The sequence below is a fragment of the Rhipicephalus sanguineus genome, chromosome 1 (genome assembly GCF_013339695.2).
Source record: "Rhipicephalus sanguineus isolate Rsan-2018 chromosome 1, BIME_Rsan_1.4, whole genome shotgun sequence".
Taxonomy (NCBI): domain Eukaryota; kingdom Metazoa; phylum Arthropoda; class Arachnida; order Ixodida; family Ixodidae; genus Rhipicephalus; species Rhipicephalus sanguineus.
In genome coordinates this window covers 204,077,421-204,365,778 of record NC_051176.1, presented here as the reverse complement: position 1 = coordinate 204,365,778, position 288,358 = coordinate 204,077,421, and the positions used below count along the sequence as shown (strand labels likewise).

Sequence of the window (288,358 nt, the reverse complement as noted above, 5' to 3'; positions counted from 1 at the left end):
TACATATTTCTGTAATTAACAGATTACGTCTTGCTTTCACCGGGATTTTTATGCAGGGTTTATGCAAAATTTTGCTTATAGAAGAAGTATTTATTTACTTAATAATAATATCTGGGGTTTAAGACCACGATATGATTATGAGAGACGCCGTAGTGGAGGGCTCCGGAAATTTTGACTATCTGGTGTTCTTTAACGTGCACTGACATCGCAGAGTACACGGGCCTCTACCATTTCGCCTCTCCCGAAATGCGACCGCCGCGGCTGCGGGATCGAACCCGCGACATTCGGGTCAGCAGCCGAGTACCCTAGCCCGTGATCCACCGTGACGTACTATTTATTTATTTATTTATTTATTTATTTATTTATTTATTTATTTATTTATTTACTTATTCTAGTTCCTATAAAGGTACCTGAAGGGGAGCATTGCGTGAGGAACGGGCTGTTTTCGTGCACATTATATTACCGTGAAGAAATCCAAGAGCGCGATTTTGTATCAGAGGTTGTATCAAAGGACAGATTTTTTTTCTAAGTACTTGTAGTGTCTAACAGAGGAAACCACAGAGCCCGACATTACGTATCGTGAGTAGGGTAGGACTGCTTGCTATGAGAAGTGAGAAATTGGGATTTCTTTAGTGTACAAAGACGTCAATTACTTAGCTCCAATCTTTCATGATCGGAAGTTAAAGTGAAGAGATACATCTTAATTGAGGTTGATACAGCGGTATAATGCTCCGTCGGCTGCAAATACTCGAGTCGTCAACGATCTGTTAGCTGGGGAATCATTTATATAGATAAGAAAGAGTACATAGAGGGCCGAGTACTGTTCCCTGAGGAACATCGGGGATCACTCGGGTCACTTGTAAGAAGAGTGCTCTTTGGCGTAGAAATAACTGCTGGTAGTTGCTGAGAATGCCACGCATCCTGTCGAATATGAGATAAAGAAGGTTTAAGTATGAATGTTTTAAGAGCAGTCGGTTATGAACACTTTATTGAATGCATTCGAGTTCCCACCACTTTCTAAGTAAACAATTTGCATTTAGTTCCAGCAGCGAGTCAAGCGTGGATATTTTTTTTCGTTTGTTTAATCGTCTGGACGTGAGAACAGAGCAAGCGAGTCGTCTTCGATTTCCCGCTGAAAGCGTAGTTTGGGCAGGTCCACTGACACATGTCGGATAACGAGGAACCGTTTTTCTCTTGAAAGCGCTTAACGCACGTTTAACTGTCGAAGTGGTTAGGCCATATGTAGGCAGATTGTTATATCGCTGCCTTCTCTAGCCTTGCAAGAACCTGCAGGGGAGTCGTTGCTGGAGTCCTAACGTAGGTGTCGTCAGTAAAGATCAAGACACTGACTTTTTCGGTAAAGATTAGGACAGCGCGAGAAGCGCGAGCTTAAAAATATGAGTCCCAACAACGCCTTGAAAGTCGCTATGTCCCGTATGGCTATCTGTAGCCGACTCGCCTTCAGCAGCGCAAAGAAGAACGTTCGCGTAATGTCCTCATCATTGGATTCGTAGAAGCAGTCGTACTTACGGTTTTCATATTGTCAGATGACGATGATAAAAAACATCTTTATCGTAAACGAAAGGAAGATTCTTGGTGCAGCGTTTCATTCACTGCCACAGAGACGGCTCCGATGACTCCGCCGGCTCTCTGTATGCAGGCCTGGTGGACCTCGGGGAGTCCAATATGGCGTCATCCCATCGCTCTCGGTGTCGGAAGGGGTGTAGGAAGGATTAAAGGGGCGGGATAGGGGTTTCTCTGCACTCTACCTGATACACGTGTACGGATATGATACGCATGCTACGAGATGTACACGAATCCTGATCGCTGTAGATTAATACGGGTCGTAGATCCTTATGTTTCGTAGCGGTAGCGGTCAGTGGCGAGCCTGAACTAGTTGACGTCCCACGTGAAAATGGGATGTGAATTCCCAGCTGGAAATCGGGTTTCCAGCCTGGTTTTCAGCTGGAAATGGCTCTTCAGGCTGGAAGTTTTCCATTCCCAGCTGGAAATACAATTTCCAGCTGGGAATGAAACCCATTCCAGGCTGGAAATGGTATTTCCAGCATGGATATGGAAATAATTCCCGACTGGAAAGCCATTTCCAGCTTGACGTTTCCAGTTCCAGTTAGGAAGTTATATTTCCGGCTGGAAATTTTTCCAGCTTCAGTTGGGAAATAATTTGCTAGCATGAAATTTTCTTGTTTGAGCGAGGAAGTGGTTTAGTTGACAAAAGGAATTCCAGCTGCCCAAAGATTGATCTACATACAATTAATTAAGTGATAGCAGATTAAGTGTATAATGCAGACCGTGCATTTGGACATGACTTAGAACAGTGGTTCTCAAATGGGGGTCCGCGAGGTCATTCTTCGGGGTCTGCAACACCCAATTAAGCTTGCAAAAAAAGAGAGAGTTTTTGAAGGCCCACTATGTCCCGTGACAGCGGCCCCTTCTAGTTTTTGGTATGCTTCACTGCATTACATTTGTGCAGTGCGACGGAGCTGACTTATGTTTCTCCTTCATGAGGTGGCTGTAAAGTTTCTGTTGCAGTTTTCTACGACATTTGCGAGCATGCTTTTTCCAGGCTTGCATATTTGAACAACAAACATCGCGATAAAGAGGTTGAATGTGGCTGCAGGCTAGTAGAACTTATTGACAAGTTGTTCAGATCGAATTGACGTGACACTTTTGCCTGACCATTCTTGGCCACGTAGAAATAAAAGGCACCTATTTCACACGCTGCATATTGCGTATAACCCACCCACCCCCTCTTCCTCTGACTGCAAGGGGTCCCCCTGAAACATCCATGTCTGAGAACCACATTGAATATTCATCACATGGCACATAGGATACATTTTACAACCGTGATCTTCCGCGCCCCGTACGGCTGGGTTGCAAAAAATTGAAAAATATGTATGGCTGGGGTAACACGCACTTTTATTTGACCTTTTCAGTAGTCGTGCGCCCGGTCGACACGGCATTACAAATATGTTACAACTGTATACGTCCAACCAGGTGCTTGCTCAGTTCATCATTGAGCCGTTGCGCCAATAGCTAGTGTTTAAACAATAGTAGTTACTTCCTTGTGAAAAGGGGCATTATTTTCAGCATTCGCCATTGCCTGCCACGATCGAATAGCAGTGAACTTTGCTAACTTGCTCCCTCCGACGCCGCGGCCATGAAAAACGCCGCACTGCCGCGATGTTTGTTGGTGTCTCAGTAGCGCTATTCTCGTATCATTTCTCGGTGACTTATGACGTTAATGCTAAATAATAACCTACTCTGTAATATAAATACAGCGTACAAAAGTTATGTTTCTTTTTTTAAGGTTAACACCATTAAAAACAGCGGTCCGATAGACCACATAAATTACTATGTCGCCGCAGTCAGCCACAGTTTCGTACAGCACATGGTGGCTAGTCGTGGTGATATTGGTGATATCTGTGCATGTGTGTGCTCGGTGTTCGCTACTGTAGGGAGTTTCCTTGATGAATATCTGTGTGACAGTTACATGGAATAGTTCTTTGTGGTCAGGTTTATCTCTGGAAAGTGTTACGAGTGATGACCAGCATGCTCGAGCAGTTTTTATTGCTGTACTGTGTGCGATATGTCTTGGATACACCAGCGCCGATCAAGGGACAGCGATTTTCTCAGCTCTAATTGTTCCATTTGGAGGTAAGTTGCACTTATATATTTCAAGTATAAGTGAACGTTTGTCTCGAATGTTTGTGGGCTTCGTTATCACGATGTCATGTTACCTGGCTGCGTGTAATATTTACATATGCGCGAAGTACACTACAGGCCGGTTTGTGTAAGCAGCCTTTGTCTCCAGTAGCCCTGTGCCGTGCAATGCTTGTGCCTACTGGTGCGCATGCGTCTATGCAACAAACGCGAGTAATTACATATGTTCGAGTGAACTCATTGGACGCCTATTCGGAGTAGTTTAAGGTTGATATAAATAATCGTTACATAGCACCTACAGTATGAACCGCAGTGCTCATCAGATCTTGCTCACCTTTGCTTTGCACTGCATTGACTTTGTATTGTGGTACTGCTTTTGAAAGCTGTATTGATGCTGTTCATGTGATTTGGTAAAACTATACTTTTGCTAGAATTGCGTTTTATGGGTCATTGTGGTTTTGATGTTTGCTCATTATGTATAAATATTTTTTTTTCAGGTGGTGTACGAGGATATGAGCATACTCATTCTACGTCTCGAGATATGGTCTAACACTTGCTACAAGCGTTCAAATAAATGCTGTTAAATTTCACCACTATGTTCTTTGACTGTGTGCAGTTCACTGGACGAACAGGTCCTGTAGGAACCATGCTAAGACGCATGCGATAGCCGCGAGGTCAAATCTGGAAACTCTTCCATTTCCAGCTGGGAATGAAGGATTCCAACTAGAAATTTTGCCATTTCGTGCTGGAAATATTTGCTGGAAATATTTCCATTCCCAACTGGAAATATTTCCATTCCCAGCTGGGTTATGGAACCTGGAAATTTTTCCAGGCTGGAAATTTTCCCATTCCCAGCTGGGAAATTTTCCAGCCTGGAAAGATTTCCAGGTTTCATAACCCAGCTGGGAATGGGAATCATTTTCACCTGGGGTAACGACGATAAGAGACGCCACAACCTCCCAGGAAGAAATCTTTGTGGTGGCGCTCGCCATTCGACAGGCGCTTCATTCTCCTCCAGATCCCCATTTTATCCTAACCCAGAGGTCAGCAACCGGCGGCCCACGGGGCCCTATTATGCGGTCCCTGGCACCACGTCAGAACAACCCCACCCCTCTGCTCCCCTTGTCACTTCCTATCTCGACTGCAACTTTCTATCTCGACTGTAAAGAAGCTCTTTCGGTATTCAGCAAACATGATTTCTATTCCCGTTTTGTACATTATTGTCAATTCGCCGGATTTTTTTATTTTTGTCTGCAAAGCACCCCTCTCTCCCACTTTCCTTCGATTTGCCGTCCGGCCTCCACCTCCGTCTCAAAAGGTTGCCGACCCCTGTCCTAGCTGGTTTGCAGGCGGCTTTACCAAACCTTTTTGTCACGCAGAGACATTCCACTAGCTACTCAACTCATCCTATCCCTGGTGCCCCTGATATGACACAGCAGTGCTGACAGAGGCGTAGCCAGAAATTTCTTTTGGGGGGAGGGAAGGGATTCAACCTCCCTTTATGCATGTTCGTGCGTGTGTTTGCATGTGTGCGTGTATACATACACATGCAAAATTGAAAAATTTGGGGGGGTCGCAGTTACGCCGAGAAGGCAGACGCCGAGTTACGCCGAGTTACGCAGTTACGCCGAAAAGCCCCTCGATAACGACGCCAAAAATCAAGCCTGCAGCTCTTCCGATAGAGGCGTGCAACGAAATTAAGGTATAACCAGAGGTATCACGGTAACAAGATGCGCCTCGGAAATGCTAAGGCAACCAGACAAGTGTTACCGGTGTGCCCGATTCCACACTCCAAGACGTTGTCCGGTGTATTGCAAGACTTGTCACCACTGCTATAGACGAAATCACTTTGAGTCATGTTTCACTTTTCGGGCTACGACAATGGAGTACACCAAGGAAACAACGACTTTGATGCCGCAGACGTGGTTGTCAGCTGTGTCGGCCACGACATTGATTGGCTGATAACTATCAAGATAGGAGTCTAGGATGTAACATTCAAGGTTGACACCAGAGCCCAAGCAAATATGATCATCGTTTCGCATATCATTGTTTTGCAAATCAATCGTTGGAGCCCTTCAGCCCAGTGGTGCAATCCTGCATTTGTTCCTAGCGTGCAATCATCATTAAATAATGCGGAACATATTGAACCCCGGTAGTGATCAATAACAAGCAAGCATCACAGAGTGACGCGAACAGAAAAAAAAAAAGAAGACAAGACTGATTCGGCTTGGGGTCGTGTTAAACGCTACTTGGATTTCATTCCGCTTCAGTTCTGTCTCCAAAAAAAAAAAATAAGAAGAAGAAGAAACGGCAGATTTCAGCGACTCTATGAGCTCTCCACTATTATACTACGACAGGAGCATTTCACCAAGGATTATTTTAAGAGCTAAATCGTAATTCTTGTGGTGAGTACCTCGAAACATTAAACAAAACTTGGAGGACGCTTGAACTTGGCTTTCAAGAATAGAACGCAATGGCATAATCAGACCGTGTTCGAATTGGCTTTGCCACTCGCTAGCCTAGTTTCGCTTTTCGGTGGAGACCTAAACGGTGCCGCAAGGAAAGCCAAAGTGCGGGCGCCCTCCGGCTCCAATATCCATACATGCGGCGCAACGAAACACGGCCACACGGCGGGGCGATGCCGCTTAAAAGCGCACCCGTGGGCCTTTTGTGCCATCTCGCGGGTGATAGTCAAGCCACTGAAGAACCTCTGAGATGTGCGTACCGCCAACGCTAAATGGTGTATATAAATAGCTCACCGTTAGTATGCTACGGAATGTATGCATGGTGGCCGAACGGCTAAACGCATCGCGCCACGGGTTGAGGGGTCGCAGGTTCAAATCCCCGGTCCTACTCGAACCGAATATTTTAGGGGCGTATTAGGGGCGTAGCTCCTCTTAGTCTAACCTTGTCACGTCTCCGTTGTCCGGCGTAAACGGCAGTATCTCTGTCCGGCGTAAACGGCAGATGGCGCTGTCTCATAGAAGTACATACAAACTGCAGATGAGGGACAATATTCTAGATGGCGCTGTACACAATCTGTGTCGTCATCACCATTTCTCGTCTAATTTCCTAGATGGCGTTGGTCCAATAGAATTGTGAGCAATATGGCGCTTGTGTGAGTCGACACTAGATGGCGCTAGAAGTGCCACTGCTCTCCGATTGGCCGCTGCGCGGAGATGCGCGGGGAGCGAGCGCCTCTCTCATTCTCCTGTATCGTCGCCGTACGTGTCGGATCGTTGGTGGAGCATGGACGATGCGCAGCGGCAGGCGCTCGCTTGGCGGCAGCCAGGCGGATCCCGAGACGGTGCGCGCCAAGGACGCCGTTGCGAAACGGGCTCAACGACAAGCTGATCCCGAGACCATGATTGCTTCAGGAGCTTCGCCCAAGCTCTTCATCATTCACCCGTGGATATGCTGTATTAGATGCGAAGTATCTTAAGGCGGAGCTCAATCCGGTGGTGGTGGTGGTGGTGGTGTGCGGTGTGACCACCCTTACTGCGCATGCGCATACCCTCTCCACACACCTCCTCTCCACTCACCCTCTCCCCTTCCCCTCTCCACTTTCCCTCTCCCCTTCCCACTTTCCCTCTCCCCTCCCTTCCCTCTCCACTTTCCCTCTCCCCTTTCTCTCTCCACTCTCCCTCTCCACTTTCCCTCTCCCCTCCCCCTCTCCCATACCCCTCCCCTTTCCACTCTTCCACTGAAACGCGGGCTAGACATGCCGAAATTCTCTCCTGCGCAACGCCGCGATGAGCTCGAGCGCATGCGCGTCCCCTCCCCTTCTCCCTCCTCTCCTACGCTGGCCCCCTCTCGCCCGCCTGTCGACCGCGTTCCCCGCTCGCCCTGTGAGAATTAACGGCCGGGCTAGATGGAAGATACGACGCGCGTAGCGTCCCTCTTCGCGTTCCACGACGCGAGGTCGGTAGCATGCCCAACGAACGCCAACGAAACGCGATCGTGCAAGTGCTCCGGCTTCGCATCGCCTCATGGTCCCCTTTAGCGGGAGATGGTGTAATTTTTTTTATTAGTTCTTTATTTGAATCTACCTCTAACGTTCGCTCATGGACAACCCTTAATTTCGCTCACAACCAAAGACGACGCCGCCGCCGCCGACCCCGACACCGGAATTTCTGCGGAACGAGCTCTTTAACGCTATCGCGTTAGAAGGCCGCCTCGATCGGTGGCTCAGTGATTACGGCGCTCGGCTGCTGACCGAAAGACGCGGGTTCGATCCCGGCCGCCGTGGTCGCATTTCGCTGGAGGCGAAATGCCAGAGGCCCGTGTGCTGTGCGCTGTCAGTGCACTTAAGAACCGAGGTGGTCGAAATTATCCGGAGCCCTCCACTGCGGCGTTTCTAATAACCTCAGTGGCCTTGAGATGTTAAACCCCATAAAACAAATTAACTAAACACGAAGAAGGCAGAAATGAAGACAAACGCGGCACTTTTCTCACATGGAAAATAAGATTATAACAACGCTATGGATGGTTCCTGATGGTTTCTCCCCAACTTCAACATAGTCGGAGTCTCGTACCTGGCCTTTATAGGACGCCTTCATTGTTGAAAGACCTGCTTCCTTGAAGACCTTTCACTTTTCCACCTTTAGGAGTCTCCTTGATTGTCTTGCCTAGAGGACCTATATCAGAGGTGAGCTTCAACAGCTCCGCTGTTAAAAAAAAAAACATTAGAAGAGCAATACACACCATAGAGATAGTGGCTACCAACTCATTTTTACTGTGTGTTTTTTTTTTTTTTTTTTGCTGAAACTGTGTGCATGATCGCCAAAGTTACAGTGGATAGCCGACATTAGCCAAAGCTGCCTGACATTCGCCTTCATTTGTCCAACAATAACCACATGGATACTGCGAAGTAGTGCTGATAGCATTTGAGTAAATGCGTTAGGACATATTATTAGCGAGAACGGCTGGGCAATGTCGAACTGTTCTTCCAAAGAAAACAGACTTGTAAATCCGGAGCCCAAGGTCGCTGGTTCGATCAAGGCCGCGACGGTCGCATTTCAATGGAGGCAAAATCCTTGAGGTCTGTGTACTGTGCGATGCCAGTGCATGCACGTTAAAAAACACCAGAGGACAAATTCGCAAAACACCTCATCCGTAAGTGCGTTTTCCCGTTGGTCAGCCGGCTTCGTTAATGATATGTCCCGCAATGTGATTGGCTGAATAGCGAAAGAGATCTTTGAGAATACGGGCTGAGATGGTCAAAATTCCCGGAGCCCTCCACTACGGTGTGCCTCATAATCAAATCGTGGTTCTAGCGTGTAAAACCCCGGATCTTATTATTCAATTTGGAACCACTTTTTTCTCAAATTCAACTACAGGCTCGAAGGGTGAAAATCAGGTTCAGTTGCTAGCGCAACTGCTAGCGCAAAAAAGTTGGCCGCGTATCTGCGTGCTTCGCTGCAAATGTCGTCTAAAGACGATAGAAGAGGCGCTGCGTGAGATATGGACGCCATCTGTAAATACGTCGGGAAACATCAGTGCTGTGTTGCGGGCTGGTAGTCCCGGCGCAGCAGCAGGCGAAGACGGGCGGTGACGAACACGACCGGCGGGGACGCCAGCCAGCCCGAACACGTGGTTTGGCGCGAAGCGCTGAAGCATAAGAAACGACCGCACTCAACGAGTACTCTCCACACACTCTTTTATTTACACGTCGCCTGGGTAAAAGGAATGCCAGAGCGGCGCCCCATGGCATTCATACAGTGCAATACAGAACCGAAACCGAAACACAACAATGAGCTCGTGCAGAGGGCACGGAGGAAGTCAAGTTTAACGCGCAGTCACATTTTCAGCGCAGCTTAAGAAACTAGGGTCTTTAGAATTACGTATGTATGCATTTTCTATTAAAGGAACACACCACCTAGAACTGCCTAGTGATGTTGCGCCTCAGATATGCGTAATGTTTGCTTATTGATCAACAATGTACACAAGTATGAACCTAGTCAGCCGTTCAAGATGGCTGGCCCTTGGGCAAGTGGTTCAACTTTGGCCGGGTGGGTGAATCGAGGGACGTGCCGACAAACAGAAAGACAGACCAAAATTTCTGTTTAAGTATCCCAAGAAAGGCTATCGTCTTTAAAAGACTTCTCCTAGCACAAAATGAGATAAACAGCGGCATAAAGGCGGATACAGAGCAGACTGAGCTACAGAGCTGCGCCTAGCGCGTGCAACGCAACAACTCGGGCGGCGCGCGCGCTCTTCGCCCTCTTTTTCGCCTTAGGATTGACTACAAATTAAGACAGTTTGCTCTTGACGAAAATGAGGAGAGCTATGGTACATTTTTCTGTATCGCCTAGTAATTTGGCGGATAATAAGGCCTGTGGCCAGCACACCCATTGAGGTTGACACGATGGATGTGCAATGTAGGCGTTTCTGCAATGCGTGTACCTTCTTCAGAAAACAGAAGAGCGACACAGAAGAGATAAATGGAAGAGAAAGGGGAAAAAGACACAGTAACAGAGGGAGGGAGAGGACCATGCTAATTAAGACCGTACTAATTAACGCCATGTTATTGAGAACCTTGCTAATGATCTAGGTCGGCCACAAGCTACGCTGTTAGTCCAGCCTTGCACCACTAGTGCAAACTGCCCGCATTTTTTTTTTTATGCAGTCAACAGAATTTTTTAGGTGAATAATCACATCAAGTGAACAACCCAAAGACTGGCAGTGATATCTGACATGACTGAAAGCATACTTTCTTTATTACAGAGTGCAAATGCCGAGAAAAAGAATGCTCGTGAGTAGGGGTGTGCGAATATTAGAAAATTTCGAATAACGAATCGAATAGCGTTCTACTCGATTCGGTACTCAAATCGAATGGTGCATATTCGAAATACCGAATAGTTTCCTAATAGTTTTCGAATATTCAGCCACGACGAAAAATGCTCGAAGGGACGAGACGTTAAAATAGCGAGGGGTAACTTTTCTTGTTTTCATCATCGAATTACTCAGATGTATTCAGCTTATGTATTTACGGGACTATCTATTATATTGATCACAGGATGAAGGCGTTCTTGCGTAAAACTCCAGTGTCGCCGAAGTGACAGTGTTATCAATCAACTACCTTCACCATAACATTCATGATGATGTTAACGCATGAAAACTGCTTTATATTTATGTGTCAGTTTTATTTAAAAGCTGTTGGCAAACTGCCACCTTGAATATTGTAGTCACTGCTATATTTCAGCCTGCAGTTACAAAATATTTGGAAGGCTCTAGTTGCCACTGTATACCAGCTTGCCTCAGTTTAAATAACTGTGGTATTTTTTGTCGGTTAGAAGTAATCGTAATGTTCCTTTGTTAAAGCTTGTGAATATTTGTTTCAAATAAAATGTTGTAGAATTCTGGGGCTGTTTTGTAAATTGTTGCCCTACCAGTCTAGGGCTGCTTTGAAACTGGTCGCCTTACTATTCGAAAACTATTCGAACAGTATTCGATTCTTATTCGTATTCGATTCGGTTCTAAAATTCACTATTCGCGCACCCCTACTCATGAGGCACCGTGTGGTTTTTAATGAAGACGTGAGTGCACTAGTAGGATATCAATACAGGTCATTCCCATTACCAAGCATTATGGGTACCTAGATGTATATACACATAAATGAAAGAAAGCCCTACGCAAACACCCAGCAGGGAATGTGAGCTATAAGGAAGTTAAATTGGGCATGATAAAACACCTATCACTTTAAGTGTACAATAAATATTAAAAGGCGCGTAAAATTTTTAAGAAACTAATAATACCAGCGCTAACGTTCGCGAATGCAGTTCGGTGTTCGAGCGCACTTGAGGCAACTGATGGTCGATAAGGTCAAGACTGCAGAAGACAGCTGTATTAGACAATACACTCAGCGATGCTTCCAAAGGATAACCAGGCACGTGCATTCTTGATCGATTCAACGGGCAATTTTCACCTTGACACTGACAGTAATGCTGAACACACACAGTGGGATGATGAGTGTATGTCCAGTATGTGCTTGACCACTGATGCTCGTTGATTCTTCAGAAATGGCCATATTTTGAAGCAAAGTAGTGGAGCCACATGCTGGAGAGAACACACCCAGACATATGCAGAATGTACCTGTGGCCTTGTGAATGGCAAAGCCTTGAATATTCTTTGTGTAAAGGCAGTGATTCAGGGCGCGCTAGAGCGCAGTGTTGGTAAGTCTTGAAAAGTCGAAAAAATATGAATGATTAAAGAGCTTGAGAGCCATATTGTATAAGGGTTATGATGCAAGGGATGAGGTAAACGGCTTTCGGGAAGCGATGAGAAGATTAGGGTGCCGCCGTCAGACATCGTTGGCACATCAGCTGCGGCAGCGACAACCGGCTATGGTGGTGAACAAAATTGACGGATGTCGCGTAGGAAGCCAACGTCACTTTGCCTGTATATTAGCACAACGCCATAGCCGTAAGCCACCATGGTGGCCGGGGTGCTACGCCGGTTTAACCTAACTCTCCCATTTGCATTTTCTGTTGTGAGAAAGAAACGATACATCGCTTCTTTTATCATGTCACCTGTGTATACTATTCTGAGGAAATCGTCTTTCTTGGGGAACTTAAACGCAGAAATTTTGGTCTGTCTGTCTGTCTGTCTGTCTGTCTGTCTTTCTTTCTTTCTTTCTTTCTTTCTTTCTGTTTGTCTGTCTGTCACCAGATTCAGCCACCCGGCCAAAGTTTAACCACTTGCGTAACGCCCAGCCATCTTGAACTGGTAGCGCCGTTCATACTTGTGAACATTGTCGATCAAAAAGCAAATGTTACGCATATCTGAGGCGCAATATCAATACATAAGTATTAGGTAGTGTGTTCCTTTATTACAAAATACATAGATACGTAATTCTAAAGACCCTAGTGTTTCTTAGGCTGCGTGGAAAATGCTAGTGTTTTTGCGCTGCGCTGTAAATGCGACGCTATGAGCCAGATGCGGCGATTCAACATAGAGGAGGGCCCATGTAGTACGGCCGGCAGACGACTATCGTCTTTCGACGACATTTGCAGCGAAGCACGCAGATACGCGGCCAGTTTTTATTCTTAGTGCGTTAAAACTTACGCTAAAGCATTTATTTTCTGGCCCATTTCACATTGAATTTATAGGTTTTCGAGAATGTACTAGTGACATTTCATTTCTTCATTCATTCAGCTTTATCAGTGTGGCTATTGGCCGATCCCCCATGACGCCACTTGTTCGTAGCGAAACAACAACGAAGGAGCTCTGTACACTGGTGACTCGCCCTGGCGAGGCCTGATCGAGCGTTGCTCTAACTGTATCGCGGAAGGGGACAGGGGCCTTTGCGGAAAGGACAAGGTTCTTTGTACATTTACATGTTCATCCACACGTATGAGAAGACGTCAATCGAGAGACGTCGGCTCCTTCATACGCTTGCTCCAATGCGAAAAGGCCTGATAAGCGCTACAGCAAGCATCCATAATATAGGTTACGCCAGACGACGATACCAAGAAATGAAGCAAATTATTAATCGACCGCACGAACCAACGGGTAAAATGCCTCTCTCTATTAGTCACGGTGGCAGTACGCACATATGTGCACATATGCGCATACTGCTAGCGGTCACTGACGTGAACTGTATACGTACAATTCACTCCACGTCAGTGACCCCTATGCATGCAAAGCACTTTTGCCTCATGCCGAAGTGTCGCGCTCTTTCACTCTCATCTGCGAGGCTCGAATGCCATCTGATTTTTCATCGTCAGAACGCCTTCGCAAGCCTCATATTCAGCTCTTCTACAATGGATTTATAAACACTTTTATGTAAATGCAGAAGTAGTCGTAGGCCGCCCTAGAAAAAGTCAGCTTTGACGACGTCCGCGCGTTCGAAAGGAGCTAAGTAATAATGCCAGCGACGACGCTGGTATAGCGCTGACAAAGAAACAGCATTTATGCAGCGTCACTGTTCACATAAGACTTTTCTGAAAACGACCGGGCGTCTCTCGAGTTCAATGTACACATAAGTACCGAAGCACCGGATAATTTCAGGACTCTACGTCAAGTACGAAAATTAAGTTTCATGGCTGTAGCGATGCGGATGTCATAAAAAAACGCTAAAATATAAAGGAAAGTTCGAGATGATGTTGACAAGGTTTTACTCGAGGGAACGCTGAAAAATTAACAAAATGACGTCGTGTCATTGATGTCGGCGCTTCGTTAGCTGTCAGGATTAGCTTTTAGTGCCGTGAAGATGAAAACCTCAATAAAATGAAAATTGCCGTGAGCAAGAAAAAAGAAACATCTGCAGAACATCCTTTATTGTTCACTTACGTTAGCATAGTGTGACACGTGATGCCGACGCAGTTACTTATTGCTAATAGTTGTTAGGTATACTGCGTGCGGAATCCCTTATTTCGTGAACAAGCCCTTGGATAGGTGTAGTATAAGATATACTTGTGCAAGTTGAAATAATAGACAGCTGTACGTAATTTTGATAAAAGCACATCGTAGTGACGGCTGGCCTTTCTCTTATGGACCATCGGGTCTTATTTTATTAGGTTTCATTGAAAAACCTAATAAAATAAGAAACCTAATAAAATTTATTAGGTTTCATTGAGGGCGTAACACAGTGGGTCGGAAGCGCGAGAATGCAAGACCACGTTGTCTGTTTCTAAATGGCGGGTGTCGTCAGCCAGCGGCAGAGAGCGCGTCACCTAACCTGCCCCTTACCAGATCCCCTATGGCGCGAGGAATCACACGTCTGCGAGGATTTCTGAAAATGCGATTTCTCCGCCCCCATCTAACCACGTCTGTCGCGCTACGGCGACGCTGTCAAAACGAGGTGCGACGCACTACCATAGCATTTCCGAAAGGAAGGGCTGCCGCTGAATCATGCCTAGAGAGCGTACAGTAAGGACGTCAGTATAACAATGTAGTATTCCTCTCCCACTGCTGCCAGGATACCGAGAGACGCAGGTGGGTACAGAAAAAGGTCAATCACAGCTGCACTAAAATTAAACTCTGAAGGTGGAAGAAAGCAAAGAACTCTCGCTCATCAGCGACACTTCGGCGACGTCAGCCTCTTACCCACAGAGTTACTGCATAGGCTCCCACTCCCAGGAGACAACCACTTATGTTCCCACGTAGCCGCATAACGCCTCGTAGACGTGGATCACGTGAAACGACTGCGTTACATACGTGCATAGTTGTTACGTGAGATCGTGCAAGTAGCCCGTTCCCCGAAAAATCGTGATCATACGTCCTTGGGCGCCGGGGTGAGGACGGTATTTGAGTGTTGCCTTCTCGAAAGGAAGAAATTAAAATCCGGAAGGCGTCAACACTGCCCGGCGCGCCATCGTTTCATGAGCGCCAGAGTAGCGTCCCTTCTTTTTTTTACAGCGAAAGCTGTTATGAGATCATTTCAGCGGCCGTTTTTGGCGCCGTAGTTGTCCGCCGCCGCCGCCGCCAGTGTCCGTAACCGCCAGTGCTCGAAATAAGAAAAAAAAAAACGCCAGGCCTGCGCTGAAACCGCAGCACAGTCACAGCGAAAGCTGAAAGAGCGGCGTTTCTAGAGCCGGTTGTAAGCTCTCTTGGGGCTACAAGTACCAACTACGCCATAAATACAAGCAAGGTACCCACTACGCCATAAATCACAATTTTTGTGAAGTTGGGAAGCACCTACTAAGCCATTATTCGTCATTCTGCGGAGAAGCGAGGCACCAGCTACACGTCTGTAAGGCATTATGTGCACTTTGTTGACGCGATGACTGATGACGATGAAGAATTATGGCTCAGTCCTTGTAATGGGTTGGAAGCTTTAAACGGCCCACCAGTTATGCAATTTGCATTTGGTGACGCCCGGTCGTTATTTCCCTATCCCGTCATGCTGTATAACATGAAGAACTTTACTGAGACCCCGAGGAAATGGATCATGCGCTTATGGGCTTCCTTGGCAACCAATACTAGTGCACTTGCGAGGAACCCACTACGCTATAAATCAATGTAATTTTTGAGAAGTAGGGAAGCAGGCACTATGCCATTTTTCGTCATTCTACGGAGAGCCGTGGTACCTGCTAAACGCATGTAAGGCATTATACGCTTTGTTGATGCTGTGCCTGATGACGATGAAGCATTATGACGCCGCTGTTGTATTGCATGGCGACAGAGGAAAATAGCGACCGGGCGTCACCCAATGCAAATGACATAACTGGTGGGTCGTTTAAAGCTTTCAAACCATTACAAAAGGGCTCAGCCATAATTCTTCATCGTCATCAGTCGTCGCGTCAACAAAGTGCACATAATGCCTTACAGACGTGTAGCTGGTGCCTCGCTTCTCCGCAGAATGACGAAATGGCTTAGTAGGTGCTTCCCAACTTCACAAAAATTGTGATTTATGGCGTAGTGGGTACCTTGCTAGTGTACTTGTATTAGTAGCCCCAAGAGAGCTTACAACGGGCTCTAGAAACGCCGCTCTTCCAGCTTTCGCTGTGACTGTGCTGCGGTTTCAGCGCAGGCCTGGCGTTTTTTTTTTTCTTTTTTTTTTAATGCCGCGAACTCGACCAAACCAGCAGCTGCGGATTGTCGGCTGGTGTTTTTATTGTCTTAGTTATCAGTGCATACTGGTCAAGAAACGTTGGTTCATGTACTCTCTCTCTCTCTTTCTTCTTTCTTTTTCTTTTTTCTTCTTCTCTCTCTTTTTGTCTTTTTTTTTTTTACTGCGCACGTCAAACGAAATGATATTCTCTTCCGCGCATGTGTTTCGCGCAAGGCAAGCTGCCTGTGCCAAAATGCGTACCCGCTTGCCCTCGCTCGCTCGCAATAGCGCCATATAGGTCGCCGAAAGCTAAGTAATTAATCGGTGGGGTTTTACGCGTCAAAATCGCGATATGATTATGAGGCACGCCGTTGTGAGGTACTCCGGATAAATTTCGGCTACCTGGTGTTCCTCAACGTGCTCCTAAATCTGCAGAAAGTTGTATACTCCACGCGGGGAAACATTGTTGTAGTAAACGGCCCGTAAATGTTTCCCTTATGCGTACAAGAGTCGTGCTTTATATCGTCACCATGCAACAGGGCGGAAATCAGCAATCAAACCAACAAATATGCACGCTTGTGCCTGCATATTTTTTAATTCTAAGACTTCTGCGTATTTTGACAGTGTGTACTCAAGCTAACGTTGCCGATGTTACACGTAGCGCGAGCGTCAATGTTCAGCAACCCGTGAAAACGTCGAAAAGGTTAATCACCTCGTTTTGTCCTCACTCGCGGGCAATGCCTTGTATTGTAAAGAAAAAAAAATTAACGAAATGAAAGTAACAACCTTTAACGATACTCCAGGAAATGAAATAAAAGTACGTGAACTACGTGACCATTTAGCATCCAAGCTATTTTCCTTCATCCCCAACCAGAATATTCAAAACTTACACGGAATTAACACTGCTTGAAGCGTGTTTCGTCCTCAAAAAAAAAAAAAAAAAATGCGCAGTTGTACGCCTAAAGAAAAATGCTCGTGCGTCGCACGGGTGCGTGAACTTTTAGAACAAGCAGTATTCGGTAAGCCCGCTGCACTTCGGTTGCGCTGTTCGATTAACGTAATCGCGGTTTAATCTTAACGTCGTTCTTGTGACACGTGCCGCCCCGTATACTGCGAAGAATGCGACTGCGCCGTAATCTGTCGTAGTCCCAGTCCCCTTTGTTTCGATATTTCTTTTTTTATCGGCAGAGATGACCGCTCCGCCGCTCAAATCTGCGCGCTCCGCTTTCAACTACAGCTGTTTTATCGCTCGCCTCAAGTTACTATCGCCGCGAAGAACTCGCCCTCGTACCCACGCCGTCTCCTTCGCGTCATCGAAAAAGTGAGGCACTACCCGCCCGCGCGGGGCTCCTTTCTTCTCAGTGGACCGAACTATGAGCTCCAAAAACACGTAAGTTTGCGTCCAGAGTTATATTCCGGTTGATAAATGAAAAAAGCTACAAAGCTTCCTTTCGTGTGCTGGCGACCGAAGCTATTGCGCAGCGTGCGCTCAGCCTAGTCAATGAGGAACGCTTCACTGCAGCGAACTGCTCGCAACAACAATCGTGTTTTCTCGTGCACACTGCATGCTTCTGTGCGTTCGATCGACGTGGTTTTTACTTGTCGCGTAGAAGTCGCTCAGCTGCAGAAATACGAGTACTACAACTACTTGGACTGCCCAGACGCGAAGTCCGTTAAATGGCGCAGCGCTTGCACAATAGTTGCGTTGCTGGCGGCGGTAATCGTTAATACTGCTCCTAACTTTCTTTCAGGTGTGCTTGTTTTTTTTATGTTTGCCCTTGGTTGTTGAAGCACATCATGAAAATGACGGGCCTTTTTTTTTACCGCGTTTTGATTAGTTCACTCTGAATCACCGCCACGAAGCCATGACTGCAAGCGCTTCCATATTTTGTTGCCGCTCTAGCAATTTCGTTGCTTTGTGTCGGCAGGTAAGTTTTTCTTGGCTACATAACGCGAGAACGTCCCCATTGTGGATATCTGTGGAAGTGTATTCGTAGTTATGAGTCACTCCGGTGGATGTGCATAAATCATTCCGCAGAATCGTGATGCCCACATCGGCTCCTGGATTACTTCGGGCGCAAAACAGTATGAAAATATATTCCGTTTTCGTCATCTGTTCTTAAATGACCTCTTAAGGGTGTGGCTGCATGCACAGATGCACAGGAAGAATATGACATGCACATAACATTTTGTACGTTGAGACTAAGATCGGATGGCTGTTTGCTCATGCATTACATGATCGGTCTAAAAGTGCATTCGTGACCACAGTGTAATGTGCTCTCTGCCAGCGTACTTAGCGCCTTGATCCGAGTCATATGGAATTAGTGCAAATTTACTTGCCACCCTGTAACAGACGAAGTAAGAATTTTCTTCGTTTACGATTCTGTATACGCCATATCAACGTGGTCAGTGGGAACACATACACAAAAAGCCATCAACTTATTAGCGACTTATAATCGTGAGCCCTTGAGCTATCCTTTGCACTGAGTCGCATTTACTTAAAACAGAGGGACGCAGACTTGAGGGATCGCGGTTTTATGATTAAATACCGCAGAAGGGTGTACAGGCATAAAGAAATTTTCGAGAAGGCAGAAAAACTGCGCCGTAATTTTTCTTTATTTCGCCTTGCATTCGTTGGGCGGAATTTCACGATGTCTGCACTATTCGCTTGGTGAGCATGTTCTGCGAAAGGCCGCCATTTTTTATTCGAACATTCAGTCTGCAACGAGACACTGAACCGACGCATCCCAAGTGCACCACGCTTTTCGTCCCGCGAAAGATGGTAAGCACGTGTGTCGTGACGAACAGCGTTTTTCAAAGGGCAGGTAGTTTTCCACTCGGAAATAGTGCGCTCTTGTTATGCCGCGCATGCGAACTGCTCATCAAAAGCGGAGAAGCTTTAACGACCTAAAGCCGCGCATAAGTCGACGTTTGACGACGACGGTTTCGTGTTGACAAAACACACACGTGCCAGCGAGGGCAAGTGATTACGAAAGTTTGATCTTGCGCAGCCAATTAAGGAAAGAAAGCGGGCACGTAGCTTCAAAAGGCGCCGTGTTCTGGAAAATGCAACAAATCACCCTAAAAATTTTTCCACGCGACGACATTTCAAGCAAATGCACGGTATGGTCGCAATTTTTTTTTTTTTAGTGGATGCCTTATTTTCCGGATTAGGTTGTATGCCCCGTACTCGTGGTATTTGAAGGGCCCCTGAAGAACCTCGCATACAAAGAACTAGCACATGCTTTTCCCTCGGTGCTTCTAGTATCTTCACCGCACATTGTTACGCCGAGAGGGTGCTTCACGTGACGTCACTAGGATACAAGCAATCGATTGGTCCACTCAGGAAGGATATAAGGAACCCAAGCTCAAGGATATACGCTGCCGGCGAAGGCGGTTTGTCGCCGGATTTGGCAGAGGCGGCGGCACGGACATCTGCGCGCATGCGCTCCTCATTCGGCCTGGAGCACTGCGGCGTCGGTCCTAGAAGCGGCCCCCGCTTCGGCGGCCGTCGAAGCGGGGATGAATAATTAAGAACTAGGTACATTATCAGATGCGGGTGATTACAATAAACTAGTCTGTTTCCGTGGCTTACACTTCTGAAAAGCTAAAGTTCTGCAACTTCATGTAAGCACGTAAGTGACCTGACAACTGCAATTTTAGCAGCGGAGCTGTTTAAGCTCGAGGTTAGGCCGTACAGTGTGAAAAAGCTACCATCATGATCGGCCTCTACCTTCTAGCGCGTTGTTCGGCCGGCGCGCGCTCTCTTCGTCCTCTTCTTCATTGTCAGAAGACCTTGTTAATTATGGATAATTGTTAAGGCCTTGCTAATTAAGACTTCGATGATGAAAATATTGCCAATTAGGATATTGCTAAATGAGTCCTGGCTAATGATGTACCGGCTAATTACGATCTCGAGAATTATGAACATGTTAATTGAGGAATTGTTAATTGTGACCTGCTTAAATAATGAATTACCGGCTGAGACAAGTACTTAAGAAATTGTTAAGAACAAGCGAATTAATAACTAATTAATCGCTCACTTCACGTCGCCACGACGACGCTTCGCCAAGCAATATAGTTCTACGCTCCACAAAGCCCAGCCCTTGAAATACGTAGCCAAACCTTTTATGAGAACCCAGCGTTTTCTTCGCTCTCAGCCCGTGCGGCGCACGGCTCTTAGTATTGTTCCCGGTAAAGAGAGAGATAAAGCTTTATTTGACCAAAGGATTCGGGCACGAGATTGTCATTTGTTTTCAACGATCCTCCGCCTCCCGACAAAGGCAAAAAGCCTGCGTGAGCAAAGGCGAACAACCGTGTTTGGGCTTTTGTACGTAATATACAATTCTCCTATGGCTAAGCGGTCGGTCACCGTTTCGAGGGTGTTTTATCAACATCGACTCCGTAGCCCCCGGCTAGACCGCAATGGTTACGTTGTGACGCACCACCGATGCAATCCGAGAGCTCTGCACGTGCGCGGAAGCGGGGGTGCCGCCTATGGAGACGCGCAGTGGATCACGCCCGCCTGGATCGGGGCGCGCGGCGCGCCTATGATCCAGGCGGTCATGAGCGGATATTGCCAGTTACAATATTTCTGCCATAGATGGCGCTTCCTGTCGAGAGCAGTGGCGCCGCTCGTCGTTGCTTTGGAAGCCTATATCAGTTATTTTTTCTGCTACACCGCTATGCCATGTAATCGCACGGCAGCTTTTTCTTTGTCGCCTCACTTGGCTGTTATGCGCAATAAACGGATTTCCCCTCGTGTAACACTGTCTGAATCACGAGCATTTGTCTTGGGCGGCCAGTCAGTCGATTCGGGTGCCGCCTGTTCCAAAAAAAAAAAAAAGAAAAGAAAATTCAGGCAGCCGTTCAACTCTGTGAAGGAAAATGGCCAGTCAGCACGTTGCACAAGGTTAGACAGTGGGGCTCTTCGATTTTCGGACTTCTGGCAGTTCTCTGGCAGCCAGAGATAGCCAGAGGGTCAGCCAGCTAGTTCCGGTCGGGACAGGAAGCAGCGTCTTGGTCACGTGTGTGGGAAGCCCGAGACAACCCGAAGCCATAGCTCGGCACACTCACTCATCAGTGCACTCACTCACACTCACTCACACTCATTTGAACGTTGTGAGTGTGAGTGTGAGTGAGTGCTCATGAGTGTGAGTGGACGTGAGTGTGAACGTGAGTGAGCACTCATGAGTGTGAGTAGGCGTGAGTGTGAACGTGAGTGAGTACTCATGAGTGTGAGTAATGTGAGTGTGAACGTGAGTGAGCACTCATGAGGGTGAGTAGGCGTGAGTATGAACGTGAGTGAGTACTCATGAGTGTGAGTAGTTGTGAGTATGAACGTGAGTGAGTGCTCATGAGTGTGAGTGGACGTGAGTGTGAACGTGAGTGAGCATTCATGAGAGTGAGTTGGCGTGAGTGTGAACGTGAGTGAGTACTCATAAGTGTGAGTAGATGTGAGTATGAACATGAGTGAGGACTCATGAGTGTGAGTGGACGTGAGTGAGCACTATGAGGGTGAGTAGGCGTGAGTATGAACGTGAGTGAGCACTCATGAGTGTCAGTAGTCGTGAGTATGAACGTGAGTGAGTGCTCATGAGTGTGAGTGGACGTGAGTGTGAACGTGAGTGAGCATTCATGAGGGTGAGTTGGCGTGAGTGTGAACGTGAGTGAGTACTCATGAGTGTGAGTAGATGTGAGTATGAACGTGAGTGAGGACTCATGAGTGTGAGTGGACGTGAGTGTGAACGTGAGTGAGCACTCGCGAGGGTGAGTAGATGTGAGTATGAACGTGTGTGAGCACTCATGAGTGTGAGTAGGTATGAGTATGAACGTGAGTGAGTGCTCATGAGTGTGAGTGGACGTGAGTGAGTACTCATGAGTGCGAGTAGGAATGAGTATGAACGTGAGTGAGTGCTCATGAGTGTGAGTGGACGTGAGTGTTAACGTCAGTGAGCGCTCATGAGGGTGGGTAGGCGTGAGCTAGTATGTACGTGAGTGAGTGCTCATGAGTGTGAGTAGTCGTGAGTTTGCACGTGAGTGAGCACTCATTAGTGTGAGTAAGTATAAGTATGAACGTGAGTGAGTGCTCATGAGTGTGAGTAGGCGTATGAAAGTGAGTATCTCGTGAGCGTGAGTGGACGTGAACGTGAGTAAGCACTCATGAGTGTGAGTAGGCGTGAGTGTGAACGTGAGTGAGTACTCATGAGTGTGAGTAGACGTGGGTATGAACGGGAGTGAGTACCAATGAGTGCGAGTAGTGTGAGTAGGCGTGAGTATGAGCGTGAGTGAGTACTCTTGAGTGTGAGTAGAAGGAAGCTGTGTGTGAGTAAGTATTGACGAGAGTGAGTGGACCTGAGAATGAACGTGAGTATCGACTGTATGTTGCCATGAGTATAACGTGAGTGATTACCGATGATTGTGAGTAGACGTGAGTGTGAACGTGGGTGAGCTCTCACGAAAGTGAATAGACGTGAGTATGAATGTGAGTATCGACGAAGGTAAGAAGACGCCACTATGAACGTGAGTGACTACCGATGAGTGTGAGTTGGCGTGAGTATAACAGTGACTGAGTGCTCGTGAGCGTGAGTAGACCTATGAACGTGAGTGAGTACCAGTGAGTGCGAGTAGGCGATAGTGAACGTGAGTGAGTACTGATTTGTGTGAGTAGGCATAGTATGATCGTGAGTGGGTACTCATGAGTGTGAGTAGAAGTGAGTACGAACGTGAGTGAGTGCTGATGAGTGAGTATACATGAGTATGAATCTGAGTGAGTGCCGGTGAATGTGTGTATCGACGGCTGTGAGTGGAAATGAGAATGAACGTAAGTGAGCCCCGATGAGTGTGAATATAAAAGAGTATGCAAGTGGGTGAGCACCAATGAGGGCGAGTAGAGTGAGTATGAAAGTGAGAGCCGATGAATGAGAGTAGACGAGAGTATGAAGATGAGTGATTACCGATGTGTGTGAGTATACGCGAGTGTGAACATGAGTTCTGGGAGAGTGATAATTGAGTGTGAACACGACCTGTGAGCGTGAGTAGATATGGATATAAGTGCGAATGTATGACTGTGAGTATGACTGTAATTGAGTATGACTGTATCAACATGAGTTAGCGCCATTAGTGGGAGTAGACCTTATTATGGACGTATCGGTTAGTGTAGGTAGGTAAATAAAACTGAGTGATTGAGGAACCATGATGTGTGCCTTTGAGTGGTAGTCGGCATGACTTTGAATGTAAGTACTCAGGAGTGAAAGTTGAGGTTAGTATGAAGGTAAGTTAAAAGCACCAAGGAATGTTTGTCAGAGGTCGGCAAAGTTTATGGCACACACTCACTCGTTCACTCAAAAAATATGCTGCTTCTTATGGGCTCACTTGGTCTCAAACTCGCTAAAACACTATTCAGCAATGCTCACTCACATTCAGGCTAAAGAGAGGTTTTCTCAGCCGGATTCACGTGGACTTAGAAGCATCAGATTTTTCTCCAAGTGAACGCACGCGGACTCCACCCTAACAATATTGAGAACTGCCAGGCTCGTTGGGACTCAACATCACCAGTTCGTCCCAAACGGTCTCACTCAACGACTACAAAAAAGATCAACGACCATAGCTCGGCACACTCACTCATGAGTGCACTCACTCACACTCATTTGAGCGTTGTGTGAGTATGAGTGAGTACTCATGAGTGTGAGTGGACGTGAGTGTGAACGTGAGTGAGCACTCATGAGTGTGAGTAGGCGTGAGTATGAACGTGAGTGAGTGCCTATGAGTGCGAGTAGGCGTGAGTATGAACGTGAATGGGTGTGTCTATGAGTGTGAGTAGGCGTGAGTATGAACGTGAGTGAGTGTCTATGAGCGTGAGTAGGCGTGAGTATGAACGTGAGTGAGTGTCTATGAGTGTGAGTAGGTGTGAGTATGAACGCGAGCGAATGCCTATGAGTGTGAGTAGATGTCAGTATCAGTGGCGTAAATCCCGGGGGGGTCAGGGGGGTCCTGACCCCCCCTGTGTTTAGACTGGGGGGGACCCCCTATGCAATGGTCCCCCCCTGAGATTTTGCATTCGAACATCTTCCATCTTGACTTGCTTGAAGTTTATTTTCACACGTGCCATTCAAAATCGCCTCAGAGTTCCAGCTCTCAGATACAACGAAAGAAATAAGCACAATTCAACAACTTACGATAATATTTTTACGACATCTTCCCTGCGATGTTCAAAGTCTGCAACCACATCCATAGCACCAATCACGAAAGCCGCTGCCATCAGGGGCGTAGCCAGACATTTTTTTCGGGGGGGGGGGGGGGGGTTCAACCATACTTTATGTATCTTCGTGCGTGCGTTTGTATGTGTGCGTGCATATATGCGCAAGCAAAATTGAAAAATTTCGGGGGGGGGGGGTTTGAACCCCCCAACCCCCCCCCCTTCGCTACGCCCCTGGCTGCCATGCAGCGGCCGTTTATCCACGTGGTGACGTACCATTGCGCCTTCTAACTCGCTGAGAGCAACGAGATTCGTGAAGACATTTCTTCAGCACCGAGTCTGGGGCGAGAGAAATTGAGTAAGAGATATTCGGCCTTTGCTTGCAAATATCGCCACAAATGAGTCATCTTTTCACACCCAACTGAAACTGCACGCATTTTTCAGTACCCCTGTTCTTTCCGTCGCCCCCATATGTATACTTCCGGAGCCCCTGGCTGCGCGCGCGTTTTTGACGAACTTCTGGGCCCGATCCACCCGATCGTTCAAACTACAGTGTTCTAGAAGTGTTCGCAGCGTCACCTTAGAGTCACTTAGAGTCAGAGGTAGCATATGCAGTAACTCTACGTCACCTGAAACTTTCCGGCGGGTTGCAGGGCGCGGCTAGCTCGCGTTGCTCTTTTGCGGCAAGAAAAGTCAGAATTACGGTGCGCAACACACGAAACTTCTTTTCATGCAAATTTCTGTGAGTTGTGAAATAAAGTGCTGTCGTTGTGATCGATTTACAGAGGGTGGGCGATATTTTAATAGGCTATGATGAATATGAATGCTCCTGCGTGTGGGGCGTTCAAGTTTTTTTTTTTTACTGCTGGTCGATACGATTTTCAATGCCCTTTCGCCACTGTAGCGATCCTAGCGACTTCACTCCCGCCTTTCGAGCCCCACTATACCGGATATAAACAATGCCTCATTTTTTATTTATTTGCGTGCGCATGAGCTGGTCTGTGCGACTAACCTACTTAATGCTGTTTTTTTTTTTTTTTCGCGAATCAATAATCGGCGGAATCACTTGGCTTTGTATTAAATGTATCCGCACGGTAATCTTAAATTTTTTTTATTTGCAGACATAGATCATACAAGGTTACCAAAACTGGTTGGACTCGTAGGCGATATATATTGGTACGTGCGGGTCCAATGAAAAAAAAAACTACCTATACATAGGTATTATGAGTACATAACAAGTAACATACATTACGTGCGTACATTTTTATTACACTGCAGAATTGCACCACCAAAATAACACTCGACAGCGTCACGCGCTGACAAACTAATTTTATTTACACGAAACCCTGCCTATGTATGCGCAAATGCTGGCCATATCACAATATGGATTAACAATGCATGCATGGTCACTCGTGATAAAACAATAAACTGCCGATGACAACCGTCGATCTAACTGGAGCATCTCAAAGGAGCCCAATCCCCGTGGGCCTCCCCTGCTACTTCAATCATCCCCCCTAAATCTCTTTTTTTTTTTGTAGATCGATCTCTATCCAGCCCGTTTCATCTGGCAGTAGTTCTGTGCTTAGGACTTCGAGCGAAACAAGCAGCCAGAATTCTTTATCATTTTTCAGAAGTACCCTGACCGCTTTACCAAAGCACGAGTTAGGTTTTGCTGTCACCGCCCTCATATTTTCTTGCTTTTATTGTTATCGCACTTGACTTTGCGCGGTCACTCTCAGCTTCGTTGCGTCCAGCTGTTTTTTGTTGTCAAACGCTGCACCAGATATTTCTCTGCACGTACGCTGCATGCTCTATGTGCACGACCGCCGCAGACTGTAAAAAGCGCCTCCCTCCAGTCCAGATGCAGCGGCGGGCCGTCTTTGAGACAGTTGCAGTGTACGGATAGACACAGATGCCGCTCCTTCAGAAAAACAAGCATACATAAGTGCAGCAAAGCTGCTCGCGTGGCGCCGACAAAGGTCCTTCAAGCGAATGAATGGCGGGAACATGCGCTTCAGGGTATGCACGAATGGAAACAGTAGCTTCTACTACTTGGGTAAGCTTTAAAAAAGAATAAAATGCTCAACCCCCTTCTCCCTCCGTTGTTCTTTTTTTTTGTGATCTCTTGTTGTGTCATTGTGGTGGCCCTCTCCCCGCCTCCAACCCCGCGTTCGTTTATACCCCCCCCCCCCCCCCCGGAATTACAGCGTAACCAGCGTAACCCCGACCAAGAGGATGCGCTTCACACCCCGCAAGAGAAGTTTTCAGGAGAAACTGGCGGCAAGACCCCTGGCGGGCGCCCAAGCAATCGACGCGGAGAGGGCCGTGGAGGCGCGGCGCAGAGATACGGCAGTGAGCCCACTGCCCAATTCTAGTACACTGTAGTTCAAACGAAGACGCCTGTCCTCCGGTTTCACTTTGTGGCGGAAAAGCAGGGAGGCAAAACTTTCTTTAGTAGGTTGGACGACGGCAGAGAATCAAGACGTCCGCTTGGTTTGAACGCATCACGAAGACTGCTTTGTTTGTTCACTATTTACAGTGCTCTCGTAGAGAGGGAAAATGAAAAGGAAAATAGAAATACAGAAACACAAGCACAGTCAAAATATTTTCTCTGCACCCCGCACGTGCAACAAACTTGAAGAACAGAGGGAGAAAACGCTTTCCCTGTGTTGGGTGACGCTCCCTGTGGCTTTCAGTGTTCTTTCACGGGGTGGGCGCGTGGGTCGTAAAACGACGAATGTCAAGGACGTTCTCCGCTCTTCCTGTACTCATCGTCGCCTTCAACCTCCTTGGTGGCAACCCCGAAAATGCGTCCCCCGGGTTGCCCCTCTTCCTCCTTTTCGCCGCGGGGTTTTCCAATTAAAGCTGCTTCGAAGTGGGGGCTGCTTCCCAATATTCGACAAATACGACATCACTTGTCAGTCGTTCGGCAGTTTCAGCCTGCACGCGTCCACAGAAGTGCTGCCAGCACTGCAACCGGCCGCGCAACCTTCTTGGCGTAATGTGCTTGTGACTTTCAACTGGACTGGGAAGATGCCGCACAAGCGGCAGAGTTCGCTGAGCTCGTTCTTTCTGCCGAACTCCAAGCGACCTTCTTCGGAAGACAATGTCACCAAAAACACTGATGAGGTGAGCCTTTCATGTAATTGATCATTGATTATAATTTTGTTTTGTCGGGTACCCTTAGTGCAACATACAAGGATTTTTATTCTGATTAAAAAAGGGGGAAGTGACAGTTACTTGAATGCCGCCTTGAAAGCCCAAAATGGCTTGCAGTCATTAGACAGGTGGAGAACTACCACGTTACGTTAAACAACTAACAGGAATCTGCTAGATAACTTTTAAATCAATGGTTTCGTGAACTACGTTGCAACTAGCTTCAATGGAGCTATTATTAGGACTACTCTAATTCATACAATTCGCTAAAAAGCAAGGAATGTTTGGTGGTTTCATCCACCGGTTCCAGGATCACGCACCGAAGGAATTAATGCCATTTAGAAGAGTGATTTAGACGCTTCGGCCAACTCTTCATTACCTTAGAATAATAACAGAGAGACGAACTAGTGAGCTGCAAGCGGAGTTTGTGGTGTCTTGACTTCTCTCTTGTTTCCGTGCTTGCACGCCCAGTCATTTTAGCATGAATCGTCATCGCCTTGGAGTTGATAGAAGCACACGCACAGCAGTGACATGTTATCAAGGCATTGAGTCCAGTGACGAGCTACCCGAAAACTCTTCTACGCACCATCTACATGGCTTTCCTAGCGCGGTTCTTGAATCACGCGAAGGAACCTCGAAACTTTGCAATGTTCAGCCTCCCAGCTTTCCTGCAATATGCCAGCAGGCGAAAGTTTCCCCACGCACGATCTCCAGGCTGGTGGCTAACTTTCGGACAGTCTGTTTATTCATGAACAAAAGTGTTTACAATCAACGAACACGTAGCCGTGAGAATTTTTCGAAACGCTGCTGTAATAGCTGAGTTACACGTGTTTGATGATACAAAAAAGGCCCTCGCTCGTTTCTCTCTTTCCTTCGTTCATCAGCTCGTCTTTCCTCTCAACACCTTCTCGACTGCTATGGAAAGAGAGGTCGCGCAGCTACGTGTAGCCGCGCGTCCTCTCACTCCATAGGGAAAGGGCGCGGCGCCGAGTCCACACGCCACGCACCCTCGCATGCCATGCACCCTCGCAATGTGAAGGCTCAGAGTTGCGTATTTGCGAAGAAAAAAATATTAAAAAGCGCATACTTCAATCTCCCGTATATTAATGGCACAAAACATCCCATGATGGCATGATGCCCTCTTCGTGTTTATTCGGACATCAAGCAGGAAGTGATGTAACACAGAGCGAACCGTCCAAGGGCGTCGCCCCATGGCTCCTTCAATCAACCGCTCCCGCGGTGAGAAAGCAAGGAGAAGGCTTTATGTGAATACCGGGCTCTAATTTTGTTATGCAAACATAAGCTGCGCAACGAGTTCTTGATATCTGTAAAAATATTTTGTGTATGCACCTGACGAAAGGGACATGAAAGTGACTTCGGTCACCTCTTTCTTTGTCATATGCTCTTTCGGAGAGAACGAGGCGAGGGGGAATAGTGTGGGGTCGAGTGTGGAACACTCTTTTTTCTGCCTTCTTGGCGTCACGTAGCACGTGATCTATATACGAGCAGGCAACTGACCAATAATCCTAACACTCCTAAGTTTCCTGAAGTTTCAATTCACATATATACCCTATAAAGTGGACGGGGAGATTACCGCCGCCGTAGCGAAGTGGTAGAGCATCGGACGCGTTATCCGAAGGTCGCAGGTTCGGTCCCTGCCGGCGGCAAGTTATCTTTTCGTCTACTTTACTTTCTTCACATTTATATTCTAATTACTACAAATAACACCCCCTATACTTTCCTTGGCATTGCTGTGTGTTAGTTCTCATTAATACCAATGTTTCGCCATACTAGTGAAGATGTCGCGAGGTGCTGTCAACTCAGATGAGCATTCACGCTTGCTTCAAAATCAAATTAAGATAACTGAATGCTAACGTCCGCCAGTTATAAACGGCCAGAAGTACCCTTGCACGCATACAGACAATCAAACAATACAAACGTCTCGAGGTTTCAATTTTGGTGTCAGTGTTCCTTTAACGTTTGTTTCATATCCAGTGTGTAGATTCATCGAATACTCATCTGCTGTTTGGAAATGTGTTGTAGAAACTAGTTCAGAACGTTGTATGACTCATTCGTCGCGCAGTGCAGATCGTCAAGAGCATTGCAATAACGCGATGTATGAATATTTGTGTGTTTTCTTTTTGTTTTATTGTAAAGTTTTCATTTTTGTGTAAAATAAAATGCACATTTCTAATAATCAAGATGGCTGCCATGCAAACTCCGGGACCCCCCCTGTTGTTTTGCTGGATTTACGCCACTGGTCAGTATGAACGTGAGTGAATGCTTATGAGTGTGAGTAGGTGTGAGTATGAACGTGAGTGAGTGCCTATGAGTGTGAGTGGGCGTGAGTATGAACGTGAGTGAGTGCTTATGAGTGTGAGTGGGCGTGAGTATGAACGTGAGTGAGTGCCTATGAGTGTGAGTAGGCGTGAGTATGAACGTGAGTGAGTGTCTTTGAGTGTGAGTCGGCGTGAGTATGGACGTGAGTGAATGCTTATGAGTGTGAGTGGGCGTGAGTATGAACGTGAATGAGAGCCTATGAGTGTGAGTAAGCGTGAGTATGAACGTGAGTGAGTGCCTATGAGTGTGAGTAGGCGTGAGTATGAACGTGAGTGAGAGCCTATGAGTGTGAGTAGGCGTGAGTATGAACGTGAGTGAGTGTCTTTGAGTGTGAGTCGGCGTGAGTACGAACGTGAGTGAATGCTTATGAGTGTGAGTGGGCGTGAGTATGAACGTGAATGAGAGCCTATGAGTGTGAGTAAGCGTGAGTATGAACGTGAGTGAGTGCCTATGAGTGTGAGTAGGCGTGAGTATGAACGTGAGTGAGAGCCTATGAGTGTGAGTAGGCGTGAGTATGAACGTGAGTGAATGCTTATGAGTGTGAGTGGGCGTGAGTATGAACGTGAGTGAATGCTTATGAGTGTGAGTAGGTGTGAGTATGAACGTGAGTGAGTGCCTATGAGTGTGAGTGGGCGTGAGTATGAACGTGAATGAGAGCCTATGAGTGTGAGTAAGCGTGAGTATGAACGTGAGTGAGTGCCTATGAGTGTGAGTAGGCGTGAGTATGAACGTGAGTGTGAGCCTATGAGTGTGAGTCGGCGTGAGTACGAACGTGAGTGAATGCTTATGAGTGTGAGTGGGCGTGAGTATGAACGTGAATGAGAGCCTATGAGTGTGAGTAAGCGTGAGTATGAACGTGAGTGAGTGCCTATGAGTGTGAGTAGGCGTGAGTATGAACGTGAGTGAGTGCCTATGAGTGTGAGTGGGCGTGAGTATGAACGTGAGTGAGTGCCTATGAGTGTGAGTAGGCGTGAGTATGAACGTGAGTGAGTGTCTTTGAGTGTGAGTCGGCGTGAGTATGGACGTGAGTGAATGCTTATGAGTGTGAGTGGGCGTGAGTATGAACGTGAATGAGAGCCTATGAGTGTGAGTAAGCGTGAGTATGAACGTGAGTGAGTGCCTATGAGTGTGAGTAGGCGTGAGTATGAACGTGAGTGAGAGCCTATGAGTGTGAGTAGGCGTGAGTATGAACGTGAGTGAGTGTCTTTGAGTGTGAGTCGGCGTGAGTACGAACGTGAGTGAATGCTTATGAGTGTGAGTGGGCGTGAGTATGAACGTGAGTGAGTGCCTATGAGTGTGAGTGGGCGTGAGTATGAACGTGAGTGAGTGCCTATGAGTGCGAGTAGGCGTGAGTATGAACGTGAATGGGTGTGTCTATGAGTGTGAGTAGGCGTGAGTATGAACGTGAGTGAGTGCCTATGAGTGTGAGTAGGCGTGAGTATGAACGTGAGTGAGTGTCTATGAGTGTGAGTAGGTGTGAGTATGAACGCGAGCGAATGCCTATGAGTGTGAGTAGATGTCAGTATGAACGTGAGTGAATGCTTATGAGTGTGAGTAGGTGTGAGTATGAACGTGAGTGAGTGCCTATGAGTGTGAGTGGGCGTGAGTATGAACGTGAGTGAGTGCTTATGAGTGTGAGTGGGCGTGAGTATGAACGTGAGTGAGTGCCTATGAGTGTGAGTAGGCGTGAGTATGAACGTGAGTGAGTGTCTTTGAGTGTGAGTCGGCGTGAGTATGGACGTGAGTGAATGCTTATGAGTGTGAGTGGGCGTGAGTATGAACGTGAATGAGAGCCTATGAGTGTGAGTAAGCGTGAGTATGAACGTGAGTGAGTGCCTATGAGTGTGAGTAGGCGTGAGTATGAACGTGAGTGAGAGCCTATGAGTGTGAGTAGGCGTGAGTATGAACGTGAGTGAGTGTTTATGAGTGTGAGTAGGCGTGAGTACGAACGTGAGTGAATGCTTATGAGTGTGAGTGGGCGTGAGTATGAACGTGAGTGAGTGCCTATGAGTGTGAGTGGGCGTGAGTATGAACGTGAGTGAGTGCCTATGAGTGTGAGTAGGCGTGAGTATGAACGTGAGTGAGTGCGAAGGCTGAAAATATTGGGGTGAGTGAGTGTGAGTGAGTATTCTCTTACAGTGCCGACCTATGCCCGAAGCTGCCCCAAGATCGCAAAATCGAACGCTGGGACAGCCAGCGTAAACGTAAACAAACGCTACCGCCGTGGCAGCAAACGAAACTTTGCGCCGCGTGCGTGTTGGTTTTTCTGCATTGCCCGCTTGAAAATATGTGGCTAGGTTTGCTGAAGAGCTGAAGTGATATTCTCGAGCATACGGATTTGGGTTACGATCACGTACGTTCGCAAAATCGTGCGCAACTCGCCCCGTCCGTGAACAAAACAGCCAGCTGGCGCACGGCGCCACGAAAGCGATGCAAGATGAGCTACTGCGCCGCTAACGGCTTAACCAGCTCACGTCTGCTTAGTACGTGTAACAGTCGCTGCACAACACGACGCGAAAATCTCGCGAAAGTGATCGTGTTCCAAAAGAGCTCGAGGATCTATCGCGTACTACGTCGCACACACGCCTTGACCAGCTTGCGTTTTGTCATAACTTGACACATGCATGTCATAACTTGACACACGGAGCACGCTCTGGCTGGCTCTGGCAGCCCGCGGGTAGCCAGAAGTGGAAAATCGAAGAGCCCCAGTGGCACATGTGTTTATGTGCATCATTTAGTGATGGCAGTGGCGATCGCTTTGTGATCACTCTGATATACACTGATTATTATAATAATTGCTGGGGCTAAACGTCCCAAAACCATGATATGATTATGAGGGACGCCGTAATGGAGGACTCCGGAATAATTTCCACAAACTGGGGTTCTTAAACGTGCACCTAAATCTAAGTGCACAGGCCTCAAGCATTTTCGCCTTCATCGAAAAATGCGGCCGCTGCGGCCGGGAGTCGATTCTGCGACGTTCAAGGGACACTAAGGCGCAAAACGATTTTTCTCATATTAGTAAAGTACTCTTTCACAATCCCCAAAACACCACGCTTGTTGCGGGAAGACGCTTAGGAAGCGAGAAAACGCGCAAAAACAAAATGTGGGTGGCGACGACACCTTGAAGTTTCCGCACTATTCGCCGTGACGGCACCTGTTCTGACGGCGCCTACTATAGGGACTACGTAGTTCCTAATCGGTAAAAATGAAGTACATTGTCCCCTGAGGGGGCCATAGACTTAACATACCAAGTTTGGGGTTAATTTTGTTGAGCCATTGGTGCCGAAATACGATAAATACACTTTGAAATTTGGAGATTTCGGCGCGAAGTTTAAAAATGAAACTTTGAACGTGATTTTCTCCTCTATTAATAAACCTATGATGGCGAAATTAACGGCATTAGAGTTCTCAGAGCACAATTTATCGATCTAAACTGATTCATTGTTTCTCTTTAGTGTCCCTTTCAATTCAGCAGTCGAGCACCATAACCACTAGACTGATATACACTGATTGCTTCGGGTAAAACTATACACAACCGTTATTTAGTTGAGTAATTTGTACTGGCTTTTTTTTTTACTTTTCACTTCAAAAATTTTCACTTCAAAACAAGCCCTTCCATCAAAAACCGAGTAAACCATTTTTTGTCTAGTTTGAAGATGTTCACATTGAAGACTCCAACGATCATCGCATGGCCCGTATTTTGAAGAATATATACTTATCTTATTATTTTTTTTATTAACGCCATCAGGGGCGGAGTACTTGAAGTTTTCTTCACTTCTGCCGCCAGTCGACCCGGTATTGCAATGTCTCTGGGACCGGCCCCCCACTCGCCATTTCTTTGTTTTTGACGCACGGAGGTGGAAAATACAAGGAACCTTGGCAATACCCATATTCGCTGCAACGTGCAGAGGCTGACGCAGCAATGATATCCCGTAGGGTCATGTCGCATGCGAGGGTCGTGTGTTAGGGCCACATTACAAACACAAGTGGAACTTTGCAGCTACCGCAAGGTAGCGACTGCGGCCTGAGGAACCATCCGCAGCCAGCCACTCGACCGCCGAAATGTGCGAAGTCCGAACAGACGCAATGTTCAGTATTGATATTGTCTGCGTGTCGAAGAAACAAGCGGTGACGAGGAGACAGCGCCTGTAAAAAAAAAAGGAAGGCGAAGGCGAGAAGGAAACCGCTATCTTGCCTTCGAACCTGGAGAGGTTTAAGGGCCCTTTTATGAAGTCTGATTCATACGACGAGACAGATTGCGAGATGAGATGGTAGAGCTACAACGAATGGCGATGCTTTTCTGCGATGATTTTGTGCGTGTCGTAATTCGGCGGGACAGAGCTACGCCATGCTCATCAGTTCGCTGAATTGGCAATTTATGCCGTTTTGTGAATCCCGCTTAGAGCCGCTTCCTATGAGATCAGAAAGTTTAAAGGCTGTTAGAGAGACAATGTCGGCCGAGCCGCTATAAACTGTGTTGTCAATGTTTTTTTTCCTGTCGCCCTCTCTGTTCTGGCGTATATATTTTTACACAGCCCTTGTACAGTGTCTTTCGCGGATAACAATAGAAAACGGTTTTTTACAATTTTTTTTTCACAAGGTCATTTTTCTTCGATGGTTATTCTCAATGCATTCACCTTCTTGACTGCACCACAGCTAAATTAAGTAGCTATGGGGCCATTCCATGCCAAATCAACCAGTGTTTTTTTCCGACCATCATAGATATTACAGAAAAAAATTTTCACGTTTTTCTTGAAGCTCATTTGTCGTTTTTCGAAAACTCGTTCTGCTCGCTTATTTCTGCTGCCAAAAATTTCCCCGCCAATTTGTGAGAGTCTAGCTTTGCGCTGACTGAGCTAGAGAGCATTAAACAACAATTTTTTTCAAAGGCCGTTTGTGTGGTGTACTTGATAAACTGGTGTTTTCGGCAGGCTAATGAACTGATGTAACTAAAAATAATGACTTCCTTATGTATATCAATTCTTCGAGGGCTTATGGCACGAGCGAAATTGAATAAAGTTCCGAAATTTGAGACTTTTTTTTCCGGGAACAGGGCAAATTTAAAGGGCTTAAATAAAATATGTATTGGTGGCCTGTTCAACATGCTACAAAAGAAAAAATAATTTAGGCGCTGAAGGTATAGCAGTTCATCTGGAAAAAATTACAAATTTCACTTTAAAAAAGAAAAAAGTTCTGTATTCAACGTCAAAAAACTCGTTTTGGTGGTCGGACTAAAAGTATGCATTATACCTCATTAGAAAGCTCTACATATTAGCTAAACATGTGCGAAATTACAAGAGGTATTATTTTTTAAACTTGAGGAATATTTTTCTGAAATTTTGTATCTGCACCAGCTTTTCGCCGGCGCAACTCAAGCGGCATGAAGCATTCGCAACGGTGATCATCAGCCAAAGCCCACTGACCTGGGTTGCAGACGGCAAACTTGGAACCGTCTTCAAAGCTATCGAAAATAAAACGGGGTTATCTGTGTTTTCGTGCCAACTAAAATGCTGTGTAGTTTTCAGCAAACATTGTGTTGCGGAGAAATACTTCTTTCTTCCTAATTACCTATCCAAGAGACAGGAACGCAATATAAAGTAACTGCCATCCGTACATACGGAAGACTGCAGGGGCGAACTTTTGTTTTTGTGCGAGGATTTAAAGTGAGCAAGGAGCGCTGTGCCTGTGTGTAAAGAACAACACACACTGCAAAAATTCTCCTATATATACTCCACCTCGTACTTCCCATCCGAAAGATAATGTGTGACACGCCATGGTAGCATAGTGGCTAAAGTGCTGCGCTCGAGGACGCAGGTTCAATTTCCGGCCATGGCTGTCGCATTTCCATCGGGGCGAAATGCAAGAACACCCGTATACTTAGATTTAGGCGCAGGTGAGTGAGCCCCAGAGGCCATAATTAATCCAAAGCCCCCCCACTACGGCATGCCCCATAAATATATTGTGATTTCGGCACATGGTATCACGGAATTCTTTTTTTCTCTTGGCTGTGCCGCGGGAACGCTTTGACATCAGAAAAAAAAACTGCCTTTTTCAGTGAGTGAGTGAGTGAGTGAGTGAGTGAGTGAGTGAGTGAGTGAGTGAGTGAGTGAGTGAGTGAGTGAGTGAGTGAGTGAGTGAGTGAGTGAGTGAGTGAGTGAGTGAGTGAGTGAGTGAGTGAGTGAGTGAGTGAGTGAGTGAGTGAGTGAGTGAGTGAGTGAGTGAGTGAGTGAGTGAGTGAGTGATACTGCGTATCATCGACTAGAAATACAATAGCCTTGCGTGGGTAATGGCATCGAAAGGTGGAAGAGACATGAGGACTCTCTCTCTCTCTCTCTTTCTCTCTCTCTCTCTCTGCGCAAAACATTATTACAACGGTGATATGATGACGGCAACATGGCGACGACAGTTCGTTGGCTGACATTAGGGCGTTTCTGAGAAATACGCTGAGAATGAATGCTGCACTGTAAACCGCGCTGTATACTTACCTCGACGCTTCACTTCGTCTTCAACGTGTTGATATTCAGTTAATAACTAAGATAATACCGTCGATCTAGCAAGTTTCAAATTTTTGAAATCTGATGCTATCTCACTCAAATCTTTGTACCATATCATTTCCCCGTACATCTTTCACTCTACCTGTGCAAATAATTCAAGGTGCGTATTTTGCGTGACATTCCGGACGCTAAACCTCGATTCCTCATTGGACTTTAGTGCTGCACGCCCTAAACTCGAACGTACAAGCACACATTTTTCGAGAATGAAACCACGAATGTCAGTTCTTCAAAGAATATTCCAATCTTCCTTCGTTAATCAGCATAGCTAAAAGGTGAACATGAACGTCACTATTCTGTGGCACTACTGCGTCACAGCATGGTATAGCGCCGATTCCGGTTTCGCTTTTTCCTGGCGAAGTGAATTTTGATAACAGCCATATCGTCCGTCATTAGTGATTTGACGTGGCATAATAATTAGCGTGTGACGTCGAATCATATATTTAGCAAGAGAGAAAGAAAGAAAGATGCCTAGCATTACAGATGGCGCGGAATTGAACTTCTCACAGGAACGAGCGGTACTCCTGATGGATACAAAAGTTGCTGACAGCTTCTAGCACAAAAATATGTGTACGCTCAAACCGTTGGAGCGGTGGCCATTGCGAATGCAAGAAAAAAAGTAATAATAAGAAAACGTACAATCCTGCGTCGGCTGATGTTTATCATCGAAATGAAAGGTCGCCAGTAATTTGCTCACAAGTACGGCCGCGGTTTCCACGACTCTTCATTTCCCTTTGCCTAATGAGTCAAACACATATCTTTCGTGGCTGTTTTGTGTGCATTCGAAGAGAGTTTAACCGCCCGGTATTCCGCCAGTTAAGAGATGGAAAAGCGTGATAAAGCTTGACATTTTCGTTCACTTCGCTCGAGGCTCGTTAATCATTTTTGGATGTGTCACCATGTGGTGGCGTCGCGACGCATGAAGCCATTGTTTCCTGTACTGTCGCGCGTCTACCTGGATTTGTTGGTGCAGCGTTATGTGACCACCGCACATCCGAGCTTCTTGTCAGATTGAAGCTTGCGCATCTGTGGAATAACTGAGAGGCACACACGAGGTGCGCTTTTTGGCTCTTCATGATTTACAACCCCCTGTAAGCTTCAAGCTCTGTTATCATTTCTTACAGCGCGAGTTTAATGTATAAAGGTGAAAATTAAAGACTTAAAGAATTAAAGAACACTAAAGACGTAAAGACTTGCCGAGACTGTCAGCGACCGAAAACACCAACGACAAGGCCAGCCGGACTTTTCAGCCGATCGAGCCACTTCGCTGGCCGTTCCAGCAAATCGGGATGGACTTACTGGGGCCGTTCCCGACGTCGACTTCCGGAAACAAATGGATCGTCGTAGCTACCGACTACCTCACCTGCTACGCCGAGACAAGGGCCCTGCCCAAAAGCGTTGTCGTCGAGGCAGCCAAGTTCTTCGTCGAGAACATTGTCCTACATCATGGCGCCCCAGAGGTCCTCATCACGGACAGAGGTACCTCCTTTACTGCGGACCTAACTCGGGCTATTGTGAGATACAGCCAGACAAGTCACCGCCGCACAACCGCCTATCACCCACAGACAAATGGCCTCACTGAACGTCTAAACAAGACATTCATTGAAACCATAGCTGATCAGACAGGGACCACAGGAAGAGGACGGGACATGCGCTACTCACAACTGTATCTTTATTTCGGAAAACATGTACTTATACAGCAATGAAAAAACAACAACCATCACCACAAAACCGTATCACACGCGCAAGCCTGCATCATCCAGATACGCGATTTCCTTTGCACTAAGAGCAATCGAGGGCGCACTAGTAAAATTGATGTCCTCTTTAGCAATCAACCAGGCTTCGACAATCTCCCACATATCCTTATCATAGTTCCTATAGAGAACTACACACTCATTGAACAAAGGCCGGCAACCGAATTTATTATAATGCACTGATACATGCCCGTCGCGGTAACAGTTTTCTGTTTGTGCTCTCTGAGCCTATCATAGGCTCAGAGCGCGCAAACAGTTCTTGAAGTGCTTGGACTTGTACCGTTCCCCACTTGAATTCCACGTCGGTTTTCGTGAGGTGCGTTAGCGGCTCGGCAATCCGTGAAAATACATTGACGAAACGCCTGTAATAGGCGCACAAGCCCAGAAATTGGCGTACGGTCTTTTTTACGGTGGGCGGCGGGAAAGCAGCGATGGCAGCCATTTTCCGTGGGTCGGGTGAACTCCAGACTTGCTAATCACGTGGCCCAAGAACAAGAGCTCCTCGTTCGCGAAGCGGCACTTTTCTGGCTTTAGGGTGAGTCCAGAGGTTTTTATAGCTTGAAGTACAGCCTCAAGGTGCCGGACATGTTCGTCGGCGATTGAGGCAAACACAACGAAGTACGCGAGGCAAGTTTGCCACTTCAAGCCTGCCAGTACTGTATCCATAACGCGCTGGAAAGTCGCAGGCGCCGAGCAAAGACCGAAGGGCATGACCTTGAACTCGAAGAGGCCGCCTGGTGTTATAAAGGAAGGCTTCTCTCGGTATCTCTCGTCGACTTCGATTTGCCAGTAGTCGGTCTTGAGGTCCGTCGACGAAAAGTACTTCGTGCTGTGGAGTCGGTCCTGGGCGTCGTCTATACGTGGAAGTGGATACACGTCCTTCTTTGTGATTTTGTTCAGGCGAGGATAATCGACGCAGAAACGTAGGGTTCCATCCTTATTTTTCACTAACACCACGCCCATGGACTCTTGGACGGCTGGATGATGTCGTCGCGTAACATTTTGTCGACTTGTTTCTTTACGGCCTCCTGTTCCCACCTCGAAACTCTGTACGGGCTCTGGCGGAGCGGTCTGGCACTTTCCTCTGTAATGATGCGATGTTTTACGACTAGGGTTTGCTGAATTCTTGACGACGACGAAAAGCAGTCCTTGTATTGCAAGAGCAAGATTTTGAGCTGTTCTTGCTTATGCTTCGGAAGGCAAAGATTGACGTCGAATGCTGGTTGAGGAGCTTGGTTCGTCGGAGTAGGCTCGGAAGAGTCAACGAGGGCGAAAGCACTGGTGGCTTCCACGATTTTTTCGACGTCCATCCTGCCTTTGTTTACGCGCTTATACTCGTTGCTGAAAATTGTGAGCATCACTGTTGCTTTCCCTCCCCGCAACTCGGCTACTCCTCTGGCGACGCAAATCTTGCGGTTAATCAACTGGTGCTGGTTGCCTTCAACGACGCCTTCCAGGTCTGCTGGTTTCTGAGTGCCGACGGAAATGATGACGCTGGCGCGAGGGGGGAATCGTGACCTGGTCTTCCAGCACATTCAAAGAGTGCTTTCCTGGCGGGTGTGCGGCAATAGTGCTTTTTTTGTGGAGAGTGTCATCGACTTGAATCTCAGGTCGATTCGATGACTGCACCATGAAGGCTTAAGAAGTCCATACCAAGGATGACATCTCTCGAACAACGCTGCAGGACTACGAAGTTTGCGGGATAAATCCGGTTGTTAATGGTAAGTCTCGCTGTGCAGATTCCCTCCGGTATTACCAGGTGACCTCCAGCTGTCCGGATTTCGGGGTCTTCCCAGACTGTCCTAACTTTCTTCAGCTTCGTGGCGAACGGTCCACTGATGACCGAATATTCGGCTCCGGCGTCGACGAGAACTGTGGCGCTATGGCCGTCGATAAGAACGCCGAGGTCGCTAGTTCGTCGTCTCGAGTTGCAGTTAGGTCGTGGCGTCGGGCCACGGCTACGTCGGTTTGTTCAGCTGCTTCGCTGTTGCGTCGTCTGGTCTTCTTCGGGCCACGAAGTTTCGACGTCAGGGCTCCGTTTGGCTTGCGGCGTGTTGTTTAGATTTCGTCGCGGTGTCGTCGTCGGCGGCGGCGGAGGATCTTCGGTATTTCGTCGTACAGCAACCGCACCTCCATCAGTTGCTGCCCTCAGTTTTCCGGCCATACACTGGCCCCGAGTTGGGCAGTGTATGGTCGGCGTTGGGGAGAGACGTAGCGGCCTGGCGACGGCGAACGGGAAGGTTGTCGGGGTGTCCACTGCGCTCCTGCGAGGTAGCCGGCGATGTCGCGTGGTCGTTCACCCCGCTGTGGACGCGGCGCGTCAATGGCGACCCCACGCAGTCCCATCTGTCGGTACTGGCAGTGGCGGTAGGTGTGGCCAGCTCCTCCGCAATGGTAGCAGAGTGGGCGGCGGTCGGGGGCGTGCCAAACGTCGGTCTTCCTCGGCGTGTATCGCTGGCCGGCTGGCGGGCGGTATGACGTTGGTGGTGGCGGCGGTGGTACCTGGCGGCGAAACTGCTGCGGCGTCTTGACGTGGGCGAGGAGGGGGTGCGTTGCGTCGGGCTGCAGCAGCGTAGCTCGCGGCTTGCGGCTGAGGCAGTGGCAGTTCAAGGTTGCCCAGCGACTGCTGGATTTCTGATCGAACGACGTCTGCGATCGAGTCCACTTGAGGCTGTGGTGAGGGTAACAGCTTGCGCAGTTCCTCCCGCACGATATCTCGGATCATTTCGCGCAAGTCGTCGGAGCCGAGGGCATGAACAGCCGAGCTGTCTTCAATCGATCGTCGATTGTCCTGGCGGGTTTGCATTTCCAGCGTCTCCTCGATGGTTGTAGCTTCGAAAACAAAATTCCTGGACTGTCTTAGGTGGGTTCCGCATGAGCCCAGCGAAGAGCTCTTGCCTTACATGAGGAAACGGACCTTCTTCTCCTCGGTCATGTTAGGGTCGGTGTGGCGGAAGAGTCTGGTCATTTCTTCTGCGAAGATTGTCACCTTTTCGTTCGGGAGCTGGACTCGTGTTTCCAGTAATGCGGCGGCCCTTTCCTTTCGCACGACGCTTGTGAACGCTGCGAGGAAGCTGGTCCGGAAGATGTCCCACGTTGTCAGGGTAGACTCCCTATTCTCGAGCTAGGTCCTGGCGCTGTTTTCCAACGCGAAGTACACATAGCGGAGCTTGTCGTTGAAGTCGTGTTGCTGAAGGCCGCAGTCGTCTCGTACGACTTGAGCCGCGTTTCAGGGACCTCACATGATGATCCCCGAAAGATCGGCGGCTCCCTTGGCTGCTGCGTCACGATCGCGGGCGGTGGCTTAGTGGCTGTCATCGTTGCCGCAGTCGTGGTCCTGGCCTCGGTCTTCCGAGTCTTGTCGGGTAGAGGCCCGTACTCCGGTGGTAGACCTTCTTGCCTACGGCTAGCTCACTGGTCGTGGTTGGCGTCGATGTCTTCTCCTTGACGGTGTGGGCTTGGCTCACGGCTGGAGGGGGGCGTTCGGTGCATGGACCGGGAAGCACCTCCACCAGATGTCACAAGGTCGTGACGTCGACAAAGACAACAGTCGGCGTGTCTAAGATGAAACTCTATTTGGCCGAACTTGTGGCCGGGAAACTAAAAGTCAAACTACAGCAATACACACTGTGCACTGATAGCGGCGAACAGAGCGTCGGCCGTCGAAAAACTGATCATGGCTGGGACGCGCCATCTTTTATACATCGTGTATCGAACTTTCCAGCCTTATCGCTGGTGGTTGCGCAACTCTAAAATAATCTTGACTATTCGCGTCATGTGCGCCATCTTGACAAAATGACCTAGTAAAATGTGGAATGTTCCCAGACATTCTGGCGCGGTCCGCGCAAGACAGCGATCACACGTGCAGCGGACCAGTTACAAAAACATAGCAAACGGAGCGCGCATGGCAATACTGACGTATGTGCTCTAACGTGAGTGCTGACGCTGCGTCAGGCCAAAAAGCTACCCTTGAAACGCCAGTGCTGTCGATATGCCCGGTAAGCCCACGATGTGCACACAACTACTACACTGACAAAAACACGTCGACCCACCTCGTAACGCTTGGCTCAAAGCCAAAAAATGCAGCGTAGAACTACTCGTCCACTGCTTCGCATGAAGATTCCCACCCGATGCCCACAAGGCGTGGGATCTAACAACGAATTTTTTTTAACAGGCTCAATAGTTTGTGATCGTAACAAACACGACAGTAACAACCATAAAATTAACAGGTTTCACGCGCCAGTACCTCAATACGATTGTGAGTCACTCCGAAGTCGATGACTCCGGATAAATTTTGACCAGCGAGTGTTCTGTAACGTGTGCCAGAATGTAGGTACACGAATGGTCTTCATCTAATTGCGGCCTTCATGGCCCGGAATCGAACACGTGTCTTCGAGCACATCAGCGCAACGCCTTAGCCGCTAAGATACCACGGCGAGTACGTCACGGCGTTGACAACGGCTATGCCAACAATTAAAATAAATCTGCAAGTTCAGTTCAATAAGTTGGCAAAAGCTTAGACAACACAGTTTTTTCATGACGGTAACGAACATCCTTTCCGCCAACGGAATGCACCAAAGAAACCGTGATGGGCGAATGGCGTTTCGTGTCATTAAACTAGCCAAACCAACAACAATGAGCGTGTAGGTTTAAAGGCAGCCTACTCGCGCATAGAGAAATGGTGCATGCTGAGCAGTTCCTTAGACCTAAGTTGGTGTGTGTGTGGGGGGGGGGGGGGGTCTTTCTACGCACGTTACTCGCTTTCATTCGGGAGGCAGGAGCTGATGTTTGATTCAGACAACCCTATCCATTCGCCAGCACAGTGAAAGAACCCGTCGCTCGATCATGTTGTGCATAGCCACGCTAAGGCTTGGTTCGGGTATGCACGGGTGTGTCATGTTATCAGAGTCCCTTGCAGAAAGAGATAATTAATTTTCACCTTTATACATTAAACTCGCGCTGTAAGAAATGGTCACAGAGATTGAAGCTTACAGGGGGTTGTAAATCATGAAGAGCCAAAAAGCGCACCTCGTGTGTGCCTCGCAGTTATTCCACAGATGCGCAAGCTTCAATCTGACAAGAAGCTCGGATGTGCGGTGGTCACATAACGCTGCACCAACAAATCCAGGTAGACGCGCGACAGTACAGGAAACAATGGCTTCATGCGTCGCGACGCCACCACATGGTGACACATCCAAAAATGATTAACGAGCCTCGAGCGAAGTGAACGAAAATGTCAAGCTTTATCACGCTTTTCCATCTCTCAACTGGCGGAACGCCGGGCGGTTAAACTCTCTTCGAATCCACACAAAACAGCCACGAAAGATATATGTTTGACTCATTAGGCAAAGGGAAATGAAGAGTCGTGGAAACCGCGGCCGTACTTGTGAGCAAATTACTGGTGACCTTTCATTTCGATGATAAACATCAGCCAACGCAGGATTGTACGTTTTGTCTTGCCTTCGCAATGGCCATCACTCAAACGATTTGAGCGTATACCTATTTTTGTGCTAGAAGCTGTCAACAGCTTTTTCATCCATCAGGAGTACCGCTCGTTCCTGTAAGAAGTTCAATGCCGCGCTATCTGTAATGCTATGCCTCCTTTCTTTCTTTCCTTCTTTCTTTCTTTCTTTCTTTCTTTCTTTCTTTCTTTCTTTCTTTCTTTTTCTTTCTTTCTTCCTCTCTCTCTTTCTTTCTTTCTTGCTAAATATTTGATGCGACGTCACACGCTAATTATTATGCCACGTCAAATCAGTAATGACAGACGATATGGCTGTTACCAAAATTCACTTCGCCTGGAAAAAGTGAGAATGGAATCAGCGCTATACCATGCTGTGACGCGCTAGTGTCACAGAATAGTGACGTTCATGTTCGCCTTTTAGCTATAGTGATTAACAAAGGAAAATTTGAATATTCTTTGAAGAAATGACATTCCTGGTTTCATTCTCGAAAAAAGTCTGATTGTATGTTGGAATTTTATTGTACGTTCGAATTAATATTGTGTCTAACAAAGAAAAACGAGCCCTTAAAGGTCATCTTCTTTCCTTCATACATAGCGAGGGTCTCGTTCTGCAGACTTGATGCCTTCAGGTAGAATGCGAGGTATTATTGGTTAGCTGCCAGCTCGTAAAAAGACCACGTGCTACGTGACGCCAACAGGCAGAAAAAGTGTTTCACACTCGCCGCCATGTCTGCGATCGACGCTGACTAACACTCCTAGGTTTAAATTCACATATATACCCCAGAAAGTGGACGGGAGGATGACCACCGCCGTAGCTCTGTGGCAGAGCATCGGACGCGTTATTCGAAGGTCTCAGGTTCGTTCCCTGCCGGCGGCAAGTTACCTTTTCCTCCACTTTACTGTCTTTACATTTATATCCTAATTATTACAAATAATATCCTCTATAATTTCTTGGCTTTATTGTCTGTTAGTTCTCATTAATATCACACCAATACAAGTTACTCAACTAAACAACGGTTGTGTGGAATTTTAACCGAACCAATGAGTGTGTATCAGTCTAGTGGTTATAGTGTTCGACTGCTGACCCGAAGGTCGCGGAATCAAACCCCTGCCGCGGCGGCCGCATTTTCGATGGAAGCGAAAATGCTTGAGGCCTGTGCACTTAGATTTAGCTGCACGTTTAAGAACCCCAGTTTGTGGAAATTATTCCGGAGTCCTCCATTACGGCGTCCCTCATAATCATATCATGGTTTTGGGACAATAAACCCCAGCAATTATTATAATGATCAGTGTATATCAGAGTGATCACAAAGCTATCGCCACTGCCATCACTAAATGATGCAAATAAACACGTGCCACTGTCTATCCCTGTACAATGTGCTCACTGGTCATTCACCTTCACAGAGTTGACCGGCTGCCTGAATTTTCTTTTTTTTTCGGAACAGGCGACACCCGAATCGACTGACTGGCCACCCAAGACAAATGCACGTGATTCAGACAGTGTTACACGAGGGGAAATCCATTTACCGAGCATAACAGCCAAGTGAGGCGACAAAGAAAACCTGCCGTGCGATTACATGGCCAAGCGGTGTAGCAGAAAAAACTGATATAGGCTTCCAGAGCCACGGCCGGGCTAGACTGCACGCGCGCGCTCGCTAAGAAGCGCGCGTGCGGTCTAGCCCGGCCGTGCCGGAGCAACGACGATGGGCGCCACTGGATGGATGGATGGATGCTATGAGCGTTGACAAGTGTGCCACCAGGCTCGAAAAAAAAAAAAACCTTTACTCTTTTTTTTAGCGTTTGCCTAGTGTCTTTACTTCAATTAAAACTATTTTACAAAAAAAAAAAAGCCTTAAGTTTTCAGCTCCGTTCTGTGCCCTTTACGGCAGAATGTCCTTATTTTTCCCCATGATTTATTTTTGTCCTTTCTCTCTAGTTTTCTGCCACCAATACTGTAACCGTCTCTTACTTATTTCTGGATGGATGGATGGATGCTATGAGCGTCCCCTTTGTAACGGGGCGGTGACATGTCTGCCATCAGGCTCCAACTCGCCCAACAAGCAACGTTGCTGCCATCAGGCTCGAAGAAAAAAAAAAAAAGCTTCCTTGTTTCATGTTGGCCTAATACCTTATCTACATTGATTAAATCTGTTTTTATACCAAAAAAATGTAAATTCACGGTCTATCTCTCTGCCTCTTAAGGCAGAATGACCTTATTTTTCCCCCATTATTTATTTTTGTTCTTTATCTCTACTTTTCTGCCACCAATACTCTAACCGTCTCTTACTTACGAGTATATCTATCGCGGACGTGTTCAGCTTTCCATTGTTGTCCCTAAAACCCAAGGCTTCATGTAGACTCGTGCCCACACGTATACCTGGGTGAATATCGTTCCATCGTTTCCTTAGTTCCCCCGCTGCTCTTGACAGGAAGCGCCATCTATGGCAGAAATATCGTAACGGGGAATATCCACTGCGCGTCTCCTTTGGCGACAACACTGCCACCCCCGCTTCCGCGCACGAGCAGAGCTCTCGGATTGCATATCTGTGATGCGTCACCACGTAACTATTGCTGACTAGCCGGGCGTTACAGAGTGGATGTTGATAGAACACCCTCGAAACGTTGACCGACCGCTTAGCCATCGGAGAATTGTATATTACGTGCAGAGGGAGGGCCATTGCGCTAAGAAGTAGTAATACTTAGAAAAAAAAAGGAATCATTAACTTACCAACAAGTAGAAAAAAAAAACACTCAACACGCAAAAAATACATTCGCAAGACATCAGAGCAGTCATTACAAAAAAAAAAAAAAACAAGCATTAGAGAAAATAAAAGCAAACTTCCATTTTTGGGGGCCTTTGGAAGGACAACTCTCAGATCATCATCGTCACCGCCTTCTTTATAATATTTTCGCTTTGTAGAAGACGATGTCTTCGTTGTTGCTACAGCAGCAATCAATTGCTCTTGACATCGTTGACAGCCACTTTTTGGTTGAAACAATAGCCATTGAAAAGGCCCCACTCTCTCGCGGTTGCACAAATCCACAGAGAAATCTGGTATCTCGATTAGAGACATGTTGAAATATCTACTGAGCAAGTCATGCTTCTTACTGTTAACAGTAACACTTCTCATTTCAATTATTAGGTCCCAAAAGAGTGTATCAATGTAAGCGCATACCGCACCTTCCAACACAATATCTCTATAACTGTGTATACAAAACAAGGGAAGATGTTGCTTTTGAGACCATCATCAACTTGCATAAACATCTCAGAAGTGGCACGATAAGTGCGCGCATACCTTACAATGTCAAAAATGTCATTTATTTGATATCTTTTTCCGGTATCGTTTAGGCAAGGTACGTACATGCGTAATGTAATCAATAGTTGCCTCATAAATGCTTCGTTGCTAAGTTGCTAAGTGCAAAGTTGCTAAGAAATGCTTCGCATTTAAAAGAAACATAGATTTTTGTCTTCGTTTAATTTTTTTTTTCTCGCATATCGACACACACGCACTCACTCACTGTAGGTGTATCACGCACGTTTGAGCCCAAAGGCACATAGATTTTTTTATAAAATAATAGGGGAAACCCGGATCTTCGGCAAGCTCAATGGTCAAGAGAAGTTTACTTCAAGTCCTCCAGTGCATTGCATTCACCGCGATATCGCGAAGCTTTGAGGCGCAGAAGCCTCTTCGTTTGAATTCCTCGTGTCACCCGTTTAGTGTCACGGTATGTCGTAAGCGCGCACGCGCTGCTTAATAAAAATAAGTAATTCAGCAAATAGGTGGCTGCCGAGCGCAGTGGTCTCCGAGGCTCTCACCAGCGGGCGGGTATTTCCCCTCTTTTTCTCGGCCACCGAGTGCAACCGGCGTGACCTTCGACGAGACCAGCAGCCGGCGGCGCTGCTGCCTGAGGCGGCCTTCAGGGCGCCCCGGAATGTGCCAAACGTTCTTTTTATCCACCTCCAATTTACCCCCGTCAGCCCTCGAGCTCGAACGCCTCAGCTTGTTTGCGGCGCTCGGAAGTGAATAATTGCCTCCAGATTGCGCAGCCTGGTTCCTATACACAGGATTTGTGCGTCTTAGGCAGGCGAAATCTTTTTTGTTGTTGCTGCTGTTTTCGTTTTGTTTTTACGGAACATGTACGTACACGACTGTCCGGTGAAGTGGCCCGGCCTGGCAGCGAGATTGGTGACCATTGCAGTGAGCGCTTATATAAATGAGCAGCGAAGCCCAAACATCGTCACGTCTAATAAAGCGATATGACCGCGGAGGTCAAATTGTCTATATATATATATATATATATATATCGTCTCGTACCGATCGCACCGCACCCACTGAGTCCAAATTCCGCGCCTGCATACGAAGAAAGCGCAACAATTACACGGAACGCCGGTTTTCTATTACAGTGGATCATTCGCTGCTTGCGTCACTCCAGGCATTCCGGTAGCTTGGGCACGTAATAACCCTGATCTAATGCTGCATCCGACGCCAGAGGAACGCGGGAGCGTGAAAACGTGCTTCTGTAATTCAGTCAAGGTTGCTTTCTTCAATTTTCTTCTACGTTCCTGTTTCCCGTACACTAAATGTCCCACATCGAAAGGAAAAGCGTGACTCTTCGGACGAGAATCTTTAAAGAGACACTAAAGATTGTGCTCTGAGAACTCTTATTGCCGTTAATTTCGCCATCATAGGTTTATTAATAGAGGAGAAAATCAAGTTCAAAGTTTCATTTTTAAATTTTGTGCCTAGATCTCCCCGCATGACGTCACGGATTTCAAAGTGTGTTTATGGTATTTTTCGCTATTGGCTCAACAAAATTACGCCAAACTTGGTATGGTAAGCCTATGGCCCCCTCAGATGACATTGTGCTTCATTTTTACCGATTAGGAACTACGCAGTCCCTAGTAGGCGCCGTAAAATCATGTGACGTCACGGCGAATTGTGTGGAAACTTCAAGGTGGCGTCGCCACCCACATTTTGTTTTTGCGCGTTTTCTCGCTTACTAAGCGCCTTCTCGCAGCAAGCGTGGTGTTTTTGGTATCGTGAAAGAGTACTTTACCAATATGAGAAAAATCGTCTTGCTCTTTAGTGTCCCTTTAAGGGACACTTCAGGGAGGTTGACGAGAATTAGCCTTATTAGCTATACCCGGCACAGGGAAGGGGATACGAAAGTAAGTAGAGAAAAAGGCTTGGCTGCACTGACGCGTGGATCCAGTGTTTTGTCCGTCACGAGCGGTCTGTCACATAGGTCAGTGCACTTCAAGAAAATGAAACCGCGGCAGGTCAGATATATGCTAATGAATTAGCTAATGCCTTCTTTGAATAAATCGAACGTGGAGGGCGAAATTTACAGTCGGGGATTTGGTTGCGGAATATTATTCAAGAGGGCAGAGTCGCAATATTGTACATGAGTGGCCGGAAAGCGAAGTCAAGTGAATTGATCCCATAGCGGCACTTCGTTTAAAAGTTAAGCGTAAACAGCTGGGCTAGTTGGTTTCGGTTATAGCTATACGTAACGTGATACTGGCGAACAAGGGCACGGACGAGTAGAAAAACATCGACAACGCCACGTGGTGTCCCTCTACTCGTCCGTGACCTGTTCGCCAGTGTCATGTTCCGTTTAAACGTCACTGAGTGCAAGTTGCGTCTAGAAGATATATGCTTGCGAAGCGCGTTGTTCTAGCCTTCCTTGCCCCTCACGTACGCTTCGAGATGGCCAGCATTTGCGCTCTGCATTTTTATAGCTTTCGTTTTCATTTGCTCGCGCATTTGGCCCCTCGAATGCGCATTAAAAATTTTCAGACTGCCAAGCCTCTTTAAAGACATATATACAAGGTATCAGCATGAATTCGAGTTTCTTTGAGTTGGATTACCCAGTCTACAGAGCCTACTAAATTCGGTCAAGCTGCTTTTTGTCGCAAAGTTGTACGATGTCCTTGTGTACGATAAATTCTGCGAGACAAATTTATTGCAGAGAATACATCACGTGGTGTAGTCACCGTGAGCCTGTTCACTCTGTTCATTTCACCGGAAAATATTTGCAAAATTTGTTTCGGGAAAATGTATACTACATTCATAGAAATAGGGCAGTTTTTGGCATCCCTGGGATTGCGTGTTACCGGGGGTCGATGAAGGTGAGAGCATTGCTCAGCGTATTTTGTGGCACACCGTGAACGGAAACGGCGGCTTACATTCGTGCAGATGAAGGCTCATGTGCAAAATCTTAGCCATGGAGCGTGCAATTTCAAATTCTCTTGAAAGGTGACGAGCTGGCTTTCGAAGAAGCGCCTCCAGAAGAGCTGCCATGAACCTCATTTGATGACACTGAGTCATGTCAACAGCATTGTTTTTGTTGCTGTTTAACAACAGAACGCTGATGGCATAGAAGCTATAGGGTACAGCAGAACCAGCTATCCCGATCCATAATTGAGAAATCTCTATTCAAATTAAATTATTCATTCCCCCATATATACAAACGTAAGTGACACAAACATACCAATATAAAAAATAAATATAAACAAGAAAACATAAACAAACCAAACGGAACCAAACCTGTAATTACCAATATTAGCACCCGCGCTAACTTTCAGGCACCGTGGGCGTAACACATGAATGCCGTTTTTCAAGTAGTCCTGACAACAAGGCCCCAAAACACAGCTCCTAAAAAGTCGATATATTGAACCAAATTAATTGAATTGCGTGTACGTTTGCATTCCACGCTTTGATGCTCACAGCATCTTTGCTTTCGTGGCTAAAAGAAAATCTAAAACTGCTTCAAGTTTTCCACGATTCAGAGAGCACGTCATTAGGCCCTGTCGGAAATTTCGCTTATACATTGTATGTATAAGCGAAACATACATCTGGTGTAACATGTTGAAAAACAATACAATAAAATGAAATGGAATAAAATGTAAGTTATAGACACCCCTTCCCCCCTCCCCTCTAAGAAACCTTTGCATAAGAATTTTGTTTACAAAACCTTGGTAATAGGCTTCAAAAAGCAACGTCGAGTGGCGCCGCTGCTCTTATCGTAACACTGGGAATATCCACGGCGCGTCTCATTTCGCCACAACACTGCCCCGCTTCCGCGCACGCGCAGAGCTCTCGGATTGCATCTGTGGTGCGTCACAATGTAACTATTGCTGACTAGCAGTGCTCCGGCAGCTCCGGGACGAATGAGGAGCGCATGCGCGCACGTGCCCTTGCCGCCACCGCTGGCAAATCCGGCGACAAACCGCCGCCTTCGCCGGCAGCGTCTATCCCCAGCAACGCATAGCTCGGCCGCGCGAACGTCGCGCCCAAACTTGAGCTTAGGTTCCCTATCGCGAAGATGCGAGCAAATGAAATGTTTCGAGGTGGTAACGCGAGTCATTGCATTGATGAGTGACCGCGTGCGCGTGGCGTTGTCGTAAGCCTCATTATTCCCCTGTATTTTCCAATAAGGATTCATGGGCGTACGTGATGGTTGCGTCACGACCCGCGCCTCATTTTCCTTTTGTGCGCTCTCTTTTTCTCTTGTGTCTGGTTGTGTGGTACATGGTGGTTTTTCGGGTGCTTATGTATCTATAAATACGTTTCAGGAGAATTCGAGCTCCTCGCGTGGTCGCCGGTTATTTGTGGACGGCACAGGATTGGTGACGTGGATGCGAAACCTGTTGCGTCCTCTCAGGTGGCTCTCGTTGGAACGGCATGGGTTGCTATTTATTTATTTATTTATTTATTTATTTATTTATTTATTTATTTATTTATCTACTTATTTATTTATTTATTTATTTATTTATTTATTTATCTATCTATCACAAGGACCAATGCGTCACACGAGGAGGTGAGGAGTAACATACGTGCAATAAAATACTTATAATAAAATTGCATTGCAAGTACAGTACGTGCCTCGTGTTGTACACCGTTGCAATTTTTAATCCAGAACGCGCGATCGTTGACAGTACAGTGTTTCAGCGCCTTATGTAGGCGAAAGCGGTGAGATCGGCAATAAATGCGAGAGCGCTCGAGGCAATATTAACATTGAATGCCGTCTCCTTCGCTGTTCGCTTCAGAAGCGCTTTGTTCTCCACGAGGCCATGTCGTTTCCCCCAAAAAAACAAAAAGCCCAGCTCCGCAGCTACAGGTATTTATAAGCACGACTATTCTTGTGGCAGTACCTCGCACGTGTTTGTAATGTTTTGCTTATCGCTATTCCCCGGCGTTCGCGTGGATTCCAGTGTATATTGATAAAAATTGAAATCGCGTCGCGCGCGACTGAAAGATCGAATTAGCACCTATTCTCACCACAGGTTTCGCGCAAATAGAACTGCGTAGGTGAGTCATGGTAGGCAGTGTAAACTTGCGTGAAGAGCGTTTAGCAGATGGAGCTTTTTGTGCTCGCCAATACGGTCGCCGATCGTCTCGTCGTTACATGGTGCTGACATTCAGTGCGGTCGATGCCCGTGCGTTGTGTGGCAAGGAAATTGCAAGTGTTCACATTGGTGTAATACAAAAATACTTCACCAGCGTTATCCTCACCCCGCGACGTGCGCACGGCGCTTGTTTGCTTGGAGCGAGCGAATTCGTTACGGAGGACTTCAACGTCCTCTTTTGATCCATCCGAGTTTCCGAGTTTATATACTGTTCTTTTCGCAATTTTGCACAGGATATATCTGCTTTTGCGAAGAACGCGGCCCCAGTCGAAACGTTAATTAAGCCTGAAATTCGTATATACGACTGACTTTTTCTATATACTACATCAGCATTACACCAGAAAGCCATACGAGCCTTTCGACAATACTTGAACGTGAGTGACTTAAGCGCACGACTGTAACTTCGCTGCACTATGCTGAAGCATAGTCTACAATCATCTCTCTCTCTCTCTGTGTCATTCTCCTCCCCACGTGTAGGGTAAAACTTGACAGCCTAGTTATTAAGCTCCATTTCTTACCTTCATTCTTTTACTCTTCCTCTTCATTCCATATATATACTTAGTCCAAATGTTCTGTGAATTTAGTGTACCTGGTTGCGTTGTGTCAACATACTCATTACGAGTCATGGCTTTGATTGTACTCTACAACTTCTCTCGGCTATACGTCGCGTGCAGCCGTTGTTAGAAAAGGAAAAATTCGGTAAAACGCTCACTATCTGAAAATTTGGCAAAGCTGGTCGATGACAATAGCGTATTATCATTATCGAACTTTAGCTTCTGCACCGATCAGTTCACCTTGAGTACTCGATGACAATAATGGTAGTAAAGCTGCGTTTTATTTTCTCGAGACGACATATACCGCGACACCCAGAGACAAATCTATTCGAAGACGATGCATAACGCCCCACCATTGACAGTAACGGCTGCGTCCCCGCGCAGGTGCCTTCTTCAAGAACCGGAGCCTTCGGGGGATTGGGACTTGGAGGACGTCTGCACCGTGCTGGGTGCGATTTCGCTGCTGCTGGTGGGGGTGGTTGGCATGCCGCTCTGCTTCTACTGGGACAGCCGCTGCGTGCTGCTCACGATCGGCTCGCTCGTGGCGCTGTGCATCATGGCGCGCGTGGTGCACGAGCGCCGTGCCGCAGCCCACCACGTGCGGCACCGCTGGCTCTCGCTCACCACCTCGTTCTTGGTCCAGCACAGCCCGCAGGAGAGAGAGCCCCTCACCTCTTCCAGGGTCGCCTACAGTGTCTGAACTTCGACCGCCACCTTGCCTCGTCGGTAGCCTTCAACGGGGTGCAAGGGTTTGCCCCCCTTGCAACAGCCCCCGATTTCTCTCGTTCGGAAAAGTGCTGGTGAAGGACTGGCAGAACGGACTTCGCTGTGACTGGAGCCTTTCGATATTTCAGCATTAGCCTGTTGCTCTGCTAGAGGTAACAGCCCTGTACAGTGGCGCTATAGAGCGCATCATATATTTCACATGCCGTGATGGGCGATTCCACACACTCATCTGCCTATGGTCAGAGCTGCTTCTCTTTCTTTTTCAAATCTTCACAACTCGTCTTTTAGTCTAAGGAGTGCCTCAAAACATGCAAAGGTATAGAAGACGAAAACGGGAGGAAGTATGCAACTCCACTGCTTCTTCAGCACTCAATGAGTGCTTATTTTGTGAACCTTCCATGGAGATATGCAGTACCTGGCCGTCTCGAGGTACATTTCTACACAGAGCGTTCGCATTTCATTCCCTACGAACCAAAGCTTTGTCCTGTTGTTGACCACACAACTTAGCGGTTCTGTTTTAGACTTCATTTATGTGTCGCGGCTGCTCTGGATACATACACAATAAATCATGCATTACATAATCGCCATCATTTTGTGACGGCTTCTCAGTCTTCGCTCACACGCTTGAAAGCCGCACTTGTGGCAATTTTCGTTTCACTTCGAAAAAAATTGTCTGTTTGCACTGAGCTCTGCCCGTAGATATTTATTGCGAGCATTTTAAGTTTTACCTGATTTTAATTCGGAAAACACTTCTGCGCCTCTCCTTGTCACGTGTTACTGATATATACGAAATAAAAATAAGCGGGAGAGGGTAGAAACGGAGAAATAAAGTTATAGGTTTTATTTTGCCACATTCGAGATTTGTGGTCATTGCACTTCATTACTTAGACAAAGGACTTCCAACATCACGTTGCTGCACTGTTGAAATGCAATATGTCATACAATAACCTGTCGCCACTGTATTCTCATTCTTAACACAAGTGCATTATCGCAATCACGGATTTGATACTGTCGCCAATCACAGTGAAGAAGGCCTTCAGGGGATCGCACATAAATATATTTTCTCTATTTCTGCGGTTGAAATGCACCGCTTAAGTAAACTAGGCTGGGCACTGCACTCGATACATCTATGGGTACGAAAGCAAAGAAGCGCCGTTTTTTGCGACATTTTTGTTCGTTTTTCTTTATATAGCTGTGAGTCCTTACATGGGTTTTCCCCACTTACCAACATGAGCCTCGGTTTGCTTGCATTTATTCACGTAACAAGCCGCTGTAAGACTAGTGCAACGCAGTTTACTTCGAATTTATGCCAGCATCCGGTTCTGACTATTCGCTAAGCAATCGAGTAGTGCGAACTGGGGTGTTTGTGCTATTGATGACCGCGATACGCTTGCGCTTATGATGCACATTGTTTATTAAAGCACTGCGTAATGCGGCGCTGTGAAAATGTAAAAACTGGCAACGCCGATGTGAAAAGCTTTTTAACACGAAAGTGTTTTATGCCGGGGTCAACCAAGTACATCTGTCACGGATATGACGTTGATGAAATGGACGCCAACGAGCGAGAAAGAAAAAAAAACCAAGAAAAAGATCCCCGCTGGGAATCGAACCCACAACCTTGCGGCCGCGACGGCAAGCGCCCGACGTCATACCAACTAAGCTAACTCGGCAGATGTTGGCACGGCGCGAACGCGCCAAACGCGCCTCCAGATACCAGCGAGGTACACTGGCCGCGCTGGCGTCGCCGAGGCACCCCTGACGCAGTTACGTCGGTTACGTTCTTTCCCTTTCGCTTCGTGTTAGCGTGCGTCGGCTCATCGGAGTAGTGCAGCTTCCACATGCACCAACAGGATTTCTCCGCCGCCGACTGCTTCGATTGCGAGAGCACCGACTAACAAAACTGCTGCAATACGCGTTGCAGAAAGGACGCGATTTCGGCGGGCGAATGTCGTGCCTTGGTGGAGCGAGACCAGCGCCTGCGAGACAGAGGCCAGCGGGACGCACGCGTTTGCAGCTCAGGTTACGAACCTCTACCTCCAGTGTTGCTGAAGCGTAGTGTGTGGTAGTGTATACATGAGCGCAGGCGTCGGTCACCCATTGCTAGAAAGCGCACACCGTACCGTTTGTCTCCTTAATTGACGCTTTGAAGAAGTGCATACCGGCTACCAATGTTGATTATGAGCTTGTTGATATCATCGTTACGCGGGATTCACGATTTGCTGTGTCCAAATATATGTTCACAACGTCAGCTACCACAACGGTTTCATCATGATCATGGGCGTTAGTCGTCGCGATGGAGACATGCCGTCAACATGGGCGCATCCACGTCAAAACGGTGCTGCAGCTGCCAAACACGAATAGACATTGTACGAACTCTCATATATCACTACACAATAAGCACTACTCCTGTGAAGACACGTTTCACTTTCGTGTTATACCGATTGCTATGACGGAGGAATCAGCTATGTTTTTTTGTTTTTTTTTTTCAGACCTGCCACTAATTTCTTGCTGCCGAAGTTTCTAGATTGCACCGCGTCTACATGAGCTGAGCTTGCCGCTCCTTCTTGCCGGAGTCCCCCGGATTGTAAAAATTAACACGCAGTACCCTATACTACAGCATGCCTCATATGACGCCGCAGTGGGGTAGTTTATCTATACTTCGAACGTCAGAAACCTGAGCTAGTTGGTCAGGGTTCATTACAAAAGAAGGTAAGGCCGACTTCTCTTTTCTTGTGCCCCTGTTTGGCAGCCTTACCTTCTTTTATGATTAATATATGCTATCTATGAAGCTAACTGTAGTGGACTAGATGCTGTGCGCAGAATACTGTTTTTGACTGCCTAATATAGACCAGCTGGGAATATAAAAGGTTGTATATACGCCTACAGGTTCGTTCTCGGTTATGTTAATCCTATAGTCTAGATATACCTTTCCTATAAGACATAAGACGTTATAGGCAAAGTGCAATAGAAGTTTTAGCCGCGTTGAAAGCCTATAATGTCAGATTAAGTAGATGCGGAGTAGATGCAAGCACTCACGCTCGCCACTCACGGAGGGCTCGCAAAAGTAGGCGTTTTGGTACCAAAGCTGGGGGCAAAGAAAAAAAGTCGTCCGCTCGCCGGAAGCGACGCGTGGCTAACAAAGCGTGGTACCAGCATGACCTTCGAGATTAACTTTTGCGTGCAACATCCCGCCGCGCGCTGAAAAATCTCTGAGGCGGCGTGCTGGGACTTACCCGATGCACGCGTCGTCCGCTTAGTGCTACTTAATTACTCTTAATACGTCATTCAGCAAGTACTGCCTTAGCGAGCCAAAATTAAATTTCGGTGCAGTTGGTTGCATCTTAATGGGGTGAAAACTAATCTTTACTTAAGCGGTGCATAACTGAGCTTCTTTAAGACGTATGCAAAACGCGCTCCTTTGAGCTTTTTTAATAACTATAAGTGATGTTGTATTCAGTAAAGAGGTTCCATATTACCGAGCAGTAATCTAAAATGTGTTGGGCAACCGATTACAGGAGGAGCACAAAACTTCAAAGCTCGCTGAAGAGAGAGAGAAGGAGGAGGAGGAGAGGTTGAGGAAAGGAAAAGGCGCAACTTCTGCAACCCTAATTGGGAGCACGGCTCAGCGCCAGAGAGAAAGAAGGCTTATGATGCGTGGTTGTTTAGGTAATATGCTTGTGCGAACCTAGAACATTCGATATATATAATATGGAGGGGGGGGGGGATGTAAAACCGCCCGATTTATGTGCACGTTAAAGAACCCTTATATGTGGTGGAAATCCCACTACGGCGTGCCTCATAATTGTATCGCATAATTTTGGCACGTAAAACCCCATATTTTGTTTTAATCGTTTGACAAGTACTACAGTATAGGTGCATATAGAATTCAGTACATCCGAGAGAGAAAAAAAAAAACCACCATTGTACTTAAAATGCAATGGATTTCTTTTTTTTTTTTCGTGCTATCCTTCAAAAAAGCAATTTTATCCAACTTCTTTTTGCATCAGGAGGCTACCTTTCTTAATGTCTGATTTAAAGGCAGCTAATCAAGCGCATCGTGACATCAGAGCATAAGACGCAATCACCTGCGTAAAATTTATTTTTACAGAAATTTCTTCAATATTATTATCCACTAAAAAGGATTCATCAATGTCTTCTTAAAGTGTTATCTCCAAAACTGCTTTGCATGGGAGTCTACATCTGCACATGCATAGGCACTGAAAGCAGAAGAGAAAGTCACCTGTCCAAACAGGGCGCCACTGCTTACACATTTTGCCACGGATAATTTGTTTTCATTGCGCTCATATGTTTTTGATCACCATATTTTGACTGGTTCTAACCTGCAATGCCTCCAGTTCTTTGCAAGCCTTGGTATTGCGCATTGCAGGCATTCGGATTGTTTTACGTATAGTCAATTATTTAGTGCGTAAGGTTGCAATCTTTATATTATATGGGCATTTCCACTTATCCTATGTGAGTTATGAAGTAAAAAAGATATATCGTTACCCCGAGAAGCGAAAAGACAGGCTCGTGGCGAGCAGCGGCGTCCTTCACTGCATGACAGCACACTTGAGTGTTTCTGCGTGTGCGCGATTTTAAGAAAGACTCGGTGCGGAGAGAATTACTGTCTTCCTGTAAGCTGCAAAATGTCATCGACTAATTCTGCCGTAAGTGGATGCCAGTGCTTCGTGTTGAGCACAAGTATTTTAGCACAAGGAGCGCTACTGGCATATCCTTCCACTTTCCGAAAAAAAAAAAAAAAAAACTTTGAGGATGCTTGAGCTTCGCCTTCAACGGGCCCCATGCGCATCGCCTTCAACCGTGCTGCAAGGAAAGGAACGTTTGTGCGCGTAACATTGGCCGTTTTAAACTATCCTATAGAATGCCTATTGCAAGCACAGTTGCGAAGTGCCCGCTACGTCATAATTCTTCCTTTTACGCGTCGATAAGGTGCCACGCGCACCTGCGCACACTTTGTAATGGATAGGAAGCTTTGAACCACGCACTCGTTGCGCGATTCACATGTCTTGACGCTGGTGTGATTATACGATTCTGTCACGCAATATTACATGCGTTAAGGAGACTCCTCCCACTACATCACATTCTTAGAGCGGTTTTTTTTTTTTTTTTTTTACGAAGCGGTTTCAAGCATCGTGGGGAACGCACTGTTTCCTCTGTTGTAAGCCTGAAACCATAGAACACGTCTTCCTGGATTGTTGGGAAGGCGTATCCTTTTGGGACATTCTGCAAAGAACTATCAAAAAAGATCTTCCTCTAGATGCCTACGGGATCAGGTTTTTTACCAGTTCACGAAGAAGACGACGGAGCGTCTTACGATGTTATGTTGCTCGGCCTTTACACAGCAGTATTTGGAAAAAACACATGGCAGTTCGTCACGCTGATATCAATACACAGTCTATTCGTGAATATTTTTGCGACAGCTGATCTCGAACTTTGTTGAAGATTGTAAGGTTAAGGTCCCACTACCAGAGTGGCTCGGGAAATTTGAGCCAGTTATGGCCATAAAGGAATTATAATCATTATGTAAGCGCAGTGTCCCCACTGGTTTATGCACTGTATTATTACTGTATTAACGCGATAACGTTAAAGAGCTCGTGTCGCAGAAATTCCGCCGTCGGCGTCGGCGCCGTTGGTTGTGAGCGAAAAATCATCATCTTGCCCGGGACCGAAAAATCGAAAAAGCTGCAAATAAAATAAATAATAAAAATGTTGGGTCCGAGTGAGAATCGAACCCAGGCCGTCTGCGTGGCAAGCAGGTGTTCTACCACACAGCCACGCCTCTGCTTGGAGCTGCACTGAAAGTAACTTTCATGCTTCCCAAAAATACGCGTCCTGTATACAGGTGTCACAGTACGAGATGTAATATCGCAGTAATCTTGCGTGGTACAAGCGTACATTGCCATCGGGCGTCACACCATGTCAATATCATAACGACTTGGTGGTTTAAAGACAGCCACCCATTACAAAAGACACACACATTACTGCGCGTATTCCCTTAAGACCACGTAGTGGGTGCATCGCAACTTCGAAAAAGTTTCTCGCGCATAATTGCTCCTGGTTTAAAGCATGCTACCCATTACTAAGGCACACACCTTAGTGCGCGCATTCTGTTAAACACTCGTAGTGTTCGAAGTGCGCACTAGGGGCAGGATATCGCTATCGCGTCCAATTTTTTTATGTGGAAGTGAAGGTAATAAAGAAAACGAAAACTGGCATGGCTCCGCGGTAGAACGCCTGCTTGCCGCGCAGAAGGCCTCGGTTCGATTTTCACTCGGACCGAAGATTTTTTTATTTACTTAACTGCATTCTCGAATTTTCGCTCACGGACAACGCTGATTTTTCGCTCACAACCAACGACGATGCCGCCGCCGACGCCGACGCGGACACCGGAATTTCTGCGAAACAAGCTATTCAACGCTATCACGTGCATACCGGCATACACGTACTATCGCTGTCGCGATCGCCTATCACTGTGCCGGCATAATGTCGTGACCCAAAAACTATCATCGTCACGAATTGGTATGTGCCACAGAAATGGGGCAAATTGCACCAATTTGTCCGGCGTATAGCAAGGGGTGAGAGAAAGAGAGAAAGAAAGATGGAAAGAGAGAATCTTGGCGGAAAAAAATTATCACCAGGCGGCGGGTTTCGAACGCGCGTACCCACGATCCGAAGGCAAGCGTCTTAACCACTCGGCTAGATTGCCTTATCTGTCAAAAACCGGAAACTATAGACCACGTTTTCTTAAATTGCTTGGGATGATTATACTTTTGGTATGTGCTTGAAAGGACGATAAAGAAGGATAGAATAACAGAGAGCTGAGCTAATTTGCAAGTATTCATTCTAAAAAGACAGGGTGTGCAAACACGGACACAAGACTCACAATGCCCTGACTTCTTTCTTGTGTCCGTGTTTGCACGCCCTGTCTTTTTAGAATGGATAAAGAAGGATTTGCCTAAAGAAGGAGATCCACATGGTATAAGCTTTCTGCCAATAGACGATGAAGAAGGATTGCCTTTTGACTTGATTATGCTAAATGGTCTTCGCTGTTTATGGCGGGCTCGTATGGCGGGATTTGATTGCGATCCAGATGCACGGCCCGCACGAATGAGTTTTCGAGAGTGTATGGCCAAGTTTGTGGAACTGAAGAAAGCTCAGGAATTTGTATCTGAGTGGTTGTCGAGGGTGGAACCCTTCACAGCGCTCAAGGAATTTGAAACTCGTGTCTGTCCGTTACTTTCATGTGCTGTTTGATGTACATGTCTGAGAACAGGCAATGAAGCAAAAAAAAAAAAAAGTCTGCTATCCAGGCACGCTGACAGAACACAGCATAGCCTTGTATAGTATTTCATAGCAAAGGAGTAGGAAAGTGAAGTGAGAGTGAGGAGGAGGGGAGAGAGAGATAGCATATAAAGAATGAGAAAGAGAAATAGAGAGAAAGAAACGCAGAAAGAGAAAGAGAGAAACAGAGAGAAAAAAAGATGGAAAGAAAGAGGAAGCAAGCGAGAAATAGCGTGAGACAAAGAAAGGAAATAGAGAAAGAAAGAAAAAGATAGAACGAGAAATAAAAAGAAAAAGAGTGAGAGAGAAAAAATGAAGAAATAGAAATAAAAAGACAAAAAATTGCGGGACGTTTGCACTATATAAGTCGCACAAAGCTTGGTATATGCGAGGATGGTCTATCCTCAAGTAAAATCTACTTACAACGTAGCAAAACCTAGCCAGAACCAGTTACAACATAGCAGCAACCGGCGTTAGCCTAAACGATGCCAAGCTTTGCGCGACTTAGTGCAAACTTCCCGTATTTTTCTTTTTTTTTTCCCCAGCCTATAAGACTTAATCTTTACCGAAGATTTAAAAAATGTGATGAATCTTCAACGGCGTTTTCTACGTTACCGCGGTATGATTGGGATCTCTGACCGGTAGGGTTTTAGCTGCACCGTAGAAAAACAAAAGCACCATATATTAAAAGAATAAACTTGGCTGCCCGTTCATTTCAGAGGAAAAATAAAGAATTCAACCGAGCTCGAGTGTACAACTTTGTTTTGTTGTTTTCGCTTTTTATTCTTTCTTTCTGAAAAATTTTGTAGCAGTTTAAGGGAGAAAAACGCTACATGCGGATTCTGCATAAGTTGTAAATAAATATGTTCCTTGTCCTTCACCTTGAGTACTGAGCACGAAAATACCGGACGCGTGCATTTATTTGCTGCGGCTCGAATCATTGCGGCGCTGTCAATTAAGACTGCGCTTTTCTTTATTTTCTCCAAGGTCAAAGTCATCAAGTTTGGAAGAACCCCGGAGTCCCTGTATGACCGCCCGTGTCTCCTGTGTGCAATATCTTTTTTTGTGGCTTTTTCTTTTCCTTTGTCCTTTTTTTTCTGCGTCTTTTATATTAGGATCCTGCACGACAAAGTTCGTCAAATGACGAGAAATCACTTAAACTCGTCGACCTGACGTAGGAGGCCCGGTCCTTCTCGCTAACTGGCTTGGGCTGGATGCGCGCTACCATTCAAAAGCAACACCGCACAGCCGTGCTCATTTTGGGCGTCGCGTTATCCTATTACCTGCATCCGTCGACATGGACATCAAGAGACCTCGTCAAACTGTCTTTCTTTAGCGCCATCGGCTGTAAGCAGCATTAGTATGGGCGCGGTTCGGCTGCACACAGAGAGCCCCATTACAGGCTCGCAGAAAACGCAGGGCGCTCTGTAAGGAAGCAGTTGGCTGATGGTTTCTCGAGTAAGTTTTTCATTTTTTATTTGAGAAACATAGTCGCACCCATCGCCCCCCCCCCCCCCCCCCCCTCCCGCGTTATATGGTGTGTTTTTGCTATGTCCAATGAGAGCCGTAACAAGGGTATGTACGAAAATTGCTTTTCGCGAACTTTGAGACGACCTTGCCAAAGAACCAATCCGGTCTTAGCCGGGCTTGTCCGTCACTTGTGTACCTCTACTCAAGTTACTGCAGTTGCTACTTTTGTGCAGTTGTTACTTTTGTGAGTATCTGTGTGTCAGTAACTATTACGCTCACTTAATTACTTTGTGTTGCGAATTAAGTAAGTTGCTTGTAAATGACCTGAACGATTACGACAGGTGAGCTGCGTTTACGGCTCAACCAGTGCTTTCAACTGAGCTTCTATGATGGTGACGCAAACACACGCACGCAGGATGTCGGAACGAAATGTTTTTCGTTTCGGTTTTAGTTTCGTTCCACCGCAAAAATTTCAGTTCCGTTTCTGTTCCGGAACGAAAAGAAAATGTTCCGTAACGGTTCGTAACGGTTTTTTACGCAAAAATTAGAAGTTAAGGTAATCATTAAAAAACATTGGATTTGTGATGCAGTTACTTGCTGCCTCTTTGAAAAGTGGGACAAGGGTAAAACACGTTCTTCAGAGGAGCGGAAGCAACTCTGCCACAAATTCCTACCAACTTGCACAAAGCAGTGTTAATTTCAAAGTCATAGTATTTATTTTCTTAAAAGACAAATACGATTTTTTTAGTGGGTTGAATGACTTGTGTCAAGGGAGTGAGCACGATCTCAGAAGCAACTTGTCACTGAACGTACTCTCTGATGTTCGACACCGCCGTTCTGGTAAAAGGATCGCCAGGCCTGCGCGGAACACCCAACACAGTAACAGCGAAAGCTGGAAGAGCAGACTTTGTAGAGCTCGTTGTAGATTCTCTTGGGGCAACTAATACAAGTACACATGCAAGGTACCCACTATGCCATAAATCATCGTAATTTTTTTCAAGTAGCGAAGTTACCACTATGCAACTGTTCGTCATTTTTTTGAGAAACGTGGTACCCGCTACACATCTGTAAGGCAGTGCACTTTGTGCTGTGGCTGATGACGATGAGGAATTATGGCTGAGCACTTTGCAGTGGGTGGGAAGCAGTGTTGCGGAATGGGAGCCTCCATATCATTCTAGTTCCATTCCGGGGAATTAGGACTTGCCGCAATTCCATTCCTTTCAATTCTTCGGAATGAAAAAACTTAGCCCATTCCCACTCCGGGAATGACCGGGCAGTTCAATTCCATTCCTGTAATTCTTCAAAGTAGGAAAGGCATCTTGATAGTTTTATCGAGTTAATGAACGCCCCATGAAGCTGATGCCATCAGATGCATTAGGAACTGCAAAAGTACGCAAAACACGTTACCAAGGTCGAGGGATAGTAGCTTGGTGACATATCTTGTGCAGTAAAACCACCATACTAATTTCCATAGGGGCATTCCCATTCCATTCCTCCAAGCGATGTCCCCATTCCATTCTGGGGTCGCGAAAATGTGGAATGATTTCGGAGTCATTTCACTTCTGGAGTGGCAACTCCCCAACACTGGTGGAAAGCATTAAACCACACACTTTGCGCTATTAGCATTGTGTGATAACTGGTTGTTGTTTTACTCTTCTGCTACGCTATATTACATACGTTAACACGATTCCTTACCCGCCATGACGCCTGTATAGAGTATTTTTGCGAAGGAGTTACAAGTGCACCAGCGTGGCACTGTGGTGAAAGACCCGACTGCCACGCAGAGGGCGCGGGTTAAAATCCCATCCGACCCTAGAAATTTGTTTCTCATTCAATGTTTTATTATTTCACGCGATAGTGATCACGGACACCGGCGACGGCGGACAACTATGGCGCCAAAATCAGCTGTTGTGATCTCATAACAGCTTTCGCTGTAACAAATTTCAGCGCCGACAATGCCCTCTCCACTTTGACCTGCGTGACAGGCGCGGAAAAGTCCACTTGCGTTAATAGAAACATCTCTGGTTTGCACTTTTTTCGTTTTTCGCATAATTTCAATATAGCTTTGGAATTCCTGCCTGAGGTACGCGCTAATACTGTATCCTGAGATATGCTCACTTTGCACGAGCTCAGTTGCTCCGGATCGCGAAGTTTTCTCGTGAACCGAAAAACGATTGAAAAAATTTCGGTTTCACTCCGGAACGAAATAATATATAAAGTTTCGGTTACGTTTTCGTTCCGGTCAAAAATTTCGTTTTTTTTTTTTCGTTTTTCGTTTTCGGTTTTCGTTCCGTTCGGACCCCCTGCACGCACGCACGCACGCACCCAAACGCAATGAAGCAATGTGCGGTGCGCTGCTGTGGCTAGCAAAAGGTCAAGAAATATTTTTTTTTTAATTTAGGTAAGACTTAAGTGGCGATTAGAAAACCAGCGCAAAACCTCAGGACACACAAGAAGGGGACGCACACAGCGCTGAACTCTCAACAAATTTATTGTGAATTCGCGGCTTATCTGCGCTATGTCCAGTGACGCACTATTATGCGAGTGGTTCATGTGTATTTATAGGCGATGCATTTGGTTTTTCACAATAAATTTGTTGAGAGTTCAGCGCTGTGTGCGTCCCCTTCCTGTGTGTCCTGTGGTTTTGCGCTGGTTTTCTAATCATGTACAACCAACAAGCCCAGCTCTCCGCACTTAAGTGGCGGAAAGTAAACAAGGTGTATATTTTTCAACGGCGCATTTATCGCTGTCGAAGTACAGAGCAATGAACGAGGAGAATGGAGAATGCATACATAAAGGTTCTGTATTTCTTATTGTTCCGGACTCGGGTATTTCCCGTCACCCTATTCTGCTTTGTACTCTCGTATAAAATGCGGAATCCTCAGATATCACTGCCCGTTTTATAATCCCCCTGATATTCGTTGTCAATGTCAATCCATGTCAATAAATATTACGTGAGTGTTGCACAAACTATTCAAAAATAACACGATATAGGGATTATATATATATATATATATATGAAACCTTCTGCTGTTGCTGTTTTCTAAGAGGACCTCCTTCACTTCTATTACTACGCACACGACCACTCAAGCGGGCATGTTTGTATTGAAAAGTTGGAAGCAGTCACGTTTCTACCCAGTTCCACTTGGAAGAATTCTTCTCGCATGTATGTGCCTGAGATATGCCGCTGCGTGGTTTTGGGACGTTAAACCCCAGGGTCTAGATATCCCGCTGCAAAGTTAAATTGTGGTTTGCATGACTACGCATGCAAGACAGTGAGCACTGGCGCAAAGCTCCTCCCCGTTGTGCCGCGGCAGTTGCGTGCGGCGTTCAATCTAACAACGGGTCGAAGGCATCAACAAGATGATAACGGTTACCATTTTGCTACCGGCTGGCGATAGCAAGCAATGACTGCTCGTCACATCAGGGAGGAACATTGCGCCGATCCTCACCGTCTTGCATGCGTATGTAATCATGCAAACCGCAATTAAACTTGCAGCGGGATATCTAGAAGACATGCTAGAAGTATTCTTCTTAGTGGAACTGTGCAGAAACGTGACCGCCTCCAATTTTGCAATACAAACATGCCCGCTCGCTGTACTCATTAAAAAGTTCATTATTCAATCTTAGTTAATTGGGCCGCTGCTGATAGCAATAATTATTGCCTCACTTTGTGTCCACCTGGATACGCAACTTACACCCGGTATATATATATATCATTTGTATTAGTATTATTACTTAAAATCGGGCTCTAGTTTTAGTAATTTGCGAGGACAAATCTGCTTTTGTCAGAAATTACTAGGCAATTTGGAGTTTTTCAGGTTATACTGCCGCACGAAAAAGAAAAGCAATGCAGAGCACCGATTCTTTTCGGAAACACAATTGATATGTTTTATTTTAAACGAACACGACATGTCAAGCTTTCCGAGTGAAGAAAATGCAGTTGTTGTGTTTTTCTCGTATAGATGTTTGTTCAAGCCCATTGTAATTTGAATTCGCATGATTTCTCTGACCATGCGGGGCGTTCACGCTGCTTGCACGTGCGGCATCTGAAAAAAAAAAATGCATCTACGTCTGAACTGCCACTTGGAATACGGAAATGTTTGAAAGCGGCGTTTACCACCAAGGGTTAGTGCGCGGTAGAGCCATGGGCGATGATATGGGATCATTGCTGCTATTAGAGGCAGGACAAGGGGGTGGGTTGGGATGGAATTAAAGGGGGGAGGGGTCTTATCAAACCAGCGGGTCTTCGAGCCTCACTGAAGGCAGCTTGACCGCATGTTCTCGAAAGGAATAGCAGCGACTATGCCTGGCGTAGGCCCACACTAACCTTCCTTCCTTCTTTCTTTCTTTCTTTTCGGGGAATTGGGGACACCACGAAAAATCCCAACCAACCAGATGCTAACAGCTTCGCTGTAAAAAATTCCAGTATTCGTACTTCTAACGTGAAAAACGTTGCAACGTGCGCTGAGGGTATACCTTCCTCATCTTAAAAGCAGCATCGGTCCTGTATACCAACGTTTTCCTGTGTGTACCGCAGCACAACTGCGTCACAGCAGGCAATGAGACCGCGCTAATAGTTTCGCGCATCACGAAGCTGTAGTTTAGACCAACACAAAGGTTCTCGAGGTGCGAAAGCGTTCCTGAAACAGGCTGTGTTCAGCTTCTTTTGCTTGTTGTGATTGCTGCAGCACCGACATAGTTTGACTAAAGCAACTTCACAGTAATTATGCCCCCTCTTTTATCGCATCCGCGCGAGTCAGCGCAAGTTCCAGCACGATGGTGCAAGGCAAGCACTTAGCGCTTCATCAGCGTGTGTGCATCGTCATTTGGCTGAAATAAAAGTACTACTACTACTACTACTACTACTACTACTACTACTACTACTACTACTACTACTACTACTACTACTACTACTACTACGACGACGATGACGACGACGACGACGACGATGATGACAACAACTTATCGGCGAAGGCCACCAAATATTTGTAGCTTCATCATCCCAGCCAGGACAATGTCATCTGCAAACCGTAGGTTGGCGAGATATTCAGCGTTATAATCTTCAGTCATAATCCTAAACATACACTTCTTGAAGTCCACCAAAGGTTCCGAATGGTTCCTAAGATGGCGTAATTCACGGTTAATTCGTTTCCACGCTCACACTTTCGGCTCGTTCGCGTGGGTGGAGCAAGACCAACTTTTTTTTCGCGTATTTTAATGCTCCTGGTGCAACAACCGCAGAAAAAATTACGAAATCGTCGACGATAATGTCCGGTCTTTGTTAACCACAAAGTTTTACCGAATACTAAAACCACTTCTGCTTCCATTTAAGTGAGAACCATTTCGGCTTCTATTGGAGTTCTTCAGCGATACGTAGCTGAAGTGTGAATGGCGGGTCATGCATGTAAGCGGGATATAGCGTGCAGGGTGAGATGGATAAATGGCGCGAAAACCTGCAACACGTACGTCGTAAAAATAGTGCAATGCCCGGCCCGATGGACGGCCGAATACCTCCCTCCTGTGGAGCTGCTCTGCCTTTGACTCGATCCGAGAAAGGACACTACTTTATTCCCTGGGCGGGCTTCGACCTGGTTTCCTGCAAGAGCGGGTTGATCCGCCACCGCTCATCGGGCCCAACCGCCCAAGGAGGCACTCCAGCTATGGCGTGTCTTTTTGGGCTATTTCAAGGAGAAAGAAGGACCTCCCAGGCTGGCCATCTATTTGCAGAGTCGGCCTCGGGACCGCTCCACCTCGAGGAATAAGATTACCCCTATCCCCCTCCCCCACCCCCTTAGAGCAAGCACCTCCTTCCTGCCGCAACAACGTCTAACATATTTCATGCAGAAATGAAGATGTTTGCAAAAAATGTATAGTGCACATCTCGTCACCCCCCCCCCCTTTTTTTTTTTTTCAGGTTTGAAATTGTGACAGTTGTTTGAGACCTGTTAGAATAGCACCTAACGGTAACATCGAATCAAGCATTTCATATGCAACGACGCTGAAACATTCCGCCGCGCACAATATGCTGAAAGCAGTGCGGAACTAGCGTAAACACAAACAGTATACAGGCTCCAATACGCGCCAGCGCAGTCCGGTGAAATTTCCAGCGCTTTCCAATCGTCATCGCGGTGAAGCCAGCGTCCCCACCAGTGCAAGCCAGCTCCTTCAAAAAGAGCTCACCAAAGTGCCGCTTAATCCGAGCGTGCACCTGTGTCCGCAGTCCGATCCAGTATCGAAAGACGCACTGGTTTCACGCTGTAGGCACTGGAACGACGCTGCTTTTTGCAAACGGGGCTCACTCAAATCTCGTTTTCGCCAGTCGTCTCATATAGACGCGTGGCGACGGGTGTGCGACTATCACTGTTTTTTTTTGTTTTTTTTTTCTGTAAGTGGCGCTCGTGTGGAGCACTTGCCGGCAGTTATTGCTGTAATCTAGCTTCTAATCGTAATATAGAAGAGTGGATATAAAAGTATAACAAGAAACAGCTTTCACCGAGGGAGAGAGAGAGAGAGAGTACCAATCACGTGAAGCCAATAATACCATGCGCACACGATACATGCCCTCAAAAACACGTTCGCGCAGTATCGGATCAGCGAAACCACACATATTATTGTTGGGCTGGGAGGCTACACGTCCGTGATCCAGAGCTACATCGATAGTGTTTTACACCGGGCCGCTCTCAGACAACACCCAAGGCACTGTTCTCATCGCCAGGCATCATGCAGAAGTGGCGCCTTCGCATCTTGCGCCGTTGTCAGCGTCATTGATCGCCCCCTGCACCGGCGCTATGTAGGCGGTACAAAGTGCTGAGAAAACTGTTTTGGGGAGGAATAAAAACACACCAATAATGCCTGCATCGTGATAACGTTTCACTGATATTTATTTTGGGAGGCAGTATTTGCCGGCGTTTAATGAAACGCTTGCATCCCCTATCCGGATTTTCAGACGTCACGGGCTGCCTTATACTATATACTTATTGAGTGAGGAGTGATGTTTGCTTATTCGTAGAGCGCGCGTTTGTATTCTCTTATGAAACACACCTAAATCAGCTTTCACGCTGAAGCTGTTGTTGCCAGGTCTTATTGCGAAACTGTTAATAAAACATCTAATATTATGGGTCATCTTGCGTAAGTGTGTACACCCATGCGTCTTTATACGAAAGAGTCTTTTGCTTACAACGTAGGATGCGATATCCCAGATCCAACCGATGGCTAAGAAAAGGAATAAATAAAATAATGTCAGCAAATAAATACACAAGCGTACATTTCGTTATTCGTGAGTTCACAGTCACATCAGTTTAACGTGAGTCCATTGCTTTCAGGCACCTCGGAATTGTTTATTGTTTGCGTTGGTGTATATGCACATGCACCAAAGGGTGCATGCGGAATCGCGGAGGCTGTTGTCTGCACGCTGGACGAAGGCGCAAACAGGTCTTGAGCTACGGCAATGACTCTACAGCGGATTCATCTCCGAAGTGGATAGCGATGTATCGAAGATATGTATGGCCACCGCTTATCACTTTCACTTGCGTTCTGTTCGTACCTTTCGTTTAAATACACCATATAGTGTAGATCGTTCGTTGTCAACGCGCACGAGCGGTATAGTCGTCATGAAGTACTCTTTTGGATTCTCACGCACTTTGTTTGCAGTCCAAGGAAATTAGAACGATAGTAGGTATTATGAGGGAAAGAAATTATTTCGGTATTATTTAGCAGATTATACAACTTCTCTATTGAGTGAGTAAAAACATCCATTGAAATTGAAAGAAACTGCAGCAGGTTCTTTCGACGGGTCTTTGGTGTGAGTGGAGTCCTCACTCACTCCATATGCATACTGTGAGAAGAAAAGTGTCCTTTTTTGTGATTAATGAGAACTAACAGACAATAGTGTAGGATGATCAGCGCAACCTTGACTCCCGCAAACACACACACAAACACTCACTCATCCACCCGAGGAACACACACGACACTCAGCGCTCACTACCAACTGTTTATTGCACCTGAATGACCCTCTTATATAGGTACAGAAAAATGCGCAAAACCAATGAAGAAGAAAGGTGCGCATGTGGAAAGCAACACACAAGCGAAGTATGAGCGCCCCCACCCCACAAGGCAAAAAAATTAAACAAATTGAAAAAGAAATACGAAAAAGCAGATATACCAGCAGATCACTAAATCCTTGCCTCGAGAAAAGATATTTCCTGTTGATGTAACACCAACGACGGCTCGCTAACACAATTGTCCTTATTTTTTCCAATAAAATATGTTTCCAACAGCAGAAGTGCAGATGATTTCAAGTGTCGTGTGTGTTCCTCGGGTGGATGAGTGAGTGTTTGTGTGTGTGTTTGCGGGAGTCAAGGTTGCGCTGATCATCCTACACTATGTCGAATAACCAACTAGCCCAACAAAAAGTTTTATTGAACTAACAGACAATAATGCCAAGAAAAGTATAGGGGGTGTTATCTGAAGTATTTAGAATATAAATGTGAAGAAAGTAAAGTAGACGAAAAGATAACTTGCCGCCGGCAGGGAACGAACCTGCGACCTTCGAATAACGCGTCCGATGCTCTACCACTGAGCTACGGCGGCTTTTTTTTTTTTTCTTCTTTATTGCTCTGAGCTACGGCGGCGGTCATCCCCCCGTCCACTTTATGGGGTATATATGTTCATTTAAACCTATAGGAGTGTTAGTCAGCGCCAATCGCAGCCAAGGCGGCGAGTGTGGAACACTCTTTTTTTCTGCCTGTTGGCGTCACGTAGCACGTGATCTTTTTACGAGCTGTAAGCTGACCAATAATCCCTCGCATACTACCTGAAGGCATCAAGTCTGCCAGAACGAGACTCTCGCTATGAATGAAGGGAAGGAGGGGACTCTTAAGGGCTCGTTTTTCTTTGTTAGACACAATATTAATGAGAACCAACAGACAATAATGCCAAGGAAAGTGTAGGGAGTGTTATCTGTAGTATTTAGAATATAAACGTGAAGAAAGTAAAGTGGACGAAAAGATAACTTGCCGCCGGCAGGGACCGAACCTGCGACCTTCGAGTAACGCGTCCGATGCTCTACCACTGAGCTACGGCGGTGGTCATCCTCCCGTCCACCTTATAGGGTATCAGGGGCGTAGCCAGAAATTTTTTTTCCGGGGGGGGGGGGGGTTAACCATACTTTCTGTATGTTCGTGCGTGCGTTTGTATGTGTGCGTGCATATATACGCAAGCAAAACTGAAAAATTTCGGGGGGGGGGGGGGTTGAACCCCCAACCCCCCCCCCCCCTTGGCTACGCCCTTGTAGGGTATATATGTTCATTTAAACCTAGGAGTGTTAGTCAGCGCCAATCGCAGCCAAGGCGGCGAGTGTGGAACACCTTTTTTTTCTGCCTGTTGGCGTCACGTATAGCACGTGATCTTTTTACGAGCTGGAAGCTGACCAATAATCCCTCGCATACTACCTGAAGGCATCAAGTCTGCCAGAACGAGACCCTCGCTTTGAATGAAGGAAACAAGGTGACTTGTCAAGGGCGCGTTTTTCTTTGTTAGACACAATATTAATGAGAACGAATCTGTTTCTTTCGCGCTGTGCCCAAGAAATCCTTAAAGCTAGGCGGCAGCGACTGCGGCACTACTTCTCGCAGACAAGCGAACGCGTTTTGTGCACTTCTTTCGAGTTTAACAAAGAAACGGATAAGCACTACACACTAAACCCGAAGGATAAGTGGTCCATTTGGGTATTTGGGACGGTTGACTTGCCGTTTTTGCATACCATGGTCTGCTGCGACGCGCATTTTTTTTTTCAAAAATTGTCACGTGAGCTTCCGGTATGACGTAACAGGGCTGACGGAATTCCTGCGCCCCCGGGGTGCTGTTTCCGTTTCACCTGAATCAGGGTCTTCAATTTCGATTATTATTATCTCAAAGCTTTTTGCGATTTCTAAAAAAATGGGCATGCCATAAATTATTATGCCCTACGACTCTTCCATATAAACAACGACCTTAAAGTAATATTTAAAAGTTAATTAGCGAGTTTTTGTTAATTACTCAATTAAATGTAACCTACGTGCGGCAAAGTTTTTCCGCCTCGGCGTAGAGTACGTTCGCTTGCGGAGACGTGAGGGGCCTCTGTCATAGCATTCTTTATTTAAAATCTGTATTGTCTAAAAAAACACCCTGTATATGAAGCCAGCGAAACGGCCGTGAGCGTACCATGAGCGTGGCATGTAAATCATGCCGCACATGAGATGATTTTCATGTTACCACCTGCCATTTATGTTCGTCATACTGTCATGCCACGCCATACCAATTTTGTTCAATCTAGCGAAACGGCCGCGAGCGCACCATGTAAGTTTATCCTGCGGCACATGACATGCATGTCAAGATTTTCGTGTTACCACCTCCCACTTATGTTCGTCATGCATTCAAGTCACGCCGTACCAATTTTGGCATATATCAAGCTAGCGAAACGGCCGCGAGCGCACCATGAGCGTGACACGTAAATCATGCCGTAAATGACAAGCATGTCATGATTTTCATGTTGCCACCTGTTAGTTATGTTCGTCATGCAGTCATGCCACGTCATACCAATATTCGCATATATCCACTAAATAAACAGCCCCGAGCCTCCCAAGACGGCGTACGTCGCGTAAATTATGCCATCGATGGCATGCATATCATGATTTTCATGTTACGACCCGCCATTTATGTTCGGCGTGCACGCATATCCCATGAAACACAAAAGAGTCTATTTCACGTCTAAAAAACGTCTTGAACGGCTAAAAGGTCTAATAGATGTCTTGGTCAAGACATCCTGAAGCCGTAGACGGCTATCCGACCGTCGGATAGCCGTGCTAATGTGACGCTAAAAGCTGTCTTAAAAACGTCTTGATCAAGCTAAGACGTGTTTTAGAGGTTTTCGGAATTCTGCTGTAATGGCTTTAGAAATAAAAAACAAGCTATTATAACTGTCTTCGCAGCATGTTTGGTCGGCAGCCTGACGGCTACCATAGGAATTTAGATAATACAGGGACTGAAGGAGCTCCCGCGCGAGCTCTTTCCTGTTTTTATCCCATTTCCTACGTCAGTCGTCGTGCAGGTGACCAATCAAGCAACATCACTAACATACCTGTTCATCCAGCCATGTCCTCATTGTGGCATTTATAAATTTTCGACGTGCCATGTGCCGAGAAAATTACTTCAGCACACCACATATATCCAATTTTCGCATAGAACACATCGGTTTACTATTGAACAAATAATAAATCTGAACATGCAGAGGACGATCACGTACTTCACAAATGACGTTTAGTGTATGGCGCACAAATAATCATGCTTATCAGAAGCAATAAATTATCCCATGATCTTGTAAAAACGGTTTATGAATAAAGCGCAACAGAATGTGGCACAAAATAGGACAGAAGGTGACCGCGCAAGGTGAAGCTGATTGTCGCGGCAGCAACATAAATTCAAGTTATGCATTAATGTACTCCAGGTCCCGTCAGTGAAACTGCACTGGCTTCCACACTAGCTGGCGCGGTCCAGGCCCAATGTCTGTACAAACAGCAGTGAAGAAAAGCTGCCAGGGGCGTAGCCAAGGGGGGGGGTTGGGGGGTTCAGACCCCCCCCCCCCCCGAAATTTTTCAGTTTTGCTTGCGTATATATACACGCACACATACAAACGCACGCACGAACATACATAAATGTATGACTGAACCCCCCCCCCCCCCAAAAAAAAAAAAATTTCTGGCTACGCCCCTGAAAGCTGCATACAAGAAAAAGCAATTAAGCCAGGTATAATTTATAACAAATAGCAGAGCATCAAGTCATTATGACAGATTTCCAATTACAGATGTGATAAAATGCTGTCATGTATTTATAGACGACAACAAATCATACTTGCACTCACAAAGCGAGTCACCTATTGTAGAAGCGTTGCACTTTATTTGTCAGTGGCATGGCCGCCATGGTTGTAAGCAAGCAAGCGCTCTAGGGCATGTAGTCTGGCGTTCTCTGGTCAGGCTCACGATTCGCACCGGCGCGTTCGACCAAGATTCAACCACCCGCATAGAACTTTCATATTTAACGTCTTAATTACAAGACAACTAAAAAGTTCCAGCAGTAATGAAGAAAAGTCTGGGGCGCCTAATTTCGCTTACCGAAAGAAGCACGCTATCTGAACAGCTGCAACGAAGGTGGCGAGCTGATCGGGCCATTGCTGTAACGAACCGTCGGCGAAAACAATCAGTAGAGCTTGTTTCACGAAAAGCTGATGGAAAATATGTGTCAAAAGGCATGAGCAGTTACTTGATGCCAGATAACAGTCAGCTAGTGAACCGTACAGAAAAGCTGGTAACATATTACACAAAACGCAAAACGATGACCGCCGAACTGCTGCCAGCGCAAAACGACTCCAACAGAGCAGGATTCGTGCACCGCAATCGCCGGCCGGTGCATGGTAGTGAAGGGCACATTTCAACATGAGTGTCGCCGAAGTTGATTGCACGGTGCGCTGCGTTTTGCTCCTGTTGTCAGTCGCTGCTGTGCGAGCGTGCTGCTAGAGGCATCGTTACCTGTTTATAGTTTAATATATCTACAGGTATACATCGCGTTGCGGTGTGGAACCAATTATTTTGGGTGTTGTTGTCTGCGTCATTTGTTTGAGTAAAACAGACGGTCACCGCTCTTTTGACATGCCGTTTAGGCATATTGGCCCTTCTCGATAAAACATTCGAAGAATCATTGAGGCAGTCGTGCGCGCTCACACTTTCAGACAAAATGTCTAAAAAATGTCTCGAAGTAGGCGTTATGAACTTGTTTGGCAAAATAGACTCTGGCTAATTCCGTAGCTGTTGAAAATGCTAACAAACAGTATGCGAGCATATTTGAGGCGCAAATGTTACATTTTGAAAAAAAAAAAAAACGAAATGTCTATTTTAGATCTTCTTGTAGGCAAGACGTCTTTGTAGCCGTTTCGATACGTTTTTTAGATGTTTTGTGTTTCGTGGGCGTCACACGAAACACTAATAGGTACATATAGAGTGTTCTAGTACGTATCCCATCAACGAAACGACCACGCGCACGAGAGCATGACGAGAGCACGAAGTCGTAGGCGGCTAGATAGATAGATAGATAGATAGATAGATAGATAGATAGATAGATAGATAGATAGATAGATAGATAGATAGATAGATAGATAGATAGATAGATAGATAGATAGATAGATAGATAGATAGATAGATAGATAGATAGATAGATACGCTGAAACTGGCAGAAGTTCGCTAAGAAATTATTAACATTTAAAAATCATTTGGGGAGTACTTATGCGTTTCCTTTTGAAAACTTGGCTCCCACCACTGAGCTGGAAGTGCCGCGGCGGTACCGCGGTGATAACGCAGGGAAAGCACGCGTCAGATGACGATTTTGCGTGTCGCGTGTGGTTTATTTGGGGTGAGCTCATGGTGAGTACAATGTAACTAAATCCCTACAAAAAAAAAAATCACAGCATATCCACGGAGTGAATGATGATGAGTGGGCGAAGCTGCGGAGGTTCATCGGTAAACCGTGAATCTTCCATGAATTCTGCCCAGTACATCATCACCGACGTGAGATCGGGCGCGTTTATACTAAAGGTTCGATGAGTTATGACGACTTGCAGCGCACTTTAATTTTACATGTACGCTGTGAATTTTCATTGTTTAGAAAACCATTGCTTAGAAAACATCTGGCGTCTTTCGTTAAGCAGCTGGCCAGGGGCGTAGCCAAGGGGGGGGGGGTTCAAACCCCCCCCCGAAAATTTTCAATTTTGCTTGCGTATATAGGCACGCACACATACAAACACACGCACGAACATACATAAAGTATGGTTGAACCCCCCCCCCCCCCCCCCCCGAAAAAAATTTCTGGCTACGCCCCTGCAGCTGGCGTCTTTTCGTTTTGCTTTAGAAACATCTGGCGTTCTTTCGTTTTGCTTTTACAAAACATCTGGCGTCTTTTGTTGGTTTATTTCATCAATCAACGGCGTTTTGAACAAAATTTTTATTGTTTAATCACGCACAGGAGAAATCTCACCAGGCACTACCTTAATTGGAGGTAAAGAATGGCTGCTAACGGGAATGAGAGACAGAAGAAGTCGGCTTTTAGCTAACGCTGCGAATTTTTTATTGTTCAACAACGCACAGGAAAAATCTCCCACCGGCACCACCTTGCAGGTCAAAGCGTAATGGTTACATACTACGCTACGAGGGACGAACGGGTGCCGCCAGTGCCGCTATAAGGAGCTTCGCCCCTGAAACTCGGACTACATAGTGACATCGTCTCACATTGACGTAAGGTTTTCACGCATGGAGGAAGTTTTTCCTTCACCCTTACTTGCATGTAGCATTGACAATGAAGCAGAGCCGATGTGGGCAAATACAACAGGAATCAAACAGGAGTAACTGTTGTATCTCTTGAAAAACGGTCAGCTGGGAAATTTTGTTGTTTATCAAGAGGTATCTTTTGTTACGAGGAAATCCACAGAGCTTACTGTTGTTTAAACACTGCGGCCAAAATTACGCGAGGGCCGCATGTCACACAATAATGTCATATGGCACGGCCGGTCTCGCGAGCGCACGCCAGACCGACCGTCGTCACGGTAATGTACGTACTCCACAGCGGATATTGTTGAACCTATCTAGCAACCGTGAGAGCGAGCAACTAAGATGGCGCAGCTCTCAGATGATACCAAAATGGAATTTAATGATTATGGAATCCCTTTGGAAATCGTCCCGCGCTTAAGCTGTACTGACCCTGAAGCGGATCGGCTAATCGCAAACATGGTGAGCTACAACGCATCATTGATAGGCTGTTTTGCCATGTACTTTAAGACCCTTTCTGAAGTGTTTGCGTCGTCTTGTAGGGACTGTTATGATTTCACTTACGCCGTCTTTTTCATCTGAATTCACTTCGAGCTTTGTGTGGTCACATTTTTGGTTCACTTTGACATGGCTGTGTTGTGATGCATCTGTTATCTTTTCGAATGCACATACGAACGATTCACACCAAGCGCACGACTCTTCGAATTTTAGGCACGTGATGAGCTTGTCTGCAGGCGCGTTTGCCGTCTTGACGTTACATACGGTGTCCAACACAGTGCGGTAGCCACAAGTTTCTCCCCACGACTCGGACCATGAATGTAGTTCCAGGTTACGCACTCAATCGTCAGTTTTGTGGCGCTCTTCGAACAGCTGCAACCAGTCGTGTCGTCCTCGCACACGGTGCAATTTCGATTGCCACCGAGTCCGATTGGGCTCGACTTAGCTTGGCGCCGTTGCACAACCCGCGCCAAGGAACCGATCGCGATCAAGAAATTCCGTTCGGATTGAATTTCTCGACCGCGTTAGGCTCCCTTTCTAATCAAGCGAAAATGTCAATCACGATCAAGATACTCGATCTCGATCGAAAGTGCACTTCGTGACACCCGTGAACAACTCCACCTTCTGCTGGCAGTGCTTACAAGATGTGTGTATGTGCCTTTAAAACTATGTTTTGCGCATTGTGCTATGCAGACATGTCGCAACGTCTTGCTTCGTCAGACTCGTTTAGGATAAAATTTACTTTTTTTTGCCGTTCTAGGTCTTTGATATTCTCTTAATGCTGAAAATTGTTGCTACCTATTAGATGCCTGTAGTCCTGACTGACACCAACTTGGTCACGTCGGCACTTAAGTGGGATTTGGACTACCTCTCTAAGCACATGGGAAGTGGTGACTGCACTGTGTATGAATCAGATTCCGTTATCTTCAAGTATTACGACGATGCCAAGGTCAAGGAACATCGACTCAAAAACTTTTCCCCGCCAACTCGTCGACGGGAGATGAAAATGGGGCAGTTTGCAGAGCAATTGAGGAATGCTGGCCGAACCAAGTGAGCCATATACTAATTATACATGTAATCTTTGACTTGGGACTAGGGTGTGAAGTACTCACTTCACATTTTTACTTGCATCAGTTAAAAGCTATATCTTGCAGAATTTTTTGTATTTGGAAATTTGCGACATGAACAGGATATGAGGGGGGCCCAGAAGTAATGAGAATGTCTTTTGTTTGTTTAGTTTTCGCTTTGCTCGAAACATTCCCCAGCTTGTTGCCTACTTTGAGGGCAATGCAATCATCATATAGCATTTTTAATTGTTCGGAACAGCTCTGGAACTGTTGCTGACTGATTCTCAGGTGCTTCTATCATTTCATCATTTGCCTTCTCCATACCTTTAAAACAGAAGCGCAGTAGGGTGAAATATAAGGGGAATAGAGAAGGCGAGGCGCTTTTGTCATCCCATGTTTTTATAGGGACTTCCGCACACTTAGTAGGTGTGTTGTCATGGTGCACAAGCCACTAACCTGACTTCCACAAATTGTGGCATTTTTCTCCGAACTGTTGATTCAGTTGCTTGACCTTTTCAGTGTGAGAAGGTTAGCCATCTAGCAGTAGAAAATCAAACTGGCCATTTTTTGACGTTAATGGTTGTAATCAAAATTGTCCTCACTTTTAGTTTGCCTTGCTAAAAATTTCATTGAAATCTTCTAGAAAGTTTATAGGGCTGCTTTTCCTAAAGAAAAACAACTTCATGCATATACATTGTTTCACGTCTGCCATTGTCAAAAGAAATGCAGATGGCTACAGAAGTGCAAAAGTGATCAGTGCAGGGAGCAGATAAAATTTATGGAAGGATGCTGCTTGGCCAACAAGAGTGTAGTACATGCTTCTAGGGGCACACATGGGTATGAACTTCCTTAACACCTCAGTAAAAAAGATTCTCATTACTTTTAAGTGCCCCCTTGTATCTAAAGGGGCTCTGCAACACCTTTCAATAATGCAGAAGTTTCTTCACTTCCTTCCACCATAGATATCCTTTCATAATTGCAGGTCTTTTGAGCATGCAACACTCTGTGTGTTGAACAGAATTACCCCGTATGTGCACACGAAACAGATGCATGTTTTGTGTGTGTGTGTGTGTGTGTGTGTGTGTGTGTGTGTGTGTGTGCGCGCGCGTGCGTGCGTGCGTGCGTGCGTGCGTGTGTGTGTGTGTGTGTGTGTGTGTGTGTGTGTGTGTGTGTGTGCGCGTGCAATACACACACACAGCTACAGTTGTCCTGTGAAGGTGTTCTGCATTGTTTAAAGTAAACCTGCCAATTGCAGTGCTCATATTCAGTGACTGGTGTGTGGGACAATGCTGTAGAGAAAAAAATTGTCATAAGATTGAAATGCATAAAAGAATAAATGTGGTGTTGCAGAGCCACCTTGTGTTAAGATACTCAATAACTGCTGGAAATCAGCTTGCTCCTTTCCAATTCCTAGTTTTACTTCGTAAGTCACGTAAGCTTTGATTTTTGTCATTTCTGAACTAGAACTTATAAAATGCCATGATAAGCAAATGTTCATTTACCTGCCCCTCAATTGTACACAAAGAAATGCAGTGTGATCTATATTGAAGTGAATTCCACAAGTCATTGGTTTGCATATGTTACTCAAGGAATTCATTTTTTTGCAGTGCTTGTATTCAATCTTTGCTTTGTTGTATTTCTTAGTTGTTTTTATAGTGACAGTGGTGATGTATTGTATCTCTTTGTAGCTGTTGTAAACTGCCTCTTTAGGTAAACTGTGCTTAGTTGCTGTTTCAGTGGCTCTGGAACATGCAAGCATGAGATATGCTGCTAGTGCTGCTCAAATTTTCCTAAAGGCAGTACACTTACCTATTTACTGACTCTGTGTACTTGTGTGTTGCATCTAACACTGTGGCAACGGCTGAATTGTGCTTTTTATTGCATTACATGCGCTTTTTGTATCACAGGCCAGGTTTTCATAATTATGGTTATGGTGTATTATGTTTCAAAACTATACTGTGTGCTTCTGGTACCTGGGTTTTGTTTATCTAAATTTGCCTATACCTTATAGGTACTACTTGCAGCAGTCCTTGAATGAAACAGTTGGGCGGAACATAGTGCTGGACTTCCTCAGCTTTAACTGGGAGTGGGTCAACCGACAACAGAAGCAAAATGGCTGGGGCCCTTTGACGTCAAACCTTCTTCTTGTTGCCACTGAAGGTCAGAATCGCATTGAATTTAAGCATGATAATGCCTACATTTCTTTGTTCTTGACACATTATCCCACTGATACTATTACAAAGTCATGTGGTTCTTTAGAAAAGTAAACATTAAAGTTATCTATGTGTGCTTCATTTTCTTCATTGTAGTATTCTTTGCTTGTCACAATAGCGCTCTCTCTTGTGTCATATGAACAGGGTGCATGTTTAAGAACACTGTTGTGATTGAGGCTGCAGGTCACCCGCTACTAGGTGAGGTAAGGTGTCGCACTGCTAAGCTCGAGGAAGTGGGCTCAGTTTTTGCCACAACGACTGCATTTAGATGGGAGTGAAATGCAAGAACACCCATGTTCTGATGCGCTCACTAAAGAACCCCAGGTCATTAAGATTAATCTGGAGTCCTCCGCTATCATGTGCCTCATATTCATACCAAGGTTGCTGCTTGTAAAATCCCACAACTTTATTTAAGTAGGATGGAGGTAGAGAGACAAAACCTTCAAGGGATCGAATCCCGGCTGCGGCGGCCGCATTTGTATGGAGGCAAGATGCCAGGGGCCTGTGTGCTTAGATTTAGGTGCACGTTAAAGAACCTGAGGTGGTCGAAATTTACAGAGCCCTCCACTATGGCATCTCTCATTATTATATCGTAGTTTTGTGACATGAAACTCCAGCAATTATTATTATTTTTAGAGAGATAATGCCTATGTTGAACTCAAGTGGGCACTACATGTATCAGCTTTTTTTAGCACTATTTGTCTGTGCCAAAACCGCACCTCTGCCATGCTGTTTTGAAATCATTCAACCATAGAAGTGCTTTCACAGTTACCTGTTAAGTTGCACTCTTTTATGACCACATACTGTAGCAAACAGTATACACTGCAGGAAAGTTCAGCAAGTGTTTCAGAACCAAAAGGTCCATTGAATGGTAGCTCATTGTGCATCTTGCATGCAGCGTGATGTCGGAACCTTTTTCTATACCTAATAATTTACTTCTAAAAATGAACTCGGTGCTACATGAACCTTCATTAATCTGCATGCTAATTGTTATTTTTATGCCATAGATGTTTTGATGCTGTAGCTGTTCCTCTACAATAGGCTGTGTGCACCTTTTGGGAACGTGTAGCACAGGCATGATTATGTTGCCTCAAGCAGCTACACCTGTTATTCATGTCAACACGTAATTAAACATAATAAAACATAGATGCAATTTTTTTACGAGGTGCTTACTTATGTGTGAATTTGAATATAAGCACATAAAATTAGGCATGGCATCCACCACATCCTGATGATAAAATTTTCGGAACTTCCCTCTCTTTTTCTATGCTTGATAGATGTTGACTGTTTTGTAAAACTGCTGAAAAGTTTAATTAACCTAGTTCGGTAGCAGCATTTCTCGCAAACAAGATCTGATATTTGGGCATGTTTGTAGGACTTCATACTTGAACAAGCAGTGCAATAAAACAACGGCACAAGAAGGAGCAAGAACAACACCGGACGAGTGCTAACTTCAAACTAAAGTTTATTCTCAGATATCCACACCTATTTATCAGTCAGGACAGATCACAAAGTGTGCAATGTTCTCTAGCAAACTAGAGAACATTGCATACTATGCAGGATATTTTATGTTACTCCTTTCTCTAAAGGCTCACAAAATGAAGCAATTCTATCCTTCAACCAATTGAAATGTATATATGAACCATTACAAAGCTAGACGTTACTAAATATGCCCATGTATCTCATAATGTTCATTGCAAAACAAAAAAAATTGATACATCAAATTATATGTCTTCTTTTTTATCTCCCACTCTATCTTGTTGGAAGACATTTCAAAAGTGCCTGTGCAGTTTGGTTTTGGTAGATGTTAAAGAACCCCACATAGTCAGAATTACTCCAGAGTCCCCCATATCGCATGGCTCATAATCATGCCTTGGTTTAGATGTGAAAAACCCCAGAAAGATATATATATATATATATATATATATATATATATATATATATATATATATTATTTTGCCATGTCTGAACAATGTTTTTCAGAAAACTTTAAAACCTGCCCTAAGGCATTGAACTTGCATTTCGTTGTAGTTAGATCCACATGTTTATGATTGTACATTACCTGATGTAAATGTATGCCTCTTGCAAAAATTGGAACTGACATCACATCTGCTGCTTATTTGTATTTGCCATTAGTATGTGCCTGATCGCAGATGTAGCCTTTTTATCTTGTGAACAACATTAATGTTAAAGCCACATATTTTTATTATGGCCACAAGCTCACTCTTGAGGTTTGGATCTTCCTTTACAGGGGCGTAGCCAGAGGGGGGGTTCAACCCCCCTTCCAAATTTTTTTCAGTTTTGCTTGCGTATATATACACGTGCACATACAAACGCATGCACGAACATACATAAAGTACGGTTGAACCCCCCCCCCCCCCGAAAAAAATTTCTGGCTACGCTCCTGTTCCTTTATGAACACTATTGTCATTATATTACTGCCCCTGTTGTATTACTGGCCCTGTTGAGCAACCTGTTGCAGTTCCTATGTGTGAGACGTTGACGTACAGAATAATTGACCCTTTCATAGAATGCGGGACATATTAGTCCTACTTTTTAGCGAAAATTCACTGTGACTGTATGGTGAAATGTAACTGTTCAAAGTTTCTTGTGTGCTTTATTTCTGGGCCTTGTTTGATCATTTATTTATAAGTTTCATTTTCATCAATAAAACTGAAAGGATGCAGTGACTGCTATGTTCCTTGTTTTTTTTCGTAAGTTTTCAAGCCACACCAACAAGAAATGAAGTCTGTGTAGAACCAGATTTATTTTGGCACTCGAGTAAATATGCAGTAAGTGCTGCGACTTATTTTTCTCCAGATATCCCACTTGGAAATATTTACATATCTGTATTCATTGCAGCTGCACGCCCTTCCGATTTTGGTGAGATTAGGATTCTCAATTTGAAATACCTGTTCCTCCCCATAGATTATTGCAGGACTTTGTATTCATTTGTGTAATCGATTTCAAGGACTACAGTTATGTAGCTTGTCACAGATGATCTTGGAAAAATTCTGTACAGTTTAAAAGAAAAAAAAACATGTATTTTCTTAAGAAAGGCAGTCTTTGAAGCTTTTTAAAACGGGAATCTGTTTTCCAAAAATATGGTAGTGCTAGGCAGCCCTGACAGATTGTGCTAGTGAAAACAAATCCGATTATGCTAAACAACAATATGGATATGCTATTTGCATAGGGCACTATGGTATGCAGGCTGCTTCAGACCATTTTGCAGGCAACCATGGTGAGGTAGAAGCAGGCATCAAGTATACATATTCCTTACTTGTTGAGAATGGCTTGTACTAAAAAGATGACTTGTAAGAGCTCGTTTTTCTTTGTTAGACACAATATTAATGAGAACATTAACATAATATTACACTACAAAGATGACACAAGATTTCAGGATAGGTAATCTAAAACAGACATATTGCCTATATTTTTCAATAAATTTACTTGTAATACTTGTAATACTTGTGATTTTGGGGTACAAAAATCCAACAAGAATTAAAATATCTGCTAAATGAAGATAAATATGCTGACTGTCCAGAAAAGAGGCTCAAATGAGAGAACTGCTAGAGTGAAGAAAGGTGGCTGCTGTAAAGGCTTGAGCTGCAAACTGCTTAACACTGAAAAAAAATCTCTTCAGTAGATGTAGCCTGTTGACTCCGATGGGTAGCTTCCTATTGTGTATCAATGCCTGTAGTTAGCTATTCCCTACTATGTATATAAAGGGTGTCCCAACTGTTACGCAGCATGATTTAAAAAAAGATAAATGCCGTTACGCGAAGCAAGCCTAATACATATCGTTCCCAGTAGACTGGAGTAGCCACTACTGATTTTTTTGTTAGTGGGGTTTAACTAATTAGTCATAATTTATAACTCGACAAGTACTTGCACAATTATCAAAATGTCAATGAGGCATATGTCGGGATGTTCAAATGACATCCAACTGCACTATTTTCAGCAACATACTAATTGTGTGCTCATTTTTTTCGGCTGAGCAAGAAAGCTTGCAAAATATGAGGAATAACACGTGATTGCACTCCTACCGGCAGAAGAAACAAGCGCCCTTAAATAAGCTTACTGCAAGCAACCGCTTTGCCTGTTGTCCATTGCCAGAGACAGCATTGCGAACTTTGGCAAGGGTGCAGGTTGGGAGCCAACAACATGCGTCGCACTTTTGCAGATATTCGTTCCACTTGATTGTATGCTACTATCATTATCCATATCTCACGGCCGACTATTCTCATTAATAACGTGACTGGAGTGCTGTTCTGATTATGGCCTGACTCTTTAAGACTAATGCGATGTGTTTCTTTAGCCGGGGAGTGGCAGATAGAGTGATCCATACTTTTCCTTTCTGCATTTTTCCCCCTTGATACTGGCTACCTCACAGTGAGCCTGTTTGAGGGCACTGGCTCCTGATGCGCGCAGCTGTCTAGTCACATGGCACTTTTCAGATTTCACGGGCTTTCTTTATCAACCAGTAAAAATTAGCACGCAATTAGTACGTTGTTGAAAATCATGCAGATAGATGCCATTTGAACATGCCTACATATGCCTCATTGATATTTTGATAATTAGGTGAGTACTTGTCAAATTACAAATATAATGATGACCTATTAATTAAACCTCATTAGTGAAAAAATGAGCAGTTCCTACTCCAGTGTCCTAGAAACAATATGTACTAGGTTTGCTTTGCGTAACACCGTTCCTCTTATTTTTAATCGTTCTGCGTGATAGCTCGGATACCCTGTATGTTGGGCCTTATTGAATATGCAGTGACTTTGTGTGTTAAACTCTTAGATAAAATGGGCATAAAATAGTTACGTTTATTTAATTCACGTTCACAATATTCACATGGCCAGACTTATACAGTATGTACTAGTACACTTTTATTCTGCTTTATGCTTGTTTATGTATGCAAGTTTACGCTCAAATAAAATCTCATTAGTTGTGGCTATGGACATGTCGATAAGACTAGAATTTCACTGCTTATCTAACGTGGTTCACTTAAAACTTAGGTATTCAACTGTATTTTACATTTGCCCAATCAGTGAATATGGTGTGTTGTGCTGCACAGAAAGAGTGGGAGGGAATGGATCTGTTATATTTAGACTTCTTATTGGTACTTCTTGTTGGACTACTGTCACGGAACCCCAGGTGTGAGGAACACATGGAAGCCATCTGTTTTTAGAATGTTAACGATAAATCTTAGGCAAGTCTGTTTGCTGTGTTTTTATGTTGTGTTGTTCAGTTAAGGTTGACATATTTCTGTCCAGTGCCTTATATGTGAATGTAATTCATGTTTTTTTTTTTTTTTTTTTTTTGTCACACAAGCCACCGCATGGCGCTACTCTTCGTTTGAACAATGAACGAGTGTTCGCGTCTTACACAAGTTCTACTGAGAAATGCTTCATGTGTGTTAGCAAGGAATGGGAGTAGCTTGTCTAATTGTTGCTTTTTTTGCATTATCACATTATGCCTTCCATTGTCACTCTTTAAAAAAAGGCTTTTGATTGGATCACATATAAGTTGTGAGCAAAAGGCAATTGCGTGTAATCCGCATTGAAGTAAACAGTGATACCACTTTAAACCAGGACGGCAGATGCATTGTGTTTTTTAAATGTCTTTAACTAAAAGTATTAGCCAATATAAAGATATGTTTGCCTTTTTTTCATGCTGTTAAATGCTAAATTTCTCTTTTCATAAAAAAAAGTTACCTAAAAGTACTTACTGAAAAATTTGTACTTGTTCCATAGGCAACATTACACCTGTGCACTATGATGAACAGCAGAACTTCTTTGCCCAGCTGAGGGGCTACAAGCGGTTTCTGCTCTTCTCCCCTGATCAGTACAAATGCCTGTACCCTCACCCAGTGTGGCATCCTCATGACCGACAGAGCCAGGTGAAGCTAGCATATGATTTGTGTTTTTTGATTGCTTTATGTTGCTTGGGCTTAGCTGAACTCTGAACTGTTCAAATGAACACTTCCGTGCAGGTTACTGAAATATTGAGAACACATATCTTTGGATTAAAGGTGGTACATTGGCATGTTATGAACTACAGTTGTATTAAAGCTGCAGCCAAGAACTTCACTAGATTGTATTTTTCCTTTTCCCATGTTATTCCTGTAAACAGAAATACACAATCATTGAGTGAAATTAAGGTGGTAACCGTATGGTTGAATAGATTTAGCTATGAGCAAGGATTTATGCCCATGAATTACTGAAAAGCTCCTGTACGCATGCACACCCTTGTATAGCTAAGCAAAAAGGGAAGTGACAGTTAAAATGTGTCCTGCCCGTCCTGTCATCACTCATTTGTTGCTCTCAGGCACTTTTGCCAGATGCCAACCTCAAAGGTTGACCATTATGGTCCTGTTGAAATAAAGGCCGAACCACACATATGCTTCTAAACATGTGTAGCTCAGGTGCACCTCGTGAGAAATGGCGGTTTTCACCCACACGATACGCATGCTGCCGCACACTCACTACAAGCAGGCAGAAATTGGCAGGTGTCTCTTCGTACTGAGCTGTTTATGAGGTTAAAAAAGCACAAAATAGACATGACCACTGTCTGCCAGTCAAACTGGTAACAGACAAAGCCATACCGCATCAGAAAGCATGGCCCGCACGACCAGACAAACACGAGCGCAGTGCACATCACTACTATGGGCACGACGCGCGGTGCACCACCAGGTGTATCATAACTGCTGCGACATGAGCCGCGTAAGCCTGTTGAGTGGTGCTTCAGTATGCCACTCTCAGTAGGTTGAGCAGGTGCTGGGCAAAGCCATTTCATACCGCATAGCATGGCCAAATAAATTTGAGTGTGTACTAGAGTGCTTCGTGCACACCGCAAAAATGTCGCGCACAAGCGAGCCAATCGATCTCCTGCAGTGCTTCAGTACAGATGACTAAATATCTATAAGTTGTGCCTGTCCATGAATATGTATATCTGTAAGTGTACTTGTCTTGTATGTAGGGATGGAAAATAAGCGCGAAAGGGAAAGAAAAAGCAATCTAAATTGGCTGCTACACGTCTGCTGTGCTGGCATCTAAGTAAAGCCATGTCATGGCTGCTACACGTCTGCTGTGCTGGCATCTAAGTAAAGCCATGTCATAGCTGCATATCTTCAGGGCTCCCAGTGCGTCTAGGTGTGGGTGGTTTCAAGGCCAACATCAGATTGGTGCAAATGTTCACGTATACAGCATGTTTTCAGGCGCTTGCTCCGCCTGCGCATGCGCAGCCTGCGGAGCGTGCACAGCACGTACAGCAGGCGCTGTGGCAGCGTATGTGTAGTTTGGCCTTTAGACAATTTCTTAGAAACGAAGGAGTGATAAGCAAGGCGTTGGCATCTGTGCCCCCCTCCCCTCCCATGTGAGTGGAGCCAGCAAGGTTCTTATATCTCCATTTGTAGCCGATCCCTTCAAAACAGATTTATTGGTAGTTTATTTCAGGAAAGGCGTCACACTCATTTCAGCATGCTGATTAGGCTTCAAAGAAAAGTGCTTCAGGGCCCTTTCCAAGCATGCCTCTTGGAATCACAACTTGATAGAAACAAAGGTGTTGTGTGAAAGTGACCTAAGGTGAATTGCATAACTATTAAGTAAACTTTCATGTGTAGCCAACATTCCTATACAATCCCAGAGCATCGCATTTCTAGCAGAGATTCTCTGCAGTGCATGTATGTTCTGGCAAATGGCCATTGTGCGCATGATATGTGCATATGTCATGCATGCATACATGCTACACCATATGTGTGAATCGTGCTGGCTACAAGCATTGAAAATTTTGATGAATTTGTGGGCAGGAAATGCAGCTGTCCTTGTTGCTGCAGTGAAATGTTGCCATTGATTAGTACATGCTTGAATGCTAGGCTTTACTAAATTTCCAGGGTAGCCAGGTTGTACAACACTTATATCAGATAGCAATATTTATAGCAAAGTAATGAGTCTGTTTCTCATTGATTTTGTAGCCTTTGTTCAGTCACTTTGTCATTTGTGGTTTCTTGGGTTTCTAGGACTCTTGACTTTCAATTATAATTTGGTCTATTTGCATTGTAGTACTTGACTGGAGGACTTATTTGAATGCATAACTCGCTGGAAATGTGAAGAACATCACAACATAACCCTCTTAATTTAGCACAAGAGCACTAGGTAGCATTGCAGTTGCTTTTCATATGTGACCGTCACTACTTTCAGTCAAAGTTTTAGTAATCACTTTAGTTAATTTAGCACAGCCTGAAGTACACATATAAAAAAATGTATTGTAGACAATATATTTTTGCTAAAAAAAAAAGCTGGACTTTTAATTATTTTGTTTCAGTAAAGTAGTATTTGTTATTCTAGGGGTTTTTTTTTTTCTAACTATTCAGCTTGTTTTGAAAGGTCTTCTAATATTGTTGGTAAAATTGAGCTGTTCACTTTGGTGTCGGGACTTGCATGGTGATGGATGACATGGGAGGCTGAGTGGTTTGTAAATTTTTAGGTTTGCGGCAGATGTTTTTGTTAAGATAAAACCAAAGTTGGTGCAATTAAAATGAGTTAGTCTGCATGAGAACCTACTTGCTCCTACATGCCAATTGTGTGTAATAATGTGCAGTACGCACAGACTGAAACGCAACATCAAAATTTTCAGTATAATGACTGGTAAGCGCAATTTCTTGAGAAAATCACGTCATATCGCTATGAATCTGGACTCTGAAGGTAATCTTGGCTCTGATCTAAGTGCTCAAATCAAAATCACACTGATAGTGTGACCTAAACTGAAGACGGAAGCGAAAGTATGTGCATTACATGGCCCTAAATTTTTGCATTTCAGTGTGTGAGTACTGTACAGTAATATGCTAATTTGTGAGATGCTGTCAAGGATGTGACAGATGTTACCACATATTGTCAAACAAAACAGTTGACTTTACCATCATACAACTCATGTTTGCCATTGACTATGCCTGTAAGTATGTGCAATGTACTGTACAGATGTGTATGAAACTTCACTATCATTTAGTACTGCTGGGCGTTTTGCTTGTCCCATTCAAGTAAGTATCTGATTGCACGAGTATCAATTTTTATTTACCTTATTTAACTATTTACAGAGGCTGCCGATATGTGTACATAATGGCTTTGCACTTTGTAAAACTCTTGAGTGGCAGAGTTGAATACTGTACAGTAAAACCGCAATAAGTCAAACTCAGTCATCTTGAAATCGCGCTTAATTTGTAGAATTTATGTAGTCCCTTATTTTCAAATGTGAATTGGACTGGGTAACTACTAACTTGAAGTGGAGTCTTGTACCAGCCCGGTTAATATCGAAAATTGTGTGTGCTATGTGGATATGTCTGATCCCAATTTTGCCATGAACCTATGGAATCGATGTCTTTCTGGAGCTACAAGGCATTGCCACATAACATGTTGATCATTGATTGGTGAGGCATGACAGCCTCATTCTTGTCAGTATAGGAAAAATAGTGGTCCACTGGTCTTGCAGGCAGTTGAAATGCGTTATCTGCAGAGGAGGAGACATACTTCACTACATGATGAGTGGTTTTCAGCGCAAACAACGAATACACAGAGAAGTTGTTTCGTTCGTTTGCACTGAAAACCACTCATCATGTTTAACGCAATCCAACTCGCCCAAATGTCGGTTCTTCTGTTATACTTCACTACAACACAACGGTGACATGTGGGCGTGTAGCAGGTCACTTGCTTCTTGAAATGTCAGCACATCATGACATCCATTTGCCCATTCTCCCTGGGGCAAAAAAATAAAAATAACAAAGTTCAGTTTGACGGAATTCACGATGTACACAGGCCTTCAATTGGCTGTTGCTTTAGCAAAATGTGAACCAACACTGCTCACAGAGTGCTTGCCTGCTTCGAAAATGTTGTTTGTCTGCTGGTTCATTGTTGTGTCACTTTTGGGTCATAAACAGCATGAAATCAGGGCTCTTTTTAAAAAGTTTGATACTGTAATCGTAAGGAAAGCAAAGCGCAACACTTATCTGATCATACGGTAGTAGAGAGGAGGTGTTCATTGCAATTACTAGACCAGCCACTGATAACGCCGCACTGTGCAATGTTCTAATGCATCAACGATTTAGAGACCGGAAAGCAAGGCCCTGCGTCGACAAGTTGTGTGCTACATGCGGCAACGCAGACGTTAATGTGGACGTGCTATTTTACTTAGACTGTAGATGATGCACCGGCACTCGTTCCCACGTCTCCACGTAGCTTTGGGTTCTTGCTGCCTATATACTGTTTCACAATATGGGGCATTTAATCAGTGTAACCATTAGAGAAATGATTTGAGTCAGTGTCCTATTTGTGGTTGCTGGCATGGTCTAGTGGTTATGGTGCTTGGCTGCTGACTGGAAGGTTGTGGGATCGAATCCCGGCCACGGCGGCTGCATTTTCGATGGAGGCGATAACGTTTGAGGCCCATGTACTTAGATTTAGGTGCACATTAAAGAACCCCAGGTGGTCGAAATTTCCGGAGCCCTCCACTACAGTGTCTCTCATAATCATATCGTGGTTTTGGGACGTTAAAGACCAGATATTATTATTATTAGTGCTTGTTGGCAGCATGGTTGTCGTGCCCAAGCGCATTCTCAATATTCTTTAGCGATATACGAATAAATTGCATACCACTCCATGGCAAAGCAGCACAAAGGAAGGTCGAGGCACAAGGCCTCGGCAGTTGCCTTGCAAAATGGCGATCAATTGGCCTCATCACTGTTGTTACTGCTCACTGCAACAGTAAGTGCAGGGTGCAATCATAACGACCGGGGGGAGGCGTCAAATTTTGACACGAGAATTCAGTGGTGCAATCATTACGCAGTTGCAATTGTGTTAGTGGATATAATAGCTGGCCAGCTGGAAAACATGACCCTTGGAGCTTCAAACTACCAAAAACTGCAAACTAGCATACCTCTCTGATTACTTTTAGTAATTAAAAGTTTGTCACTCAAAGGTAGTTCAATGTGGCAACGAAATTTCTGTCTGGATCCTGTTCTTTCATATGTTCTGGTAATTTGAAAACCTGTCTAATTCAAACATTTTTTTGCACTTCCAGTGACTTTGATTTACCTAATGAGGTTTTACTGTATTGTCATTCCAGACACGTGCTATATTCCAAATTTCTGTGTGTCCTGTCTCTCATCGCCAGATTCATTTGAGATGTCGGATTCCACAGTTTAGTAAAAGTGATTAGTAAACTGAGACATTGCTGTTTTGTTCAGGAATTTGCTCTTGTATCATTAAAGGCATCTTAAAAGAACTGACTTATAGCTGGATACAAATTTAGAAGATGCGGAAGCCCCCCCCCCCCCCCTCCTCCCCCTCCCTCGAGATGGCTGAAGCGGGGCAGCCAATTGTTTCTGTGACTAAAGAAATAGGCTTGCTCATATGGACGGTGACATTCTCTAAGGGTGGGGTCTCTGACTGTGTGCCTTATGATGCCAGTCTAGAGAGTGCACTCATTGCTGCAGGCTTGTGTGCATCTGCCTTTGGGGTGGAAATGTCACTCACTGCCTTCTAAAGTTGTACCCAACTATAGGTTGCCCAAATTATGCAGGTTTGAGAGGTCTTCATTGTCCATTCAGCATATGTACTAACACCAAAACAAGCCAATAGGCATTGTCTGTTGGTGTCTCGTGGTTACTAACAAAAAAAAACTGGGCCCTTTGTTTCCCTGATTCTTCTTGCTTCTTTCAGCATCAGTGCAATATGAACAAAAATATACTAGTGATATTATTGACATTTTATGCTGCTACCAGGCCCATAGCCAAGGGAGCCGTAGCCCCCCGCCCCCTCCGAAATTCTGATGGAGGGGGGTGTTTTGCCAAAAATAAATAATACCAATTGGTGTTTTTCTCAAACAGTCAACGTCTTCAGCAACTGCCCCGCCCCCCCTGAAAAAATTCCTGGCTACGGGCCTGGCTGCTACATAAGAGAAATCGTTTCATGTGTAATGCAAGTGGCTTGCGCTGCTTGATGTTGATAAATCAGTTCTGCGGAATCCCGCAAGCTGGAGGAAAGGTCATGAAAGACAAACGGGTGGATGGCAATTTTCCTGTTCATTAGTATGTTGAAAAGAAAAACTGGTTGCAACCACAGAATGATTTTGCTACAAGTCAATGGGATATGAAATCTGAAACCGGTGCTGTTAAAAAAAAAGCGAAGTTAACTCATTCATTTCGAACAGCTTCAGTTTAGCAGTAAAGTAATCCAATTAGAGGCTGATTAGTGGTCTGTTTGCTAAAACCTGAAATTGTACTATTTGTGCAGTGTGATGTGAATTTCTTAATGCCGGTACTGTGTTCTCTGTGCCATAAGAGCACAGGTATATGTTTTGCATTATCTTATTTGCTCCTTATTGGTAGGATCTTTAGTTAGCCCTGTTTTTTTTAGTAGACACTCATTAAAATGCATTTAGTCCTTCAGCTGGGTGTTTTCTGAGAAGTTTTCCATTTTCGTAGGTAGTGAAAACACCAAAGCAGTAGAAAACCAAAAATCTTTGAACAATTTCGAATTATTTTAATGTGCCACAATAAAAAAAATTCTTCTAAAAGCACCAGTAAACAGGCCCTGACTTTTTTACACCTCCCAAACAAGCTCGCTAATTCGTGGAGAAGGCTGCGGTGATCACATTTTGTGAATATCACAGTGCTGTGTGTAGAGCAGACGCGTCATTTCCAAAAAGAATTCCAGCGCACCCTCTCCTGCGCTCGACCAGTTCTTTTCGCCCGTGCAGTGACGTAATCTTGCCGATGGATAACATTACGTAGCCCCGACTTCGTCGATTGGTCTTTTGCACTACAAAACGGCGCCTTGGCGCTGCGGTGATGCAGTTTTGGCCACATAGTCTGCATTTTCATTTTCCTGTGCTGCCCTCTGGCATTTTGGTAGAGCCCCGAGACTACCGGGACAAGCGGTATCGCCAGAACGAAAGCCTTTGAGATCAAGAGGCATCCCGCGACTTTACCGCTAGGGGAAGGGTGCATGCGCCGTGGCATATTCGTTTACCTTGCCAATGCCTCTCCCCCCTTGCACCATGCTTCCTTACTGCGCCACTGACATGAAAGACACGTAGAGGAAGCCTTGCTCGGTCGTTGGCTGCACGCCGATGACATAATTGCTGATGTTATGTTACGTTGCTGAAGTGGGCGTAGTCACGACAGAGGGCTACACCTACCCCTCTTCGCTGCTAAGAAGGGTGGAAAGGCCGAGTGAGAAACCTAAACCAGCCAAAGTGGGTTGTTCTACACCCCGTAACTTCCTTATTACAGCACTTATTTGCAAAATTCTTGCGGCAGCATGTTCACATCGTGCAGATGCGCAGTTATCTCTCAATCACAAATTTTTGACCGCGAGGTTGTTTACTGGCCCTTTAAAATAACTGCTGGTGATGCCCCTGCAAGAGGGAGAAACCAGGTGTTCTGAAAGTAAAATTATAAGTCATTCAGTGCACCGAGCATTTACCGAACTTTTCGCTGTGTACTATCTTGTGCGAAAATGAGAAGAGGGGAGGGGTCTTTGAAGCACTCTTTAATAATAATAATAATGTCTGGGGTTTTACATCCCAAAACCACGATATGATTAGGAGAGACGCCGTAGTGGAGGGCTCCGGAAATTTCGACCATCTGGTGTTCTTTAACGTGCACCTATATCTAGGTACACGAGCCTCTACCATTTCGCCTCCATCGAAATGCGACCTTCGGGTCAGCAGCCGAACACCGTAACCGCTATACCACCGCGGTGGACGAAGCACTCTTTACATCGAGTAGTTGGGATTGTTTTATAAAACATGGCTGAATGAGGTTCGTGCGTACCACTCTCTTGTGAACAAGCTAAAATACCTCGGAACAAATTACCAGTTGTCTAGCTACCTGGGTAATGGAGAATCCCACATTTGGACAATAGTGTGCAGTATTTTTCTTGAGCTTGTTTTGAAAAATGATGATACGTTGTCTTTAGTTCACTGTTACTTATGTAGGATGCTGACTGTTTGTAAAAGAGTCACTCTGCTGTATTCACAAATACACAATTGCAAAATCCTCGTAGACTCATTTGCCACTAGAATGCAGCATTGTGCTTAAACGAAGTAGTCATTGCTCTTCCATGAATGACACCTTGCAGTGGTTCTCTACCTATGATTTCCTTAATCGGACATTTGTAACATTTATTTGAAGATTATAATGTGTAGCACCTTTTGTCAAGCAGCTGCCTGCTTCAAAAGGCACTAAGTACTTGGATTAGGCATGTAGACTTGTTTATCTCCTTGTATGTATGGTGTGTGTTCATTTCTCTCTCTCTGTCATTTCATGCATGCAACATCATGATACTTAATAGTTATATGACATTGCCGTTAGCTGTAAGGAGGAGCTCTGTGCCAGAGCAGGTGGTTGCAGAAATTTTACAATGCATTCTTTGGTGAGTTTGCATCATGTGGCTGCTGCTTTTGATCTTAAAATCTGCACACGAGGCAGGATTAAGCAGCAATTCCAAGTCATGCAGAAAAGCTGTCTGAATTGCACTGGCATCAGTTACTTTAGACATGCTGTCTGCCCATCTTATTTCTCTTTTCAATTGCATCTTGTTATACACTGTCAACCTTTGCATGGCACACCAGGTTGTACAAGCTGTGATGGCAGTAATGCAACTGCTACTATCATTAAGAAAGCACAGCTTACAGACAGCAAGCTTTCTTACTTTGATCTTGGATTTTTTAGGTGGACCTGTCCAATCGAGATTTGGACCGTTTTCCCTTGTCTGCTCAACTGTCTGGATGGGAAGCCATTGTCGGTCCTGGTGATGTCCTCTACCTTCCTATGTACTGGTGGCACCAGGTAGAGTCCGCACCCCACAAAGGCTACACTGTCTCGATCAACTTCTGGTACAAGGTAATTAAATCAGGTTTGCTTTTCTGGCTGCTGGCCAAAGTTGGCTTCATTTGATTATTGTTAGCATATAAATTGTTAGTGGTTTGCTTGGAAAAAAGTTAAGAGAAAACCTTCAGAACAATGCGTATACCAAAAAAAAAAGAAAACATAATGCATGCCATCTAGGTACTTGTGCACAAATTAATGAAATCCATAGTCATTCAGTTTTGCTTGGTACAGAGATGACTCATCTGTCTTCAACACAGCTACATTTTGTACACATTTCAGTAAAGGACCCTTTGTAAAAACATATTTTAAGAGACTTAACCATACAAAACCCTGTTGGGTTTATGGAAGAACCCTGACAGTCTGTGCTTGGGTGCTTTTGTCACTTTTATTAAGATCTATGTCTAGCACTGTGGCCAAAATTTCCATAGCATTGTAATCCAGGGAGGACCACATTTTGGGCACTTTAATATTGGTTGGATGTATGACAGCTTGTTTATCAATCGTTGAATGATAATTGAAGCATGTCTTTTTGAAGCATTATTGAATATTGTAAAAGAGCAGATCTCTGGTGGTGCATTGAACACAATCTTGTATGCCATCAAGAGATGGATCATTATGTTGGGCACTGGGCAGTTCCCCTTCATTGTATGTCCATCCATCTTCAGCCCAAGCTTGCTGAGAGAGTGGTGGCAACAAAGTTCCTTTAGCAGGAACTCCAGTGTCCATGGATAGTTAACTTACAGTTGTTTTCGCAGGAAGGAAGAAAACATCCATCATGGATGCTAGGGCACAGAGCTGTGTGCACTGCAGCTACCTAACCCTAGCACCACCCTTTTCTCATTGCATGACGTTCAGTCTTCTAAAACCAATTTGTTGAAGAATCCCTATTGTGGTGGTAGTGAACTGGTACCCTGGCAGCACCACAGAAGTAGGGAGAGCTTTTTTGGCCTTCCAGATAACAAAACTTTCCTCCAACCTGTATTTGTAAAAAGAAAAATGGTAACACTGAACTTGCTTTTGCTTCCCACGATTACATCAGTCCTCTTTCTTAGTGTGCTCTTTTGTAGTGAACGCAACAGAAAATGCATAAACCCGCTAACGGCCCATATCCATTTGCTGCAGCAAGGCTGGCTGTGCTGGCAACTCTTGCTCTTTTGGCATTTCTCAGCATTGACTGTAATAATTTCAGTACTGTATTAACATGCTTAGCCGATGCTGAGCAGTTGCTATTGTGGACAATGTTGAGGAACATTTTCACCCCTTATGCAGCAGTTCAGCATATTAAATATTACCAAGTAATGTTTTTGTAGCACATGCCACGTGCACATTAAACATAATATCTGTGAGACCAACTAGCCCAACAGCCGAACACTGAGTACAACTGCATTTCCTCCATGTTGTAATTTGTAAGATGCAGTGGAGCGCTTGGCGTGCATAAAGAGAAAGGAAAGTGTAGCGGTTGGGTATTAAAAACATACTCGCTGCACGTTATGAGTACGAAACTGATGTAACACTGTGACGGACCTGCATGTATAGAAACTCCACCATGCAAAACAGTGACATGCCACGAGCCACAAATAGTGCATGAATGTGGTCCACATGGCCATTATTAAATGCCATTTAATAAAGCCAGTATTATCTTTCATAGGTAACAAGAATGCTGGACCAGGCAAACAGTTAGTAGCTGTCTGCCTGCAGAATTTCCAAATTTATTTCTGTGCATGTGTTACAAACTATGCTCACGAGAATGAATTCAAAGTGCTCATTACGCATGGCCGCCACGGGTGCGCGTTATGGAAACTACTCTCGAGTACTGCTGCCGTGTGGGTGTCTTGCTGCTCACACACTCCCAATGCGTGGATATGTCGTGCGATGCCTTTGTTAAATACAAAACGCAATACAGGTTTTCTTTAAATCTATAAATTGTGTTACTAGGGGTAAAACAAGATCGGGTTGCATTTGTTCAGTCTAATTTTTGTCATCCATGAATGTGATTGGATGACAGTTTTTCCCTTTCATGAGCCTTCTTTCACCTTGCGGCCTTCCACAGAACTCAAGTTTTTTCATAATCAGTACCCTGCTTCAGGTTGTCAAGTAATTCAAGATGTCGACCAAAAGTTTACAGGATGTGGGCTCCACTGAAAATGCGAGTATCTGCTCTGTTCATGTATGACGCTTCTAATCTAGTGGGTAGCTGTGTAGGTTGCAAGAAGTACTGCAGGCTGGAAGATTTATTTGGAGGTTATGTTCCCAGACAGAGTGGGAATATATAGAGCTTCCTCGAAAATTTCACGTCCCACAAACTTTTTCTGGAGAGTGTACAGTCCTCATGGATTGAAACATGGCATCAGTCTTTTTTACTATAAGGACTGCTGTGAGCAATTGCTCAAGGCAACCGCGTCATGTCACTACGAATCTGGCTGCTATAGGTTATGTTGGCTGTGATGAAAGCGTTAGTCACAATTAAGCCGATATGACATGAACTGAAGACACTGGAAACGAAAGTGTGCATTACTTAGCCCTAAATTTTCACATTTCAATCGGCGAGCACTGTACATGCATTTAAATGTGCATGAAAAAACCCTCAGTGGTTCTGTTACACTGCATAAGCAATTTCGGAAAGTAGAAACTGTAGTATTGACATTATCGTAAGTTTATTAAAGGGACACTAAAGTCAAATATTAAGTCGACGTTGATTGTCAAAATAGCGGTCCAGAAACCTCGTAGCGCTGCTTTTGTGCCAAGGAAGTGCTTATTTTGAATAAAATCACGTTTTTAGTGGTCCGCGTTGCGTTAGCGCGCTTCAAATCTCCCGCCTGAAAATACGACTCTCATACGTCACTGCTGCCGTGCCCAACGTTGCGCGCTTTTACTGCGCGGCCGCCGACACTAGTAGCAGCCGAGCGGAAGTAGCGGGACCCACAGTAGCAACAACGGCTCTGCGGCAAGGACTTGCTCGGATGGGCACATTCAAAGCCGTCACCAAGTTGCGGTTGGTCTCGTAATCCTCAGTACGAAAGTGCAGCGAGCACACACGCAGAGGTTTTGACTGTTTAGCACACTGGCGCAATGGCATGACACTAAGCCACTTCGAGCGTAAGGGTTCATTCCGCGGCACCCAGTGAAAAGACACACCGGTTTCCTTGCTGCAGCACTGGCGTTGTGCACCATTCGGGCATCCGGCAGTATCACACGGATGCGGCATTTTGTCGAACTTTCTGTCATAGCGACTTCTACGAGCGCGCAAAACACGCACGGCAGTACGCGATCCCGAAACTACCACTGAGAAGGGCGAGGCGCAGTTCGGCGAAAACGGAACCTTTGAACCACGCGCGCCGTTCCCCATGGCAACGCCACGGAGGTTTTGTTTTCCATGAATCAAGCGGAAACGAACAAACAGCATTTTATTACGTCTTTTGATGCTCGGAATGTTCTTTTTTTACTGCTGCTAGTTTGATTACTAGTGATTTATTGTAGGCCGACTTCCATACGTCATCGGGATCACTTCGAAAATGTCCCACTTGTGGCGCTCATCATGTGATACATTTAGCTTAATTTCTCGGTAAGTAGGGCACTGCTGTTGATAATATTGCCGTTTTAGAAGTTGTCATACATTGGGCTTTCACTCTGACATAAATTGTTATTTGCCTTTAGTGTCCCTTTAAGAGTTAAGAGTAATGCCACATGCTTCATTGTTTATGAACAAGCAGTGAAAGTTCACCCGAACTTAAGAGGGCAATACTGATGACTATTGCACCTGGGTTGAATTCCCTACCCTTAGTGTGGGTATTTTTCCACTGGTATCTTTCTGATCTTTGTCTTCCAACTTTGCCAAGACGCGTGTTTCACTTACCATTTGTGTATCTCTTGCAGACTGCACCAGCAGACAAAGTCATCTACCCCCTGATTGGTCATCAGAAAATGGCTATCATGCGAAATATTGAAAAAATGCTTATTGAAGCACTCAAGGATGTCAATGAGGTTAGTATCTGAGAAAGCCACTAGTGACTTATGCTTAATGGGACGAGATACTGTAGGCAGGGGTAGGGAGGCAGGAATGAGAATCATCATTTAGTTCCAAGTTTTTTGTGTGGAGGGAAATTCTTTTACCAGCTCGTAAGTAAATTTGCATTTGCATTTCAATGTTATTCCATGTGCCTCCAACACCACATACGTAAAAAAAAATTACATGAATGTAGTGTGGTCGATGTGTGTTAGCATGAATACAGCTTGTTAGCCAGCACATTGAAAAGTCCACTGTTGCCGGATTGAAAAAACTTAGTCATATTTGTTGTGCATTCTAGGAGCTGTGTCTTTTCATAAGCTGCAATTCATGTACCCCCACATTGTCAATAAGAATCGCGCTTTTCTTAGCAAAGGCGCTTGACATTTGCTTACCTTTGCTGAGGATTTGCTTATTCTCACTCACATAAGGGTAAGCAAACAGATGGCCCTTTGATTCATTCTGAGTCTGCAGGTCCTGCTGCCTCAATTTCAATAGTGTTTCACTTTAGCACCTATGTTCAGTCTTTTTGAAAGTGGCACCACAAACCCAAAAAGTCACAGCTGATCCAGTACTATAGTGCAGGCATTTTAGCACTTCCCTGTCCACGCCTGTACCCATCGATAGCCCGCTGCCGATGGTTTTCAATTTGAAATTTTGCCGCGCTACGAGCGCTTACGGACAGCCAACATCATCCATCGTATAAAACAAGAGCTATTTTTCTCGTTTCCTGCATTCGTTTATTTTTTCTGCCGCGGAGAGAGCTTTGAAGTGCCACTTAAGTCGAATGAGCGCTCGTAGCTTCAAATATGGTGTCGACATCGCGCCCCCCTACCTCTCGGAAATAGCAAATTTTGGCGTATTTCAGCAAGTCTAAGTCAGAATTTTTTATGTTGGTAGCAGCGCAGACTCGGAAGATGATTTTGACTCATCAGCCTTCAGCACAGACAGCGAAAATGCATCGAACAGCTGCAGAACGTCAATAGGTATCTGCCGGTAACTTCCGTTTAGGTCTCCGAACCAAATCGTCGCTGCCGCGCTCCGTTAGAAAGATATCTGGCACGTTCTAAAGGTCACGGTTCTTATCTGTGGGATATGAACATCGTTTGGGCGGGACCACTTGCCGCCGGCTGCTGAATTTGTGGAGTTCAGCGCGAGAAAACGACCCGTAGTGGACCTCGGCATTGTGCACCGTAGTGCCGCACGGCGTTTCGTCGAAGCTGTCGATTTCTTCATGGTCTTCTTTACCAGAGAAATAATCGCCTAGATGTGCAGCACAACTAATAAATTTTGTCACGTGGTCGTGACGTCGACGAAGACAGCAGTCGGCGTTTTCAGAATGAAACTGTTTATTTGGCCGAACTTGTGGCCGGGAAAATGAGAACTAGAACTACAGCAATACACGCTGTACAATGATAGCGGCGAACAGGGCGTCGTCCGTCGATCAACTGACAAGCGGTCAGGTGCGTCGGTTTTTTATACAGGTGCTATCGAACTTTCCAGCGATATCGCTGGTGGCGGCGTTATCTCTCGATAAAGCTGGAACATTCGCGTGCGGCGCGAAATCTTAACAAAACGATCTACTACAATCGAGAAGTTTCTCGAACACTGCTTCGCGGACAGCCTCGAGCGTTGATAACCGCCCTTGCTGGTCAAACCCAAAAAACATCAAAATAAAACAAGAAGTGGGCGTGGCATTGCCCCCCTTTGAAAAAGCATCGTCCCGATGCTTGTCAAAGAACAAAGAAGAGAGAAAATAAAACAAGTGCATACATAAATAAATTACAAAGGTAAAAGTAGAGTCCCCAGATTCCCTAACGTGCAAAAAACGGCTTAAGACGCACGACATGGACGACTTCAGGTCGTGCGCGGCGTCGCTGAGAGTTAGTAATGCCGTCCGGGATGACCTCGTAGTCAAGAGCGCCGAGACGTCGAAGAACCTTGTAGGGTCCGAAGTATCGCCGAAGGAGTTTTTCGCTAAGGCCACGTAGGCGTATCGGCGTCCAGACCCAGACGCGGTCGCCAGGCTGGTATTCCACGAAGCGTCGTCGCAGCAGTTCCGCCGCCAGGCACCGCTGCCACCACCACCGACACCATACCGCCCGCCGACAGGACAACGCTGCGCCCCCCGAAAGACCGACGTTTGGCGTGCCCCTGACAACCGCTCTGCTATCACTGCGGGGAAGCCGGCCACACATACCGCCAATGCCAGTATCGACAGATGGGGCTACGCGGATTCGCCGTCAACACGCCGTGCCCGCAGCCAGGCGAACGGCCTCGCGACATCGACGACTACCTCACCGGAACACAGTGGGAAGAACGACGACCTTCCCGCTCGCCGTCGCCCGGCCGCTACATGTCACCGCACCGCCGGCAGTACACTGGCCCAAACCGGGGCCGGTCGCCTAGCCCGTATCCGGGAAACTAAGGGAAGCAACCGATGGAGGTGTGGTTGCTGTACGACGAAATGCCGAAGATCCTCCGCGGCCGCCGACGACGACAACGCGACGAGACCTTCAGAACACGATGCATACCGGATGGAGCCCTCACGACGAAACTTCGCGGCCCGAAGAAAACCTGACGACGCAACATCGAAACAGCGGGACAAATCGATGAAGCCGTGATCCGACGCCACGACCTAACCGCAACGCAAGACGACGAACTAGCGACCTCGATGTTCTTATCGACGGCCACAGCGTCACAGCTCTCGTCGACACCGGAGCCAACTATTCCGTCGTCAGTGGGCCATTCGCCACCAAGCTGAAAAAAGTAAAGACTGCTTGGAGTGGACCAGAAATCCGGACAGCTGGAGGCCACCTGATAATGCCGATTGGTGTCTGCACGGCGAGAGTCACCATCAATAACCGCACTTATCCTGCGAGCTTTGTAATCCTACAAAACTGCTCCAGGGATGTGATACTCGGAATGGACTTCCTAAGTGACCACGGCGCCGTTATCGACCTGAGGTCTGAGTCGATAACACTAACCTCAGACAAAGCGCTCCCGCCCTTGCTGGTCAAATTTCAAAAACATCAAAATAAAACAAGAAGTGGGCGTGGCAATATGCATGAATGCATACTCTTGAGCAAGACGTAACACAGAAAACGAATGTTTTCTGCGAAACACGCTGCACAAACCTGTGCTTCGCCGCATCACGTAACTGCATTGCACGGTGGCACGATAGCCACTAAGGCTAACGTTTTCTTTTGTATCTAAATAACGACTAGAGATAAAATACTTATATTTGCAGGGATAATGGATATGGCATTTGTGGTTAAAATTAGGGGTGTGCGAATATTCGAAATTTCGAATAGTGTTTGCTATTCGATTCAATTCGCACTGGAATTTTACTATTCGAACTTCCCAAAAACAAATACAGTCAACATCCGACTGAAAGTGCCCCCTTCAGATTTTTAATATGCTTCACCTCATTACACTCTTGTATTGCGGCAAAGCTGCCTTTCAAGCTCCGTTACGGTCGAACTTAGCAAAGACACAGTCAACGTCGATTAAAAGTGGTCCCTAGATTTTCAATATGCATCACCTCATCACACCTCCGTATTGCGGCAAAGCTGCCTTTCAAGCTCCGTTACGGTCGAACTTAGCCAAGAGACAGTCAGCATCCGATTGGAAATGGTCCCTAGATTTTCAATACGCTTCACCTCATCACACCCCTGTATTGCGCCAAAGCTGCCTTTCAAGCTCCGCTACCGTCGCAAACGTATTAACTCAAGAAAATGCTGGCTCCAACATGGAGATGAAAGATGTGGCAGAGGTGGGGGCTCAATTAATGCTGTTTTGGAACTGAAATTGGGGCAGGAAGTCTGAAAAATTGGATGCCGAAGCTTTTTAGCATCCAAAATTTCATATGTTATTATATATCGACATCTACAAGGCAGATTTAGAACTCCGGACTTGAAGGGAGCACACCTATGTCCGCCACATCAGTTGGGCTTCCACAGAAGTTGAAAGAGGAGGAGAGGCTGAGGAAATGGCATCTTTGCCTATCACGTGTAAAGTGTTGTCGGCAACACTTTGGTTGCACCAAATCATGTACATAAATACCATTCGGTTTCTACATTGTGCTTCAACTTAGCGAAAAGAAACACTTTCATGTTGCTATCTCATAAGAATATGCTTAAGAATCCTCTCCAAATTTTTTTTCTGCAATTTCGCTTCAAAGTATTCGAAAAATATTCTAGAAATATTTGAGAAATATTCGAAAAATATTCGATTCGATTCGCACTCACACTTCAATATTCGAATTTGCTTCACACCCAAAATTTTGCTATTCGCACAGCTCTAGTTAAAATGTATATCTCAAAATTTCTTTTGTGTTCAATTGGTGCAAAGCACCATTGATGTTTTTACAGAGTGTTTTTGTTTTTGTAAAACGTTTTCCTTTTAAAGCTTTTTTTTTTGGAAAATTCTTTAGAAATGTTTGCTTAAACATAATACCATTAGAAAGCGCATTTCTTGTTCTACAAGTTCATATCATATATTAGAGTATCAGTGATATTCTGTGGCAGTAGAAAAATTGTTTACTAGATTACCCAAAATTGGCCTATTTTCCCGCGGACAGGAAAGTGTTAAGACAGCTTGGAGCCCTAGAGACCAATGGGGGACAAAACAACCTCCCATACATAAGCCATGAAACAGCAGGACCATGTTGTTGAAAGCGGAAAGTCGTTGGGATGTCTGATCACCTTACACATGCTGCGCGTACCATATTTACCAGGGTCTAATGTACTCCCAAATCTAATGTGTGCCCTATTTTTGCAGGCTCGAAGTAAGAAATTAAAATGCACCTGAACATAGTGCCCTCTAAATTTATGAAAGAACATAGCATGCCCCCAGGTTCTCTTTAATAAAGAGCAAAAGGAGACATGCAGAACTTACCTTCACAGAAAGATATAGTTTAATGTGCTTTCATGATGAAAGTGCTGCACCTTTATTGCCGTTTGCACTTGTTGATCACACATACTAAGCATGTAGGTGGCGACATCGAGCGATCACATTTAAAGATACTACCATCACTCTTGCAACATCTTACATAACACTGCACCAAACGTTTGGAAGTACTAATGGCCAACAGCGTTCATGGCACAGTCTGGAGATAGCAAGCTTGGCACACCACCAGTAATGCTGGTGGCTCTGTATTCTAATGCATCCTGTGCCAAGTCACGCAAAATATTATGAAAGTGGTAGTAGTATCTCCGAAGTGACTGACTGAGAATACCTCTGAATATTGAAGTCGAGCACAAGATAAGCCCTCAGCTATGTTGCCATCTTGTAATGTCAATGACACTGCCTCTGATGGTAGCCTGCCGCCCACTCTGTGAACGCGGTTTCGATTTCGCATTCAATTCTAGTACCCATGCAACTTTTGGACCCAATTTCTGTGAAAAAAGTTGCACGTTAGATCTGGGTAAATACAGTACAATATGAAGCTCATAGGGAAGAGATTTGCTTTGTTAAGTGGAGGTTTAGTACGGGAGCATGTATAATACTGTTGGAGCCACTTGCGGTGAAGTGCCTTTGGAACGAAGTTCTTGGAATCTGTAAGAGCATTTTTATCATACAGGTCACTTGATTGTGGATAATGAGCACTGTATAGCTCATAGTAGAGCAGGCTAAAGCACATTCAGTAAAAACAAACCTTTATTTAACATGTGTTTACGAGACACTTAAAGGGGTCCTGAACCAATTTTCCAAGTAATCATTGAATGACATCAGTATCAGAGGTTATTGCCTCACGAGTCGATTGCCGCAAACATTTCTCGAATCCGCAAGAGCGAGCGGAGTTACAGAGATTTTTCACACGCTTTAAGCGCTTTCTCTTCTCTCGACTCATCAAGAGCATTGGAAGCTTGGGAAAGAAGTTATATCAGCACACGTCATGACCTTGAGTGTGTGTGATGAAATGCAAACGCTCTTTCCCACTGTGAATCGTGCATGCGAGTGTGGCTACTGTGTAATGTAGAGCACTATATCGAGCGTGACGCCACCATGTGGTGGCACCCCGTGGCAAGAAGTGCGTCTTGATCCAAACACCGCTCTTGATTTATGTCAGCTATTGGTCAATGGCTTGCTATCTTTTGTTTGATGTCAAATAGCAGGCGCCCCGTCCACCTAACAGAGTGAGGATGTGCCACACTTGGAAGAGAGCACACTTGAGAAAATGGTAACTTTGGGCTCTGCTTCTAAACTCTCCTTGCTGTGCACAACTGCAAGATTTGGCTGAGCTGTACATACAGTGTCTGCTTTCCGCAGGATGCATTTTGTCACCAAGCCCAAGGGCTGGTTCATGACCCCTTTAATGGAAGAAGTTGCCTGTTTTCTTTTAGATGCGAAGTATCTTAAGGCGGAGCTCAATCCGGTGGTGGTGGTGGTGGTGGTGTGCGGCGTGACCACCCTTACTGCGCATGCGCATACCCTCTCCACACACCTCCTCTCCCTTCCCCTTCCCCTCTCCACTTTTCCTCTCCCCTCTCCCCTCCCCCTTTCCACTCTTCCTCCGAAACGCGGGCTAGACATGCCGAAATTTTCTCCTGCGCAATGCCGCGGTGAGCTTGAGCGCATGCGCTTCCCCTCCCCTTCTCTCTCCTCCCCTACGCTGCCCCCCTCTCGCCCGCCTGTCGACCGCGTTCCCCGCTCGCCCTGTGAGAATTAACGGCCAGGCTAGGTGGAAGATACGACGCACGTAGCGTCCCTCTTCGTGTTCCACGACGCGAGGTCGCTAGCACGCCCAATGATCGAACGCGATCGTGCAAGTGCTCCGGCTTCGCATCGCCTCATGGTCCCCTTTAGCGGGAGATGGTGTAATTTTCTTACACTCTTCTAGTGAAATATGCCGCTGCAGCTGAACTACAGACATAGTAGGCTTGAGAATTCAAACTTCGAACTATGATAATTTGAACTTTTGTTTAATTCACACAAATTCCTAATTTTTGGTTGTCCGACTATGTTCTCAATGTATTTTAAAGCCGCTTAAGAAAAAAAAAATGAGGCGGTCTGTCCTTTGATATTGTGTGCTGAATGTGTCTTCAGTCACTTTCACCTCTGTACATTGGTGGCATGTGGAAAAGCGTACTAAGATTGGGAAGGGGTTCCAGCAGTCACAGGACACAGCACATTTCGTCCCTTAATGACACATGCGTGCATGTGTTGTTAATAATGAGTGTCACTATAATAGCTGACATCCAAAAACTTTACTGATAATCATGCAGAGCTGTCAATGACATTGCTGTGGCTCTGAGATATAATAAACATTACAACACAAGTTCGTATGTTGCCTATTTGTGAGAACTTCTGATAGTTCAAAGTTCTGATAATTGAGGCAATATACTGGGGTTCCCATGAGTCGATATGACATGAACTGAAGACTGTGGAAACAAGAGTATGTGAATCACTTAGCCCTAAATTGTTGCGTATCAACCTGTGAGCTGTACAGTACTGATGGATCGAAACGCGAGGATTTAGTAGGGCTAAATAATCTCATACTTTCGTTTCCAGCATCTACAGTTCGTGTCATATCGCCGTAATTTTGGCTCAAACACTTACATCGGAGCCAACAGAGCCAGATTTGCGGCAACATGACACGGCTATTCACGAGTACCGGTAGTTGCTCATAGCAGTCATACCAAAAAAAAAATGATGCCACGTCTCTCAATTCGTGAGTACTGTACATGCACAGATGCATACACTGGTTGAGAAACTGTGTGATTACTGCAATGAGGTTACAATGGCTGATGTTTCTTAGTGCACAGCACAAATATATATGTGATTACTTCCTTCATGTAATAACTGGCTCAGCTAACCCCATTGCTTCAACCATGCACAGTGGCCGTGCATTGCATTTTGCTTGGCGTGTGTGAAGTGTTTTGTGTTTTCGGTTTGCCTAGGATGAGCTATATTGTTTATTATTTTTTTGAAGACGCCTCAAAAAAAAAAAAAAAAAGAAACTCCAGAAGGGCACCGGCATAGTGCTTTATCAAGCGCTGGCAGCCAAACCTACAGGGAACATGCTGTGGTCCTCATAGGTCTTTTTGATGAACATCCCTCATACTACGTCTGCGAGGCACTACTGATAGATGGTGACTCTGTATGTCCTCACTACCATAACAAGGAGTTTGTTTTTCTTACTGAAATATCTTAAGAAATGTAAAACAGTGTCAACTGTGAACCAATGACTGACAACACTTCAGTATCCCTAGGTTGAGGACGTGTAAAAAGAGGAAGCTGCTTGGGCTGGTAAACATGGGCAAACATAAGAGTATTGCTACTTTCAGGATCAGTAGGCGTTTTTATTGGCTCCAACTTCGGTTTGGATGCATAGTAACATGTACGCTTGCAAACTTTCCTGAATTTATCTGCAATGTTTGTGAATTCTGGCACAATCCTTCTTCGGGTTTTATTAGAAATTGTGTTTCCTGCCATACCATAGTGAAAGGGCAATGGAGCAATACCCACTAACCATACCCTTGAAATTCTTGTCATTGTGAAAAGGCACCAAAGGAGTACTGCTTTGAGCATGCTTATTCAGACAAGTCAGGCAAAATTGGCAACAGCAAAGTTACTGAAGAAGCCATTTTTCTTGTCAGTCATTTAGAAAAAGGCGTATACATTCCACAAATGGTATGTGGCCAAACTAAATTCCATTTCCCAAGTAGCGTCGTTATCGCAGGTTGGCAGGCATACATACTGCTGCTGGAAAGCTGCTAGCAAGGTTTCATTTTTAGCGTACGCTTTATGAAACCAAGAATTTTGGAGCACGAAAAATGTATGTACGAGGTTGGATGTCTGTCTTTCCATAAAATGTTTGTTATTTGGCATGTCACCTTTTAGTACCTGCAGGCATTATTAAAAACAAAGCACTTAATGGAGATTTCCTCCTTATTTTTCAGGTTGGCCCATTACTAAGAGCTATGGTGCTTGGAAGATATACATGAGTTTCTGTTTCTGCGTCCACTCATTGTCTGCTGCAAGTGTAAATGGCTGCTTTTCCATGCTTTTAAATTAATGGTCTTGTCATGCAGACGTTTTTCTGCAGACTTCGGTAGGCGTTAGTTTAACTTATTTACCCTGCAGTCTATTGCTGCAGTATGGTGACATATTTTTTTTATTAGGTCAAGGTCAATAAATTGCATCATGTTTTATTGTGTGTTGTCTTTGTTTTGAAGTAGTGTTAGCCAGTCCCGCCCTGATAGAGAAAAATATTCATAAATTAACCCTAGGGAACTTGTTGCAAATCAGAGTGCTATCACTAGTGCTACGATTCCAGTTGTTTTCCCATAGTTGATCCCTGTAGTGGTTCAGGACAATCTTAATGGAATATTAAAGGGACACTAAAGAGCAAAACGATTTTTCTCGCATTAGTAAAGTAGTCTTGCACGATACCAAAAACACCACGCTTTCTGCGCGAAGACCCTTAATAAGCGAGAAAACACGCAAAAAGAAAATACAGGTGGCGACGCCACCTTGGAATTCCCGCACCATTTGCCGTGACATCACATATTTTTGACGGCGCCTGCTTGGGCCTACGTAGTTCCCAATCAGTTAAATTGAGGTACATTGTCCTCTGAGGGGGCCAGAGACTTGACATAACGAGTTTGTGGAGATTTCGTCGAGCCAGTGGCGCCAAAATACGTTAAATTCTCTTTGAAGTCTTTTATGTCACGAATTACAAAGTTCGGCGCAAAATTTAAAAATGAAACTTTGAACTTGGTTTTCTCCTCTAATAATAAACCTATGGTGGTGAAATAAACTACACGAGTTCTCTGAGCACACTTTATCAATCTAAACCAATTCATTGTTTCTCTTTAGTGTCCCTTTAATGTGTTTTTAGATCTTGGGGGGAGGGGGCTTATATTTCAAAAGCAGTAGCACTAGTCTCTTCACTTGTGTATTGCTTAAATGGCTTTAATTTCATAATTGTAAGTGGATAATTTAAAAAGTTGATTATTATGTAAATTTAAATAGTTCCTAATTAGTCAACATTTAAATATTGTGCATGTGTAGTGTCTGCATTTTGAGGTTACCACTTGCACGGACAACTTGTGCAACATGTGCATACAACTTTTAGAAAATATGTTGGAACATGCACAACAGTGCCCAGCATGGACATTTCCATTGGTTAGGGAACACCTGCTTGCTTGAATGTGTGGGAGTACAAGGGCTGGCATGACTGCCTCTGCAATGCGACTATGGTGGCTGCATACCCATAGGTGCAACAATCTAGAATGCAATAAGGCAGTGGCCAGGGAGCTTTCACTGAAAAAGTACATTAGCAGCTAAAGCAATTACACCCAACCATTACAAATTATCATCAAAACAAAGCTTTAACTTGTTACAGAAGGAACAGGTGAATGCATAAATTCAGCTATGCTTGCCTTTGCATGATTCGGTGTTTGATCATCTAAACATTTTAGACATGTCATTCCTAAAAGAATGTAGTGCCTATTTATGGTCTGTTTCTATTTTCTACTAGCTTTTGTGCATATGGTGTAAATGAAAATGTCTGCAGGAAAGAAGGTGCCTTGTGAAACAGGTAAGCTGTGGTGGTGCATTTATGATGCGATAGCATTAAAGAGATCGTTGCACACAAATTCTGGTGTTGGAGATATCGATGTTAGCATTGTTTGTTGTCAGCAAAAAATCAGCATTGTCCATGAGTGAAAAATGCAAATAATATAATAATAAACATGATGCAAATAATAAAAATCATGGGTCCAAACCAGAATCAAACTCAGGCATTCTGCATGGCAAGCAGGTGCTCTACTACAGAGTCACGCCAGTGCTTGAAAGTGTTTCAGAAAAAACCCTATACAGGCGCTGTGTAGTGCAAGCAGTCACATTAACGCGTAATATCGCATGGAAGAAGCGTAGGATTTCACAATGAGTGATTAGTTTGAAGACCCACTCATTACAAACTCTCGGGCATAATTAATCATCATCAGCTACAGCATCAACAAAGTGTGTAGCTGCATAGGTTCGTGTATTGCCCTACAGGTGCATAGTGGGTACTTAGATAAGTTGTAAAAGGATGAATAATGGTGTAGTGTGCACTTCGCAGCTGTACTTGCAGTAGGCATTCTAGGTTAGTATAAAAAAAGTCACAGTTTCGCCGCAAGGGCGAAGCAATGAATGCGATAGCAAGAAATTAATGCTATACTAAGTGAGGATCGCCAATGGATACTCTCAGTTTGAACAGCGCTTCTGTTGCAAAGGTGGCCGAAGCAGCGAAAGAAACTAGCGTGCTTCAAGTGTCGAGCTGTGACACTTGATAGTTCGCGCTCATCTTCTGCTTGTTCGTTTAGCGGCGTCCCTTGAGCTCGAGTGGCTTTCGTACGCTGCGTAACATGAGCGCGGACATCACGGTGAAAGCGTGAAACACTCCTCTTCCCCTCAGCACAAGAAAACCGCGCGAGCAGACAGCGGAAGGGCAAGGTTCTCCCTGCGCAAGTATAAGAAGAAGCGAGCGCGCGAGCTGACGACTTTTAAATGCGCCTGTCGTGCTCCTAACGCCATCTCGCTGGTAATGAAGAAACGCTTATAAGCGCAGCCGTCTCTGAGTCCGTCCAGCGCTAAAGGGTGTGTATATAACGCTCGCCGTTACCTACGTGGAGGATCTGCGTTTCGTGGCGTAGTGGCTAGCGCCACTCGCTGCGGAGGAAGAGGTCCCTGGTTCGATTCCGCGCCTCGGAAGCATTTTTCTGAATTCATTTTCTTTGGGGCTTTTATATATATATACATACTTATACATATACGGTGCATGACGGCGACGGCAAAATTCAGCCGAGACTGTCCATATAATTGCTATCGCAATAAAATGGACATTGTTAAACGCACAGACGTTCCTTTCCTCGTGGCATGGTTAAAGTGTCCACCGAGAAGCGAAGCTTGGCTGGCGAACGACGAGGTGGTGTGAATGAGGCCCGATTAAACTATTCCATTTTACTTTTAAAGGTGAAGCTGAATCGTTGTCCAAGTTTTTTGTGCCATTTCATAAATATTTTGTACGTAATCTTGCAAGATTCATTACTACTGTAAAGGACAGACTTCACTCTTTCTATGTCATGCTAAAAGGGCACTAAAGTGAAACAATCAGTCAGTTTATATTGATAAATTTTACTCTGAAAACTCTTAATGTCGTTAATTTCGCCATCATAGCTTTAATAATAGAGGAGAAGTCACAGTCTCGGTTTTAAATTTCATGCTGAAATCTCTGCGTGTGACGTCACAGAAGTGCATTTTTAATATTTTGGCGACATTGGCACAACGAAATTTCCAGAAACTTGGTGTGTTAATTTGGACATTAATGTCGTAAGTAGTGCAACGAAACAGCACAACAGAAAGGAACACAACAGGCACACAGGCGCTTTCTGCTGTGCCGTTTCGTTGCACTACTTATGATGATCAATAATGTCCTAACACCAACTCGCCCAACATTCAACTCTTTGTGGTATGATAAGTCGCTGGCCCCCTCAGAGGACAATGTACTTCATTTCTACCAATTAGGATCGACGTAGGTCTTAGTAGACACCGTAAAAATCTATGAAGTCATGGCGATTGGTGCGGGAACTTCAAGGTGGCGTCACCACACGCGTTTTCTTTTTTCACATTTTCTCGCTCACCAAGCATCTCGCGGTAAGCATGGTGATTTTGGTATTGTGAAAGAGTAGTTTACTAATATGACAGGGATGCAATAGCCGCGCCAATTGCGCCAATTTGATACAATTCCTTATTTTTGCGCCAAGCTGAGCCAAAACCGTGAAATTTGTTAAAATTGCGCCACGCTGCGCCAAAATGCCCGACCAGCTTAAAATTTTCTCAGTTGCGCAAATTTGAGCGATAAATGGAGGCCGCGTTGCTCATCTACAGTGTGGGCATCGTCATCCAATACAGACGCGCAGACCCTAACTCTAACCCCCCGCGAAAGAAAAGAAAAAAGTCAGTTTCACCGGAAGGACGAAGCAATGAATGCGATAGCAACAAATTGTAATGCTATACGAAGTGAAGCTGGCAGCAAACTCTTTTGTATCCGATCTCGCGTAACTCTACAAAACGTTGGTATAAAAGAATGCGGCGATTCCAGGGAAAGATGCTCTTTCTGCACAGTGTCTTCGCAGTGAGAGATGGCTGCCGAGATAGCGCGCGCGCCAGCGATCGCGACACCGGGCCTTTAGAATCAAAGTTCAAAAGTTCCTGCTCGAGCGACAGCCCCCCGCCCCCTCTCGCGTCTTTTCATGCTCGTTCAAGACGGGCAGGGCTTTTCCTCTATGCTTCAATGGCAGGCTTCCCGAGCGGAGTGGTGTTGTCGCATGTGCCCTCCGAGAGACGGAGATGGGCTGGTTCGTTTGATATTAACACAAAACCCAGGTGAAAATTTCCTGCTGGTTTTCTGCTGGTTTGTGCTGGTTTCTGGTGGAACCAGCAGGACAGCTGCTGGTTTCCTGCTGGTTGTACTGGTTCCAGCAGGATGCTTACTGGTCCTCTGCTGGTTCCAGCAGGGTGCTTGCTGATTTTATGCTGGTCCCAGCAGGCATCCTGCTGACTGTACTGGTTCCAGCAGGGTGCCTACTGGTTTTGTGTACTGGTTCCAGCAAGATACTGGTTTTCTCCTAGGATGCTGCTGGAACCACCAAGTAACCTGCTGGTTTTCAGTTGGCTTGAACTGGTTTCTAGCAATGCACATGAAATCGGTGTGAATTAACAGCTGCAAATCGCCTTTCAAGCATCGTTTTCAGCTAGAAATCGCTCTGGCTTGGAATTTTCCATTCCAATCTGGCTGGAAATAAGAACCATTCCTAGCTTGAAATGGCATTTTCAGAGTCGGAAAGTCATGTTTGCAGCTGCAAATTTTTCCAGTTTCAGTTGGGAAATAATGTGCTAGCAGGAAATTTTCCTCTCTTGAAGTACAAAAACAACTCCAGCTGCATTACAGTGCGCTATAAACAAGTACGTACATAGCATGGTGTGCATGCATTCATAAGATCATAATCTTCGTCACACTGCACATAGTGCACATTTTACAACAGAGATCTAAAGTACCCCGTACGGCTGGGTTACAAGAAATATCACCGAAAAAAAAACTCACTTTTATTCAACCTTTCCTGTAGATGTGCGTCCGACCGACACGGCTCATCTTGCTAATGTAAACGTCCAACTAAAGTTTGGTCATACTGAACCGTTGCGCAAACAGGTGTTCACGGCATAGCGGTTACTTCCCTGCGAAAAGGAGCTTCTTGTTATGAACATTCGCCATTCTCTGCCACGATCGGACAGCAGCGAACTGAAGCGAACACCGCCGTAAAGAACGCGGCATTGCTAAGTGAAGTCATTTTTGTTGACATCTCAGTAGCATTAGTCTCGTATCTTTTCTTATAATATAAATACTACATTGTGAAAAAGTTGTATTTTTTATTTACGTGTAACAGCATTATAATGGTGGCCAACACACCGTGTAAATTATAATGACATCGCGTAGCGCCGTAGCTTCGTACACCACATGACGGCTAGTCGTGATGCCTTCTTTGCATGTGTGTGTGCGCTAGTGCAGCGAAGTAGCGAGTTTACTAGCGGAACCTGTGCGGCATTAATTAACATGTAATAGTTTTTGTTCAGTTTCATCTGTGGAAAGTGTAACGAGTCAATAGCAGCATATCCGAGTGGTTTTTGGTGCTGTACTATGCGGCGTCTTGACAGTGCCGATCGAGGGACACCGATTTCCTCAGCTCTCATTTTCTTCCATTTGTCGGTAAGTGTTGCACTTATATATTTCAAATATGATGCGAGCGTTTGTCCCGAACGCTTCTGTGCTTTATTAAGCGCGGTGTCATTGCACCTTGGTGTAGTACGCGATGTATATATATGCGCGAAGCACACATACCGGTTTGTGTAAGGAGTCTTTGTCGTGCAACAAAAAGAATTAACATTGTTGCGCATATGGACGAAAACAACGAAGACCAGTGATCGTGCTTCCCGCTCCGGGTTAGAAAGGGAAAATACGAGGTGAAAATCTCTAACGAGCCGGCCGCTCCTGAGCTCACCTTCACGACGTAATAAACGGCCCCTTCTAGCTTTAACGGCCTCTTGCAAACGTAACACTATGTTAAATCTACTTTGTTGAGTGAATTAATGGCTATGCAAAAGTTTGATGTCTGCAGTCGTGATCTGCATAGGCAATCAAACTTTTATTTTGTTACAGATTGCCTGCGCGTCACTGGGGTGCCTTCAACAACGCAAACACCACTGCTGTGGATCAAGGCCTCCTGCGGATCTCTGTCCAAAAAGATTCAAAATGTCAATCGCAAACTGAAGCCGGCAAAGTGAACTATTTCTAGTGTATACAAAGATTTTTCAAATGAAATATATTACTTCAAATAGACCTTTTCGTGTTATACGTGTTCTTAATGGGATTTTGAAAAAGCTACATCAATGGAACTACAAGCTTTTGAGGGGAACCAACTGCGCTGGAACCAGCAGCTACTGGTTCCGTGGCCTGCTGGTTCCATCACCCACTGGTTCCATCGCCTGCTGGTTCCATCGCCTGCTGGTTCCATCACCTACTGGTTCCAGTAGCTGCTGGGAATGTGCTAATAAACCATCACTACTGGAACCAGTAGCGAACCAGCAGGAAATTTTCACCTGGGAAGTGTTTTATGCCGGGGTCCACCAAGTACTTCCGTCACGGTTATGACGTTGATAAAATGGACGCCAACGGGTGAGAAAGAAAAGAAACTAAGATAAAGATCCGGCGCTGGGAATCGAACCCACGACTTTGCGGCCGCGACGGTACGCGCCAGCCAACTTGGCAGATGACGGACACTCCACGAACGCGCCTTATTCTTTCACATATCCTCTTTCACACAGTGCTCTCTGTTGGCGGTGTAGGTAGGCGGGGCGGAGCGGGGCGGTGCCGCCGTCTGTGAGAGGTAAAAAGAAGTAATTCGTCACGATTGACATTTACTAAGCGCTTACTCCGAGTTTGCGCGCGATATCGGAGGTCATGGTTAAAGCGTCTCGATACCAGCGAGGGACACTGGCCGCGCTGGCGTCGCCGAGGGAACCTGGACGCAGTTACGTTCTTTGCCTCTCGCTTCGTGTTAGCGTGCGCCGTCACATCGGAGTAGTGCAAGTTCCACATGCACCAACGCGATTTCTCCGCCGCCGACTGCTTCGATTGAGAGAGCACCGACTAACAAAACTGCTGCAATACGCGTTGCAAAAAGGACGCGATTTCGACGGCCGAATGTCGTGCCTTGGTGCAGCGAAACAGAGGGCAGAGGGAACCACGCGTTTGCGGCTCAAGCTACGAGCCTCTGCCTCCCGTGTTGCCGAAGCTTAGTGCATGCATGAACACAGGCAGGGGCGTAGCCACGTTAGGGCACACCGGGCCCGTGCCCCCCCCCCCCCCCCCCCGAAATTTTTTTTTTTGCCATAGCATACAGAGCAGAAAATGACACTCGACCACATCTGCCTGCTCGTCCCCACTACAGATCAAGGAGGTGCCCCCCCCCCCCCCCCCCCCCGAAAAAAATTTCTGCCTACGCCCCTGAACACAGGCGTCGGTAACCCATTACTAGTAAGCGCACACCATGCCGCTTCTCTCCTTAATTGACGTTTTGAAGTGGCAGAAGTGCATATCGGGTACCAGTGTTGATTATGAGCTTGTTGATGTCATCTTTACACGCGATTCACGATTCGCTGATTCCAAATATATGTTCACAACTTTAGCTACCACAACGGTTTAATCATGGGTGCATCGACGTCAAACGGTGCTATAGCTGCCAAACACCAATAGACATTGTAGAAGCTCTCATATATCACTACACGATAAGCACAACTTCTGTGAAGACATGTTTCACTTTAGTGTTATACCGATTCCTATGACGGAGGGATCAGCCATGTTTTTTGCTCCAGCCGCGTTCGTCGCACGCGCTCGCGCGCTTTTACCCACGGTAAAACGTACTATGCACAGGGATATGTTACCAGTTTGGACTTTATACGGGAGATGACGGCAAAAAGTCGTCGAGAGTGTCAAATAGTTGCTATCGCAATAGAAAAGGACAGTAGTTCTCAAATTTCCTGATGCTTGTTGTATTGCGTGCAGAACGCTTTTTAAGCCACTTTTGCCGCAGTACACTGTTGTCCTGCGGGAAAGCATACTGAGATTTAGAAGGGGCTATTAGTACTAGCTGTCAGGGACACAGCACATTTTGTTCCTTAATTACTCATTCGTGCACGCGCCGTGTAATTACGAGTACTAGTATGATCGCTGGCGTCTAAAAAAATATTTGCAATCATTTGGAGCTGCTCTGTATGGCGTTTCTGCGGCCTTGAGAAACAACAGACAAAAGCGTATGCCACATTTCTTTTTTCGCTACCCCCACTTGCTCCTGCTTACAGTGTTCTACTCCTGCTTTACGAATCTCCCAAATTTCCAGGTTGCCAGGTTCGCAGGTCCACATTAGCATTGCCAGTGCCTGTCGAATTATTTGACAGGTCCTGAAAATGCTAATGTGGACTTAGTCATTGTTCGCACTGTGGGGTGGCTCAATGCATTGCTTTTATTGAAATAGCAGTGTTCGTGTGCACCTTGCACGAATTAGCTGATGTTGAATGGTTTTTACTTATCTTTGTTTTCTTTTCTAAAAGTAAGCTTTCTTTGTTATACTGCCCCAAATTTGGGATTTCGGGCTAAAAAAATTCAGGTTTTTTTTTTTGCCAGCTGCTCCAAATTTGGATTTTTGTGCTCAAAAAGCAACATTTTGCTGCTCCAAATCCTATTTCGGCTGTTGCACCCCTGATATGAGACAAATCGGTTTTCTCTTTAGTGTTCCTTTAAATTACAACGTTTGGTTATGAACTGGAGGTTGCAAGGCACTGTCTGAGGTGTGTTTTACCAAAAGAACTTTTCAAGCCAGTTCACAAGTGGAGGAGTTGCAAGAAATTGAACTAGCCTATTACCATGCCACCAGGAGATAAGCTTCACTGCCCATGCAGACACTTTGACACTTTGTTGTTTGTGGTTATGCGGAGGAAGAGACGCTTATTTCTGCAGCCCAGTCGGGAGCATGGCGCAGATGACACTTTGCCTCTAGAGTTCCTTTCCTACCCTCTCCCATGTACAGTCAGCAAGCTTAACTCAAACGCTCCCCAGCGTGTCCTGAAACAGTTTGATTCATGCCAGCGCTGCGTAGCTTTGGGTTTTGTTACTGAGATATTACCAATCCATGCCGACATACTATCCAAGCATACCGAGGTATTATCTCGGCAACAGCGCCCAGCACTTCGCGGCTGGCATCAGTCAAACCAGTCCAGGTCACGCTGCAGGGCATTCGAGTTAAGCTTGCCGACGACTGTACAGTAGCCAAGGTACACAGACCTAGTTCACTGTAACAGAGGGCGTGGCTGAGGCACAACCTACTGAAAAAGACCAGGTAGTGCTACTAAGCTCATCTATTACTAGACATTTGGAATTTAACACAACTCTAGCTTTTTGCTTGTCTCCCAGACTCCAGACCAGTGTCTCCCCTTAAACGTACATGAATTACTTTTTGTCACCGTTCACCTTTTCTTATTTGGTATATGCAGTGTGACTGACCTCATACCTTAAATATCTGACCTACTCATCCATAGTTCACAGCATACACTTTTGAAGTGAGTTTATCATGACTTGAGTGTGGCATAAAATGAAGCAGGTATGTGTCAGTGAATTCTGGCTTTCAGTGCCTTATGTATTTTTTAGATGATTCCCACAGACCAATGGCACAACTTTTGTTCACACTACCTTGTATCAAAAAAGTATTAACTGTGAAACTGAGTAGTCAGGCCTAAGCAGACCTGTGCTGCACCAGCTGCTCACCGCCGTTTCTGTGTGCACACCAGCTGCTAAAGTTGACTTCTGCTGCTCACTCTTGGGTATGGGTGAAAGAAACTCTGTGACAAAGGCACGAGTTTTCAATGACACTGAGCAGTTTGCTGTTGTGTAGTTTGCTAAAACATGGACGCAGGTAACAAAGAGGTTAAGCTAGGTTGGAATTCTCAAGTATGCACTTGCGCACTTGAGAAGTCAGCGCAATGATGTTGCAAAGAGGAAAGTGATGTCGGATGTTTTTCATGGGAAGGATCGTTAAGATAAAAAACATGTGCAGAAATAGCTTTACTTTTTACCACAAGACATCTTACTTCTAATTATAAATCGAATAAGCTTCTATGTAGCGCACTTTCAGCGTAATGAAACTTGGGCTAAATTGAAGTGTGTTTATTTCACATTTGTTTCTTTTCTATAAAGTGTTCACATTTGCTATGTTTATGCATGATGAAGCTGCTGCACGCAACCGGAAATCAGATGACATTATTCACCGTGCGACATTGTCTGTTTCTCTCATTTCCCTTACATGTGCTCTTTGTGTTGCATGATAACTTACTAGCCAGAACCCATTCATAATGGCATAAAATCATGTTCCACATGTATAGCAGCAGACTAGACTAATGACCATGGTAGAAAATGCGATGGTGGTGAGCAGAGCCACCACTGCACATAAGTATTGCAGTTTCAAAGACTGCACAAACAGTCTTGCTTTTTCAGTAGTCCCCTTGCATGCACCATTTCTTCACACGCTTCCCCAGTTGAATAATTTTGCTTTCGTTCTATCCTTGTGCACATGATTATTGTAGCATGCTCCCCCACATGGTCACTTTGCACAGTTTTTCAGATTTATCAGTTTTTACCGTTCCTGTGTTCTATCACCAGACCACCCTCTCTACCATTCGGCATATGGTTCTTGCAATATCTGCTACATATCACTAAAAGGATGTGTAAGAAATGTTTATTTGTCTTATCCTATCAAACCAGTAACAATAAATAACCAAGAAGTGATATATAGCAAATGAAAGCACAAAATTACAGCGTGTAGCAATGCCCACCGCTTCTCGCATCTCTGGGCTCCCTGCGCCAAATAAGTGCAGGGAGCCCATGGATTTGGCACAGCAGAACCGTGGTGCAACTGCTCACTGGAAAGCTTCAAATGGAAGTTGGCACTTTGGCCACTTTTCCAGAGTCCTAGGTCACTCAGTGACATACTCTGCGACATTGCAGGCAGTGCGTGTTGTGCCAGGCATTCATGTATTTTATGTTTTAAGCACGGCTTTCTAGAAAGGAAGGGTGCATGGTCTTCCGTTTGAAATTTAGACCATTTTTGCACCAAGCAGCTGTTTCATACATTACAGACGTGACTGCCACTGAGCAGTGCTACAAGCTGCATCCGTCCCAGTGAAATGGCACCTAAATTCCCATTCGCTGCAATGCCATGTCACATGTGGGCCTTGATAAAGCAGAGAGAGGAAGAGGGAGCACTTGTTGCTGTACTGGCACACCAGGTGCCGCAAAAGAGAAGGCACCGTACTGCTACCAGCAGTGTATTTTTTGTCCATGGTCTAAGAACTGGCTAACCTCCCTGTCTTTCTGCTTGTTTCAATGTATAATAAAATAGAATAAATTCAAAAGAAGTTCGTGATAGCAAGTTTCGAACCTACAACTCCACGCTAAGAAGCCGAGTGTCTTAACCACTGTGCTAAACCAGCGCCTCCTAAATAGCAGGCCTGTGCACTCTGCTTTATGACATCATGCTACATGGAAATTTTTATGTCACTGCTTTCATCACGCTGGGCTTCACAGTGGAAATTTCAGTCCAAGTAGCATGATGTGGTAAAGCAGAGTGCACAGGCCTTCCATCTAGGAGGTATTGTGTGGTCTGTATCATCCCCCCTCACCCCCACTACGGTTACCCTAGCTGCTGCGTGCACCTGCCAGCCTCGGTAACTGCCTCTGCTTCTTTGATCTTTGATGTCGGTAGCATGTGGCATTGGCACCACAGCCTGCTGCTGCTTGCTGGCTCAGGTGTTCAAATGTACCGAAGTGGTGGCGAAATTGTTGAGCGTCTGCTTCCAATGTAGGAGGTACTGGGTGTGATTCCCAGTGCCAACCAGAAACCCACCGGTTTTTTTCTAAGGGGTACCCCGACCTTGCACTCGGTTGTTTATGGGTGCTCATCTCAAAAGGTGGCCCCATCAGGATCTGTAAAAGCCTCTGAGCACACCGTCACCCACCACGGCCTTGGTGAAATAGTGAAGCATCCACTGCTGCTGTGGGAGGCAGGGAATTGCTGCTACTAGGTACCTACCGGTAAAATAGGTACTTACAAGCGCGCTTCGGGCCAAGTGCTCGGCAGAACGAAGTTCCTAGTCATTTGGGAGGGCACCGACCCTTTGAGAAATTGGTGGAATGGGGCCGTCCGACCTAAAAATAAGATCATCCTCCCAGTCTCTTTTTTTTTTTTTTCGCTTCTGCATTCACAACTCATAAGTGCTTAGGAGTTCTTCAGATCTTTTTAACTTGTTCATGCTTTACCAGGTGGAGATAGTCTAACCACTTTAGATTTCTTAACAAACTTCTCAAGGCAGAATAATTATTGGAAGATTTTTCTCAAGCACTGGCTGCTAATTTAGTGCACCCTTCATATAGAACTCATGTTGTTAAACACTGGTCTTAGAAAAAAAAACAGGAAAATAGTTATTCACTTGAAAAAAAATATTTTTGTATTATACAGGTACTGCCACATGTGCTGACCAACATTTAATCTCACAGGTATTTTGGTAACAACAATTTTTAGCAATCCGGGGAGCTATCTTTTGTTTGAAAAAAAAAAAAATGCAGAAAAAGGGCTCTTATAATGTTGCTTTGCTGCTGAACAACGTATGCTGTCTCTAAGCAATCTGATTATATCCTTGGTGGCTACTACTAAATATCTTGCAAATCTATTTCAGTATTTCTTGTTCAATCCGATTAAAAATGAGCCTTGCTGGTTTTCTTGAAATTTTCTCAAAAAATGAATTTCGGGCTTTTTCAATCTTATGTGATTTTAGGAAAGTAGAGAGGACTTTCAAATTTGTAGGTGCGAATTTGTAGGTCCAGGGTTCTGCCAAAGAACATCCCTTTGAGCAGGGATTTAAATTAGTCAACAAATCGCTAGGCATCTCAGCTTTCTATAGTTTCTATAAGAAAGAGCTCCACTTTTTGTTCGGGCCTCCTCCATTTTTTCTTTTGTGTATACCAAGAAAAATGGAATCAAACTTAATTGAATTGAATAGTTAGAAACAATTTCCCAAAGTATGTTCTAAAGTGTTAATTGGAGAGAATTGTAAGCATCTGTGCATTCCAAACTACTGGTACTTTTTCCACGGCTATAGTTCAATGTGGAAAGTAAAGGTGGAGGGAAAATGCTAAGGGAATGTAAAAATTTTCCACAGGAACTGAAAAGGAGGCTTTGATAGGAAAGAGCTCCAGTTCTATAACAAGGAATGTCCTGAGCACAACAGCATTTTTGTTTCGGAAGATACACATTTGCTAGAGTTTGACTTTGCAAGGATGCACAAGTTTGCTGACATATACTACTAAGTTGTGTCACTTCCTCAACTTTACAGTAAAAGGCAAGACAGTTTTGTCAAACGCTAATGAAACAGGCAAGCTTTGGTGGGATGTGTTGAACGCTTTTCTTTGTTCTTTTACTGCAGCACTCGCAGCATGTAAGAGGCAATCAGGTATGAGTTGCCACAAGGCAAGACATTCCGACTTTAAAGCTGATGGGTAATATTACTTTCTGCAGAAGTCGGTTACAGCCAAGAAGGTGGAAACATAAAAAATGGGGAAGCTGCTCTCTGAAATGAGCTTTGTTATAAGGTAGTTCACTTAATGATAAAAATGCAAGCTGTTTAACTATCTGTGTCTTCACTTTCCGTGTACAGTGACTGGTTTCTCCTTTTCATTACTCTCCCAGAAGAGGTAGGTGCAGACTTCGGCATTACACTTTCAGTCTTTTCTATCAACTCCGGAAAAAGCTCTTTCTTTTCTTCTGCTGTACAAACTAGGCTTCCAAATTCAAATGTATGCATCTTCTGCCTTTCTTCAGCACTCATCTCATGTAGAGGTACTGGCTCATCATCTAAATCTGCTTCTGGGCTTTGTTCCTGGCCCAAGTTTTCAGATTCATTGAATGATGGCATGGTGGTATTCGTCACATCTTCAGTACCCAAGAAGCCTGAAATATCCAGTGGCGATGACTGCTGGCGAGGATCAAGAGCTTCAGCTAATGGATCTCGAAGTCCAAATCGCTTGCAGAAACTCTCAGTCTGAGGGTTGACATGGGGCTTCACTCGGCCAGGGCTACGTTCAGATCCTGGCATATATACAGGAGCAGTATGCTGAAAATTTAGAGGAACCTGCAAGTCACTGCCACAGGTTGCTGCAAGCTTTTCTTTCTCTTCTTTTGTAGGTGTGAACTGCCACCTGGATGATAACAGTAAATGAAACGGCTTTAAGTTACTATATTTAGCTACAATGAAGCATTGAAAATGCAGTTAGAGCTACTTACCGTTGACTACAACCTGGTCCAGGCATGTAGTGATTCTTGGAATCAATTCTAAGTAAATGGTCAGTTAACTGTAGCACACACAGCCACTCTAAATCATAGCTAAGCCTTGGAGGCTCGTCAGTTTCTGTTGGTATGTCTAAAGTCTGAAAAAATAGACAAAGATGCAACAGATTAATGAGGGTGAAACAAAGCACTGCTGAGTTGTGTCTTACTTGGAGAAAGTCTCGCTTGGGTAAACATTTGTCCAATGCCAAGAACTTTGTACATGTTCCATCCTGTTCCACAGTACAAATGTATTAATGCCATAGAAGGTTAAAAAAATTTGAATGTAAACTTGCCTCATGAGTGACTACTGCGGCAAACTTGCAATGAAGATGTGCAGCAAACCAGTATTTTGGCTTCAGTTCTTGTAACAAGCTCTCAGTTGGGCGACAGCCTAAGGTGTTGGTCTCAACTTCTGCAGCAAAGAACTTCTTTTGCTGCAACAACTTTGCCTTGTTCCCATAGTTGTAAATTCCACGTGGCCAGTCATGTGAGACTATTATGTCAATGGGCTCTGCCAGCTGTAAATATAAAGGTCCTTTTAAAAATATTTGTAATTCAGTAATATCAAGTAAAATACAATGCTATAAACACATGCAGTCTGCTTTACTCAATTGTTCTGAAATAAATTCTTACTCAGATGTGCCATGTATTTTAATTATTCAATATGAAGTCAGTGTAAAAATTGTGGAGGATATCAAGAAATATCAAATAACAATGCTTAAATCAATATAGGCCTTTTTTTAATCCTTTCTTTGAATGAAGAAAGAAAAACCTTGCAAATGCTAAATGCTATATTATGGTCATTGCATTTGTGTGTCAGAGAGTCCAGGTATCTAAATCTTGCCAAATATTAGCATAGCATGTCATACTGGGATCAGGAGGTTGAGCTCTTTCTCACATACATGTAAATGTGCATCTTGGTCCTTATCGAACATAAAGTGCTGGTTTTGAATGTGTGTAGGATGCATGGCATGCCAGATGATGAGGTTTATGTTTGACGCTGCAGCTATCACTGATGTTTGGACACATTCTTATATGGTATGTTAAACATTTCAAGGGCTTGTTTCTCTTTCATTAAAAAAAAAGAGAGAGAGACCACAGAAGACTTAGGTTGTTTTCTTGAATACTGTTACTAGTCATTTTTCAATACCTGCAAAACTTTTGCACCAACACCATATTGATTAGGCAAGCTAATTGAAAGGCAACTAACATAAATACTATGGCACTTCATTTCCAAAACACAATGCATTTCAGGACTCTGATCACTAGCTTACATGGATGTGAACTTGCACGAAAGCAGAGCTTCCTGTAAGAAACTATGTAAACGAGGTTACAATCTGTACAGGCCCTATGAATTTGAACAAAATTAATGCAAGTATAAAGGTGAAAACAAATGTTGGGTTTAGTACTTACAAAGACAGACAATCCTCAGAAATTTATGGTGAAAGAGAAAGGTAGGGACAGCTGGCAGTTATTGGTTGAAAGGAGGATAACTTTCAATAAAACATTGTATATTTTAGGGGTTACCTTAACTATTTATAAGCTCAGCTGAAGGATCAGTTCTGAAAAATATCCACTGCAATTTGTTTTTGTCCTGCGCTGCAAACTGCTATGCATTAGGTTAAACTCACTATTAATTATACTTAAGTTGGGGTTGTGCTTTTTCAAGTTTTTCAAAGAAGTTCTGTCAAGCGTCATAGCAGTGCTATTTGAATGTGACTTTTTTATTGGCGCATAAATACAAAACTTTCATTTTATTTATTAATACTGTAAGCCTTGAAAGGTTCACACAGGAGTACACACACAAAACACAGTATAGGTGTAGCATTTTATTAGTTGGTTGATGCAGTTTAATGTACCAAAGCAACTCAGGCTATGACAAGACTTCATAGTGGAGAACTCTGGGTAATTTTGATCACCTGGGGTTTCACGTGAACTGACATCGCACAGTACATGGGACTCGAGCATTTTGCCTCAATCAAAATGCGACCACAGCCGCTAGGATCAAACCCACATCTTTCAGGTTAATAGCCGAGCCCCCTAACCACTAAGCCACCGCAGCCGCTCATGTAGAATTTTATTAAACAGTGGATGCGTGAAGTTCAGAAGCAAAAACAAAAGGTACGATAGGTACACCATGTAAGCTGAAAGAGCAGTCAATAATACAAAGGAAAAGTCAACATCTGCTACCCGTGGAATATACTGCAAAGGAAAAGAAAAAAAGGCAGGTCAAAGCATGCAAAAGGAGAGCACAAAAAAGTATGAAGGGTGATTCCACGAGAGATTGAACATGCATGTCCAGTCGATATTTTTGTTTTGTCTGGGTTTTTTATATGTTATGTGGGTGTATTCGAAGGTCATGGAACCGCAGATCTCATTTCGAAAAAACGATCCCAGCGCGTCAAAAAAATATTTGAAGATGGCCGCGCGGGCGTCTCGCTATTGCTCACCGCAACATTTCCCGATTTCGCGGGCGAATTTGAGGCGCACTATAAACGTTGTGTCGAAAGTTTTTTCTACAGGTTTTAATACGCATCATTCTGAGTTACATCCATACTTTCCTTACGCTGTCCGCAAAATGCAAAAAATATGAAAAAATGGCAAACTCGGCCCAAATAAAAAAAATTTGCTATCTTCCAAGCGCCTTGGCGCGTTTCCTATTTTATTCAGAAACTTCAAAAATGTGTCAAATATAGACAAATGTCCATTAAACATTCCTGCAAAAGATTGTTTTTCTAGAAGCAGCGTGAAAGATGAAAAAAATAGTTAAAGAAGTGAGTTTTTTCAAAAAAGCGAGTTTTCAAAAAATAAAATAAAAGAAACTCCGGTCCCAATTTTAACCAAACTTTTGGATCGAAACCCGCTTACTTCAGTCAAAACATGGTTTTAATATTATGTGTCCTCATTTGCTTTGTTCACGAAATATAGCGGGCCAAAGTAGCCCTTCCTGGGCGCACTGGCTTCGGTGCTGCGATGACTCCTTTCGGCTTGTTAACACTTACACTCTTTCTTAAAAAAGGGGAAAAAAAATATAGAAGGGAATGGTTGACACAAATTAAGGAAGGCTTACGTGCTTCTTCTATTGTGGCAAGAAGAGAAAACCTGTTTTCTGCTTTGTATTCTTGAATGCAAGACAGAACTCGAGACTTCTTGTGGGGCTCGAACAAGTTTATTGGGTGTTCTTTGCAGTTACTACTCAAAAAGGTTTAATCGCCGTCAGCTGGCTAGCGGAAGTTCTCGAAACGGACAGCACATATCCGCTTGACTGATCGCGCGCACACATCCACACATGCCATGACTGAATTCCCGGCACACGCGGCACTGACTTCCACTCCACTGACTTCTGCTGACGATGCTCCTCGATGGCTGCAGCAGGCGCATGAAGCAGGGTCACATTCTTGAGCTTGTCGCTAAGTTGTGAGACCATCTCATGCGCCGACTGAATGGATTCGGTGCATCCAGACCTCAGGTTGTGCAAGGACGCATGATGCTTAACGAGTCCACCCACACCGTCACAGGCGTTCTTGCCATGGCCGGTAGCGGAAAATATCCACCTTGCAGACGTGAACTTGGTGCGGCACAACTCATACAGTTGATACCTATTTTTAAAATGGCTTGCTGCGCCATCACTGACGTAGGTTACGTTACAGTAGATGGGCGCTTTCTCATCCAACATCTCGTGCACTTTGCCTAGGGCGCAACAGGCGTGCGCTGCGTCGTGGTGCATGTCGTCGCTTATGATGGCGAAACTGTGTGTGGCTTTCCTTGTCGTGGCAACACAGGTGAAGATGGAGATTTGCTTTTTATGCCAATGGTACGATTGCGTTTCGTTTGGCAGCAGGACAGTCCAGTTTTCAGCAAAATCAAAATGGACAATGCTCCCACGCTGCTCGCACATCTTTGCTTCATGAATAGCCGCTGCTTGAGTGCGGCGTATGTAATTGTGCGGGATCCATTTGGTCACCGATTTGACGAGCTCTTTTAGGAAAAGGGTTGGAGACAACGTCTTCTTTATCAAGTCACCGCTTTCCCATACGGCAAATGTGATCTCGTCCTCGTCAACCATTCCCAGATTAGCCAGAGTGAGGCTTTGAGTCCATGGGCAGCGCTCGCACTCACCTAACATACAATCTGTGGTTTGAGAGCCGCAAAGACATAGTTCTTTGATGCCTTCCAATGACATTTCTATACCAGTTGCATTCTCAAGTGCGGAGACACAAAGGTTTGTATTAGTGCAATAAACGCAAACGCAAACATCTTGTTGCGGTGCCAGCACCACAAATTTTGGATGCAGGCTGTAAAACTTTGACAAGGCAATGGCAGTTTCGGGGTGAGCGGCTTTGAAGATATGGAAAGTCTCACGAATCGAACGTGTCATGAACCGCTTTGAGACGTATTCTGTCTGGCCGTTCGTGATGACGGACACAACGTCCTTCTTATTCGGGCTCTGCCGAGAGCACCCAAGCTCGTCCTTAAGGGGAGACGCGGGTCTTTTTTTTATTTCTTTTATTAGCTGGGTGAACTGAACGAAATTTAACAAACTTATTCCATTTTTTCTGCAGATTCCAAATCTATAATTAGAATTTTGGTAGCTGCATTAGTACAAAAGATGTGCAATCTCTAAAAGCATATTTCTTACGGGAATTTTTGGCAACTTTGCTTTGTCAAACACAGAAACAAAGTATGTGGCAAGGCTGCCAGAGAGCTGGTTTAGCCGGTGATGCTAATCCGATTGTCTTCAACACACTTTGAATGCAAAATAAATAGACGTAAATGTGAGTGAAATTTTTTTGCTGCATACTATTTCTGATAATCGAGAATGATAATTTCGTGAACAACATTATAAGAAAATAAATAGAATCACCGGCTAGACCAGCTTCCTGGCAATCTTGCCACATACTTTGTTTTTGTGTTTGACGAAGCAAAGTTGCCAAAAATCCCCGTAAGAAATATGCTTAAATATGTGTTAGAAATTGCATATGTTTTGTTCTAATGCAGCTATTAAAAATCTACTTAGAGATTTCGAATCTGCAGAAAAAGCTGAATAAGTGTATTAAATTTTATGCCATTCACCCAACTTTTAAAAAGCCATTTTTTAAGACCCACGTCTCCCCTTAATGAAGTAGTCGAGCGCCGCCTGTACATCGGATGGGCTTAGCCTTGACCTCGTGTACGGATCAAAATCTGGCCATGTACCATACTTCTCTCGCCAATTTCGAGCCTTTCTGAGCATGTACATTGTGACGGCTGGGATTGCCTCTTGAACGCGTTTGTTTTCAATTTCTGGTGGCATGATGGTTAAGAGACGGAGACGCTCTCGATAGGAACTTAAAGCCTCGTACGCTTGCTTCAAGCTGTTTAACCATCCAGCGCACGAACGGCACTTTCTCACTGATGGTTCAGGGGTGCTGACGCTTCCGTATGCAGTGCTTAAAGTTGAACGGATCTTTGTCACCACGACGGATTCAATCTGGGCCTGTTTTTTTTCCCGTAAGATCGCCTGCTGCGTTTGTGAATGGTAGATAGGGGCTTCAGTGGTGAAACACCAGTAGTGAGGTGGATGTACCTGTTCAAGTCGTCAATTGCTTCTTCTTCCTGAAGAAATGTATCGTCTGCTTCGTCGCGGTTCTCACTTGATGAAGAGCTGACTTCCTTGAGGCGCGTAAAACAGTGCTGGCAAACCTCGTCGGTGTCACGAATATCTTTAGCCTCTGGCAGTAGCTTCCGTAGGGACGCAACATCCAAGACGTTTACGCAACGAAAATTTTTATTCTTGGCAATCTTCTTCTTGTGAACGCGTAAATAATCCGCACAGAATACTCGGACTGAGCTGTGAGCCCCATGCATCGCGTATTGTAACAGGCACACCAAGTCGAGACGTTTTACTGAACAGTGCCGCACTCGTTCTGTCGCTTCTTCTGCGCCGCTGTCGTGACTGAATTTTCAGGAACGCCTCGCGGTTTCACGTTTTATGAAGAGGGTTGTCTAAAGTTTTTGCTGTGATAACGTGTGGCGCACGCTCGTTGTCGAAGGACAAAGTCCGTCTGGCGCCACCAGTGACCTATGCAGTGCTCTATGCCAACCGCGAAGGTCGTATTTCGATGGTGGCAAAGTGCTAGAGGCCCATGACCTTATAGACAGGTGCACGGTAATGAACCCCAGGTGGTCAAAATTTTCGGAGTCCTCCACTACAGCGTGCCTCATGATCATATCATCGTTTTGGGGCGTAAAACGTCACCTATATGCCGTTCTCGGCGTGGGAAAGCACGTTAGCAACGTGCTGACAAAACATATTAAATTAGACAGCTTCCGTAGCTTCTGGAACAAACATGCAGCGCTTTATGTTTTCAAACAGCTGAAACGCAGGGGTAAACGTCGAGGTAATACAGGAAATCGTTATCTGTGAGCGACGCGGAAAACTAAGTGAACGGCTTGGGCAATGACTGTGTAACTTTTTCAAAAGCTTACCTGCACACGTTGTGCACCGCACTATGCGGTTGAAGGTTCCCGTATCCATTGCAAGGGGAGGAAGGGTAGCAGGCAGTGAGAAAGCACCTTCGTAACGGCACAAATGCTGATTATGGACGTCGTCAGTTACGGATAAGGCTGCCTTGGGGCCGCTTTACTGTGTGCGCCAGGCGGGTTTTGGCAAGGTAATTCAAAACAAGCGCTCGCGGTGCTTCGCAGGCTTTTGACAAGAAAAAAATAATGGCGTAGGTTGAGGTTCTAGGCTGCAAACTGGTTACGCGCTATCACATTAGTGGGCGGCAGTTCCCCACCCCGCGCACGCTAGACACAAATAAAACCTCAGGATACATTTTTGTTCGACACAAGCTACCAGAGTGAAGTTCTTCTGCAGCAAAAAATTGCAACTGTTGATTAAGGTACAATACCGGCTCACAAACAACTAGCAAGGGCAATGAGGCAAGCACCCTCAGCAAGGACTACTTTGGCCCGCTATATTTCGTGAACAAAGCAAATGAGGACACATAATATTGAAACTGTGTTTTGAATGACGTAAGCGGGTTTCGATCCAAAAGTTTGGTTAAAATTGGGACCGGAGTTTCTTTTATTTTATTTTTTGAAAACTCGCTTTTTTGAAAAAACTCGCTTCTTTAACTATTTTTTTCATCTTTCACACTGCTTCTAGAAAAACAATCTTTTGCAGGAATGTTTAATGGACATTTTTCTATATTTGACACATTTTTGAAGTTTCTGAATAAAATAGCAAACGCGCCAAGGCGCTTGGAAGATAGCAAACTTTTTTTATTTGGGCCAAGTTTGCCATTTTTTCATATTTTTTCCATTTTGTGGACAGCGTAAGGAAAGTATGGATGTAACTCACAATGATGCGTATTAAAACTTGTAGAAAAAACTTTCGACACAACGTTTATAGTGCGCCTCAAATTCGCCCGCGAAATCGGGAAATGTTGCGGTGAGCAATAGCGAGACGCCCGCGTGGCCACCTTCAAATATTTTTTTGACGCGCTGGGATCGTTTTTTCGAAATGAGATTTGCGGTTCCATGACCTTCGAATACACCCACATAACATATAAAAAACCCAGACAAAACAAAAATATCGACCGTACATACATGTTCGATCTCTCGTGGAATCACCCTGAAGAATCTATCTTCATACAAAAAAGCACGAATAAAAAGCACGTACACAGAGCCATGAACATACATGAATGCTTGTTCAAAAAGTCAGCAAAGTGAATATGCAACAATGATAAAATTATAAGTTAGCAAATTCGAAGGCTCACGTGAATGCTGATATGAAATTAGAAATGGGAAAGCTGAAATGAATAAGTTGACAGATTGTGAAGGGACATTGTCACTTGTCAAGGAATTGCAGACATCCTCTATGGTCGCTTCGCAGCTATGGCGTTGGTTGCACTGCTAAGCGTAAGATCGCAGGTTCAATTCCCGGCCATGGTAGCCACATTTACATAGAGCCAAAATACAAGAATGCCTATGTACTTAGATTTATGTGCACAATTAAAAAAATCGAAGGTGGTCAAAATTAATCTGGAGTCCTTTACTATGTAATGACTTATATCCAATTATGTCATGGTTCTTGGATGTAAAACCCCAGAATTTAAAGGGGTCCAAAACCACGCCTTGTACTTGGTGGAAAAACACATACTGCAAAAAGCAGATGCTGGTGTGAACAGCTCAACCAAATCTTGCAGTTGTGTGCAGCAAGGAGAGTTTACAAGCGGAGCGTGAAGTCGCCACTTTCTCATGTGCCATCTCTTCATAGAAAGTCCTTCCCTCACTCTCTTTGAAAGGCTGGTGCCAGCTCTATTTCATCACAAAGCGGATCGCTGCTATTGGCCAATAGCTGACATAAATCAAAAGCAGCATTCGGATCAGATGCGCTTCTCGCCACAAGGTGCAGCCACAGGCCAGCACCGTGCTCTATAGTGTGCTAAAATTACACAGTAGCAACACTAGTGTGCACAAGAATCACACCAGAAGTGAGCGAATGCATTTGCTGACATGCACTGATGTAGCTTCTCTCCTCCATGTCACCCCTCCCTGTATAGCTTCCAGTGCACTCACTGGGGTGAAAGGAGAGAAAAGGCGCTTAAAAGCATGCAACCATGGGCGTCAGCAGGATTTTGTCGTGCAAAGGGTGGGGAGGGGGCTGGTGGAGCTTGAGGGGCAGGTGCTGGTGTGGCTTTGGGTAGAGAGGCCCCCTGTGCACCCCCCTGAGACACTAAGTGTGCGATAAATTGCTGTAACTCTACTCGTACTTTGGGGATTAAAAAACAATGTTTGCGGCAATCGGCTCGTAACGCAATAGACTCTGATATTGTGGTCACTTGATGATTACTTGTATAAGTTATTCAGGATCCCTTTAAATAATATTTTCTTTTAAATTTTAGAGCTTGCTAAAGGAAAAAAAAAAGAAAAGAAAAGTACCTAGTATGTCACAATGCAAAATAGGATCTATTATTAGGTTCAATATGATTTGCTCTACTGATTTGACACCTGGGGTGCATCATGTAATCAGCTTCCTCCATCAATCTAGTGCTGGTATACGTGATTAGGTGCAAAAAGCCATTATGCTGTCACGTCTTGAGTTGTTGTCTCGAGTCTTGAGTTGGCGGCGTCTTCGATTTCTTCTGCTTCAACTCATGCGCTATGCCATGCGGCTTTCCGCGCTGGTTGTACTGTGCCGCTGTATTGTTGTTGGGATGTCTCACATGTGCTGCGCTGTGAAGGCGCGCATATATTTTCTTTTTCTGATGAACAGACTTGGCTTGGATTGTGGCGGCAGTGCTAAAATAAACTCATAGACTTCGATTACAGCAAAACAAGTCTTCTGTAATCGTATAATACGGCTTCATTTAAACGCTAGCGCACTGAAAATGACTGTTACATTCATTACAATAGTGTTCAGCGAAAATAAAGTAATCCTACAGAAATCACATGTGCTTTCGGTTTTAATTTTTACTGGCACTACAATCGTCATCGCGTCCACCAACCAGTGTTGTGGGCATGTTTCACGCCAATGGAAGAAGACTGAACGCAGATCGAAAAATTCTGTTTTAAAAATTTCTGCTCACTTTCCAGAGAAACCGCTGCAAGGCTGGACACTTCAGACGGTACGCTTTCTATTGTGGTACAAAATAGAAAAGCGATGAAGGACGGTAGACAGTCCCTTTAAATATTTTCAGTGCAGCTTTCAAACTATAAAGCTGTATTCTAATATCAACCTAACCAGTCTTGCAAGCAGCTAATATTATGGAGGGGGTAACTCAGATATTTTTCTACGTAAAAATGAAGTTTACTCGAATGTGTGTGAACAGAAATTATTCATATCGATGTCCCATTTCAATGACCTTGCTATTGTGACACCTAGACATTTTACTGGGTCAATTTGGTGCACAGAAGTATTGATGAATTCATATTTTAAGCTTGAAGGTACTTTCTTATGAGCTATGGTCATACACGTTTTTCTTATGTTCATTTTATATACCATGTGTTGCACCTATCAACAAAGTTTTCTATAGACTTCATCTACACTACACTCTAGAACTATATCTGGTCATCAGCTGTTTTAACACAACTTTAAAGGGGTCATGAACCACTTTTCCAAGTAATGATCTAATGGCCTCAGTATCGGAGTGTACTGCCTCCCGAATCGATTGCCGCAAAAATTTCTCGAATCCGTCAAGAATCAGCGGAGTTACGGGGGTTTGGCGCACGCTCCCAGCGCTTTCTCTCTTTTCTCGTGCCGGCGAGCGCACTGGAAGCTAGACAGGGAGGGATGGCATGGGGGAAAGAAGTTACGCTAGCGCGCGTCATGAAACGCGATCGCTCTCCCGCTGTGATTCGCTTGCGCGAGTGCGGCTACCGTGTACTGAGGAGTGCGGCGCCGGCAAGTGGCGGCACCCCGCGGCAAGAAGCGCATCTGATCCGAACGCCGCTCTCGATTTACGTCGGCTATCGGCCAATAAGCATGCTATGTCTCTTGCGACGTACAGCGGACAGACGCCCCGCCCACCGACGAGAGTGAGAACCGGCCTCTGTTTGAAAAGAGGGTGCCTGGGAAAAAAAGAGGGTGGCCATTACGCGGCGCGCACGACTGTAATATTTGGCAGAGCACTTCATAGCCGTGTCAGCTTTCCGCAGGATGTGTTTTTTCAATCAGCCCAAGGGGTGCTTCATGACCCCTTTAAATCATGAAATTATTGGTCGAAAGCCTTATTGTTAGCCCTGGCTCTGAACTAGATGTCATTAATACTATTCGCCCAGAGATCGGGCTACAGATGACAGCACCGTCGCTACGTTAGTGTGCATAGGCGGTCGGCGGCGCATATACAAATGTACCCAGCTGCACTTTGTTGTGAGTGGTTTGAGCCGATTGTCAGCGAATAAAATGAGTTGACTGCAGCCTACTCGTAATATGTACTCGTGGATTGAAATGAGACAATTTAGGGCTAAGTAATGCACATACTTTCGTTTCCACCGTCCTCAGTTTGGGTCGTATTGGCGTAAATTCAACTCAAACGCGTAGATCAGAGCCAACATTATCTTTAGAGACCAGATTCGTTGCGACATGACGTGGTTATCTCAAGCAATTGCGCATACCAGTTGTTATACTAAAAATTTGATATCGCATTTGAATCCATGAGTACTGTATATTCTCCATTGCTAAATTAATGCACGAAGCCTGCCGAACGTTAGTATTACTTGTGAGAGAAGCGCAATCTGCCAATGCTCGCCCTCGGCGACAGTTTGTGTTTTCGCACTATATGACGTTTTTTGTTGTTATATTTTTGTACCTGTGTTCTGCCTACTACGCACTGTTGTTGTGCGACTGAACTAAATGAGTATCTACTTCTTGCTCATCTGGCTACTAAATAGCACTTGGTGCACTATGTGCACGAATACGCATCCGCATTTTATTGCGTTATATGAACAGTCTCGGCTGGTTTTTTCCGCCGCCGTCATGCACCGTATATGTATAAGTATGTATGTATATATAAAAGTCCCAAAGAAAAATAATTCAGAAAAATGCTTCCGAAGCGCAGAATCAAACCAGCGACCTCTTGGTCCGCAACGCGTGGCGCTAACCACTACGCCGCAAAGCGCAAGTCCTTCAGGTAGCTAACGGCGAGCGTTATATACACACCCTTTGCCGCTGGCAGGACTGTGAGACATCAGCGCTTATAAGCGTTTCTTCATTACCAGCGACATGGCGTGAGGAGCGCCCTTAACGGGTGCATTTAAAAGTTGTCTGCCAGCTCGCTCGCTTCTTCTCATATTTGCGCAGGGAGAACCTTACCCTTCCGCTGTCTTCGCGCGGTAGTTGCTGCCGGGGGGTAGATATTCCTGCAGCGTAGCAGCGCGTTCATCACGGGCCGCTTTTCTTGCTATCGCATTCATTGCTTCGCCCTTGCGACGAAACTGCAACTTTTTTTTTGCTTATTCAGTTCACCATGAAATGTAGGACAGCTGATAAGAAATTTAGTGAGAAAAGCTACATGGCTGACAGCGCTTTAGCACTATGATGTTTCACATGTATGCGCTTTTTTTATTCCAGTATAAAAAGGTAACTGATCAGCACAGAGCTTTCTTCGATTGATTACCTGCATGACAGTGATGCAATAAAGGCGTTTTTTTTTTTTAAGCAAATAATGTTGCTGCCTTCCATAAATCTATAACAACACCACACAAAAGCCCAAGATAATGTAAAAAAATATAGATGCAGTTTTGCGTGAAAGTACCACGATATGATTGTAAGGCATGCCGCCTTGATTAATTTTGACCATCTGGGTTCTTTAGTGCGAACCTAAATCAAATTACATGGGTTTTTTTGCATAAGTTTCGCCACAAGTTAAAATGGAGCTCGGTAACTCAGTTTTATCGCTTCCATGTCATTCCACTTTCTGTTCTTTTTAGGGGACAATTTAGGTGCGAAAGTGTCAGACTTCACTTGACAGAAATACTTCTCTGTAGTGGGACAGTGACCGTACAATAAAAGGACATCTTACGCAAACTAAAGCTCGTTGCATAACCGTTAAACAACAGTCACGCAATTATACACCTAACAAGTGTGGTGTGCAAGTGCATGGCTTAGAGCCTTGTTTTTGTTTACCACTGAATCATCGCTAAAATGCTGCATTCACGCGATATTTATTACTCGTCATGTTTAGGACGACGCCAAAAGCACTTTGCGATGTTCTTGAACCACAAAGCTGCACCCACACTGAAATGATTCTGGTGAACGGAAAGTACGACGACCACACAAAACACTCTCGACAACTGCATTCACTGATCTTATTACAGTGCATGTACAGCCTAGCAAGGGCAAATGGTTCTGTACATTGGCTCTATACATTGTGGTAGGTATACTTACAAGCAGTTAAGATTATGCTAACACAAAGGATAAACTGCCCTTTGAGGATGTACATGACACACGTGCACATCCAAACACACCACAGCTAGCAGACGACGCAGGGAGCCATCCACACTAGGTGTGGTTGTAGCCGCCAGGCAGTGACACCGCTCGATCTCACAGCCAATATACCAGAAACAGTGTTGGACCCAGCACAAATCCTTGCAGCACAGCAGGAAATACACTAAGATGGTCTGATTCAGTATTATTTGTGCAAACAAACTTTGACCACCTGGAAGGATCCATGAAATAATTTTGTGGTCAATTCCAAGTGACTTGAGCTTGAATATTAGTAATGTGTGTAAAATACAGCCAAAGGACATTGAATATCTACAAATATTGTGACAGTCATGCACTCTTCTCCAGTCTTTCTGGTTGTCTTTTTAACATGTCACACTAGGAGGGCCATGTATGTGATGTCACTAGGGTAAAAGTAATAGTTGTCTGGTCCTCATATGAAGTACATTGGTTCCAATTAATCTGCTGCTATGCCTTTGCGACACAGACAGCATAATAACTTCTTATTGTTGTACTTGCTTGTTGTGCACAATCGACTGATTTCACCTCGTGTGGTGTGTTTTGCACTGTGCTTGTGGTAGCTACAGTGTACTGCCAAAAAGTGTCGAGTCCTGACATGCAGAAGTTGGTGATGTTTTCAAACAAGAAAGAAGCATCAAAGTGGCATTCGGTACTGAGCCTGACATAGCGTCTCCTAGAAAATGGCAGATCAGTTCTGCGAAAGTCTGCAATTAGAGGAAGGTGTATGAAAGAGAAAAAAAATTGTCATCCATTCGTTTGAAGTACACAGCTACAAAGGAAATCCATACGAATTTCTCAGAAAGAAGGCTTCTTGGGTGACAAAAAATTCATCCTGGTCTGTCCCCCAGACATGTATGCACCGAGGAGGAAAGAGTCCCCGTTGGAAGGGTAGCAAATTCAAGATAGAAACTGCTTGATTGCTCACAGTGGTTTAGGAGACCTTCAAGTTCTTTACAATATCTAAATTGGATAGCTGATATTATATTCAACCTGCGTCACGTGCCTCATGTCCCATTACTCCATGCCTCATCTGGGCTTTGAGAGGTATTGAAATATGTATAGCAGTATGCACATAGAAAGCTAAAGGCAATTACAGTACCACAGTTGAAAGTGTAATGCTTTCACAAACAGCGCAACAATTCTGATAGCCTGCAAAGCAGTGAAGGAGCATATTTGATGGAAATAGCGGATGTAAAGTTCTTTTAGTGTCTTGTGTAAGCTGCAGCTGGTGTCGAACTGTGACAGTTCATTGCTTCCTGAAATTTTCGGGTCAGCAACGTAAAAGTGATAAAGTTCTTGCTCTCCTTGCATCTATTTTAAGGCACATACATTATTTTGAAAAGGTTTTTAAGTTACAAGCAAGATTTGTTGATGTCTGTGGCAGGGCAGAGCTCTTGAGCCATGACTGGCACCTGAAAGCTCAAGAGAGGCATTGTTCCTTTTTACTGCTGAAGCAACAAAAGCTGCACCAGGACTCTTGAATGTGGCGTACTGAGAGATTACATATGCAGTAGCATTAAAAATTGTGAGGAAAAATTTACCACCTGCCACTGTGCTGATGTCCCTCACCTGTTTCAATCTGAAGATCTCGAGGTTTCGCAAATGGTAGGCACTTCGTTTCGTGGAATCATTGTAGGGTGGGACCTCAAAGTGACCTGACAGAAAAGCAGCCCAAGTTGTTTTACGTGGCACCACTCTATAGCTATATCCCCACCTTTCAGGTAGTCGTTGCCCTTGTATATTCCTGAGATGCCAGCTATCCTTATGCCATTAACACTGACGACACTCGCATAACCTGAAAAAAGAGGAGCATGCCAAGGAACAGATGTCAGAGGCCATGCATGTTTGCTAACTGGTTTGTGAGGTGCTTGATTCTCCATTCCCACACAAGTAATAGTGTCCAATTAGTCATTTATTTGACAAACAAATTTAAACAGATAACCAAAATTATTTGAAGATAATGAATGTGCCCACAAATTGTACTTTTCACTAAATTTGGGTAGGTCAGCTAGAGCAGCTTTTGCAGGACTTTTTGGAGCAGGAAACACAGATTTTGGGGGAAGAAAAAAAAAAATACTTGGGGCAGTACACCATCCCAAGCAGCTGTGCTTACAGGCCCAAATTATTTCTTTTCAATGTAAGCAACTGGTTTTTACAATTTGGGATGTGCATGATCATGGTAATCCAAAAAAAATGAACAAATTTGTGCTCACAATTTTCAATCGAGGGTAATTAGTGACCAAATTAATCTATCAATTATTATTTATTATCTCGATTATTGTTTATTAATTTTATTACTTAAAAATTATTTCAACGGCATAGAATAGTATCCAATAGCCAAAATTCAAATTTTCGATACAGAACTGGAATAAATGCCCAAGCTCTGCATGGTGATAGAAGCAGCTGTCTCAGCGAATTGCGGGAACAGCGCAACCGCTTTTGTTATTTCTTCATTCATGTGTGACCTCACTTTCTTGTGTGTACCAGGTTGGTAGCATATGTAGAGCAAATGCTAAATATGAGTCCTAGCAGAAGAACAAACCATTTTTTTTTTATCAGGTGGTAGCTGACTGACCTACAAAACTGATGACTCCGATTGGAATCTGAGGGCCTGAAATGGTGCGTGCTCTACGAGGCAACGGTTGTAGCTGCTGAATGCATAGGCAGCTGGCATTCCATTTCTTGCAAATACTTAATGGAAGGAATGACTTTTATGTTTTGGCACACTTTTTACAGTAGTGTATATATATTTTTTATGTTACAGTAACATCTACTAAATCACCCTTGATGAGTGAAGTCACTGCAGCCTACCACTTTCTTTTTGCAACCTGTAGCTGCCACAACCTAAAAGCTGCCGCAATTCCATAAGCCGTTTGCATGACCATAATTTCCTGTGATTGATGGTTACGTTCTCCACATCACAGCAACATCTATTCAATCATCCTTGAAGAGTGGGAATGTTGCTGCAACTCAGTTTCTGTTTCTACAAATGAAAGCATGCAGCCTTTTTCTTGAACCTGTGAGCTAATTGCAGTAAATAGAGCAACACACTTTATACAAAATGCTAATGACCACTTGCATTTGTTGCATGACAGAAAGCATTTGTTCATTCAAGATGTGAAAACCTGCATAAATGAAGGAGATCAATGCCGTCAGTAAATGCAATTAAGGTTGCAAAAATATACACAGGTGAATGTACAGAACTTAAAGAAAGAAGCAGCATTTGTTGCATGACAGAAAGCATTTGTTCATTCAAGATGTGAAAACCTGCATAAATGAAGGAGATCAATGCCGTCAGTAAATGCAATTAAGGTTGCACAAATATACACAGGTGAATGTACAGAACTTAAAGAAAGAAGCAGTTTATCTTCTAAAGAACACAACATTTTGCTAAGCCAGTGAAGCATAAAATTTAGTAAGTCCCACTATGCGCAAGAAACACGATGACATTATTTTCAGGCAATCATATTAACTGCCTCCCAACCAAAAGAAGCTGTGCATACAAGCCTCTCTGCTGCCATAATAATAAATATAAAGCAGCACATATACATATAACAACTAAATTCACCACCACAACCAAATTTAATGCACGTCTCAAAATCTCAACTTTCCACAACTAACACAGAATGTTCCAAAATTCTTAAAACATGGAAGCAATTATCATTTCCTGCAAGTGAAGTTACTGTGCATCTGCTTTTGCATTGCCTAGTCACTTCAGTGGTGGCATTAAAGTCTAAGGTGACATACATAGCAAATTTAGCAGTGTCCTCAAGTGGTAATTTCTTTCGCTACTCTCCTTTTGTGGGTTCAAATGAGACTAAAGGAACGTGGGGGGTTTACAACAACCTTGCTTTTCTGCTTCTAGGTGCACACTTGTGCCTTTCGGTCACCATAATTACAGCATTCTAACGAAATAGCATATAAGCTACATTTAATCAAAAAAACTCATCTTAGAAGTGGGTTCAGCTACACTAGCTGACATTCATTCAGTAATACTGAATACAGTGTTACTATATGCATCACAAGTGGTTAACATTCAAGTGGGACATGGAATTCACACAAGAATGACTGCTCCCATGTGAGCACTTCTACACTCTCACTTGTTTATGCATGTCTATGAACTGCACACACACAGGAAATAGTACTGGGGAAGCTGGAATGTGCCAGTGCACACTGCACGTATAATGCTGTTTCCACTCTTTGCAGGAAAATAAAAAAAGCGTGCAGGAATGTTCGCGAAGGCTATTTTGGTATTGCTTCTTTTAGAGATACAACTTAGCTAAAACAGTACTGGCTGCAGTGTGGTACCTGTCACACACAAATACTCATAAAGCTAGAAACTGTGATTTTGTATAAATTTACTGGAGGCTTTGCTTACACAGCTGTTCCATGTATGTGCAATCCAGTTTTTTGTTCTGCTGTAACTGTATATAGAGGATCTAACCACATTTTAATACAAAGTTTAGATCCAATATACTTACTACTCCAAGGTCATAGTTTCTTACCCATATAATAGATGTTTTCACAAAGCCAACCACCATATGCCAGTTCGGCCAGATAGTTGGAAGCTTCATGGTTTCCACCGATTACGATGGTCAAAAGTGGCGCTTTCTTCTCACCCGAGTAGTACCTACGCCCAGTAATAAATGTTATAATGTCAGTGATCATTACATATACCGAAAACGCAGCATAAGTATAACACTACTGCTACTACTACTAATAATAATAATATCCAGGATTTTACGTGCCAGAACCACGATATGCTTATGAGGTACACTGTAATGGGGGACTCTGGATTAGTTCTGACCACCTGGGGTTACACCGAAATATAAGTACACGGTTGTTCTTGCATTTCTTCCCCATTCTAAATACGGCTGCCGTGGCCGGCAATCGAACCCAGGTCCTCGATCCTAGCAGAAGTAAAAATCATAACCACGCTTACATAGTGTCAAACTGACTTCAACGTTATGTAGCAATGAAATATTATAGAATCGCTACTTATACGAGCAGAGTAAAATTCCAATATGAGCTTCGGGTAGTTACAAACACATGTACAGGCTGTTTCACACTTAGGGGAAAACTCGAAGCGCATTGCAATGTGTGAAACAGCCTGTACATTCTCCACGCATCTCAGCCAACGTGGAATATAATTACTTTGCAACTCCGCACCTGAGCTGCTGCGGCCATCTGTGAAATGACCGGGTTTCTTGCCCCTGCTTATTAAAACCATTTGAAGGTGTAGCTCCACACACTTCATGGGCAGCACTTCCTCCAGATTCCACCTCAAAGCTTCTCACGTGTATTTTCGTGATCGTTAAGCACAGATTACAACGACGCCGGTAGAACGCAAATAAAACAGAAAAAAATACATTATTACTTGTGGAAATCTTTCATCTCTTGATATTTTCTAGGAACAGCCATGCAGTCCATGTCAGAAGCATTTCGGACTGCTTGAAAGTCGCCACAGATGATCAGTAAGTCTACCTGGAACGAAAGCACAAACATTTCGTTTTCCAGCAGCTGTACTTTAAGACTGCAGAATATTTACGTACTGTGAACTGGTACTGGCTTTCTAGAGCTTTTATAGTTTCATAAATCTTGTCAAGTTCCCCGTGCGCACAACCTTCAACAGCAATCTTCATAACTGTTAGCCGAAAACACTTAGCAACAGGTAACACGGCACAGCACAGCTAGCACAGCTACCGCGACTTCTCAAACTGCTATGGCTCAACTCAAGCACGCAGACATATGTAGTCACACAACACTGCTTGCATCAGACCAGTATGCAGCGCTCTGTGTAAGTAGCAACTATATTATAGTATTTAACTAACAGTAAAACTGCATGATAACGTTGAGCATACAGTTTTAATACTGTCTTGACAGTGTTGCTAATAGCTTTGAAACTGTTCTCTGGTTGCCTGAGAAAAACAAATCTCGAAGGCTATGCTTTTGATTTTTTTTTTATTTAACTACATGCATGCATGCGCTCTGGCATACGCCAAAGCCGACAGAAGTACGTGGGTATCCTATTATGGCGTTCAAGCTCAAATCTCAGCGATGGTTTTATTTGTAACACGTAAAAATCTCGAAAGCTTTTGATTACTTGCAAGGGCGCGGTAACCAGAAGCATTGCCAGAAGACGTCATGGCCTCCATGTGTGCGGCCAGATAGCGAGGCTAGTTATAGCCAGGTCTAATGTAGCGTGTGGCAACATTGACAACATCGAGCCCTAAGTACATTTGTGATTGGCTCATACATAGTCACGTGACCCAGTAAAATAGGGAAGTAGCGGATTTGGTGATTCGGTGGTTGTAGAAGAGGTTGATGTCTTAGCCAGCAAAAATTTAGGGCTAAGTTTGAGATCAGAATTTTTGGTGTTGTGCCTGGTTCCGAGAGCGGTAACCTTCGGACGCCGTCGTCTGATGCTTTATTACTCAACCAGGTGAGAGATGCGAATGTTTTAGATGCTCGCGTTTTGCCGGTTTCGATTGTTTTCTTTTGGTAGAAAAATCTCGTTGCAGTCGGCGTTCGATCGACCGCTGCTGGAGGTTTTTCGTTCTGTCTGTGCACTTTGCTGCCTTGCACTTCCACAAAATCACCCCGCTAACAGAAATCGTTGCGTTCTGCTTGGTGCGGTTGTGACCGTGAATATTAGTATTTATTGGCGCTTGCCTTGTGTCTTTATTAGGAACGAATTCGCCGTGCTCGCGTGCTCGCTCGTGAGTCAGTATCCGCGTGAGCTCGTCGGGCGCTCCGCACGTGCCGAATAACGTTCGAAATCTGCTCGAGCGTGATCAGCCGTTGGTGTCACGAGCTAGCTGCCACGCAGTCTCGTGCGACCTGATTTAGGCATTTCGTCTCTGCCGCCTGTCCAGTGAGTAGCCTTTTCCACGATCGTAGTCATCGGTGTTCTTGAGCTAATTACTTTGGCCCAGCAGGTCAAGCTTGATTGTGCCGCCGACCTGCAGGGCCAGCGTACAAGCGTTGACAGCGGCGCAGGAGCCTGCAGGTCGGTCGCATTTCTTAGTCCACGGTATCGCATCACGTAACTGCACGGATCACTTGCTTCTAACATCGCTCCCGCGTCAAGTAGCATCCCTACGAGTGTGTGCGTGTGTGTATGTATGTGTGCGGTTTGTGTTATCTGTCGCTTGAAATCGGCTTTGCTCGTACATTCGCTTTTGTTTGAGGACCGTCTCCTTGTGTTTTAGTCGTTTATTTTGTTTCCTTCTAGAGCGAGAAAAGCGGCACATTTCCGCGGCAGCTTTGCCGTGGGCGCACGAAACGTAGGCTTCTCTTCCTTTTCTCGCCCGTTTTATATTCTGCGGAATGCGGAGCTTATTCTCAGAGCGGATGTGGTCTCTGGAAGCGGCGGCACAGAAAGATGTGTCCGCTTGCCTACGAATCGGTCCGACATGTATACTTTACGTGGGTGGGATGCGCTGTTCTTAGCGGTGTTGTGGATCCCTGTGTTTATTTTATTTGGCTTCTCTGTTTTGACGTATAGGTGGTGGTGTGTTTCTGACGCGTCGCGGCGCAGCGGTCAATATTCCGATACTTGAAGCAACTGTTTATAAACCGCTAACGCGTTGTTGGAGGGAGGGCTTGTTTCGTGAGGCGAGCGACATTTGTTTGTGAAAGCCGCGCCTGGGCACACTTCACGCGATCTGAGCATCCGGTGCGATTCCGCCGTTACTCACAAGCAAAAACAGTTCTATTGTCGGCGGATAGGTTACGATTTCCTCCCTTCTGCGTCTCCCGGTGTGCGTGAAATGCAATATGACGGAATCGAGCACTCGGACCCCCGATTTGCTGCCTTTTCGTACATGTCGAAAATCATAGTGTCTGAAAAATGATACTCTTCGGTGCCTACTCTCTGCTCTAACATTTTGCACCTGCTTTCGGGTGTTTCATAGGTGTTGCCCTGTGAGACTTGTTGCGGGCATTGGAAAGATGGTGAGACATTGTTGTTGTCCTGCATCTGGCTGCTGCTTTGGTAACGCGAATACGGGAGGCCCTAATAATGCGCTGGTTTTTGTGGAATGCAGCTGTAGTAGCTTGAATGCTTGTGCTGCAATTTCATGCAAGCATGACAATTTTGCAGCATCATGACTCGCATGCATCCTTTCCTTGGTATGTGATCGTGGATTAGTGTTGGAATTAAAAAAAATTTTTTTTTGACAGGTACCCATGTTTTGACTGATGAATGCATCTGTGAAACAGTGTCTTTTTTTGTTTGTTTTATTGTTTACATTTTTGTGTAAAATTAGGTGTTTAATTAAACTGTCATCTGTGTACTATCTAAATTTTATATGTGTATATTTTTCTACTTGTTCATGGAAATTATATTCTTCACGTGAACTGGAAAATTATATTCTTCACGTGAACTTACACATTTGCAGTATGGCATGCCCATGCCATCCTTGTATTCGTTACTTTTGTTATTTACGTAAGTGCGGAAAAAAAACTAGTGATGGCACTTGATATTGAACTCTAGTGACTTCACAGTTGTGTGAACAGCAAAAGTGGGTGGAATGTAGTGTTTATTAAAGTAACGCCACATCCCACCTAGTCCATTCTTGTTTTCTATGGAATTGCATTCGTATATTATCACTAGATCTGTGTTATCTGCATTTTAATTATTGATATGTTCAAATAAAAAAAAAGGTGCCGTTGTCTATGCCAAGATGCTTATACCTTATCCCATAGGCCCCTTTCCACTCAGGAACTGTAGTGCACACTGATGCTTTACTTTCACCTGATTCACTATGTTGTTTTGATTTGCAGAGGTGACAATTCCCTCTAAATGCCTCTGCCTTAACATCTGCCCAAGGCTACTCGTGGACTTGGTGGTGAGTAATCATCCATAAGAGGCACACTTGTAATCATCCATGACACTCTAGCTTGTTTCCTTTATACTAACTTCTATGGGGAAGCATCTAGTATGTCAGAGTTTTCTGTGAAAAATGAGCTTTTGTCATTTTCTCATGCAAGTTACATAAGTTGATTCAGTAAAGGGTGCAGTGCCTTTTGCAGAAACGAGCACAAATTAATTTTGTTATACTGTGAAGGCCCATAGTTTGTCTGTAAGAGTGGCCATAAAAAAATTCAGACTAAAGTATGAAATGATAGTGGTCACATGATTGTGGTCTTGAATGAAGATGAATCTAGCATATGAATGATGGAAATCAGTCTTATGTGTAGTAAAAAAAATATTAAGGTATCATTTTGTTGGGCAGGCTGGTGCGCCAACTTTATATCTGTTCAATAAGAAGGGAAATCTCGGCTAGTTGGTTATAGTTCATTTTCGATCAGCTTACAGCGCAAAAACGACGAGGACACAGATCAAGAATGCGACGACACGAGCGCTGACTCTCAACTAAGTTTAGTTGAGAGTCAGCACTCGTGTCGCAAAAACGACGAGGACACAGATCAAGAATGCGACGACACGAGCGCTGACTCTCAACTAAGTTTAGTTGAGAGTCAGCACTCATGTCGTCACATTCTTGGTCTGTGTCCTCGTCGTTTTTGCGCTGTAAGCTGATCGAAAATGATTTATATCTGTTGTCAGATTATATCTCTGGTCTGATAAAACATAGGAGCAGTAGCATAATCAGTTCCACAAAGTTGTAGCGATCAGCTGTGTGGAAACATCATAGGTGAGCTCATTTGCTGCGTAATAAACAGACTGGTAGGTCCAGGGTCTTTTCATAGGTTACACTGCAATGCAGGATTAGTTCAAATAAAGTGAGCTGCTCAATTTTGAATTGCTTCAAGGGTAAGGGTTAACAATGCTTGACTGTTACCCCACATAGCCGATGAGTGTCCTAGTTTTGAGCGAATTAGTCTTTTTACATACGATATAAAAATGACGACTCATATATATGGAAATATGATTTGGGTTAGACAGAGCATAACTAACATGTATGTTCCATGACAGATAAGTAATGGAAGATCAAGGTATTGAACCCATCCAAATTTTTCAGTTTGTGTGCATGTATACATGAACAAACGTGGACATACATACACATGAGCCAGACACCCCCGTCCCCTCATTCATTAAAACGCTGGTTACGCCCTTTGTATTTAAATGTTAATCCATAGCATATACACACACTGTTTGGTGGAAATTCCCGTTACTAAGTGGTGAAAATTTCGCTCCTTTATAGTGTCCTTAATGGGTGGCATACCGTAATGCTGAAATTGTGATATTTGGATGAGCCCTGTTATGTCAGTTAGTGTCGCAAATCATTGGTTGGATCTGGCTTTACACATTTTGGCATTCCATCACAAAAATGATGTATTGGCTTTCATGATGGCTTCATGTTTGTGCTTTGTTTTTGTGGTGTAATCATGCACGCTGCAGCAGTAATTTTACACCTTAAGTTGTGGTGGCAGTTGCATGAGCAATCTTTTTTTTCTATGTGCCTGATTTTGCAGTACTGCAAAAATGAACAAAGCTTGTGATGTATTCCAATAGCACAGGTTGTGCTGCCTCTTGCTGTATACTTATCTCAGCTTACTCACTAGAGAATATATTATGATTTAAGACATTTTGTTCATTGGGTTATTGAAATCTGTTCATAAAATAGGTAAAGGTGTTGACAATGTTGGGTAGTAGCACAACCTGCTTCAATCTTTATTAGTGCGCAGTTGTGTTCATTATGATCTTCAAAATAGTGCCCATGAAAATTTTTGTTCTTAGGGTTAGTGATATCTGTTCGTCAAATAGGTAAAGGTGTCTGCTACATAAAGTAACCTCATTTTCAGCTCCAATTCCTGCTATTGAACATTTATTGATTGTTGTGCACTTGTGTAGTTCTATTCATCATGAGCTTCAAAATAGTGCCTATGGTCAAGGGGATTGCTGAAGTGCATATTAGCACCCACATATGAATAAATGAAGGGGAGTAAATACAATTGGAGCGGCATTTGGTCTGGCCCTAGAATTACTTCTTATATGGGCTTCTACGACCACAGCAGTGTATTGCAGGTTGTACTGAAATCGGTTCAATTATTAGTGGTGTTTGTATTTGTTGTGCTACCACAGTATTTTACCACCATAAAAGGTGCCTAGGTTGCTGAGGGCAACCGTGATTGGCTTATGGGAGACAGTCTATACGTATGGGGTGGCAGGATACTTTGTCGTTAACTTTGCCTGCACTGCCAGGGCTGGGCATAAACATTATGCTTGTGGTTGAGTGTTCACTAAAACTGCTGTGAACACAGTGCCTCTTTTGGTGCTTTTTGTGGGCTCTTTGTCATATGATCGTTTTGTCGCTGTTCTAATTGTCGGAGGTTGTGTTTGTTATCTTTATATGCTTGTAATGATAAAGCTAAGGGCCTGCTGTGCTTTCATTGTGCGCTCTGTTGGCCTCACTGAGAATGTTATTTCTAATAGCTTGGCTTAATTCTTGTTCTAGGTGACTTTATTTTCTACATTGGTTCAGTAAGTTGACTGAAGTATGTGTATTTCTTCATAATAGATGTCATGAAAGCTTGCAGTTTAATGTGTTCTGAATTGCAGTTGTTATATCCTGTAAGTGTAAGACATCGTTATTAGAAGCTTATTGTTGGGAAGTCCAGGTAGCATGCATTTCTTCTGGGACATTTTGTTATTCATTTCTTATTTACGACTTGCTAGTGTCTGATCCTGTTGATAAGGAAAGCTGGACACCAAACATTCCTCTGGCATAGTGCAAAAAGGATATATATATATATATATATGATCGTAATATACTGGTCCTGTCCCAGTTGCTAGGTCAAAATTGTTCAGACAAGACTCAAACAGCTTGGATATTTTCTGTGTGGAAAACTGTGGAATGTTTGTCAAATGCGTTTGCTTTATGTTATTGAAGGAAATAGTGTGTAATCTTTTTTTACCTATTCAAGTACTTTGTAAGCTAACATAAAACTTTCATCTTCACTAACAGTTGTCTTGGTTGATGCAAGAATTTAAGCTTGCTTGAGGGAGCACACTTATTGCATGGTCGCTCTAAAAGTTAGTAACCCGCATTTCTTTTGGTCAACATGCTCAACATTTTAGCTGCTTTTGAATGCATTGATAGGGACAGGGATACCTAATAGCTGTGCAAATTTGCTGGTATACTTTTTGTGAAAGCATCTGAACAGCATATTTCTATATGTTAAATTTGTCATGTGTCGAGTTAAGAGCTACTTGGATTTTAGCTTTTGTTTGAATGCAGAAGGGTTGATAGGCAGGCATGTTGGTGTAGGTTCATTGCGAAATTTTGGCTGTGCTTGTTTGTGTCTCGCTCTTTCTGTGTCCCATTTGTTTGCGCTGCCAAAATTTCGCAATTTTGTTTGAATGTCTGGAGTGTTTTGGTTGTAATTTTCCTATGTGCCAAAAAACACCAAATCATCGTCATTGAGTGCTAATTTTGTATGACGTGTGGTAAAGTTAAAACACTTGCCATAACATTTCAGGAGCCTTGCTTTTAATCCTCGGGGTAATATATATATATTTTTTTAGGCAGTCGTGCAGCGTTTCAAAGCTCAGTGTGTGCTGTCGCACATTCTTCATGAAGGGTGTGTGGGTTCCTGTCTCTCGGACACATGCCATCTACTTGTGCTGTTTGACGAAGGCCTGCATAGTGGCCTTTGTTTTTGTTCCCACATAGCGTCCTAGGCATCTGTGGCGTCTCAAACGAAGCGTTTCAGACAAGTTGCGGCGTACAGTGTAGATGTATGAATGGGTTGGCATTTGTGCAGCTTTCTTTTTAAGTGTTTTCTCTCAGCTTTAAAGCAAGATTTTTGGCTATTAAACTGCCCTATTCAGCAAAATCATAGAAAAAGTCTGATGAATAAGTTCTTTGTGAAGTTGTATTCAGTGCTGGAAAAAACAAACGGTGAGAGAAAAATGACTGGCTTCATATCAGGGCTGCCTCCAGGTTTTTTAAGGTTTTTAATGTGTAGCAGGTTTAGGTTAGTGTTTATTTTAGGTGGAGGACAAAGTTTTCGGAATTTGAGGAGCTTTATTTATGAGCCACCCATTCTATTTTCTGTTCTTGTTATCAGTACAGCCCAGACATCACTCCCAGTGATAATTGTGGCCCAGCAGTGTATGAGCCATTGAAAGAGGGTGCAAACTAAAGAAAATAAAATGCATTATTACAACATGTTGTAGCCCCAAGATTCCCATAAACTTATTCTTCACTCTTAAGCAAGTCTAGGCAGTCAGTCCTATTGCATCATTCCAGTCAATCCTATTGACATTCCAAATTATATATTTTGTGTGGTGTTGGTGATTAGCATTGAGCATTGTCTGTTTGAGTACGTCATGTTCACAAAAAAAGAAAAAAAGGCCATAGAGCATATAAAATAATTTCTACCTGGTACTATGCTACCGTGACCTCTTGCTATAGGTGATATTGTCAGTCTAGTGTTAAAGCTCCTCCTTGACATTTAGCTTGCTGTAGGCCTTGCACGCCTTTCAGTGCTGTTTAGGCATTAAGATTTTCATGATTTTTAGTTTGCGATTCAGAATGTACACATCGAAGAACTAGACAAAATTTGTTGTTGTAGGACTCTTCATGTATTCATTAGTTGCTACATATGTTCTAATGGTCATTTAGCCTTTTGAACATGCTTGCATTGGGAGCCCACTGCTTTGCTGATGCCTTCTTTAGATATCAGCTGAGAACATGGTGGAATGGCTATTATAATGATTTTCTATATACCCGCTATGGTAGTTTAGTGGCAGTGCAGCTCTAAGTTGGATTTCTGTCCCATATGTGGTAGCTGCATTGTGATGAGGAAATGCAAGGATGCTTGTAGATTTAGGTGCAAGTTAAGGAATTCCAGGTAGTAAAGGTTAATCTGTAGTTAAGTAGAAGGCCACGCCATTTCCTCCTCAAAGGCAGATCAAGGGAGTCTGCGCCAATGGGCGTGCACTGATTTCATGAGCTGGATGGCCAGTGACTGCCATCGGAGAACTCGGCCAAGAACACGAGGGGGGCTGTTTCTTTAGTCACGAAGGCAATTAGCTACCGCATTTTGGTCATGTAAGTGGGCCTCTCCTGACTTAAGTTGTATCCAACTATAACTTATGACGCACCTTATAATCAGGTGGTGGTTCTGGCGAATAAAATTCCAAAATTTAATGCATTTAAGATAATTCACAGCATTTATTCTAAGATTGAATTTATTTGAAAATGTGGCAATAAAAGATCTATCTTTATAATTCTGTTAATGTGTGGGCATTGCCTTTACTGCTGTTAGCAAGCTTGGGCAAACAAAGCCCCTCTGCTGGGAAAACTGGAGTAAGTCTTTAAATAAACTCTGGTGTGTGTTTGAGCTTCTGGCTGCAATTACGGGTGCCGAGTTTCTGTGCTGGATGATGCTGTTAGTTGGTAGATCTCTGGCGCTGTTTGCATATTTATTGCGTACGATGTGTGTGCGCTGTTTGGCATGCTGTGTGTTGGTGACCTGCTCAAAGTCTAGCAGGCCCAGCCTGCTTTGTGTCTCAATCACACCAAGCCATTGTACATTTGTGGGCCTGTTGCTGAGTTGCTGCCCCTCCTTTCGAAATATGTATTAAAGCAAGCAAGCGAGCGAGTTCGGCACATGCTACCAGTAGGACCGAGCCAGCCTTGGAATCCAAAGCACTTGCTGGGTATCGCACTTCTATTGCAGCAGGACAGCAGCAGGAGCAGTGCCTCAATGTGCAATGCATGAGCTGTTATGTCACCTGGCAGCAGCCTCAGCCAGTTGACTGCTGTTGTCCTTAGCATTGACTGGCTGCTGCAGCAGCCTATGGTCGTTCTGGTGGCCTGTTAGGCATCATTGTTCACAGCAGTGAATTTCATTCATGTGAAATGCACGCTTAGGAGGTACTGGCAGGCTGGTTGGTTGCACATGATCTATAGTAGCAGTGCATATTTAGGAGACAAGGACGAACATTCACTTACGCAAAATACACTCAAACCTCGTTATAACAAAGTCACATCTGCCACAAAAATAACGTCGTTATATCCGAAAATTTGTTATAAACGTTTATTTGTAACACTGTAGCCATGACAAGACTATTCTTCGTTTACTTCGTTTTAACCGATAATTCGTTATATCCGTGTTCGTTATAATGAGGTTTGAGTGTACATATGCTGAACTGCAACCAAGTTTTTCATTATTTTTTTTATTGTGGTGCAAGGCATACCTATAAGTGCTGCTTATGACAACCCACACATGCTTGGAAAAGAGGATTATTGGAAAAGAGGGACCAGGCGACCATGCCACGCTAAGCCCATATGATGCCTTATGTCTTCCTTACCCCTCCCTCTTTTTCGTGCATGCCTGGCTAGTCATAGCAGCACTTATAAATATGCCTTGCACAGCTATAAAAACTTACCGTAAAATACCAGGCATGCACCGCCCCCTGTGGTGAAAGATAATCCGTCAAGATTTGGAGGGGGGGGGGGCTTGCTCGGTCACGGATCAAAATTCAAGATGGCGGCGTAATAGCCACATATGCTTTGAATGAAATGCTTTATTGAGTACGCTTGCGTTCAGTCATTATTCGCCCTCGTCGGGCGAATAAAAACAGTGAATGAAACAGTGAAATTGGCGGGAAGGGAGTGGGAGGGGCGCTTGCTCGGGATTTTACGGTAGTTGCAGCTCAGCGCCTGTGTTGTGTGCAAGTAACTTTGTTCAACTTTGTCTCTTGAACTTTCGCTGCTGTTTTATTTATAGAGCATGTGAAATGTTCGGCACCAAAGAGCGTTGCAACTTGGTAGAAAATGTCAAACCTTGGTCACTATGACTGCGAGCAGATTAGCACGCTAGAGTGTTAGTTTGAGGTTGCAAGATAATCAACGTGGTGACAGCGTGGGCTTATATATAAAAACTGATTTGTACCTGAAGTCACTGTAAAAAGTTAGATGCTGAATGCTTTCAGTGAGACGTCCTTATACATTTGCTTTATAGGGTAAGTGGCGGTGCCACAAATATGTCCAAATTAGCGGAATCTGAATACATCTAACTCGCATAAAAATGGGAATTAGTTCGATATATCGCATAATTCGATATAACCCTTTCAAAGAATTTGGCATATTTTTGATGCGCATTTCGGTGCGCAAGTTGGCTTCACGGCATTGCTTTAAGGTAATCAAGGAAGGCAGCAATACGCGGATATTTTTTTAAAATTATTTTTCGGTGGTTTGTAGTTAGGTGTTTTAGGTTTTAGGAGGGGCGCTTTATACACAAGAAAATACGGTGTCGATGTAAACAGTGCCTCAACGTCTTTGTACGCAGCTGTGTGCACTCGTCAGGCGCCGGAAGCCTCTGGTGTGCCTTGGCCCTTATGTTGGCCTTGTTTTTCAATATCGTACTTAGCGTACATCTTGGAGTTCTGTTTGCAGCAGCGAGCGACATCACTTTTTTTCATTCTACCACAGAGCCATGCCTGTGATTTTTTTCTCTATGTTCGACTATGTTGATTATCACCAGCCTTGTGTAGAACCGCCAGGTTTGTCCGTTTTACGGCAGCCATTGCATTAACAAAGGGAGTGGAGAAGTGAATGGTAACCCCACATGAACGGCCAATGGGCGTGACCTCGAGAAATCATGGGAGAAAGCACGCGACGGCAAGCGGTAGTTTATACTCTCTCTGTGTGCCGCCCTTCTAATCTCGCTGCTCACTCTCCCAAATGCACACCAGAATGTTCCCTTTCGCTGGGAAAAGCCAACTTTTATGAGGGAAAGCCAACTTCTTGGCTCGTTTCGCCCTGCCCGATGTTTGATATGTCAAGTATTTTAGCTATTTTTGTTCGATTTTGCCGTAAACGTTCCTATGCATTGATGTTACAGCGTTGTAGTGTTCAGAAATAGGTCAATATAAAGCAAAATTCGATTTACCAGTGTTCGATATAGTCGGGTTTGACTGCATCAGGCATGTCCGGAAAATTGGTTTTGACTAATTGACTACAAGTAATTTCACATGAACAAGTCTGACTACAAATGAGGATTATGCATTGACTTTTCTTTTCTAGTCTGGGCTCCAGACATGAGCAGAGTGGCCTCTCAGGAGATAGCTGGCAAGTACGGCTTGTGTGGAACATCACGGGGTAGTGGCGATGGCGGTGGTAGCGGCAATGAGCCCAGCCTCCAGCGGCAACTGGAGGAGCTTAAGCGTAAGCTCAAGGAGGACATGCGCAAGGAGCTGAAGATCAAGGAGGGGGCTGAAAACCTGCGCAAGGCAACTACCGACCGCAAGAGCCTGGCCCATGTGAACTCTATCGTAAAGAAAGCCAATTCACGCCTCAATGACTTGCAGCGGCAACTCAGTGACCTCACAGCTGATATTCTGGTCACCCAGGGACATCCGTCACCGGAAAGTGAGTACTATTCTTTGTAGACCTCTTTTGCATGCTGCATCACAACTGCACAAGGAACAGGTTATGGCACGTTTCAGTACTAAACTTTGGCTTGCACTTGTCCTCTCACACCCTTGTGGATATGGGATCCTTGCACAAACAAAAACTAAGATCTATTTTTCTAAAGCTTAGTAATCATTGCTTACTTCTAATTGAGTATGGTGTAGACCATAACAAAAGGGTAGTGAACAGCGGAGGGGCATTCTGATTTTTGGCCTCCGTAGTCTCTGCGTAGGTTATTTAATTTATTCCATCAAGCTTTGTAGCGAAGGGCCTCATTACTGTGAGTAATATTTTTGCCCAAGCTCATTGGATGCTTATGGGTATTGCAGAATGATTTGCTGTTTTAAAGGGCCCCTCACCAGTCTCTGAAAATACAAAAAACGAGCGCATTATTCTCTCCTGGCGTTTGTCTTTTTGACGCACTTCGTGACGCAAGAACGGTGATTCACATGTCATTACGTTACATACTCTCGATTGGTCCATATATGTAAAATATCAGTTGTGAATTGTCTCCTAAACTGCTTTGCCATGCAGCGGCCCACCCTTCCTTTTTTTGAATGACTATAGTGCGCGATCAGCTGATCTCACTTCATTTTGTGTGTTTCGGACTGCGCAAGTGGAGATAACAGCGTGTAGCCGACAAGTGCGAAATCCCGATAAGCTCACCGCTTAGTACTTACGTTGTAGACGTGCTTTTAAGAAATAAGGGTTGAGGAGGAGCTATCGCCTGTGTGAAGGGTAGCGAAGGCGAGAAGGAAACCACTCCCTCGTCTTTGAATGCAGGGTGATTAGCGGCCCTCTAACACTCTTCAACCCCCCATTTTTTACTCGTGGATTGCGTAGACTGAAGTACGGACAAACTAGTGCAGCAAGAACGGCAGCGATAGCGGCACGCTGTACGAAGTTATTCAATTTAGAAAATTCAAAATACAAGAAAAAAAATGCCTACCCTCAACTCAATTTTCGCGGGGTCATGTGACCACATTTCACTCTCTGCTGTGACGTCGGATGGAGCTCCATTAAATGGATCAAAAGCTCTTACGTAGGGGAAGCTCGCACACCATTGTTGCCTGTTCAGTCGAATGTATTGATGATGCTGTTGTTATAGCAACAAGCAGCGTGGTGCCTGACCACGCCGTTTTGTTTACACGGTCGAACAGCTGGATTAGGCTGGTAGAAATGAGCTTCCCAGACTTGACAGAATCCGCCTCTTTCATTTTCCTGTGCTGCCCTCTGCTGTTTTGGTAGAGGTTTGGTAGGGGCCGGGACCACCGGTATTGCCAGAAGCAAAGCCTCAGAGATGATGAGACGTTTCGCGACTTTACTAGGGGAAAGCGCATGCACGGGGACGCCGTGAAAAAGGCGGAAAAAAAAAAGGCGCTTTTGCTTCGAAGCAAGGCTTTGCGCGTCGTTCTTTACAACGACACTCCAAGGCAGCAATCAAACTCCTCGGACTCGCATTCGACACCAGTGAGAGGTGTTGACGACAACCGTGCGGCATCGCCGTCGCCGCCTGGAAGCCCACCCCCGGACGGTGATGCAGCTGGCTGGATACAAAGGCGAGATGGAAGCCGCTTTGTAGTGGTGGCTGTAGTGATCTTAGTTTTTGCGATGGCGTCTGTTTGAGGACCAATGAAAAGCTCGGAAAATAAAAATTAAGCTCAGTAATAATCCAAATTTCGATGCTACGCCATGATTGCTTCTAACGTTACATTCGTCCTCTGATAGGCTGCGCCAATCTTCGTCATTTCCGCACACGGCGCATAGTGGCGAGCGCCACTATGTGCCGATGTGGTCGGCAGCGATGTGGTGACTTTATTGCATGATTAAAATACTAAATAATTTGATATCGGTGCTTAGACCTTTGCTAAAATCATCCCCAGCCATCGATCTACGCAAAACACAAATAAAAAATAGGTGCTTCGAAAGTGTTGGAGGGCCCCTTTAAAGTGAGGAGATGCACATTAAGAAGGCAGGTGTACTGTACTCTGGACAAGTGGCTGAATGTTTAAAGCGACACTAAAAGCAAATATTAAGTCGACGTTAATTGTTAAATAGCAGTCCAGAAACCTCGTAGCGCTACTTTTTGGTCAAGGAAGTGCTTATTTTGAAATAAAATTACGTTTTAATGGTCCGCATTGCGTTAGCGCACTTCAAATCACCCACCCGAAAGCAGTCTTTCTGATGTCACTGTTGCCGTGCCCAACGTTGCCCATCTTGACTGCGCGGCGGCGTGCACTGGTGGCATGCACCATCGGGCATATGGCAACGTCACATGCATGCGGCATTTTGTTGAACTTTCTGTCAGAGCGACTTTCACGAGCATGCAAAACACATGCGGCAGTATGCGATACCGAAACTACCACTGAGACGCGACTGCGTGAGCAAAGCCGGGCAAAGCGCAGTTCAACGAAAATGGAACCTTTGAACCACATGCGCCGTTTCCCATGGCAGTGCCAAAGAGGTTCTTTTTTCCATGAATCAAACAGAAAGGAACAAGCAGCATTTTATTACGTCTCTTGATGCACGGAAGGTTCTTTTTTTATTGCAGCTAGTTTGATTACTAGTGATTAATTGTAGTCGGACGCTCTCACGTCATCGGGATCATTTCCAAAATGGCGCACATCGTGGCAACTCGTGGCACACATCGTGTGATACATTTAGCTTAATTTCTCAGTAAGTAGGGCACCGCTGTTGATAATATTGTCGTTTTAGACGTTGTCATACATTGAGCTTTCACTCTGACATAAATTATTTGTCTTTAGTGTCCCTTTAATGATCAATTAAAAAATGACATAGCAGAATGAACGGCAAAAAAAGAAAAAAAATCTGTGGTCTTACCTTGTTCTTAACTAGTGTTTTAGTTTTGTGCAGGTTGTCCTTTTTTCTAGTTGCAATTTTGACTTTCTAAGGCATTTTTGATCTTCACACATTTTCTAAATTCTTTTTAACCAATTTGCAGCACAGAAAGAAAGCCATAACATAGTTTTTAGATTTTATGCTTGGAAGTGTGCAGAAACTGGGTTTGTTCCACAGTGAGACAGTTGTATAGCAGTCTTATATTAAATATGCAGTGTGTCCCAGCCAACTTGGGCCAAGCTCATTAGAAAAAGGGGCAAAGGGATACATTGATTGAACCAATGGTGTATTGCTAGTGACCACTTTGCCCAAACTATTTTCTGTTTGGATTGATCACCTAATAGATGAAAATTATTTACTCAGATTACTAATTTTTTGCTATATTTTCTGAGCTTGTATGCCATATTATGCATCACATTCTATAACATTATGCTCACTGCATCTTTCCTAGTTATTGTAAGTTTCAAAGTTGCAATGTAAAACACAACGGTGGGAACTCGGCGCATGCCCGCACCACTTCCGCACGGCAGCACCTCTCAAAATGTGTTTCAAATAAGTAGCATTTGTTGTTTTTTCCCTTTGTTTCGGTTAGGCATCTTATCATCTCCCTAAGATAGAGAGCATGGATCTTACACTAACCCGGTGTCTCACAGCTGTTTGCTTGTAGCAGCAACCAACAGCAAAAAGGCCACCTTGCCACTTTTTCATGATCACCAAGTAAGCCACTGAGTAGAGTTGGTATTTTTGAATCCTTGAAGTTAACATAGAGGAAGAATGTTGATGTATAAATTTTATATCAGCTGATCAATAATTTTTTGAGGAAAGCAAGAGAGATATCTATATCGAGCACTTACATGTCCTAAAAACCCTTGAAATTGAAAGATATGTTTTCAAGGCCCTTGCAAGTCCAGGAGTTATTATTCCACATTAAAGACTTTTGGGTTTCATGAGTAATACATCATAAAAGGTGTTTCAAGACTATCTGACCCGCTTTCTGTGATGGATCAATGTAGACCCAGTATACTCCAAATTTTGGAAACAATCGTATAGTACTAATTGAACTCTATCACATCTGGAGATTACAACACAGCTTGACATATTGGAAATATAATATCAGGAATGTTAGGCACAGGTAGTATGCTTCACTGCACTGCATGTCAATGTTGCAGTGAAGGATATTAAAGGACCCTGCAACACTTTTTCAGCAGAAGATTTGATGTCTGGGCAAGTTTGCGCCACCCGTTTCAAAGATGCATAACACTTTTTCAGTCGAGGCTCCCGAGAACACGTGAGCCAAACATTATAGTGCAGCACGCGGCCTGGGATTTACAATAAATTCTCAGTCAGCTAAAAATCGCTTCCTCTTCTCTCGACAAGTGATGCTATTTACTCAAAACCACTGCGTCATTGACGCAAATTCCACGCCTTTGGCTGATTCGAACATGGCGCGCTCGGTAGTTATTGCGGCCGCCACTTGCCCGCGCGCGCACTTGCACGGAAAGTACGCCGCGCATTCGAAGAAAAAAAAAGTGCTCAAGGTCGGGAGGCGTGCGTGACGTAACGTCTTCCCCCGTGCCATCCCTCCCTGCTTAGCTTTCAGCGCTTTCATCAGATCGAGAGAAAGCAATTACAGCGTGCGACAAACCTTTGTAACTCCGCTCGTACTGGACGGATTCTAAAAATGTTTGTGGTGGTCGATTCGCGAGGCAATAAGCTCATTTAGTGAAGCCATTCCATGGCTACTTGGAAAAGCGTTGCAGGGCCCCTTTAAGTCAAATTCATCATTATGACCTTTGCTTTATATTTTGATACAACCTTGCTCATTTATCCCCCTTAGCACTTAATTCACTTCTGATCCAATGGCCTGTTTAGTCCCATATGTAATACAGTGCTGTTTTGTTGCTTTTTGCATGAATGCTTCCAATGTGGCAAGAAATCTTTGTGGTACTGTTTGGAGAAACAGTACCGCAATCACTTCTTACCAGAAGTTCACTTGCAGAGGCACGGTGTTGATATCAAAAGTAGCAGTGAACATTTTTGATTGTGCATGTAGTACGGTGCTACAATTCTGCAGGGGATTCCCAAGGGGTATTACCACTTTTCTATATTGGCAGTAATTCCATAGACTCGCATTCAATATAAACGAGTTTTACTGTATATGTACCTCTACAAGTGCATGTGCAAAACAGGAAAACCCTACAGTTGGAGCAAGTGAGTGGCACCGGGGCTCTGTGCTCGTTTCCTTTGTTTACTCCACTTTTCTTGGGCCTCATCGTATCTTTTACACTTTCCTGCCCATCGGTTTTCTTTCTTCCTCCTACTTTTTATCTCTTGGCTTATCTTTTCTGTACTTCATGCCTAAACCTCCTGCACTTTTGGTGCTTTTTTTTCTGTTTTCTCCTTATCAACCAAGCTATGCAGGTAGCTGACGTTGATTTGACTTGTGCCAATATTTTTCAGTTGTGGAAGACTTCTAAAAGCAAAACAGCAGGCAACTCATGAGTATCACCCATTGCAAGATAGTCCCAGCAAGGCTAGATATTTTGAATATGTTTATGACCCTGGTGCTGTTTGTTCTGTTTTGGAAACATTGCTATAATAAAGACGTGCTACATGGGATGCCATTTGGCACCCTTGAAAAAGCTGTAACTGTCTGAAAAGTCCTTATATTACACTTAAATTTTTGTGTCTGAAACTTATACAAACCCTGCATATAGGCTTGCCTTGTACATTTGGATTCATAACCACTAATGTGGCAAGGCATTTTGAAGCTTCAAGAATAGTGGCTTAAATAAAAGAATCTGTATTATCTGCTTTGTTTGGATTGGAGTGTACTCACATTCCAAGCAAATTTGCCATATGTAACGAGTGCACAATGGTCGATGCAGTGGAATGGAGCACCTTCTAATCAGTGGCCTTGTGTGTTGTTTAGTTGTGCAGCCACTTTCGACGGACTCCTTCTATGGTGACAAGGGGGATGTGCCACTTTCAACCACAGACCAACGGCTGCATTCGCTGGAGAAGCAGCTGAATATTGAGGTGAAAGTAAAGCAGGGTGCTGAGAACATGCTGCAGATGTACAGCTCGGGCCCTTCCAAGGACCGCAAGATGCTCGCTGAGGCACAGCAAATGCAAGACGACTCTAAGCTCAAGATTGACTACATCCGCATGATGATGGCCCGACTGCGGCAGAACCAAGATAGTCACACCAAGGAACCTGGGGAAGGCTGCTCGAACAACCACCTGGACAACACCACTGGAGGTATGTTTGCGAGAATGAGTAAAAGAAAAAGCATTATTTCACCAGTGCTAACACATATAATAAATAGGGGTGTGCGAATATTCGAGTTTCGAATTCGAATCGAATAGTTCCTAATCGAATAATTCGATTCGATTTTCGAATAGCTAGTATTCGAAGTTTCGAATAATTCGACAGGACGAATATCTAAAACGCGACAAAGGCTAATGGCGCAACTTGGTTAGGATGGGGTGGCTAAAACTAACGCTAACGTCGCCTTTCGTTAAACTTTCAGCGACATCCTGGTTCAAAAGCGAGCGCATATTGATCTTAAAGGAGATTGCGCCATTTCCGCACGTAGAAAAAGACATGAGAAAACTGTCAAATCTATCACAACATCGTTCCCGAAACGAAGGCACGGACTTCTTGCGTAGTTCGGTCGCATATGCCGCACGCGCCGTAAGACCTGACTTTGGCCTGCGAAACCCTCGGTGATTGGCTTTGCATGTAGGTAAAAATTTGTTCACGCTGGGCAGTCGCCACTGCCGCACCGCACCACTAGTTCAGAAACTCCCATCGTTCCGGCGCGCAGTTAAAGGGGTATTCAGACGGGGGAGGAATGCTCAGGGGAGACGGGCGGATTGCGTATCACGTGACCGCGACGTCACGGATTAGCGAGTGGGCGTGAACCCCCCGCGCCTCCTCGGAGGAGACGGGGACGTTTTCCCCGAAAGGACAAACGATCCCCCTGCGGTGGGGGATGTGGCGGAATTTCGGGCTCTTGTTTGGCCACATTGTTGCACTTGCTCCTGCAGAGAGCGGCAGTGGGTGTCCAGTCTGCAGCTGGATGGTCGTCTGCAGTAAACGTTGGTCTGCAGCTCGTCTTCAGCAGCTCGTCAAACGGGTGGTGCAAGCCACCAGAGTAGTCTAGTAACACTGGTCTCCCCCTTCGTTTGCCTCGTCCGTGTGAGTGGGGGGCATTTGTGGAGACTTCTCCTCGCGAGCTGACGTCACTAGGCTCCGCCTTTACCCCCCCGAGCATTTCTCCCCCGTCTGAATACCCCTTAAAACGCTACTGTGAACGGGCGGCCGAAAATTTTTGGGCCCGGAGCACCCATGGCGATGAAGCACAATACTGACGTCAGATGAGCCGTATTGCGCGACCATGGGGAAATAAGTAGCTACCGCACCCCCCTCTGTTAGTCGTTAGGAGGCTTAGAGTGGCGCTGCTGACTGGATTGGCGGCTCTTCTATCAACATGCCTGTGCGCCCATAAAAACTGAAACAAAAGCAGATTTTGAACAAGTGCGTAACAAAACTGTCGACACGCCGTAGCGTCCCTGATTTTTCCTTTGTCTTGCCGTAACTGGCGGTACACATTTCGTGTAAGTATACTATTCGATATTCGATTCGATGTTCGATATTTTTGGCCACTATTCGGCACTATTCGATTCGAATTCGATTCGAGGTGAAATTTCAGTATTCGCACACCCCTAATAATAAATAGCATATTTACAGCTGGTGTATTCCCCTGTAAGACGAAAATTGCTAAACTTTCTCCGTTGTACAAATCAAAAGAAAAAGACAGGGTGGAAAATTAGAGACCGATCTCGGTGCTTCCATTTTTCAGTAAAGCCCCAGAAAATTAATTTACATTCGGCTAACAAGTTACTTGGAAAAAATTCAAAATCCATTCACCTCACCAGTTTGGCTTCAGAAAAAATTGGTCGACAACATCAGCAATTTCAACATTTAACACTATTAAGAAAGCGATCGATTCTGGTTTATTGACAGCGGGAGTCTTCATTGACTTTCTAAATCATGATATACTTACAGTAAAATACCAAGCAAGCGCCCCCCTCACTTTTTTCTGAAGATTTGAAATATGCGCCAATGTCCAAGCAAGCGCCCTCCCCTCCTACCATTTTCACCGTTTTTATTCGCCCAACGAAGGCGAATAACGACGGTGAATCCATGCGTATTCAGTAAAGTGTTTCCGCCGCCATCTTGAATTTTGATCCACGACAGAGCAAGGCCCCCCCCCCCCTACAAATCTTGTCGGATTATCTTTCACCACAGAGGGGGCGCTTGCTCGGGATTTTACGGTAAACGTAAACTTGATAGATATGGAATTACTTGAACACCTCTAACAGCTATTTAACAGATAGAACACAAATCGTTTATATGGGCAGGTAACAATGATCTGCTAAATTAGTTAATATAGGGGCCCCACAGGGTTCCACACTTGCAACGCTACTTTTCCTTTTGTTTGTTAAATGATTTACCCTCGGAGCTAGTCTATGCTACTGCGATACTTAATGCGGATGACACTAATCTACTGATGTCAGACAGCAATGAAATTTCTTAATTAACAAAGTTAACGCTGAACTCTGCAATCTTCATCGCTGGTGCACAACTAATGCTGTCACGCGAATCCTACAAGGACTGGGTTCATACTTTTTCACTCTGAAAGACGGCAAATTTTAGCGCTCAATGATGTACTGTATAACTGTTTAAAACGGCATGCCAGTCACACAAAATTTGTGGAAGTAGTCATAGATTCTCACCTAAAATTTCATTTACATGCACGCATTGTTGTTCAGAAAGCCTCATACGAATTGCATGTTCTTTCTAAATGTCAGCACTTTTTTTTAACAGAAATACTAATTAATCATTTGTGTGCATTCATTCATTCATTCATTCATTCACACATAAACCACTGCATTGCCATATGGGGATGCTTGTACAAATCTCACCTTAAATCCGTACTAACTATCCAGAGAAGAGCTATTCACATAATAATGCTTAATAATATTAATATCAAACGTGACGATTTGTTTAAAAAATTTTGTTGTATTAAGGGGGGACATGGCACTTAAAATTTTTTTTTATTTCTTGATCAATCTTGATGAAACTTTCCGAGTTTATGTACATTTGTGCGCTGATTTGAAATATGCAGTTATTTTTTTAGTATGATGTGCAAGTTTCTAAAAAAGTCAGTTTCGCCACAACAGCGAGGCAATGAATGCAATAGCAACAAATTGGAATGTAACGCAAAGAACGGAAACCAGCTCGAAATTTCCAGTGCCTTGCTCAAGCGCAAAGGACACACGAAAAGCACACACACAGGCGAGCGCGAATTATCAAGTTTCACAGTTACTTATTTCTGTTTGAACAGCGTGCTCGTTACGCAAACGCGGCCGCCGCAGCGGGCGTAGTGACCTTCGTACACTCTGTAACTTCAGCGCGGACATCGTGGTGAAAGCACAAGACATACAACCCCCTCTCTTCCATACATACAACCCGCCCTCCGTGCACCATGCCCTGTAGGGCGAAGTGCGCGGAGGCGCGCGCACGCGCAACACTACGAGCGGGGCGATGACCTTTAAAGCATGCCTCTTGCGCACTTCGCGCCATCTCGCTGGTGAGCAAAAAAGCACGCTGAAGTACATGGTGTATATAAATAGCTCGCCGTTAGCATGCTGAAAGACGGTACTCCTCGTGGCCTAACCTTCTAATGTGTGGGAATCGAATCCCTTTGGCACCTCGTTCCCCAGCTAGCGTGTGTGTTGGCCCCGCGCGGCTCGAGCGCCGGGAACCGCCGTTAATCCGCAGTATGGCGACCACGGCGGCAGCGCCAGGCCTCTTTGTCTGGTGCGAGCCATGTGTCGGCTTCCCAGCTCGCCTACGTCACTGCGCTGCGCCTGTCCTCATTGGCCACCAGTGACAACCCCCTTCCCCCTTGAGCTCGCTTCTGTCTGGCGCTGGCTTGCCTGCGTCAGATGCTCTCAGGCCAGCACGAGAGGTTGACGCGCTGCTCTAGCAGGCGGCTTCTTGTTCGTGTGCTCGACTGCTGCCCTTTGTGTGATAGTCGTAGCGCCGCTGGCAAGCGTACTCGATCGGTCTTGCGGAGTTCCCCTTACGGCCTGCAAGCCCGTGACTGTCGTACTGTGCTGCATCTTGGGTTAATAAACCCGTGTTGTTTGTTGACATCCTGCCTCGAGTGCCTTCTCTGCGCCGTGCCAGAGAATCGACGAACCTGGCCGTAGCGTCTTTGTTCGCTGCGGCAGTGGAGAACGTCGCGTCCCTTACCGGTCGCCTTGTATGGTAAGCGTCTCGCAAACCTATCTCCACGTAACTGGCCCCACGTTGGGCACCAGTTATGTGGAGATAGGTTTGGGTTTATGGAGCGGTCATTTGGGATTATGACATCATTTATCGAGCGGAGAGCGAGCGATTTCTAGCCTAATTGGAGCATTAATTGTACATTCCAGGCTGCATGCTGCACTATGTTTGGCTCGCGTGTTCTCAGGAGCCTTGACTACCGATCAGCAGCATTTTCTGATCATGCTGAAAAAGTGTTGCAGGGCCCCTTTCAGTGCTAATTTTCTTTCCAATAAAGTAATATATTGGCTCACAGAAAAGGATGGCAGACTTCTAAGTCAAATAAACTATTGATCTAGCTTGACTTAAGGGGAGACATGGGTCTTAAAAAATGGTTTTTTAAAACTTGGGTGAATGGCACGAAATTTAATACACTTATTCAGCTTTTTCTGCAGATTCAAAATCTCTAAGTAGATTTTTAATAGCTGCATTAGAACAAAAGATATGCAATTTCTAACACATATTTAAGCATATTTCTTACGGGGATTTTTGGCAACTTTGCTTTGTCAAACACAAAAACAAAGTATGTGGCAAGATTGCCAGGAAGCTGGTCTAGCCGGTGATGCTATTTATTTTCTTATAATGTTGTTCACCAAATTATAATTCTCGATTATCAGAAATAGTATGCAGCAAAAAAATTTCACTCACATTTACGTCTATTTATTTTGCATTCAGAGTTTGTTGAAGACAATCGGATTAGCATCACCGGCTAAACCAGCTCTCTGGCAGCCTTGCCACATACTTTGTTTCTGCGTTTGACAAAGCAAACTTGCCAAAAATTCCCGTAAGAAATATGCTTTTAGAGATTGCATATCTTTTATACTAATGCAGCTACCAAAAATCTAATTAGAGATTTGGAATCTGCAGAAAAAATGGGATAAGTTTGTTAAAAATTTGTTCAGTTCACGCAGCTAATAAAAGAAATAAAAAAAAGACCCGCGTCTCCCCTTAATACTTTTCTTTATTGTCACTTTAAACCAGGGGTCTCAAACTCTCCTAAGCTAGCGAGCCACAATCACAAAATTAGTCTTGTAAGGGCCGGGACAGTGAAGAAGAATGTTGGGGGGGGGGGGGGGGGGGGGATGTCCTCTGCCGTTTGAAAGAATGCATTCCCTATATGTCGTATATGGATCATTTCTCAAGGTTGTGTGGCGTCAGTATTCAAGAAACATATTGATACAGATCTCTAGAATGACTCAAATCTGGACACCAATTGTGAAATACAGAGATGTTGTTCCGCTGTTATGTTTCAACATACAGTGACCGCATGAGGTGCCTCACGAAGAAACAATGCTTGAGACCAGTCCACCCTCTGTAGCTTACCCGAACAAAGCGTTATTAGTTGCAATAGGCGAGTAAATAAAGCCAGTACCATTTCACAAAGTCGGAAACGTTTGATTCCTGGTGAAGCCGTGGGCCGCTAGCGAAACGTCCCCGGGCAGCATGTTTGAGGCCCCTGCTTTCAACATTTGTTGTCTTTGCGTATTTGTGAAGTGATTCTAGTGTATGAACTTGAATGATCACTGATAGTCAGCTTGTTCTTTGCAGGTAAGATACCGGAAGTTATGTCACCTGTTGAGCTGCAGATAGAAGACCTCCGTCATCGGCTCAAGGTAGAATGTGCTGTTGTCGAAGGCGCGAAGAATGTGCTCAAGCTATGTCAGGCCGCCGGAAAAGTCACAGATCGCAAAGTCTTCCAAGAGGTGAGTCATCTTACTCAAGCACTATAAAAGATTAGCTGTAGGTTACTTAATTTCTCACACAAGAAAACGTGAAAAGTAGGGATGTGCGAAATTTTAGGTTCGAAGCGAATTCTAAGTGCATAGTGATTAGGTCGAATAATTTCGAATTGAATAGTTCGAATAGTATATATCTCGTATTATAAAGAAAAATGGGTATGTTTGTCAGGACCCAATCAACCTGCACAATATTTTTTTTTAATATGAACAAGGCATGTGCGAATGTCATTCTTTTTGGTTCAAAGTGAAGTGGAAGCAACTTTGAATTGTAGCAGGATTTCAATTTCAGTAGGATGCAAGTGATATAACCGGTAAAATACACCACGTTTTAAAATTTACTATACATAGAGCATATAAGCCCGTATAAGAAGCTTTTAAACTTAAAAATTATTAATCGATGTGAGGGTAATATCTTTAACCCTCTGAGTGTAGAATTTCTTTCGCGAAATGCGTCCCAAAAATGTGTGTTTTTTATTGTTGAAATAAATTCTCAGACTAATCTACTTAAAGGGGTCATGAACCACTTTTCCAAGTAATGATGTAATGACCTCAGTATCGGAGTTTACTGCCTCCCGAATCGATTGCCGCAAAAATTTCTCGAATCCGTCAAGAATCAGCGGAGTTACGGGGGTTTGGCGCACGCTCCGAGCGCTTTCTCTCTTTTCTCGTGCCGACGAGCGCACTGGAAGCTAGACAGGGAGGGATGGCATGGGGGAAAGAAGTTACGTCAGCGCGCGTCATGAAACGCGATCGCTCTCCCGCTGTGATTCGCTCGCGCGAGTGCGGCTACCGTGTACTGAGGAGTGCGGCGCCGGCAAGTGGCGGCACCCCGCGGCAAGAAGCGCATCTGATCCGAACGCCGCTCTCGATTTACGTCGGCTATCGGCCAATAAGCATGCCATGTCTCTTGCGACATAAACTGCCAGACGCCCCGCCCACCGACGAGAGTGAGAACTGGCCTCTGTTTGAAAAGAGGGCGCCTGGGGAAACGGCAACTTCGCGCTCCGCTTGTGGCCTTTACGCGGCGCGCACGACTGTAGTATTTGGCAGAGCAGTTCATAGCCGTGTCAAGTTTCCGCAGGATGTGTTTTTTCTAGAGCTGTGCGAATAGCAAAATTTTGGGTGCGAAGCGAATTCGAATAATAAAGATTGAATGCGAATCGAATCGAATAATTTCGAATAATTTTCGAATATTTCTCAAACATTTTTCGAATAATTCGAAGTGAAATTACAGAAAAAGTTGCAGAGAATTCCTAAGTATGTTCTTGTGAGATAGCAACATGAAAGTGTTTCTTTTCGCTTGGTTGATGAAGCGCTGGTGGGGTCATGTTTCATAGTTGCCTTTCTTATCAAGAATGAGGCAATGTAGAGGCCGAATTGTATTTATGTACATGATTTGGTGCAACCAAAGTGTTGCCGACAACACTTTACACGTGATAGGCAGAGATGCCATTTCCTCAGCCTCTCCTTTTCTTTCAACTTCTGTGGAAGGCCAACTGATGTGGCAGACAAGGGTGTGCTCCCTTCAAGTCCGGAGTTCCAGATCTGCCTCGTATACACGTCGATATATAAGAACATCTGAAATTTTGGATGCTAAAAAGCTTCGGCGTCCAATTTTAGGACTTCCTGCCCAAATTTCAGGTCCAAAACAGCATTCATTGAGCCCCCAGCCCTGCCACATCTTTCATCTCCATATTGGAACCAGCGTTTTCTTGAGTTAATACATTTGCGACCTTAGCGGAGCTTGAAAGGCAGCTTTGCCGCAATACGGGGGTGTGTTGAGGTGAAGCATATTGAAAATATAGGGACCACTTCCAAACGGACGTCGACTGTCTCTTGGCCAAGTTCGACCGTAACGGAGCTTGAAAGGCAGCTTTGCCGCAATACGGGGGTGTGAGGAGGTGAAGCATATTGAAAATCTAGGGACCACTTCCAATCGGACGTTGACTGTCTCTTGCCTAAGTTCGACCGTAACGGAGCTTGAAAGGCAGCTTTGCCGCAATACGAGAGTGTTATGAGCTGAAGCATATTGAAAATCTGAAGGGGTCACTTTCAACCGGACGTTGACTGCATTTGTCTTTGGGAAGTTCGAATAGTTCGAATAGTAAAATTTCAGTGCGAATCGAATCGAATAGCAAACACTATTCGAAAAATATTCGAAATTTCGAATATTCGCACACCCCTAGTTTTTTCAACAAGCCCAAGGGGTGCTTCATGACCCCTTTAAGAAAAAAATTTTCTAAAATTTTTTTGGGAGATCATAAAGTGACAAAAAAATCTTTTGTGTTGTACATGCACATGGTTTTTTCATGAGTAATAGCAAGATAAATTCTAAAAGAAAACCTATACGACTGTTAAAAAATTGTGTCGCAATAAACGTCTGTGTAGTTCATAGGCATACAAAAATAAGTGCACAAAGTGGTGTCAAGTGGAAACACGAAGGGAGGAAGGCCACTTTTTATCCAGTCAACATCGTCTCGTCATGCACGCTTTTGAGATGTCGCTTGCTCATCAACATCTGAATCTTAACTCGTAAGTAACGCCTCGTATGACGGGCTGACATTTACTGAATCGGATTCTGATTCGCCAGTCGAGCGGTGATTCAGAGGAATCGCCACTAGACTCACTTATGCAACCGAGAAACCGGCGCACACCTCCATTGCGCAAGCAAACTGCGTGGGTGGGCAAACTGAAGAAAATTGTGTTATTTTGAGCGCTTCTGGAAAGCAAAAACAAGTCCAAGACCTATAATAATCGTTCGTGTTATCAGCAGTGAAACGGAAGCGGTTTTTGCGAGTCCCCAAAATAGAAAACGCAACCACGGCGGCATCGTCTGTGTCAGTCAGCGCCTGCACGGAAACAGACGTAATTGCATACTGGGGGAGCAATAAACGAGATAGTAACAAATCCGTCGCCTTTTGAAATATTCTAAACCAGAAAGTGCCGGTGGCAAATCATGTGGTGCAAGGCGTTCGCTGAAATGTCATTGCCCGAGCCGGCAGGCCATGTGATCTCTCTAGAAATAGTGTGCCACAAGGCATTCGTTGAAATGCCATTGCTTCAGCCAGCAGGTCGTGTGATCTCTCATTGCCCAATCAAGTGCAAGCACGCATATTTCAAATCTAGTGGCGGTGGTTTTATGACACCATGTGATCTCACTAGCCAGTCACATGCACTTGCGTGCCTACCGCTTTGCTGTCCATTAGTTTTCATGCCAGGCAACTGGCATAATTTTTTTTTCCTCTTTCTTTTTTCTTTTTTGAAGTACAGTAAAAGCTCGGTAATTCAGAACGGGACTGGAAGAAATGCCCGAATTAACCGAATGCCAAATTATCAAAAGTATCAAGGAAAACAATAAACAGATGTCTATTAAATCAATAGGCTTTCATTTTCTTGATGAATACATAAATCCTATACTGCTTTTGCATAAGAGCAGTGTAGAAGCCGCAGCTTTTGTCATCCTGCGACTTTGTTCTCAAGGTGACCATGGCACCAGACTGCCGTGTTTAATTAGCCCAAAACGTGCTCTGCACTCCTCCCTTATTACGTACGACCACCACCACCACGTGCATGTGACAATATAGTTCTTTCGTGCCCCGCCATGGTGGTCTAGTGGTTATGGCACTCAACTGCTAACCCGAAGGTCGCGGGATCAAATCCCGGCCGCGGCGGCTGCATTTTCGATGGAGGTGAAAATGCTCGACACCCGTGTACTTCGGTTTAGGTGCACGTTAAAGAACCCCAGGTGGTCGAAATTTCTGGAGCCCTCCACTACTGTGTCCCTCATAATCGTATCGTGAGTTTGGGACATGGCACTTGAAAAAAAAAGTTTTTGATTTCTTGATAGATTGTGATGAAACTTCCTGAGTTTATGTATATTTGTACGCTAATTTCAAATATGCAATTATTTTTCTAGTATGATGTGTAGTTTTTAAAATACAAGATATTTCATGTGCCTTTATGGAGCGAGATTTTTTGTAAACTAAGTTAGCTACGCAGTAAATCAGCATGTCACGATAATCTTCAATCGGAACTGTGTGCAGTGCAACAAAAATGGATGTTCTAAACACATTAGAACAAAAGTTATGGTATGTTGAACATTCACAAGTGAAATTCCAGCTTGAAATTGACTCACTCGTGAATGTTCAACGTACCATAACTTTTGTTCAAATTGGTTTAGAACATCCATTTTTGTTGCACTGCACCCAGTTCCAACTGCAGATTATTGTGATATGCTGACTTACTTTGTAACGCAGTCAGTTTAAAAATAATCTTGCTCCCCAAAAGGCACATGAAATATTTTGTATTTTGAAAACAACACAATATACTAGAAAAGTAATTGCATACTTGAAATCAGCACACAAATATGCATACAATCACCAAGTTTCATCAAAATCGATCAAGAAATAAAGAAAAATTTTTAAGAGCAGTGTCGTCCCCCCTTAATAGTTCTTTCGCAGGTAAAGTGGCCAGCAATGGATCGTTCATTCATCACGATGCAGCAAATAAGTTTTATGCTAGCTGACCGACCGTGGCTGAAAGCTCTTCATCTTTAACCACTTCCGCTATGTTTGAGTTTTGTGACATTGCGCGTGCATTGCATCAAGTAAAAATGAAGCTGCATACTGCCAGATCCGCATGTAGACAAAACCATGGTCACTAACTGATGAAGATAGTGATGCGGACAGCACCGCATCATTCTGGTTGTCTGCGAATGTCATTTTTGCTCTTTTGCGTCGCTTCTCGCTCGGCGCGCTCCGGGGATCGTCCGAATTAACCGGGTTGCAGCCAAATGTGACCTAATTAACAAGAGTTTGATGCCATTACAGTGCATATGGTGGCCGGGACCAGGGAGCACGTTCGAATTATCCGATATTCCAAATTAACGAGAGTCGAATTAACGAGCTTTTACTGTAGTATGCTATACAGTGGACTCTCAGTAAACGGAAATCTGTTAAACGGAATGGCTGCTTAAATGGAACAACTGCCTTTAGTATTATTGGTTTCATACCTGAATGTTTCAACCCAGTTCATCTCTCAGTAAACGAAACTCTTGTTAAACGGAACATATTTTCCTGGTCCCTTCAGGTTCCGTTTAATGAGAGTCTACTGTATATATTTAGTACAGTAGACTCTCGATAGTTCAAATTCTGATAATTCAAACTTTTGGTCAATTAAAAAAGATCTTACATTTTTGGTTGGCCCGCTCTGACTTCAATGTATTTTAAACCTGCTTAATTCAATCTGCCCCCACTGTAAAAATTCGATTAATTCAAGCTTTTTGCTTGAATTAGAGCTTTTGCTAAACATTTGCGTTTTTATGTAGCTAACAGTCGCAAATAAAGCCAGTTGGCTGCCTACACAACAGCTAAACTAGCCAAAGCACTGGTACTGGTTTGAGCAGCGGAACTTAAAACAAGGGACCAAAAAAAGACAGACGAGGACGTCATTGTACTAACAACAGTGTCAGCTATGAACCATCTCCGGTGAATACCGTTTTAGCCAAACCACATGCACCAAAAGACTCATACTGCCTGAGGAAGAAAAAAAAAAAAAGAAAACGAGACGGTCTGGCCTTAGTCTATCGAGAGTTAAACACTTCCTAAGGTCACTTTTGCCGCAATACAAGGGTGTCATGCGCAAAAGCATTCTAAGACTGGGAAGGGGCTACCAGCTGTCACAGGGCACAACACATTTTGTCCCTTAATTGCACAGCCATACACACATTCTATAATGACGACTGTACCAGTATGATCGCCGACGTCTAGAAGCTTTCCTGGCAATCGTGCAGAGCTTTCTGTAGCTATCTATGATGTTACTGTGGCCCTGAGAAACAATAAATGTCACAACACAAGTTGGTATTATGCCCTGAGTCATATGTATGAGAACTTCTGATAATTAAAACCTCTGATAATTCAAACAAAATCCTGAGGACCCCACGAGTTTGAATTATTGAGAGTCTACTGTACTTGCTTTTCCATTTAATCTCATATAGATGTTTTATTTCCTAATTTTTATACACTGCTTTTCCATGAATTTATCTATGCAGTTCTCTGGAATGCAGAAAACTCATGAGCCTTTTTGTTTTCCTCACAGGCACAGAACAGTTTAGTTGAATCGAGTGAGAAGCTCGATTTGATTCGCCGGTCACTGGAACTGAAGCGTGCCGAACTGTCACCAGGCAGTGCCAAGTGGCAATTGCTCAAGCGTGAGTTGGAATCTAGCCAGTTGGTGAACCCTTACTCACCATCCATAGTGCCACATGGTCCCCGAACTGAGCAGCAGGGCTTGTCAGCATCTCTGCTAAGCCCATTGGCAGCCAGCCCAAGTGTTCCTCTCTCAAAGCCGGCTTCTGTCACGGGTCAGCTTCAAGTGAGGTGGGCCTTTTTAACCTATCTTCTTTAGCACTATCTATGAGATAAAACTGATATTTTAAATATTTCAAGATGTTTTACCGTATTTACTTGAATCTAAGCCGATGTTTTTTTTTTTTTTTTTCGAAAAAAACAATAGTGTGAAAGTGGCGGGGTCGGTTTAGGTTCGAGTACCATGATTTGACCACAGCCGCCACCTACCTAAAGGTCTGGCCGCGCTAGCGGCATGGCGGCTCACCATGCGCCGATCTCAGGCTACTATATGCAGACGGCTCTGCATGCGCATCCGAGGCTCATTTTCGCGACATCCTACGGTAGCTGCATGGTGACGAGGTCGCTCAGGCTCAGTGGCAGAGTGGTGGTCCCCATGGCTACTCAGGCCGACCGCGTCGTCTGCTTCGTACTGTCCATTGTTCCAAAATCTCGCAGTCCCACGTTCATGCAGCGAGGGTTGTCGAGCCGGCGAGATTTCACACTGACAAAGGGGGGCAAAGGCGGATTGGGTCACGTGATTACGGCGCCGGCAAATGCCACGTACTTTGACACCCTCTCTCCTCCTGTCGTGCTACGCGGAGGTGGCAGAGGCGCGAGCACGGAGTTGGTCAGTTTTCTGAAAGTAATCGTGTTGTGTAGTCGTGCCTTAAACATGTACTCGCGAATCGCCTGCATCAACTGTGCTTCAGAAGCGATGGCACCAACCAAGCGGTGCCACAACAGCACAGCCTTTAAGCGAAAGTTCGTTCTCGAGAAAACATCAAACCTGCAAGCGCAGCATGAGTTCGGCGTGCACGAAAAGAACGTGCGACGATGGCGGAAACAACGAGCCGAACTCTTCAGCTGTGCAGCAACCCGTGACTGCTTGCACAATGTGGCCCCTGGACGGTGTTCCCAAACCGTTTTCATCCAGTCCTCCATCAAGCCGCTGGACATCCAACCTTTGTCGTGAACGCGCACGACATTTCTGGGGAACTTTTCGCCAGCTGGTGCAGTCTTGCACTTGAAAATTATGTATGGGAGAAGCTTTTGTCCATCGGCGGTGCAGCACAACATTACTGTCGTTCGCTGCTTTTCGTAGCCCGCCCTCCTAAGCTTGACTTCCTTCACACCCCTTTTTTTTTCACAGTGTATGTCATTGGCATGTCGAAGCACACCGGGGTCTGGTCGGCATTTGCAATTTGCCCCAGTTGGTAGCCCTTTTCCTGCCGTTTGTCCATCATGTATCGCTGAAACTTGACAAGCTTCTTCTTGAAGTCAGCGGGCAGCTTCTGACACACGGAGGTCCATCGTCTCAGGCTGAACCCGAACCGTTTCATGAAGCGCGTTGCCCAGCCCCTGCTTGCTTTAAAATTGGCTAGTGCGACACCCTTCACAAAGGCAACTTCCCTTTCCTTATATCCAACGCGATGGACGGAAGCAAGGACGATGCCCTCTGGGATGAACTTAGCGACAAAGAGGACAGCGATGTTGCGGACGACGACGACGAATAAACGTTCTACGTAGTGTGTGCTTGTGCAATAAAAATGCTGGGTTTTCTGCCAATAGAACGGTGTTTTCTTTTTTTATTCGGCCTGCATTCGTGGTAAGTTTTTTTTCTCTGGCCTTGCGAATTTTGGGGTTTGGCCTGCAATCGAGGGCGGCCTAGATTCGAGTAAATGCGGTGTGTACTGGAACATAATTCATTGAATTTTTCGTATGACAGATGTTTAAAATTCAGTTGTGGCAATTCTTACTTCATTGATTTCTTATGTGGGGAGTCTTCAGATGCATGTCTGTTGTGAATGCAAGATGAACACATGTCTAGACATGCTTTGGTTTTGTGAGACATACAAGGAATATTTTCCGGTATGTGTCAGTGCTACTGGTTATAATGAGGCAAGAGTTAACATTCGGTTAAGGTATGTTGACACCCTCGAAAAAATAACCTAGTTTAGTTTTATTTTTGTCTTGTAAACCTTATTTATTTAATATATTTAAGACAAACAAATTTTTCAAACCATAAAAAATATTTTTTATATTAATTAAAAATTGCGGACATGTGGGTGTTACGCCAACTGTTCTAAGAAAAGGAATGTTCAAATCAAAAGTTACTCTGTAAGTACATTAAGAGCACATTACATTGTGTACTGAACCAGAATAATTGCAATATCTGTAAGCTGGAATGAGTTATCATAAATACATTGAGAAAGACTACCTCCAGGACAATTTGTTTTCGAACAGTGGACCAATCTCGCCACACACTCAGCACATGCATGAGTTTCCGGAAGCAGCGCTGCTGCCATCTTTGTTGGAGCACTCTGAGCTACCCACTAGGCTAGCTGATTACAGACAGGCCAAATTGACAACTCAGCACAAGGACAGGTCTCACTCTGCAGTCTACTAGCCTCCTGGTTAGTTTAGGTGGTAGAAATGGCTGTGCTGCCATTAAAAGAGATTGCTCCTTGGTTTGATTTCTGTACCAAAACAAACTTTCAACTGCAGAGCCTTTTTTTTTTAAAGAACCTGTATGGGTTTCCTTCATAGGTTCATAGAAGGTTCATAAAAGGCATCAAAGTTTTGCCTTTTATGAACCTTCCTCCAGTTAAAGAGCCGATTTGAATATTTGTGTATATGGTGTGAAATGAGATTAGCTTTGCTGTGTGTGTTCTGCAGACTGATGGGCTGCCAGGGCTTGCTAGAAGATGTTCCAGGACGTCTGCCTCGAGCACAAGTGGCAGGGATGGGAGCTGATCTGCGAAGCAGCCTTGTTCGGGCCACAGGTCGAGGCTTCTCAGGGCGCAACTCTTCTCGCTCCTACAGCATAAAAGAAGAAACCTCTAGTGAGTTACTGTAAAGGGTTTTTCTTCTTGGAGTCAGTGCTTGAGTAGTAGTTAAACCTTTATGTAAGGAACTTCATTATTACGAAATTCTCAGTATAACAAACTATTTAACTTTATATAACTGTCTATAGAATGCCATGTAAAGTAGACTCGTTAGACGGAAATTGAAGGGACTGTTAAAATATGTTGCGTTTAACAGGAGTTCCGCTTACTGAGAGATGAACAGGGGTGCAGAAGCCAAATACGAAACCAGTCATATTAGAGGCAGTTCATTTTACTTATTCCCTATCACAATGAAAATAGGTGTTTTTTGTAGGTTACACTAAATCTTTTTTTGCTGAAGGTACTACTGCACCTAATATTTTATGTAATACATCAACGAAAAGCAGAATGAACTTTTCACGTGTACAAGTTTCATTAACGAGATACAGTAGAACTTCGTTGATACATTTCCGAAAAAAACGCGGAAAATAAACGTATGATCCGGGAAAACGTACGATTCGAATCGAGTAAAAATTGAGGCTGGCATGGCCATATTGAGGTGCAAGGGCAAAAAAAAATTCCTCAAAAAACATGGAGGGAATGTTCGATTTTTGAACTCTTGGCATCTTGCTGGCAGCCAGAGGTCAGCCAGCTAGTTCCAGTCCTGACCGGAAATAACGTCTTGGTCGTGTTTGTTGAAATCTCGAGACAACCCAAATATTGCAAAATCGAATTCTGGGACAACCAGCATAAACGTAAAGAAACGCTACCGCCGTGTCAGCAGACGAAACTTTCCGCCACATGAGCGTCGGTTCTTTCTGCATTGCCGCTTGAAAATATGGGGCTAGGTTTTCCGAAGAGCGGAAGTGATATCTTCGAGCATACGCATTTGGGATACGATCATGTACGTTCGCAAGATCACGTGCGACTCGCCCCGTTAGTGAACAAAACTGCCGCCCCGCTAAAGCTCAACTCTTCGCAGTGCACGTAACAATCGCGGTACAACACGATATGCGAAATCTCGTGAAAGTGATAAGCGTCCCCAAAAGCGACAGCTGCTCGCGGTTAGCGCATACTACGTCGCCCACTCGCGCTCAACTCTTCGCAGTGCATGTAACAATCGTGGTACAACACGATATGCGAAATCTCGCGAAAGTGATAAGTGTCCCCAAAAGCGACAGCTGCTTGCGGCTAGCGCATACTACGTCGCCCACTCGCGCTGATCAGTTTCCGTTCTGTCTTAACTTGAGACATGCGCTGGTATGTTTGCCGCCACTCGTAATCACATCATCTTGCACGGCGGAACGCGCCTTAAAAGATAACGCCTGGCGTAATGGCAACCGAAGGTGAAGTCCCCAAGCGCCCGCATAGCGATCTGTTGAGTCCTCACAAAGATGGCGGTGAGCGCGCATCGTCTCGTTCTGTCGTCTGATAACCAGAAACCTTCCAGATATCTTCCAGAACAAATTTTTTCTGGCAGCTTCTGACGACCCGCTGGTAGGCAGAATTGCCCAGCCAGAGAAAAACGAGGAGCAACTTGAAAACGAACGCGCTCCGGGAGAAAAGTGTGGGGGAAATTATCGGCCATATTTACTGGGCACAATGGCAGTGTTGCTATGGTTACGTGTCGCGCCGTGTTGTGCAGCGGCGATGGCTGCATGTGCGTTTACGTAGGTCTTGTACCGAACCATGGCAGACTGGAGGAGCGACAACCTCCATTCATGGAGGTTGTCGCTTGCATCTGTACTCTGCATCTGCAGTGTGCATTTGTACTCTGCTACGGATAAAGGATTTTCACTGCTCAGCAAAGTCGTGCCAGGTGCTACAGAAAATACTTTCTTTTCTTTTTTTTTTTTTTTTGAAAGCCGTTTCAAGATTTTGACGGCCAGCATCGCTGCCTGCCTTCGAGTCGGTGTCTGGTTGACAGAGAGCGGCGATAGAGCAATTCGGAAGAGACACAGAGGGGACAATTGAGCAAAGCAGAGAAAGCGTGGAGGGGGGAAAGGCACTACGGAGAAGCCGCCGTCGCCGTGCGGCAGCTGTCTGCCACTTCGCGCTTCACAAGAACATGAGAGGGCCCTTTTTGCACACTTGAATGAGTTTCTGAGTACAAAACGTATCATACGACCGCAGTTTTCCGTGGTGCTAAACGTTGCTGCCGAATAATCGTATTTTCCGGGAACGTATTAACCGGTATGTATTACACACAGCTGTATTGGGTTATTTTTAATTTTTGCGATTTCGAGTGTAAGGGCCGGGAAATCGTACTAAGCGGGAACGTATCAATGAGGTTCTACTGTATATGTTATGCGAGCAATATAAATTGCCAGATTCAAGATTACAGGACAAAATTGAACAGAGTTTGTAAAGACACCCTTCTATCTTCTAAGAAAAAGATATAACAGGAATTATAAGATATACAAAATGTATTACCATCTAATGGGCACCATCTCTGAGAAATTCACTTTTTCTTTGAACAGGACTTTCCAAAAAGAAACGTCGCCGTAAGTACTACCGTTCGGTGTCTAATGCGGCAAAGCAGTTCCTCAATGTAAAGCATAGCGTAACGTCAGACGTCTTGCACTAAACTCTTCTGTTTTGCTTGGTTTTCTAGTCGCACTTGCATTACTTAGTTTCTATAAGTTTCCATCCTGGTAGGCTGGTGCTGAAACGTGAACTGAAACGGCCCGAAACAGAAAACAAGGCTGACCGATATTCTGGGCTGGTCCAACCAAAAAGCAGCATCCTCAGACCTTTGTCGCTCATTAAATCCATAAAATCAGCCACACCCGAATGCCGATATCTGCAATCTTCTGAAGTGTGCGCGCACAACGCATCCGGCGACAGCCATTTTCGCTTTCCACTTTAGACGATAGCGCAACTTCGGAGCAGGCTAAAAAATCAAGGCCACGCAGAAAAAAAAAAACGAACTACATAAAGAAGAAAACTGTAGATCTCCCTCACGGTGGATGGCACAGTGTGTCCGTGAATGGCGCAGAATGTCTCGAAAGTGGCAATTCAAACCATCGATAGTGGGCTATCGATGCCCTATGGGCACGGTGTGGAAAGAGTTAAGCAGCAATTCTGTTTCAGAGATCTTCATTTACTGTGTCTTCTGTGTTTTTAATGTTAGTACAGTAGGCTCTTTATAATTCAAACTCATGAGCACCCCAGTATTTTGAGCATGGAGGAAGGAATACTAAGGAGAGGTCCTGACGTCAAATTCATGAAGCCTCCACATCGCAAACACCCGCATCGCCTCCTAGCGAAGGAGCATCGAAAGATTTCGCGATTTCCGTCGCGACGTTTGCAAGCGCATGCGCGCATCGCGAAACTTTGCAGCCTTTTTTTGTTTGTTTTTCGCCGTGCAAGCGGCGTAGTCTATTCACGCGTGCTGCTCCTTCTGTGTGTTCGTTAGGAAAGCTACGCAATGCCCAGCTGTTGCGTATACCCTGTGCAAATCGCGTGCAATGCGGACAGTACCGGTTGTCACTTTTCATGTGTACGTATACGTTCGCTTCATTACTGATCACTAAGGCATGGTATTTGCATGCGGAGCTCTCGGATGTGCGCTCTGTTGCTCTTTACTCGTTGTGTCAACTCGGAACACACGTGAAATTTTGTTTTTGGCGTCTGACGCGCCGTACATACCATGCACTGAAGGCATCGTACGTTTTAGAGGCTGTGTCGTTGAAACGAAAGGACAATAAACTTTTGTTGTCGTTATCAGACTACGTGATGTATGTATTGTGCGGTGTGCGCTTGCTGCGTGCTTGTGCTGTGTGCGCACTGTGTGTGCACTTTACGTGCACGATCGTGTATAGTACAATACAGCGCTGTCCTCTTTTTGACGTGAAGTTACGGCAACTATAGGTTGGCGTTGCGCCAAATAGCTACTGCGCTCACTCGATATACACGAGCAAAGAACCGCTAATAGGGCAATAGATCTGGAAATCGGGCTACGAGAAAGGAAAAGAAAGGCCTAATGCCCAGTAGAACGCGTCAGTCAGTGCTAGGTGAGTTCGAATACGATGAGGCAGGGGCAGAATGTTTTTGATTACGGCACGTACCGGTACTTTCTGTACTGTTGCACAAAAGTGCTCCACGAAGAATTTCAGCACACAGCGCTCGGGCCTGCCACGCACGAACAGCCTGGTAAACGTCTGCTTGAAACGTTTTACTGCGTGCGAACTGCACAATACACACTAAGTTTACACCGGGACTACAAATCCGAGCAGCAGCGAACCACCGCGGAGAGCACGCCGCGGGGCGTCTGCTGTTTTGTTTTCCCCATACCGGTTTGTTTGCCCCATAAATCTGACGTCACTTCCGCCACACTTTTCGCAATGCATTGGGATACGATAGGGCCTCTCCTTAGTTTTTCCTTCCTCCATGATTTTGAGTTATCAGAAGTTTTATTATCAGTTGTCATAAATATTACTCAGAAGTACATACTAGCTTGTGTTGTAATAAAACATTCACACATATTACCTGCCAACCAGGGGACCTTGAAATTTGGGAGATTCATAAAGCAAGGTGGGACGCGACAAAGGAAAACTGGTGTGCATTTTCTGTTTGTTTCTCGGGGCCACAGAAGCATCATAGCTCTGCATGATTGCCAGTAAAGTTTTTAGATGTCGGCAATCATACTGTTACTCGTTATTATACAGCGCGTGCATGCATGTGCAATTAAGGGAAAGATGGGCTGTGTCTCGAGTCCATCGAGTTAGTACAGACGCTAGAGGAAAAGCTCCCCATAGGGCCCATGCATCAGAATCTCGGACCAGTAGTTGCCATTACATTGCCGTGCGAGCGTTACTAGCCCCTGAGACTGTGCTAAACTTGATGGTGGTATTCAGTTTTCATCGTAATTAATGAAAGTGAGCTCACATGAAGTAGGGCTGTAAGTCCGTGTCAACAGAAAGCGCAGACAATGCACTGCGACTCACAACTCAGTCAGAAGATGCGCCATCGGCTGTGATCTCAAACGCATCTTCCTGCGTTACAAGTTCGGCACACAGTAAATTGCCTAAATAGCCTTTAATTTTTCCTTTAAAATCTTTTAAATGAACGTTAAACACTGTCTATACATCTCTTAAGTAGTCAGAATGCCTGGGTTTTATTTATATTGTCAGTACAGTAAAAGCTCGTTAATTTGAACTCTGTTAATTCAAACTTGCAGTTTATTCGAACTGACGCCCTGGTCCCAGCACCGCCCTGTGTATTTCTATGGGGGAAAACTCCTGATAATTTGAACGTGTCGATATGTACAACGGTTAATTTGAACTGGGAGCCCCTGATTTTCATCGCTCCTCGCAGAAGTCAGCCCACAATGATCACAATGTGTAGCAAAAGCAAACAAAACCAAATTTATGAGAGATGCAGAACGAAAAAGCAGCACTTCACAGTAGATGAGAATTCAGACGCAGCGCTGGAGCTCCTGGGCAAGCTGCAAACTATGCTCATGGAGTCGCGACAGAAAAAATACAAGCAAATGCAAATTACTGATTACTTTTAATTTTGATTGCGATAACTGTACCATGAAAATAAGCGTATTTTAGAGCATAAATAGCGTCATATATTTTCACAATAACCCTCACTGCTCACATGAGTGCATGTCGGTGCTTGTTTCTGTCATATCATTGACTGATCAATTAATTCTATTCGCTGTTAGAGCTTCACTGACTTAATTTACGAAATCATGTCACAAACGTGTACAAGCTCCTAATTCGCGATGAGTCCAGAGGTTGCTTCTTCGGGCTCTGCCCGCACAGTGTGGGGCGATGTCCATTCTTTCTAGCGCCCGCCCGCTAAATTGAAACTCCACTTAATTTGAACAACTTTATAGTCCCCTTCGAGTTCGAATTAACGAGCTTTTACTGTATTACTAACGTTAAATAGTGCTTGTTTTAGCCGATCTGTAAATAAATGGAAAGGCAACAAAGACAATGGTAGGGTAATGGCGGCAATCTTGTGGTCGGCGCTCTTTCAGCGACTATGCTAGAGACAGCCGGTTGCCCCTTCCCATTTGTAGTACGCTTTTTCTGCATCATACCAGTTTACAGCGGCAAAACTGACTTAAGCTTTCTTTACACGATAGACCCAAGGCCAGATTGTGTTTTTTTTTCCTCTTTCTTCCTGGATCAACACGTGATGATTGGTTTGCATGGTTTGGCTAGTTTGGCCGCTTTGACTCATGTAGACAGGCACGGACGAGGGCATTGTTCGTGAAGGGTGGACCGAGTGTGATGCAGAAGAATCGGATGACGAAATTTCGGAGCCAGCACCCATAAGTGCACCTGTAGCAATGGGCTTTATACAGGACTTTGGGCAACTCATTTATAGCAAGGGCCTTGGCAAACGCCACAATGCTGCCTTATAAATAAATTGGAGGCTGGCTTCATGGGATCTGTACAAACAAACATCACGCTTTTTTTTTCGTACTTCATTTACTATGAACTTCAGCATATAACGAACGAATGCTGCTTGACACTCAGGTTTGTTATTAGCGGGCTCGACTGTACATTCAGGTGTGGCCTGCACCAAGCGACAGCATGTGGAAACAGTTTTAACCTGTAAAACCTGGTTACAATGAAAAATAAATTGAGTACATCTGTCAGTACTGTGATTTTCACACATAAAACCCCAGAGTTAAATTTAAATTGCTTTGTAGTTTATTTTGTGTTGTACATTCTTGAATGAATCAAGATGATGATTGTTTTAGAGTTGCTTCTCAATTGTGGTGTGTTCACATAATCATTGACCTTATTATTTGCAGATGAAATCATGGCTGTTCTAAAGCTTGACAATGTTCATGTGGGCCAGACTACCTACAAACCATGTAGTCAGCAAGCATGGGACCAGAGGTTCACTGTAACCCTCGATAGGGTAAGTGTCGACTTTATTTATGTAAGGGTCTTTTCCCAACTGTTTAGCTTGGGTTCTTAGATTTAAATAAATACAGTTGCCGACCGATTTCCCGGACCTGGCGGGGACAGTAAATTAGTCCGAAAAATTGACAGCCCGAAAAATTTGTAAAGACATGAAAATGAAGTTTATTTGAATTAGAGCAGCCTAAAGAAATTTCCAATAATGCCCTGCTTCATGGGACGAGCAGATTTGGTTGTATTTGGGCTACAGTGACATCGTCAGTGCATTGGCGATCGCTGCTGCCGACTGTTGCGGGTGGCACAGGAGATGGCACCATGCCACCAAGCACACAAAATTTGACACCAGACCACAAAGATACACACGTCTTGGCTGGTTAGTTTATGGGATTTAACGATGCGGTAGTGGAGGGTGGAGTTCTTTAAGCTGCAGCGACGTCACACAGTGGGCAGGCCTCCAGCATTACGCCTCCATCGAAACGCGACCACGACGTAACTCGCGTGTTTCAGGTCAGCAGCTGAGCACGGTAACCACTGAGCAACCACAAAGGCAGAGAAAATCTGATGTGCACAACGTCTAAAAAACACACTTGACGGACCACCACCACAACCACGTGCAGAATGACGCAACCGGCAAAACAAACGACAAAAAAAAAAAGAGGCTACCCACATACAGTGAAATCTCGGTATAACGAACTTCAGGAGACTGCGGAAAAATGTTCGTTATTCTGAAAGGTTGTTATAGTGAAAGCCCAAAAATTTACCATAACAATAGAATTTCAGTAACGCATACGTCCTACCTTTGCAACGGTACGGCCTTGAACTCGTTTCTCACAACAATGCACACGTGAATGTCAGACAAGGCACGTTTATTTGAAATAGTCCGTGATTGTTTTTTGACGGGTGCAGCACAAACTCTGCGTCACGAACGATTCTACACCATCCGCATTTTTATGCACCGCTTCGGTCGCTGTTCAGCTTTTTTCTATGAATATGCGGAGTTTCCTCAAGTAGTCCAACGCATCTGTGGCCGACACGGACTCATCGCAATCTTCGGGTGCTACCGTGACATCGTCGTCCATGTCATCGCTGCAATCCTTTAAGGCCCAACTGCATGCACACGAGTTTTGAGCGACGGCCGACAGGATTTGCTGTCGCAGAGGGCCATCCATCGCCGTCGCTTGTCGCGTCGCAGGTTTCTGGAAAGCCAGAAAACATTGCTTGTCGCCCGGAAGTGAGCATGACGATATCCGGCAACATGGCAGCATCTCTGACCCTCGCTTCGGTTGCAATTTGCTCGTGATGCTTGCAGTGGGCGCGTACTTCAAGGAATGCAAGTTATAGATTACAGTAAAAGCTTGTTCATTCGGATTTCTAGGGACCGGAAAAAATGTCCGAATTATCGAATGGTCGAAATAAACACAAGTGCAAGAGTTTTTTCAACATACCTTTACTTTACAAAGTAATCGCGCAGGCTTGTCTGTTTAGGAGCAGAAATTCGCGTGGACATAATTTTTCTGAGCCCTTCAAGGTGCTCAGCAGCTCGCATGCTGTCTGCAGTGTCAAAACAAAATTCTTCAAGGACAACGAGGGCCTCCACGGCTTGCAAATTTCCTATTTTGGTGGTGAAGTCCTGGGCCTCGTACTTGGGCCGCTTCGCCGGCATTGCCATCGACGGAGAATGCGGTCACACGAGAACTCAGCACAAAAGGACCAGCAACGATCAAGCTAAAGGAGCCGTACTGAGTCGATCCTCGATAAAGCGGCGTTCAACGATGCAGCACACCAACGGGAACAAAGCAACAAAATGGCACCGCCAAACCCACACGCGAAGAAAAGCCGTTCAACCAGTCTCAAGTCAAGCCAAGTCGATAGTTGATGTCCATGGCGATGCTGCGTTTGAGCTTCACTTTTGTTCCAGATTGTTCTTTTTTCATTTTCGAGCCTCGCCAGCGGCCCGAAAGTGGCCGAATTATCCGATTTGCGGTCAAATCTGTCCGAAATAATGAGCGCCCAGTCTCATAGAGTGATGCGTATATTTACAGGGACCTGATGACGTGTCCGAATTTACCGATTTTCTGAATTAACGAGAGTCGAATTAACGAGCTTTTACTGTACCTTCTTTACAGCCCCATCTCACGCGGAGAGCGAGGCAGCGGCAGTATTTTGTCGTTAATCTTGATCGACGGTTCTTGCTGCATTGGTGGTAGCTTGCTGCAATGTCAACATCATCGTGTGAGGTAGCCGTTCTCCCTGCAAAGCAACGATGTGAGGCGCTGCGGCTTTTTTAAACGTTCTATGACAGCAAGAGGAAACGTTGTCGAGATGCGCCTCATGGACTAACCCCAACATAACACAGTTTACAAGTGGGACGTAGCGTAGGCAGCGTACGCTTCCGGGCGCTCCATGGGATCACAGCAGATACTACTGTCGCAGTTAAACATAAGATTGCGAAAAAAGAAAGTCACGAAACGCTTTTATGGCATCCTTATCTCAAACAAGACAATAATGAATTTGGCATGTTGTCATTCATCTACTCTGTAATTCTTTTTCGTAATTTGCCTGCGTGCACGCAATAGTTTTCAATCGAGCAACCGTGACACTTTGTCGCGAACATGTGGGTGCTCTCGTCGTGACAGCGCGACAGAGCCCGTTTGTCGCAGTCGCCTTCGCTAAATAGTCGCGTGCAATGCATGCGGTTGGGCCTTTACAAAACCTAATGCGTTGTCGCCTCCGCAACGAAGGAAAAAAAAAAAAAAAAATTCTCCGCCCGCGTCTTTCTCCTCCCGCGCCATCTCAGGTTTTAGCGCGTCCGCTCTTCGCGCTGCGTCGTCTGCTACCTTACAGCTCCGACTGCAATGACCGATGCACTGAAATCTAAGAATCCTCGCATTTCAGGATATAAGTTCGTAGTACTGAGGTGTTGTTAAGATTACACGGGAATTAAATAACATTCGTTATTCTGAAATGTTCGTTATTCTGAAGTTCGTAGTAGTGAAATATTTTTACATTGAAACTATAAGCAGTCGGCATGGGATTTCTTAAGAGTTCATTAATTTGAAATGTTCGTTAATGTGGTGTTTGTTGTAACGAGGTTTGACTGTAGTAACTGTGGGTGGGTAGCACTGACGCGTTGCCTTCACGAACGAAAGCAGCTCGCCATCGCCGTGCCCGTGTGCGGTCGGGAACCGAGTGGGCATAATGAATGGTAAATGCATGTGTACGGTACAGCAAACACCTCGGCAGTGCCGGCGTCAGCTTGGTAGCCGACATGCTGCACACAACTAGGAATGATCTGCTTCACGCAACAGCAAATGCTGCGTGATGGTGGAGATTTTCGTACAGTAGCACATCGTTTATGTGCGCACACGCATCGGGGAAAGTTAGACAAATTGTCCGCTCTTCCGCCACATCCTTTGTGTTCAGTGTCATCATTTCCAAACACTCCATGCCAGAAAGTCGTAATTCTTTTCGCGCTTTACTGGTATCGGTGGCGCCAGACGCACTAGATGCAAATTCGCAATTGGTGGTTGGCCCGCAGTTAAGCGAGGTTTGCGGCAGGTATGTATTCATGAGAGCCTGGACACGCACCAAAATGCCACTGGGAGGCATTAAAGCTATTTCAGACATTGCTGTGGTGATTTGAAGTTGTTTTCATTCATCAATAAAAGTTGTTTTCATTGAGCGGAATAAAAAGGCATGTTTTTTTTTTTTTTTTCCCAGGCGATTTCGTAGTTCCTAGGGAGTCCGAAAAATCAGACTTTGACTGTAGTTGACATAGAAAGTTGAATTTCAGTGTAACAAACTTTTGATCTAAAGAAGCATATTTACAGTAGACTCCCGTTAAGACGAACTCGAAGGGACCGCGGTCATCTGTTCGTCTTATCAGGAGTTCGGCTTATCAGAAGTGCTCCCCAAAAGAGAGATGCTAACATGCCAAGTGCATCCAAATATGTTATTTGAAAACACTGAATGGTGTAGACTAACAATGGGGGCAAAAAGACAAGAAAAAGCATTTATTTGGCTCATCTAGATAAAAACTATGCCTTTAAGCAGAGTATTTACACGAATCTTACGAGCACCCAATTTCGCGGGTTCAAAAATAAAAAGCTCATGAAGATATTTGCTACCATATTTTAATGATAAAACTGTAGCACGCTCCTATGTTGACGATTAGAAAAAGAAATTAAGATTTTCCTTCAAAGAATATAAAATTGATTGTCCTGGCAGTTTCTTTTCTTCTGCGAGCCTGTTGTGCTGGCTCCAAGATCACTTCTGGATACGCGTCGGTCGCGTGCTGTTGCCTTGACAAAGTTATTATACTTTGAGTTGCATAAGAAAGTCTGCAAGGTTTTCTTCGAGGTCCGGATATTTTCTTGTTTTCGGCCTGTAGTAACATTTCCCGATCGACGTGCAGCTGAAGATATCCCATCGATCTACTCACGGTCACAAGCATCGCGCACACGAAAAAGACACAACGCAGCTCTATTCACTGTGCAAAATAGCCTTCCTTTGTCATGCGCTTCCATAATCAAAATGGCTCATCACAATTTGCACTTCACTGGGAACAGGTACAACGCACACAGGTCCTACGCGAACCAGCGCGAATTGACCAAAAAATACATGTGGTCGGCCGCCATTGTGTGACGGAGGTGACAGTGCACCTGACCCCTCTGACGGGAGTGCGCCGCAATCATGGTTTCGGTTTTGTACTCTATTGTAATGCACAGACCATTTTTGTTTTGTTCCTGTTGTCGCTTCCTTTTTTTCCCCCACTCCCCTTGCGTTTGCCCCTCTGACCACAGCGGGGGGCACCAAGCTCTTGTGTAGTCTTCTTCTGTTCTCCTTTGTACTCCAGCTGGGAAACTGAAGAACGGGGGGGGGGGGGGGGGGGGGGGGGGGGGGAATACAAAGGGACGCAGTGACTTGGGGGTCCAAGTTGTAAGTCCCCCTACTCTTTTTGTTGCTTTCTTTGCTGATAAAGCCCACACCTCCCCCACCCACAGGCTGGGGGTGAGGGGGGATACCGGCTTTATCCGCTGACCGGTCTTCTTCGATTTGCTTCTGCTTCGCGTCTTTTCTCCAGGAAGCGCTTTTTTAAAATCTTTTTTGCTTTTTCTCGGTAGCCTGAATGCCCCAGCAAGACTGCAGTGTTCGTTTCACAGAATCGCTAGCGAAAGTTCGTCTTAACAGAAGAGTACAGTTGGGCGGTTCGTCTTAAGCGAATTTTTTTTGCATTTAGTCTATGGGAAACCAAACAAATGGTCCTGTGTTGTTCGGTATAAGCGAGAATTCGTCTTAACCGAGTTCGTCTTAACGGGAGTTCACTGTACTGACTTTGTTATGTCGAGGTTTCACTGTTTGTGTCTTGATCCTGCTCTGCTACAACCTTACGTGTAACGTTAGCAGTGAGTCATAAATAAAATAAACAAATAATTGATGTGGATGTTCATACGTATTTGACATCACTGCATTTTCATCATATTTCTTGTAGTGTCTTGAAGGGGAGAAACTTGTGTTTTGAAAATTTATACATCAAGAAAGTAGTAGTGCAGTTCAGCATGATGAGACTCTCTTTTGTTCTCTCTTTCTCTCCCCCCCCTTCCGAAATGGATATGCAGTCCCGAGAACTGGAGATCCAGATATACTGGAAAGATTGGCGTGGCATGTGTGCTGTAAAATTTCTCCGGCTGGAAGAGTTCATAGATGATGACAGGCATGGCATGGCTCTTCATCTGGAACCCAAGGGACTTCTCTTTGCGGAGGTAAGCATTTTTGTATTAATTCCATTTTTCTTGGAATCTCTTAAGGATAAATCTCCACAGTGTTATTCACTGCATGCTGAAAAGTATTCAGGCTACTAAAAAAGGGTGGGGACAAAAGCAATTTAGGAAACTACAGACCAATTTCGATTTTGCCAGTTTTCTCTAACGGGTGTGAAAAACTTATTTTCATTCGGTTATCTAATTTCTTTAACAAACACAACATTATTACGCCGTCACAGTTCGGTTTTCAGTCAGGCCTTTCAACCGAAAGTGCCTTACTATACCAAAAGGAATTGATTCTAAGAAATATAGAAGCAAAAAAACTTACCCTAGGAATATTTCTAGATTTCTCGAAAGCATTCGATAGAATAAACCATGATATTATGCTAGAAAAACTTGACTGTTATGGAGTTCGCGGTACCATTTTAGCTTTAATAAGAAGCTACTTATCTAATAGGAAACAGTGTGTAGCAATCAATCGAGAGCTATCATCATCCATGAACGTTAAGAATGGTGTACCTCAAGGTAGCATTTCGGGACCCCTATTATTTAATATTTTTATCAACGATATTGTACGTATTGACAGCTCTGTAGAATATGTAATCTACGCGGACGATACCAGTATATTTTTTTCTGGGGAAACGGCTGATGACCTCATTGTTTCTGCTAATGAAATACTAAATAAAATATATGCCTGGACTGTGGCAAATTCTCTACACATTAATTGCTCTAAAAGCAAGGCTGTACTGTTCCGTGCAAAAGCCAGGTCATTTGAAACGTCTCACAAACTCATACAGTGGAACCTCGTTAATGCGTACCTGCCGGGAACGCCGCGTAACTACGCACTAAACGGTAGTACGCATTAACCACAAAGTAAAGATTTGCATCTCCTCGCGTACGCCATCGCCGCCAGCAAAGAAATAAATACAGTGCCACAGCAAATATTGCCTAAAGTACCCATTGCAAAGCCTTTTCTTTCTTTTTGCCAAAGTGGAGAAAAGATTCTGGTACTCTCTCACGACCGTCCGATAGTGCCGATAGCGCGCGGTGGCGACGCCAATCAGCATTTCGGAACTATTACAGCGTCCGGTATACGCAGTGACCAACATAGCGACAGAACGGACATTGTCGGCTTTCCGCGATATATGTGCGTGCGTCTGTACCGCGATCTGCTCATAAACGAAAACTGACGCAGTTCCATTGAAATGTGGTACGGCTGCGTGGAGCCGATCGTCTCCTGGCTAGTTGCGTGCAGCGCGTCGCCTTCTCGGCTCACGCCGTCACTGCCGGGCCGCTTGCTGTACCGCACGCGCGCATTTGTCGTGGGAGTGTTCTTCGTAGCCACTTCACTCCAGACTGTGCACAGATGCGGCGAGTAGCTTGTTCGGTTAACGCGGCGATGACGAACTTCCTGCAAGCGATGCGCACTCCGCGACGCTGTAGCGGTCCTGGCAGCGAACGGCAGCGCGTTTGGATGGTCGCCCAATAAAAGCGTGCAGTATGGTTGCAACATCGCTACGCTTGCTGTACCGTACGTGTGCGTTTAACGTGATAGCGTCAATGCAAAGGTTTCTCGTCGCCCGCGACCAGCAACGCTCAACTCCGCAACAGCGAGCTGCTTTCTTTTCTACAAAGCGGCGTGCGCTTGAACACGGCCCCGCGCAACGAGGCGGCAGAGATCGGCGGCCCAGCGCGTTCAGGTTGTCGCCTATTAAAAGCGTGCAGTAGGCTTAAAGTGGTGCTGCGCCGCACGCGTGCCCGAGCAGATATCTGAAGATACTTATTGTGATAAGGTTGTCGGCGATAAGTCATGCTGGCGCGTTCGTCGGTGGCCGCCGCCTCACCTTCGTTCTTTCTCGCTTACCCGCAAAAGCATCGCCGCAATCGCGCGGAAGTCGGAATCAGTGATCGACCGACCTATGCACTTCTCGAAAAGACGGAAACCTTTGGCGGCACATTGTGGCGTCGGGAAGTTTAGCGGCGCAGTAAAATTTTATGGCACAAAACGTTATCGCGGTACGCAGGGTACGCACTAACCGGTAGGCGTAGGGCGAAGTACTACGGCTTAAGCGGTCAGCGAATGCATTGGGCTCTATGGGACTCGGTGGGGGATTCGTCGCAACTACGTTTTAACCGTTAGTACGCTTAAAGCGGGTACGTATTAACGAGGTTTGACTGTACTTAATAACGTTGAAATTAAACTTTCTCAAACAGTTAAAACTCTCGATGTCCATTTTCACGAACACATGGCATGGAATTACCATGCCGAACACATTAGTCACAAACTTTGTAAAGTTTTAGGTGTGTTGCGTCGATGCCAGAACATACTACCTGTGAAACAAAAAATATTAGTGTACAATGCTCTTTTTTCTTCACATTTACACTATTGTCATCTGGTCTGGTCTACAGGCTCTAAAGCATCTTTAAAGAACCTGGTCGTGTTACAAAAAAATGCCTTGCGGTGCATTGAAGGTGTATCCTATAACGCACACACTGCTTCAATATTTGCAAAATATAGAATTTTAAGAATTACCCGTTATTACGAATACCAGCTTCTGTCAGCTTTTAAATAAGAAATACGCAGAGGAAGTATCTTTTTACGCACCTTGGCCACCTTGCAACCAAATCCTGCCAGTCGCGTTACTCGGTATACGGAGACTTGGCATGTACCTTGTCCTCGCACAAACTATGGATTTGAAACACTACGTTACCGCCTTCCAAGTGTGATGAACAAATGGAAACTAACAATTGATAATCTGCGTATATTGTCTAAAACTGAAATGTTAAATCGGATGTGCTGATTGTGTTGTAAATGAATGTTCGGTGATTTCTGTAATGGTTATTCAGTTTTATTCTTTCATACATTGCTCTGTTATGAATATTTTTGTATGTATCTCAGAGTTGTCATTCTATTATTTGCTGTCATGGGCCACATGCGTGTTTCTTTTTGTATTGTCGCTTTCCGCTGCCTGTAATTTTTGTAATTTTTGTAATTTTTGTAAATTTGTAGTTTAGTTTTTTTCTGGGTGAAGGGGCCAGTCAAGCTGTGAAATGCAGCTTTTTTCCCTTCGCACCAAACCACGTATACAGTGTATTTTCGTGTACTTGTCACGTGGTTGAATAAACTCAAACTCAGGGGTGGAAGTGCTGCGCCATTTGCACCACGCTGCGCCAACGCGCTTCTGCTGCGCCATCCTGCTCCAAAACGCATTATTGCGCCGAAACTGCTCCCAAGCGGTCTTTGGTGCACGGCCTCCGCGATGGGCTCCGGTGCGCTGCCGGAACCGATCACCGAGGCTACGTTTGGTGCCTTCATGTGCCGCTGTCATCCGTGTCATGGTGCGCCCAAGCGAGCTTATATCATTATATCATCATCACATCACTTGGCGCGCTCTCGCGACCTTGTCGAAGGCGCAAAAAACCTAGCGAACAAGAAAGTGAGTTGTGCAGCCATATTTCGATTGTGACGCCGGCGGCAGCGGAGTTTTTTGGCGCGCTGCGCGCACGAGGCGGTTGTTGTCATCGTGGCCTGGGATTGCGAACATGAATAAAAGTATGTGCGTTGACGCTTCATAAGGTCGAAAAGCTTCTATTTACTGCGAATATTTAATTTGATGTGAAGCCATGAAGATAGTGCGAGCAGCTGCCGCGAACGTAAACGCGCGACCATTATTAGAAACTTTGCATTAAGGAAATCACTGTATAGCTGAATGTGTAATATGGATTTTGTTTCATAAGTCTGCATGTAAACGAAAAATTTGTTTTATCCGTTTGCGGTCAATGAAGCCACTACCAACTGCGAAATCACTCACAGGGCTTCGGTTTGTGTAAGTCGGTTGGACCATTTCTGAAACTCATTTTCTTTAGCGAGAGCATGCCTCTCTATGTGCAGAATTTGTTGCATTGCACACAAGCCCTTAGACGTTTTAAATGCAGCATGTAAACGCGATCGTACAGCGACGAGCTTAGTCTCGCTAGTACGATCGGTCGCGTTGTTCGATTTTGGCTCGTCAGAACCTGCGCTCGGCTCGTGGTCGAGTACGCTGTAGCTCGTACCATCCGCAGCACAACATGACATGCCGCTCGCCGCCGTGGCTGTGTGTGGCTTGGTACATGAGGTGGCGAGTGAAGAAATATACAAAAAAGAACAAGATAGACACTTGCAACGTTTATTACTGAAAAGACGAATGTGAGGTAGTACGAAAACAGAACCACGGGATACAAAGTGTGCACTTGCGACATCTAGTATCATCGCACCTCAAGTGCCATATTTGCGTGCATATAACCGACACCAATAATTGACAAATCTTGGAACTTGAAGGGAAAAGGTGGAAGCGCGTGGCGCAATTTTGGGCGCGATTTACGCGCGTTTGGAGGGACGCGCGCGTTTTTTGACGATCGCCTTCGCGAAATCGCGCTGTTGCGTCCCGAATGGCTTGATATCTGCGCGACTGACGCGAGGTCGGAGGGTCGCGCGCGTCATTTTTGATGAACGCTGTCTCAAAAATCGCGCCGCCGCGTCTTCCTACTCGAAGTAGAAAAGAAAACGCCTCGCGCGGCGCATCGCCCGCTCGTCCGAGAAGTGGAGTTTGGGGTGCAGAAGCGTGTTTGTTTGGTTTCTTCCAATGCCTCCAGACAGCGCTGACCTCCGCGCATTTATAAAGCGAGATTCAGTAACGAAGAAGAACAATGTACATGCTGCGGGGGAACTAAGGAAACGATGGAACATGTACTGATTGAATGTGGCGATATTCACCCAGGTATACGTGTGGGCACGAGTCTACATGAAGCCTTGGGTTTTAGGGACAACAATGGAAAGCTGCACACGTCCGCGATAGAAATAAGTAAGAGACGGTTAGAGTATTGGTGGCAGAAAAGTAGAGATAAAGAACAAAAATAAATAATGGGGGGAAAATAAGGTCATTCTGCCTTAAGAGGCAGAGAGATGGACCGTGAATTTATATTTTTTTGGTATAATAACATAGATTTAATCAATGTACATAAGGTATTAGGCCAACATGAAACAAGGAAGCTTTTTTTTCTTTCTTTTTTTTTCTCTTCGAGCCTGGTGGCAGACATGTCACCGCCCAGTTTTAAAGGGGACTCTCATAGCATCCATCCATTCGAAGGAACTTTTTGAAGCCGGCGTAGGGTTTTGACGAAAATGCAACCCGGCAAATGAGGTGCAATCACGCCGCTGCTGGAAAACGTTCATTACCATGAAGGTTTTTCATTTGTCAGTCTAGTCAAGTGTAGCTATTCAAAACATCGCTTATCTCGTTTTCCTGAGTCATTGCTTTATCACAGCTGTGATGTTTTAATGATGACACGTATGCGCGTGTGTGTGTATATATATCATTTGTTTAAGTGCTGTTGGTTCATCAATATTGAATGTTTTCTAAAATCGTTGGAATTTCTTGTGTTTACCAGAAATAAAAATTAAACAACAATGATGTTTGACCCTACAATTTTGCTCCAAAACTAACTTGCATTGCTCCAAAACAGCATTATTCCTGCTCCCTGAGCTGCTCCAAAACGCTCAAGCCCGCTTCCACCCCTGCAGACTCAAACTCAAATGAAAAAAAAACTAGGGCTGAGGATCAGCTTTCTCTGCAACCAACAGTGCTTCAGCCGCTGTCCTTTTTAGCAGTGCTGGATATCACATGGTTTGCTGCAGGTTATTGAGGACTTCAAATGACAAACTGTTAACAGAAAACAAAGGTAATATACACTACTCACGGATTGGAACGTGAAAATTTAGCGCTAAGTAGTGCGCATACTGTTGTTTCCAACATCTATAGTTCGTCTATCGGTGTAATTTTGACTTAATACTTACATCAGAGCCAAGATTACTTTTAGCGGCCAGATTTGTAGCGACATGACATAGTTATGGCGAGCAATTTCTCATAGGCAGTCGTTATACTTTTAATTCATGAGTACTATACATAGCCTCGCAAGACAGCTAGAACTTGTGATTGGCATTCAGCATTTAGAAGATCTGCCTGAATGCTTTTTAGGTCAATTACTCATGGGAATGCTGATCATCAGAATGAAATCTACAGTGTAAAAAATTCACAGCATATCCACGGGTGAATGATGAAGAGCTTGAGCGAAGCTCCTGAAGCAATCATGGTTACACCGTGAAATCTTGAGTGGTTTTGCCCAGCAGTAATCAAAGCGATAGCCCAGTACATCTTCAAAGACGTGACAAACACTGTGTATATTTATACAAGAAATTTTATTAATCGTAAGTGGTAGCTAGACGTGGCTTCCGTTCCCCCTTCATTATAACGGCTTTATGGTCGATGAAGTGATGGATCGGTGATCGGTCGTAGTGGGATGTTTGCAAAGACGAAGTAGTAGGCAGTTTGCAAAGGATTGGTGATGGGCCGGTTATGCCTTACGCTGGACGCCGGACGCGTGACAAGGTTAGACTAAGAGGAGCTTCGCCCCTAAAATGCGGGTCTGTGTGTATACAACAGGCCTTACCTGGTCATAAGCAGCAGTTTAATCCTGTCATATAAAAGTGTGGCTTCATTGCATTCTACTAGCACTATCATAATGGGCAGAAACATTGATGTTAACAAAGAAGCACAGTCGGGAGCGGCATGGGCTCCGAGAAGCATTGGTGCAAGGTGGCGGAGTGCTTTGCAGGAAGCTCGCCATCGCTGCGTCAACCCGTAATCGCTCAATCTGTGTACGGTCAAGAACAGAGTGAATACAGAGAACTTTGCCACAGCAAATGCACGTACAGAAATACCTCGTTAACTCAATGGAGTGAAAACTAGAAAAAATTTAAGATAAAGTTGTGGAACTGGAGTTGAAAAGTAGAGTTCTATCTAAAAACTTAATACTGATCAAGCTATTTCACAGGAGCTTCTGAACTGCCTCTCTGTAAAGATTTAAAAAAAAATGTATACCAGAGTTATCAACCAGCTGCGTTTTCCAGCACTGCAATTTTATTTAGTGAAAAGCAACTCTAGGAAGGAGTGATCCAGTTGCTTCACACATCACATTTGCCGATCGTCCTCGCTGCTGCACTGATCTGTATTTCACTGCAAGCTTAGCATGTTTTATGTTTCGGCTGATGTTGGCACCTCCCAAGTAGTAGTAGCATCGACACTGCTGCTTTGACCTTGTGCAGCCTTCGACACCACATTGTTTCGCTTAATAAAATGGTCCAACCAACCGATGTTGCAGGTGAAATCTGTGCAGCCCATTCGCAAGTCCAGAGCATCTGCCTTGTATATTACACACCTGCCAACTCTCCCGATTTGCCCGGGAGACTCGTGAATTTTTAGTAGTCCTTCCGATTGTACGGGCACGGCCAGAAATCTCCATAAAATTGGTGCTAGTGCCACTATGCAAACAAAAGAATAATAATCAAGGGGTACTGACACGAATATATTCAGTTTTTTCTCTTTTTTTCTTTTCCGCCAAATGAAAGGCCAAGCCCTCGAGAGCCTAGAAAATGTACAGCTAAGCGTGAGTGCGCTCTGAAAAAGTAATTACAGAATGTGTTTAAAAGCTAGTTTTGGTTCATGCTGTACCCTGACGTCACAACACTATGAGCTTCTCGTCACGTGCTCGTGCAAGATATTGTGACATTTCCATGGCCGCTCCGCACCATTTCTCCATTGATGATGCACAAGCGGCCATTTTGGAAGTTTTGGTACCTGACGTCACATCCTGCCAGACTGCTGCGTAAAGTCGCCAGTATTAGTACTATAGCCTGACGTCCAGCTAGTGTCGATTGCGGTAGGTGTGCCATGGGAAAATTGACTTTAATATCAAAATAAAATGTCTTATCAGCATTTGTTGAGCTTCAGACTTGCTCAAAAACCGAGGGTCGCGGGATCGAATCCCGGCCGCGGCGGCTGCATTTTCGATGGAGGCGAAAATGTTTGAGGCTCGTGTGCTTAGATTTAGGTGCACGTTAAAGAACCCCAGGTGGTCGAAATTTCCGGAGCCCTCCACTACGGCGTCTCTCATAATCATATCGTGGTTTTGGGACGTTAAACCCCAGATATTATTATTATTAAGACTTGCTCAAAGCTGTCTCTGTATGTATATAGGAGACTTGTATGGCAGAGTAAACTCTCCTTCGAAAAGTGGTGTCAGTTTTAAGGAGACCAGCTCTAAAATCACCACCTCGATTGCCGTGGCTTTCTGCACGAATTTGGCGAGCTTGTTTGGGAGATGTAAAAAAAAAATGTTGGAGCCTGTTTACTGGCCATTTAAAAGGGTGCAGTACACTTGCAGCTGTGCTAGGCCACAGTTTGCTGAACATTTAGCAGTTCGCTGAACATGCTTATCATTATGGGGTCATTATAGGGTTCTCAGCGATTAAGCTATACTGGCACTTTTGTCACCTGCCACCATCACGCCTCCATGAATTTCAGGTGCTTATCCTTAAAGAGGCATCATCACTGCGCCATGACATCCCTTCAGATTCTCAGTATGCTTCACCCTATAACACATTGGCTTTGCGGCAAAGCTGGCTTTTGGAACCTGCTATGACTGATTAACTCACTAGAGCGCTGGTTTGAACCTGCGCTATGATTGACGCAGCTGTTTAATGCTATTTGGCCCTGCAATTTGAGCAGAAAGTCCAAAAACTTTGATTCAGAAGAATTTCCACATCCGAAATTTCAGACTTTCTTAAACATTTACAGTCAACTGCCGATTTTTCGGACGCCCGATTTTCCGGACATGCCCGAAAATTTTTACGCTTTCACGGCACTGTTACCAGCCCCATAGACGTCAATGTATTACAATGTCCGAAATTTCGGATGCTGATCTTCTTCCGTGTCCGGTTTTTCAGACTTTCTGCCCAAATTGCAGGTCTGAAAGTCGTTATTTGAAGCCCCCACCTCTACCGCGTCTATCTCGTAGGTTCGAACCAGCGCTTTCGCGAGTCTATCTGTTTGCGACAGTAGCAGAGTCCGAAAGTCAGCTTTGCCGCAATGCCAGAGCGTTATGGGGTGAAGCAGACGGGAAATTCAAAGGGGCTGCTATAACGGCGTCGTGCGGCGATGTCTTTACGGATAACAGTGATTCCACTCCTGCGCCAACTGCGCCATCCTGATAGTATCGACGAAATTTGCGCCGAACTGCACAAAGTCTCGGGTTTGGGGCCGTCTATCACCGGCAATCGCACCGCCGGCGCGTCAGAACATGTGCAGCTCGATCTTGGGGCTGCCAATAAAGTCGCAATCATGGACCAAGAATTATTCCGCTGAATAAATAGCGCTCGCGCGTGCGTTTCGAGTAAGCCACGATGCCATGCACGGTGCCGATGCAGCTTCTGTTCTGCAAGTCGGCTCGACAGCAAAACGCGCTCTCCGCAGAAGCTCGTGACGCCTAGGCCTATCGGTAGCAAGAAAGTGCGACGGCGATTCATCGGCGGACGTCGTCTGTTCCAGAAACGCTGCTGATAGCTCGTTTCAAGTGTCGCATGGCACGTAAGGAAAGCAATGTTCAGTAATAACTACATGAGTGCCGCTAAAATGTCTGTCACTTCTGTTTCTGGACATCGCGGAATGAAATCTGGGATCGCTCGCAGTAGATATATGGGACAATATCGAATTTTCCTTGCTTCGCGTTTATGGAAGAGTACGCAAACGGTGGAAACGCGTTGACACTTTTCCTCAGATATACTTTATCCATGGATCTTCATCCAGAACAGCTTTTTCGTAATTCCTTCCGCCAGCACGTCCGAGTTTGTAATCACTCTGCGGTAAATACCCCCTAAAAGGCCTTGCCCTTTCGAGCTCACGTGCTAGGGTTCCAATTCGAATTTTTTGCTTGCTTTTTTAAAAATGTCATCTCATTAGTAAAATCATATCTCCTGGTCGGAGCAGCCGCAAATGCGCAGCGGTCAGTAGCACGCCCGTCGCCGACGGCCCACAGTGAAGCGGCTACGCCATATTGCACGTCCGCCCCTCGCTTTCGGGGGTCTATAGCTAACGGTTAAAAAAACTCAGTTTCACTTAAGAGCGAAGCAATGAATGCGATACCAAAAAATTGTATTGTTAAACGAAGTAAGACTAGCAGCTAACTCTTTTGGGTCCGATCTCGCGTAACTAAAAAAAAACGCTGGTTTAACCCTTTGAGGGTCGAATTTTTTCGCGAAATCTAGTCCAAAAATGTGTAATTTTTTTTTTTGCTGAAATAAATTCTTCAGACGATTCTATTTAAGAAAAATATTGTCTAAAATTTTTTTTCATGACCGTAAAGTGACAAGAAAATCATTTTTGTTGTTACGTACACATGGTTTATTCGCAGTAAAATCAAGCAAAATCCTGAAAAAGAAAGCTTACCAGGTTTTTATAAATAAAAATTATGCATTGTATTAAACATAGCTCACAGACATACAAAAATAAGCGCACCAGAGTACTTTCCCGGTTAAAAATGTTCGTGCTCTAACATTAAAAACTTTTCAGCGTGTGATAGTCATTGAAGCATGGCTAGCCGCGCACGTTTTTCAGATGTCGCTCCTTGATAGTCATCGGAGTCTGAACTCGTCAAAAAATCCTCGTCTGACAAACTGAAATCCAATTAATCAGATTCTGATTCGGCACTTGGGGAATAGTCTGCACCGGAAGAATCGCTGCTCGACTCACTGGCAGCAGAGCAACCGGCGCGCTTCCATAACGAAGTGAACTGCGTCAGTGAGCGCACAGAAGAAAACTCTATGGTTGTGCGGCCGTCCGGAAAGCAAAACGAGTGAAAAATCTACAGTAATCCTTTGCCTTATCGCCAACAAGACGTAGTTAGTTTTTCCGAGGCCCCAAACCTGGAAACACAATTACGGCGGTGTCGTTTGTGTAATGTAGCGCCGCACAAAAACAGATGTAATCGCGCCCCGGGGTGCAATAAACGAGAGAGTAACAAGCGGTCACCCTTTGAGAGATTAGAAACCAAACAGCCATCAGCTTTGCGGGCGCAAGAAGCGAAAACCACCCGAAGTACGAAATTGAAACCAGCCGCACCGCGTGTGCGCGTTCCGATGCGCAACTGAACGCTGCCGCGCCGCTTTGGAAAGCAAAAAAAAAAAAAAAAAGACGGAGAGACATCGGCGCTATAAAAAACATTCCACGTATTCCCGAAACGTGGCAGCACATTCCAAGCAAGAGAAATCATCGAAGAAGGCACGCGTTTGAAACCAACCACTCCGCGGGCGCGCTCGGTTGCGCAAGTGATAGCCGGCGCGCCGTTTTGCGAAGCATAAAAAAAGCAACAACAGAAAGACATCGGAGCATGAAAAAAATTCTACGTATTCCCGAAGTGTTCCAGCACATGCAAGGCAAGAGAAATGATCGAAAAAGGCGCGCACTTTAAACCAGCTGCACCACGAACGCGCTCGGATGGGCAAGCGATAGCCGGCGCGCTGTATTGGGAAGCAAAATAAAAATACAACGCAGAGACATTGGCGCATGAAAAAAATTCCACGTATTCCCGAAGTGTGGGAGCACAGGCCAAGCGAGAGAAATGATCGAAAAAGGCGCATGTTTTAAAAATAAACGCTATGCCGTACATGTACGACGAAAACCTTTTGGTACCAGGAAGCTTCTGCCGTACATGTACGGTGAAAACCCTCAAGGGGTTAAGCGAATATGGCCCCTCCAGGAACCGAAGCGTTTTCTTGCTCTGAGTTCTCTAAACGCGAAGTAAGCGTTGAAGGCACAGCAAGTTTACGAGCCGTCTCCTGATGACTCGAGATAGTGTGCGCGCAAGCGACTGCGCCCTTTGAATGATGCCCCCCCCCCCCCTTCCGCTCCGCTGGCGTCCCTTCATGCTCCTTACGAAAGAGGGGTGGGGCGTTCCCTCTTTGATGAGCAATCGACGGCAGGCCCGCACGTGGGAAGATGTTATCTCATGCGCTGTCCGTGCGGCGGAGACAGATGGCCGGCTAGTTTAATCTCCGCTTCAGCCGCGTTCGTCGCCAGCGCTCGTGAGCTTTTACCCGCGGCTAGAATGCGCGTGGTGATGTTATTAATTTAGACTTTATACGGAAAATTACAGCAACGGCGACGGCAAAAATCCGCCGAGAGTGTCCATATAATTGCTATCGCAAGGGTCAATGTACGGGGCAGATTTTGCGCCCCCCCTCCTCTTAGGTTCTTTCAGAGGCCACGGATGTGGCTATTTCGCGCAAAAGAAGTCACAAGGGGAGGGTTAAGGGGAGCGCGGTTAAGCCCCCCCCCCTTTAATCACCCTCTTAGGTGATTAGGGGAGGGGGGGCTCCCCCCCTGTGCGCACGCCTATGCTCCTGAGATGATTTTTTCCATGAGATTTGCAATGAATCGAAATATTTCTAGCCTTCATAAGAACCCCATAATAATACTCAGGTGCTTGAATGTTAATGCAATATGCTTCTGTATTGCACTCCAGGATGTAAAATTCGCTGCTCCAAAGTGCTCCCAGATGCGAAATTATCTGCTCCAAAGTGCTCCAAGATGAAAATTTTGCTGCTCCAAAGTGCTCCAAGACGGAAATTTTGCTGCTCCAAAAATTGCTCCAAATCAGAAGTCCTCGGTAGCATCACTGGGATAAGCAGCGGAAATGCATGGAGGCATGATGGTGGCAGCTGGCAAACGCGCCAGTACGGCTTAATCGCTGACAAAGCTTACGATAAGCATCTTCAGTTAACTGCCCAGCAGTGCATGTGACCTAGCGCAGTTGCCTGCGTACTGCGCGCATTTAATAGGCGAGAACCCGAATGTGCCACGCCGCCATTCATGCTGTCTCTTTGTGCAAGACCGCTAAGTGCGCTGCATGGACGCGTTGCTGTCATGGACGAAACCAGCTCGCCATTGCCGTACCCGTATGCGGTCAGGAACAAAGTGTGCGTCACAAACACTTTTATGATAGATGCATGCATACGATACAGACAGTACAGTGACGGTGTCAGCTTAGTTGGCGATGTGCTGCACACAACTAGAAACGATCAGTTTCGCACGGCAGCAAATGCTGCGTATCGTTGAAGATTCGGCGATGTGTGTATGCATCGTTTACGTGCGCACACGCATAAGGGAAAGCCGGACGAGTCGTCCGCTCTCCCGCCACAGTCTTTGTGTTCCGTGTCATTGTTTCCAAACGCTCCATGCGAGAGAGCCGTAATCTATCCACCCTTTGCTAGTATCGGCGGCGCTCATCACGAGATGCAAGTTTGCAAGTGACGGTTGGCAGGCAGTTAAGCGCGGTTCGCGGCAGGTACCGAATGTATTTGCGAGGCATTCAAGCTACTTTGGACGTGGCTGTGGGGATTTGACAGCTTGAGCCGAATAAAAAAAACATGAATTCGTTTTTTCGGACTGCCAGATTTTTCGGACGATTTTGCGGTCCCTAGGGAGTCCGAAAAATCGGACGTTGACTGTACTCTATAGGGCTTGTGATGGTGCTGCGAAATGTCCAAATTTTCATGCATGTCGGAAAAATTGCCAGGCGATTTTTTTTTATATTCCCCATTTATCAACATGGCCATGTATCAGAAGGAGGTTACAAATGGAATGGCAAAAGTTTGAACTTTCATACAATGCCAAGGTGGTGGCACTTGGCAGTGAAGAGGACGAGAGACACCTTCGTGAACTTCATTATTTTTAGCGTAATCTTTCTCAAAAGTTCGTGCTGACTAAATTATTTTTTCAGCAAAGTGGTTTTGGTAAAGCGTAGATTAGGCACTGTAGTTGCCAAAACAGGTGGTTTCCTTTAATGTTTTTAACAATTATTGGAATCCCTTGCATATGCACCACGCTTTCCATGGGGCAATTCATGCAAAGGGCAGTGAGCTGTGCTAAAAATTCTGACCTGCGACTCGCACCCAAGTCTGTCAATTTTTTTAGGAAAAAGGTGTGATCATTATGCAAGTAAATACAATGAGTAGAATAGATTTCTCAGATTGAAAGATTATTATATAAAAGGGAGTGCTTGAAAATCAGTTGCAAGCCCTTTCGAGGTCAATCATTTTTTGCATCTTTGATGTGCTCTTGTGCAAGTATAAATTTTAAGTTTGTTGTGTTGTCATAACTCACCTTCTTATTTATTCTTTTTTCCAGATTAAGTTTGTGAACCCAATGATCTCAAGAAAACCTCGTCTACAGCGACAGCGAAAACTTTTCATTCACAAAGGTGAATCATTTTTTCAGCATACAGGAGTGGAAGTGCTGCACGAATTGTGCCATTCCGCGCCAAGCTGTGCCAAAATGGCATTTTAATACAATTGTTACCTAAATTTAGGTGGTCGTATATAGTCTCAGCCCGGGCAGTACTACGCTGCTGGTATACACAGCTCGTACCCGGAGGTGCTGGCATTATTAGCCCATGGAGAAAGGAAACATGGGCCCGCCCATCCATAGGCTATGGCCCAGCCCGTTCACTTGGAAAATGGTGTGGAGGAAATGTCTTAGCGGCCATATTGACTGGACACTATTACAACTTTATGATCATGTGGTGTGGCGTATAGTGTAGCGGCAGCATGTGTGGTTCTGTAGGTCTCGAACCCCATGCCGTGGCGAACTGCATGTGTTCAACAGTGTGCATTCTTTGTATGTGCAGTGTGCATTCTTTGTAAATATCGGTATGTGGCACTTGATATCCTGGTAAACCCTTACCATTTCTTCTCCAATGCAGTAAGATTTGGTTTAAGGGAAGATGCTACTCGAAAAATGCAAGTTTCTTCAATAATTATTTTTTTTTACTTGTTTTGCCAAGTTAAGTTTCTCTACTTTCATGGCAAAAAAAAAAAAATCAAGGTTTTATGTAACCTGAAAAAGGGGTTAAAATTGCTTTCATGGAGCACATGGTGGCTGTTTAAAACTATAAAAAGCATATTGTCCAGGGCCCCTGGATAATGTCGCGTAGCTACTTGCCATTGCAGTTCGCGTGAGAAGTTCACCAAAGCCACATGCTCAAAATAACCATGATTCCCAAGCTCTCATGAAGGAAGAAATAATTTATACAAATACGTCTTGGCCACATAGACAAACTTTAAATTGTGCCTTTAAAATACGTTTTTCTTCAAATGCAAATTTCGGCAACTTGTTGAGTTTGGACGTGGTGTTTTTTGAACTTCTGATGGTTGGGCTTGGGCGAAATTTTTTCCACATGTAGTGTCTGGAGTTCCTTTATCTCCTTTAAATTTTGATATCGCTTATATAATTATTACAAATTTCAAGTAAACAATTACTAGGGTCTGAACGTTTAATTTAAGACTTCTCAGGTTCTAATTTTTCCCATCAGTAAAGCATTTTCTACACACTTTCTAGTAAGTTCTCGGCATTCTACAGTTGCTGTGGAGGAACATGAGCCATCAATGGCTCATAAATATGGAAGCTTAGTAGCAGAAAAAGTGGGAGCAAAAGAGATCTACATACTACGCATTGTCATGTTCAAAAATGAAAACTATGCAACTTGCTATAAAACTGGTTAGATCTAAGAATTTCATTGCCCTAGGCTATGTATTTAAAATTTTTTTTTTCAAGTAGCATCTTTCATTAACTAGCTTTTATTGTAACATAAAATAACCTTTATGTGCAAAATTGACCTGCATGCCCTTTTTGTGGCTGCATGAAAATGGTCACGGGATCATTGGAGCATTAGTGATATTAGTCATCAGTATTAGTCTGTGAGCACATTCACTTTCTTGTTGAGATTGTCAGAACTACTCTGCTGTTTACCTACATGGTGTTGAGTGGGTTGGTAATGTTAATTCAAACAGTGTTTTAATTAACATTTGTTCGTGCCAATTCTCAGTCACGGGAGAGTGCATTGCTTCTCCTGTTTTTGTGTGATTAAATACATGCTTATGTAAAGAACATTGTCTCACGGTGCTTTTGTTTGCAGATATGTTCAAAACAAATATATTGTGGCTTTTTTCTCACATGATGCAAAAGACATTTGATAATCAATTTCCAATTGCATTAAAATGCCTGATGTTCTACAGGAAAGAACTTCCTCCGGCCAACACAAATGAACATCAACGTGGCTACTTGGGGTCGCTTGATGAAGCGTGCTATGCCTCCTGGCTGCTCTGACCACGTGACAACAGTCAGCCCCCCTGACGCACTTCTGTCTACAGGTCAGATGATTGTTTCATGGAAGCTTGATAATGCAGCTTTCTGATGTAACTACAGTTAAACCTGCCTATAACGAACCTCCATACAACGAATTCCTCGATATTACGAAGTTTTTCTATTCCCGCTGTACTCCATAGAAGCACATGTATTTGCGACCTCTAGGTAACAAAGTGTCAACGGGAGACACCCTTGATATAACGAATTTTCGCCGCCGACAACCTCGGGGTTTTGCCCCGAATTTTGTCATCTTGGCACGAGCAGAAGCCGCATGCATCTTCTGCGGTTGCCCCGCGACGAGAGCGCCAAGTGCCGTCGTCGCGCATGGTGCACTCAAAGCCCCGGCGACTGCGAGGCGAGAGCAAGCGCTCGTTCATGTGTGCGGGTGTGCGTGAGGAGGCAGGCAGGCGAGGCCTGCACTCCTCAAGCCGGCTTTCTTGCCACCGCGGGTGCGACAACGCTAACTGCACCAGCTTCCTGAAAAAAAAAAAAAAAAAGAAAATCGGCTTTTGCGTTGGCACCGCCACTCTTGTTGCAGTAATCTCTGAACTGCACTTCGTTAATGTGACACCAGGTTAAGGCACTAAAAAAAATAAATCCTTGCTCCGTGTTGTTACGCTTAATGTTCGCGCCGCATATGTGGGGCCGTGCCGCATTCGCTCTTCGTTTTCAACGCCATGGGCAGGTGCGTGGTTTCACTGCACGCGCATGGAGCAGCCCCTGACGACGTGCAGCTTTTGCAATTTTTTTTAATCCCGACAACTGTCGTCGCTATCCAGGAGATGTCAGATTAGGTGCTGGTGGAAACTGTCCACGACCACGCTAACAACGACGGATCTTCGGAGGTTGACTCGTCACTGTCGCCACGCACTTTGCCATCTAGCGCTCCTACCCGCGGGTTCGCGAGGCCGTGGCCTCTGAGATTGGCTCCGGCAACACGACTGCGTGTTGCCGGAGCCAGTCTTGGAGGCCATGGCTGGACGCTGACAGAGCAGCGTTGTATTGCCATCCCTCACAAACAAGTAATTGAGCAAAATAATGCGGTTTTTTGGCGCTAAATAAATGTTTTGGGTGACCTCTGCCTTCAATTCCCCTTGTTTTTTAATTTGTGCGTTTCTTTTCCAAATTTTCGTGCTGAAACTGGATATAACGAAAACCTGTTTATAACGAATTTTTTCGGGAATTTGTCAATTTTGTTATATCCAGGTTTAACTTTACATTTCTAATTATGAGAGTTCTGTGTGGTGCATATTTGCTTGCATCATATGGTTGGTTAGAATCTTTTGTAAAAACCTCAAATTAATGAATTTTTTAAATCAACCAACATTTGAAAAATCAGTCTTTTTAAAAGCCCATTGTTTCAGTGTAAAATGTTTGAGCGCTATGAATTTCGGAACACCAATTGCTTCAAAATAGCAACTGAAATTTTATGCTTTTTTAACCCTGCTTATGTGTCCCCAATTTTCGTATGTCCCAAGTTTTACAAGTATTCATGCAGTCCCGGTAAATTTCCCATTGAGACACTGCACTCAAAGGTTTGGTTATATGGTACAAGATGGTGCACCACTTGTTTCATACGACCTGCACATAAATGCAAATCCAGCAGCGGACACACTTCAGCGTGCCACTAGCCTCCGAGAGCTCCCTCTTGCACTCACCATTTGTTGTTTTCCAATATTTTCCATTGCCACACATTGCTTTCTCATGATTTCCTTTCCCCTCCTGGTGTTATATAACTGCCACCTGCATTCATCCACACAGGCTACACCTTCTCTGTCTCATTTCTTTGGCAGCACCAACGCAAGTTCAGGTGTTTTACAAGTTGTGATCGTAGTGGACAGTAGTCCAAACTTGGAATGATTAGGAACCGAGCCATCTCTGCGTGCATCCTGTGATAAGTTGGGCAACTGCAATGTGCAATGTTGTGGAAACTGCCAGTGCTTACGCTTGGGGACAAGCTGATCATTGACAAAGGAGCAGTGAAGCGGTGTGGGCCAGCATGTTAAAACATTTTCTCACCTAAAACACCTTGTAAAGGTAGTTAAATTTCTGTTAGCCAAGGAGACAGATGTTTAATTTGTGCATAGCAACAACCACAAGGTCTCTTAGGTGTTGCAGGGAGATGAGTCCGAGTATTGGGGATGGTATGTAGCACATCTGCGAACACAGGCACAGCCAGCACTTCCGATAGCCTCCTCATCTGGGGTAATAGCCAGCTGCCCTGCCTCATGTGGTAACCCGCGCAAAATTGGGAAATGAACAAGTGTTTGAAGTCGTGTGCTTGCGTGAAAGCTCCAAACATCATGCACATTTTATGCTGCGTACCTGTACATACTTATCCCATACAATCTGCATGCCTTTTAGTGTATACCGTATAAACGCGTGTAAGGGCCACACTTTTTTTTCAAGAAATGAGGGCCAATTTTCAGGGTGCGGCCCATACACGCGACATTTTTTTTAAAGTAAAAACGCACCAGTTAGCGAACGAAGAGCGTTTATTGCAGTATACGACATTTCTTGCGACATACGTGCTCAATCGTCGTCACTCGGCGAGTCCTCAGACTTGGAGTCCGAGATGGTGTGCTGCGAAGCGCCGTCACCCCACATGCAGTCATCTTCCATGCCATCCAAGCTGTTAGATATCCCGGCGACTTTAAAACTTCGGGACACAATGTCCGTCGACACCGAGCTCCACGCAGATTGGATCCACCCAAGTACAGTCGCCAAGGCTAGTCCCTTCACACGCAGCATGTCCGTTGAGTGCAAGACCATCATTCCGCACTTCAGTCACATAGCGGAGCAAGTCTTCTTCCAAATCGGGAAACTTGCACTGCTCTCCTCAGAAAGCGCGCTTAGTGCTGTTGGTGTTTCGCAAGGCTTCTTTTTGAGCACACCAACGTCGAACACACTTCTCGTCAACGTCGAATTTTCTGCCGGCGGCACGTTTCCCATGCTCGAGAGCATACTCGATCACCAACTTATAGCCAGCAGTGTAGCTATTCAGGTACCTGCCCATCCCAAAACGTGAACGCCCGAGTAGAAAACAAGCTAGCACGAAGGTCATCGAACAGTGCAGAAAAACTACAGCAAACGGCTGGCTGAACTGCAAAAACCGAACAACGCGAACGCCATGCCAAAGTTGGTGATGCTAATGCCGATATGGATAGCGCCGATAGCGCGTTTGTATAGAGATGTGAGAAGCTAAAGATAAAATCCTGCTTTAACTTTTAGTTGGCGGGTCTATGAATACTAATAAAAAGTTAAAATTTTTAGCCCACTTCACGAACATCTTAACACGAATAAAATCCAAAAATATATATTTATATACTCTAATTACGATGATGATGATGGTTGCGTTTTCTTGCGCCATCTATCGACTACGCCTAGAAGCTTACGCGCGCGCGCATTTTGAATACGTATTGGTTGAGGAAAGTGTGGGTGCGGCTCTTACGCGGATTTTTTTTTTTTTTTTTTTTAGAATATGCACTTCAAAAAAACGGGGTGCGGCCCTTACACGGGTGCGGCCCTTACACGCGTTTATACGGTAGTCAGATCTTCGTACATGATTTTGTTCTTCCCATACCCACATTAAGACCTTCCTGGGTTAAGTCTAAAATGGGCAATTTTGACAGATTATTGTTGAATTCCAATGGCAAAGTCAGAGCAAGTTTTTCTGCTCATTTTGAAGCAAGTTCATTCCAATGACAGAGTGCTTGAGTCAAGCATTTCAGTTAGAAAGTCTGAGTGGATTCAGAGGGGGAATCGCTTCATGGAGCAGGAAAAGTTGCTCCACCAAAATCGGTGGAGTGGACCGGAACTCTGTAATGCATTTTCTTTAACACATTTGCCTGCTTGGGGGCGCCGCTGGTAGTCGCATGTTTCGATGACTTGGGACAACTGGGCAAACCATGCAGCATTGATTGCGCAGCTCAACAGCAACACCTCCAAGTCGGAAAGCTCCAGTTCTTGCTTAAGCGATTCATTGGATAGTGAGAGCGATGCTGAAACCGCCGTGTATGAGAGGGAATTGCACAGGAATCGACTGCGGAAGGGAATAACACGCAAGGTATTCTGGGCGACTCGGCAGCGAAAGATAGAACTTCAGCTTCCGCCTTGCTCCAGAGGCACGGGTGGGTTTTGTTCTAATTGTGGATTTGGAGGTGTTGCTCTATGCCAGAGTCTGTCGGCTGCTCCGACTCTGCCATTAGAATTCAACATATGTGTGTTTGACACATTCACTGTACCCTGAACACCACAAAGTCAGATGCTGCTGCTATTGGAACCATTGCATCGGTCACCATTGGGATCGGGCACGTTTAAAATGACCAGCTAAGTTTATATCATCCTGTGAAGGCTAATTTCAGGATCGAAATAATGAAAGTTTGGCCCCATAGAAATGCAGGGGGTGCTGGCTGTGACCTTCTGTTGAGATTGAAATAATTAAAAAAAAGCTAGCTAACTGGAGTAAGATTAACGGAAGTCTTACTGTATTTCTTGTCAATTTACTTTCTTGCCTTTCATCTTGCAGCTCCTGTTCCCACACCTCCTGAGCTTGACAGTCTAGTGGTTACCAAGCTCAACTTTGAAGACGGCAATGAAGCTGACACATTGAGTCCATTGTCGCCACTTCAGACATCACTGGAAGTTGATGTTCAGGTAATCCCTGTTTTGTCACATTACTGACTGTCACTTATGCCGCGCATAGGTGTGCCACTGTGGGTTGCCTCAAAGTGCATTTAAAAATTGTGGATTGAAATAGCAGCGTGGCTGCCTAGATTCCACCAAGTGTCGATGTGAGGTGTTTCGATTTAGTAATTGCTCACATGTAAGAAAATAATTATGCAATAATACTACCCATAGTGAAACGGCACTGTGATAATAAATTCATAATGTATCTGATTTGACTTAATTCAAATGGCTGAGCCTGCTTTCGTGCAAGCTGTCTGGACAAATGAGGCACTGCCCTGCTATAAAAGGAAGCTGATTATGGGGGGGAGCTGACTACTGTCAAGCCTTGGGACTAGCCAAGCTAATCTGCTAAGTAAGAAGTTAAAAGGCCCCTCACCAGGCCACATGCTGTAAAATCTCGCTAATTCAACCCCCGTTAATTCGGACGTGTTTTCTGGTCCTGGCAAGCATATTGTTTAATGGCATCAAACTCTCGTAAATTCGGTCATACTTGGCTGAAACCCGGTTAATTCAGATGATCCTCGGAGCGCGCCAAGCACGAAGTGCTGCAAATCTGTGACAGAGTGAAAACTGCTAAAACTGCGTTCGCGAGCAACCGAAACGGGCGCAGGTCTTTAGAAAGGCATGGTCAACATCCACAACCTTACCACAATCGCATTGTTGAAAGTATTGAGCCGTGGTCACATTGTGAACGAAGTCTTCAAAATAATGAAAATTGCGGCTTTTACACGTGCTCTTATGCAAAATAAGTACTACTGGATTTGCGTAGTCATCAAGAAAATAAAAAATGCATCGATGCAATAGTGAGTTGTTTATTGTTTACTTGATAATTTCGATAATTCGGCATTTGGTTAATTCGGATGTTTTTTCTGCTCCCGTGAAATCCAAATTAACGAGCTTTTACCGTAGCAAATTTTATTTAGACTCTGGAAGTTGTTGCGTGCCGAATGAAGAACAGTATGCTGCAAGAATTTTTCAAATCTCTTCATTATGAGCTGAGAAAAACAATAATTTGAAGCAGCACGAAACCATGATGCGAGGAGGTGAGTTGGAAACCCTTGCCACTCGCCCCGTGTAGCCTTCACAAGTCAAATCTCTTCTCTGCCCTCTTCGGCATTAGAGTCTGAGGATCACGTGACGCATAAGCATGAAGGCGTCATGCGCACTTCACGTGCCCGAGCCAGCCTGAACCCCCGAGCACGCGAGCGGTGTTGTCGTGTTGTGTTGGCGTTCTCTATGGTCTACTACAGTCGAACATGGATATATCGAACTCGAAGGTGATCGCAAATTAGTTCGATACAGTCGAGCACGGATATATCGAACTTGGAGGGGATCGCGAATTAGTTCGATATATGAAAAATTCGATATAAAAAATACAGGCCCTGAGACCTTACCAGTGGTGGACGATCACCTACAATCGGCGCATTCAAGAATGACGACCAATTCCACGCACACGACGCAACAGAATGCTTTGTTTGCACGAAAAAAAATCGCTTATCTTGGCCTGCTTCTTCGTCTTCGAAATGAAGTTGAAGACGCTGGCCTCCATCTTATCGAGGCTGTCCAGGTGCGACAGCCCGATTCACTCCATGTCGCTGCAAAAACGGCGAATCGAGCCGAACGCTGCTGCCACTTCAGCGGCAGAGTACTTGCGTGTAGCCGCCGCCTTGTCCAGACGATCTTCGTCGCCACTTGAGCTGTCGGCCTGGGCATCCTGGGTCCCTGCGACTGCAGTTACAATGTCCTTGTCAGCGAGGCTCACAACAGCCTGAACATTGCAGTCTACTTCCACAAAATAGTCCGCAACAGCCTGAACATTGTAGTCCGCTTCCACAAAACAGTCCGCAGACACTTCGAGTGGAATGGGACGACAACTCGCGAAATGCGTCGTCTGTGCGCTCTTTGTCGCCGTAAGTTCCGCCGTCACGAAGCCTGCCTTCCGGAAGCAGTTGGCCACTGTGTCCATCTTCACGTCTCGCCAGGCGCCCGTCGCCATTTGAATGGCACCAAGCAGGTCAACCTTCAGCTCAGTGCCCATGCGGAGGTTTACCAGCAGCCCACCTTGAAGGACTTGATGATGCCCTGGTCCAGCGGTTGCAGCTTCGCTGTCGTGTTTGCCAGCAGAAACTTCAGCTCGATGTTTTTGAGCTCGCAGGGGAGCACGCACGCAAAAGAGGAATGCGGTGGTACAGTATAACCTCGTTACAACAGACCTTCATAGTGAAGAGGATTTTGGTCTCTTGTAAAGGGAGTATGTAAAATCCAAGTACTGTTACAACAGACTTTTATGTAAACACTGAATGGGTCTGTTATAACTGGAGAGAATTACAAGTCACAAACATGGTCTTGTTTTTAACAGGGGACCAAAAAAAATGAGATTTTTGGAAAATTGCATTTTCACTTTCTGTAGCCCATTTTCTATCAAATTCCAAAATATCTTCACTGAAAACTACGTAGAAGTGCTATCAAAAATTTTTTTGCGTCTGCCAACTTGGTGGAAATTGCGGAAATAGCAAAAAAAAAAAACTGCGTTTTTCAAAGTTATAGCTCGGCAAAGGCGCAACAGGGCGCCACCATTTTGGGCTTGTGGTAAAGAGCATTTCTCCGTGTTCAAGTTCTCCGTTTCAGCTAGCTCCTCCATTCAGTAACAAGCATACGAAAAGCACATGTTTGAAGTTCAATTCAAGGCCTCCGATTGACTGCTTCTGCCGTGATGCTTGCTTCGGGATTGTCGTCTGCTGCTTGTGCGTCGCGAGGTCGTGGCTGTCGAAAATTGCGCTACTTAGTGACACGTTCGCACTCGTTCTGTGTTCACGGGCCGACGATAATTTAGAACGCTTTAGTTTGCCAGCTGCAAGCGGAAGCTCAATCATCAGACTACGATAGCGTGCCGCACTCGTCGCGAACATCGCAGACGTGCGACTGTAATAGCGTTGACACGTTGGTCCCGTTGTTAGAGCTTCTTCTTATCAGCACTTGGGAACTTATGACGAAGACCACTGCGGGCAGCTCTTCGTGCTCGCGATCGAGCATGGCGTAATTTGAAACATCGGTCACCGCGGCCACGCACATCGCAACTGAGCTTTCTACTCGATGTCATGGCTAGGCCTAACTCCGCTCACGGTGCCGATGTACGAGACAAATCCGAACTTTGCGGGCAAGAACATCGCGCTAGCGGACATGCGAAAGCGAAGAAGTCGCAATGTCCTTCGTCGCAAGCAACGAATCGCATCGCCCGCTAGCTCCTCAGAACCGCGGATGGGCATTTTGCGCATCGGCAGCAGACCGCCCGGCCAAGCTCGCCGCGCAGCGACCGCTCGGAGAAGTGGTGGAGCAGCTAGCAGTTTCGCATGTCAGCATCCCAAAACGCAACACCAAGCACGCTGCGCGCCAATTTTTTGTCGCTACAGCTAGGCATAGCTGATCATTGACAGACTGGAGATCAGCGGCCTTCGTTCTTAAGGGGGGACGCGGGTCTTAGAATAGTAAAAAATGGACAGAAAATCAGTTTTGAGAAAAACGCATTTTAGGCATGTTTGCACCCCTAAGCAGCTGCCCTCAAAATATTATCGCCGATTTAGCCCGGGAAATGGGTTAAAACTTATTTTTAAGACGCCACGGGAGCTGCAAAATGCATCTCAACAGGCAAAATTTGTTCAAACTTCCCGCGCGCGCCGCGGGCGCAGCAGCTGGCTGATCGCCGCCATCTTTGGCTTGTTTTGAAGCTGTTTTCTTTTTGTACATATTGCGGCGCTTCAAAATGGCGTCGCTGCAACAGAACGGTCGCTAAAGTGAGCTAGAATAGGGTAGTGGGCTCACTCGCCTGCCGGCGTTATGCATTGCGGTGACGCCGCCAATGTCACAAAAACGTGCTTCGGCACGCCTCCACGGCGCGGCGCCACCGTCGCATCAAATGTAGTGAGCGTTGGCGCTGGGGCAGTTGCTGGCTGTTTGGAGTGGCGGTCGGTGTGTGCAAGTTTTGTTTTTTTGAGAACTCTTCGCGCTTTGCATCCTCAATCTGCTAGGTTCTTCTGCGAACAGCGATGTGGCCTGACAAGCAGTGACCGTCCCACGAGGTTAAAATGCTTCCGTGGCGGCAAAACCACTGTTTTGCGCCAGGCTGTCGGACAGGTTACGTCCACGTGAAGGGCAGCACGAAGTCGTCTTTGTTAGGCGTTCCGAAGGATGCAGCCCTGAGGAAGCAATGAGGAAGCCCTGGGAAAGGAATTTGCATCGAGCGGACAAAGCACTGGACGACACACCTGCCGTGTGTCAACTTCATTTTGAGCCGGAGTATGTGCTACGGTACTACGTGCATATATAATCGAAGGGATAACGAAGTACGCACACCACGTGGAAAATCTTGCCTACGAGAGGACGCTGTGCCTACAATCCTGCCTAACTTGGCGTCGTATTTGACAAAGAAGGCACCACGAGAAAGACCGACCCGAAAGCGAAAGCAATTGGGAAGCGTTCAAAGCGAGAAGAAGGTACGCTCTCGTGCCATTGGCGATACTGTTCAAGCAAGCAACTGTGCCCAATATATGATGAATAAATGTTCATGTACTTGTACCCAGTACCTGAGGAGAGTGGCTTCCTGTTTTTCTTTTCTGTGGATTTTTACAGTGTTTGCATAGGAATACTCAGTGCAGAAATAGCCAAATTATAGAGGCAAGGTACTGGAGATCTGCAGAAAGAATGAGCAGCTCCAAGTTTTTAAATGCTGTGGAATGTATAACATTAAGAGCTCGTGGTAAACTCCCGAGTGTGTGTCAAGGTCAGCATCGGCAGTATAATTTCACACGCTCGTAAAAGGCGTGCGTGACGAAAGTAGTGCCCAAGAAATGCAAAGAATCCAGTTTACAATTGATAGCCGCAAAACGCGTAAGCTTTGAAAAGTTTGCCATCGCTGCTTATCACTCGTAAGAGCAATTTATTGCATCTCAAATTTGCGCAGCATCCCTTGCATGCAGTTTAATCGCGCGAGTTACGGCGACAGAGTTTCAGAAAATAATGTTTTCTGCAGCTTTACTCGCACGAGTACTAACGGTCTTCCGTGTGTTTCATTTAACATCATAACTAGCTAACAGCAGAGCTGCATACTCCATGCTACACTGTTCTAGATGGTTACCATGCCTCACGCGCATATGTAGGCCAACGCACCTAGCTCGCGCTAGTTTTTTAAAATTTTTTATTGTCTCAGCGACATCAGCATCACCGTTTACACTGCCGAAATTCGTGTACATTTCCGTCCAGTGCATATGATAACAGCGCACAAAAAAGCATCGCATCAGTTGCGCACAAACGCCTCCGTCAGGCAGTGCCCTACATTTAAGTCGCTGGTGGCGCCACCACACATGTGACATACCCGGCGTCAAGCAGGGGACCCCAGCAAGCCCACTACTCTCTTCTAGCTCACTTTACGGTCGCTATCGGCGCTTTTCCGAAGGGTGGTTGTAGAACGCTCATTGGCCAGAGCACGCGCGCGCGAGGCGAGCCCCTTCTCTCGCGCCTCCCATTGGCTGGCGCAACCTGAGGCGGCCATTTTGTTTTTGTATTTTTGTTCTGCGCTCACGGCTGCCGTGTTGCTGGTGTCGTGTGCTCGTGTGCTGTTACAAGTGTCATCTTCTGCTTACGCTCGCGTTCGTGCGGCCGGCCGACACACAGTTACCTTATTTTGTGCTGGCACATCCGGAGATTCTCATGTAAAGAAGACACGCCAAGTGTACGAGGGCGCGATGCCGAAACTACTTGTCGCTACCGGAGCGTCGAGTCTACGAGAACCGCCCGGTTCCCCTTGGTCAAGCTGCAGCCATCGGATCATTAGGCAACGCTTCAGTGGCATTCGAAACCGCGTTCGTATGGCATTCTATGCGGGACTGCCGAGTGCGTGGGAAATACGGCGACGGGAGGAGTGCTTGGCATCGCAGCGCGCAACGGAGCAGCGGAAGTTCAAGCCGTTGGATGTTGGTGAACGGCGGCAAGGAAAATGGCACAGAATTTATCCGCGTGGACTTATCCGTGATAAAAACGTTCTTTGGGCTTGTGCTTCGTTCCGAGTTCGGCTCAAGCAGTGACCTTTTTCAAGGCAGAGGGTATAGGCTGCTTTCAAAGCCTGTGCTTCATTATCATAGGTGCGACTCGCGCGAGAAGCGTTTCTCGTAGAAGGTAGCTGGTGATAGTGGTGCTAAGATAATTAATGTCATTTGAAGTGAAATGCATTAAATTATGGCCACAAATACTGTCGACAAGGGTGCAACGGTAGTCGCTTCAACCACGACCTGACAGAGCAACACCGAAATTTCAGAGACGCCGTGTTACACTTTGGGAAATTGATTTGTGCTCCACAGCCTTGAGAAGGTTAAAAACTGACATTGGAAGTTGCAAAAGGACACTTATACAGTAGTGACACCAAGCACAGACTTTCAAAACTACACAAACCAGCAGGGGACCCCGAGTACAGCCCTTGCCTGCTGTTGAGCCAAGTGGTATTGCTGGACAATAATAACTGATTTTTGGTTTAATAAATAACTCACGTGCTTTTTAGACTTAATCTCTCTGTCCATTTTATTTGCCTGTTGCAAAGCCACATTCATAGACAAATTTTGTATTTCTTTAGCTTGCAAGGAATTGGTACAGGCCTATGAATTGCTAAAGGTGGAGTTTATCACTCTGGTACTGGGTGCACTATGTGGCTTTATAAGATTTTGCCAGTACATTGGAAGGTCATGGTCTTATATTTGGTATGGCTGTTCTCGTGAAGAAGAAACCTATCAAATGATATAACCACTAGTGCTGTGGCTGCACTTCCACAAAAGTTACAGTTGTCTGAAACTTCAAGTGGGTTTTTCTCAGTTTGATATTTTTGCTCAACGCACTCAGCCTTACGGGGTTTTTTTCCATGTTGTTGCTGAGTAAAAATCACAAATTTGGTATCATTTTACTCGTATTGAAACGATCTGGGGGGTGATGCTATTTGCATTACTCTGGCACCATTTTACAAATTTTAATTAAAGATACTAATGAGAGTGAATCAGAAAAAATAACCACCAGTGAATGTTCATCTGTTTTCTGACCTTCACAGTGCTCTCAAGGGAATAAAAATAGCATCACCCCCTACAGCATGATCTGGGCATTGGGCCCATGCACTTACATATAGGTTTTAGTAGGTCGAAATTGCCCAAAAGCCCCGTAAGAAGCAGGCACTAATTATTTTTTCGAACCGCGAGATCTTTTGAACTAGTGCAGCTATTAAAAAACTAATTACAGATTTGAAATCAGCATAAAAAACTGGCCAAGACAGTGAAGTTTAGTTCATATTGACTCAAAAATAAAGAAAAAATTTTAGGACCCACGTCCCTCCTTAAATCGGTACATCGATATTCGTGGCGCGCTGTTCCTGTCCCGAAAGTATGCTAAGCGATGTTTGAAGTTGGAAGTTATTGAATTTGGCATGTCCGTGGTAGAAAAGTCCGCTCTAAAGGAGTCCTGACCACCTTGGTGGCCTGACATTTTAGTCAATTATATCCAAATGTCCGTTGTACCAGAATCCGTTGTAAACGAAGCTCAATCAATGGAACAAATACGGAAGTCGGCATAACGCCGCAAATTGGTATGTAATATCCGAATGTCTGTTGTAAACAGATCCGTTGTAACGAGGTTATACTGTATGCGACAACCCACGGAAGTGAACTCCACCAACAAAGCGCTCGCGGTCAGTCTCGATGGCGGTGATGGCTACCCGGGCGCCCGGGCTACCTGCGAGGGCAGCAGCGATGTACGAAAGGCGCGAGCTGTGTTTGGCTGAGCAAATACGAAAGGGGCGGGCTGTGGTTGGCTGATCAAAACTCACAAAATAGCAAAAAAAAAAAAGTAAAGGGGAAAGGAGGAGGCCGCTGACTCCTTTGTTCCTGCTCTAAAAAAAAAAAAAGGCGAAACGAGCAGGCCGCCGGCTCCTTGGTTCCTGCTCTCCAAGCCGACGGTAACGCAGTGAAAGCATGAGAAAGAGAGAGAGAGAGAAAAGAAAAGCCATTCCACAAGTTGGAGAACGCGCCCAACAGGAGTACAGTCAGAGTCTCTTGCCCTCACGTTTTTCGAGCGTTTCGGGTGTCGGCTGAGGCATGGTGCCGCGAAGGTCATGGGGTGAAGTTAGTGCCGAAGCGCACCTTCCAGCTCGCGCGCTGTTCGATGTATCCGATGGCGGGTAAAAATACCGTTCACTATAGACGTGCGAATTTCTATACTTTTACAAAAGATTTTCCAAGTATACAATTTACGAGTTCGATATAGCCGAAAATTTTATATATGTGGGTTCGATATATCAGTGTTCGACTGTACCTGTTTCTGTGGGATGGATCCCTTGGTGCGCGTGCGTTTAGAGAGGCTGGCATGGACCGTGCATCCTTACCGTGACACACTGCATCGCATCGCTGGAACTGCTGTCAGAAGCGATGCACCAAAAATGCACCAAGTGTTGTCAGTGCTTGCGTCTGCTTGACGCGCAAACCGCAAGAACACGAACGTATGCAAAACTGAGGCAGATTAGTCCCGCATCTCGCTGTGATTCGCAGTAAAAAAAGAAAAGCATGCACACATTCCGTTTGTGTGTCGTATTATTTCTCTCAGATTTCATTAATCTATTCAAGCAACAAATTACACAAACTAACATGTCGCGTCATATAATTATCCCAGTGTCACACGATACTGTGGGCGACATCAGAGCACAGATGTCTACGCAGAGAAGTGACGTCAAAGCACTGACAACTACGTAGGGCCATTCTTTGTCGTACGTCATTCCTGCCTTCTTTGGGCGCGCGCCCACGAGACGAAGGGCAAGCAGTGTTCAGCTTGAAATGTGACCTATTTCTGCGGCGCGTAGCATTACAAATTTTGGCAGACGTGATCGTGAACGCCCAATGTATGCATTGTGCTCGTCAGCTCAAAATTAGGGGTGTGCAAATAGCAAAATTTTCTAATACGAATCGAATACCGAATAATCAAGAGAGGTAATCTTTTCCACCAGTGATCTGTTATTTTACTACATATTTATGTTGAAAACAATACACTTGTACCGTATTTATTTGAATCTAAGCCGATGTTTTTTTAGAAAAAAAAACGATGTGCGAACAGGCGAATAGGTTAAATAGCTGCTTCACGTTTTTCACAGTCTGCACTCGGGGAGTTCGACTTTTTACAACAAGAGACGTCGCCAATGGCGGTGGAGCAAAAGGCACAGCCTGCCTCGAACACAATAACCAGTGGCCATTCACCAAGTCCTGAGCCCATAGTTGAACTGGCTCCTGACGAAGAGGAAGAAGTAAACAAACTTGGCGAGTCTCTGCAGGTTACATCTACAACAACAGTCACTGTTGTTGAAAGGTGAGCTATCGTGTAATAGGGTATGGACTAGCTTGATGCACCCTTTACCAGAAAAGGTAGGAAGCTGCAAAGTAAAGTTTACCAGGTGTGGATCATCAGGAACACGAAACAACAGCAGCAGAGGTTGTTAATGGAGCATTTATATGTACTGAGAAAGTTGTCACTATTCCAAAGTAGGCGGGTTTGGAAGCTTCATCGCAGTAGAACTTCAGTTATGGGAAAGATATGTTGTACAGTCTCACTTTCACTAAAAATCTTTCTACCTGCCTTTGATTTAGAAAAGTCATTTTTGTTCTGCAGTTTTCATTAACATTGTTCACCAATGTACGTGCATTGTATGCATGTACCTGGAGCCTTTGAGCCGAGCAAAAAAAATTATCAACAAAAGCATAACACGACAGTGAATTTGTCATTTGTATGCATCCTTTTATGTGCAAATGCTGCCAGAGAACAGCAAGAAACTGATTGTTGAGTGGAGGATGCAATGCACCACTTCATTCTGCCATGTCAGATACTATTACAGTTGAACCCCTTTATAAGAGACACTGATAAAAGAGACACGTGGGGTATAAGAGACACCAGTGTGCTACATGAAAGCAAGGGTTGATAGGAAAATGCATAACTTAGTACCCTGCTTATAAGAGACACCTCATATAACAGGCAAGAATTTCTCCCTTATGCGTGCCTCTTATAAAGGGGTTCAACTGTATCCTAACTGTGCCAGCAACCGGTAAAAATATGAAAATGCCAAACCAAAGCAAGTTTACAACTGCCTCAGTAGTGACCAAAAGAATGTGCATTGTCTCATTGTCATCATACTATGTTGTCATTATTGCATACATTGGGAACATTGGTATCTACCTTGTTCTAAATTTACTAAATGGTAGTCTCGCCATTCTATCACTGCTTTTCATAGCAGTTTTCTTTTTTCTGAACATTATTACACAGACCTGTCAAATATATATTGCTGCATCACGAAGAAACACAAATAAAGGAGAGAGAGAGAAAAAAAAAGGGAACTCTTGTTACAGCAGTCATCATGAAGATGTGAAGGCAAGGATGGCCGCTTGGTGGGCTGCTGTATTGTCACTTTGAGCAAAAAGTGTACAACAAAGGAGCACACATGTGCATTGTAGAGTGGCAAAAGCACCTCCATATTTTTTCTTGGGAGCATTGTTGTAGCTACGGCTTCTGCATTGCAGCTCCTAAAAAATCAGTACTATGTTACTACATAGAATATTATATTACAAAGGAAGTCTACATCGTCCCAATTTGGGAATGTTTTCTTGAAACAAATCTTAAGTTGCACAACTGAATGTGCAGGCAAATGTCTCACACAAATGGCACCTTTCCTGTATCATAAGTAGAGACTGGATTTTAGGCAAATGCCTATTTTGTTCCTTATGCTTATATTAATTAATAAATTTGCTTAATTTACTTAATAATTAATTAATATTAATTATTAATTAATAATTTTGCTCCTTACGCTTCTATTAATAATTACAGGCTAAGGAGGGCTTCTATAGTGTTTTTCTAGTGCCTATAAATGCCTATTTTTGGCGTTCTTGCCTGTATGCATATAAGGGCCTATAAATGCCTATTTTCAAAAACTTGCGCCTATGTGAACACTATTTAACTCAAGTTTTCGCTTCCTGGTGCACTATGAGCCCATTATTCATGTTACTGTGCAACATTGACTGTTCGGAACTTTATGAGGTTCAACCTAGTCCTATAGTCCAACCAACTCCCGGAAACAGCCACTAGCAGCAGTGAAATGGGATGCACCGGCAAACATACGGCACCGCACTCTGACATGGCACGAGGGGTTGGCGAATGTGAAATTGCGGAGACCCATCAGGGGAGAGTGAAGAGCAAAAGAAAGAAAAATGTGATGTGCACGCGACTTGTTTTGTTTGTAATTTACTTTTTAACCCTTTCCCTAGCAAAGACGAGCTCAGCTTGTCCACAAAGTTTGTACCACTTCAACCGAAGACGAGCTGGGCTCGTCCACATTGAAAGAAGCGTTTGCAGGCAGCAAAATTAAGCTACCCTGATTCATTTTGCTGAGTTCTCTTTGGCTTCAAAACAGATGGTGCAGTTAAAAAAGTTCAAAATTGCTCTATCATAGGGAGCAGTTAGACGGGAAACAATGCCTCCAGTTAGTAGTACCAAAGTCGACGCGCTCAAAGCATGCCTTTTGGTCGAAAAATGACTGGATTCTGGTAACCGGAATTAGAAAATAGCGTCCTCCTCTGGGCCACGCATACCAGCAGCAACTTTTTCCAAAAAAAATAAAAGGAAAACGCTTGTCCGCCAAGGTTTTGTGGAATGAATAATTTCAGTTCTTGTGCAAGTGGAGCAGTTACTGCACAGAGCAGCATATTTTTTCTAAATAATCGGATTCGGACGAAGACCGCGTCCCAACGTATCGGCAGTAGACGCCGATAGCTGTGGACAAACTCCCACCGACACGCCCAAAGCTTTCTTTCACGGGCTCCCTTGTCCCTGCGCATTATTTTTTTAATTTCAGACATTTTATACACTGAATACAGGAGAGGTTAGGGCACTTTTTTGTGGTGTAGTGCAGTGAACCCAATCCTCTGCATATTTAAAAAAATATATATTTTGCTTGTATCTTGCGAATAAAGTGCGTTAAATAGTTTTTTAGTTGTTTCAAGACACGTAGAATCAAATTGGCAAAGAAAAAAATCCTTGTTTTTGTATCGTTTTTGGCCAAAAAACTTGGTAGGGAAAGCGTTAAGGTGTTCACCACCAGGGGAGAAACTGGTTCTATGCTATTCGACCTGGCCAATAGGAGGAATCCCCTCCTTCTGCTCTTTTAGCGATCGGGATGTCTGCTGCTGCTGTACCATTCTCAGTCATGCCGAAAAGAAAGGCACAGAGGTTTGTTTTGATTCGACAGTGGACACTTGACTCGCCATGCTACAGAATAAGCAGAGAGACCATATTCTGTAAAGCGTGCGTGACAAACAGCGTGCGTGACAAACAATAACATTTCTTGTTTTCCTGTTAAAATATATGTTGCGCACATCTTCCTTTGAAATTATTTTAATTTATGTAAAAATTTATTGTGCCTATATTTACAATATTGGAGGCCTAAAACGTTGTTTTGCCTGCCTATTTTTGGCGCCTACAATGCGCTTTTTAATCATAAGTGTGTTAAAAAGAGCATTGCCAATTTACCGTACGGTAAGTTTGGAATACAGTACCATCGTGGTCAGCACGTAGCTTATTTAAAATTTTTTTGCTGCTGAATTGTTCATTGCATGCAGTCACATGAAGAGGTGATCAAAGTGGCTAATAGAGGTCTTGAGGACTGAAAAAACTACATGCCGACCAGGATTGTACGTTATCTTCGTACTTACCTTACGGCAAACCGGTCCTGCTAAAAGACCTTACTTGCTTGTTTGATTAGAGGTTTAAGTTCAGGGCTTCTCGGTTGCTGTTTCTTGTATTACAAGATGATACCCCCCCCCCTTAAATTTTCATCCACGTATCTTGCTCATCCATTATGTGCGGTGTTTTGTTCTCTCTCTCTCTCTCACACGAGTACAGTACCATGTGTGGCAGCATTCTAGAAGAAATTTTTCTTGCTTTTTGCAAGAACGGCAGCAGCACGATAACTGCTGCCGTCATCATTCATACTATTGTGCTGTTGTAGCTTAATTGTTGTTTTCATATACAAAACATTAAACTTGCGGAACTGGCGCAATAGCTATGAAAAGGCACCAAAAATATATATCAAGTTGTTTACAGCATTTGCCAACCACTTGTTTAAAAAGCACCACCTAGTTATCTTTGTCTTTGACTTCCATGTGAGGTCACTGCAGTTAAGAAGTAGATTAAGTAAGGGCTTTTCGCATCCTGTCGCCATTTATTTTTTAGATGTGTGTTCATGCATGATATATCGTACGTGTGTTCATGACATTTCACACGAGCAGGCAACACTAGCAGTATGCTACAGTGTGCTTACAATGCTGCGTACAAGTTATCCAGGGCTGATAGCAGCCCAGCAATGCTGCCAGACGAAGCGGCAGAACTTCTTTTATGGTTTGTTGGAGGATGAGGCTTTTGATGGCTTCACTTAAAGTGCAATAAGTATCAGTTTGTTATGTCAAAGAATGTTAGTTCCACGTTTTATTTTATTGGAATTCTCGGCTTGTAGAAAGTCCGAAAATTTAGTTCCACAATAATGTATGATTGCGTTTTGTCATAAATGTACAAGCTTGCATAATGACACTTCATCGTGCCAATGGAGTTAAATGTAGGTGCATTTTTTGTACATTTTTTTTTTCAAAAAAACTCGCAAAAGATAGGGGGTATGTGTTAAATGGTGCCACATATATAGGTGTTGCACAGTGCAGTTTTTGATCGCAGTCAAACTTGAACGGGATCAAGCTTCTCGATTGCAATTGCTTTATTTACAGCAGCTGCAGAAAGGATAGCCAGTGTTCGGTGAGAAATTTTATCCTAATTAGGGTTTGATCGCAATTGAAGGTGCCCATGGGTCACTGGTATTATATACTAAAAAATGTGGTAAGCGAGATTGCAAAAATACGATTAAACCTCAGTAAAATGAACTAAAACTTTTTATAACTTCTTGCCTTGTGGTAGCAGTGAAACCTCACTATATTGAGGTTAAAATTATATGGTGTTCTGTTTCATTTCAATTGGCTGACCCACCGGGAGACAAATATTCTTATTTGGGCAAGTATTAACCTTCAGTGCAGCATGAACGCAAAGTTGAGCAAAGTCAAGGGTCTGTGTGGTATGCTTGCAACCTTAGGGAGGCCACTAATGTTTCAACGGGCTTTCTTTCCTGGATAACCCAGCAGGCATAATAAAAAATCTACTTGAATAGCACTTAATAATAGGTAGAATTGTTGAGGATTGGTGTGGATGCGATATGTACGCTATAAGAAGCCTCTGCTGATGCTTCTCTCTTCTTTCTTTTTCTTTTCAGTACCCAGGGATCTTTGACTCTTGATGATTTTGAATTTATAAGTGTGCTGGGGCGAGGACACTTTGGAAAGGTGATGTGAGCCAAGCTTTCTCATATTAAGGCATTGCTCTGTCTGTAAATATTTCAGCTGAATTGTAGAGTTCTTTTTCTACTTAGTGGTAAATATTTCTGTTCTTGAAAGGTACAGGTGGACATGATGCTTATGAGTTTGGATTCTACAATGGCCTGTGTTTTTGGATATTTTTTGGCAAAGGCATTTAAAGGGCCCCTCACCAGGCCATATAGCAAATTTCAGATAGACGCTGGAAGTTGTGTGCCGCATGAAGAGCAGTATGCCGCAAGAATTTTTCAAATCGGTTCATTACGAGCTGAGAAAAACAATAATTTGTAGCGGCGCGAAACCATGATGCGAGGAGGCGAGTTTCAAACCCTTGCCACTCGCCCCGTGTAGCCTTCGCAAGGCAAATCCCTTCCCTGCCCTCTTCACTTGACACATACGCAAGAACACGTCATGCGCATGCATGGTCACGTGCGCATGATGTGCCCGAGCCAGCCCTAGCACGCGAGCGGCGTTGCACGGCTGCTACCTTTCTTTTTTATGTAGCGGCCATGGGCGTTTTGTCGGCGTTCTCTGTGGTGTACTGGCTGTTTCTGCGGGACGGGCATGGAAGTTGAGGCACAAGAGTGGCAGTATCATGAGCCAGCGTGGTATTAACGTTTACTTGGACGCGGTAGAATAAACGAGCATAATGAGTGCTCGAACGTGCCAGAACATTACTTTCGTTTCCAGGGCTGGCGTCTGCTCGATGTGCTAACCGCGGGGACACGAACGCATGGGAAAGGGAGGCACATTAGCCCCGCATTTCGCTGCAATTCACGAAAAAAAAAAAGAAAAAGACGCACACATTCCCTTTGTGTGTCTCATTTATTAATCTTTATTTATAAAAAACTTTAGTTTTTTTTTTTAGGATTTTGCTTGATTTTACTACGAATAAACCCTGTGTATGTAACAACAAAAAGGATTTTTTTGTCACTTTACAGTCATGAAAAAATATTTTGGACAATTTTTTTCTTAAATAGTTTTATTAATCTATTCAAGCAACAAATTACACAAACTACGCATGTCGTGTCAAATAATTATCGCAGCGTCACGTGCTACTGTTGGCGACGTCAAGAGTACAGTCGTCTACGTAGAGGAGCGACGTCACAGCACTACCATCTACGTAGGGCCATTTTCTCATTTACGTCATCCCCTCATTCTCTAAAGCGCGCGCCCGCGAGAGGAAGGGCAAGCAGCGTTCACCTTGAAATTTGACCTATTTCTGTGGCGCGTAGCTTTGCAAATTTTGGCAGACGCTATCGTGAACGCCCAGTGTATGGATTGCGCTCGTTAGCTCAAAATTGTCAAACCTGGTGAGGGGCCCTTTAATATAACATCTCATTTATTTACTATAGATGTGCAAATATCTCTGTGGTACAGTATATGTTATTATAAGACTGTCACATATATAAGGTGCAGTGCAGTTTGAGCATACAAGAAATAGAAATTATGTGTGTAGACTAATACAAAAACAATATACAGTAACTGATGAATTATCCAGGCTTAAATGGGATTGCTCAAAATATGGTATTATTGGAAGACGGGAAAAAATGTATTAACCGCACTAAAAAGGAATATCTTGAGTGGTCAGGAAGAGAGCTAATGGGTACAGTGCTGTGCATATAGCATGTCTATATACAACTATGTTGCCATATATAAACCATTGTCGTGCTGTCGGAGATTGCACTAAATTTGTGTCCGGATAGAGGTTTGCTGATTTCTATGAACAGAACGATTGTGGATTCACAACTTTCAGTTTTCAACACTTCCGTCATTAATTGCAGGAATCAGCTTTTTGATTAACCCTTTGAGGGTCGAATTTTATCGCGAAATCCAGTCCAAAAATGTGTAATTTCTTTATCGCTGAAATAAATTCTTCAGGCAATTCTATTTAAGAAAAAAATTGTCCAAAATTTTTTTTTCATGACTGTAAAGTGAGAAAAAAATCCTTTTTGTTGTTACATACACATGGTTTATTCGTAGTAAAATCAAGCAAAATCCTAAAAAAAACTTAAGTTTTTTATAAATAAAGATTATGCACTGTATTAAACGTAGCTCACAGACATACAAAAATAAGTGCACCAGAGTACTTTTCCGGTGAAAAATGTTCGTGATCTAACGCTAAAAACTTTTCAGCACGAGTCTTTGAAGCATGGCTCGCAGCGCACGCTTTTCAGATGTCTCTCATTGATCGCCAGCGGTGTCTGAACTCGTCAAAAAATCCTCATCTGACAAACTGAAATCCAATGAATCAGATTCTTATTCGGCACTTGGGGAATAGTCCGCATCGGAAGAATTGCTGCTTGACTCACCGGCAGCAGAGCAACCGGCGCGCACCTCCATAGCGTGCGAACTGCGTCAATGAGCGCACGGAAGAAAACTCTATGGATGTGCGCCCGTCCGGAAAGCAAAACGAGTGAAAAAGCTACAGTAATCCTTCGTCCTATTGCCAACAAGATGTAGTTAGTTTTTCCAAGACCCCAAAACAGGAAACGCAATCACGGTGGCGTCGTTTGTGTAATTTAGCGCCGCACGGAAACAGGTGTAATCGCGCCCCGGGGAGCAATAAACGAGAGAGTAACAAGTGGTCACCCTTTGAGAGATTAGAAACCAAACAGCCATCAGCTTCGCGGGCGCAAGAAGCGAAAACCACCCGAAGGATGAAACCGAAACAAGCTGGAACCGCTTGCGCGCGTTCTGATGCGCAATTGAAAGCCGCCCCGCCTCTTTGGAAAGCAAAAAAAAAAGAGACTAAGAGACATCGGCGCACTAAAAAAAATTCCACGTTTTCCTGAAGCGTGGCAGCACATTCCAAGCAAGAGAAATGATCGAAGGAGGCGTGCGTTTGAAACCAACCGCGCTGTGGGCGCGCTCGGTTGCGAAACCGATAGCCGGCGCGCCGTTTTGCGAAGCATAAAAAAAGCAACAACGGAGAGACATCTTCGCATGAAAAAAATTCCACGTATTCCCGAAGCGTGGCAGCACATGCAAAGCAAGAGAAATGATCGAAAAAGGCGTGCACTTTAAACCAGCTGCACCACGAACGCGCTCGGGTGGGCAAGCGATAGCCGGCGCGCCATTTTCGGAAGCAAAAAAGAAATACAACGGAGAGATATCGGCGCATGAAAAAAATTCTACGTATGCCCGAAATGTGGCAGCAGAAGACATGAAAGAGAAATGATCGAAAAAGGCGCGCGTTTTAAAAATAAACACTATGCCCTACATATACGATGAAAACCCTTTGGTACCAGGAAGCTTCTGCCGTACATGTACGGCGAAAACCCTCAAGGGGTTAAACTGATGGGTGCTCTGGAAGATGTAAATATATCTGAACATAAGCCACCTCTATTGCCCTGCTTCTGTATTGTAACAATAAAACAACCAGTTGCATGCCACATTTATTTAGCATAGGTGTTGTGGTGTGCATACATTGAGCACCAATGCCCTTATTTTTTCTACTTGTTGAACCATCTTGGTGTTTGTGAAGGTGTTTTTCTTGTAGCAATTATGTTCTATAAAGGCCTTTGAGATACATGCTTACTGGATATTGATGCACATTGCACAAAAAAGCCTAAAAGTAGAAGTTGACTTCCATAATCATAATTGTTCTCAAGGGAGTATCGCTTTTGTGCCGAAAACCAGAAGCATCGAGCACTGAGAATTTTGGTGCAAATGATCACTCTAGGTGATAAGAAAAATGCTTATGATGCCTAAACAATGTGCTTCTGCAAATTTTTCTACTGTTTCACTAAAAAAGGTCTACACAAGTATTACACTTGCGTGACAAACTAAAGCATGAAATATTTTGATTTTGCACTGCCGTTATTATTCTCATGTGCATTAGAAAGAGGCTCTTAACCTCTTCATTTACACTTGCAGGTCATTCTGAGTAAGCACAAAGTATCAGGCCAATACTTTGCCATTAAAGCTCTGAAAAAGGGCGATATTGTTGCTCGAGACGAGCTGGAAAGCCTTATGGCGGAGAAACGAATTTTTGAGGTGGCAAACTCTGTCCAACACCCATTCCTTGTCAACTTATTTGCCTGCTTCCAGACTGTGGTGAGTATCTTCTATTGGGAAACATTGAGGCTTTTGAGAACAATATTGTTCTCCTTATGGTAACCTGTATGATGTTTAAGAAGCTAAGATATCAACCTAAACAGGAAAGGTAGTTCATAGAAAATGTCTTTTTTTTTTCTTAATTCCTTTCTGCAATAGAATCATTATGAAATGACTAAGTGAGCCACAAATTAATTACCAGGCCATTTTTTAGTTGGGTTTTAATGCTAAAAGCAGTTATTTTTCTCAACCAGATGCGATTCCACAGCTTACATGGTGGCAGTCATGGCATCACATTGTGATGTGGCTGTATCAAATGAGAACGGTCAATTTCAAACAGAAGGCGGTGTGCCCTTTCTCAAAGCCACACTTCAACTGGGTGTCTTGAGCGACATGTGCACACTTTCCCTACTACACACACTTCTTGCAACATCACCAACCGTGACATGCGACTAACAACTTCCAGTCCGTACCTTAAATTTGCAATGGAGCTTTGTGAGGGGCCTTTAGTTGGGCCCATCTGGGACATTGTTTAATGTGTAATGCAAAATGATGGAATGGCTTTCCTCCCATCTCTCCCCCAAGTTTATCAGTCGCGAGATCATGACCATCATCATCCTGTTTTAGTCCACTGCAGGACGAAGGCCTCTGCCAGTGATGTCCAGTTTACCCTATCTTGTGCAAGCCGATTCTATTGTATCCCTGCAACCTTCTTAATTTTGTCAATCCATCTAATTCTCTGCCTTCCTCGACGACGTTTCCCATCCCTTGGTAACCATTCTGTTGCTCTTATTGTCCACCGGTTGTCTGTCCTACACATTACGTGGCCATCCCAGGTCCATTTCTTTTGCTTGATGTCAACTTGGATATCTGCTACCCCTATTTGTTCGCTAACCCATTCTGCTGTCCTCTGATCTCTTAATGTTACTCCTATCATTTTTCATTCCATTGCACGCTGCATGGTGCTCAACTTTTTCTCTATTTTCTTTGTTATCCTCCATGTTTCAGCCCCATATGTTAGAACTGGCAGTATGCAGTGTCCATTCCTATGTATCAGATGTCCCTATGTTGATATCAGGTGCCCATCCCTAAAAATTTTGAGGAAAACCCAGGTTGAAGGTCATGCCATAAGCTGCCAATAGCGCTTATGAAAAGTTCACTGGTTCAGTAAATGCCTCAGGATGTCCACTGTTGATGACCATAACCATCAAATGCTTTTGTTTTGAAGATTCTTATCTGGAATTCTTCGGGGAACACATTCGTACCTTAATATATTGACTTATTCGCTACATTGAGCAGTTACAGCATCCCCTTGGAAATCGCGTCCACAAGCATAACACTATGTGATGAACCTGTCAATCTTCCATTCCCCTTTACATTCAGTATACTGTAAAATTCCGAGCAAGTGCCTGCATCTGAGCAAGTGCCCCCTCCAATTTCACTGCTAATTTCAAATTTCCTTCCACACCGTTCTGGGGAAGAGTTTGTCTCTTATAGGAGGTGTCCTTTATAAGCAGGGTACTATGTTGTCATTTTCTGATCAACCCCTATTTTGATGTAGGCACACTTGGTGTCTCTTATACCCAATTATCTGTTACATCTGTGCATCTTATAAAGGGGTTTTTCAGACAATACAGATTTTTTAATAAAAATCCTATGACAGTAAGGCTTCTGCCATTTTCACGCAGAAACTCCACGTCGAGGCAGAAATACTTTACCGCAGTTGAAATGGCACTGTTACAACTAATGAACAAAAACTCGTTAACTTTCTAATTATTCACTTGAGGGCAGGTGTTTATATTACAGAGTTGTAGTGCGTGCCAATTTATGGCATACCTATTCTTTAGAAATCACAAAAGTTGCACGTAGTTCGAGATATTAGTCATCGAATTTCATAGGTGAAATCGAAACTGCACAGCATTTTTTTTTAAATTGAAACAAGGCATATTCAAATTTTGGCTCAAAGGGAAGTGGAAGCAACTTTGAATAGTAGCAGGATTTGACTTTGGTAGAATGCGAGTGATAACCTGTAAAATACATTACGTTTTAAAATGTACTATTCTTGGAGCCGGTATAACAAGCTTTTAAACTTAAAAAAAAAAAAAAAAAGATGAATCGATGTGAGTGTAATGTGTTCATTTAACCGTGTAAGTGGGGCTTCGCGGCAATGTGGATTTCCCCTGGATAGGTGTATTCACGGTGTAGCACCCGCCCACTGCAGTGAAACCACTTTTAGAGGGGGTTACATGCGGTTTATGTGTGTATTCGTTCATTTCGAATACGCTCAAACCTCGATATAACGAAGTAAATGAAGAATAGTCTTGTCACAGATACAGCGTTACAAATATAAGTTTATAACAAATTTTTGGATATAACAAACTTATTTTCGTGTCGGGTGCGACTCTGTTATAACAAGCTTTGAGTTACTTCGAAATTAGAAAAGTTTAAATTCTTGTCAAAGCAAATTCGAATACTGTAACATTCATTTGAATATTCGAAGGGCTCGAATATTCACACAAGCCTCAGAAAAGGTTCTCATTCAGAAGCGCCCAGATAACCTCACTTCCCGCCAAGCGGCGCCACTGTGCCACCACCTGCCCACAGCGCCATCTCTCGCTCGACAGTGAAACTAACCACGTTAACTACGACTAGTCTGCTGGACGTGCGCGCCATGCAGTGAAAATGACTTTACAGGGGGTGATAGAATCCCCAGACTTAAAATAAAGTTGCTAGCAGTACCTTTTGTATGAGTATTGTATAGTCACGTCAACTAGACGAAGTGCAGTCAGCTTGGAAGCCCCTGCTTATGCAGCAGTTGCATGTCCCGTAAGCTTTCATCAACACTTTGTCATCTGCTCAGTGCTCATGGTACCAGAATTCCCTTCTTCCCCGTCAATTTTTAGGCGTAATTTGATGTCTGACTGACGTTGCGACCTTTTGCTTAAGTTCTATTGATACAAAGGTCTTGAAATATACTGAGTATGTGCAGCGCAATGGTACGAAGACAAGAGAAGACACACAAACGACATAGACTGGCGCTGACTTCCAACTGATTTATTGAAAAGCACGAAGCCCGCTTTTATGCATGCGCACCTGTTAGCAACAACTCAAACGCATCATCAGGGACCATACAAAACCTGCATCTCTTTGTCACTTAGATAAACACTTGGCGTACTTACACACCTGATACCAGATTTCTTAATGTGAGCTGCCTCGATTATTTCTCTTTCTGTTTTCGTTTTTGCATGCTTTATAAACGTCGCGCGATCAAAGTGCGGGGTGCATTTACACTTGTTGCAGTGATCTGCCAGATGTCCGCCTGATTCGTTTTTTACATTCAAAAATGCTCACGTGCTCTGATGTTGAAACATCGGCCCGTCTGCCCAATGTACTCTTTTCCACAGCTGAGTGGTATTTTATATACCACGTGAGTCACACAATCGGTGTAACGGTGAACATGCTTCTTCGTGCAGGATTTTTTCTTTTCTTTGGTGAGCATAGGGCAAATCTGGCCTAACTTACATGGCGCAGAAAACACCACTTTGACGTCATACCTTTCGGCAATCTTTTTAAGATTGTGCGAGAATCTATGGATGTATGGTATCACCTGCGGTCTTCGTTGATCTTTTTCTTTTTGCTGGTCAGGTTCCTTTTTCTTTATGCTCTGCAAAACTGATTCGCAGACAGCATTGACAAGGGACGACGGAAAGCCCGCAGCGTCTAAACGTCTCAACTGATTGTTCAGACTGTCTGAAGTGGTGTGTAGGCAGCTTTTAGCTAGTGCTGATTTCACACAGGACATCGCAATCCCCCTTTTGACAAGTTTAGTGTGCGCGCTGTCATAAGGCAGAAGGCTCTTCTTTGTCCTGGGGTTATACATATAGCAAACATGGTCATTGTTGAAGGTTAACTTGAGATCTAAAAATTGCATACTGTTGTCAATTGGCCTCTCACATGTAAAGGTTGGACCACGTGATTCAAAGGTAAAAACACTGGTAATCATCCCGACAACGTTTTCAAAATCAGTGGGAGTCAAATCTGGTAAAAATATTAAGTAGTCGTCTACGTATCTAAAAATACTAATGACTTCTGAATCAGCAACCCGAGCATTTACACGCCTGTCAACAGAGGCTAAAAATATGTCACAAAGTATCGGTGCGACTGATGACCCTATGCATATGCCACTTTTCTGCACATACTGCGCATACTGCGCACACTAAACTTGTCAAAAGGGGGATTGCGATGTCCTGTGTGAAATCAGCACTAGCTAAAAGCTGCTGACACACCACTTCAGACAGTCTGAACAATCAGTTGAGTCGTTTAGACGCTGCGGGCTTTCCGTCGTCCCTTGTCAATGCTGTCTGCGAATCAGTTTTGCAGAGCATAAAGAAAAAGGAACCTGACCAGCAAAAAGAAAAAGATCAACGAAGACCGCAGGTGATACCATACATCCATAGATTCTCGCACAATCTCAAAAAGATTGCCGAAAGGTATGACGTCAAAGTGGTGTTTTCTGCGCCATGTAAGTTAGGCCAGATTTGCCCTATGCTCACCAAAGAAAAGAAAAAATCCTGCACGAAGAAGCATGTTCACCGTTACACCGATTGTGTGACTCACGTGGTATATAAAATACCACTCAGCTGTGGAAAAGAGTACATTGGGCAGACGGGCCGATGTTTCAACATCAGAGCACGTGAGCATTTTTTGAATGTAAAAAACGAATCAGGCGGACATCTGGCAGATCACTGCAACAAGTGTAAATGCACCCCGCACTTTGATCGCGCGACGTTTATAAAGCATGCAAAAACGAAAACAGAAAGAGAAATAATCGAGGCAGCTCACATTAAGAAATCTGGTATCAGGTGTGTAAGTACGCCAAGTGTTTATCTAAGTGACAAAGAGATGCAGGTTTTGTATGGTCCCTGATGATGCGTTTGAGTTATTGCTAACAGGTGCGCATGCATAAAAGCGGGCTTCGTGCTTTTCAATAAATCAGTTGGAAGTCAGCGCCAGTCTGTCGTTTGTGTGTCTTCTCTTGTCTTCGTACCATTGCGCTGCACATACTCAGTATATTTCAAGACATGTACCAACTCGCCCATCAACGGATCCTTCTTGATACAAAGGTATTGATAGTACTTTTGACCGCTTATTCATTATTTAACTGTTGGTTAAGCAAATGATGGTGCATACTATCAGTAAAAGTAAAATCACATGATCTATAAGGCATAGACACCACACCTTAAACTTGCCAACACTGCCCTGTTCCCGGTTGCATGAACTATGCACTAATTATTGGTTCGTGATTAGTGATACTTTATATGTTATTACATTATTTATCATTGCATAGTGAAATATTATCAGTAGTAACACTATTTGCTGCCATATATGTATGTATATATGTACAGTAATCCCTCATTATAACGAAATCGCTGTACTCGAAATACCGCTTTATTCGAAATTTCTTCCATTCCCGACCAAAACGCATGCATATTAAGCCGCATTACTCGACGCGCACGAAGAGCTTGACCCGCTTGCCACTTCGTTCTAAGCGGGTCAAGCTCTTCCTTGTGATATCCTAGTAACTGTTGTCAAGCGAGTGACCTCCTAGTGACTGTTATCAAGCGAGTAGCCAGTGCTCCCAGCTGTTTCACTGCGGAGCAAATGGGAGCTGTCAAATTCCATTGTGCAGCATGCCCGAACTATTAATCTCGGTTGTAATCGCATCGCTGGTGTCCCACATGATAGAATCTACGCGAAAATGTTTTCCTGGTGCTTTGCGGCGCCAGAAAACCGCAGTCTCTTGGATCCTGAAAAGTGGCCAAAAGACCACGGGCTGACTTGCGCTGTAGAATTCCGTGGGGTGCGCTGTGTGATTGGCCATGTGATTGTGTTATTCAGAGTGCTTCTTTTGCAGCTGAATAAAGATTTGCTGCACTGAATACATTGTCTTGACTTCCTCGCAACTGTAGCGCAATTACAGCTCGACTGCTTTAGCTTTTCTCGAGTGGTCACTTAGATTGAAAAACCGCTTATAAAGAATGTTTTTCGCCGTTCCGCTAACTTCTTTATAACGAGGGATTACGGTGTGTGTGTGTATGTATGTATGTATGTTGTACGTAGTGCAGTGAAGTGATCAGTACCTTTGATTGTCAGTTTACCGGTAGTTTTTCGTCTTTCATCACCGTTTCCACACAGGCCACAAGACTTATATAAACTGGATATTATGGCTGCATTATTTTTGTTTGCTAAAGATTGTGTTATCTTGCAAACATTGCGGGGTTAATGAATACTTGTCGAGAAAACAATGCTGTGATTTTTTCATTCATACAGATCAGAGTTTGACACTTCTATGGTAACTTCATGGATAGCACTACACGAACATTCAAATATAAACCTTCTTTTTTTTTTTTTTTGCAGAATCATGTGTGCTTTGTGATGGAGTATGCCTGTGGAGGGGACCTGATGATGCACATCCATACCGACATTTTCCCAGAGCCTAGAGCTGCCTTTTACGCTGCCTGTGTTGTTCTGGGGCTCCAATTTCTTCATGAAAATCGCATCATCTACAGGCAAGATAAATTTTATAGACCCGACCTTGTTTTTCTTCTTTTTTTTTTCTTTCTTTTTTTGAACTGTACAGTAAGTGGGCTTGCCCGGTAAAAGCAAGTATTCCAAATCAGCATGTTGGAGAATTCTATCAACTCTGTTGCCACCTGCATTTATGGTGTATTCGTTACATTATTGGGCTTCTGAGCTTAAAGGCCATGGATTTAGTTATTGTTACAGTAGAACCCCGCTGAACGTTTTTGAAGGGACCGTAGGAAATAAACGTAAGAGACGGGAAACGTAAGAGCCGAAAAACAGGAAAAACGGCAAAATATTTAGTGGTACAGAATTTTATTTCAATTCTTACGAGCAGCACGAAAATTGGCGCGCTCAGCCGCGATCTAGTCGATGGATAGAAACGCGGAGCTTAGGACGGCCTCATCCACAGAAATGTAATCAACGTATGTGATTTTTTTAACACCAACAGCTGTAGGTATGAAAGAACTAAGCACACGCAATCACAACCGGCGCGGCGAGTCCGACCGCGAACCGCACGCACGACCATGCGAGCTCCAACCAGCTCGAACTCCTCCCGTTCTCCGACAAATAACGATGATGATGAGTCTACGCCAACGCGATGGCAGAAGTGAATGCCAATCTCGAAGGCCTTGCTTTCGCAAGCAATTACGTCATACACGCCATGTTTGTGCAATACAAATCTCAAAGGCTATGCTTTTGTCAATAGTAAATGCCAATCTCGAAGGCCTTGCTTTCGCGAGCAGTTACGTCATAGACGCCATCTTTGCAATTTGAATCTCGAAGGCCATGCTTTTGTTTGCATCAATTGAAAGATTCTGTTGCTTGCGCCTCTCATGCGGCTAATATTACGGTCAAACGAGGCCAAGCTGCGTGAAAATGCACCATGGCCGCTCTCCTTGGTAGTCGCTCGGTCGGCTCCGAGCGCACTTCGCGACGTATCGTACGGGAACGGTCCGACAGTTACGACGTAACAGCGGGGTTCCCAATACATTGTATCCTATGGGAGCTATGCCGGGACCGGCGGAAAACGACGTAACAGCCGGGAAAACGCAGCAGTGAGGAACGTAACAGCGGGGTTCTACTGTATATCTTGATTTTTCTTACATTCGTTTTTGGTTTGTTAAATTTTTATCAAATTTTATTCTTTTATTTTTCATTGCATTGTAACATTTTTATTAGTGGATGCTACCATCATGGACAGACAACTCACACACACACTTTTCCCCAGGCTTTATGATAAAGCTTCCAAAGCCTTAGGCACTAAAAATGCTGAAACTTTATCTTCCATATATATATGAAAGATGATCCAGTTTTTCTGTAAGAAATGGAAGTGTTTTCAAACCTTTATTGCGTGGCAGGTTGGCTTTGATTTATTGTAAACTCGTTAATGCTATCTTAAGCCATTGTGCCACTTATTAAATTAGGCAATAAATGCTCCTTGAATAATTATTCTCGTTATCTCTCTTATGAAAGCTCGCAAGCTAATAAAACATTCGACTTACCATAAATATTATGGCTGCTTGTGTAAATCAACAAATAAGGGAGGTAAGGGACAACATGAGCACTTCTCCCCTTATTTGTAAGTTTGCACTAAGTAGCCATAGTGCAGTAAAAGCTCGTTAATTCGGATTTCTAGGCGTCGATGACGGGTGACACTTTTGCGGACACTGCAGGCAGCATGCGAGCTGCTGAGCACCTTGAAGGGCTCAGAAAAATTGTGTCCGCACGAATACCTGCTCGAAAACAGGCAAGCATCCGCGATTTCTTTGTTATGTTGAAAGAACTCCTGCATTTATTGTGTTTATTTCGACCATTCGATAATTCGGACATTCGGTTAATTCGGACATTTTTTCCGGTCCCTAGAAATCCGAATTAACCGAATGTCCGAATTATCGAATGGTCGAAATAAACACAATAAATGCAGGAGTTCTTTCAACATAACAAAGAAATCGCGGATGCTTGCCTGTTTTCGAGCAGGTATTCGCGCGGACACAATTTTTCTGAGCCCTTCAAGGTGCTCAGCAGCTCGCATGCTGCCTGCAGTGTCTGCAAAAGTTTCACCCGTCATCCACGCTTTTCGGTTGGCGTGGTAATCCACGGGAAGATTGTTGATGTTCTTAAAGCAGCGTGACTTTTGAGCCTTTCCGATAACGAGAAGCGGCAAGTGCCCTGTTCCCGTCACGTTGGCAGCTAAAAGTACGGTTACTCGTTCCTTGCTTCTTTTGCCGCCGATACAAGGATCCCTTTTCATCACTTCTTGTCGGGAGAGCCCATTATTCAGAGCACGTAAAATTTCTACTTTGGTGGTGAAGTCCTTGGCCTCGTACTTGGGCCGCTTCGCCGGCGTTGCCATCAGCGGAGAGTGCGGTCACACGAGAAGTCAGCACAAAAGCACCAGCAACGATCAAGCTAAAGGAGCCGTACTGAATTGTTCCTCGATAAAACGGCCATCTACGATGCAGCACACCAACGGGAACAATGCAACAAAATGGCACGCCAAACCTACACGCGAAGAAAAGGCGTTCAACCAGTCTCAAGTCAAGCCAAGTCGATAATTGATGTCCATGGCGATGCTGCGTTTGAGCTTCATTTTTGTTCCGAATTGTTCTTTTTTCGTTTTCGAGCCTCGCCAGCGGCCCGAAAGTCGCCGAATTATCCGATTTGCGGTCAAATCTGTCTGAAATAATGAGCGCCCAGTCTCATAGAGTGACGCGTATATTTACAGGGACCAGATGACGTGTCCGAATTAACCGATTTTCCGAATTAACGAGAGTCGAATTAACGAGCTTTTACTGTACCATATTTACATGGTTGTAAGTTGACTCAAACGTAGGTCGACCCCCTTAAAATCGCACATAAAAAAAAAACGCAAGCGCATTTTAGTAAAAAAAATTATTTACGTAGTCGCTGGACAGACTGCACGTGTTCACTCGTTGTCAAGCCAGCCATCTTCATGAACTTTGATGCCCAGGCCCTGCGGGCTCCTTGTGTGACAATTTTGCGTTCCACCCGGAGAGACAGATCATGTAGCTTGTTCACATATGTCATAAGCTACGGAAAGTGTCCAGAATTCTGCCCACAAAAACGTCGGTGCTTGGCATTACAAGTGAAAATTTGGTCACACGGCAATTCGCCGCTGCCACACAACCCATTGAAAAACTGGCAACTTGCTTGCTGCCTCGCACTTGTTAGTTTTTTCAATGTGTAGAATGTGTTGGCAGCCCTCTTGAACACTGCTGTGAGCAAGCATCGAAAGTTTTTTGGCCCTGGGCAATCATGGCGATAAAGCGTGATGATCAAGCACAACAGTGGCTCACAACCCGGCGGCACCGGTAAATCTTCGCATAGCTGCGTGGCCAACAGTCGTTTCCGCATAGTAGATAACAAAAACTTTGGCCAGCAGCTCCAGCGGGCGACTGTACCCAAAGCCTCCCGAAGCGGCCACGGTTCGCTTGGGGACAATCGAAGGCAAGAAGTGGTGGGCAGGGAGGGCCGAGGCCCACTTGCTAAACGCGGCCGTCATATTAAAAAAAAGTTAAAAAGAAACCTCGTCGGAAACAGAAGTGATTCCATCAATTACCGGCCCCCCTCGAAGAAATCATGGTTGAGCAACTGTTCGTCGTCAGGAGTGCCGCTGCTGATTGGAATAGCGGCTCTTCTATCAGCGATCAGCACCTCAAAATTGGCACGCACGGCTCTTATGGCATGCTTGTGGTAATGTCAATCATTGATGGAAAAGCCACTCTTACAATCAGCAGCGGCACTCCTGACAGTGAACAGCGGCTTCGTGAAAGATTTAAAAAATCTTTAAAACAAGCATGTGGAATAATTACGGTACTTTCTTGCATGTAACCCACACAAAAAATACATAAAATGTAAAGCTAAAGGCCAGACAGAAACCGCGAATTCTGGGGTGCAAAGGTGGCTTCACGGCGGTGCTTCGCAACTACGCAGGGAAGCTAGCTTTGCAGCAGTACGTGGGGATCATCGTAAGAAAATTTTCTGCGAATCGTTGCTGAGGGTGTGGGTTATGCACGAGAAAATGCGGTATATGTTGCAGGTTGAGCTGGAACGCAAACATCATGTCGCAAGCATGCCACAGCGTCCCTGATTTCTTGTTTGTCCCACCATAAGTGGCAATACTAGTTTTGTATTCGATTGTAAGTTGACCCCCCAAATTCGATTTTCAAATTTAGATAAAATGGGTCCACCTACAATTGTGTAAATACGGTTTTTGTGGTCCATAACGACAGTGTGAATATACCAGCAGCAAAAAGGGCCACTAAAACATGCAATCTTCATTAATTTGGTTAACTTTCTTGCATCACTCGTTATATTGATCAGCACATGGATTTTGCAAACTCTTTTCATTAGTGACCCACTTTAGACTGAATTAATCAATTTGGACAGGGAAAGCATACACGACATTAATTGTTGTCTTTAACTGTGGTGTACTAATTGTGACGTAAATTGAAATAAATCGAAAAGGAAAAAAAAAATCACCCTTTCCATCGGTGGGATCCAAATCTACAACCTTCGAATTACGTGTCTGATGCTCTACCAATTGAGCTACGACAGATCCCACCGACGGAAAGGATGGTTTTCTTTTTGTCCCCGTCGATTGATTTCAAATTACGGCGCATTTAGTATAAAGTTAAAGGCAACAATTATTGTTCTTTATGCTTTTTCTGGCCTGATTGTCTGTTAGATTTATTTGGTTGTCGAACATATAAGCGAGCCCTTCGGGAAAAAATCCCCTTCTTTCGTCCAGTTTAGACTGTTTACACATTGTATTTTAGATAGATGATCTTGTGCCGATAAGAGCACTGTACCAGTTGTTCAAAGCATTTTTCGGAGGGCCCAGGCCATGCCCAGGCTTGTAGCTTTGACCTCAGGCTTCAAGCTTGCTGGCATAGGCATGCCTATTGAAGGGTCTAAGTCAGGCCTTCAAGCACATGATCTGTGCCACAAGAAAATCCATACGGATTTCTCAGAAAGAAAGCTTCTTAGTTGCCAAAAAATTTGTCCTGGCCTGGGGATCGAACCCGGGATGTAGTGGCCTTTCCAGGGTGGTCACTCCACCAACCAGGAAGCTAGCAATTGGCAGCATGAAGGCGAATTCGACAACTCTAAGAACATGGACACATATTGCAAACCAGTTCTGCAGAATCCTGCAGAACTGACTTGGCTCTTAGTATACTTTAGCAAATAAAATATAAAAAACGCATGAAGGTGGAATTTTCAGAGTGGAGCTGTTATACGATAGTTTCCAGCAGATTGCTGAATGCATAGACAGAGTACGTATACCAATAACAACAGCGGTCGCAGTCTCGCCATTGGACACTGCGGTGGCACGCCTGTTGCAGCTGCTGCCAATTGTTATGCGGTGGTGTACTGGTGGTGGAATAAAAGCCCTCTGCAGGACATGTAATGCCAGCATGGAGAATTGCCCGTATCAGCAAAATTCTGGCTTTGCGAAAATTTAATGCCAAACATGCGTCTCGCCTTGCAGTCTTTTAACTCTTTCCTGCACAGCAGTCACCCCAGGTAACCACCACTTTTTTTTCTCTCTCTTGAAGCATGCGAGTCCCTGCATGTCGGATTTTAAACGGCACACAATTTTTTAAAGCTTTCGCCATTCTGACAGAGATTATACTACTTCGTTTGGGTTTCAATGTTACATGTTACGTTTGTTTTCTTCCGACTGCTGTCGTATTCAAGGCGCATTACACGATGGACCTGAGATTTTTTGGGAAATAGAAGTATGGTCCTGTCCTTATCAATTGATAGCGTAGGATAACAGTTTGTATCAGTAGCTAATATAGTCTACATCCGATTTCCCGGACCCTCGAGGGACCGCGAAAACTTTTACATCATGATTATGCTCTCCTGTAGAAGTTACAATATGAACGATGTACATATCATCTACTCTTGCTTGCTTGTAACAGTATATAACACTAAGCCTCTTTATCTTGCTGAAATGAATTATTAAAGTGCCTCTTTTAGAAACTAGTGTAATTATTGTTTCCAACATGAACTATGTAGACAAAAGCATCATAGAGAATGCCGTGGGCATGTGGCAAGAAGGCAAGATAACCACTGGTCATGAAGAGTAGCAGACTGGATTCCAAAAGGAGGCAAGCACGCAAGGGGGAGGCAGAACGTTAGGTGGACAGATGAGATTAAGAAGTTTGCAAGGATAACCTAACCGCATAAAACACAAGACCTGTTTACTTGGAGAAACATGCGACAAGCCTTTGCCCTGCAGTGGACTCAGTCAAGCTGGTGATGCGCAGTAAAATATGGTAACACCATGTGCGGCCTAATACATCTGAGTTAGCGAGAGTTCAATGCACAAAAGAATACTTATGCTTGCTGGGACCTGAGGATGAGTCATAAGTATCAGATTTTCCTAACTTTTGTGATGTACATATGGAAGTTCACTGCAACGAAATTTCGCGTTGACGAACTTTTTCATGCATCCGGTCAGCATACAGTCAATTTCATTGTAGCGAGCGAAATTGGACTGTACTGATATCGAATTTGTATTTGAGTGCCTCTGTAATTAATTGCAGTTCTAAAACTGACTATCAGGGATATGATTTTCAAATCAAATTATTTGAACATTTACCTTTTTGTTTATTCAAGTACAGTATAGACCGCTTATAACGTAAGTCGCCGGAGTCGCGAATATCCGCACTATAAGCGGTACCGCACTATAACCAAAACAACCTTCTTCAAAGGCTGCACTTGCGCAAAACGTGTTGAGCATGTAGCCTCGCGTTTCCGATAATCGACATATGCGATTTGGGGCGCTTACAACCACTTGAATCTCCGAATGTTCAAAAATTAACCGCCAAAGACCCGCATTGCCAACGAAATGAACACGGGGGAAAAAAGTGAACAAAACAAAGCGCCATCGCGGAAATTCGCCGACTACGTTTCAGGCCACCTCGAGGTATGCTCATTACACAGAAACCATGTCGAATCGCGACCGAAATTTCACGTGCTGAGCGGTACCGATCGTTCGATTTCACGGGCGCGCAAGCGATGTCCAAGACATTGCAGTCGAATCCGGAACCACCATTCGAGAGATGCATGTGCCAACCACGCCCTCGTTTTCATTAACGATATGATTCCCTTCCCTTCAAGTGCAGCCATCGCAAAAAGTTTCGTTGATTCCGCACCAAACCGCAACTTTTATCGCCCGCGACCGCTACCGAAAAGCAACCAGCGCTGATTAGGCCTAGCCTGCGGTTCAGCATGTTGTCGCGGGAAGTTTGTCCAAGACAACATGAAGATCGGACGTCGAAAAGATCGCACTCAAGCACTAACCCTAGAACAGCGCGCGTGATACGAAGTTTGTGTTCGCGGCCGGGAGATCAACGGCGACAAAGCCCGCCAAGCTCGTTTAAGTCCGCGCACTGGCAGAAAAGGCGAAAGCTCGCATCATGAAGCCGCAAAACTTTTCAATTTGCGGACGAGGTAGCAAACGCGATAACTGTAGCAAGTGTGATAACGACGACGCTTTTCCCGACAGGAAACTTACTTTAAAGCGCACTTGATGAGGACGCGATCGTACGGTCCACGCGGAACGCGCTGCCGGCAAGCGGCCGCGGAGCCTTGCCGCCGCCGGTGCAAAGGCTACTCCGTCGCCTAGGCAACCATCCTTCCCCACTCAGCGAACCCGCACAGCGCTGCCGCGGTCTTTTTCCTCCCTCCGCCCTTCGTCGCTCACTCCCCAGCGGCGCACCTCCTTTGAGAACCGCACTCGCTACCGCGTTTGTCAGAAATATTTTCCCGCAACCGCATTATAAACGGTATTTCATCTTGGGAGACTGCACAATAAGCGGTATGCGTATACATGCGGTTCTATGGGAGGGTAAACGGGAGTCGAAAAAGACCGCATTATAACCGGTCCTGCACTATATGCGGTTACGTTATAAGTGGTCTGCACTGTATTTGTTCGAGTTCATATTGCAAGGCCATGGCAATAGACCTCTCCCTGTTTGCAAACAGTGTGACATCACTGCGAGTACCCAACCCACAAGTCCCGCCTTTGGAGCAGGCGCTAGTTGGCAAAAACGCTCCGCCGGCAGGATCTTCCTGCATAGCAGCGCTGCGTGTGTCTTCATTCCTTCGATAGAAATTTCTGCAAATTGCTATTTTTCTGAAGTAACAGCTTCAAAAAAAAAAGTCATGCACAATTCTGTTAGGTCAACATGGGTGATTTGCTCGTTGTATTTAACAGCCATAAAAAAAAATATTGTGCTCTTCGAATGAGAATGTAGCACATTTTCATGTCTGGTGCTTGGAGAAATATTTGCATGGCATGGATGTGAACATACTCAATTTTTGTCGCGACATCTTTAATGCAGTTTTAAACGAGGTACACCTTTGGCGGCAACATGGTTTTGAGCTGTTCTGCGCGAGGTCACGGATTAGATTCTGGAAAAACTTGCCGTTCTTTCGGTTGAAGTTAGCCAGTCCCCATAAAAATTAAAGCGAAGTTCTCCCCTACGGCGTTCCTGATAACCCACTGAGCAGTTCTGCAGTTTTAAACACGATAACTTAATTGTATAGATAACCTCTTGCACACTTACTATGTTGTATCTTATGCCTACAACGTGTTTGTATACTTACTTAGTTGCTTTAGACTTGATACACAAACTTGGAATGTGCATTGTCACTTCATAAAGATGAGCCACAAAAGGTAAGCGAACAACAACATGACAAACAAGAATCCCCTCTTTTTGTATTGAGACGTATGAGATCTGCGATAAAATGCCATACCTTTAGTGGGTTTGCATATTCGCCATGGCAAAGCATACATGCGGCTTCAGCAATGTTCATGCGCAGTCATACCTTTCAGCTCGGAGGTTATGCACTTTTTTTTTTCGGCACATAGCGCAAACGCTGAGATGTACACACTCGCAGAAGATTGCGTCAAATGCATTTTTACCTTCACTAAACTGTTGAATCTTAATGTTCTCGGTCACTGCAACTTGGCCTGTTAGGCACGACCGCCAATGTTTTCGCAAACAAGATGCATTGTTATACACACAGCACTCACCACACAATATTGTCAGTTTCACATCACCGTAAACGTGAGTCAGTATCATCGATGCCTTCAATGCGCACTACACGCCACAATAAATGTGGCAGATTTTTGAAGACGATGCCACTGTTCCTCGCACAGGCCGCCACGTGGGTTCACTTCTCTAAGTTAAACAGCCAGCCAGCGTAGCAAATTTTTCATTACACTGCTTACGACACACCATACCATAACTAATCTTGCAACAGTAAGATTCATCATCATCATCAGCCTGTCTACACCCACTGCAGGACAAAGGCCTCTCCCATGTTCCACCAATCAACCCGGTCCTGTGCTTTCTGCTGCCACGTTATACCTACAAACTTCTTAATCTCATCTACCCACATAATTTTTCTGTCTCCCCCTCACGCGTTTGCCATCTCTTGGAATCCAGTCAGTTACCCTTAATGACCACCGGTTATCCTGCCGACATGCTACGTGCCCGGCCCAGTAAGATTAGATTAGGTTAAAAAAAAAAAAATGTGCCCCAAGCACCGCGCGACTGTACCACGCTGAGCCACCAGCGGAGGTGTTTTGCCTGTTGCCGCTGTTGCATGTGTGCCGGTGACGTCACTCCTGTGACCCCGGGGGAGATCTATTAATAAGAGCAGCTATAGGGGCTAGTGGTTGTACATCTTGGGGGTAATCTCGCTTTTTTAATTTACAGGACTGACTGAATACACTTTTGCACTCTGTGTTTGTGGTGTAATCGGTCAGTTCTTGTACGTTAAAAAAGCACGATTACCTCCAAGAGATCTATTACCCACGTACTGAATTTGTGAGCATAGCCATTACGCTGGCTGAGTGGTTATGGTGCTCGGTGGCTGCCCCCAATGATACAGGCTCAGTCCTGGCCGCAGGGTTAGCATTTTGATGGAGGTGAAATGCTAGAGGTCCATGTACTGTGAAATGTCCATGCACGTTACGAAAACCCCAGGTGGTCGAATTTATCTGGTGCCCTCCACTTTGGCATCTCTCATAGCCCGATTGGCTTTGGGATGTTAAACCCCATGAACCTACCTGGATTGTGTACAGCAGCTTGGATGATCTAGAGCCATCCAGGGCCTTTCACGAAAGTGCGTTTTCTTGAGAATGGTTCAAAACTCATCCGTATATTGTAGCTCTTATCTTTTTAGCCTAGAAATTGATTTCACGATTTTGACCCAGATAATAGTGTGTGTGTGTGTGTGTGTGTGTGTGTGTGTGTGTGTGTGTGTGTGTGTGTGTGTGTGTGTGTGTGTGTGTGTGTGTGTGTGTGTGTGTGTGCGCGCGCGTGTGCGTGCGTGCATACATACATGTGTATATGTATGTGTGTGTTTTGAAAGCGTGCTTTCTCCTCCTAGGGATCTCAAGCTGGACAACTTATTGCTTGATGCTGAGGGTTACGTGAAGTTAGCTGATTTTGGCCTGTGCAAAGAAGGCATGGGCTATGGAGACCGGACTGGCACCTTTTGTGGCACACCAGAGTTCTTGGCACCCGAGGTGTTGACCGAAACTTCATACACTCGAGCTGTTGACTGGTGGGGCCTTGGTGTCCTAGTCTTTGAAATGCTGGTGGGCGAGGTGAGCCTAAGCTTCTAAAACCTATAGGCTCGAGCGCTGCTACATAGTGCTGCTAGATTGATTGAAACCACACTGCTCTTGGCACATGGTATTAATGAACACTCTGTCGCTGTTCCATTGTGCAGTGAGACATGCCATATATACTCAAATAATTTGTAATCCCTGAAATATTGTCCCTTTTTTTTGACATTTACTCATTCTTTTGTGCACTTTGTAATGCCTAACAGAGTGCTCGCGCAAGGCAGGTTTGGGTAATTAGCATTGACACATCGCATGTGTACTTTAGCCACAAACAGAAAAATACAGGCAAAATCTCCCTGCTGGGGACTTGTAAAGTCTCTTCAGAGGTACAGTGAGCAAAGATATGAAATAGTATGAAAAACATCAGAATTACACTAAGAAAAGAAGTTTTCAATATGCAGTGTTTATTTCACATAGTTTTGAACAGATGGCTGTATTTTAGGGACTGTGTGAGCACACACAGGCGGCATGCTAGCCTGTGCGGGGCTGCACTGTGAACAGTGTGAGGTCACAGGTCCCTGAGGCAGTAAGTATAGATGCGGGCACAGCGTCATGCAGGCGCTGCCATTTCAGGGACGTAGCTAGATGGTAAGGTAAGGCTTGTCGAAGTGTTCTGAACAAAGAAAGCTGCAAATTTAGGTCAAGATAGTTGTCTAGCACGATTGCCTCTCTGGAATGGAAGGTATGTCGCGAAGCTCCTCATCCAACCGTGCCTGCACCCTTATTTCACTCGGTAACACCTAGGTTCAGCGTTGTGCCAGTTGCTACACTTAAATCACATATTAAAGCCACTGAATTGGTGTGTGTACAAGATTCTCTGAGGAAAAGATTACAGCTCAAAGCAACTATGCACAACTTGTTCTCAAACACAGGAAATAGCTGGTGATGTCAACGGGTATGGCCCGAGCACTGCAGCATCATATCTGTCGCACGACATTCTTGAAAAAACAATTTTGTTTAGCACAAGTGCTTTTTAGTGCTACTGCCTCTTCTATCCTTTCTTCTTCATTTGTATTTGTACTGAACAAATCATTTTTCGAGGCAGTTTTTTGTAAGATTAATACAAATGGTACAAGTATGGTCGTTGGCAGTATCTATCGAAGTCCCGCATGTGGACATGAATGCATCATTGCGATACAAAAGTATTTGCAGCAGCATGCTCGAAACTGCCGCGTCATTCTCATGGGTGACTTTAACCTTCCCGACTTTAATTGGTCTACCATGCAGTACACATCAAAGGCTTCAGAAACCCTTCTCGACATGATGTTAAATTTTAACCTTTGCCAAATTGTGGAAAGCCCCACAAGGGAGCAAAGCGAGTGTCAGAGTATACTCGACCTAATTTTACTAAGCAGTAATTTTCTCTTAGAACAGGTGAAGGTTGAGGTAATAGAAGGAATATCCGACCATAATATTCCGATGTGCAGTTTACCTCTAGGTTATAAAATATCAGTGCAAACTGCTGCCCAAACCACAATCAATTTCGATAAAGCTGACGACGACCACATACAAACCTATCTAGCTAATGAATACCAAGAGTTTTTGGCACTGGCCTCAGATCCTTTCACTGATGTAAATGCTGTCTGGTTGCGCTTTAAAGACATAGTGTCACACTGTGTAACAAATTTTATTCCCGTCAAACTGAAAAAGACATTAAAAAATAACCCGTGGATTCCTCGTGAAGTAATACACGCAAAGCGTCAACTCAAAAGATTACGGAAAGTTAACAAGGCTGCCGGAAATGACCCATTTAGCACCGCCAGACTTGCGCTTGCTGCTAAACAAAAATCCAAGGAAGCAAAACACCACTATTTCAATACTGTACTCCCTAGCTTTATCAAAAGCAATCCACAAAGATTTTGGAACCACTTTCGCCGAAAGAACAAGCTCACAACTCAACTATCGTCACTTGAAAAAGTTGATAAAGCCAACAGATATAACCAGTTCTTTCATTCAGTTTTCACAAGAGATATTGGCGTCATGCCGGAATTGGTTCCACGCGCAGTGTCTGTTACAAGACTCTCTCTCGTTATCACAGACACTGGTGTTCTTAATCTTCTGCTTGCCCTAGATACTAAGAAAGCGTGTGGTCCGGATAATATATACCCAACCAATTTCTGAAAAGGTACGCAGAATGGTGTAGCAGATATCTCGGCAGTATTTTCCGTAAATCGCTTTCAACATCAAGACTACCAGAAGATTGGAAAATAGCTAAAATTATTCCAATTTATAAATCGGGAGATAAATCCATTGAATCTAATTTCAGACCGATATCTTTAACGAGCATGGTATGCAAACTACTCGAGCATATAGTTTTAAAACATTTAACAATTTTTTTTCGAAAAAGAGGGCATCCTGTCCCCCAACCAGCATGGTTTTCGTAGGGGTTTATCGACCACGACGCAGCTGACTGAGGTCATACACGATCTTGCGCTAGGTATTGACAATCACAGCCAAACGGACATAATTCTACTTGACTTTTCAAAAGCGTTTGACTGCGTTTGTCACACCAAGCTAATCGCTAAACTACAAAATATTATCGGGGACGGAGAAATTGTTGCTTGGGTGCGTGAGTTTTTGTCTAATAGGTCTCAGTTTGTTGTTGTCGAAAATATTGCATCAAATATTGTACCGGTTACGTCAGGAGTGCCCCAGGGTTCCGTGCTCGGGCCCTTGTTATTTCTCGTGTATATCAATGACATATCTACTAATATAGACTGTAAAATAAAGTTATCCGCGGATGACTGTATCATTTATAGAGAAATTAGAAACGACCAAGATCACTATTCGCTCAACAAATCACTCTCTGCTATTTCTGAATGGTGTTCAAACTGGCAGATGACAATCAATGTCAAAAAATCAGCTTGCATGACGATAACGAGGAAGAGGGAGCCATCAAACTTTTGCTACACTATAAATGGCACTGCTCTGAGCAGAGTACACAAACATAAATACCTAGGCTTAACAATTACGTCCGACTTAAGGTGGGACGAGCACATTAGTAACATTACTTCATCTGCCATGCAAAAATTATTTTTTCTTCGCAGATCACTTCAAATGGCTACCTTGCCAACAAAACTCCTAGCCTACAAAACATTCGTCAGGCCTATCCTCGAATACGGAAGTACAGTGTGGTTTCCTCACACCCGCACAAACACAAAGAAAATTGAAGCAGTACAGAGGAAAGCCATAAGATTCATCCACAACAAATACAAGCGTGAACACTCACCCACTAGTCTTCTAACTCTTTCTGAACTTCCTACGCTAGAAGTACGAGCAAAACAGGCACGTCTAAAATTTATTTATCACTCCTGCACAATTATTTTAAAATAGACATTTCAAATTACGTGTCTTATTCACAAACACGAGCCACAAGACACAAACATACACATTAGTACAATACAAATGCAACACTGATGTGTTTAAATATTCTTTTTTTCCGGTTGCCATTCGCGAATGGAACATGTTGGCCCCTCACATCACTAACACTGAGTCACTGTTGAGTTAGAAATTGAAACCAATTCTTAGCTTCTTTAAACACCCAATGACAATGGTAATGAAACCAGTATGTACTACTTGTATATTCTGTAAACAGCCATGTAAGCGGCCTTATTGTTAAACTTGCCATTTTGTATGCACTTGTATTTTGTTTGTTATGTTGTGTAAATATTGCTTATGTACAAAGTGCCAGGTTGATGTTACTTTTATGTTCTGTATTACAGTTTTTTTTTACTATGATGAGCAATCATAGCATCTGTACAGAGTGCCCACCTGCTATGGTCTCAATAGAGACTGGCAGTATTGCAAATAAATAAATAATAAATAAATATAGAAAAGCAGTATCGAGGAATATTTAACAGCACATCCCGTGTTGAGTGTTACCATGTGTGGCTGCTAGGTGCAGTAGTCCACAAACAAATGTCTAAATTCATTATTTTCTGGGAATATTTGTAGGGGTGTGCGAATATTCGAAATTTCGAATATTTTTCGAATAGTGTTTGCTATTCGATTCGATTCGCACTGAAATTTTACTATTCGAACTATTCGAACTTCCCAAAGACAAATGCAGTCAACGTCCGATTGAAAATGACACCTTCAGATTTTCAATATGCTTCACCTCATTACACTCTCGTATTGCGGCAAAGCTGCCTTTCAAGCTCCGTTACGGTCGAACTTAGCCAAGAGACAAAGTCCAGTTGGAAGTTGTCCCTAGATTTTCAATATGCTTCACCTCATCACACCCCCGTATTGCGGCAAAGCTGCCTTTCAAGGTCCGTTACGGTCGAACTTAGCCAAGAGACAGTCAACGTCCGTTTGGAAGTGGTCCCTAGAGTTTCAGTATGCTTCACCTCATCACACCCCCATATTGCGGCAAAGCTGCCTTTGAAGCTCCGCTACGGTCGCAAATGTATTAACTCAAGTAAACGCCGATTCCAACATGAAGGTGAAAGATGTGGCAGAGTTGGGGGCTCAATTAATGCTGTTTTGGACTTGAAATTTGGGCAAGAAGTTCGAAAAATAGGACGCCGAAGCTTTTTAGCATCCAAAAATTCAGATGCTCTTAGATATCAAAGTCTACGAGGCAGATTTGGAACTCCGGACTTGAAGGGAGCATACTCTTGTCTGCCACATCAGTTGGGCTTCCACAGAAGTTGAAAGAGGAGGAGAGGCTGAGGAAATGGCATCTCTGCCTACCACGCGTAAAGTGTTGTCAGCAACACTTTGGTTGCACCAAATCATGTACATAAATGCAGTTCGGCCTCTACATTGCCTTATTCTTGATAAGACAATTATGAAACACCACCTCGCGAGCGCTTCATCAACCTAGCGAAAAGAAACACTTTCATGTTGCTATCTCACAAGAACATACTTAGGGATTCTCAGCAACTTTTTCTGTAATTTCACTTCGAATTATTCGAAAAATGTTTGAGAAATATTCGAAAATTATTCGAAATTATTCGATTCGATTCGCACTCAATCTTTATTATTCGAATTCACTTCGCACCCAAAATTTTGCTATTCGCACAGCTCTAAATATTTGCCATAAAACGCATTGTATTTGTCACTTTTAGCACCCAAGCTTCCACTCAGCAGCAAAATTTTGATTCACTGATGTAAAATGGCTAAGGCTAAACCATAATTGCAACGAGTCTCTGATCCAGTTTCCTTAGTCTGACCGTTGGTGCATACCACAACCACTTTTTGTGAGGTTAACTGCGCCCCTCGTCTCGCAGTGTGCCCGATGCCACAAAATATCTGTGATCTTTTCTATAAATCCACACACTAATTAACTACTGGTTCTGACTTCGGTGCGAGTGAAGTGATACCTACACAGATAAACATCAGAAATGCATAGGGGCATGATGGTGGCCACTGATGAACCACCAGTAGGACTTGATCACCGGCATCAGAGAGGGACATAGTGCTGCTTTAAGTGCACTGCCCTGAACATGCAACACTGCTGTGTGCCATGCGGGACACGTAGTGGGACTGCTTCAAGTGCAATTGGCATACAGAATTGAAAGCAGCACACGGTTACTGCATTGGCTCAGCAATATTGGTACATGCTGTGGATGTGCACAATTACGAGTGACGCGGGCACACTATCAGCGTATGCAGACCATTGGCTCCACACAGCAGCAGGTATGTTTCAAGAATCTTGTACAGTACGGTCCACTGTTAAAGGGAACACTCGAATGAACAACTTTCGTTTTGTTGGCCCCCTAACGGCTAGTGGATGCGGAAAGATTGTTCGTGCACGTTACTAGTCTATCATAAGAGTTCGGAACTGACAACCACCAGTTGTGTTATTCAAATCTAAGCCACCAGGCTTTCGCAGGAGAGCGAAATCCGGACATACACGAAACGCAAGTGTTCCCTTTAACAGTGGGACCCGTCTGTACACAGTATCAACGAACTATAGTATCAGTGAACCAGTCGTGGTGCAGTAAAGCATAATGCTTTACTGCACCACGACTGGTTCACTGATACTATAGTTCGTTGATACTGTGTACAGACGGGTCCCACTGTTAAAGGGAACATGCACCACGACTTTACTGCATTTATGCTTTTATTGCTTTGCATGGAAGAACTGCAGTGTAGCTTGCTGTTCATTGGCAACCGTATGCTGCTTATCCATGGTTTCGATTGCACTTACACACCCAAACATCCAACTGACTGAAGTAGCTAGTTATATATTTGTGACCACAATCGTCTTCACCAGCTGCACAAAAGGTAGATACCCTCGCACAAATGGGAAAGATTAAGAACATGTACTGCTACAGAAAAATAAAGCTGAAAGCTGCCTCAGTGTGTGCGTGTAGACATCCACAACTTTTGAAACACAACACAGTCAGCAGGTACGAGTTCATCATACCGTTCATGGAAGGAAGTTTCAGAAGCCAAAGAGAAATGTTCGCTACTTGTAATCGCAGCGTCTGGCACGGTCGAATGGGGGCATAGTGAGATGTCAGTGCATCGAACTCTGTGCGTTACCAAACTAGATAAGCTGCCGCATGTGTATGCTGCTACTTCCAAATAGCACCCTTAGTGTGATCAATGCGGGCATGAAAGCAGCACCGAGAAGAACTAAGTGCGTCAAATGTAATGCGTTATCAAACTAGCCAAGCTGCCACGCGTGTACACCACGTAAGTTCAAAGAGCGTGATTGGTATGGGCGGTCAGTCCAGGCTGCAGAACTCGGGAACTCCCACTGCGTCACTGCCATTTTCAAAGGTGTTGCGGGAAAGCCTGCCGATTGTCACAGGAGTGCAGGTGGTTGGGAGTTCAGGCATTATCGATACACACATGTAGCCTAGCATGTAGCATACAGAAATGCCCACCTCACCACTGTCATCTTCAGGTGCGTTGCGTGAAGGCCTTCTACCTGTCAATTGGGTGCACGTGCCCTGTAGTCTGGAGTTCAGTACTATATCCACTTTGCATCCAGTCCTATTCGAAGTAAAAAAAAATTAAAAATGCATGCAAGTTTTTAGGTGATATGGAAAGATTTTGATATAGGAAACAATTCTATATATGTGTGTTATTTATATCGAGGTTTCACTATAATTGCTGCTTGGACTTCAGCAATAACAGAGACGATAAAAGGACTTTGTCTGGGTTATCTTTCTTCACGCTTGCATTTTCAGGTGCATTATTTTTATGACAAATAAGTCCCATGGGAAGTACCAACTAGGCCAAGGAGTTCTTGTGAAGTTAAGTTTGCAGCGGCATTAAATTGTCAACAAACTCTTTAATCAGCATCTGTTGTTTTTTTGGTGCACTCGTTTAGTGTTTGCATTTCTTGCTTGTGGCCAATGTTCTGCTCCATGACTGTTTTTCTCATGGTTGTCGTCAAACCTTTTGTTCATCCAACTTTTTTTTCCAGAGTCCTTTTCCTGGTGATGATGAAGAAGAAGTGTTTGACAGCATTGTGCATGATGAAGTTCGATATCCACGTTTCCTCTCCATAGAGGCTGTTGCCATTATGCGGAGGGTGAGTGTGGCTTCACTTGCCATTTTCACTGTGCTGTCAATTCAGGTGCATGGACACTGTCTGCGTGTACACTCTTGCAAACAGTAATGCCCGCATCAAGATGTGTGCCCTGCTGTGAACCACTTGCCATTCAGTTCAAGGAACATTTGCTCATCTGCTAAGAGTTTGTGCATGCAAAAACACGGACAGTTACACAAAAATGAAGAGAAGGCACTTATTGCCGGCAATGCAGTCGGGCGCAGATACTGCGATAGTGAGCGAATTTGACACTACAGTCAAACTTCAGTATTATGAACCTCCATATAACGAACTCTGTAATGTAACAAACTATTTTTGCTACTGTTTCTTGCTTCCATCAAAATACCTGGATATTATGTCTCAATTTAACGAAGTATTTTTATGTTGCGGTTTCTATACAGTGAAGTTCAGTGAGCACAACAAGCAAAGCAAATTTCGACTAATCTTTTTTCTTTATAATTGCTAAAACATAATCTATGCTTGTCCCATTTTTTGGTATGTTTGGAAACTTAAGCTGAAAGACACTGCATATTTTTTTTTTTTTTACTGTACAGTCAAACCTCGTTAATACGTACCCGCTTTAAACGTACTAACGGTTAAAACATAGTTGCAACGAATCCCCGACAGAGTCCCATAGAGCCCAATGCATTCGCTGACCGCTTAAGCCGTAGTGGTTCGCCCTATGCCTACCGTTTAGTGCGTACCCTGCCTACCGCGATAACTTTTTGTGCCATAAAATTTTACTGCGCCGCTCAACTTCCCGATGCCAGAATGTGCCGCCAAAGGTATTCCGCCTTTTTGAGAAGTGCGCAGATCAGTCGATCCCCGATTCCGACTTCCGCGCAATTGTGGCAACGCCTTTGTGGGCATCAAGAAAGAACGAAGGCGAGGTGGCGGCCACCGACGCACGCGCCGACGTGACTTATCGCCGACAACCTTATCACAATAAGTATCTTCAGCTATCTGCTCGGGCACGCGTGCGGCGCAACGCTACTTTTTAAGCCTACTGCACGCTTTTATTAGGCGACAATCTGAACGCGCTGGGCCGCCGATCGCTGCCGCTTCGTTGTGCGCGGCTGTCTTCAAGGCTGAAGTTGAATTAATAGCACAAATAGCCCGACAGCAAACGCTACTAAGCCGTCATCAGGCGCGCACCGCTTCGTAGAAGTGAAAGCAGATCGCTGTTGCGTAGTTAGCGCTGCGTGTCGCGGACACCGAGAAACCTCGCTGCATTGACGCCATCGCACTAAACGCACGTGTATGGTACAGCAAGCGTAGCGCGGTTGTAACCATACTGCACGCTTTTATTAGGCGACCACCCAACGCGCCTCCGTCCGCTGGCAGGACCGCTAAAGCATCGCGGAGTGCGCATCGCTTGCATGAAGCTCGTCATCGCTGCGTTAACCGAACAGGCTACTCGCCGCATCTGCGCACGATCTGGAGCGAAGTGGGTACGAGCAACATTCCCACGATAAATGCGCGCGTGCGGCACAGCAAGCGGCCCGGCAGTGACGGCGTGAGCGGAGTAGGCGACGCGCTGCACGCAACTAGCCGGGAGACTATCGGGTACACGCGCCCGTACCGCGTTTCACTAGAACTGTATCAGTTTTCGTTTAGTAGCAGATCGCGGTTAGACGCACACACATATACCGCGAAAAACAGGCACTGTCCGTTCTGTCGCTATGTCGGTCACTGCGTTGACCGCGTATCCCGGACCCTGCAATAGTTTCGAAATGCTCTTCGGCGTCGCCACTACGCGCTATCAGGCAGTCGTGCGAGTGTGCCAGGATCTTTTCTCCACTTTGGCAAAAAGAAAGAAAAGGCTTTGCAGTGGGTACTTTAGGCAATATTTGCTGTGGCACTCAGCACTGGAATGAATGATCGGTAGCATGCAAGTGGTTCTCAGCCACAGTGTGGCAAGTGAACTTGGCCTACACAATAAATCATTTGCTGCTTCTGTTTTATTCATGCTACATCTCATTTCTTCAACACTTACAGCTGTTGAGGAAAAACCCAGAAAGACGCCTTGGCACAAGTGAGAAAGATGCAGAGGACGTCAAGAAGCAGGCCTTTTTCAGAGTGAGTTAGGTCTCATGCTCTATGTCACAATCCTTATAGCGTTGGAATTTCCTTAACCTTTTTAATAAAGTTTCAGGACATATTTTGTAAGAACAAAATTTATGCAAACAAGTATAATCATGTGCTAGAAATTCTGTGGCTACCACCACATCAAGGAAACTAGACCTGCAGTGAAAATAAGACTTACAGTAAAAAGCATTTGTTTTATTTCGTCTCTTCTGAAGGGGGAGAAGCTTCTTTTTGAACTAAACATTATTTTGGATTTTGCCACAAAATGTTATTTTGGATTCAGCCACTACTGATGCATGACCTCACCGATTTTCATGCATCCTAGATCATTGTTCTAGCCATAACAGCATTTTTAATTGTCAGCGCCTGATAGAGTTTTTGCTATTTTCTGTTTCATATTTTTGTAACCTTACAACAATCTTCTGACAAGCACTTCTTGAGCTTTGCCTTCAAGAGTAGAACACGATAGCGTAATGGGGCCCCGTTCACTTCGATTTCTCTATCGCTAGCCTGATTTATTTTCTCTGTGAACACCTCAACCGTGCTGCAAGAAAAGGAACTGTCCTAGAATGCCTACTGCAGAGGCTCAAGCGTCCTCCAAGTTTTTTTTTTTAGCAAGGGTGAAATAAGACGAGTTATTTTTCTCTGTCGTTCAAATTAACTTGGAAATTTCATAACATTTGTTCTAGCAAAGCTAGAACCATGAAATTACACTCATTGCACTTCTTGACATGTGTGGAGTGACATTTAATTCAGCAAGATTTGTGCAGCCAGTTTTAAGAAATGTGATCAAATGACATTTTCATAAATAATTAATTTCAAAATTGAATGGCCAATCATGGCAGCCATCACCCGCATCTCTCAACGCGCTACATTCCAGCTACGGTCCCTAGAACCAGTGCGAACAGCAATGACAACGAACAGTGCTTCCAGGTGGGGCATGTGTCAGTGCCTTTATGGAAGGGGAAGAGCGGAATGTAAAGCAGTGGTGGAGAAAGACAAGCTGCAGGACAGGAAACCGTACAGCCCATTTCCGATGGGTTAAATGTCAGCTCTTCTAGTTCATGGTATGGCCGCTAGATGTGGAAATTTGTGAAAAACGCATTGAATTCATTATTTTCCTCATGTTTTTACCTGTAGATTAGGTTGTGTCAGCAAACTTCAGCGCCCAAGCTTTCAGTTGGGCATAAAATCTCAGCAGCAAGTATCCCTTCAATGAAGTTGCCAATTGTCGAAGACCTTTTCAGTCATGTATAAATTTGCATCATTGTGTCTCTGCTGCCTCAGCATGCAAATATATAATGTAACCCATAAAATACCATTGAGATTCTCCTGCATAATTGTTGTGATAGTGTAGGTCCAAGGTACCTCTGCATTTGTAATGTGAATACTCAGGGTAATGTCACTTTTTTTCTTTTCATTCACAATCTGAGGCTGTAGTTTGAGCAGGAATTTTTCGAGCAATAGTTCTACTCCTCCCACTACAAACCCAGAAAATGGATCTTTCGTGTGCTTTCGACCTTGAAGCTCAAAGTCCATTTCCTCCTCGCACATGCGACGTCATCGCAATGGACATGCGCAGTGTTCGTTTGTTCTTGTGTCCCACACACTCCTCTCCTTCAATTGGTGAGAGGACAAGCTGGAGGGGTGCGCATGCCTCGAGACCTCAACTCCTGTCATGTGACTCCCATGCCAGCAATACAAAGAAAAATGTTGACAGCATGCCGCTGCTTGTCACGCGGGGGCGCCAGCACGTGGGATACCACTGTGGCATGCTTTTTCTGGTAGTTGCTGCTATCGCTCAACAAGCTTGGTTTAACCACGTTCAACCACAGCATTGATAGTATTCCAAAATTATCCTACCTTCAAGCAATCACTGCACAATCTGAAATACTTTTTGACACAAGTTGCATCTTTGCCCCGCCACAGTGGTCTAGTGGTTATGGCGCTCGGCTGCTGAGCCGTAGGTCGCGGGATCAAATCCCGGCCATGGCGGCTGCATTTTCGATGGAGGCGAAAATGTTTGAGGCCCATGTACTTAGATTTAGGTGCACATTAAAGAACCCCAGGTGGTCGAAATTTCCGGAGCCCTCCACTACGGCGTCTCTCATAATCATATGGTGGTTTTGGGACGTTAAACCCCAGATATTATTATTATTAAGTTGCATCTTTCATGAATGAATGAATGGTCAGGCTATAAAGTTTATATTGCCCCTCTATGTACCATTAATCTGTGAGTTGTGTTGTTTTATTTTTTACAGAACATTAACTGGGAACATCTGCTTATGAAAAAGCTGAAGCCCCCGTTTGTGCCTACTGTGGTAAGTAGGATATAGAGTTATATTTTTGTCATCTTTCATATCATTTGTGTGACAAACAAGTCCAAGGTTTAGTAGCTCACACTTCACCTCTATGGTGTTGACTCCAAAATATCACCTAGAGGTGATGGTAGGCGTACAAGCTCAAAGCAGTGACAATTGCAGGGATAGTAGCATAATCAGCAGTTGTCAGGTGCAACGAGTCTTGGTACTGTGGGAAAATCGGGTATGACAAGAGGGAACATGTTAAAAGTGATACAGTCAATGTCCGACTCCCTAGGGACCGCGAAATCGTCTGAAAAATCGGGCATTCCGAAAAAACAAATTCATGCTTTTTTATTCCGCTCAAGCAGTCAAATCACCACAGCCCCGTCCGAAATAGCTTTAATGCCTCCCCGTACACTTATTATGTATTTTGGTGCGCGTCCATGCTCTCACAAATACATTCGGTACCTGCCGCAAACCTCACTTAACTACGTGCCAACCGCCACTTGAAAATTAGCGTCTCGTGATGAGCGCCGCTGATACCAGCAAAGCGCGGAATAGATTACGGCTCTCTCGCATAGAGCATTTGGAAACGATGACACGAAACACAAAGATTGTGGTGGAAGAGCGGACGACTCGTCCGGCTATCCCCGATGCGTGTGCGCACGTAAACAATGTGCACACGCATCGCCGAATCTCCGCCGATGCGCAGCATTTGCTGCCGTGTGAAGCTGATCATTTCTAGTTGTGTGCAGCATATCGCCAACTAAGCTGACGCCATCATTGTACTGTTGCTGTACCGTATGCATGCATTTGTCATGAAAGGGTTTGTGATGCCCACTCCGTACCTGACCATATACGGGCACGGCAATGGTGAGCCGGTTTCGTTCATGAAGGCAACGCATCTGTGCGGCGCACTTCATGGTCTCGCACAAAGAGGCAACATGAATCGGCGCGGCGCGTTTGGGTTCTCGCCTATTAAATGCGCGCAGTACGCATGCAACTGCGCTAGGTCACATGCACTGCTGAGCAGTTAACTGAAGATGCTTATCGTAAGGGTTGTCAGCGATTAAGCCGTACTGGCGCGTTTGCCAGCTGCCGCCATCACGCCTCCATGCATTTCCGCTGCTTATCCGTGAAGACGTCGCCGCCGCATGGCGCCGTGATGCGGCCCCTTTGAATTTCTGGTCTGCTTCGCCCCATAACGCTTTGGCATTGCGGCAAAGCTGACTCTCCCAGGTAGACCTTTCCCATTTATTTAGCTGCAAAAAACTGCATTATTTTGCTCTTTTGCTTGTTTGTGAGGGACAGCGACACCGAACATTTGTAATACATAAAGGATCACAACGTTGCTGCATCGTCTAGCAAGCCTGCGATGTGGCGCAAAACGTCAATGACATCCAGCAATTTCATTGCGGAAGGCGAGGGCGTGATGAGCGATCTCCAAAGATCCGTCATCGTCTCCGTGATCCTGCATGATCCTGTACACTTTCCACCAGCGCATCATCAGACATCTTCTCAGTAGTGATGGCACAGTCCTCCGCATACAGAAAACCTCAAAGCTACACGTCATTCGAGGCTGCTCCATTCATATGCAGTGAAACCCAAGCTTCGCTGAGATCAGGCGGGCCTGGAGACTCTACACTTTAGGTTTCCGTGTGCGGATGAGTCTACACCGGTAGCATCACTTCACGCTGTTAATAACTCCTCTCTCAAGGGGCTGGATGAACGATGTGGAGTCCACAGGCAAATACTGGAGTTTCTTTGTTGAGGCATTCATGCTTGGAATGATTTTCAAAGTGACTGAATGCGTGGGCACGGGGGTCGGCTTGTGCACGTGCATAGCGCGGCGTCAAAAACTAAGCATTCGGAAAACTGTGTGCATGCGCGTCGATAACATTCACCTTTGCTTTGCCTCTACTGCATTCTGCCGCCGCCACTTTAGAAATACCGCTCAAATGTTGCACTTTCTCACGTATAACTTGCACAAAAAAAACGGAAAAATGTGCGTAAAAAGTGGGGGTGTGGATTATATGCATTTTTTTTTTCTTTTTGTAGAGTTAAAATTAGGGGTGCGGGTTATGTGCAGGGGCGGGTTATATGCGAGAAAATACGGTATTTACTTGTAACGTTTTGGCAGCATCGACTGGGATGCTCGCAACCCTGGACTTTTGTTTTGGTGCACGTTTGCTAAACCATGCGTGCTGGTTGAGAGACGCACTGATAGTTTTCATGAATTCATTTCAAAATGTGCTATCACCTCGGTCGCATTGTAACATTGTAACACGTGCGTATTTGCATGTGTTATCGCCACGGCTGGCAGAAATGGCGACACACCTGTGTTACTGACATCTATATTTTAGATAACATTGAAGTAAATTAAGAAGCACTCCAGTAAAAATGGAATAAGATGCACAGGTATAAACTAGAGCTGTGTGAATAGAAAAATTTTTGGTGCGAAGCGAGTTCGAATATTGAAGTGTGAGTGCGAATCGAATCGAATGTTTCTCGAATATTTCTAGAATATTTTTCTAATACTTCGAAGCGAAATTGCAGTTAGAGAGGATTCCTAAGCATATTCTTATGAGATAGCAACACGAAAGTGTTTCTTTTCGCTAGGTTGATGAAGCACTGGCGGGGTGGTGTTTCATAGTTTTCTTATAGAGAATGAGGCAATGTAGAGGCCAAATTCTATTTATGTACATGATTTGGTGCAACAAAAGTGTTGCTGACAGCACTTTACACGTGATAGGCAAAGATGCCATTTCCTCAGCCTCTCCTCCTCTTTCAACTTCTGTGAAAGCCCAACTGATGTGGCGGACAAGGGTGTGCTACCTTCAAGTCTGGAGTTCCGAATCTGCCTCGTAGACGTCGATATTATATATAATATCTGAAATTTTGGATGCTGAAAAGCCTCGGCTTCTAATTTTTCGGACTTCCCGCCCAAATTTCAGGTCCAAAACAGAATTAACTGAGCCCCCACCTCTGCCACATCTTTCATCTCCGTGTTGGAACCAGCGTTTTCTTAATACATTTGCGACCGTAACGGAGCTTGAAAAGCAGCTTTGCCGCAATACCGGGGTGTGATGATGTGAGGCATGTTGAAAATCTAGGGACCACTTCCAATCGGACGTTGACTGTGTCGTAGCAAAGTTCGACCGTAACGGAGCTTGAAAGGCAGCTTTGCCGCAATACAGGGGTGTAATGAGGTGAAGCATATTGAAAATCTAGGGACCACTTCCAATTGGACGTTGTGTCTTGGCTAAGTTCGACCGTAACGGAGCTTGAAAGGCAGCTCTGCCGCAATACGAGAGTGTACCGAGGTGAAGCCTATTGAAAATCTAGGGGCTACTTCCCATCGGACGTTGACTGTGTCTTGGCAAAGTTCGACCGTAACGGAGCTTGAAAAGCAGCTTTGCCGCAATACCGGGGTGCGATGAGGTGAAGCATGTTGAAAATCTAGGGACCACTTCCAATCAGACGTTGACTGTGTCTTAGCAAAGTTTGACCGTAACGGAGCTTGAAAGACAGCTTTGCCGCAATACAGGGGTGTAATGAGGTGAAGCATGTTGAAAATCTGAAGGGGTCACTTTCAATCGGACGTTGACTGTATTTGTTTTTGGGGAGTTCAGATAGTTCGAATAGTAAAATTCTAGTGTGAATAGATTCGAATAGCAAACACTATTCGAAATTTCGAATATTCGCACACCTCTAATATAAACATAGCAACAAGTTTGGACGTATTTATTCAAAATGGCCCCATAGCTGCCGCTGTGGTTCAGTGGGTACCGTGCTTGGCTGCTGACCCAGAAGGCGTGGGTTAGTACCCAGCCGCGATGGTCACATTTCTATGGAGGCGAAATGCTAGCGTGCACGTTAAAGGGGCCCTGCAACACTTTTTCAGCATGGTTAGAAAACGCTGCCGATCGGTAGTCAAGGCTCCTGAGAACACGTGAGCCAAACATTATAGCACAGCACGCACCTTGAATTTACAATTAATTCTCAAAGTCAGCTAGAAATTGTTCCCTCTTCTTTCTGCAAACGATGCCATATACTCAAATTCACGCCCAGTGGCCGATTTGAGTATCGTGGGCTGCATGGTTACTGAGGCCGCCACGTGCCCACACGGGGGCTCGCGATCACACTGAAAGTACAGTCGAATCCCGCTATAACGAATACCGCTACAGCGAAATTTCCGCCACAACGAATAATTTTTGATTTCCAGTCAGCCGCCCATAGAAAACAATGCAAAAAAAACATCTCGTCACAACGAATACTTTTTCTCGGTATTTCCGCGTGAACGAAGTTTTCGCGAGTGCCACCACATGAGGAAAAGGAGCTTGTCTAGGATTGCCACGAAATTCTGCTAGAAACTCGACCATTTCTCGTTGCCAGAGCCGTGTGGCCGCATCGCAAGACCTGTGTCTTCATCGGAGACATGCTTTCTGCCACCTCACGCACATCCCGGTAAATTTTTCGCCATTGATATGCTTGGCGACATATCGTCATTCCGCCATGACGTTGCTGGCTGGTTTGATGTGCGTGCGGGCCGCGGAAGAATCGTTGATGAATTCCCGCCATTGTTTTGACGTAGCACTCGCAACAAAACTACTGCTCGTCGTCACAAGCCCTGCTATCGTGAATGACATCCACGGCGTTTTGAAGGCACACATGCGGCCAGCGCGCACCTAGTCATAGCCTCCTCTAAGTATAGAGGAGGCTATGACCTAGTCCAAGCGGAACTACATTCTGCCGCAACCGCTGCGAACACAAATGTGGTCGTGTCGACGCGATCACGGGCGACCACGAAAGTACGCGTGCATCCATCGAACGTACGCGCACCAACTCAAAGCAATGCTGTGGCCAAAACCGCGGTAGACGCGAGCACAGATAGCAACGACGCAGTTCTGAAGGCACGCGCACAGCCAGCGCGCACAGATTGAAAACAGAACTACCGTTTGCCGCAAGCGCTGCGCAGAAAACCGCGGCAGAGACGGCGGTCGCTATCGTGGCGATCATCGAAAGCGAATATGCTGAAGTACGCAGCTAACACACCGGAAGAAAGATTAAATGCAATAAAGTCGTAAAACGGCACGAAGCGTTTCAACTTTCCTTTCTCTCGCTTATGACTGTGGTAGTGCGGAGCTTCAGCACTTCGTCTTCACTTAGCCTCTAGCGAACTTTGGCACGCTCCTTCGCGGCACTCGGTACGCTTCGAGGGTAGCCTGCATATAGTATTTGCTCATGTACAGTAGAACCTCGTTGATACGTTTCCGAAAAAAAACGCTGAAAATAAACGTATGATCCGGGAAAACGTACGATCCGAATCCAGTAAAAATTGGGGCTGACAAGGCCATATTGAGGTGCAAGGGCAAAAAAATTTTTATTTCTCAAAAGACATGGAGGGACTCGTCGATTTTCGAACTCCTGGCATCTTGCTGGCAGCCAGAGGTCAGCCAGCTAGTTCCGGTCCTGACCGAAAATAACGTCGTGGTCACGTGTATTGAAATCCCGAGACAACCCGAATATTGCAAAGTCGAACTCTGTGACAACCAGCGTAAACGTAAAGAAACGCCACCGCCGTGTCAGCAGACGAAGCTTTGCGCCGCATGAGCGTCGGTTCTTTCTGCATTGCTGCTTGGAAATATGTGGCTAGGTTTGCTGAAGAGCAGAAGTGATATTCTCGAGCATACGCATTTGGGATACGATAACGTACGTTCGCAAGATCACGCGTGACTTGCCCCGTCCATGAAGAAAAATCCGCCCTGCTAAAGGCTTAACAAGCTCAACTGTTCGCAGTGCACGTAACAATCGTGGTACAACATGATATGCGAAATCTCGCGAAAGTGATAAGCATCCCCGAAAGCGACAGCTGTTCGCGGCAATTGCATACTACGTCGCATCCTCGCGCTGATCAGTTTGCGTTCTGTCTTAACTTCAGACCTGTGCTATGGTCGCTGCCACTCGTAATCGTACCATCTCACACGGCGGAACGGGCTTTAAAAGATAACGCCCGGCGTAATGGCAACCGAAGGTGAAGTCCCCATGCACCCGCACTTTGATCTGTCGAGTCCTCAAAAAGATGGCGGCGAGCGCGCATTGTCTCGTTTTGGCGTGTGATAACCAAAAACTTTCCAGATATCTTCCAGAACTGTTCTTTTCTGGCAGCTTCTGACGACCCGCTGGTAGGCAGAATTGCCCAGCCAGAGAAATACGCCAACTGGAATTGTGCCGGGCGCAGCAACCCAAAAACGAATGCGCTCCGGGAGAAAAGTGTGGGAGAAATTGTCGGCCATATTCACTGGCCACAATGGCGGCGTTGCTATGGTTACGGGTCGCGGCGTGTTGTGCAGCGGTGGCGATGCGGCGGCGGCATGTGCGTTTCCGCGGCAAGCCGTTTGAAGATTTTGACGGCCAGCGTCGCCGCCTGCCTTCGGGTCGGTGTGTGGTTGACAGAGAGCGGCGATCGAGCAATAGACCTCTCCCTGTTTGCAAACAGTGTGACGTCACTGGCAGTGTCCCGCCCCCAAGTCCCGCCTTCGGAGCAGGGGCTGGTTGGCAAAAGTTCCACCGGCGGGATCTCTGTCCATAGCAGCGCTGCGTGTGTCTGCGTTACTTCGATAGAAGTTTTTGCAAATTGCTATTTTCTGAACTCACAGCTGTTAGAAGGAAGAGTTACTGCCTGTAATGAACGATTCTGTTAGGTCAACGTATTGCTCGTCGTGGATGGCAGCCATAAAAAAAATCTTATGCTCCTCGAAAGCGAACGTTGTACATTTTCACGACGACTGGTGTTTGGAGAAATATTAGCATGGAATGGATGTGAACCTACTCAATTTCTGTCGCGAAATCTGCACTGCAGTTTTAAACGATGTACAGCATTCGTGGCTACTGTGCGCGAGGCCACGAATTAGATTCTCACTCACGGCGCAAAATTCTGATCAGAGATAATTGAAAGAAAAAAACGAAGGAAACGCTCATTAGTCATTAGCGTTAGTTCGGTTAACAAATCCCCGTGAAAATTCAAGTGAAGTTTTCCCCTACGGCGTTCCTCATAATCCACTGAGCAATTTTGAGATGCAATAATTTAGTTTTAAATAATCGCTTGCGTGGTTACTTCGCTGTATCTGATGCCTATAACGTGTTTACATGCTTACTCTTCTTCTTTAGACTTGGTACACAAACTCGAAATGTCACTTCATCAGTATCGAGCCGTAAAGATAAGCTAACTAGAATAAGACAAACAAGAATCTCCACTGCTTCCATTAAGACGTACATCTCCAATAAAAGGCAATACGCATATTGTTGTGGGTATTCGCCGTGGTAAACCGTACATGCATGTTCGGCAATGCTAAAACACGCTGGTAGCTCATGCGTTGTCTCACCTTTCAGGCCGGTCATCACGCACGTTTTTTTTTTCTTTGTGCACGCAGCACGAACACTGAGATGTGCGCACGTGGTACGCACTCGCAGATCATCGCGTCAAATAAAATGTCTAATCCTGATGTTCCGTCGACAACCGGTCACTGCAAATGGCCCTGTTAGACACAACGTGCGCCAATGTTTTCGCAAACAAGATGCATCCTTATTCACACAGCACACACCACACGCAATATTGTCAGTTTCAACGTCCGCAAAGGTGAACCGATATCGTCGCTGCCTTTCAACGCACACTACACGCCACAGTAAACGCGACACATTTTCGAAGACGATGCCGCTGTTCCTTGCACAGACCACCACGTGGGTTCACTTCTCCAAGTTAAACAGCCAGCAGCGTGGCAAATTTTTCGTCACGCAGCCCGCGACACATTTATATGTTCTTTGACACATACCACAAATAATCTTGGAACCGAAAGATTAAGGAAAAGGTTCAAAAGAAAGAAAAAACGTGCGCCAAACACCGTGTGACTGTACCACGCTGAGCCGGCAGCGGGAGTGTTTTGCCAACCACCCGCCGTTGCACGTGCACCGAGAGGTCACGTGACCTGACGTCACGGGGCGTGAGTGACGTAGGCCGGTAGAGGTCTATTCGGAAGAGACGCGGAGCCTGGGAGGGGACGATCGAGCAATTCTGAAGAGACGCGGAGGAGACAATTGTGCAAAGCGCGGAGGGGGGGGAGGCACTGCGGAGAAGCTGCCGTTGCCGCGCGGCGGCTGTCTGCCACTTCACGCTTCACAAGTACACGAGAGGGCCCTTTTTGCACGCCTGAATGGGAGTTTCTGATTACAAAACGTATCATACGACCGCAGTTTTCCGCGGTGCTGAACGTTGCTGCCGAATAATCGTATTTTCCAGGAACGTATTAACCGGAACGTATTACACACAGCTGTATTGGGTTATTTTTAATTTTCGCGATTTCGACCGTAGGAGCCGGAAAATCGTACTATACGGGAACGTATCAACGAGGTTCTACTGTATAACCCACGTGTATAACTCGCCTATTGACGCAAAGCCGCCTTCCTTGCGTTGCCGTGAAGCCAACTTGCGCAACGAAATTCACGTATAACCCGCACCCTGAGTTTAGCGCTAAATTTTCTGTATATTTTGTTCGTGTTATACGCGCGAAAATGCATTCACTCTGTGTGCGGCCAAGTGCGTCCGAGTTAGCGAGAGTTAAATGCAAAGGAAAATGCATGCGCTTGCCGTGACCAAAGGACGAGTCATGATCATCAGATCTTCCTAACTTCTGCGGTCTATAGATGAAATTCGACGACAACGAACTTTTTCGCGCGTCCCGTCAATTTCGTTGTAGTGGGATTTGACTGTAAGCCACACGTTAGAAGAAAAAATGGAAGTGCTCAAGGTCGTGATGCATGTGTGACATAACTTCTTTTCCCCTTGCCATCCCTCCCTGCTTAGCTTCCAGTGGGTTCATCCGGACAAGAGAAGAGAGAAAGCAGTTACAGCGTGCGACAAGTCTCTAACTCCGCTCGTACTTGACGGATTCTAAAAATCTTTGCGGCGGTCAATTCGTGAGGCATTAAACTCCTTTAGTGAAACCATTCGATGGTTACTTGGAAAAGTGTTGCAGGGCCCCCTTAAAGAATCTCAGCTGTTCAAAATTATCCGGAGCCATCCACTACGGTGTCTGTCACAGCCCGAGTCACTTTTGGACGTTAAACACTATGAACCAGCCAACTTATTAAAATTGGCGGCATGACTTTTTTATGAGGCACACTCATTGCGTATAGTATACTAGTACTATGTAAAAAAGTACATTATGAATGGATGATGCAATGAAGCAACTTCGCTGAACTTCCTCGTCTTAACGTCAGCGGAGATGTGGTCCATGTCACATAGTTTCCTTATGCCAAGGAAGTTACACAGAGCGTTTTGCAAAGGGAGTTCTGCGATCTCCATTAGCAGCGGAATGGAGTACTCTCATCTTCAGTAATCTGTAGTTATGGAAAAAGCTGCAAACACAAAACAGCCGTAGTCAAGACAGTAATGAATTTTATCAATATTAAAAGTTCTTTCACTGCATAAACCATTCAGAACGCACATTTAACGGAAAAAAAATATGCATACAAGTGCACATACTCTCCCCATCGTGGCTCGCGAAAAACCGTCGTGCCGCCATTTTGAATAAGTTAGGGATGGGCTAATGTTTGGGCACTTCGAATATTTGAATGAATATTACAGTATTCGAGTTTGCTTCGACACGAATTTAGATTATTTTAAATTTCGAAGTATTCGAAATGAACAAATATATGTATATTTGAGCCCATATAATCCCACTGTATAGGTGGTTTCACTGCAGTGTAGGGGTGCTATGCCGTGAAACCATCCGCTCAGGTTAAATCCGCACTGCTGCGAAGCCACACTTCACTGTACATACTACCTTCACCTCAATTATTTTTTTAGTTTAAAGCATGTTATACGGGCTTATATGTGCTAAGCATAGTAACTTTTAAAACATAACGTATTGTACCAGTTATAACTTGCACCCTACTGCTATACAAATCTTGCTACTATTAAAAATTGTTTCCACTTCACTTCGAACCAAAAAAGTGACATTCACACATGCCTAGTTCCAATTATGAAAAATATTGTGCAAGTTAGTTGGGTCATGACAAAATTGCTAACTTTTCCTAATATGTGATATATACTATTTGAACTATTCGATTCAAAATTATTCGACCAAATCACTATTCGCTTTGAATTTGCTTCAAACCTCAAACTTACTATTTGCCCATCCCTAGAATAAGTCTCTGCGAGTCCATGCGAACCATTTTGTTTACGCCTGTGCATCTCGTTTCCTTCTTCTTGTGGCACTCTTTATTCCACTTCAACATTACCAAAAGTCATAGCAGTGAGTGATGCGGGTTCTTGCTTCTTCGTCGACCCCGGCAATCGTGCCGGCAGCACATAAGAACTGTCGTGGGACCCATCCACAGCAAGGGCTTCGTGGACCGAATGTGAGACCTGTGCTCATCCGATATTGGAAAGGATAATGTGCTCTAGGTGATAGCGCAGCTTCAAAGGATCAGTGACAATTTGCATTGTGTTTGACAATCAGCGCACGTATAGAAAACGCATAGCAAAATAAACATACAGTGTTTCCAGCACTCCTGTCAACATTACTGCCAACATCCTTGCGCATTTCTGTGATTAAAGCCAAAACAATTTCTTTTTATTTCGATTTGATTGAATTATACTTTTTTAATCATTCCTACGATCTAGAATGTTTGCAGCGTGATTAGACGTGAAATCTTGCATGCAGACATAGGTGCAGCAGTGCCTAATAGGCCCCTTGCAACTTCTGTTCGAAGCTTGTAAAATTTCTGTGTGACATGGCCACAATATCTCTGTCAAACTCTCAATGGAGTTCTACATTTATGGAGTTTCACAGAGTTCAGTGGGGGCCATGTGACAGGGGTATTACGTCTGTTTTTTATACTGTTCCAGGGATAGCAGAACGTTTGTTGTATTAAGTGCACATAACTATGGGAATTACTGTGGCAGTGTCCCATTCTTAACTGGGTCTCTTGCGCCCGCAATATAAAATGTTCATCGCTATGTGCCAAATATGCTGAACTCCCATAGTTCCATTAAATGGACACTAATGGCAAATGTTACGTCAACAATGATTGTTGAAATAGCATTTCAGAAACCTCTTAGTGGTTGTTTCGTGCCAAGTAAATGCTTATAACTATGGGAATTAATTAATTAATTAATTAATTAATTAATTAATTAATTAAGATTTGAATGAAAATCATGTTTTAATGGTCCGCACAGCGTTAGCACACTTCAAATTGAGCACCTGAAAAGGCCTCCTGACATAGCATTTGCCCTGCCCAACGTTGCCCGCCTTTACTGCCTGGCAGCCAACGCTGTGGTTCCTGCTCTGAAGGGCACATTACGCAATATCGCATGGACGCGGTATTTTGTCGAACTTTTCGTTAGAACGACTTTCAAGAGCGTGCAAGGCATACGCAGCAGTATGCGATAACGAGACTACCACTGAGACGCGACAGCACGAGCGGAGCGCAGCCCTGCAAAAGTGGAACTTTTGCACAACCCACGCCGTTCTCCACTGTAATGTCAAGTTCTTTTTTCCATGAATCGAACAGAAATGCACAGCAGCATTTTATTACGTCTTGCAATGCTCAGAATGTTCTTTTTTTATCATAAGTAGCTTGAATACTACATAATTTCTACTCAGTACTCTTAACTCGTTCCAAAACATCCCACTGGTGCCGCATATAGTGTCCTACATTTACCTTAATTTCTAGGTTACTAGAGCACTGCTATGGATAATATTGATGTTTTAGAGGTTCTCAAACATTGACCTTTCACTCTGACAAAAATTTTTAATTGCCTTTACTGTCGCTTTAAAGGGGCCCTGCAGCACTTTTCCAAGTAATCATCGAATGGCTTCATTAAAGTAGTTCAGTAAAGTCTTCACAAACTGACTGCCACAAAAATTTTTAGAATCCATCAAGTACAAGCGGAGTTGTCACACCCTGTAAGCGCTTGCTCCCTTCTCTCGTCCCAGCGAGCACACTGGAAGCTAAGCGGGCAGGGATGGCACAGGGTAAAGGAGTTTACTTTCAGTGTGATTGCAAGCAAGCACGTGGGCATGTCACATCCCGCGGCGGTCGTGGTAACTACGCAGCTCACGATGCTCCAATCAGCCAATGGCCATAAACTTTGGGTTTCTGGCGCGGTCATTTGGGATTATGACATCATTTGTCGAGAGCAGAGCGAGCGATTTCTAGCTGACTTGGAGCATTAATTGTAAATTCCAGGCTGAGTGCTGCGCTATGTTTGGCTCGCATGCTCTTAGGAGCCTGCACTACCGATCGGCAGCATTTTCTGACCATGCTCAAAAAGTGTTGCAGGGCCCCTTTAAGTTTCCTTAGTGTAAAGGCAATCGTTTGCCATGAAGCAGATCTCCCTTCTTATCTGGCCCACGTGCTTGCTTGCAATCACACTGAAAGTAAACTCCTTTACCCTGTGCCATCCCTGCCCGCTTAGCTTCCAGTGTGCTCGCCGGGACGAGAGAAGGGAGCAAGCGCTTACAGGGTGCGACAACTCCGCTTGTACTTGATGGATTCTAAAAATTTTTGTGGCAGTTAAAGTGCCAATGTGACAGGGCACTTGTAAGCTGCTGGAGTTGTAAGAAAAATTGAACTAGCATTTTTCAGAATGAAAATATCTGAACATAACTTTAAAAATAAGCTGACTCCTGAGATGAATTTTCTTTTTTTTTTTTAAGTTGAGAACACACTTTTTTAGCTTTTGTGAACATATGGCACTTAAGCACAACTACTCGGGCTAGTATTCTCTTCTTGAAATCATACTTCAGTACAAATTATCATTTACTTCCTTTAAATACAAGAATTCATATTTGCACAAGCCTAGATGCTTGTTTATCAGCTGGATTAGGTTATAATGCACGAGCTGTCAAGTGTGCAAGTGTATAGCACTGCACATCTTCAGGTGCAAGAGCAGCACTGGTGTCCAAACACAATGGTAAGGACGACCTACTTGCAGGGAACTTTTCTAATGAGCCTTCAGCAGCGAGCACTGGCACGACAGTGCTGCACATACATGCAATGAAAAACGGGCAACTGCCACCATGATTTCAGTGTCGCTAGAAGCACTGTAGTTTATTCACAGTAAAACTGATCAACAAACAATGTCGGAGACATATGGAACTATAATATCAAAGAGATAGAAGTGCAGTAAAAGAAGACAAACGGCATCAAATTGGCTAAAAAGCTCTGCATAAGAAGGACCAAAGTGCATGCATTAGAAGATAAGCAGGGCAGTGTTATCAGCAATTTCAGTGACATAGTGAAGCTGGCAGAAGCCTTCTATTCTGAACTGTACACTTCGCATATAAGTTATCCAATCTTAAATGAAATCAAAGCTGAACAGGAAACCAAAGCTCCCTGTGTAACTATCGAGTAGGTTAGAAATGCCACACAAGTAGGGAATGTGGGAGGGGGCGTACTGCCTTCTTGACCTCTTAACATGAAGGCTCTGTAGTCACCATCATAGCAACTACAGATTTTACTGTGGTTATAGATGGCAGTGGCTTCTGTGGAACATAATTTGGAAATTTGTTCTTAGTAATTGGGGCCTTTGGACTAACACCTCGGTATCACTTCAGTGCAGCTAGAGTATAGATTAAGCTTACTTGCTTTGAATCGTAAGAGACTGAACAAATCAAGTTTTCATGAGGATCAAGTTGTCCTCCCTGATTGGCCACAATCCAGGTGCACCTTTGGGAAACTGAACGTCTCCACTTGCGGAAGCTAATGATACCCTGATCGCATGCAGCATCATGACACTACACACAGCAAAGCCCGAGTATCAGGTGCTTCGTTGGAATTATTCTAACCATGGAAAACATTGCAATACAAGTAGCAGTGGCCAGCAAGGTGTATGAAAACAAGCATAATAGCAAGTTTTCTTGGGTGCATTTTTGGTTCCAGTGCAATGTTGCCAGAGAACAGCAAGCGCTGGCAAAACCATCGATACATTAGGATCTCTGCTGCCATTACTGGTGGTAAAAATAACTGGTGGTATTGCTCCTGCACTTCAGTAGGCTACTGGTGTGTCTAGTAGCAGCTACAATACTATCTTTTCCAGGTGGCAGTGGCAGTGCACCACTTTTCTCAAATTGATTTGAATAAATGCAGTAATGATTTGAGTTTGCTATGTGTGAGGCAATGCTGCAAAAAAATAAATAAATAAATAAATAAATAAATAAAAAAGTTAGGTACATGGATTTGAGGTACTGTAAGCTTTAGGGGTGTGTGAATATTCAAAAATTTCAAATAATGTATCATATAGTGTTCTATTCGATTCGGTGCTTAAATTGAATAGCGCATATCCGACATACTAAAGGCTTTTTAATACTTTTCGAATAATCACCATCAATGGAAAAACCTCAGAGGAGCAAAGCGTTAATTTAGTGAGGGATCACTTCTCTTGTTTTAATTATTGAATTTCCAAGTCAATGCTGTATTGATCGCCGAAGCAAAAGCATCAATCAACTATCATCATCGTCATGCGATTCATGATGATGTTGGTTCATAAAACTTTGTTTTATTTTTATGTCTATTTTATTTAAGAGCTTGTGACACAAAATAGCTCGAAGGCTCTTATCACTGCAGTATCGAGTTTATTTCGGTTTACATAATAGAGGCTTTTTTTTTTTCTTTTCTTCTTTTTTTTTAAGTAACAGTAATTACAGTGGTCCCATGTTAAATTTTGAGACTATTTGTTTCAAATCAGCTGTTTTGAAAATGGTTGCCTTAATATTCAGAAACTGTTTGAGTAGTATTCAATTCGTTGTCATCACTATTCGATTCGGTTCTAAAATTCACTTTTTGTACACCCCTAGTAATCTTGCCAAGAGTTGTGTTGGAATTAACTCTGTAGATCCAAGGAATGAGGTGATGAAATAGGTCTGGTGAAAGAAATTTAAGAGCAGCTGCTTGGTTGGCAGCAGCTGGCTAGCCTTTTACTTTGTGTGTGCGTGCGTGTGTGTGTGTGCATGCACATAGTGTTTAATATGGTAATGCTTGTTAGAACAAGTTAAAGCAATGATCAGCAGACTTCGAACAGCGTTGTGCTCATGTTTTGTGGCCTCTTTTGTGCAGAAAAGCCCCGAGGACGTCAGCAACTTTGATGAAGAGTTCACATGCGAGCAGGCAGTCCTGACAGCACCCAAGGATCCCCGCCCTCTCACTCAAGAGGAGCAAGCACACTTCAAGGATTTTACTTACACCAGCGGCTGGTGCTAAAGAGCTCCTCGTGCTTCTACCTGAACGTCTTTCCCTTGTCTTGCCGTATCTTCCTGTCATCAGGCAAACCCTAGAAGCATGTGGTGCTTCTGTACCCCAGGAAATAGCACTGAGCATTTCTGGAAGAAAAGAAAGGAAAGTGGGCTTAATGTGAAGAACTGCAGAGATATCTTTAGGGATACTGCTAAAAACTGACAACTTTAGCGTTTAGGGACTGGTCGGTTGTGTGTGGCATTATTGCTTTGCATTTTGTGAGCGCATGCTGCCTGCCAGTGTGTTTTAACGCCCAACATCAGTACTGTGCCTGTGTACTAGACAGGTTTAGCATACGATATTCTCCCTTGAGTGCTCTGCAGGCAAAGTGTGTGGCATTCTGCTTTGTTTTTTGCGAAGTAGGGCAGCTAACTGACAGGTGTATTGTGAATATCTGCAGGAAAATAAAGCTAGTGACTTCCTTCACTGCTTCCTGATGGTGTAAGGGGCCCATGTAAAGGCTAGCTTGACCTGCTGAGCAACAGAGCAAATGAGTGCTACTGTTACCCTTTCCTTCATAGAAACTACAACTTGTAGAAAGGTGTTCCTGGTCATGTTGCTTAAGAGTCATAGCTTGCACAATTGCACTTACCGGTGTGTTGCAAGTCTTGTGACAGTACTTGGCCCTACTTTGATATTTGTCGCACCTTCATGATCTCGTGTGTCATGCCTGCTGTGGCTGTGTCCTTGATTTTGTGTGTAATAACTGTCAATTAGCTATTGCGTTACTGGTCTTGTTTTTTGAATGTTTGTCACTGCTGCGTGTTGCACTTCAGGTCACACACATAAACACACACACACACACACACACACACACACTGCATGTATATCCATAGCGAGCCATAAGCACTTCCTTGCTGCTTTCACAAGAATTTCACACAGCCCTTATGAGCTGTCGCATGCAAGATTCTTAAAAGTAATGGTTGAGTTGTCACATTGCAAGATTTGTGCTTGAAATGAAACAATTGTGAATTTCCCTGCGTTGGCTGGCTACACATGCTGCTGCCTGAATATGCAGCTCCAACTTTTCATCTTCAAGCATTGCTTGCTTGAGCTGCTTGCAGAGCCAGCTAGCCTTCCTCCATACATTTAGTCACTGTTATGTCAGGCTTCACAGCCTGTTGCATTAATAGGCTAGTGAGGTTTGTTCATGTAGAACTTCGCTGCACAGTGAAGTCGCACCACTTATTGAAATTCTTTATTGAGAAGTGTGAACTTTGCTAACACAGTGGCAACACTGGCAGAATCTCGAAAGTTAATCGCTTCTTGTTGTGCTATCAAATTTAAATTGTATACTCCCATACAGCGGGATATGGGTGTTGGAAGTTGTGCAGTAATGCAACTTTTGTGCCTTTTCTTTTCTTTGCACATTGAGTACAAACTGGTAGCATGTTCAGATAGGACAAGTGACCTCCCTGTTTGCTCATTGCATTGAAACAAATTGAAGGGGCCAGGCTTGCAACCATAGCCAACACCTTTGATGTGTGCCTTTTTTAAAGTGCTTTGGAAACAAACGTGCTCAAGCAGTATGAAAAAAAAAAGGAGGGTTATGCTCGTGGGTATTTTGTGCAAAGAGAGCATTTAATAAGCCTGTTACTTGAGCCTATGTAACGGGCCTTAACTTATGCTTCTGTACTGCCTGTAGCCTCATTCACAGTGGGAGGCATGCTGTTCTTTTGCTGGCAATTTTGTTTGGTCCTTTGTGAAGGGTGCTCGAGCCAAATTTTGCCAAAGTTTTGACATATTTACGTGTGCTATAGGAAGGTCCAACTGAAAACCTGCTCTTAATCCACTCTCTGGAGCAAACCAAACAACTTTTTGATGAACGATGAAACAATAATCTGTTTACTTGCTTGATTTTTCAAGCTTAATTATAAAAAGATAAATGAACTTGCAAAGCACTCTAGGAAATGTCATGGTTCAACAGTAATCCAGAAGGGAAAAACTGGGCTAGTTGGTATATGTTGAATATGATACAATAACTGAGCGAACTACACAGTGCATAGGACAACAGACTGGATAAGCACTGAGCCAATCTGTTCCTTTTTTTTTCTGTGTTGTGTAATTAGCACTGTTCTTGTGTCATGATCAGCAGTATCTAACTACTAACCGTAAAGTTACTTTTACTGTGCTTTAAAGCCAATTATATTTTTTTAATGTGATGGCCCGCTTGCATGCGTTTTCAGTCGTGTAGCATGTGAACAAACTGCACTTTAAGCTAGTGCGGGGCCAGTAAGAAAGTGACCGGGGAGTGATTTCAGTTTCTTCATTGTGCTTATTGCCATCATTAACAGCTGTTCCCTGCTTTATGTAGTGCAGTTAAGATAAATTGCTGGTGTGAATTTGGAAGCATATTACTAAATAACTGTCCTGTTGCTTTGCTGTTGGCAGCACTCTATGAAGGAGCTGTTCTTCATTGCATGACTCATTTGGAGCACAATTATCGCACCGTACAAATGCATTGTCCTGTGCTTGCTTTACACCAACAAAAAAATTGCAATCGGTTTGGAATTAAATACTACTGAATAGGACATTTGGTATGCTCTACAACAACTTGAAAAGATTTAGGCTTGCGGAGTTTTAAATTACTGTCTTATGAAACTAAATGTAGTGCATTGAAACTGTGGCTTAAGTTGCGACGCCCTGTACATAGTTCTAAGTTTGACAGCTGTAGAAACATGGGTTGTTGAGAATTCTTTAGTGAGAGCATCCCTGCTTCCTGCTCAAACTTTGGCACTGCTTCAAGTCATTTCTATAAAACGTGCACCTTAAATACTCATGATAGGCAGCACTGCAGCTAGCTGTTATAGTTTATGCACTGTCTCGGTACAGATGGCACTGTGCTGCCTTTCTTCTTTCTCTGTAGCAGTGTTTTTGTCTCAGGATCAGCAACTGTTGTTGTTCTTTTTTGGTCAAGGGAATGAACATTGCCTTTCTTCTTCACTGTTACACCAGTATTTATGACAAATGCATAGTTGCCTGTTGCACAAGCCTTACAAAAGCTGCTTCTGCCTTTCTGTACTTCATATTGTGTACTGTCTCTGTTCTGTCTTGCACATCCGCGAGTGTCTTCCCTTATTGCAATAATGTTCTCATGAAATATTGAATTTGCTTTATTTGCTTAAGCTATCTTGTTTGCACAATTATGACAAGATTCTTCACTTTTGATCACATAGGCAACCAGAAGCACCCAGGCAAAAATTAGCATTTGTGTTGGCACAAACCACTGCATGGCATAATTTATCAAGAAAGGCAACTTCTTGGTGTCTAATAGAATTCCCCCTTAGGGGAGGGCATGCAGTCAACATAAACAAGAGCGCAACAAATTTGGTGGCTAATATGATTAAGATTTCAAATAGCCTAGTCCAAAATTCTGATCATGCCCCACAGTCTCCATGCGAGGCCTACCTGCAGAAACAAAACTACCCGGTACACATTTGCCTAACCTCTTAGGGAACTGCCTAAGATTGCTAACCTAAGAGGTTAGGAATCGTAGGGATTATTTACCACGAGGGGCTTCTGCAAAAGTCTGCAGCATCACTGTAGTGTATATTGACTATAGCAGCTATGGTCATAGTAGGCATCTGCAGTTAGCTTTTACTTTTTCACTCGCTTGCAAAAAGTCTGCCTTAGCTAATACATCTACTGTCATGTTATAGTCGTGCAAATATGGTGGTTTACTTGTATTGCAGTCTCCTTGTTTAAACCAGAGTTTACCATTTGGATCATGAATGTCATGCTAGTTCTTTGAGCATGAGTGTTAAGTTAAAAAAGAACTTATCCATTCAGTGACCAGACTGCTGCCACAGCATTAAGCAGCTTTTTCCTTTTGTTTGTGTTAGGCTTTAGTTTGCTCATTTGACTATGATTTTCTCAATGTAAAGTCAACCTTTTTGTGTCTAGTAATGCCTATTTCTAGTTCATTTTGATGTGTTTTTGAGCTTAACATAGTACACTTTTGATCTTCATACATTGCCGAAATTTCAGACAGTTGTCTGTTCAAAGAGGGTGCAGCAGCAAAGGCCTTCAGTGTATTTTATGTTGCCCTTGTTACTTTGTCTGTTCAAAGAGGGTGCAGCAGCAAAGGCCTTCAGTGTATTTTATGTTGCCCTTGTTACTGTGAGGAAAAAAAAATGTAGTGAAATTTTTGTAAGCACATCATATTTAAAAATGTCAGAAATGCACATTGGTACATACTTTACGAGACATAGGCTGAGCCTTAGTTTCTGCTTTTGTTGCTGCTGTACACAGCTCTTACTTCAGGGGGAAAAGGAACTAAAATGTGTTTATCTCAGTTTGCATATAATGTTGATATTCTTTTGTATTCATTGTGAAGTGCAGATGAAAGGTTTTACAGATTTCAAATGTTTGTCACCAAAGAATATAACATAAAAGTAAGAAGTGCACCAAGCTGCTGTACCCTCATGAGAGGTTCAGTCTTTGTTTGTGCATATGTGCAGGACTTTTTTTGCTGCCTAACATGCAAGTTCCGTTGACTGCTAAGAGGCCTAGCATGTGGCAGAGAGTCGAATGGCAACCCACACTGTTCAATCAAGTCAGATTACCGGCGTAATGGAGATGCAAGTCTAGAACAGATGCATTTTTTTGCCAGACATCTCGCAGTTTTGTATGGGGAGCTTCCTCCCACTTATTTTTTTGTTTGCATTTTGCAAACAAGATATTGCACATCTTGCAAGAAGGATTTTCTGGGTGCCAACTGTTTTTACACGATATCAACAGCATTCAGGTTGGCCAGTTTTTATTGTGCTTTTAGAAAGCATGTTGCACTTATTCATTTTGTGGAACCTTGCAATTTTTTATATGAGGCAAGGTTGGTTGTACAGATGCTTCAAAAACACTGAAATGTGTGTTAGTCAAGACAACAAGGTTGTTCTTGACTGTGTTGATTACTGGTCTTCCGTTTTATTACAGGATGGGTAGGTGTACTTGTATATATGTTTGAGTGTACTGTTACTAAATAAATTAATTGGAATGATGTTGCGGACCAATGTGTTCTTTAGAATTTCACATAGCGATAGTGATTCCAAGTTGGAGATCTTTCTGCTAAAATTTGCTGGTCATTTTCTTTTCTAGTCCCGAGGAGGAAGAAACCTCAGTTTGTGTCAGTAAGATGTTGCAGGCGAATCCAGCCTGCACCCCCACCCGAATCTTGTTAAAGGAATCCTGACACAAAACTTTTACGTCTTGTTTTTTCTGTTGCATTAGGTAACTAACGACCCACTTATCATGGCTAGACACCTCGTTCACTTGAGCGTGTGACACTTAATTTAGAGACTTTTTATAGTGCCCAGTCGCAATTTCGGTTTTAGAGAGCGCAGAGAGACGTGGGACCCAGCGTGGTTTGCGAGCACCGCATTGATAACTGGGTTTATGTTCTCAGATGGGTCACTGATGGAGATAATCGCCAAAATGTTACTTTTGAGTGAGCGCTGATTGGCCGGTTGAGCGACACTGTCCCCGAAAGTGATCGATTATGTGCGGGAGAGGGTGCACTTAACTCTTTCCGGCACAGTGGTCACCCCAGGTAACCACCTTTTCTTCATTTTTTTTTTCTCTTGAAGCACACCAGCCCTCGCGTCAGATGTTATATGGTACGTTTCTAAAGCTTTCAACATAGTGAGAGATGATGCCACTTCGTTTGGGCTTCAATATTACGGGTTACGTCTGTTTTCATCCGGCTGCCGTTGTCTCCAAGGCGCGCTACACGATGGACACGAGATATTTTTACAGAAATGATAGTATATCCGGTTCTTATTAGGTTGATAGCTTAGGACAACACGTTTTATAAATAACTAATACCAAGGAACCCAGAATTTAAGAGCTGTACTCGGTCAGCACAGAGCATTGCGACGCTGAAGTTGGTGGTCACCTAGAGGGACCACCGTGCATGAAGGGTCTTGGAAGCCTGGTAATGTATTATTTTTTTATTGGTCCTTAGAGGAGAAGTTTTGCGAAATACTTTAATGAGCCTTCAAGATTGAGATGGATGTGTGGTATATACAATGTCCCCGTGCTCCTGCAGGGAAAAAAGCACTGTTTTGCAACCTTCCACAGAAACTGACTGGTAGACCCTTACTGCATGGTAGACCCTTACTGCATGGTGCAGTAAGGGTAGACCTTACTGCATGGTAAGGTCTACCCTTACTAGTAAGGGTAGACCCATGCAGTAAGGGTAGACCCTTACTGCATGGTGGTCACCTGCGGTGACCACCTGATATCTTGAACTAAAGGTGCTAATTTTTTTTTGCTTGTGAGAAAATCATTTTGGATTGGATTGGGCAAACTTTATATACGTCCTGCAGGACTCGCTTAGCGCTTAGCAGGCATCTCCCACGTAGGGACCGACAGAGAATACCTGGCGGCCGCTTCATGGGCCACCAGGTATCATTTTTTCAAAAAGAATTCCCCGTTTTTAGCATGAAACTGTTTTCTGCCAAAAATTAAGTTCTGTGCATGAAAGAGTTAATGAGCATGGCAGCCAAAACAGCCTATTTTGTTGTCTATGTGAGAACTGGAATGAGACTGAAGATGGCCGCTGTCCGCTTAGTTCGTGGAGGGGAAAAAAATTAGCGCAGCTTGCACTAAGTCGCGCAAGGTCGCGCCACAGCAGAGCTGCTAGGCACGTTTCAGCTTCTCTTGTTAACCATCTGTAGAGTATGTTTGGGCAGTCATTGAGCGCATGCCGGTTTATGATAATTTTCTCTCTATGACACATGGCAAACCTCAACCATAACAGCTCTGCTGGAAAAAATTAGCGAAGCTTGCAATAAGCACTATGCCGCAAAAGCCTTGAAACAGCGAAAGTGGACGATTCTGAGAATCTGGTTGCTTCTAAGCTGTTTCTAGGCCTTAGCTAGGTGAGGAGGGTTGTTTCTAGGTTGCTTCTAGGTTGTTGCTAGGCTTTTGCTAGGTGATGCTAGTTTGTTTCTATGTTGATTCTCAGCGCAAAGAGGTTCGAGTTAAACCACACACAGTCACAGACACGACACAGATGTCTAAACTCCGGAGACAGAAACTTCAGACTACACTACATGGATGTCCATCCAACCAGAGACAAACTATCGCTAAAACCAAGCGTTCGCGCCTCTCGTAGATCTACGGGCACGTCGTCGTTGGCATAGGCCCTCCATCGCTTTGGGGTCTTCTTGTAGTGTTCCCTAGTGTTGGGCTAACTGTTGCCTTCTTTCTTTTTAGTGGACCAGGAGTGGGTAGTAAGATTTACCCAATTTCTGTGGCACATGTTCGTTTATGATGATGACAGTTTTCTAATAGGGCGCACAAATTTCTGTGGCACCCATTTGATGGGCTATTTTCTTCACTATTAGTGGACCAGTGGTGATTAGTGGTATTTACCCAATTTCTGTGGCACATATATACCTGTTCATTTTTCGAGATAGGGTCGCACACATTACGGCTTGCTTAAACAGCTTCACTATTAAAGGGACACTAAAGGCAACGTCATCGGGATTAAATCGACGTTGATTGTTGAAATAGCGCTCCAGAAACTTCGTAGTGCTACTTTTATGCCAAGGAAGTGCTTATTTTGAAATCATGTTTTAGTGGTCCGCATCGCGTTAGCGCACTTCAAATCACCCGCCTGAAATCCGACTTTCATACGTCACTGCTGCCGTGCCCAACGTTGCCCGCCTTTACTGAGTGGCCGCCGACACTAGTAGCAGCAGAGCGAAAGTAGCGGGACCCACAGCAGCAACAATGGCCATCGAAGCTTGCCGCAATCGCCGCAATGGATGTGGACGGAGAACTTGACAATGGCATGACACTAAGCCACTTCGAGCATAAGGGTTCATTACGCGGCACCCAGTGAAAAGCCACATCGGTTTCCTTGCTGCAGCACTGGCGTTATGCACCATTCGGGCATCCGGCAATATCACATGCATGCGGCATTTTGTCGAACTTTTCTGTCATAGCGACTTTCACGAACGCGCAAAACACACACGGCAGTACGCGATCCCGAAACTACAACTGAGACGCGACCGCGTGAGCGAAACAGGGCGCCGGGCGAAGCGCAGTTCGGCGAAAACGGAACCTTTGAACCACATGTGCACGCGCCGTTCCCCATGGCAACGCCAAAGCGGTTCTTTTTTCCGTGAATCAAACAGAAACGAACAAGCAGCATTTTATTACGTCTCTTGATGCACGGAAGGTTCTTTTTTTATTGCAGCTAGTTTGATTACGAGTGATTAATTGTAGTCGGACTCTCTCACGTCATCGGGATCACTTCGAAAATGTCCCACTCGTGGCGCTCGTCATGTGATACATTTAGCTTAACTTCTCGGTAAGTAGGGCACTGCTGTTGATAATATTGCCGTTTTAGAAGTTCTCATACATTGAGCTTTCACTCTGACATAAATTGTTATTTGCCTTTAGTGTCCCTTTAGAAAACTAGGGAGGCAGCATGCCCAACGTCCACAAGCCAAAATCCTCCGAAGCCGCTCTCTCCTTGTGCTCAGGATAAAATTCCCATCTTACTCTTTTACTGGGCTCATGGAGGGGGAATAAAGAAGAAGGAGGGAGCTCAGCTAACGTCCACAAGTGAAGCCTCTCCTTCCTCGTACTTATGGCAGAATTCTCATCATGCTTCTACTTTTTTTTTTTTTGGGGGGGGGGGGACAGACTTTATTGGGTCCTGAGAAACGCTACTCTTAGAGCAACGCCACGGGCCGCTCCCACGTGGGGACGGGGAGGCCTAGCCTCACCGCCGCATCGTGGGCTATTTAGACAGCCCGTAGTTGGGGGGGGGGGGGGGTAATATTGTAACGTGACGCACTGCTTTTAATTTCAACTTTTTTTGGCCACTTCCTCAGCGCAGTGCTTTATGTTCTTTTGATCGGAAATAGCACATCCTGGAAATTTTTAAGGCGAATGCTACTGCAACTATAGGCGTGCGCACAGGGGGGGGGGGGGGGGGGGGGGGGCTAATTACCTAAGAGGGGGGGGGCGCAAAATCGGCCCGTACATTGACCCTTCTAGTCACATAAGAGGGGGGGGGGGCAAAATCTGCCCCACACATTGACTTAGGATGGGGGGGGGGGGGGTCGCTGCGATGAACCTTTGCCCCCACTGATGGGGAACCCTGCGCACGCCTATGACTGCACTATGACTGCAACACATATATGCGTGGGATGCGTGGGATCTGTAGGTCCTCAATACGTGGGATCTGCAGGTAGTTTTTGTGACATTTCTCCTAAACAGTATTGTAAGGGCATGCTCGGCGCAATGCAGCATTAGCAACATTTTTTTTTCAAAAAATAAATACGGTTAATAACATTGCCTTATACGAAGTTTATCAACAGAATTCCACGCGCAATAGCAAATGATAACGCCACAATCCTTCGTGATACACCAGTAAACAGTTATTATTTAAATAAATCTCGAAATGCATGCGCAGTCTGTTCAACAGGTCGAGATATAATCAGCCGAGCAAATACAAAGGTATGTAGTTTTCAATATCGCTGAACACAGCGAACCGAAAAAGTGAAGTATCCTGTCGCATGAGAGCTTTTCCAGCGAAGTTTGTGTTGTTCACTGCAGAAAAGAGTAAGCAACAGCTGCTGCTTATCGTAACGAATTGCTCTCCCCACGTGACTTTGACTATGTCGTGTTGTTGACACTTCACTGTACCCATGTAACACAAAAGAAGCTATTTCCCGTCTAAAAGACGTCTTGAACGGCTATCAAGAAGGGCTAATAGACGTCTTGGTCAAGACATTCCCGTAGCCGTAGACGTCTATCCGACGTCTGATAGCTGTGCTAATGTCCCGCTAGTTGACGTCTTTAGAAGACGTTTTGAAAAGACCAAGATAAGACGTTTTATAGACGTTCTTGTTTTTTCGCCGTTTTCGAAATTTTGGACTTTCGACATATAAAATAAACTAATATAACTGTCTTTGCAGATGTTTGGTCGGCAGCCTGACGGCTACCATAGGAAGATAGAGATTGAAGGGACCGAAAGAGCTCCCGCGAGAGCATTTTCCTGTTTTTCTCACACTTCAATGTCAGTCGTCGAGCAAGTGACCAAACAATCAAGCAAGATCACTAACGCACAGGCGCGTGCAAAAGTATGCGGACCACGGTATCGCGTGGCAGAATGCATCGACGCGCCATCTACCGACGCTGCGCCTGCTGTCGAGAGCACCACTGGAGCAGCGGTGCGCATGCGCGTCCCTACATATCAGATGGCCTCTCATGTCGCTCTGTCTGGCGTGGTTGTGGCACTCGTAGACAAAACGTCAACTGGGTGTCGCCTTCGTTGCTCCATCTAATCTGCGCCGTTGTTTTACGAAGCGGCTGCGGCGGGGCCGGCTCAAGCGCCGTGCGCGCGTCGCTTTTTACACCGGTCAATCAGCCTAACTAAGCGTCGTAGAACCTAGTGAAACCAAGCATGCGTGATTAAGTTTCTCAACCCAGCTCGTCTTTGTCACTTTTAAGCCATGTTAAGCTTAGATGTGCCTAGTTAAGCCAAAGTAAGTGTAGCCGAAACTGAATAAACCTAGTTGAGCACGGTATCTCGTAATAAAGCCAAGCATAAGTAAGTTCATTTAAGCAAATCCTAATTAAGCTTAGCCCAGCTTGCCGTTTTCATGTTAGGCCAAGTTAATCTTACATTGGAGCAGTTGAGGAAAGTATAGCCAAATCTAATTAAGCATAGTTTATCATGGTTTCACCCGATACAGCCAAGCATACTAAGCATAAACAAGGCAAGCCTACTTGTGACCAATTAAGCCAAGTCGAATTCCCTCCCCATCAGCCCAATGAAGCCAAGCTCAGGAGGATTAACTGAGTGTTATTAGCTTCTTAGGATTAACTACTTAGGATTAACACCACTTAGGATTAACTGAGTGCTATTAGCTTCAGCTTGGTCAGCGGTAATGCTCCTCAGCTTGGCTGCAAGGGGCTCACAGGGAATCAGCTTCGATTGCTTGAAAATAACACGATTAATTTGATTTGCTTAATTAAAGCTTGTTACGCTCTGATTTAATTTGGAAGTGACATGCCCAACTATGCCTAATCAGATTCATCTCTATATGTCCTGACACCGCTTAATTGGGCTAATTAGTTTAATTACGTTGAGAAAATAGGCCACGTGAAACTCGAGTATTTAGGGTGTGTTTGGTTTGATATACACCTAATTAGTGCCATAATTAACGCTAATTAGGCTTTAATGATCCTAATTAGTCTCAGCTTGGTCAAGGGTAATCCTCCTGAGCTTGGCTTCATCGGGCTGATGGGGAATTCGACTTGGCTTAATTGGTCACAAATAGGCTTGCCTTGTTTATGCTTAATATGCTTGGCTGTATCGGGTGAAATTATGATAAACTATGCTTAATTAGATTTGGCTATACTTTCCTCGACTCAACTGCGCCCATGTAAGATCAACTCGGCCTGGCATGAAAACGGCAAGCTGGGCTAAGCTTAATTAGGATTTGCTTAAATGAACTTACTTATGCTTGGCTTTATTACGAGATACCATGCTCAACTAGGTTTAATCAGTTTCGGCTACACTTACTTTGGCTTAACTAGGCACATCTAAGCTTAACATGGCTTAAAAGCGGCAAAGACGAGCTGGGTTGAGAAACTTAATCACGCATGCTTGGTTTCACTAGGTTCTACGATGCTTAGTTAAGCTGATTGACCGGTGTAAAAAGCGACGCGCGCACGGCGCCGGCCCCGCCGCAGCCGCTTCGTAAAACAACGGCGCAGATTAGATAGAGCAACGAAGGCGACATCCCAGTTGACGTTTTGTCTACGAGCGCCACAACCACGTCAGACAGAGCGACATGAGAGGCCATCTGATATGTAGGGACGCGCCTGCGCATCGCTGCTTCAGTGGTGCTCTCGACCGCAGGCGCAGCGTCGGTAGATGGCGCGTCGATGCATTCTGCCACGCGATCCCGTGGTCCGTATACTTTTGCACGCGCCTGTACATACCTGTTCACCCACGCATGTCCCCACTGTTGCATATATAAGTTTTCGACGCTGAGTTTACTCGCGTTTATTGCGGACCGAATCAAGTTGTTGCGGTCGCTCATATATGCCGCGTGAATTATTGGCTACTTCAGCACACCATACATATCCAGTTTTCATGTAAAAGACATCGGTTTATAATAAATTTGAACACGTACGCAGGGGATCTAAAGCCCCCTATTTAAGGGGATCAACACGTATACTGTACTACATAAATGACGTTTAGCGGATGGCGCGCAAATAAATAATCGCGCTTCTCAGCAACAATAAATTATCCCATGATGTTGTCAAATCGGCTTTATTAATGAATAAAGCACAACCAAATATGTGGCACAAAACACGTCGGAAGGTGACCGCACAAGGTGAAGCTGAGTGACACGGCAGCGACGTAAATAAAATTCTGCATGAATGCACTCCAAGTCTCGTCAAAAAAACTGCACTGGCTTCCGCATTAGCTGGCGTGGTCTCAGGCCCAATATCTTGCACAAACAGCAGTGAAGAAAAGCTGCATACAGAGAAAGCAAGTAAGCTACGCAGGATTTACAACAAATAACAGATCATCAAGTCTTAAAGATCATCATCACTCTAAAGAAACATTTCCAATTACAGATATGATAAAATGCTGTCATGTATTAAGAAACGACAATCAATCATAACCGCACCTACAGGCGAGGCGCCTACGGTAGAAGCTTTGCACTTTGTCAGCGACAGCTAGGCCGGCGTAGTTGTAAGCATGCTTGGCTAAACTATGTCGGCCTGCACTAGCGTGCGTGCGTGAAGCCACGAGCTGTAACGCGCAAAACATAATTACTCAAAATAGGGCGAGTCAGTCTGGCTTACGATTCGCACCGGCGTAACTATAGTTTCGCGTTCGACCACGCGGTTCAACTTAGCAAAGAACTGTTCACAGTTTAATCACAATGCTAAAACCCTTCAGTAAAAACGACGAAAGGTCAGATGCACTTACCTAAAAAAGCACTCTATCCGAACGTGCACACGTTCTCAGCTGTTTGTCTGGCTGCAACGAAGGTGGTGAGCAGAACAATCGCTTCTTGAAACGAACGTACCGACGAACGTACCGTCGCAAAAAGCACAGTAAAGCTTGTTTCACCAAACACTGATGGAAAATATGCGACAGACAGTATGATCACCGTTACTTGATGCCAAACAGCCCGTAATCCGTTCACAAACAAAAGCTGACAACGCTACACAAAACGCAAATCACCACCGACCGTCGCCTAGCCTAGCTAGCTCTGCTGCCGATCGGGCCGCCGCGAACTGGCGACTGGTGCGAACCAGAGAATGTGCGAACTAGTGGAGGAAGAGGGGAAAGGGGGAGGAAGGAACAAGTATAGACCTTATGCAAAATTGCTGCCATCTAGCGGCCGCAGTGCGCATTTCCGCCATGTTGAAGGCTAAGCGCGCTCCGCATGTGCACACACGGAGCGTACTTATCGACGTGTGGCGGCTGATAGGAACGGCAATGCCGACATATTTTGGTGTGCCGTGTTGCTGAGATTGAGGAAAATGGAATGCTGAAAAAAGGTTAGCAGGAATCTAGCCTCCATGTGTTATTATAGGTTTTCTTGCGGCCGACGGGAAGCGGCAGATCGTTCCGTTGCTCCGGCTATACTGCTTACGATTAACGCCGTATTTTCGTTCGCCGTTCTTAATAGATGCGGTATGTGACAATTGGCACTCATCGGAGAACACTCTTTCGTGTCATGCCAGAACGAGACAGTTTTCGCGCCGTGTACTTTTGCAGGAACAGACAAACCGACTTCGTGTACGAGCTCCAAAGCTGCATCGCAGCTACTCGCGCATGCCCCCCCCCCCCCCCCCCCGAAAATTTTCAGTTTGCTGGCGTATATATACACGCGCACATACAAACGCACGCACGAACATCGATAAAGTATGGTTGAACCCCCCCCCCCCCCCCGAAAAATATTTCTGGCTAAGCCCCTGGTTGAGAGCATTACTTTATTTATTTCATTTCGATAAAAATTACATGTTAGACGGACGCGTCATCGATTCTCAGCGAAAGAACCGATTGTGCTGGAACATGTTGTTTGTAGTTTGTTTTCGACTGTGTAGTTTAAAAAGGTAGCGTCTGGCGGGGTGCTTTGCGCGCGTATTGCTTCACTATGCGTATTTTTCAAGCATTTCATGTGCTATCACTGCCGAATTCAGAGGGGCGGCCCGGATGGCCTGACACCCCCTCCCCCCTACTTTCTTTTTTTATTTATACCCTAAGAAGAGCATATGTCAGGTTCTCCCAGCTGACGCTGATCGCCCTTCGGAAAAAAATCCTGTATACAACCCTGTGTGCTATGAAATATTAAGAGATGCTTTTGTGTGGCACTTTTCGTATGAAACTGAAAAAAACATGCTGTTCCCGCAGATGTGTTACATTCAACCATCGGTGCGCTACCGTTGGTTGCGCGCTGAGATGGTCTCGTAAGCGTTCAGTCGGCGACGCAAAACTGCCTTGCTGCAACGGGTTGAAATTGTAAGGCTCGAGTAGGCCCCGAAAGCGACGATGTGAACGCGAATACTCTTGGCGGATCGTGTTATTTACGGGTACATGTCGGAAGGCAATTCAGTAAAATACTAGCTAATCGGCGCCTACTTTCTGGAGTAACTAACGCGTTTCATGTTCACTTTTCACGTGCGTGAAAAGCGGACCTTTCTTACATTTTATTCGTGCGGTAGCTCTATGCAAAACATACACCAGTGACTACATTGTTTCAAAAACCACAAACAGGACAGCGTTTTTTTTTTAACTAAGATGCACAATACATTAGGTCGACGTAGCTGTCCCGCGTATGAAATACACTTTGAAATGGGTCAATAGCACTTTCTTACCGTCATCGCTGTGCTCAGCCGCGTCGCGCGCCAATGCCTCCTCCCAAAAATCCTACACCACATGCATGATATTCCGATAGCTATGTAACAACACTTCATTCGCTACACTAAAAACAGACAAAATTTATAACCAAGCGCAAAGCTTCAGTCTCAGCGACGACCGGCTTACATGTGACTCGGTGACAAACATGTACCTTCTTCTCGTTGCGAGGTAGTTCTTCACACGTAATAATTGCCAACGTAAAAACTAGGAAATGCCGGTAACGTGTACAGGCTCGTCTGACATTTTTATGCCCCGATTGCCGACTATCAACGCAGATACAAGCAAGAAGTTATAGCAACGATAGCAATACGATTCGGACACAAGCCTCCAACATGGCGCCAAATCAGTAGTTTCGTCAAACCTCCGACAGATGGCAGCAATTTTGCATAAGGTCTATTCTGAAACAAGCCTCACCCTTCACTTAACCGAGCTGAGCACAGCGTCACCATTCAACAGAAAAGACACAACGGTTCTCACAAAATAATCCCACCTATTGCTCAATATTTAGTGAACATTCCTGCCAATAGGTGTATCTGCCATCGACATTGAGTCAAGGTGGAGCGCCGAGTGAAAAGATGTTCTTGAATGCAGGGGTAAACATGCGCGCTTCGACAACACCCGCTTCGAGCCTCCGACTGCGTATACCATCAGTAATATAGCATCAGTGGTAGCATCAGAGAACACCGTAGCATGCTTGCCTGGCTTGCCTGCGTTTGCTTCTGTTAATAATAATAATATCTGGGGTTTAACGTCCCAAAACCACGATATGATTATGAGAGACGCCGTAGTGGAGGGCTCCGGAAATTTCGACCACCTGGGGTTCTTTAACGTGCACCTAAAGCTAAGTACACGGGCCTCAAACATTTTCGCCTCCATCGAAAATGCAGCCGCCGCGGCCGGGATTCGATCCCGCGACCTTCCGGTCAGCAGTCGAGCGCCATAACCACTAGACCACCGTGGCGGGGCGCGTTTGCTTCTGTTGTCGTTCGCTGTTGCGCGAGCGTTGCGCGGCCTTAGCCGCCTTGGCTTGAAAAGAATATACTTACCAAACTGCTGATAGAAACGCGCCTTGCGGAGCGAAGCCAATTATTTTGAGGGCTTTGTTTTCTGCGTCTCTTCTTTCACTAAAGCGACAGTCACCGCTCTTTAGACATGCCGTTTTGGCGTCTTTGCGCTCGTGGACAAAACATTTGAAGAATCATTTATATAGTCGTTGCGCGCGCACTTTCCCCCAGAATGCCTAAAAATGTCTCAAAGTAGACGTTGTGGACTTCTTTGGCAGAATACACTCTGGCTATGTCGTAGCTGTTGAAAACGGTAATAAACAGTACGCAGGCATATTTGAGAGGCAAGTGCTTTATTTTGCAAAAATGTCTATTCTTGATCTTCTCGTAAACCAAGACGTCTATAGCCGTCCGTAGCCGTTTCGAGACGTCTTTTAGAGGTTTTGTGTTACATGGGAAGGGAAGCCACCCCACGATATCGAACCGAAAGTGGTTTCGTAAAGCAGCGATATGAAATGGCAAATTCGACAAATCGCACTCTAGCTGGTGCGCAGTTTGGTCCAGTCATTGCAGCGCATGGGCACACCGGTGCGATACGATTATACCGGTGTCACACGGGTGCTTTTGATCGCGATCACGCCTAATACGGACCGAATTTCTTCGTCGTAATTGGCTCCTTTACGCAAGCTGCAGAAGGAAAATCACAGTTGAGAAATGTGCGAGCTAACCGTGAAGGTCACATGCGCCGCACGTACTTTTAAGCTTTGACTGTCACCTTTGTTAATAGGCATGCGCCCTCACCCTTCCTTTTCTTGTACATTCATATTTCTGTTCCATTTCAATAGATCAGTTGTGATTGAGTGCCTTGTCCTGGACGAATTTGAACGTGTGCATTTCTTCGTCTGGCAACAATAATCACATTGGCAGTTTTTTTCTTGTTCCCATGGCAACAGGTCCCGCATCTCCGGTTTGTCGTCCACCGGTTTGCCTTGGCGCTCTGTACTTTTCCCTGTTGACCTCGTCGTAGCTGAAGTTGCCTGGGTCTTTCTTTATTTCGTGTCTTTTTATCTTTAACATCGTTCACTGATACTCGTAACCGTCAGGCACCTATCCCCATGACGCGAAAGGTTATTGTAGCGACAGACAAAGTAGATCTGTTTTCCCGTTTCAAAGTTTTGATTCAAGAAGTTGCCGATACCTTTGCTTCGTCAGGAAATGAGTTCCTTAAAGTCGGTGTTTCCGGTAAGTGTCGCCCAGGTTCACTAAACCCAGAAGCTGAACTCGTATGCCGTGTTAACTGTGCACTTGCTGTGCCGTTTGTACTCTTCAGGTGGAAGCATGCCAACCATGCTCGCGCAGGTACTTCCTGGTGTCAAAACGGATTGGAAGAAATGGCGGTTTTTCTTTTGCGACGAAAGGCTTGTTCCGGTTGAAAATAGCGAAAACACTTACGGCAGCTACAACGCACAGCTTGCACCGAAGCTGGGTTTAACAAAGGAACAATTTGTGGTCGTCGATACGTCACTGCCTCGTAAGGTCACCAGTTCACTCCCGTCATCCATCACTATAGTTATGTCGTTGTTTTGCTATTGCTATTTGCCGTTTGTTTTTCAGCTCATGAAGCGGCTCAGAAGTACTCTGAAAAGTTGAAAGAATACTTTAAGACTGTTCCGGAGTTCGACCTGTTGCTGTTGGGAATGGGCCCGGATGGGCATACTTGTTCCCTGTTCCCTGGACACAAGCTGCTTGAGGTAAGTGGCAGGATTTTCCCACTCAAAAACTGTTTTGATTACAGTTACTGACTTGCTAAAAGCGTAAGTTGACTCGTTTTATGATGCTGTAAATCGGGGTTTGCACTACCACTTGCCGTCACTGAGTTTTGAGTTGTATACTTGCACTTGTTGCCCGAAACTATACA

General features: G+C 44.7%; 6 protein-coding genes across 7 annotated transcripts in view; 4 read left to right on the top strand and 2 right to left on the bottom strand.

Moving 5' to 3' along the window:
- The first annotated feature begins 17,358 nt into the window (after positions 1–17,358).
- LOC119405922 (uncharacterized) lies at positions 17,359–54,183 on the top strand. The gene is made up of 2 exons (XM_037672757.2): positions 17,359–17,567; positions 52,991–54,183. The coding sequence occupies exons 1-2, from the start codon at positions 17,551–17,553 to the stop codon at positions 53,304–53,306; spliced, it is 333 nt and encodes a 110-aa protein (XP_037528685.1). The 5' UTR covers positions 17,359–17,550; the 3' UTR covers positions 53,307–54,183.
- Positions 54,184–76,772: 22,589 nt separating this feature from the next.
- LOC119405903 (hypoxia-inducible factor 1-alpha inhibitor) lies at positions 76,773–108,281 on the top strand. The gene is made up of 7 exons (XM_037672731.2): positions 76,773–76,914; positions 77,756–78,000; positions 80,029–80,177; positions 85,990–86,135; positions 94,962–95,132; positions 98,994–99,101; positions 108,030–108,281. The coding sequence occupies exons 1-7, from the start codon at positions 76,798–76,800 to the stop codon at positions 108,072–108,074; spliced, it is 981 nt and encodes a 326-aa protein (XP_037528659.1). The 5' UTR covers positions 76,773–76,797; the 3' UTR covers positions 108,075–108,281.
- A 13,458-nt stretch (positions 108,282–121,739) lies between these two features.
- Positions 121,740–141,273, bottom strand: LOC119405896 (lariat debranching enzyme A). The gene is made up of 9 exons (XM_037672722.2): positions 141,108–141,273; positions 140,933–141,039; positions 140,061–140,185; positions 137,270–137,350; positions 137,125–137,210; positions 122,897–123,121; positions 122,771–122,833; positions 122,559–122,701; positions 121,740–122,473 (listed from the first exon to the last, which is right to left on the bottom strand). The coding sequence occupies exons 1-9, from the start codon at positions 141,195–141,197 to the stop codon at positions 121,900–121,902; spliced, it is 1,494 nt and encodes a 497-aa protein (XP_037528650.1). The 5' UTR covers positions 141,198–141,273; the 3' UTR covers positions 121,740–121,899.
- On the bottom strand, positions 123,135–126,868 carry LOC125759730 (uncharacterized). The gene has a single exon (XM_049418819.1). It carries the CDS (start codon positions 126,784–126,786, stop codon positions 125,800–125,802), a length of 987 nt encoding a protein of 328 aa, XP_049274776.1. The 5' UTR covers positions 126,787–126,868; the 3' UTR covers positions 123,135–125,799.
- A 549-nt stretch (positions 141,274–141,822) lies between the features above and the next one.
- LOC119405874 (serine/threonine-protein kinase N2) lies at positions 141,823–275,518 on the top strand. 2 transcript variants are annotated; one of them, XM_037672711.2, is made up of 22 exons: positions 141,846–141,997; positions 143,472–143,511; positions 144,343–144,407; positions 152,562–152,906; positions 158,740–159,069; positions 164,758–164,912; positions 171,045–171,325; positions 173,972–174,138; positions 180,899–181,008; positions 186,629–186,772; positions 200,833–200,905; positions 202,719–202,853; positions 207,377–207,504; positions 216,704–216,915; positions 221,900–221,969; positions 225,879–226,058; positions 232,476–232,627; positions 243,081–243,300; positions 250,709–250,816; positions 252,833–252,913; positions 255,184–255,243; positions 270,346–275,518. In XM_037672711.2, exons 4-22 carry the CDS (start codon positions 152,576–152,578, stop codon positions 270,487–270,489), a joined length of 3,081 nt encoding a protein of 1,026 aa, XP_037528639.1. In that variant the 5' UTR covers positions 141,846–141,997; positions 143,472–143,511; positions 144,343–144,407; positions 152,562–152,575; the 3' UTR covers positions 270,490–275,518. The 2 variants fall into 2 exon arrangements, with proteins under 2 accessions (XP_037528632.1, XP_037528639.1); XM_037672704.2 differs by lacking the exon at positions 143,472–143,511 and having other exon boundaries at positions 141,823–141,997.
- Positions 275,519–287,393: 11,875 nt separating this feature from the next.
- Positions 287,394–288,358, top strand: part of LOC119405868 (6-phosphogluconolactonase) — a 13,395-nt gene continuing 12,430 nt past the window's right edge. The window contains exons 1-3 of the mRNA XM_037672698.2: positions 287,394–287,682; positions 287,771–287,971; positions 288,055–288,191. Coding sequence (XP_037528626.1) covers positions 287,556–287,682; positions 287,771–287,971; positions 288,055–288,191 — 465 coding nt within the window. The 5' untranslated portion in view covers positions 287,394–287,555. The remainder of the gene's footprint in view (positions 287,683–287,770; positions 287,972–288,054; positions 288,192–288,358) is intronic.

What these genes read in the sequence shown, in the direction of transcription:
- LOC119405903 (XM_037672731.2), top strand. Translation starts at nt 76,798, where the DNA reads ATGGCGCAGCTCTCAGATGATACCAAAATGGAATTTAATGATTATGGA. An exon ending in CTCATGACCGACAGAGCCAG is followed by an intron (nt 86,136 to 94,961) that starts GTGAAGCTAGCA and finishes TGGATTTTTTAG; the next exon opens with GTGGACCTGTCCAATCGAGA. An exon ending in CACTCAAGGATGTCAATGAG is followed by an intron (nt 99,102 to 108,029) that starts GTTAGTATCTGA and finishes CTTATTTTTCAG; the next exon opens with GTTGGCCCATTACTAAGAGC.
- LOC119405896 (XM_037672722.2), bottom strand. Translation starts at nt 141,197, where the DNA reads ATGAAGATTGCTGTTGAAGGTTGTGCGCACGGGGAACTTGACAAGATT. An exon ending in GAGATGAAAGATTTCCACAA is followed by an intron (nt 140,186 to 140,932) that starts GTAATAATGTAT and finishes TACTGGGCGTAG; the next exon opens with GTACTACTCGGGTGAGAAGA. An exon ending in CCAAGCGAGACTTTCTCCAA is followed by an intron (nt 122,702 to 122,770) that starts GTAAGACACAAC and finishes CTATTTTTTCAG; the next exon opens with ACTTTAGACATACCAACAGA.
- LOC125759730 (XM_049418819.1), bottom strand. Translation starts at nt 126,786, where the DNA reads ATGTCATTGGAAGGCATCAAAGAACTATGTCTTTGCGGCTCTCAAACC.
- LOC119405874 (XM_037672704.2), top strand. Translation starts at nt 152,576, where the DNA reads ATGAGCAGAGTGGCCTCTCAGGAGATAGCTGGCAAGTACGGCTTGTGT. An exon ending in CATAAAAGAAGAAACCTCTA is followed by an intron (nt 174,139 to 180,898) that starts GTGAGTTACTGT and finishes TATTATTTGCAG; the next exon opens with ATGAAATCATGGCTGTTCTA. An exon ending in ACAGTCACTGTTGTTGAAAG is followed by an intron (nt 216,916 to 221,899) that starts GTGAGCTATCGT and finishes TTTTCTTTTCAG; the next exon opens with TACCCAGGGATCTTTGACTC.